The sequence below is a fragment of the Crinia signifera genome, chromosome 5 (assembly GCF_055691185.1).
Source record: "Crinia signifera chromosome 5, ASM5569118v1, whole genome shotgun sequence".
NCBI lineage: Eukaryota > Metazoa > Chordata > Amphibia > Anura > Myobatrachidae > Crinia > Crinia signifera.
Window position 1 is genome coordinate 157,451,191 of NC_139221.1, and position 261,099 is coordinate 157,712,289.

Here is a 261,099-nt window from a genome sequence, read left to right on the forward strand (position 1 = left end):
GGGGTCACTGGTGGTCACCCCACCTCACCCCACCTGCCCCCAAGGCTGTGATTGGTCCATCGGACCGACGGACCAATCACAGCCATTACACCTCAGAGAAAATAACGGAGACAGCCCTGCAGCCGCCATTCCGGTCAGGAACAGCGTGCAGAGCGGTCTCCGTGCCCATCTGTCCTCTTATACTGACCTGATCAGCGTTGGTGGTGTGGTGGCATCCGTGCTGCCTGCTGCTGGTGCTTCCTGGTGCTTCCTGGTTGTTGTGCTGCTGCTGCAGCGTCATTGTGTAATATAATTTTGTGCTGCTGCTGCTGCAGCGTCATTGTGTAATATAATTTTGTCTCTGCTTCCCCCTGCTGCCCCCCTTTTGTGCTGATCAGTATAAATTAACTGATCAGCAACTTTTTGGGGGTGCAGGTTTTTTTTTTTTATATATATACCCCGTCAGGTTGCACCAAAAGTTGTGCGCCTGCTGCCCCTCACTGCTAATCAGTGTTGCATCACTGTTCAGCAGTTTTTTTTTATTTTATTTTTTTGGAGGGTGCTGTGGGGTTTTTTTTAAAAAATTTTTACACCCACGGTGATTTTGTGGATGTCCTGTGGCCGCTGAGCGCTGATCAGTGACGTACATCACTGATCAGCATTTTTGGCACAGGGTTGATCAATTTTTTTTTTTGGATCAAATTCCTGTTGCCTTTGACTGATCAGCAGTTTTTTTTTATTTTTATTTTTTTTGAGGGTGCTGTGAGGTCTTTTTTTTTTTAATTTTTTACACCCACAGTGATTTTGTGGGTGTCCTGTGGCCGCTGAGCGCTGATCAGTGACGTACATCACTGATCAGCATTTTTGGCACAGGGTTGATCTAATTTTTTTGGGGGGATCAAATTCCTGTTGCCTTCGACTGATCAGCAGTTTTTTTTATTTTTTATTTTTTTTAGGGTGCTGTGAGGTTTTTTTTTTTAAATTTTTTACACCCACAGTGATTTTGTGGGTGTCCTGTGGCCGCTGAGCGCTGATCAGTGACGGACTTTACTGACCAACATCTGTGCTCAATTTTTGGTGCAGGAGCTTTTTTTTTTTCTTTTAACCCCTTCAAGGTTGTACCAAAAGCTGCCTTGAAGCTGCTGCCCCTTAAGTGCACTTACACGTGTTAAAGCACTACATACACACTACATACCCCCCGTGATGAAATAAAGTTTGTACCCCCCCTACACTATACACGTGTTGAAACACTACACTTACACAAACACAAAAATAATAAAAATGTCCCAATCATCCCAAAGACTGTTTTCAGCGGAGGAGGCATATGCCCTTATTGCCTCTGACACTGACACAGCCAGTGATGTAAGCGATGAATTTGCATTCGTCTTAAGCTCCTCTTCCTCCTCTAGTGATGAGGGACCCCCTCAAAGACGCCCCCGTAGAGCAGCTGAGACCCCCCCCCCCAAATGATTGATCCCGTATGGACCCCACCACCAGACAATTTTGAGCCCCAGGTTCCTGAGTTTTTGGCCAACCCAGGAATCCAATTTGATACTATAGGCCTCAAAGAAATTGACTTTTTCAAAGTATTTTTCTCTGATGATTTTATAAATTTAATGGTGGACCAAAGTAATTTATATGCCCAGCAGTTTATTGCTCAAAACCCCACGTCATCATTTGCTAGGTGGACCCCTGTAGATGCAGTAGAGATGATGACGTTTTGGGGTCTGGTGTTACATATGGGCATAGTTAAAAAGCCAGAAATTAGACAATATTGGAGTACAGATGTTCTGTACAGCACCCCACTTCATCGTATGGCCATGACCCGGACTCGTTTTGAGACGATCCTTAAATTTTTGCATTACAACGATAATGCACAGTGCCCACCCAGAGATGATCCCACCTTTGACCGGCTATTCAAAGTCAGGCCGGTCATTGATCATTTCAGCGCCAAATTTGCTGAGATGTACATCCCCGAAAAATTCATTTGTGTAGACGAGTCACTTATACATTTTAAAGGAAGGGTTAAATTCCGCCAGTACCTTCCCAATAAGAGGGCAAGGTATGGCATAAAAATGTATAAGCTGTGCGAAAGTACCTCAGGGTACACCCACAGGTTTAGGGTATATGAAGGGAAGGACACAAGAATTGAACCGCCAGAATGCCCCCCCTCCCTCGTAGGTGTTAGTGGAAAGATTGTCTGGGATTTAGTGCACCCCTTCCTGGATAAGGGTTATCACCTCTATGTGGATAACTTTTACACCAGCATCCCCCTGTTTAAGGCCCTTGGTTCAAGAGGTACAGCAGCTTGCGGTACTGTGCGCAAGAACCAAAGAGGCCTCCCAAAAACGCACGTTGCCCAATTACTGAGAATGGGTGAAAGCAGGGCACAATCCACCGAAAATATGTTGTTGGTCAAATATAAGGACAAGAGGGATGTCCTTATACTGACAACAATTCACGGAGACAGTACCACCTCCGTCCCTGTACGAGGTACCAGTACCCACACCTCAAAACCTATTTGTATCCTAGATTACAATAAGTACATGGGCGGAGTGGATCTTTCAGATCAGGTACTGAAGCCGTATAGTGCCCTGCGGAAAACAAAAATATGGTATAAGAAGCTGGCCGGGTATATCATCCAGATGGCACTGTATAACGCTTACGTACTATTCCGTTCTACCAGCCAGATGGGGACATTTATGCACTTTCAAGAGGAAGTCATAAAGGGCCTAATATTTGGGAACCAGCAGGCAGAGGGCCCCAGTACTTCTAGTACTGGCCCCCGTATTGTATCAGGGCAGCATTTTCCTAACGAAATCCCCTCCACTGGAAAAAAGGGCAGGACACAAAAAAGGTGCAAAGTTTGCTATAAAAAGGGAATAAGAAAGCAAACTATTTTCCACTGTGAAACTTGCCCCGACAAACCCGGCCTATGTATGAAGGAGTGTTTTAAAATATACCACACATCTATGGATTATTAGGTTCATCATTTCACCGTGCTTCGGGGGTCTTGCTAATGCGACATAGCACCCACCATTCATTCCACCAGAATCTGTGCTGCAAAATCCAAATATCACTCCTTCCCTTCTAAGTCCTGCCATGCACCCAAATGGTATTTTTTGGTCACATATGAGGCATTGCCGTACTCGGGAGAAATTGCGGCACAGATTTTGGGGTGCTTTGTCTCCTTCATTCCTTGTGAAAATGAAAAATTTTAAGCCAGAACTGCATTTTTGTGTAAAAAAATGTAATTTTTCATTTTCACAGCCCAGTTGTACCAAAATTGGTGAAACCCCTGGGGGTTTGAAATGTACACTATACCCCTAGATGAATTCCCTGAGGGGTGTAGTTTGCAAAATGGGGTCACTTGTGGGGAGGTTCCACTGTATTGGTGCTTCGGGGGTCTTGCTAATGCGACATAGCACCCACCATTCATTCCACCAGAATCTGTGCTGCAAAATCCAAATATCACTCCTTCCCTTCTGAGTCCTGCCATGCACCCAAATGGTATTTTTTGGTCACATATGAGGCATTGCCGTACTCGGGAGAAATTGCGGCACAGATTTTGGGGTGCTTTGTCTCCTTCATTCCTTGTGAAAATGAAAAATTTTGAGCCAGAACTGCATTTTTGTGTAAAAAAATGTAATTTTTCATTTTCACAGCCCAGTTGTACCAAAATTGGTGAAACCCCTGGGGGTTTGAAATGTACACTATACCCCTAGATGAATTCCCTGAGGGGTGTAGTTTGCAAAATGGGGTCACTTGTGGGGGGGTTCCACTGTATTGGTGCTTCGGGGGTCTTGCTAATGCGACATAGCACCCACCATTCATTCCACCAGAATCTGTGCTGCAAAATCCAAATATCACTCCTTCCCTTCTGAGTCCTGCCATGCACCCAAATGGTATTTTTGGTCACATATGAGGCATTGCCGTACTCGGGAGAAATTGCGGCACAGATTTTGGGGTGCTTTGTCTCCTTCATTCCTTGTGAAAATGAAAAATTTTGAGCCAGAACTGCATTTTTGTGTAAAAAAATGTAATTTTTCATTTTCACAGCCCAGTTGTACCAAAATTGGTGAAACCCCTGGGGGTTTGAAATGTACACTATACCCCTAGATGAATTCCCTGAGGGGTGTAGTTTGCAAAATGGGGTCACTTGTGGGGGGGTTCCACTGTATTGGTGCTTCGGGGGTCTTGCTAATGCGACATAGCACCCACCATTCATTCCACCAGAATCTGTGCTGCAAAATCCAAATATCACTCCTTCCCTTCTGAGTCCTGCCATGCACCCAAATGGTATTTTTTGGTCACATATGAGGCATTGCCGTACTCGGGAGAAATTGCGGCACAGATTTTGGGGTGCTTTGTCTCCTTCATTCCTTGTGAAAATGAAAAATTTTGAGCCAGAACTGCATTTTTGTGTAAAAAAATGTAATTTTTCATTTTCACAGCCCAGTTGTACCAAAATTGGTGAAACCCCTGGGGGTTTGAAATGTACACTATACCCCTAGATGAATTCCCTGAGGGGTGTCGTTTGCAAAATGGGGTCACTTGTGGGGGGGTTCCACTGTATTGGTGCTTCGGGGGTCTTGCTAATGCGACATAGCACCCACCATTCATTCCACCAGAATCTGTGCTGCAAAATCCAAATATCACTCCTTCCCTTCTGAGTCCTGCCATGCACCCAAATGGTATTTTTGGTCACATATGAGGCATTGCCGTACTCGGGAGAAATTGCGGCACAGATTTTGGGGTGCTTTGTCTCCTTCATTCATTGTTAAAATGAAAAATTTTGAGCCAGAACTGCATTTTTGTGTAAAAAAATGTAATTTTTCATTTTCACAGCCCAGTTGTACCAAAATTGGTGAAACCCCTGGGGGTTTGAAATGTACACTATACCCCTAGATGAATTCCCTGAGGGGTGTAGTTTGCAAAATGGGGTCACTTGTGGGGGGGTTCCACTGTATTGGTGCTTCGGGGGTCTTGCTAATGCGACATAGCACCCACCATTCATTCCACCAGAATCTGTGCTGCAAAATCCAAATATCACTCCTTCCCTTCTGAGTCCTGCCATGCACCCAAATGGTATTTTTTGGTCACATATGAGGCATTGCCGTACTCGGGAGAAATTGCGGCACAGATTTTGGGGTGCTTTGTCTCCTTCATTCCTTGTGAAAATGAAAAATTTTGAGCCAGAACTGCATTTTTGTGTAAAAAAATGTAATTTTTCATTTTCACAGCCCAGTTGTACCAAAATTGGTGAAACCCCTGGGGGTTTGAAATGTACACTATACCCCTAGATGAATTCCCTAAGAGGTGTAGTTTGCAAAATGGGGTCACTTGTGGGGGGGTTCCTAACTTTTAGCATCTTATGGTGCCTAGAAACCTACATGGTGCCTAAAAAATTATCTCATTAAAAGGAGGCTCCAAAATCAAGTAGGTGCTCCTTCTATTATGAAGCCTGTGGTTTGGTCAACGTGCACACTAGGGCCACATATAGGATATTTATGAAAACAAAAGAATTGGGGGAATCAATTTTTAGTCACATTTCTCTAGTAAAATCTACTGTGTTCCTTAGAAAAATGTATTAAAATTGAAAATCTGCAAAAAAAATGAAATTTTGAAATTTCACCTACACTTTTTTTTAATTCCTGTGAAACACCTAAAGGGTGAACAAACTTCCAAAATGCTGTTTTGAATACTGTGAGGGGTGCAGTTTTTGAAATGGCATCATTTATGGGGGTGTCTCACATACAAGTCCCTCAGTCACATCAGAACTGAACTGGTCCCTAAAAAAATCAGTGTTTGAAATTTTCTTGAAAATTTGAGAATTTGCTATTCATATTTTAAGCCTCCTAGTGTCCAAAAAAATTAAAAGGAGGTTGAAATAATGATGGCAACATAAAGTAGACATATGGTCTTTGTTAGTTATTAACTATTTTGAGTGGTATGATTATTTGTCTCACAAGCAGAAAATTTAACATTTTGCAAATTGCTAAATTTTCAATTTTTTTACGACATTTTGGTATTTTTCACAAAAAAACACAGACTGTATCGACCAAAATTTACCACTAACTTAAAGTACAATGTGTCACGAGAAAACAATCTCAAAATCACTGGGATAAGTAAAAGCAATAAAAAGTTATCCCCACATAAAGTGATACATGTCAGATTTGAAAAAAAGGGCTCTGTCAGGAAGGCAAAAACAGGCTGCGGCGGTAAGGGGTTAAAAAACACACACTGACCCAAGAAAAATAAAGCTTTATTACATCCAAAGCCCACACATACTGATACTTACCTATCTTGAGCCTGTAGGTAGGTCCCTGGGTCCGTTGTCCTGATGTCCTGGGGCTGAGCTCCAGGTCTCCGGTGTTCTGGGCTTTCTGCCTACCGGCTCCTGATTGGCCACTAGGCACCGCAAGGTGGCCAATAGCGCTACTCGGGGGGCGGAGCCACACGATGTAAACAAAGACATAGTGTGGCTCCTGCTCAGTCCGGCTTGGTTCGCGTTCTGTTTGTTTTTTTGCCAAGTCCCCCTGGAGCCTATATGGAACGAAGAGGACCTGATCTACATCGGAGGAGACTTGTAAGTATAATTTGCTTCCACAGGTACCTCTATGGATTTAGTTGGACACCGGAGCTGGACCCCAGGACAGCGGACCCCGGAGCAACAGGACTTCAGGACACCGGACCCAGGGACCTACCTACAGGCTCAAGATAGGTAAGTATCAGTATGTGTGGCTTTGGATGTCATAAAGCTTTATTTTTCTTGGGTGTCAGTGTGTGTTTTTTGAACCATTTCTAATACTGTAGAACTACAAGTTCCAGCGGGCCCTTTAATGCCCCGCATGCTGGGACTTGTGGTTCTCCAAGTCCCAGCATGCGGGGGGAGGCTTGCTGGGAATCATAGTTCAACAGTATTAGACAATGGTTTATCATTTTATTTTTTACACAAAGATCAGCCCGGTACCCACAGCCCAGGGGTACCCGGGACAGCACCAGGCTTCAGCCTGGGCAGGTAAGTTCAGGAGGGGGGGGGACCCCTTCATTAGGGGGTTTCCATTCCACCAGGACCCCTGCCCAGGCTGACTGGTTGGTAGGGATGAATGCTTTGGGGGACTTGTATAAAAAGCCGGCTGTGGCATTACCCTGCTGGCTGGTTGGGCCTGTGGCTGGTTCTTGAAATACGGGGGACCCCTATTCATTTTGTCCCTGTATTTTGGGAACCAGACCCGGCCCTGGAGCCTGGGGCTGGTTTTAAAAAGTCAGCAGAGCCCTATTTCGTTGGTTTCCTGATTTTTTTAAAACCAGCCCTGACTCTTTGAGCCTGGTGCTGGTTTTTTACACTGAAGCCTGCACAGATCTGACTGATCTGTACAGGCTAAAGCCAAATACACCAGGAAATTTAAGTCTGTTTTCTTGGTGTATTTGGCCGACAATTATCGGCAGTTTGCCGATAATTAGCGGTCGTATTTAAATAGTAACATACTATTAGTAAATTCGGAATCACCATTCTTTTAAATGGTGATTCCTATTCGTATTTCCCGATGGGGTATACATTCGTATTTGTAAATACAAATGCGAATGTGCCATCAATACGAATATGAATTGCAGCATTTTGGGGATAGTAAATCCCAAAAATACGAATGTGTAAAAAATAGGTGTATTTCTGTATACGAATACACCTATTATTTACGATTTTAGCTTCGTAATTTTCCCCTATAGTATCTTATTGGTTGCCCATAGCAACATCCCTTGTGAATTACAACTCCCATCTTAGTAAAATTTCCCCCAATGTGTGTATGACACTTGGAGACAAATTTAGTAAATGTCAACTTTAAGTCAATGTTGTGTTTCAGGGGCTAAAACAAACAATTTTTTATATTGATTTTTAAATGTTAGTAAATGTGCAAGTTAGCCCCTGAAACACAGCATTGATTTAAAATGGAATCAAATTTACCCCTTGGACCCATCTGTTTATTAATATTCATGTCCAATAATTAATATTTTACTTTCATACTTCAATACTACACTAAGTACTACACAACTCTAAAAAGAAATTATAAAAAATATATTAAAAAAATCACATAGTAGTTGATAAGTCCCATAAACCGGGGTGAATGGGAAATGGTACGAAATCCCTTGTGGTATCCATAAAGGCATGCACAGTAAAAAAAATGTATATTTTATTATAAAAGCATACACCACACAAAGAGAAAATGTAATTTCAGTCCATATAGTAATCTAGGGCAGTGATTCCCAAACTGTATGCCGCAGCTCCCTGGGGTGCCGCAGCGCTGTCACAGGGGAGCCGCGGCCAACAGCCCTAACAAGGCAGCCTGACGGCAGCAGCATGTCTTTCTGTTGCGGCCAGTGCTGTATTATTGAGCATTGTGAATGTGAGCAGGGCTGCCGCTAAGAATTTTGGGGCCCGGGACTGATTTTCATCCCTACCTTAAGGCCGGGGTGGCTGGCCGCTCCTCTCTTCTCACAGGTGTGTGCAGTTGAGAAGTTCCCAGTTCCCCAGCTCGCAGTGCAGTTTAGAAGTGCAGCTTGCAGAAAGGCTTGTCTCGTTTGTCACATCCTCATCCATGAACAAGCCTGCCACCGGGGCTCGGCATAGGAAGCTCCCACCGCGCGGCGTGATGCGATGATGTCACACCGCACGGTGGGGGCTTCCTGTGCCGAGTCCTGGTGGCAGGCTTGTTCCTGGATGAGGATGTGAATGCGCAGTCACAATGTCCTGCCGTGGCCCGCAATGAAGTCGGAGCCAGGCAGGCTCACTGCCGGGCCCGGCTGCATAGTAAACGGCCGCTGGACGGCAGAAGAATGAGGGGAGCGTGAGGCGGCGGGCGGTGTACGTGGAAACTGAAGGGACGGGTGTGCTGCTGGGGATAGAGCTGCCCGGGCCCTACCCTCTACCAGAGCGGCGGGGCCCGGGACTCAAGTACCCCTAGACCCCCCCTGTCGGCAGCCCTGAGTGTGAGCAGAGTCCGAGTCAGCCAGCGTGCAGTGCAGGCAGGCCGGATCGATGCACTCAGGACAGGTGGGTGGGCGGAGGTGAGTGTGTGTAGTCAGCTAGGGGCAGGGCAGTTGTTATCGGGTGACAGGAGAAGGGGGGTGCTTGCATGCCCGATGATAGGGCACAACCAATTTGAGGTTGCCCAAAGCAGGGCCCCCTGCCAGTCAGTACCTTCACTAGCCTCACTTCTCCCTCAGCCCCCGGAACACCCGACAGGGAAAGGAAGGAGTTGCACGGCCTTGGCTACATGTGGGCAGAGCTTCGTGGATGATAGGGGTGGAGATTCGCGGGCTGATAGGGGGCGGAGCTTCACATGACTCGGGGGTGGAGCTAGAGTTGAATCTTGCAGCTGCCTGCCAGCTGCTGCTGTGTGCAAAATGTGAGAGGAGAGGCTGCTGCATTTCCATTACTATTGAGTGTATGGGGGGCCCCTGAAAAATGCTATGGGGCCCACAAAGCTCTAGTTACATCCCTGGGGAGAGGGAATGTAAAATGGAGGTAGATTCTACCTACATTTTACACACTTCTCCCCCAGGACCCAGACAGCAGCATCTTCTACCTGGTCAAAGATGCTGCTATAGAAGATGCTGCTATCTGGGTCCTGGGGGAGAGGGAATGTAAAATGGAGGTAGATTCTACCTTCATTTTACATTTTAATTCATGGAGGGGGGCCTTTACACTTGAAAAGTGACCCCCTCCAACCACATAACAGAATTTTGCATCATTTGTTGTGGCATATTGTGGAATTATGGCTCAATCTGGGTGCCATAATGTGAATTTTGGAAAATTTTGTGTCGCATAACGTGAATTTTGACTCATTCCATGTGATTTTTGGATTACTCTATGTGGCATAATGTGAATTTTGGCATATTCAATGTGGCAAAATGTGAATTTTGTCTCATTATGTTTGGAATAATGTGAATTTTGACTCCTTCAGTTTGAATTTTCACTGATTCCGTGTGGTCTATTGTGACTTTTGGCTCAATCTGTGCAGCATAATATGTAAGGGGCAAGTATAAGGGACCTACTATTGTGTTGCATGATGTGTAAAAGGGGTATATGGTGTGCTACAGTACATTCAAAGACACCCTCTTTTGAGTGACCACACCCCCTATTGCTGTATTGCAGCCCTTGAATATTTGCTGGAAGTGTTAAGTGGCCACCCAGCTAAAATAATTGCCCATCCATGGTTTATAATATATAGGGATGTGCACCGGCCACTTTTCGTGTTTTGGGTTTTAGGTTCTGATTACCTTCAGGTTTTGGGTTCTACTGGGTTTTGCCAAAACACCCCCTCAACATTTTGGTTTTTGGGTTTTGGGCAGGGTTGCCGACTTTAAAATTCTGGAGAGGAGAGATTCAGCAGCCACTCAGGGGGCGGTGCTTGCGAGTGACATCACTAAGACCCGCCCCCATGCTGATAAAGCAGCTAATTCACGGATCTCCATGGTGGGGGCGGGGCTAAAATTACGCGATTGTGCCGTTTTAGCTCCGCCCCCTCCTCTGAGACCCGAAGATTGCGGCATTTTAATGCCGCGATCCAGGAGTCAGCGGGGGCCCCCCCTGAATCCGGGAGGGTTGCCCACCCTTCCGGGGGGCCAGGAGGGGGACCCGATTTTGGGAGACTCCCGGAAATTTCGGGAGGGTCGGCAGCCCTGGTTTTGGGTTCTGTTTTTGTTTTGTTTTTTTAAGCAGAAAAAACACTAAAATCACAGAATTAATGTTTTTTTTTTCTCCTAAGCTATTATTAACCTCAATAGCATTTATTTCCACTCATTTCCAGCCTATTCTGAACACCTCACACCTCACAATATTGTTTTTAGGCCAAAAGGTTGCACTGAAGTAGCTGGATAACTATGATAAACGACACAAGAGGGCGGCACAAACACTAGACTGATACGGCACACTTAATAGCACCCCTGGACTGATATGGCACACTTAGCATCACCCCTGGACTAACACAGCACATTTGGCAGCACCCATGAATTATACAGCAGACTTGGCACACCACAGGAATCATACGGCACAGATGGTGGTGCCCCTGGACTGACACAGCACACATGGAATTATATGGCACACATAGTGACACTCCTGCAGTAAAAAGAGTTATTCTTTTAATAAAAAAAATGGCAGCACCCCTGGATTGATACAGCAGACTAAGCAGCACCCCATAAATTAGACAGCACACTTGGCTCACCCCTGGACTGATATGGCACACTTAGCATCACCCCTGGACTGATACAGCACACTTAGCAGCACCCCATGAATTATACAGCAGACTTTGCAGCAACCCATGAATTACAGTATATGACACACCTGGCTCACCCCAGGAATTATGCGTCACACATGCGGGCACCCCTGACCTGATACAGGAAACATGGAATTATACGGCACAGATGGTGGCACCCCTGGACTGATACGGCACACATGGCGGCAGACATGGAATTATACGGCAGACATGGCGACATTCCTGAAGTAGAAAAAGAAAAACTTTTATTATTTTAATTAAAAAAAGAGCAGCACACCTGGAGTAATATATGGCAGACTTAGCAACACCCCATGAATTATACAGTACACTTGGCTCACCCCTTGACTGATACAGCACACTTGACAGCCCTTGCAGTAAAAATAAAAATAAAAACTTTTTTTCTTTTAATTAAAAACAGGATAACTACCCTGGTCTAATACGGGACACATGGGGGCACACCTGGAAATATACGGCACAGATGCGGGCACCCCTGGACTGATACGGGACACATGCGGGCAACACTGGACTAATACGGGACACATGGGGGCACACCTGAAATTACAATGCACACATGCAGGCACCCCTGGACTGATATGGGACACATGCGGGCCCCCATGGTATTATGCGGCACACATGTGGGCACCCCTGGACTGATACGGGACACATGGGGGCACCCATGGAATTATACGGTACACATGTGGGCACCCCTAGACTGATACGGGACACATGCGTGCACCCCTGGACTGATATGGGACACATGCAGGCACCCGTGGACTGATAAGGAACACATGTGGGTACCCCTGAACAGATACAGCACACATGTGGGCCCCCCTGGACTGATAAAGCACACATGCGGGCACCCTGGACTTATCCTGATACACTGGCAGCAGTAATTTAAAAAAATTTGCTTTCAATTTTTTTATTTTATATTTTTATTTGGTACTTGTTTCCTAGCACGGCGCCCGTCGGGTCCCATCGCATACCATAACTTAAGTTATGCGTTGGGACCCGATCAGACCCGACCGACCCGATTTTCGGGCTTTAAAGACGTTTCCCGTACAATTCAAAAATCGGTTGCATCGCATGCTATGTAAAGTAATGCGTGTGAAGTAATGCACGTCCCCTCACGCGGCTCACTGCGCTCGCCACGCTTCGGGCTCGGTGGCTCGCTGCGCTGGAGGGGCCCGGCAGGGGCCCTGTTCCGACTCCCCCCCCATCCCTCCCGGCATCAGCAGCAGCACACATACAGCACACATACAGCATGTGCTGTGCTGACAGCAGGCTCAGCATGTGTGTCTCGCTGGTGGGATGCTTCCCATCACCTCCAAGCTTCCTGCAGGGGCCAGGGCAAGCTCTTTTGCATCACACCCCTCTCCTGGGCTCTCCTCTCTCCTCCGTGTCAGTCGCCGAACTTCCCTCCTCACTCCCGGCGCTGGTTAGTTCAAACCAGCGCCCGGGGGCGGGGCTCGTGACGTGGCGAGCCAGGATTTGCTCGCCGCCGCCGCTTCCCATTGGGCGCCAGAGTGAGAGCCAAGATTGGCTCTCATTTGGCGCCACATTCAAATGGCCATTGTTCACGGGGAGCAGCGGTGAGGATACACCGCTGCCCCCACACCCGCCGACGGCGGAGGGCCTGCCTCCTGCTCCATTGGGTGGCGCCGGGCCACCCCAGGCAAGGAAGCAGGCAAAAACTAGCAGCAGGGCCAGTGACCGCACGAGTACACTGGCCCTGGCTACAGGCGGCGGCACCGCTCCTTCTGCCCCGGTGCTGCTGCACTAGGGCATATTTCTACAGGGGCACTAATATTAATCTTGCCTCCAGGCAACCGAGACAAACTTACACCACTGGCAGGGAGGGAGACACTGGCTCAGTCCCGGCACGGACTGTGACAGACAGGGCCCGGGGCACATTGGAAATTACTGCCCGATACATCGGCGGCCAGGGGAAGTTTCTAGATACTCAGGAAATCCCCCTGGGTGAGCGCCTGGAAATGGTAGGTGGCAAATTGATTAAATGTAACCACCGTGATATGTGGGAGTATTGTGGCAGTGTAGTGTTGGCAACGTTGGTGTGAATCACAAGCTCCATGTGATTTTGAGTTGTGCTCTGTTTCAGCATCTGGCATGAGGCTGCTGCAAGTGCACATACTAATCACAAAGATTGCAGCTGCAGCAGAAAAATCAATGGGTGGCATTGGCTTCTGCTTGTACAACCATGTCTTGTCCTAGCTGGGGGGATAAATGAGCTCTGCCCCCTGCTCCCTGCTCCCTGCTTTTAACCCCACCAATTAACCCTGGCTCTTTCTACTGCCCTTCTCCCCAGCTACAGTGTAAAGAAGGGGACTGGCCAAATGTTCTTGCAACTATAGGATTGCCCATTAAAGCAATATAATCAAGTAGAAATAAACCTTTTTATAATAATTCAAATCACTGGACTGTCCTGCTATTTTCAACATTTAACCCCAAGCGCCTGTGTTATATATTTCTCCGACCCCCTTTTCTGAATAATATCACAAGAAGCCACTAGAGGCTGCCAAACTCCTAAACATATTCTGTTAGTGCAAGCTCTCTGGGCAACATCTGAATTTGTGGTTATTAGATAGTATAATGAAATGGTAGTGCATACAGGTTGAGTATCCCTTATTTATTTATTAACAGTTTCTTATATAGCGCAGCATATTCCGTTGCGCTTTACAAAGGAGACAGTGATACCACAAACAGGGTATTTACAGACAGTCAAAATGTAGGAGGGCCCTGCTCACAAGCTTACAATCTATATCCAAAATGCTCAGGGCCAGGAGAATTTTGGATAACGGATTATTCCGTTTTTCGGAATAGTTTAATATTTCCATGATGTATTTTGAAGTATCTTTCATTTATGCTGAATAAACACATCAACCACATGAAATACATACAAATGTACTTTATTTGTGCATAAAACAAGGTTTTAAAACATGAAACAAAGGAGGTTATTCTAGTTCACTATTTCTGACAAATTCCTTCTTAGATGGACAAAAGGATGCAAGAATTAGACTGCCCTAGGGCAGTCAAAGGGCGCTGTTATGGGGTGTCGGTCAAATGCAGCAGCTACTTCATAGGGACTGAGTGGGTCCCCAAAAGTAGATACAAACAAGACAAAAAGAAGGTAGCGCTTGCCAATGAGGAAAATCAATATAAAAATGTATTACACAATAATGACAATAAATAAATCAATATAGTAAGAAAATACACAATAAAAATATAAGTAAAATGCTCAAGCCCTCAGTGGATGCCACTATTTATGGGATGTTAATAGGATCCGTCCTATGTATGCCGCAGGGTGGGTAAATGAATGGGGACCCAACAAAGTTCTTTTTTGAACTGAAACAATATATAAGGTCTCCAATTGGGAATAAAAGTCAGCGAATTTTTAGAAGATGGAAATAATTACCACTGATTGTCCCTTGGGAGTCTTGTGTCCATGTAGGACTGCTGAAGAAGCTATTGACACGTTCTATTTTATATATTTTACAGCACAACTATTTTTTTATTTTTGGACACTTTTTATTTACAGGTGAATGGGACGGCCATGGGGACCAGGTTCGCGCCGAGTTACGTCAACCTCTTTATGGGGGAGGCGGAGGACACTCTGATATGGGGTGGTCCATTCGGTGCGAACCTGGTCCTCTATGGTCGTTACATTGATGATCTTTTTATTATTTGGGATGGGGATCACTTTTCTGCAAATTCTTTCGTTGAGCACTTAAATAATAATCAATTTAATTTGAAATTCACCCATGCTTATGATAAGCAAAAAATTAATTATTTAGATCTCACATTAGAGATCAAAGACAACAAGATTGCTACTAGCACTTATTTTAAGCAGGTAAGTACTAACAACTACCTCAATTATCATAGTTCACATCTTCCTATCTGGAAAAAGAATATACCAAAAAGCCAACTACTCCGCTTAAAGAGAAACTGCTCGGACGAAGTAACATATCAAAAACAATCCCATATCTTGATAGAAGCCTTTGAACAAAACAATTACCCAGAAAATATCCTAAAAAAGGCACTATCTGACGTTTCACAGATCGAAAGAAAAGATCTTTTCACAAATATTACAGCCACTTCCAAAAAGAATAAAAATAAAAATGATAAAGAACCCTATGACAATAAGAGAGAGATGGCTTTTATCTCTAAATATAACGATTACTGTCCCAAAATCCGTAATATAATTAAGAAGAACTACAATATTCTTAAAGGTGATAATGTACTCTGCAATCTTATTCCAGACCAACCTGTCTTTATATTCCGCAAAAATAAATCCTTAAAGAATCTATTAGCCCCCAGTTTTTTAAAACCAATTGTTGCGTGTACAAACGAGAAGCCTACCTCCTGGTTACCCACTAAACCTAAGGGTTTTTTTCAGTGTGGGTCTAACCGCTGTCTCACTTGTCAACATGTAGACAGAAGGACACTGAAAGTCACTGTAGATGATGGGTCGACTCATGAAATCGACAGTTTTATTAATTGTAACACCAGTTTTGTTATTTATGTACTTACATGCGATTGCAACCTGAAATATGTTGGGCGTACCACTCGCCCCCTTAAACAGCGTTTTTTAGAGCACCGTAGAAATGTCATTAACAAAGTCATTTTGCATAGTGTATCTAAACATTTTTTTGAGAAACATTCCAGTGACCCTAAGAGTCTTAAATTGGTAGGGGTTGAACATATCGCTAAGACCATTAGAGGTGGAAAAAGTTATGTAGGAGAGAAGTTTACTGGATGTATCAGATGAACTGCATCCACCCTAATGGTCTAAACGAAGCAGTAGAATTAAATAGTGTGATTTGAAACCAGTGAGTTACACACTAAAATATTTTCATTTTTATAATGAGTCCTCCCTGCCCTACCGGTTAATCCTCTATTTCAATTTTTTTTTTATTTTATTTTTTGTTATTATTATTATTATATATTTTTTTTTTTTACAATATTTTTGTGTATATATATATATTTTTTCTGTACCTGTATTAATAAATATAATTATCATTATTATTATTAATTTTTTATTTTTTCATCTGTGTAATATCCTTTGGTTACCTTCTCATCTATTCTTCTATCAAAAGAAGAATTAAGCGATGCCATACTATTGTTTGCTATATATTGTATTTCCCTCCTTCATTGACCAACTATATAGGCCAAATGTGTATAATGTACTAGTGTATAAATCAAAAGTGGCCACAAGATGGCGCTACTTTTTGATCATTGTTATTTTGCAATTATGGTTTAGTATTTTTAGCTAATTATAAATGTTCTTACTTACTGAATGAGACCCTCTCCTCTAAACTCCAAAAAGCTCCCTCTAATCTATATGTGATTATTAGAAATGGACACATGATATTTTCATGTCTATACAAAAGTTAAACACACCAACACTGAGTTACGTGACCATTTTAAAAATGTTATGTCCTTTCTTGAATTATGCTTCTTTCTATAATAATGATGTGCGTTTAGATTGATGCGTAACAGATATACAATTTTAGTCTAACTTTCCTCCGTCACTTTTATAATAATATACTTCTGAAAGAGGTCTGGAACGCAAGCCTATCACTAGGCAACCAGACAACACGTTAGAGAAAACCGGAACTTCCGGAGTACCATCTTCAAAACGAGGTCTGGGACGCAAGCCTACCACGAGGCGTCCAGGCCAAATGAATGAAACAGGAAGTACGCTTCCTAAATAGAGGCTTGGAACGCACGCGAACATCGCGCCAGCCTCTTCTACCTAAATTCATCCCACGCCTAGTATAGGCTGTACTGCAAACACATGACCCGTTACCATGACAAACGTCTGATGTTTGAGGAAATAATCTATTGGACACCTGATCCCCGTCCAATAGCGCGCCTCTGTTATACATGTTTTTTCTTGCTTAAAACCTAGTCTTTTGTTATATTAATATAAAAGTTCATTCGAGATGCTATTTATTTTACTGTTGCCTTCTGTTGTTTTCTAATCATTGAAATTTTATGTATTAAAGTAGATGAAATGTTCTTTAGCACACAGGTGCACTGTGTTTGATTATCAGACACAGGTATAAATACCCACAAAGGACTGTTAGCAGCATATCCTTGACAAAGCTGTCCCTAGAGACAGTGAAACGCGTTGGAAGCTGCTTGCTCACACTGGCCCCTCACTGTTTTTGCCACACCACGCTACTTGGATCCAACCAGCCGTTGACCACCTTCATATTTTGGGAAAACAACTCTTCATCCTTGAAACCCACCATCTGGCTCCATATTTGCTTTCACCAAGCGGAGAAGATTTGTCCACAAGCCCCACACGGAGATCATAGCTTCTTCAGCAGTCCTACATGGACACAAGACTCCCAAGGGACAATCAGTGGTAATTATTTCCATCTTCTAAAAATTCGCTGACTTTTATTCCCAATTGGAGACCTTATATATTGTTTCAGTTCAAAAAAGAACTTTGTTGGGTCCCCATTCATTTACCCACCCTGCGGCATACATAGGACGGATCCTATTAACATCCCATAAATAGTGGCATCCACTGAGGGCTTGAGCATTTTACTTATATTTTTATTGTGTATTTTCTTACTATATTGATTTATTTATTGTCATTATTGTGTAATACATTTTTATATTGATTTTCCTCATTGGCAAGCGCTACCTTCTTTTTGTCTTGTTAGATGGACAAAACCATGTGCACTGCAGGTAGGGCAGATGTTACTTGTGTAGAGAGAATTAGATTTGGGTTTTACTTCAAAGGGTTTTAAAGTTTGATCTATATTGCAGTGTAAAAATAATGCAGCCAGTATTTACCCTGCACAGAAACAAAATAACTCACCCAAATCTAATTCTCTCTGCACATTTTACATCTGCCCCCATGCCGTGCACATGGTTTTGTCCATCTAAGAAGGATTTTATCAGAAAGAGTGAACTAGAATAAGGCCCAAAGTTTGTGTACAATCTCAGGCACTGACTTTGAATGCCAAGCAATCAATGTCTTGCACATATATAGTACCAGTTACATATCATGTCACCAGTAGTGCTGTTACAAATGTCCCCAGTAAGTTTTAGCCAATTTTTTTTATTTTTGTCACTTTCTGGAATGTATGGTTTTCGGAATAATTTGGATAACGGATATTCGGATAAGGGATACTCAACCTGTAATATCTAATTTATAGCAATAAACCATATTCTGAATTGTACGATGAAAGGGAAGAATACTTCCTTTGTGAACCATATCTTATATTTATAGAAGGCAAAAGCATCATAATCTACATATGGACCTAAACCCCATAAATTATATAAAAAAGAAATAGCTCTTACAAGGTGTAAACCAGTGTTTATTCTCTCATCAACGTTTCAAAACTCCATCAGTTTTTTCATCAGGATATCATAGGAACCCCTGCATTGCTGTATACTTCATTGGGAAGGCACCCCGGCAATTAACCCCTTCCCCCTTGCCACAGGGGGCTGCATACTTGAGTGCCCGTCAACATGTTGTGCGTATGTATATATATATATATATATATAATATTTAGCAAGTGGACCGGCACTCCATGCTGTAACGTGGAAACTTGTCCTGGTGCCTTCACAGCTTGTTTCAAAGCAGGTATACAGGAGACGGCACTCAGGTCACAGGTAACTTCAAAAACGACAGTACAGTGTCATATTTATAAACGAGCACAGAAACGTTGATAAATATGACACTGTACTGTCGTTTTTGAAGTTACCTGTGACCTGAGTGCCGCTTCCTGTCACCTGTATATATATATATATATATATATATATATATATATATATATATATATATATATATCTATGTAAAGACTGGCACTCCGCCCGGCTGTTCAAGGGTTACTTGGCCTGGGTGCCTTCCTGGCTCGCTCAGCAGAGGAACAGAAGATAGCAGTTTGGTATGGCGGCACTCACAGGACGTTTACACAAGAAATAAATCCACACAGGGACCCGCTGACGGGTCCCTGTGTGGATTTATTTCTTGTGTAAACGTCCTGTGAGTGCCGCCATACCAAACTGCTATATATATATATATATATATATATATTTTTTTTTTTATAAAAAAAATATATATATAATTTATTTTCCAACAGGATATTGTTACTTTCGTGTGCTGGGCAGGCTTTTACTGAATTATCTCTCACCCTCAGGGCCAGGCTGCTACTGCAGCGTCTACCACCCTGCTTCTATCTTCAGTGACTGTCTGTCACTCTCCCATCACCCGGCAGCAGCTCCCATCGCTTCAGTGTCCCGGCTCCCGGCTCTTAGTCGGTCATTGAGACTGGCTTGCTCACTCAGGTGCCAGCGGATGTCAGGGGACTTCCGCAGAGAAGTGAGCAGCCAGCAGTAAGGTGACACTCAGGGAGGAGCGGTGATGACTCCATTGCCTCAGGGAGTTCCGCCACTGCCCAGAGAAGCTGCCTAAAACCTGTGTCATCTCAATTTTTTGTCAAAGAACATTTTATAAAGGACCTTTATTTGGGATATTTTTTGTAGAAAAATTACTTAAGTATCAAGGGGCTGATTCTGAGATGGCAGCAAAGCAAAAAAGAACAAGTAACTTTGCTCAATGGCAATAACTATGTTGCACTGTGGGTGAGACAGAATTAAAATGTGTGGAGAGATTTAGTTTTGAAGTTCAGTGTCTTCAAACTCAAATCTAAATTGCAATATAAAAATAAGCCTCTCCAGCATTTATGGGCTACATGCAAAAGCAGACAGTATTTACCTAGGGTTATCACCCATTTGGGATTACTCCAGACAGTCCCGTAATTAAGAACCACATCTGGAGGGGTGGCATTCCCGGACTATGCAATGTCAGGGAATCAGAGTCTGGAGTTGGGGACAGCTGGGCAGAGAGCGGTGGTCAGCCCTGCTGTATCAAAGCAGGTCCATGGCTATTAGAAATATCGCGTCTGCTCGCGGGACAATCAGAGGTCATGGTCCGTCAGTCAATCAGGAGCGGCAGTAATGGCTCCTAATGGGATAACAGACCACGAGCTTCAATTAACCCGCTAGCCAGCGGGAGATTTGAAATAACTGCTGACCTGCTCTAATTCAGCCAGGCTGACCAGCACTCACTGTCTGGCTGTCACCACTATGAAAGAATTTAAATCCCCCTTGGCAACATTCCTTGTAAACAATATGCATGTAACACCCCTGTGGCAATGAGCATGTAATCCCTCATAGAAATAAGCATTTATCTCCCCAATGGCAACAGGCATAAAGCTCCTGGCATCGAGCATGAAGCTCCTGGCACTGAGCAAGAAACACCTAGCAATGAACATGTAGGTAAACAGCACTTACTGTATGTAGCATAATATATAATAGCCATTTGGTGTGTGTTACATAGTTACATAGTAGATAAGGATGAATAAAGACTTGCGTCCATCGAGTTCAACCTATGTTTTAATAGCTTATCCCTTGTAAAAGACAGAATATGATTGTTATTAGTACCCTTGAATGTTTTTATCCAATAAATGATTGCCCAACCTTATTTTGAACCTTATTTTGAACGTATTTATCGTATCTGCCGACACCACTTCTCCTGGAAGAGAGTTCCACAGTTTGACTGCTCTGACCGTATTTTTTCTTTTGAGGGAACGAAATCTTCTTTCTTCTAATCTAAATTCGTGCCCTTGTGTCCTAGATTCCTTTCTTGCAGTAAAAAGGGTGCTTGAGAGTTCCTTATATTGGCCCCTGATATATTTGTACATGTTGAGCATGTCCCCCCTTAAACGTCTCTTCTCTAGTGTAAATAGTCCCAGCTTGCTTAATCTCTCCTTGTAGCTTAAATTCTCCATTCCCCTAATAAGCTTTGTTGCTTTTTTTTGGGTTTTTTCCAATTCTATGATGTCCTTTATATAGTATGGGGCCCAGAACTGTACTCCACTGACAGGCAGCAGCAGCGCCAGAGGAGCCAGGGGGAGAGGCAGCATAGGAATGCTGACACCCAGCACATTCAGAGGGAGAGGCAGCAGTGTGGCAGGCAGCATGGTCACAGCAAGGCCAGGCCCAGCCCGGACCCTGGAGGAGCAGGCCCAGCAGGAGGAGGTGGAGGATCCTCTTGCATCTCCATCCCATACTCTAACACAGTACCTGTTCACTACACAGTCCCAGGAGGAGCTGCAGGAGGGTCACATCTCTGACCTCGACTGGCCTGAGGTGGATGAAGATGGAGGTGAGGAGGAGGAGGAGGCTGAGACTGCCCTGGAGGAGGAGGGGGACATAGCCATAGAGGAGCTGGAGGAGGAGGTAGAAAGTATTCAGGGCCGGTGCAAGGCACCGGAGCGCCCCAGGCGAGTCGGGGTGGGGGCGCCCCGGTGCCGGGGGGGGGGGGGGGTGGTGGTGGGTGGTGGTGGTACCTGTCGTTCGGCGCTGTCTATTTCAATCTGGCGGCGGAGGCAGCGGGGGTCCCTGCAGTCCATTAAAAATCACGAGCGCTATCCGCCGGGCTATGCGGAAGCGCTTCTAGTGTGAAAACACTGGCAGCACGCTGATTGGCTGAGATCAGCGTGCGCCGTGCTGCCAGAGTTTTCACACTAGAAGTGCTTCCGCATAGCCCGGCGGATAGCGCTCGTGATTTTTAATGGACTGCAGGGACCCCCGCTGCCTCCGCCGCCAGATTTAAATAGACAGCGCCGTAGGACAGGTACCCGGGCGGCACAAAATGCCGCCCTCCAGTGGCCGGCGCCCTAGGCAAATGCCTAGATTTGCCTAGTGGTGGCGCCGGCCCTGAAAGTATTACTTCAAAAGAGGGTAGTGGATAAATGGAATAGCCTCCCATCAGAGGTGGTAGAGGCTAAGACAGTAGAACAATTTAAACATGCTTGGGATAGGCATATGAATATCCTTACAAATAAATAAGGATTAAAAAGGGTTGAGATTACCTGAAGGGTAAAAAAAAAGGGGGCAGACTAGATGGGCCAAATGGTTCTTATCTGCCGTCAAATTCTGTTTCTATGTTAAAGTGGCCGCACCCAAAGTGGCCGGAATGTGCATTTGCCACAAATAGTCAAGGCAATTATCCCTGTATATGACCGGCTGCTGGGCAAACATAGCAACCGAACCACTGCACAGCGCAAGAGGGCCATGTGGAATGCCATAACAGAGGCGGTCAACGCAGTCAGCAACCATAAACGTATAGTCAGAAATGTGAAGAAAGGTTTTAACGATATAAAAATACACCTCCTATGAGAGAAAGTTAAAGAGGATCCTCCTACCAGAGGTCCTTGCTGGCCTCCATGTGGCCGATACAGATAGGCCAGCAACGCCACCCAGAACTAGTAAGTGTGCCCAAATTTCCTCTACAACATACATTGCAATGTTTTATAACTGTAATGCTCTCTTGTAATGTTAGCATAACAATAGTGCTGCTGTGGAACTACATATCCCAGCAAGGTCATTCTACATTAATGCTCATAGATAGAATTTGGTGATGATGCTGGGACATGTAGTTTCACAACTGCTGGTTTTGGACAAAAGTTTAGCAGTGTTTGTTACAGGTTAAAATGCCTGTGGCCCCAAACATAGGTGTCATGTTGGTATAGCTTAAACGCCTACATATAGCAGATTTGCGGCCAGTTTACAGTTAAAATAAATATTTATTATATCAGTCATTTATATTTAAAAAAATCGATGGTAATAAAAGAGGAAAAAAATTGTGTTGCCCATCACCTATGTGAGTATTTGTTGTTATTTGTAACATAAATAAACATGCTGGTAATAATTGCTGTCCATGCAAAGGTGTATAACGGCTGTCCATCATTTCTTTTCCAGATTATCTATCTCAAAGTGCTACCGCACCACAGCACAACAGACCAATTGGCGGCGATCCAGAGGCTGCAGGTAATGAAATAAAAAAAGACACCATTACACATACAGTACACACACCCATCTCACATACACAATACAAAAAAGAAAGAGAGAGAAAAGATTGTCTCTTTGTGGGCGCACATTGAGTTAATTAAAATGTAACTTTTATTGTTAAATTAATTTAAGAAATTTTCATCACGTGAAATATTTTGAAAAAACTTTTTTGTTATTAAAATTATTATTAAATTCTTATCTCGGGGCTGTGTGTGTTTATTCCTTATTTAGTATAGGGTTCTTGTATTGATTACATACACAATATCCTACATTGCATTCATCTCCTGCTGCTACATACCAACGGAAATTAATGTATTCAGACCCAGCCATCACACTTAGTAGCAATTTCAACTTTACATTAAGTCACGGGGTACATGTGTAAGTACATAATACTCATTGTTATGTGTCATAACCCTCAAAACACCTTAGAAACATCTAACTGCACATATACTGCACTAGTATGCTTCATTACTTACCAATTTATCTGTATCCACAGGAACATCACAACTAGGGCTGCAACCCACAGAATCTTCAGAAATGATGCCGGACGAAATGGAAATCATTCTTCAGCCAGTGGAGTCCTTTTCACCTGAAGAAGAAATCATGACAACATCACAGACTGCTAAGCCAACAAATGTGGTGACACCCAACCAAACCCCACCCACACAAATCACCCCACACACCAACTACCGCATAATCTTAAAAGTAAGCAGATAGAGTTTATGGCCATGCAAAGCCATCAAATTGGCAACATACAATCCGAAACTTGTTTCAGCAAGTGAAAAAATTGACCACCAGTGTACGTGTTGCTGTGGGCACACAAGTCCAGATGGATACTACCCTGGACACCCGTTTGGCAGACATTTGTAATGCCCAACGGGAACACAATAGTGATATTGCCACCCTTAGTGAAACTCTTCTTGGGCAAAATCAAGCCAGTACTGCACAGACCAATGCCTTAATTGTTATGCAGGGTCAAATAAATCATATGGAGCTTAATTTATTAGGGGCAGCTACATCTACTGTAAGTAGTGTCTCCAGTACACCAGTGAGTGGCTCACCCACTTCACCCCCACGTCGGAGTGTTAGGACCAGGGCAGGGGCGTAACTAGAACGATGAGGGCCCCATAGCAAAATTTTTGGAGGGGGCCCCCATCCCCCCCCCCCCCCCCATTGTCACTATAATTTTCATGGGGGGAGAGACAGAAGAGTGAGAGACAGAGGGAGGCAGGGAGAAAGAAAAAGAGGGAGAGAGAGGGAGAGAGAGAAGTACAGTAGGAGTGGAAGATTGTAATGGAGTAAGAAAAATTTGAGCAAGGGGGAGAGTGTCAGCAATACATGTACCTTTTAGGTACATTCCCCCCTCCAATAAAGGTACCGCTGTGTACAAACACCCCACCCCACACACACACCAGTAAAGGTGCCTCTGTATACAACCCCTCTGCTAGTAAAGGTGCTGCTGTGTACCTCTTATGGATGTCCAGTCCGCCCCGCACCGCCCGATCTCTGCCGCGCCGGGTCTTCACAGTTCTCCGTCGGATCTCCTGAGTCCCCGCCGCTCCACCTCCTGTCATCAGCGCCGGAAGCTGCACAATGCAAGCGCTTTTATATTTCGTGCCGGGGCTGGTCACAGAGTGTTACTGAGCCTCAGCAGAGAGGGGGAGGAGAGACTAAGGCAGGAAGAGCTGGACGGACCACCACATTCTGCAGTCAGTGCTGTGCTGTGGGACACAGGACAGCGGCGCTGCCATCCTACCACTGCTAGCAACATTATTTTAAAAAGTTAAAAGGGTATAGGGGATTGCTACCTTGGCCTCGGGCCCCCTGACCCGCCGGGCCCCATAGCAACTGCACACCCTGCACCCACAATTGTTACACCACTGGACCAAGGTGTAACAATTGTGCCAAGGGAGGATGTGCGCGTGCTCAGGCATCCAAAAAATGACCCATTTTGACACACATTTCTATCGATGTTACTAAGCATTTGTAATTATTTGTTTGAAAGACATGCTAAATGTGTGGCCCACTAAAAGGAGCCTATTTTTCACATACATGAGTAAAAATGTATTTACACATACCAAGGTCTCTGTGTTTTATTGTATGGGAATGTTTTTTTTAAATACTTATATGATTTAATGGTATATGTTAAGGTGTAGGTATGGGTGTACATTGCTCTTTTGAGGTTTGCTTGTAAATGGAATAGGTCAACAATAGTGGTGTCAAACTCATGGCCCTCCAGTTGTTGTGGAACAGGTAGTACACTTTCCGCCATGCTCTGGCACTAATTATAATGATATAATGTATTGCTTAAAGGGTGTCAGGGCATGCTGGGACGTATATTTCCACAACACCTGGAGACCCATGATTTTTACACCACTGGTATACAAGATGTGAATAATGTACTTACCAGCATGAACTCAGCAAGGGATAGCTCAGCTTCACCAGCTTCGCCTGGTATTTGGTATATTGTATGTGAGGACACAGCAAAGGTTAGTATAAAGTGCACATGTCATTACCTGAGAAGTAGCGCCTGATGATCGCTCTATGCATCAGATTCCCCCTCTGCGTACCCTTCACTACCATAGGTGTGGTAGTTTCTGCTTCCTGCACGACTGCTGCATTGAAATCCTCCACATAGGATGGTTGGGAGAGGGCTATTTTGTGTAACATGCAGCAAGCCTGAGCAATCATCACTTATTTTGCTGGGTGGTAAAGCAGTATTCCTGATGACCTGTCCAAACACCTGAAATGACTTTTGAGCACCCCAAAGGTGCGTTCCACAACATTGCGAGTGTCAATGTGTGCTTCGTTATAGCGGTGCTGTGCAGGCCCTTCTGGGGATCGCAGAGGTGTCATGAGCCACGGAAGACACCAATATCCTGAGTCACCTTTACAGAAAAGATGAGGTCAGTGCAGTATATGGTAAGGTATGTGCATTGGGGTAACATGAGTAAGTGGGACAACAACAATATGCATGACAAATTGTTAAAGTAGAGGGACTGCTTCCACCTATATTTTGCACATATCAGAGGGGAGTACACACTACAGTGCCACTTTTGATGTAAATCAACCTGCACATTAGTCCAGGGAACACTTACTGTTGGTAATGACTGGTTGTAACAACAGATATAGCCATATTTTAGCCACAATTAATTGTAATGTTAATGAGGATTTAATGTAGTTGTGGGTATATTTAACAGACTATAGGGACACTCCACAGGAGTAAAATAATTTATTTTTCCAGGGTAGAGATTTTTATATTTAAAAATGTACTTACCAAGTAGCCATCCCTCTGGCATTTGTTGGTCCTGAAATCGGTCCCAGAGGGCTGAGTGCCTCAGAATATAGGCGTCATGGCAGTTCCCTGGGTAGCCTGCAACTACACTTAAGATTTTCAGGGTAGCATCACATACCACCTGCACATTCAGGGAGTGCCGCCCACGCCTATTGACGTAGACGTGCCCCCTCACGTGCGGTGCCCGAAGCTCATTGTGTTTGTGTGCAATCTATAGCTCCCAGCACGTTAGGAAATGCTGAGATCCTATAGAAAGCCACCTTAAGGTCCTGCCACTCGGACTCAGAACATGGGAATCTGATGTATGTGCGCCACAACTTCTTTAAAGCAAGTAACACTTGAGTGAAATGTTTAGAGAAAGTGGCTTGTGAGACCCCCATCGACCATGAGGTCACAGACTGAGTGGAGCCCGTGGCCAAGAAGTAGAGGGCACACATTAATTTCTGCAGCCCAGACACTGCATAGTTGGCACCCCCGTAAGGGTCCAAATCATGTCTCACCTGCTCATATAAGTCCAACAGGTTAATGCGGTTCAGCCTAAACATCCCCACAACCTTTTGATCCGAGAGGGAGTCCAGGTACAGCTTAGAACTATACCTATGTGAAGCACACAGTAGTTGGGAATTTTTTCCGCACATTGAGAAAATGCAATATACGGCCCTTTGCGCACCCTATTAAATGACGATTTGAGAAAAAAATGCGATAACACCATTTTGTTTACTAATTATTGCAAAAAAAACTAAATCGGACTCTATTAAATGTCACCCCTCATGTCTGTTCCTGTTTTCACCTGCCTTGTTACCAGCATTATATCCTATGTACTCTATGTTCATAATTAAACATCCAGTATATAGTTTGTTCTGTGGATTTCTGCTTGGAGCTCCAGGGATTAATTGTAACAAACGTTCAAGTAGGTAATAGATGGAGAAGAGGATACTATATGGTTTAGCGGAATTATATAAGAAAACAGAAAAAGGTTCTCATAGAGGAGAATCCCAAAATTATTATTGTCCTTTATTTATATGGCGCCACAAGGGATACGCACAGCCCACTTAGAGAGTACATAATATAACATTATTATATTTGCTACCCATAAGTCATTTACACCACTGCCAATGGTATCTGAAAGTGGCTTTCTTTTGGAACCATTAGAGCAGGGTCTGTTGGAATGTACATCAAATCCCAATAAACCCTCAACAGCCTTCCCCCTCTTTTACCTAACCACATTTCTACATCCATTTCACCAACTCCAAGTTCTCTCTCCCCCCCCCCCCCCCCCCCAGTATTTGGAGATTAACTAATGGCCCTCATCTGGTCCCATCCCCCCCAACCACCTCTCCTTTAGACACTGTCCCCTGCCCCTTCTTTTGCTACCTCTCGCCTTCTTCCTGTTGCCACCTTGCATGCCTCCTCAATCTCTCCCTCTAATTTGGCCTATGCCTTCAAGTGTCAGCAGTGCTGACAATGCTGCTGCTGCGGCATCGCTGCAGCAGCGTCCCGGTGCCCTTAGAAGGGCGGACTGGGTACTTCTGCCCAGTGGGGACAGGTTGATTGACAGGTTTGCCCGGCCACGGTGCGTCACTTCCGCTCAGCGGGCCGCGTCATTCGGAGGTTGCCTAGCAACCAGAGGACGCCAGGCGGCGCACGCCCGGGCAGCTGTTTTAAATGAGAGAATTGCGGGGGCTGGTCCGGTGGCGGCGGCTGATCACCAGCTCAGCCCTGCCGGTGATGTGTGATATTGTTTCCAGCAGAGTGCCTGTAGAACTCTGTTGTCCCAGTCCTGTCGCATCCCAGTGCTCTTAAGTCGTCATATCGTCGTGGTCCAGTCTGCGTCCAGCCGTCATCTTGCTGCTGTCCACGTCCTGTCCTGGTCTAGTCTCAGGTTGAGATTTAATAGGATGAGAGATTCAGAAAGTGAGAGATTTGGTGACATATCGCCAGGTTTTTTTTTTCAAGTGGCAATCATTTACACTGCAAAACCAGTTTGATTTTGCAGTGTAAATGATTGCCGCTTTAAAAAACTGGAGATTTGTCACCAAATCTCTCAGTTTCTGAATCTCTCATCCTATTAAATCTCACCCTTAGTGTCCAGTTTTGGTCCTGTTCCATCTTGGTCCTGTTCTGGTTCAATTTTGATCTGGTTCTGTCTTTGTCAGCGTATCACCATCCTGTGCCTCCGGAGGGTTCGGTCCGGTCACGTAAGTGCGCCAGTGGAGCCCGGTTCCTTATCTTTCATTTCTGCGGGCAAGCTGCCCATTATCTTTAGTTACTGTTATTATTCCCCTAGTCCAGCTCTCCGTGATTCAGAGAGGCTCACGGTTGTGGGCCCACGCCTGTTTTGGGGTACCATTGTTGCAAGTGTACCATTTTTGTGTTGGCGTGTGTTTAGTTTGGTGGCACCCCATTATTGCTTGGTCTGGTGCCTGTGACTCAGTCACACTCCCCGTCCTAGGCCTGGTGCCGTTAGTCAGGGTGTTTAGTCCAGATAGGCCCTGTTAGTTTAGATTGTCCTCTTGGTCCAGTCCCTGATAGTCGCCGTAGGTTTGTACCATCTTAAAACCTGGTTGCATTGGGGTCGGACCGGGCTTAACTCGCTCCTTCGAACGCGGCGACTAAAAGAGATGCCTAGCACCTCGCAGCCTACAGTCACCTGCCCAGGACGACCAATAGAGTTAGAGTAGGGTTTTGCCGTGGCCGTTCTAAACAGCGGTCCCAGCTGAGGGCTCTGCCCACCACCACTGCTTGCCCGCACCCGCACACGTTACGTTAGACGCCCAAATTATGGGTCTAACACAAATGGTTCAGGATTTGTCACTCCGGGTTACTAACCAGGAGAGAGTGTATTGGGCTCCCCCCGGTAGCGGCACCTGAACCAAAGATGAACCTGCCCGATCGGTTATCGAGTAATAGAAAAGAGTTTTTTCAACTTTAGAGAGAGTTGTAAAATGTACTTTCGACTCCGACCAAAGTCTTCTGGGTCAGAGGCCCAAAGAGTGTGTTTGGTTATTTCGTGGTTACAGGGGGACCCACAGACGTGGGGGTTTGGCTTGCCCTCTGATAGCCCTGTATTAACCTCCGTGGATAATTTATTTCAATCCTTAGGTTTGCTCTATGAGGACCCTGATAGGGAGGGGTCTGCAGAGTCTCACTTACGGGCCTTAAGACAGGGTAAAAATTCAGCAGAAGGGTAGTGCTCAGAGTTCTGCCGCTGGGCGAACGATTGTGGTTAGAACGATCCGGCTCTGCGTAGCCAGTTCCGGTGTGGGTTGTTTGATACCATCAAAGACTGCTTAATCCAATACCCAGTGCCTGGTTCACTGGATAAACTTATGGAGTTGTCTATTAAAATAGACCGCCGGCTCCGTGAACGCAGAGCAGAGAGAACGTCACTCTCTCACCCCGTCCCATTTGTCATGGACACCTCGGATGATGCCGAAGAACCCATGCAGTTGGGGTCAATTCGGATCACGGCCGAAGAAAAGGTTTGTAGGATTGGTGCTGGTCTTTGACTGTACAGTGGCCGGAATGGTCATCAGTACCGTAATTGCCCTAGCAAATCTGCAAAAGATCAGGCCAAGTGAGTGAGGAGGAGATTCACTTGGGCCTGAAGTTGTTCTCCGCCCACAACTCCTTATTGGTACCCACTACCCTCGTTTATGGAGAAACTCGCTTTAATTGCTCAGCTTTTATTGATAGTGGTGCAGCTGGCAATTTCTTAGATACGATTTAACTTTTATTAGAAATTGTTAAAAGTTTGCGAAATAAAACACACAAACATATACATAAACACAGACTAGTGAAAATAAAAAAGGATAAGAATCCTTATTCAGTTGAGCTCCTGAAATATTCTTTAGTTTGTCGGACAAATCAATATATTATCACAGATCCCCCAGTGTGTATGCAGCAATGTCCACGGGGAAAACCCTGTTGGAAATGCTGGAGGTCCCACAATATAAAGTTTATGCTGTATGTGCGTTTAACCTGTTAGATATCTCCCATTTAGTCACTCTACCATGAGAGGGGATTGATATCTATTGCAGGAAATTACTTTTAGAAGCAGAAAACGGCGTCCTATGTATGGATTCTAGACCTCTGGTGCAGTGTGCGGCTAGTGTTTTTCCGTCACCTGCCCAGGGTCTGATGCTAGCCCTCTCGGACTGTCAGCCGTGGTTCTAAATGCAGCAGCATCTGAGGGTTATACCCGTGCGGCTTCTATAAGTATGCCTGTGAAGAACTCTGCAATACAGGCTGCCTGTGTGCTGTGGGCTGTCCAGCGTTTAGACACCACACTTTCCGGCAGGGGGTTCCGTGTACAGCGGAGACCCGTCAGCGCATCATACAATAATCAAAATACATTTGTATGTGGGGAGGGGGTATCGGGAGTCAAAACTGATGTGCGGTCGGCGCACGCTTCGCAAGAGCTTCCTCCTTGCGAAGCTTTATACATTAATTTTCTTCTATTGTGGCCCCCCTGGTAACACTTACCAAGAAAGGGGCAGATCCAGCTAAATGGTTTCCTCAAGCCGAACAGGCCTTTCAAGCCCTTAAACAAGCATTTGTATCTGCCCCAATCCTCAGGCATCCAGACCCTGACCGTCCCTTTGTTGTGGAGGTGGACGCCTTCCGAAGTGGGAGCAGGGGCAGTACTCTCACAAAACAACCCAAAAAACCCAGGTCCTTCATCCTTGTGCCTACATGTCAAGGAAATTATCTGCGGCTGAGTCCAACTATGATGTTGGCGACAGAGAATTATTAGACATTAAGTGGGCTTTCGATGAATGAAGGCATTGGCTAGAAGGAGCCAATCATCAGGTCTTGGTTCTTACCGACCACAAACATGCAGTATATTGAAGCTGCAAAACGGATCAATTTCCGGCATGCCCGCTGGGCTTTGTTCTTTACCCACTTCAATTTTGTAGGCCTGACCCGAAAAATGTTCGAGCAGATGCTCTGTAACGATGCTTTATTCCGCAGCATTCTGGCTAAGAGACGGCTGCCCCTATCATTCCTGCCTCTTGCATTCAGGATGGTCTCAGTTTGACCCTAGAGGGGCTCATTCGACAGGTCCAGAGCCAGACTCCACCCAAGACTCCCAGCGGTCGTTTATTTGTGCCAGAAACGCTTAGGCAGAAAGTGCTTATAGACTTTCATGACAGCAAGACGGCGGGGCATCTTGGAGTCAATAAGACCGTGGACTTACTGGCTCGAGTGGTGTGGTGGCCAGGAATGTCCAGGGATGTCAAAGAGTTTGTTCGGTCATGCCCTGTTTGTGCCAAATTAAGGTGCCTCGGTCCAGGCTGTTTGGAGAACTTATGCCTTTGTCCGGCCTGTCAAGACCATGGTCGCACATTGCCATGGACTTCGTGGTAGGTTTGCCAGTGTCAGCCAGCTGTCAAACCATTTGGGTGATTGTTGACAGGTTTTCCAAAATGGCGCATTTTGTGGCCCTGAAGCAGTTGCCTTCGGCCAGGGAATTGGCTTCTTTGTTTCTGCGGCATGTCTTTAGGTTGCATGGACTGCCCACTGACATTGTGTCCGACAGGGGTCCACAATTTGTTGCACAATTCTGGAGATCGTTCTGTGCTTCTCTCAAAATCAAACTGAGCCTGACTTCAGCCTTTCACCCTCAGTCTAATGGGCAAACTGAGTGGCTGAATCAGTCTTTGAAGCAATATCTGCCATGCTTCATCTCTAAGTTACAGAACGATTGGGTGGATTGTCTTCCCATGGCAGAATTTTCATCCTTTTTCGCTGTTTATGGTTACCATCCCCAGGCTAATTTTTTTCTTCAGGCTTATTTCACGGCTCCATCTAGGGCCTTTCGTTTTAAGGCCAAATGGAGGAAGATTCATGACGCCCCGAAGGAGACAGCCTTCAGAGAGAAGGTGTTTGCAGATAAGTCTAGACGTCCTTGTCCGTTTAAGGTTGGCGATTGGGTCTGGTTATGGACCCGCAATTGCATCAGTCGTCGGCAAGGTTTGGGTCTAGGTTCATAGGACCATACAAAATCATTAAGAGGGTTAATCTGGTTGCATTCCGTCTGTTGCTTCCCAAGTCCTTCAGGATTGCAACCACCTTTCATGCGTCTCTCTTGAAGCCAGTCTTCTTTTCCCACAACGTCCCTCGTAAGGTCATGAAAGGAATTCCTTCCATGGACGTAGAGGGACAACAGGAGTTCCTTGTTGAAAAAATTCTGGACTCCAAATTTGTCCGTGGTTCTTTTTAGTTTTTGGTCCACTGGAAGAGGTTCTAGCCAGAGGAGAGATTGTGAGTTCCTGATAGAGATGTTCATGCTAACCAGGGCCGGATTAACAATGGGCCTGATGGAGCTACAGCTCCAGGCCCACTCTCCAAATAGGCCCATTTTGTAGCCGAGGGCCAGGGCTTTCCAATGAGCCTGGCCCTGCGTCGCTAGCCCCCCGGGAACAAGAGATACCACCAGGCAAAGCTGGAACGTTTTCCGCATAGGATAACATGGGCCCCGCTAATTCCGACCTCCACCTGATTCCAACGGCTGCCAGTTCCTGCGCCGGCATCACAGAAGCTCGAGGTTCTCTCAGTCTAACCCATATCGCTGGGCCTTTAATCTAATACCAGGCTGGTCCATATGGGTTCATTGGTTATAGAGATATTGTGGGTAAACCAATTTTTTTTTTGCATTTCTGAAATGGCAGTTCATGTTGTTTGAGGAGAGATTTCTCTGGAACCAAACGGCCCAGTTTCACGGGACCAAAATCATTCGAAGGCTACATGTAAATGGGTCAGTTGGTTCTGAAGATATAGCTGGTTGTTTAAAGGGGGACGGTTTTCTCTCCCCTTAACACCAGAAAATGCAGGTACTAGGCTGGTGTAAAAGGGGCCATTCCGGGAATGTCCCTGCATGATCCTGGGATTATATTCCCAGGTAAGTCCCTGCATTTTCTGGTGTGAAAGGGGTATTATTTCAAATAGCCGGGACATGCAGTGCTCTGAATACAGTCAGGTAGCCCCCTGCTCTCTGCCCGGCTGTCAATGGCTGTCATTTCTGCCCGGCAGCGGCTGTCCCCCAGTTACCGCGAGCATCTATTCCCCTTGGCAATGATCTTGTAATCCCACATAGCAACAAGCATGGAACCCCTGGCAATGTGCATGGAACCCCTGGCAATGAACATGTAGGTAAGCAATACTTAGGGCGGGATGTATTAATATACATCGCCGCCCTTCGCCGGCTGTCTGCCGCGATGCCAGCGCATATGTACTATATATGCGGCTGGCATCGCGGTGCGGTAACGGAGACCCCCCGCGATACCTGTACTGTGGTCTGCGGGGGGTCTCCGTCACCTCCCAGCCGGCTCCTGATGCCTACACGCCGGGGACAGCTAAGCAGGCAGTCCCCGGCGCCTCCTCCTCCCCCCCTGCAGCCGGAAGGATGTCCGTCTGCGTTGATAGGGGGAGGAAGGGCTTACCTTCCGGGGTCCAGGAGGACCTGCAAGTAGGTAAGCCCAAGGGAGGGGGAGAGGGGGGGTCGGCGAGGTGGCGGGGTTGCGACGACGCAGTGAAAAGAAGCCCAAGGGTGGCGATACCCTGCCCTGCGATAACGATGCGGCCGGGTAATAGTACATGGTAAATTTCGGTAAAACAGGGGTTTTACCGCATTTTCCCTTTAGTACATCCCGCCCTTACTGTATGTAGCATAATTTTTAATAGGCATTATGGTGTTTGGCATAATATGTATTGGAGATTATGGTGTGAGGCTTGTCATGTAATGGGCATTATGGTGTAAATTTTTAATGCGCGCCTTTGGTGCGCAATGCCCCTATTTATGAAGCATATTGTGCATTACTGCTCAATCTGTTTAGTATAGTGCAGGCATGTCCAAACGATGTCCCTCAAGCTGTTGTGAAACTACAAGTCTCATCATGCATTGCCACAGTTTTGCTATTAAGGATTGCTAAAACTATGTCAAGGCATGCTGGGACGCGTAGTTTCACAACAGCTGGAGGGCCACTGTTTGGACATGCCTCGTATAGTGTGTATTTTGGCTTGAACCATGTGGCAAAATGTGAATTTTGCCTTAATCTGTGTGGCATAATGTGAATTTTGGCTCAATCGGTGTGAATTTTGGCTCATTCCATGTGGCATAATGTGTAAGGGGCAAGTACAGTATAAGGGGGTTACGATTGTGTTGCATGATTTGTAGAAGGGGTATATGGTGTGGTGAACTTAGGTGACCATATAAAAGGTGCTGAAATGTTGTCTACCAAGTTTTGGTTTTCAGTATTTTTTTATGACTTGAATGCCGCCTCACCCCGCAAGTATTTTAGGACATTGGCATCCTGTGGGTGCACCTTTGGAGGGCACCTGCCAATATATCTCCCTGCATTTTTCCTATGCCAGCCCCCTGCCTTTTCCAGGCATATATAATTAGTTGAAAGTATTTACACAAATAGAGACAAACCCATGAGCAGACCACCCAACCAGAACACTGGTCACGCCGCCCACATTATTAGGTGCTGGCCACCACCCCTATTATTGCGCATAATAGGCCCTTGATCATTTTCAGCTCCAGGCCCATTTAGACCTTAATCTGGCTCTGATGCTAACAGCCTCAAGAAAAGGTTCTTTCCGGAATTTCACCATAAGCCTGGGGGTAGAGGTTTCTAAACCTCTCCTGAAGGGGGGGTACTGTCAGCAGTGCTCACATGTTGTAAGTGGAACCAATCTGTGTCCCAAAGAGATGCTCCCAAAAATAGGGAACGTGATCCAGGATCACTACACTTGCCGCAAGGCCACACAACCATTTTCGCCACTGTGGGACCATGGCCCATGTGCCTCATTTCCAGTGAATAGATGCTGTGCACATGCGTCTATTCACCGCTGCTTTACTAACCAGAGCAGTGAGTGACAAGAGGACTCAGAACTGTCCCCTACTGCACTATAGGAAACTGCTTCCCGCGGGACAGTCACAAAAAATCATGACAGCCCTGTGAAAATCAGGTCAGTCCCATGCCATGTACTGCTCAGTATAGGATATTCTAAAATGTGTAAATCTGGATCTGCATGCAACAACTCAATGTTTTCAGATGTGCACATAAATCCATTAGAATGCTCAATAGTCTGTACACAACCATATCCTCCCTTCATGACTGTATTTATTTCTTCTCTGATTATTTCTGTGACTATGGGCCTTATTTTGGTTCATTCTTTCTGACAAAATCCTTCTTAGATGGACAAAACCATGTGCACTGCAGGGGGGGCAGATGTAACATGTGCAGAGAGAATTCGATTTGGGTGAGTTATTTTTTTTCTGTGCAGGGAAAATACTGACTGCTTTATTTTTACACTGCAATATAGAACTCACTTTGAAGTAAAACCCCACCCAAATCTAATTCTCTCTGCACATGTTACATCTGCCCCACCTGCAGTGCACATGGTTTTGCCCATCTAAGAAGGATTTTGTCAGAAAGAATGAACCAAAATAAGGCCCTATATAATAACATTGAAGTAAAATTCAGTGTACGATGTAACCCCATATGACTCAACGTGAGATTACCTGTATTCATGTCCCCGTACCCCCCCCCCCCCATTTATTATTTCTGTACCCCCCTCCCTTTCATATTATGAAAACTCTAATAAAAATGTAATCTTTAATAAAAAGAATGCTCAATAGAAACACACAAAATAAGTAAAGAAAAAACTAAAAAGAAAACAAATTTATGATACTCTGAAAAAAGTAATCAAAGAATATAAAAAAAAATTCTACATTACTAAGCAATATTGTGCAACAGTGGCTGATTGGCAAGTTAACGAAATTGGTTATCCTTTCTTTTCCCTCCCTTTTTCTACGCTGACCTGGTGTTGTGGTGGCTTATAGAAGAGAATATTGTCATTTGATTTTTTCTGCAGTGACACAGCAGTACACAGCAGACTGCTGTTGTCATGGATCAATCTGTTGAACAAGAGAACCTCCGTATTACTGGCAGAAGTCCTGCTTCTGTTAGTAAAGGTCATTTTAGAATAAAGTCTAACAAATGGCTCTTCAAAAACACACACATTGAGCTTGCATGCGAGCAAAGAGACCAGAATAACCCTTATAGTCCTGCCCAGTGATATTGTATAGTCTATTCAGTCCAGTGATACTGCGACATAAATCCAGTCCAGTGGTACTGCCGTTAAAGTCCATTGGTACTGCTGCATAAGTCCAGTGATACTGCTGCATAAGTCCAGTCTAGTGGCACTGCCATTAAAGTCCATTGGTACTGATGCATAAGACCAGTCCAGTAATACTGCTGCATACGTCCAGTGATACTGCTGCATACAGTAAGTCTAGTCCAGAGGCACTGACGACGTTAAAGTCCATTGGTACTGCTGCATAAGTCCAGTAATACTGCCGTTGAAATCCAGTGATACTGCTGCATAAGTCCAGTCCAGTGATACTAATTCAGAAGTCCTGTCCAGTGGCACTGACATTAAAGTCCATTGGTACTTCTGCATAAGTCCTGTAATACTGCCATTAAAGTCCAGTGATACTGCTGCATAAGTCCAGTAGAGTGATACTGCTGCATAAGTCCGGTCCAGTGGCACTGCCATTAAAGTCCATAAGTCCAGTAATGCTGCCAATAAAGTCCAGCGATACTGCTGCATAAGTCCAGTCCAGTGGTACTGCCATTAAAGTCTTCTGGTACTGCTGCAGAAGTCCAGTAATACTGCTGTTAAAGTCCAGTGATACTGCTGCATAAGTCCAGTCCAGTGGCACTGACTTTAAAGTCCATTGGTACTGTTGTATAAGTCTAGTAATACAGCCATTAAAGTTCAATGATACTGCTGCATAAATCCAATCCAATGATACTACTGCATAATTCCAATCCAGAAGTACTGCCATTAAAGTCCTCTGGTACTGATTCATAAGTCCAATAATACTGTCGTTAAAGTCCAGTGATACTGCTACATAAGTCCAGTCCAGTGATTCTGCTGCATAAGTCCAGTCCAGTGGCACTGCCTATAAAGTCCAGTGATACTGCTGCATAAGTCCAGTCCAGTGGTATTGCCATTAAAGTCCATTGGTACTGCTGCATAGGTCCAGTGATACTGCTGCATTAGTCCAGTCCAGTGTCAATGATATTAAAGTCCATTGGTACTGCTGCATAAGTCCAGTAATACTGCCGTTAAAGTCCAGTGATACTGTCGCAAAAGTCCAGTCCAGTGATACTGTCGCAAAAATCCAGTCCAGTGATACTACTGCATAAGTCCAGTTCAGTGGCACTGCCATTAAAGTCCATTGGTACAGTTGAATAAGTCCAGTGATACTGCCTTTAAAGTCCACTGATACTGCTGCATAAATCCAGTTCAGTGATACTGCTGCATAAATCCAGTCCAGTAATACTTATGTTAAAGTCCAGTGAGAGTGATGTATAGGCCAGTCCAGTGATAGTGTTGTAGAGTCCAGTTCAGTCATAGTGCTGTATAGTCCAGTCCAGTGATACTGCTGCAGTTCCAGTCCAGTAATAATGCTGTATAGTTCAGTCCAGTGATACTGATCCAGATCCAGTCCAGTGATACTGCCTTTAAAGATTATGGAGAACCAAAATTTAGAGGATAAAATAATGAAAGAACAAGAACCACTTCCTCTTAGTGCTGAAGCTGCTGCCACTAGTCGTGACATAGAACATGAAATGCTATCAACGTTGTCTGCCAAGGTCGATGCCCAATGTCATCGTAGAGGGCATGTGAAATCCAAAATGCCAAGTTCAGTAACACAAAGAAAAAAAAAGTAAATTGTTTGAGGAGAAGCATAAGCTTGCCAATATGCCATTTACCACAAGGAGTGTCAAGGAATGGCTAAGGCCCTGGTCTATGTTCATGACTAATGGTTCAGCTTCACATGAAAATCTAGGCCCTCCTCCTCCCCCTACTAGAATATTTAAGAGACTCGAGCTATCAAAAGCACAGCAAACTGTGCATTCTATGATGGTATCACAAACCCCTAAGAAGAGTCCAAGTGTGTTGGTGGTTGTGATGCCTGACCTTCCCATCACTGTACGGGAAGAGGTGTATCCTTCCGCCATTTGCACGCCCTCTGCATCTGCTGGAAGGATCACCCACAGTCCAGTTCCTGAATGTGAGATTGAAGGTGTTTAAGTACACCAGAAGGAGGATATTGATATAGCTGGCGCTGAGGAGGATGTTGATGAGGAGGTAGCTGCTGATGGTGATTTGATTTGCTTAAATGAGGCACCAGGAGAGACAGTTGTTGTCCGTGGGTTGAAAAATTGGGGGACACTTTTGCCATTCTGCCACTGCCTGCTGAAGACTGGAGCACCATCAATTCCTCCTGAACCTGCCCTGCCATCACCTCAAACAAGAGGTTGTGACACGGTGGTATATATCTGCTGATATACAGACCACACTGTGCTAAGAAGCACTACAGCAGGCAGTGACACCCCAGGCAGGGAAGAGGAACTGCATGGGTTTTCAAACATGGCCAGTGCTAGAATGAACACTATTAACAGGCCCCTACTGTGGTCCCAAGCCATCTCTTCACTTGCTCCTATACAGTGAAGCTGACATCCATTCACTGGGTGGCTGCAAGCTGGGAAGCAGGTAGACAATGCTGGACTCTGATTATTGGATAGCTCCAGCCATCCACCAATCAGCATGCTGACAGCCATTACTGTGCAATTCACAATCAGAGTGACTCTGCAGCATTCTCTATGGTCTTCCAAGAAGCTCAGAAGGAAGATGCCCACAACTCACTCTGCCCCAGCTTGAAGGCCCCTAGAATTGACAGGCCCTTGGGCAGCTGCCCTAAGTCCTGCTACACGAGTTACACAATTAGCTACTTAAAAAATGCTAATAACACTAAATAAACCAGCTAGCGTATTATGAATTAATTTGAGGTTCTCACAATGGGGCAGATGCATTAAGCCTTATGAAAAGATAAAGTTGAGATAAAGTGGAAGGTAATAACGCACCAGCCAATCAGCTATGTTTGAAAAATGACAGTTAATACTTCTGTCCCAGTGTCCACCAGTAGCGGAGTATGTTTTCTTTAAATGTGACCATGATTTCCATGATATATAATATTCAGCACAATTTATTTTTTTATTCTCTAGACTTTAATACACTGGTCAATATAAAATACAAGGACTTACAATACAGCCAAGTTTAAAAAACACACCATGGCTGATATTCAATTACCTCTGATCTGGGGTAATTGCATTGCCGGGGATATTTTGTTAGGCACAATAAGCTGGTACTAGGTCTTTTGTGAGTGAAAACACACAGGTTTCTCCAAAATCTTGTGTTTTCGGGCAAAATTGTTTTTTCTAAGCAGCTGTCCAAATTGAATAAGAAAAAAAGGCGAAACATCTGTAAAATACATCCAATAATTGAATATAGGACCGGGATTGATATTATAGTGCACATGCAGATTTCCTGCTGGGGAAGTTTACTAAAGGGGTATTAGTCATTCACCACTTCCATATGCAATTGCAGCACGGTGATCTAGAGCAGTGGTTCCCAACCCTGGTCCTCAAGTACCCCCAACAGTGCACGTTTTCCAGGTCACCCGGCAGGTGCACTCATTATTCAGGCACATTTGAAAAGATCCACAGGTGGAGCTAATTATGTCACTTGTGATTCTGTGTGGAGACCTGCAAAATGTGCACTGTTGGGGGTACTTGAGGACCAGGGTTGGGAACCACTGATCTAGAGCAAGAGAGCTACCATTAGCTGCCTAGAATGTCAGGATCTTGGGGGCGCCACTGAGTCAGCCTATGACACAATTAAAGATGGCTGGCTGTTTATCACTCTCCATTTTATCACTTTTGAAGCTTAGTGCATCTGGCCCTATAGCTTTTTTGAGAAAGACATCCGAAACTACCTGTCTGCACAGTTGACAAACAACCTTGGGGCAGTACAGATGGTGTTATGGTTAGCATTACTGCCTCACAGCGCTGAGGTCGTGAGTTTGATGTCCATAACTGTGCAGAGTTTGTATGTTCTCTCCATACTTGCGTGGGTTTCCTCCGGGTACTCTGGTTTCCTCCCACAATCCAAACATATACTACTACACGCTGTCCTGTCTCCTCAATGCTATATTGGCAAAAGGCTGCCTGCAATCCAGATGTATTCCGTCGCTGCCGCAGTCATGTAGATGGAGATCCTGGGAGATTATAATCAGTACAGTTGTGTGAACATAAATCAATACAATAAGCAGGTAACGAACAGAGTAAAAGTGTTTTCTTAAATATTCTACAATACACAAACTTCACTTTCCACACAGAGCTGTCATAATAACACAGGGTTTAAAAGGGCTTTCCTTCCTCAACGTAATCATTATCTATTAACAACCGACTGGTAAACACAATCTGCAATGGTTACATAATAGCACAAGCAGATTCCGTGGAATAATGTGTAATACGCAACAGGAAGCACTGCTAAGAATAGGACATCTTGTCGTGGGTATGTGTAAAATTCTCTTCTATAAATACGTGTCTACAACTATATTTGGTTTGGCCGGATCACTAACTGCGTCCTGAAATAGATCCGCTCGTCTTATAGTCAATGGATCTGAGCTATATCAGCCGCCCGGGAACTAATTTTAGCAAGAACGGCTTACGTCAATCACGTGTTTATATGCGTCACCCTCCACACCACGTGGCCCCGCCCCTGGAATATATGACAATGAAATTCGTATCAAGGCTTGGATCTTGTGACAAAACGATGGTGTCACATGGTCAAGTAAGCGATCTTCAATTGGCTCTTTATTCTAGGAAATAACTTTGTGTTCTAAGTCACCACCCACCCATTTTTTTTGTTTGTTTAGTAGTGGTGTTTCTCTTCTAACGTTATGGGAGTATAAAGCTACGCAGTAGGGGGGGGCGAGCGGGGGTCTTTCCAAATAAATCAAGTATAAAATCTCATATTTGTTTTTCTGTTGATGTTTCTATAACGTAAATGAAAGGTATGCTGCTAGGCAAATGGGGAATTATGCATAGATGTAACTTTGTTTCCAGTGACTGGGTCAACACCTAAAAATGGTTGACAATGGCCGTAGGTCGACAAGTTTAAAGGTCGACATGAACATGGTCAACACTTAAAAGTTGACACAAGTTTTTCATGTTTTTTTTTTTTTTTTTTTTCGACTTGATTCATACTTTTCTATCCAATTGGGCATAGGGTGAGAATACAATAGTGTGCTGAGCGAAGCCAGGCACCATGCTCGAAGCATGGCTAGTGGAGCGAGCCATGTGTGGGGTTGTGGCACACTTATATGGTGTCCATGTCAACATAGACACCAAAAAAACCTTGAAAAACTTGTGTCGACCATGTCCAAGTTGCCCTTGTGTCGACATCAATTTTGGCCTATAGTATTTCGACCATTCTTAGATGTGAACCTAGACATACACTTCCCAGCATGCCATGCCATAGTTTTAAGCATCCCCTAATAGCAAAACTGTGGCAAGGCATGATGGGACTTGTAGTTTCACAACAGCTGGAGGGCCATAGTTTGGACATGCCTGCCCTATAGCATAACCCTCATGCACTTTTCTTGGAATATATATATATATATCTGTCCCCCTAATAAATACTCAGTGCCCTCTCCCCTGATGGAACTGTTTTTATTTACCATGTACTTGTCCTAAATTGCCTAGTACTTTGTCATTTAATTGTTTTTCGCTCATTATTGTATTGTTAGGTGCTGCAGAATTCTTGTGGCGCCATATAAATAAACAATAATAATAATAACTTTGCTATTAGCCAAGTGCAGCTTGTCTTGGACATGTATAGTGACATGTCTACTAAATGTAACTGTAATTGAATTGATTATTTGTTTACATGTAAATTATTTACAAAATATGTTGTTACAAAGTCTAAAGGTGCCCATACACGGTTTAACGGATCCGTTCGGGACTTAAATAGTACACATCGCATCGCATGCCTTGTGCATGCAATGTGCATGCGATGCAATGTGATGAACAGCTAGTACAAGAAGTATGTGCAGCACATACTTTTTGTACCGTACGATGAGATGCGCGGGAGCGCGCATCTCATAGTACAGAACGGACGGTCCGGGAACGGACCGTCTATGGGCCGCTTAAAGAATAAGAATGCATTCACTATACAGAATAAGAAGAGTTTGAAGCTTGTGGTTTGGCAGCATAGTTACATTTCCTGGGTGAAATAGGGATGACCCTCGGTGCATCGATAGTTGCCACTAATTTTACCTATCAATGGTCATCAATTTTCCTTGACTGAATGACCCGTGGGCCAACCAGAATATGGGCCGTGGCTTCATTGGTGTCTCTGTGTCCGGGCACTTAAAAAAAAAGACAAAATACAAAACATCGGTTTTGCTGTGCCCTCGATGGAGCGAAACCATCTGGTTCTCTCCCATCAATGGCAAAAGTATCCGACATCGGCTACAAACCATTGATTATATCAAATCAATGATGGTCGATGGCCACCCCTAGGCCAAAAACTAGGAATTGCCTGTAAATTAGTGACATCTGGCAAATGCGCGGTATCTATTTCCAAGATGGACAGTAAACATGTTGTCATTGTGTGTGTGTGTATCCAACTCTGCATCACCTGGAGTGGTGTGCGTGTATACTACAGCGTGAGCAGAGAAGAAACGTGCAATGCTTCTCAAAAGTCAATAATGATACTACCTTTACATCTAATCCAGGGTTGCCGACCCTCCCGAAATTTCCGGGAGTCTCCTGAAAATCGGGGCTCCCTCCCGGCCCCCCGGAAGGGTGGGAAATGCTCCCGGATTCAGGGGGGACCCCCACTGTCCCCCGGATCGCGGCATTAAAATGCCGCAATCCTCGGGTCTCAGATGAGGGGGCGGAGCTAAAATGACACAATCGCGTCATTTTAGCCCCACCCCCTCCACGGAGATCACTGAATTCGCTGGTTTACCAGCATGGGGGCGGGGCTTAGTGATGTCACATTTAAGCCCCGCCCCCTGAGCGGCTACTGAATCTCTCCTCCAGGAGAAGCCCGGAGAGGAGAATAAGAAAGTCGGCAACCCTGTTCTAATCACATTGTTGTTCCTAAACTGGGCATATGTGCTTATTCAGAGTTGATAGCTGTTGTGTGAGTTACCAGATTGAGTGATTATCGAATGACTGTGCATTTGCATGGAACAGCACGCATTTTTTTCAGAGAACTGTTTGCTATATGGGGGCGGCCATTTTGTTGTGGTCCTCATCAGAAGAACGGAGCCGCCGGGACCAGCAAGATACGTAAGTCTGCGGGGGATTGGGGGGGGGGGGGTAACTATAGCGGGGGAGGGGGTTAGCATAGGTGGCGGGGCGACGGGGGGGGGTGCTCGACGGGGCTGCGGCGGGGGGTGGGTATGGGCGCCCCCCCCTAACGGCGGGGGGGCACCCAAAACGTAGCTACGCCACTGAATGGAGTGCATTCTATGGAGGGACATGTACTTGGACCAGTGCTCTTTAATATCTTAGTTAGTGACATTGCACATGGTATTGAAGGGAAAGTATGCCTTTTTGCAGATGACACAAATATATGTAACAGAGTAGACACACCAGGTGGGGTAAATCAAATGACTGATGATCTGGTAAACTTGAGAATTGGTCAAGAGCATGGCAACTACAGTTTAATGCTAAAAAATGCAAAATTATGCATTTGGGACTAAAAAACCCAAAGGCTCAATATAGTATCAAGGATACTATAATTGAAACTACTGAGGAGGAAAGAGATCTAGGAGTCACTATTTCAAGTGACTTAAAGGCAGGAAAGCAATGTAGCAAAGCAATGAGGAAGGCTAGTCAAAGGCTTGGTTGCATAGGAAGAGGAATCAGTAGCAGAAAAAATTGAAGTAATAATGCCACTTTATAGGTCATTGGTACGACCTCACCTGGAATACTGTGTCTAGTTCTGGAGACCAAATCTTCAGAAGGATATAAATACATAAGTGAGTGTACAAAGAAGGGCAACTAAAATGGTGCATGGCCTACATCACAAAACTTACTTGGAAAGACTAAAATATCATATCATGTATAGTTTGGAGCAGAGAAGGGAAAGGGGGACATGATAGAAATCTTCAAATATATCAAGGGTTTTAACATAGTGCAGGAGGGAAATTTTCTTCAAAGGAAAATAAGTAAAAGAACACGAGGACATGCACTGAAACTGGAGGGAGGTAGGTTCAGGGGAAATGTTAGAAAGAATTACTTCACAGAAAGAGTAGCGGATAAGTGGAATAGCCTCCCATCAGACAGTAGAACAATTTAAACATGCTTGGGATAGGCATATGAATATCCTTACAAAGAAATAAGGATCAAAAAGGGTTGAGATTACCTGAAGGATAAAAAAGGCGCAGACTAGATGGGCCAAATGGTTCTTATCTGCCGTCAAATTCTATGTTTCTAATTAGTAGGACACAGGCAGACTGCCTGATCTACTGTATTTTAGTATTATAAATGACCACATTGGTTTTACATTCTTGTTTGCCATAACTGACTTGGTCACAGCTGTGTGACGTTATTACAACACAGAAAGGGAGTTTGGTTCATAACAAGGTTTTACAGCTGCGGGTAATTTAAGGGGATACAGTCACTAGGTCAACAGCTAAAGGTTGACAGGGCTTAGGTCGACACATGAAATAGGTCGACAGGGCTGTAATGTCAACACAAGCATTAGGTCGATAATGGGAAAGTCAACAGTCAAAATGTCGACATGAGTTTTTCATAATTTTTTCCAATATCATTCTGCACCATCCACTAGGGTGTGGGGGGAGAATAGAATAGTGCATCAAGAGCAGCAAGGCACCGTGCTCGAAGCATGGCGAGCGCAGAGAGCCGTACACTGATACGTCGACAGAGACATGAAAAAAGGGAAAAAATCATGTTGACCGTCTGACTGTCGATCTTCCCATTGTCAACCTAATGCTTGTGTCAACCTTCTGACCCTGTCGACCTTAAGACTGTCAACCTATTTCATGTGTCAACCTAAGCCTTGTTGACCTTTAGTGGTCGACCTAATGTATGTCGACCTTTATACTGTCAACCCTGTGGCCCATACCCAATGTAAGGAGTTTTCCTAAATGCATTGTAATGGACCATCAGGATGGTATTCCACTTGTTTAACCCTTTGAGTACCAGCGTTGCTATGACAGATCCTCAAAATATCCACTAAAAATGCCAGCGCCGCTCACAGCGACTGTTCTTTTTTGGTTGCAATATTTAACTAAACTTGAATGAATTGTCTTGGCTGTATTTGTATTTATACTAAAAGAACAGTCGCTGTGAGCGAGGCTGGCATTTTTAGCGGATATTTTGAAGAGCTCTCACAGCAATGATGGTATTTAAAGGGTTAATGGTGAAACCGATGTACAAATATCCAAACTTTGTCACTTAAAGTAAGCATGATACAGTTATGTGTTCTTGTTTTTATTCATGACATTTTTATACCTGTTCTGTTCGATCTCTTTGGTATTTATTGTGCTCCATCTTATCCATTATACTGGAACTCTGACATCTCAGGTCAACATATTATAGGAAACCAACCAATTATAATTCAGCCAGTAATTGAACAGTAGCCCTTTCAGTACTTGTTTCCTAGCACGGCGCCCACGATTTTCATCTTATGCCATCGTTTCGATCGCATCGCATCGCATGCGACCCGATCGCATCGCATGCGACCCGATCGCATCGCATGCGACCCGATCGCATGCGATGCGATCAGACCCGATTTTTTAATTGTACAACCACCCTGATGGGTAATTACTATGTGAAATGCACCCCCATTGTTAATGCCACCCCCACTATGAAGGCCAACCCGAACCGTGGCGAGCGCCGCGAGCCCGCGAGGGGCGGCGGTACGTGTCCTCCGACCTTTTCATACCCCCACTATCCACGGCCGCGTGGAGTTGACTCTATATAGTGTGGCGAGCGCAGCGACTCACTGAGCCGGAAGCATGGCGAGCGCAGTGAGCCCCGCGAGGGGCCGCGGATTACTTCACATGTATTCCGCGTCCGCTCGCCATGCTTCGGGCTTGGTGGCTCGCTGTGCTCGCCACACTATATAGAATCAACTCCAAGCCGACGTGGATAGTGGGGGTATGAAAAGGTCGGAGGACGCGTACCGCCGCCCCTCGTGTTCTCGCTGCGCTCGCCACGCTTCGGGTTGGCATTGATAGTGGGGGTGGCGTTAACAATGGGGGTGCATTAAACATAGTAATCACCCATCAGGGTGCCTGTACAATTAAAAATCACATTGCATGCCATTGTAATGGCATGCGATGCGACATTAAAATTGTACAGTGCGACTCTTAGGATACGAAAATTGGGCCCCATCGCATCCCATTGCATACCTTAATTTGTGGTATGCGATGGCATACGATGGGCGCCGTGCTAGGAAACAAGTACCGCCCTTTTTATATAAATGAAAAAACAACATAAAATTTGTTTTCAATAGTTTACACTAAACTGCTTTAAATGATATTAAATAAAAAGTCTAAAAACTCTAATGATATAACCTCATCATCTATGTAATGGGCAGGGCTGTCTTGAAAGCATTGCAAGCATTCCAAATTTACTATGGCACCACTGGGTTTTGCAGGTGGGGGTCATTTTTATGTTTACCAAAATTTACAAAATACACTTCTAATTTTTGAGAATCACATTTATTCTACTTCTCATTTATGTGAAGGAATGTGTATTGATGGTAAGATAGAGTAGGGATGGTGCGCTGCAGAGATGAACAGCACTAGTTCAAGGTTTGTTCGGAAGGGAGAGGTTGGAGAAAGTGAATAGTTACAAGTACAAAGGGTTGCATCATTTGTCAGAAGAAGGAGGACTGAAAAAAAGGTGAAGCACAGATAAGGTTTTGTGAGCATTGAAAGCCATTTACAAGTGCTGACGTTTGGGAATAAGCTTAAGGGAAGGTTGCCTATTCTTGTGACGTAATAATTAGGTGATGCTCAATATTTGCACTAGTTACATATCATCTTTTGTCAAAGTCCATTCCACAACAGTATGTCACTAGGGCAGTATGGGTGGTGTAATGGTTAGCATTACTGCCTCACAGCACTGAGGTCATGGGTTCCATTCCCACCATGGCACTAAATGTATTCTCTCCATACTTGCGTGGGTTTACTCCAGGTACTTTGGTTTACTGCCACAATCCAAAAATAAATGAACCCTAAAATGTCTGTGTGTACATGTACATGTGGTAGGGAATATAGATTGTAAGCTCCACTGGGGCAGGGACTGGTTTATATTATTTATTAAAAGTTTCCTATATAGCGCATAAATATTCTGCAGCGCATTACAGAGAATATTTGAACATTCACATTAGTCCTTGCCCCAGTGGAGTTTACAATCTATGTTCAGCCTAGATTGGATTGTGGGAGGAAACCCACACAAGTATGGGGAGAATATACAAACTCCACACAATCAGGGCCAAGGTGGGAATCGAACCCATGACCGCAGCACTGTGAGGCAGTAATGCTAACCATTACACCATCCGTACTGCCCTGATGACTGATGGGAATGTTCAAATATTCTCTGTAAAGCACTGCGGAATATGTGTGCGCCATATAAGAAACTGTTAATAAATAAATAAACAATCATATTAACATTTTGCCTCATTCTCATGTTTCCCTGATAGATATCTCTAGTGTGTTTTTTTTAAAAATTTGTATCAATATACTATATACAGTAATGGTGTGTACACACGGTCAGATGTGCCTTCAGATACTATCCACGATCCGATCCACGATTCGATCAGATCGGATCGTGGATAGTATCTGAAGGCACATCCGATTTGCATACAAGTCTGACTATATAGTGCAGATCTGCACTATATAGTCAAGGCAGACAAGACTTTCTGCCTTGCGATACGTGAATGCGCATCGGAATCAGATCGGGATCTGAAGGGTTAAAACCCTTGCGATCTGCATCCGATTCCGATCCAATGTTGACTATATCGTCGACATCGGAAGGCAAAAAGTACCGTGTGTACACACAGTATAAGTCCAGATAGAATTTTAAAGTACAGTTTTAGCCATCGTTACACCAATTGCAAAATGCAAATGTGATTGAAATTTTTGGTTACAGTTTCTCACATTATTTATTTATTAGAATACTACAGATAGAATAGAATAGAATAGAATCAACTTTATTGGCCATGTATGCTTGCACACACTAGTCATTTTTTGTGTATTGCAGTGCAGCATCAAGCAGGGATGAAAAGGGGGGGGGGGAGACACAGGATGTGTGTGAGGGACACTTACTGCATGTGACAGCTCCTCTGTCCTGAGTCCTCTCCTCCTGTCTCTCCATGTTAAAGATGTACTAAGCTTAAAAAGTGATAAAATGGAGAGTGATAAACAGGCAGCCAATCAGCTCCTACCTGCCATGCCACAGGCTGGGTTTGACAAATGTCAGGCAGGAGTTGGTTGATTGATTGGTTGTTTATCGCTCTCCATTTGATCACTTTTCAAGGATTAATACATCTTGCCCCATGACTCTGGGCTGGAACTGACTGACTGAGTGCCATGTTGCTCCGCCCCCACTGCTTAGACTCTGCTTCCTTTGCACTGCAGCTGTAATAAGTTGCCGGGGACAGGAGTGTCATGGGCCCATCTCTGATATGGTTAGATGCTTGCGTTGATATGTCCGTCCGTCATCCTGTGCAGCACTGTGCATAGTGGGCCGAGTTGCATGGCCTCGACGTGATGTCATTACGTGATCACATCAAACGTACATCACCACCCGCTATGCACAGTGCTGCCCGGAGGCTTTGCTTTGTTAAATGAGTGGACAATCCAGCCCCGCAGCCCATGCAGCCATCGGCCCTTCTGGCATTTGTCAGAAGTGCCAGATGGCCAGCCTGGCCCTGCACTGTGCCCATATATGGAAAAACTGCGAAAAGAGATTGCCAAAGAGGCATCTAGAAGCTTTGGTGTGTACTGCTACATTTCAGAGGAATCTTTTAAAATGACTTCTATCATAGGTGCCGATTTATGTTTTTGCTGGTGGGTGCTGAAGCCAAAAATATAGGGGAGTGGCTTCATGGGGAAGTGGCGTGGCCACAAATTAATACCAGGAGGATATATGTATGTGGATGCATCAACTGTGAATTAATGTTGTATTAACCAGATGAGGAGAGGGGTGAATCAGCCATTGAATAAACATCAGGGGTGAAATGTAATAGGATGAGAGATTCAGAAAGTGAGAGATTTGGTAAGAATTCTCCAGGGTTTTTTAAAGCGGCAATCATTTACTCTGTACAGCCAGTTTGATTTTGAAGTGTAATTATTTACACTTCAAAATCAAACTGGCTGTGTAGAGTAAATGATTGCCGCTTTAAAAAACACCTGGAGATTTCTTACCAAATCTCTCACTTTCTGAATATCTCATCCTATTACATTTCACCCCAGGTTTATGTAATAAATCAATGTTGTGTCTTATTTATTTAATTAATTAATAGTATAGCATTGTTAATAAGTGCATTTCTGCATGGACAGGACAAATAAAGCCAGATTCTGTAGAACAAACATATCTTTAGCGACAGTTATCTGTGCATCATTTCTCATCCTGAGCAGATATTAAAAGGTGACAAGCGGCAGCCTGACAGGACTCACCGGGCGGTCCTGCTCCCGCCAGCCTACTCTGCTTTTTGGGGAAAGCTGCCTCCTCGCACTGTGACGGATGCGCTGTGTGATGGCGCGTGGTGGAGAGAGAGGGAGGTTGGTGCCGGCGCCCGGCAGGTGTGCGTGACTCTATGAGAACAAGTAAGAGTGCGCGCTGTGCTGGGCGGAAGTGTGCTTACTGTATAGAGCAGGCATGTCCAACGTTGGCCCTCCAGATGTTGTGAAACTACACATCCCAGCATGCTTTGCCACAGTTTTGCTATTAGAAAATGCTAAAACTATTGCAAAGCATGCTGGGATGTGTAGTTTCAAAACATCTGGAGGGCCAACGTTGGACATGCCTGGTATAGAGGCAGGTATGATGAGATTGAGCAGCAGCAATACGGCGGGCCAGCGGGACTTGGGTGGCCCGTGGGAGCTCATGAATTTCTGTGGGTGCTCAAGCCCTTGAGCACCCGCAGAATTGGGGGCCTATGACTTCTATCCAAATGTAGATGAGCCCCAAAGCAGTAAGTAATAGATACTATACTTGGTAAAGTGCTGAGAAATGAGTTTGAAAAAACTCAGGAGCCCGAGGTGTGCTCCCTACCACCAGTGCTGTGCCTAAACACGTGCAAAGGGGGCCGTGCTGAGAAATGTCGTTGATGATTCAGTGTAACTGTAACTGTCTCTCATTCCTTTTTTCACCAAAAATGTAACATCTACATAATGTGGGCTAGGTGAAATGAGGGAGATTGCTAGACTAATGAGGGAGATTGCTGCTATTTCAGGGAGTCTCCTGCAGAATGCAGGAGGGGTAGGCAACTATGAGATACTTTAATAATTCTTAATAAACTTTTGGCCACAGGTGTCGTGAAAAAAATGCTGATATTCTAGGGTGCCATTGTAGTTTGGGAACCACCGGCTTACATAATTTCAAATAAAACATCCTCCCTCCCTTGATTTGCATCCATTTCATTCCAACAATCTGAGAAATGAAGCGTGCTGGCAGGCGGTGGCAGTGTGGAGCTGCAGCGCTACTGTACAGCGTATGAGTTCCTCAGCTGGGAGACAGACTGTACACACAGCTACACACGCGGGGAAGGACGGAGGTGGGAGGGGAGCCGGTGACGTCAGCCTCCCATGCTGTCACTATTGACGTCTCGCATTCCAGCCACTCCACGGGGAGACTTCTAGGGTTCCTCTCTCATAAATGATGGTCACACACACACAGAGTGAGGGGACACTACTAGGGAACTGTCCTTAGCAAGATCCAGCGCAGAATTAGCAGAACATTTATTATTTGTACACAAATGCCCGGCTCAGCAAGTCCCACCTGCGGCTCCCTGACTACAGCAGACGCTCGCTTGAACATCTTCAATGTGGAAATCACTGATGTACTGTACTAATTAGCACTTGCTGTTCAGAAAGAAGCAGGACTGGTACTAGACAACAGGACACATCGCACCGCTATTTTTGTTATTACTATTTTTTTATTTTTTTTTAGAAGACTTTTCCTATAGTGTTGTAAAGACGGAATCATCACAGCAACCAAGTAGGTATTGTGGAATCCCTTATTAGCCAGAGCTGTCCGGCGCTAGCGCTGGGGTTCCTGGGAGCGATAGATAGGAGCATGTGTAGGATGAACTTGACATTTGTATCTGTTCCACTTTCAAGCGAGACTTTTAATGCAGCTGGAGATGAGCGTGGAGACGATGCGGCGAGTTCCTGGCTGCGGTTGCCATGGCGATGATGCTGCCAGCCAGGGCTCTGCTGATCAACGGCAGCAATTTGTCTCCGCGCTGAAGTATACTTGAGAACTAGGAGCTATTGTGGTCTTTAAGAAAACAGTCCAAAGTAAAGTGATCTTGTTTGTGAGCTGACAGCGTGCCTTGTGCTGGTTACATCGCCGCGCTGATACCTGTAGGGGAGACCTGCCGGGCAGGATGCGGCTTGCGAGTATAACCCGCAGCAATGTTCGCTTTTCATTTATCGAATGATCCTAATTGCTTAGGCTATAGGTATGGGTTTTAATGAACTGTGATTATTTTTATGTGCATCATCATTATGAGAGAGAGAATGGTGTATTTGGAGATTCTTTTCAGAATTGATACTTGGAAGCATGATCATTATTTTTGCAGAGATAATATAAAATAATGCATGTCTCCTTTTATTGGACATTTTCTGTCTGATGACAAATAATTAAAATGTATTTGTAGCATTGTAGATTTTTTTTTATCATTCCAGAACATCTTCTATCTCTCTCCCTTTGTTACCAGCATAGCCAACTGACAGGTCTTAAGCTGGGGGGCACAGCACTAAAAAACTCTGATCATGTGCGGAATCTTGGTGTTGTCCTGGATAATGGCCTGACACTTAAACATCAGGTGTCAGCCACAATCAAATCCTCATTCTTTCATCTGAGAAACATAGCCAGAATCAAGCATTTAATTCCCTCAGAAGACCTTCCTAAAGTCATACATGCATTTATATCATCACGACTAGACTACTGCAATGCTCTCTACCTGGGACTTCCAGCAAAAGAATTGCACCGCTTGCAGCTGGTACAAAATGCAGCCGCCAGACTATTAACTAACCAGCCCCGCTCCTGCCACATAACTCCCATTCTCTACTCCCTTCACTGGCTGCCTGTAAAATGGCGAATCGTTTTCAAAATTGGCTTACTCACTTTCAAGGCCCTACATGACCAGGGCCCAAGGTACCTGCAACAGCTGCTGATCCCTTACTGTCCTACTCGATTACTACGATCCACTGAAGAAGGACTACTAACAGTACCCAGAATCTCCCTGAATTCATCTGGGGGTCGAGCTTTCAACTTTGCTGCTCCAACTCTGTGGAACTCTCTTCCTCGCACAGTGCGAGAAGCGCCCACTATAGAATCCTTTAAAAATAGACTAAAGACATACTTATTTACTCAAGCATTTCACTGACATCTACGGTTAAGCTTGTTTTGTATTTCGAGCTGTAAAGACAATGTGTGAAGCACTTTGAGTCCTATTGGGAGAAAAGTGCTATATAAATATCATTATTATTATTATTATTACCATACGTTAACTATCTGTATTTAAAAAGTTCTTTACACGTGAAAGTCATGTCTGAGATAGTTACCCTTTGCCAATTTACTGCACTTAACGATCTATTCAGCCATCTGAAGAATGTACAGCCTGGCAGACATGGGTTTAGCGTGGTGGGGGTAGAATGGGGTTGTTGCTGCAGTAATTAGGTGCATGTTTAAAGTCCCAATGATTGTTCCTTTGGTAACCAAAGGATTTGCTGCCTCTCTGGAGGAGAGAAAAGCAGTATTGGTTCAGTGTGTAAGAATCAGCCTATAAAGGGACAAGTAAGAGTATGTGGGTTATTTGTAGCATAGAATGTGATTTAATAGTGTATGGCTCCACACTCAGTACAGTTTAAATGCAATTTATTAAGTTATCTTTTGATTTTTTTATACTGTACTATTTGGCATTTATTTTTACAATTCATCATTTTTACAAATTCTGTCAATTGTTTTTATTTGTTTATTCATGCTTATTCTTTTTACCACTTATTGTAATAATAATCTTATGCAATAGTATTCTAGGGATGCAAAATGTACAGTATGTCATAATCTGAATGTATGTAAAATAGAAGACAAAGTTGATGCTATATAGATACAAATTCCTGAAAAGTAATTATATGCAAACTTTATTTAAAATGTAGCTATTTCATTGCAAAAATATTGTTTTTGACTTAATTGTTTTCTCCTCCGCCTCTTCAGATTGCAGGTCGAAGGAACGGCCATCACAAAGCCCTGACATAGCCACTGACCCAGTTCCAAATTTACTTTCTACTCAAGTTCCTTTTCTAAGCAGCCAGCCAAACACTTCCACCATTCAGCAAGAACGATATCCTACAGGTAATAATCATTATTATGTAGGTTCCCATACTATGCCGATTCTGGGTTTCATATTCATACAAGATGTATAAAACTATTGCATCTTATATATTTATAAAAAAAAATGTCATAACACAGGTGTAAGCAATCTGTGACACTCCAGCTGCTAAAGAACTACACATCCCAGCATGCTCTGCCTCAGTTTTTATCATGCCAAAACTGTACCAGTTATGTTGGTATGTGTAGTTCCACAGTAGCTGGAGTCTTAAACAATCACATGCATGTTGTATAATCAGGTTTCTTATGTTAAGTAGGCATGACTGCACACAAAGCTTTTAAATAACTGGTGGAAACCTCTGATGTTTTTACTCTTTTATGAAATATGTATATTTTGTTGCCTAAAAGTTTTAAGCATTATTTATAATGTTTATTTGTGTTTATTATTTATCCCCCTTGGCAAGCAGAAGTCCATATTGCTTTGGGATACATCCAAAACATTAATATTTAAGGCAAGCGTATACTGTAAAGTAATACATTAATACTAGATTGTTTTTACAGTTAAAATTAAACAATGGCCGCATAATAGTACAGATTATAAAATGATTACTATGTTTCCTGACCAGTGCAATGCAATCTGTTATCTGTTATAGCTGTGCCCGACTAAAGTGACTAGTGACAGCCAGGGCACATATTAACTAAGTTGTCCATCTGGCAGAGAGACTTTAGTGCCTCCTTTTCTATTCCTGCTGTGATTGCTTACTGTTTTATTGTGGTCCTCTATTCTGTCTTCCTGGAATTACTGATATCTGTCTGCATACACAGATTAACCAGACATTAATCCAGACCTTTATCATATGGAAGGATCCATGGCATACCTCCCAACATGCCCCTCTCCAGGAGGGACACAATGCTCTGTTTCTGGACTTCCCTCTTAATTTCTGATTCCAATCACCTGTGTTATAATATCTTTCTTATAAATTAACCTGTTCAGCACAGTTGATGGCAATCAAGAAATGAAGAGGGAAGTCCAGGAGCAGAGCATTGTGTCCCTCCTGGAGAGGGTCATGTTGGTATGCCATCTTACTATTTAATGTCTGTTCCATCTTGTTTTAACCTATCATTGGGCATTCATTTTACATGAACCCTTTGAGTACCAACATCTCTATGAGATATATTCAAAATATCTGCTAAACATGCCAGTGCCTCTCACATTTGTTATATAAATTCAAATGAAAAATGTTGTGTAAAAAAGATTTTATGTCCTATATAAAGTAAACATTGCAGGTCATTATGATGAATAAAAATGTTTTCTTGGCAATTTTCTCACCTGTTTTGACAAATTCACCTGGCACTCAAAGGGTTAAGGAAGAACAATGTTTGTTACCCTACTGATTTAGGCCACTCAATTTGACAGTTGCATAAATTTGGCTAAAGGGTTCACTGATCACCTTTCATTATAGTCTGCGTTCTTTTCTCTCTTCTTGCCCTCTTTCTCCATATATAAAACATATAGCAACTGGCATGAAGTATGCAAGCTAATTAATGTCCCACGTTAACTTTATGGTAAATGCCCTCGGTAATCAGCTAGATTTTAGTGGGCCCCTGTTTTTTCTGCTTTCGTATTAGGATGAATCACGGATTGCGGCGGAGTAAAAGCATGCCCACACATAACAGCTATTACAAGTCAGAACTATATCTATGGAAATCTACAGTAACAGAGAAGCTTAGTCATTTGTCACAAGCATGTACAGGAATATCAACCAAACATCTAATCATTCCCCAATGAATATGTTGTTACAAAGAAGCTTCTCTGTGCTCAGCAGCTATCCAAGTGTGATGGAAACTTATAAAATAGTGACATCATTTTAGCTGTCAATGAACAAAAACGATGTAGAAAATGATTAGCAGAGAAACATTACTATGCTCTGTTTGTTGCTTCTAATATATGCATTCTATCTTATTATGTTTGTAAGATGTCAGTTGTGGTTGCTGTTACTATATTGATACACCAGGCAAAATGTAAGTTTGTTTGTTATTTAATCCAAAATGGATTTTAATTATCTAGCATACAGTAGGTCCACTTTAAAGTTTTTGTTTCTGTGTTACTATATTATGTTTATTAGTGTATGCTGTAATAGTTAAAAATAGACCTTTTGGGAAATAACTTTTTTTTTATTTTTCTCAGACCTTTTTGCTCTAGCTGACATATTAGTTCCCATTCAAGGGTCGCATATATATTATTACTTTCTCCCAAATCAATTAAAATAGATTGTCTGACTGCAATGCCAGAGGAGATGGGTTTGAAACCTGGGCATGTCAGAATCTTCAGAATCTTGACTCCATAAATATAAAATATATTTCTTTTCCTCGAGCTTCAGCATGTACTGAGGCTCGAGGAAAATAAATTCTGTACTGAATTAAGAAGAGGATTCTTAACCATTAGACCGTTACAGCAAAACTGGATACATTTTTGGCCACTAATACCCCTTTTCCACTTGCAAAAATATCCCGGGTTTTTGCACATAAACGCGCATGAACCTGGGATTTAGTGCAGTGTGAAAGGGTATTTGAGGAATATCCTGTGTTCAGCATTTTGGGATCTCTACCCAGGTCCTGACCTGGGTAGGACCCGGAATCGACATGGGATGCCGTCAGTGTGAATGGTTTACGCTACTGCTAGCCGGGAAGCAGCTTCCAGCAGCCACTATAGGGAGAGCATGGGAGGCTTCCCAGTCCAGGAGAGCAGGTTCAGAGCCGCCTCCAGCTGTCCCCTCTCCTCCACAAAGTCCCAGAGCCACGGGGGAAAGAGCGAGCAGCAGGTCCCCTCCGACCCAGCCACCTCCGGCAGCAGCCACTTCACAGTGGTGGAGGAGACCAGCGCGTCCTCAGACCCAGAGGAAGCCACCCCTAGGGGAAGCGCGTCCAGGGCACAGGCAGAGTGCAGCCGCAGACGGACAGACCCCCCCACGTATGTGCTGGCGTCTATTTTTAATGACATGTATGGATCCACTTGCAGTCCCGGGTCATACCCGGGAATGTGTGAATGGGGCTGTCCCGGGTCGATCCCGGGTCTGAATGCAATGTGAAATGGTACATTCCCAGGTAGTGTCCCGGGAAGCATCCTGGAACACATTCCCGGGTATGACCCGGGACTGCAAGTGGAAAAGGGGTATGAGGGAATCCTATAGGTATGACTTACTCAAGTCAGTAGTTACAAGTCAGATAGGTTGAACTCGATGGACTAAAGTCTTTTTTCAGCATTAATTACTATGTTAATATGTTAGTCCCTCCTGTGCTCCCATGTCATCTCTCCAAAAGCTTCCATACAGTGAATGTCAGAACTCTGATTGGTGGATACCTCCAACAAACCACCATTCAGCATGCTGACAACCATTTCCTGTCTGGCTACAGGCTGGAGGCAGGTAGAGAAAGCTTCTCTGATTGTGTGAACAGCATCCAACCCTGCTTGAAGATATATAGAATTGTGGGGCACTAGGCAGTTGCCCAGTATACCTATATGCTAAGACAGCCTTTTGTGAAGATGTCTTTCGGTGTGGGAATTAGCGTCAAAATGCACTTTGCCTACAGACTCCAGTGTTGAAATCTGGTCTTGTAACTACAGTATATTATGGGTATATTTACTAAAGTTACATTTTAATCTGTAGTAATCAATATTAATTGATGTTAAAACACTCTAAAAGTATGTGTTTTGGTGGCAAAAATACTCATTTAATGACAATTTTTTTATATGAATTTTTAAATGTAAGTAAATGTACTTTTACTTTTAGCTACTGAAATACAGTATAACATACATTTTTATTGATTCAGTGCAATCCAAAATAAAGTAAAATGAACCTTTAGTAAAAATACCCCTTAAGCAGCCCCTGCTATGAGAGCTGACCCGATGTGTGCTTTGAGGTGCGCGCTCCCGCGCACCTCATCGCACAGTACAAAAAGTATGTGCTTGCACATACGTTTTGTACCTAGTTCTCATCAAATCGCATCGCATTGCATGCACAACGTGTGCACATGCAATGCAATGCGATTTGATCCGTGCTAGTACAGCACGGAAAGCACGCCCATAAAGCAGCGTGTATGAGCTGCTTAAGATCTATCTTGGAGGATGATACATGTGAAGAAAGTGCTGTATATCCCTACAGATACTGATTGTCATTGGCAGGAGCTGAAGTCAGGACCTGAATGTAGTTTGTTTAAGCAGGCAGCGGCCCCTTTTTCACTCACATTTTAGCATAAGCAAGTCAGCAATACGGAGCATGTCCTCTGGGGGTGCCCAACCTCACTCTCCTCTACTGTGGGCAGCATGTGGGTCCTGGTGATGCTGCACTAAAGAAATACAGGAGCTGAATCGCTGGGCTGCAAGTGTGCGGAGCCCAGCGAGCAGGTAAACGCCATCCTGCCACCTCCGCCCCTGCGCAAGGCAGTAAACGTGTTTGCAGCCGTGCACACGGGGAAATCACTCACCATCAAATTATTTTCCCCCTGCTCACAGTGCAGAGTAATGGGCCCCATACATCAGCAATCACAATAATGGATTTCCAGATCCAGGGATTTTTTGGCCAGATAAATGGATTCTACAATCTATTTGACTTGCCCACACATTACAGATTTATTTCAGTGATCAGCAGATTTTTCCATCTAAAGATTGCATCTTCATATCTGGAAATTGCCCAATCGCCCCAGCGGCCGGGGAATGCCTGCTCTGCGTTACCCTGTGAGCAGGGCAGCCAAGAGGGGGGGGGGGGGGCAGGTACTAATTACCCGGGCCCAGGCTTGCTGGAGGGGCCCTGGTCCGACTCCTCCCTTCCCCCTCTGTCCCTCCCGGGTAGCAACAGCAGCACACACTTCTACAGCATGTGCTGTGCTGATAGCAGGCTCAGCATGACATGTCTCACTGACAGCGTGAGAGATCATACTGAGCCTGCTGTCAGCACAGCACATGCTGTAGGTGTGTGCTGCTGCTGCTGCTGAGGTTACAGTTTTTAGAGTTTTCTTTCACCCTCCTCTAAACATTTTGGGGGCATGGCCTAAGTGTGGGAGGTGCCCACACCTTCCACACTTAGGCCACCCCCCCAAAATTTTACCGGGCCCGGCATTCCTCACGGCTGCCCTGCCTCTGAGCAGCCAGCGAAGGCTAGCCTTTGCTGGCTGCCTTCGGATGAATGGCTCGCGTATGCGCACTGTGTACCGTCGTCATGTGCAGTTGTTTGATTATCATGCAGGCTACAAATTTGCAGCCTGTCAGAATGGGTCTGAATCGAGTCCATTAATGTAATACAATGCACTAGAATAATGTGATCTATGTAGGCAGTTCTATGCCAATAAATTGCAGACAATGCTGCAACTGGACCAACCGATACAAATTTGTGGAGCTCAGCGCATTAGCAGTACAGTATAATCATATGTGGGCTGAGTTTTACAGTTTCAGATGAGGACCAGAAACACAAAGTTCAAAATAGTTAAATGTAATAGTTTTGGGAACTGAAAGCCTGAAGCCAGGAGTATCATCTTTTTAAATAAATGTAAAAAAAAAAGTTAACCCTATTAATGCACAATACCCAATGTCGTGTCATCTTAGTATCAGGTGGTTTGAGTATGAAAGAATAGCTTCTTGCGCTGTAGAATGTAAATTGGCTAATGGTGGAGGATGGCCCAGCCATGGGGTCACATGCACAATAATAACAAGTGGCGGCCCCTACCTCTGCGGAGGGCGGGGGTTGCCGCAATTAGGGCCCCCACCCTCCACTGCCGCCATGCTTCTGGTCACAGTCCCCACCGCTGCTGCTCCGGACCACCGGTCTTGGTCCCAGCCGTGGACCCAGTGCATGCGCAGTAGCTTCTCCAGTGCTGTGCATGCGCTGGCCCCCAGCCTCTATGGGCTGCTTTTGCAACAGCCCACAGAGGCATATTCATGGTCCCAGGTCCAGTGCATGTGCATTATCGTCCTCGTGCTGTGCATGCGCAGAACCCATTCTTTATGGGCTGCCGGTCCTCAGACCATATAGAGTTGTCCCAAAGGGACTGCCTTGGGTGACTGTCAGGTCAGACTTCCAATGGGAATTCACTGCCAGTCACAGTGAAGCCAGTGCAGTCTCAAAGACTGCATCTTGCTTTACTAGGCAGAGAACAGTAGCAGATTTTACCTGAAGGGGCTGCAGCCCTGCAGCCCTGCAGCCCATAGGTGAAAACCGCCACTGACAATACCACTCTGTTAGAAATTAAATAGAAAAGGGTCAAGCTACATAACTGACAAAAGTGACCATTTGGTGGTCAATGACATTTGGGGCACTCACTCACCCACTGTTTTCTTGTGCCATGAGTAAGATCGTATACCTAGAGGTTAGAGAAGATAGGGTTATCAGCTTCCTGCCAGTGTAGTGGGAAGATCTCTTATGAAGAAGTGTATTTTATTTAGCATTATTCACATTTATATTTCATACTAGTAATTTATTCTTTCATATAACTTACATTTCCTACAGCCTAATATAATGTATAGCTTTATGTACATTATATTTACATCTATGGTTTATGTAAACATTTCATTATTGCTACTTTTTCCCCCTGGATACATACTGTCGGTGTCAGAGGAGAGTATTGCTGTGTTGTGAATACTCGCATGCACCCCATTTTGCAGAGCAGGAGAGTCCACGAGAGTCCTATTCATGGACTTCAGCTCAGCATTTAACACTATTGTCCCCGGCATCCTGCAGCCAAAACTCCTCTCCTTAGGAGTCCCAGGATCAACATGCTCATGGATAGTAGACTTTCTAACGGCAAGGGAACAGGTGGTCAAAGCCGGCGCCTTCTCGTCCAGCACACGAGCAATCAGTACTGGAGTCTCCCAAGGATGCGTCCTCTCCCCTCTGCTCTTCTCTCTCTACACGAATGACTGCACCTCAGCTGAGCAGTCAGTGAAATTCATCAAATTCCCAGACGACACCACTATCATCGGCCTAATCAAGGATGGTGACGAGACCGCGTACAGGCATGTAGTGGAGAAGCTGACACAGTGGTGCAGCAGCAACAACCTCGATCTAAACCCCACCAAAACAGTTAAGATGGTGGTCGACTACAGGAAAAAAACAAATGCACTGGTCCCGTTAACAATAGCCAACACAGTGGTATCGCGGGTTGAATCCTTCAAATTCCGAGGAACAACCATGTCCAGCGACCTAAGATGGGGATTAAACATAACCACAAATATCAAAAAGGCCCAACAGCACCTGTTCTTCCTGAGGCAACTCAGGAAATTCAACATCCCACAGGAGCTGCTGTGCGTATTCTACACCGCCATTGTGGAGTCTGTCTTATGTTCCTCGATCACAATCTGGTACGGTGGCGCAAGCGAGTACGACAAACAAAAACTGCAGAGGGTAGTGAAGACTGCGGAAAGGATCATAGGGACCAACCTCCCCCCGATAAGGGATCTGTTCTCATCCAGGGTAAGGAAACACGCTGAGAAGATCGCGGAGGACAAGCTGCATCCCGGTCACAACCTGTTCAACATCCTACCATCCGGAAGATGGTTCAGGTCTGTCGCCGCCAAAACGTCCAGATCCGCAAGAAGCTTCTTTCCGTTAGCCGTGCATCACCTGAACAATCCAATCAAAGCGAATGCAATCCCAATATCAACAGCCAAACAACGTGTCCCTACTTGGCGACCTGACCACCATAGTCGTAGCTAGAAATGGAATGCATGTAATGTCTCCACCCCCCCCCCCCCCCCCTTTACCCCTGTTTGATGCCGCACTGTAATCCACAGAAAATTCCTAGTGTGCGCAAGCATACATGGCCAATAAAGTTGATTCTATGCTATTCTATAAATAAGATTTAATGAGTGAGATTAAAATAATAAATTAGTGGAGATGGCGCATTTCAGGGGCGATCTTCTATATGCATGACCATTCCCCGTACACAATTCAGGTTCATTTATCAATTAAAAAAAATGCATTTAATTAAATTAACCCTGAAATGATTTGGCTGATTGAGATTTTGGAAGTCTAATCAATTAAAATGTATCTGAAAATTGTGTGTGTATTGTTTTTTTTTTTATTATTATTATTATTATTATTATTATTATGCATGGCACGGCAATTTAGACTGTTTTATTATGGCTGGTACTGGCACCTGTAAATGCATTCTCCACCAAACAAGTCCCATTAAAAGTATAAGCTTTCAGCAGAGAGATACATTTCTGCCCTTCCCCTTAGCAGCAACGGCATCAATCCTGCCAGCGGCGCTATGGTCCGTGCTGTGAAAGGGCCCACACCCCTGGACATTACTTAGGAATCCCATCCTGGGATTCTTAATAATGTCAACTGCTGTGGGCCCCGCAGGATCCGGGGATTCCAGCTAGCCCCAGAGATCAGCGACAGCAGTCAGGTGCCGGGTCAGCTCTCAGAACTGAGCTCCGGCAGCAGCAGCAAGAGCCGGATTGCTGTAAGCAGAGAGAGAGCTGATGATGGTGATGTGCTCAGCACTTGACTGGTATGCCTGGGCTGGGGACTCTACACTCTCCCTGCCCAGGCTCCTACACGTTGTCCTTCCTGTGAAGCTCCAGTTCAGCGTTATATAGGTTTCAGTTAAGGGCATGACAGGTAAAATCAAATGGCCAACACCATGCCCTACCTAATGGTTACCCAAGCTTCTGTGCTGGCCGGGAAAACCTCTCTGGAAACCCCAAATGGGCCCCTACCACTGCATTACACTAGTGGGCCCTTCATGTCCCAGTCCAACACTGCATTGAGCTCAGTTGCTCTGGGAGTTATGACCCTAGCAGATTTTACAAATGTAAAAAACTCAAAGTGATTTCTATAATGAGTACAGGGTGCATGGTGCCTGATACAGAGACAGGAGCAGGAAGCAACAGCAGCATTAAAATGTATGTGTTCACCTTGAAATCCGGTCCTTCCGCCGTCCTATAAAACTGCAGCATGCTGCGGTAGGACTCAACGGTTGCAGCTCTGCGCAGAGCCCGCTAAAACGTTATTTGTGGACCTGGCATCATGCATATGCTGACTAGGAGGGGGCAAAACAAATACATATGTTTAATAGGAGGGAGCACATACAGACTAAGCATGGCAGAACCATGGAAGACAGAAGCTGTGACAAGGCTTGCGAGAGCTGTTGTTTGTGTGACATTATTGCAAGCATCTCCCTCTCCCATATCCAAATGGTACCCCCCTCTCCCAACTTGTATGCTCCATCCAGCCTTTCACCTGCCCATCATTAATACCAGTCACTGGGCCAGCTCTGTCTACCATGCTACCTCATTATCCCAACCCTCATCCACTGACTCACCAGTTGATGGTAGTGTAGGTGAGGCTCATTATTTGTAAAGGACACAACTATGGGCATTATGTGTAAGGGACACTGCTATAAGCATTATGTGTAATGGCCATTACTGTGGATATTATGTGAAAGGCAGTACTGTGTGCATTATGTGTAAGGGGCACGGTTCTGGGTATTATGTGTCAGCAGTACTACTCTGAGAGGCACTTCTGTGGGCATTAATTATCTGGGAATTATACGTAAGCAGCATTATTGTGGGCACTACTGTTGGCATTGTGTTTAAAAGCACAACTACTGTGAACATTGGCCCTTATTCTGGTTCACTCATAAATGCAAGTTCCTTCTCAAATGGATACAACCATGTGCACTGCAAAGGGGGGGGGGGGCAGATGTAACCTGTGCAGAGAGATTTAGATTAGTTATTTTGTTTCTGTGCTGGGAAAATACTGACTGCTTTATTTTTACAATGCAATAGATCTCACTTTGAAGTTAAACCCCACCCAAATCTAATTCTCTTTGCACAACTTACATCTGCCTCACCTGCGGTACACATGGTTTTGTCCATTTGAGAAGGAATTTGCCTTTTTGAGTGAACCAGAATAAGGGCCATTATGTGTATAAGGGGCACTGCTGTGTGGAATAATGTGTATAAGGGTTCCTACTGTCTGAAGTCACATTAATATTGTGCTATATTGGGTGTCATAACTTGAATAAGGGACACTAGTGTGTGGTGTAATGTAAACCAGTGGCACTACATGCGGTGTAATGTGAATAGTATTGTGCTATTGTGAGGATTTGATAAAACACAGGCACTAAGCTGTCCACATGTCTGCTGCCCTGGTGCGCTGTCCCTACTGCCATGGTGGCCCCACAACATCCTTGCTCCTGAACCCCCACCAACCTTGATCTGGCCCTAACCAGGGGGCATCTGCCTCTCTTAGGCTGGTGCCTCCTGAACTTCTTGGGAGGCAGGTAGATAATGCTGCCTGGCTTCTGTGATTGTTAATAACACTCAATCAGAGTGGCCACACAGCATTCTCTACCTACTTCCCAGGCTGCAGCAAGACACCAAATGCCTCTCAACTTGTTGATTTGTGGATGGCTGGAGATATTAATCAGAGTGCAACATTCTTTACTTGCTTCCAGCCTGTAGCCAGACTTTGAGCGTATGTCAGCTTGCTGATTAATGGATAGTTGGAACTATACTACAATAAGAGTGCTGACAGGCATTTGCTGTATGGAAGCTTTCGAGAGATACTGCCGGAGCACAGAAGGAAATGAGGTCCCAGTGTATTGCTTTGCCCAGAATGTTCAGTGTTGTTAAGATGTCCCTGCAGGTTCTTACAGTAGTACTTTGTTAAACATGTTCTTGGTGTAGGACAAGGGTGGCCAAACCAGTCCTCAAGATCTATAACAGTCCATTCTTTCTAGACCACCTAGTGGGCGCACAGGTGTCAGAGCCAGTCCTAGCTAATTTGATGCCCTAGGCAAGATTTTGGTTGGTGCCCCTAGTACTGCTACTAGTACAACACAATGTATTTCTCCTTATTTGCATTACACTACACTGTATTGCTCCTCCTTCACATTACACCACATTGTATTGCTCCTTATTCACACTGCACTACCCAGTAAAGTCCTTTATACATGTTATGCCACACAATAGAGTTGCTTATATACATAATGACACACAGTAATAGTGGCCCTTATATAGATAACACAGTAATGCCCCTTACACATTATACCACATATTAGCAATGCTGTTATACACATAATGCCACACAATAATTCCACTTACACAATATTCCTCACATTAGTAATGTAATTTTACACATAAGGTAACACAGTAATGCCACTTACACATATGCAACACATTATTACAACCCAAACCACCTCCTCCTGCAGAGAACCCACCCAGACTGGACTTTGCAGATATTGAAGCCTGGGCTGACTGCATGAAGTTAGACAGTGTAAGCTCATACTGCTGGAATCCGCAAAGGACCATGGAAGGTGGAGCTACTGTGACTGCTCATGCACAGCAGCCCTCCTCCAGTAAAGGTGGCCATTGTATAGGCTTCATGCCCCTAAGCATTCTAAATGCCCTAGGCTTTTGATTAGTTTGCCTATGCCCAGGGCCAGCTCTGATAAGTGTAATCATTACTAACTCACATTTTAAACTGCATCATTACTAACCGACACATTCTACAAATGCAGAGGAAGATTTGCTCCTCATGGGGTCCTAGGTAAGATACAGGTTTGGGTCCCTCTTCAAACAATCCATAGCACTATATTTTTTGCTGCTAATAACAGGCAGCATCGATAGAGTACCTTGGCATGTACAGTCTACCAATGAATGCCCAGCTTCGTGAACATCAACATTGCATACAAAACTGAATCAGGCATCTTTCAGAAGTAGACTTAATACAATTGTCACATTTAAAGGAAACTGAGTGCCCACATAAAGTGGATGAGACTTCTTTGTGTGTCCAAATATTTGTTATTTTATACTATCAAAGATCAAAGGGATTTTGGTAGTGTGGGCAGGTCCATGTGATGTGATAACATCACACAGTAGTAGCTTGGTGCTCCTTTGGGAACATTTTGGATGGCCAGGATATCTTTATGGGGCCCCTCTGGACCTGCTTTGCCCTAGGCAGGCACCTACTGTATGTTGCCTTGTGGAAAATCCTCCTCTGTACAGATCCACAGGTGATCTGTAAAACATGGACTGTTGGTAGATCTCGAGGACTGGTTTGGCCACCCATGGTGTAGCATCAAACACTGGCATTACCCTTTTTTTATGTGCCAGCATTTGGTGGCAATCTCATATGAACGTTTCAACAAGTTTGCAGCAATAGAAATAAAGGTGCACGTTTTTAAGAAACCACTTGCTATTTATTGCTTATTCAACATACATTTAGACATAGGCAATTGCAAACCATTTCAGATTGTCTAGAAATTGGATGTAATTATGGATAACACCCTTCCGGTGCTAAATGTAATAGGCTGCCTTACTAAATGGAAACACTTTAAGTTTTACTTCAAACTCAGCGAAATCTAAGAAATTACAGAATCCTACTGCTGACTTTATTTGTCCCTATATATCAAAACATGAGCAACTATTTTACTGTATTTTATTTTAACTATTGTAATGTTGCCCTATAATATTAAAACAAAAATTCTAATTTGTAAAGAAACAGCACAATTAAACATAACACAACGATGACCAGATTTATGATGCCTACACAGGGAATTAATCAAATATTTGTACCACTCTGAAGTGGCAGAAGACGTAAATATTGATCAGGACTGATGCATATCTGCTGTGACATGGGAAAAACAGTGGCAGACCGTGTTCTTGCAATATAATTACCAGGCATCAGGTAGCACTCATCATTACTGATTCCTATTGATTGCCACCCTTTCTGCTAATTTCCAGTATTACTGTATTCCATTGTTTGACAAAGCTGTAAAGTGCTGCAGAATATTCTGGCACTATATAAAGAAATGTAATAAGTGTAAGGGGTGCTAATACTTTCACCTTATTCTGGTCCATTCGCAGGCCCACATGCGTTCGCAGGGGGACAAGGATTTTGCATTGCCCATGCACTTGGTGCAAGTGTCCACGGCGACCAAATGATGCACCCATGCTTGCAAACAGGAAGGGGGGGGCAGCGAGCTAGTCCATTAGTATATGGGAACGCCCAGGGCATTCTCATGCTAAAGGAGCCATGACGGACATTTGAGGGGGGGCAGCTTCCCACTTTCCCCCCCAAGAGTACATGCATATGTAAGGTTGCTCAGAGCAACCTTCGACGCTCGCGGGACACTACCGGCCCCGAGCAGGATGAGGAAACCCAAAAAACCAGGACGTTCCCAAGATAAACGGGACTGTTGGGAGGTATGGTACGGGTATGATAATAGCTAAAATAGTAAATCTTTCACTACTTCTACATTTCTATAATACAATATTCTACAATTCATGTTTCATTTTCCTGTGTCTTCTACTATCAAGTACAACAGACAACCTTTAGACCCTGTTGACCTTTTCTATGTCAACATTTTCCATGTTGACATTTTAAACCTGTCTACTGTACCTTTGACCATATCGACCTATTGCCTGGTGACCTTTTGGGGTCAATCTATTGACTGTCTCTCTAGACACTGTCTATCTAATAATCCACACCCATAATTTCATACTGTGTCAGCCCAGCTAAGGCATGTTATCTGCATAGTCCCAGCACTACCAGGGCAGACAAAGTAAAAAGCCTGATATTCTAAATAGTACTTAAAATTAAATTAACCAAAACAATAAAATTAGATAAGTAGGCAGACAAATGGAAATTTAGGTTCAATATAGATAAATGTAAGATTATGCATTTCGGGAGGCTTAACCTGGGGGGGGGGGGGGGGGGGGGGGGGAATTATAACCATAATGGGGTATAATTAGGAAAATCAGAAATGGAAAATGAGCTAGGAGTCCTAATTGATAACAAACTGCAGTACAGTACAGATCATCATGGAGCAGCAAGGAAGGCCAATAGAATACTAACATTTATAAAAAGGGGTATGGAAACTTGGAAAGAAAATGTAATCATGCCACTCTACAAGGCACTGGTTAGACAGCATTTGGAATTTGAAGTGTGACTGAGATCCACTTTACAAAAGAACATGGTAGAACTTGAAAAACGTCAGAGATGGGCAAACAAGTTAATAAAAGGGATAAATCATTGCCTATGAGGATAGATTAGCCAAATTAGGAATGTTTACGTTGGAAAAGAGACGATTAAGAGTGGACATGCTTAACATGTATAAATACTGTACATGTTAAGGGCAATACACTGAAGTAAGTACATGTTAAGGACAATACACTAAACTATCAGACAACCTCTTTGATTTGAGATCGGAGACTAGGACATGTGGGCATGTGTTCAGTCTAGTGGAGCGAAGATTTTGTACCCTTAAAAGGAAAGGTGTTTTTTTTTTGTTATGGTCAGGGCCGTAAAGGTATGGAACTTTGTTCCAGAAGAGGTGGTGAAGGCAGGCACATTGAACATATTCAAAATAAGATTGGAAAATTATTTATTGAAACAAAAATATTGAAAAAAAATATTCTGGGGTTCAACCTATAACCGCTATTTAGTCAATATTAAAACATTAAAGGTTGAACTTGATGGACATACATATTTTTTTAACCTCAACTACTATGTTACAATTACATTACATTTTTAATAATAATGTCTAAAAGATCCTGACCCTCTGACAAGAAGTAGCTTTTATTTAACTTCCTTTACCTCTTTAGATATTATTGTTCTTGCCTGCTTTGTCATATATTTTAATGTTTTACTACCAGATTCCTTTAGGTTCCTTCAGGTTGGTTTCTGTTCTTATGAGGACAAAATGTTTGCAACTTTGGTTGAATCAGATGAGCTTTTCTGAAAGGTTATGGATCATATGATTGACAGTGTCTAGGTCAACAGCCAATAGGTTGACACCAAAGGTTGACATGTACAGCACTGGGAAAATGTCGAGAAAAGCAAAAGATCGACATGAAAAAGGATGACTCATGAAAAGGATTCTTTTAAGTGTTTGGCCGGTATTAAATTTGACCTGAAGAATATAAATTTTTCGTGATGTTTCAATTTTTTTTTCAGGCTATCCAATGTGGGCTCCCAGAAAAAAAATGTAACCTGAAAATACACAGTTTCAGTGAATCCTTTCGGGGATTTTCAGAAATTTTGCTTCTCCTGCCAGAAGCAGGTGAAACAAAATCCCAGATAACCCACGGCACACAATGATTTATCTGATTAGCCCATGGCAAGATAATTACCTCAGATGAATACCGGCCTATGTGTACTACTTATCGATTTTTTTACTAAAATTATTTGGTGTAGATGCTACACTTTTATTGCCAAAATGTTTTGGAATGTTTGTCCCTAGTTGAGTTTCTACATCCAGATTAAACATTGGGTGGCTACTGTGCACTTGGAAGATTTGCCATATGTTTCAGTATCTATCAGTCTTTGGTTCTCAGATGACACACAAATATCACTTTGGAAGTTACAATAAGAAACATTTGTTGTGTTGATGATAATATTCCATTAGGAGGCACCTTTTGTTTTGTGCTTTTTTTATTTCAGATTACATCTGTATTTTAGATTATATTGTAGGTTCTGCTGGATGGTCAATCTTATACATTGGCAGACATTTTTTTTTTTAAATAGTACATTTAATTATTAGATATTTCTAGCACCATGGTTATTTTTTTGTGAATGTACATATACAGTATGTATATATAAAGTTTATTTTCTAGTTGCTTTAAAATGTTGTAATGTATTTACAGAAATGCCCTGCGTACAATATAATCCCATGCCGCCCGGTTCAGCCTACATCACACAACTTTATGGTCACGAATTCAGTACAGAAATGATGAGCACTACAAGTACAAAATGTAACACAGAATTAAGCAGCACAGAAATCACTGCTGCAGCCACCACGTCTTTGCCAAGTTTTAGTACTTTCATTGAGGGATATTCAGGAAGCTATGAACTGAAGCCATCCTGCTTGTACCAAATGCAAACATCAGGACACAGACCACTGATAAAGATGGAAAACCCTCAATTGGTCAGCTACCAAAGTCCAATTCCTCCGCAAAGAGAAGATGCTATACCAAGCACTTCAATGTTTTTTAAATCATCTCCTACATCAACTTTATCTACATCTGGATTTTCCACTCACCAGTCACCACATTGGGAAGAGCCTCACACCTTGTCAGGTACACACTCATGTGTGACTCCCAGTCATTTGATGGATTCTTCAAGTAGGACTGTTACTCCAAGGTTTCCAATTTTTCACTTTAAGAATTCTCCTCCACACACCCCAATGCCTAATCCCCAGGTGTGCTACGATTCTTCTCATAATATACCAGTAGGCCCTCAAGGAGACTCATCACCATTATCGATGGAGTCCTTGGCATTCAATCTACCAAGAGCAAAAGTGTCAAATCTAGTCTATTCCCCACTTGCAAGTGTCCCAGCTATTAGCATGGTAGGTGAGAGCAGAATTCCATCACCGCCCAGCAGAAGTTCTTCAACTGGTGAGGGAACTTGTGCAGTGTGTGGAGATAACGCAGCATGCCAACACTATGGGGTTAGGACATGTGAAGGATGTAAAGGCTTCTTTAAGGTAAGTTCATCACATTATCTTGTTATATATATATATATATATATATATATATATATATATATATATATATATATAGAGAGAGAGAGAGAGAGAGAGAGAGAGAGAGAGAGCATGACATATATATTGTATTTTTGTATTAAACTGAACTTAAGTATTATGCAATCAACAATTTATGTAATGTGTTATCAGACTTGCTGATACATTTAAATCAAATCTTAACTGTGGTTGGTATATGGAAATTTGAATTGAACAGCTACAGGTCACCACATAAACCAGAAGCTTTAGGGACTATGATATTGTGAAATACATTCTAGATCAGGGGTAGCCAACTCCAGTCCTTGAGAGCTAACAACAGTTCATGTTTTTCAGACCACCTAGCAAATGCTAGGTGAAATGTATTCAATGCTCCCTGGCACATTATAAAAGATCCACAGGTGGAGCTAATTACTTCACTTGTGATTCTCTAAAGGAGACCTGGAAAACATTAATTGTTGGTAGCGCTCGAGGACTGGTGTTGGCAACCCCTGGTCTTGATGTATTTTTAACACTCCTGCCACCAGCTGAGAATGCAACAACATATGTCCTGTGTTATCAATGTTAGTTATTTTTTTCGCAACAACTCTTTTTTTGATGGGGTCCCCTTAGAGACATTTTTGTCACTTGGGAGCTCAATGTTTGTTATCTTTTTTTATACGTTGCGACCTGTGTATCCCTGTTCTTGAGAGTCTGTTCTTACCTATATGGCATTTTCTCTGCAATCAGCTTTGTAGAAAACAAAAGCTTCCAGGGCAGACATTGCCTTATGCGGGTATTTAGTATGCATATAGAAGAGCATCAGTGGTGTAACAAAAAATGAAGCACCCCGCTGCCACTAAAATTTCGGTGCCCTCCACTCCTTCCCCGTACCACTCCATCTGCCACTCCAGAACCAGGACCTGCAGATCTTCCTGTCTGCAGTTCCGATGCTCATATTGCTACTGCAATGAAAAAGTCCCTTGCAAAATGGCCGCTGCAGCACAGCAGACAGTTGTTTAGGATGCTATTGAAAAACTGGAGGCGTTACGTATCTGAAAGCACTGTCTTTAGCTGCTGCTCAGGAGGGAATTGTGGGAACCCTCAAATGAAGCAAAAAGTGGAACAAGGGGGTTTGAGCAGCGCTGGGTTTCACTGAGAGAATCACAATGTAAATTCAAAAATTTATTGTATACAAATATTTTTACAAGATAAAAACAATAAAATATGAAAATAAAACATAAAAATAAAAATAAAATTTTGTACGAAAATGAGTATAGGGGTCAAGGTTGCAACCAATTATTCCTGCATAGTGGAAGGAAAGGAGAAGTCTCCATTATATAAGTGGTCTCCAAGGAGGCCCTTGGGATCTCCAATAATTAGGGGTAGAGAAAGTTAATCTCAATGATGAGACAAATGAGATATCACAGTGGATTGGGGGGGGGGGTTGATGAAAAAAATAAAGATCCGGAATATTACCCAGCTTGATGGATGGGTTACCCTGGTAAATGGAAGGCAGTCCGTCTGAGATAGTCCACAGTAGGCAAATGGCACTTTGCTTGGCAAAAGGTGGAGACGGCAGGGTCCTGTGTTGTAGATGGAGGCTGGTCCGGAGCTTGGATGGAGAATGGCTCAACGTGTTTCAGCACCTAACTGGTACCTTCCTCAGGAGCAGTGTATGTTGGTAGGTCTGATTAGGCCAAAATGTATACCCTATTTGATTGGGTAGGTGGTAACAGGTGAGCAGCAAGTGACCTCATTGTATGTCAAGAAATGCACATCAAAATAATAATAAAAATAAGAATCACATATACATATAATCATTGTGTATTTATATAGAAGGCAATCCCACTTTTGAATATCTAAAATGATGTTTTAAACCTACAGAATACACTGAAATATCTCTAAAAGTGTGTATGTCATGTGATCCTGTAAGGTCTCATGACCCGGAAGTCTAATGAGCAGATATAGTAAAAGGTTCTTTCTACGTTTTGTAAACATTTATAAATCACATATTTTGTATGGGAAGATTGGCGCTAGCATTTCCATAAAAAAACAGTACATATATGCATTTAGAATAGCTCTTAATTTCTGCAAGATCAGCGCTGTTGTGATATAGAAAAACGGAAGTGCGTCATTTGCACTTCCGTGTTTGGCATAGTCTGTAGCCTGGATAGCAGAAGCAAGTCTGGACATTGCGCCCGCCATCTTGGAGTTGGCTAATACCAGCATAGAGGACATGTAAGCAGCCAGTGTTGTTCTGTTGCCCATTTTGTGGATGGCAGATGATTTTTCAACAAGATCTAAAGCACAATATTTGTACACCGCCCGCCATCTTGTGGATGGCGCTATTCATTCATATATAGTAATAGTAAACATTCAAAGTAAAGAGAGATTATCTTGAAAAAGCCACTTATAAGAATTCTTGTTAATAAAACAAAGTGTACTTGCTGGAGCCATGGAGTTCATAAATTTAAACTTAAAAGAGTATGCAAGAAGACCGAAGAAAATGATGATCAGAATAAATATGAAAAATATAATTAAGGTGAAATTTTTTTTTTAAATAAATATAAATAAATAAAAATAAAAAATAAAATATAATATATAAAAATGAAGTTGTTTAGGATGCATCTGTCTCCTCTAGCATCCTGAAGAACTATCTGTTGTGAGGGGGTAGCCATTTTGTGTGGGGCATTTTTAATGGCAATGCGACAGGAACAGTGCAGGAACAGGACCACAGACAGGATGATCTGCAGATCCCCTGAATGGAGAAACAATAGCCCCCGCAGACACTTGGTGCCCACATTTACCAAGTGCCACGAAGCCACTGCGGAGTGTGCGGAGCTATTGTTATGCTACTGGAGAGCATGTAGAAGCCACTTGTTTGCTTAGGTATAAAATTATACCTGCATACTGTAGGTTTAACCAAACAATGCACATAAAAAGCAGTTTTGAGGCATTTCAAACATCCTGGGGACATGCCATACTCCTACATCTCCCTAGTGCCATCCCTCTGTCTCGAGCACCATGCCCATACATCTTTATATTACCATCTATGTCAGAGCTCTAGTAATCTGCACCGTCTGAAGTTAGTATTAATTAATTAATTAATTATTAATTATTAATAAATATTAGGGGCCCCTAGTAAAAAATTAGCCTGTTACCTAAAACATCGGAAACTAGCATTGTGAATGAATAGGCCTCTTAGTTAACCCCTTCAGTGGTGGGGTTTATTTTAGGGTGCGCTCCCCACTGGGCGAGTATTTTCTGGGGAGGGCTCCCTATCAAAAAACCCACCACTGTATCCCCAGATCCGGGCAGCACCGCTGAACTGTGTATCAGCCGCTGCCCGACCCTGACCCCTGGCAACCTGGCCCTGCCCCCGGAAACCAGCGTGACATCATAGACTGTCACACAGCCGGGGGAGGGAGATGAGAAGGGAAGGGGATGCGCCGATGAGTAGCCGGGCAGCACTAAAGCTGATTGTTCAATAGTACAGTAAGGCATTTCTCTCTCTCTCTCCATCCCGCTCTCTCTCCCCAAAACCACTTATAATTAGTCACAACACACAATTGATATTTGTCAAACAGATAGATGTTTAGTTGTTATGGGCAACTTCTCCACTTGTCCTTATAGAAAGTTTCTCCATGTTTGGGTAATTTACAGTGAGTGACCTGGGGTGTACCTAACTAGGGGATGTGTTCACTTATAAATTAATTTGCATTTTGCGATAATTTATTTAAACTGTGTTTGTGTAGTAGAATAGGTATATTACCCTAAAGCCATTCATACAGTACATGGGTTTGCCATTCAGTACAAGCACTGAACAATAAGAATAATGACCATTTGGTCAACAAAAGAGCCAGATTGGACAAGTTCTAGCTGTTCAGGCATGTACAGTAAGGCAGAAAATGTGGCGGTCATTGGGAGGGTGTATATGTTGTCTTGTTACTGCGTCTGATTTTACCAGTTGTTTTCGTTATGTAATTTACAGTACTGTATGTCTAAATCAAGTCTGTCGTTAACTCTGTCTGGTGTAATGACTAGACAGAGGCAGAACTCAGAAATATTCCGGTACACTCCCACTGTAGTAAACACATGCTTGTGCACAATACAGTTGTTTGCAGAAAGACCTCAATATATCTATTAAGATTGCTATTCTTCAGATCACGATTTGCTGCTATTTAGATATTCTATTTCAATACTTGTGTGAAATGTAAATGAGGGATTAAATGGGTGTACACATGGTGCGATTCCTTTTCTAATCAATCCCGGTTCGATCAGGATCGAATCACACAGCGCGGTGTACCTATTCGATTTATGACTATATAGTACAGATCTGTACTATATAATCTTGCCTGCACAGTCTATTTTTCTATTTGTTTCCAATGCTACGGGGCCGCGCATCGGGAACAAATCAAAAGTGTTAGATTTTGATTCAATTTTGCTTATAAATGCAAAATCATAGAGAAAAAAGACTACATCGAACCATATGTACACCCTACAACAGTATACAGGCTACCAGGATAAAAACCTTTCAGCTTTTAACAAATAGATGAAACATACTAAAGCATTAAAGCAATAAATGTATTATTTTATATAGTGCAGTGTTATACTTTTTAGCTTTTTATTTTTCAAAATCACATTTTATAATTTAACAAATCTATTTAACTAGCTATGTAGAAACTTAGTTTTAGCATGCAAAATATGCTAACCAAGGTAAATTTACACTTGTTTATATTGAATTGTTGTAAAAATATGACAAATAACATGAAATAAATTGTAATAAAAACACCCTTGTACTCAGACATAAACATACCAGACCCACGAAATAAACCCCAAGGGAAAAGTTTGTAAGATGAGAATTCGAAATGGTATAATGTAATGACAATGGTAATTTCAGATGCAATTTTACAATTTAAATTTGTTGTTGCAATGACTTTTCTCAAACTCATTGTTGATAATTTCAATGACAGCAGCAAGCTCTAATACATTTTATTTTCCTGCAGGCTACTGTGTTAGGAAATTAATTTTATCTAATAATACAAATTGCATTGTTTGCTTATTGAATGGTAAATTGCATGCCTTGTTTTATCAGCGTCTCTTGCTTTTGCTTCAATTAGTATTCTATATATTTCGTAGAGAACAGTACAGAAACATGCCAAATATGTTTGCTTGGCAAGTAAATCCTGTCCTGTGGACAAAAGACGAAGGAATCGTTGTCAGTATTGCAGATTTCAGAAATGTCTTAGTGTTGGCATGGTGAAAGAAGGTAAGAGTTTTGTGAATGCATTAGTCAGTAAATTTGGTAGAATTAATAAGCATATACACTTATTGTATAAAAATGCTTAAATACTGAACTTGCAGTGTAATGAAAGAAGATTTTTTGAGTGGGGGATTTTTAAAAATTAATATATGTCATATAATAGTCCTGCAATGATAAAAACCTTAATAATAAGTATTTTTAAAATCTACAAGTTATGTTTTTGTTATAGCAAATGTATTTGATTGTGGTATCATTTTTAAATAGTGGTAAGAACAGATAGTCTTAAAGGAAGAAGAGGAAGACTGCCTTCAAAACCAAAGAGCCCCTCTCATCAAGAATCATCTCAGCCGACTTTGTCAACTCCTCCAATCAGCATGTTAGATGCTCTGGTCCAAGCGCTAGTAGACTCTACACCCAGGGACCTCGACTACTCTACAGTAAGATCATTGACTGTATAATTAATTCTTATCATACATACTTTAGATAACATGTGAAACACATGACAGAATAAGAAAAAGAATAATTTATATTATTTAAAGGAGCCACATACCCATAGGCGAATCTAGGGGGTGGTCCGGGGGTGCACCGGACCACCCATTTCCCTATAGGATAACATGGGACCCGCTAATTCCGACCCCCACCCAGTTCAACGGCGGCCAGTTCCCCCTTCGGCATCACTGAAGGTCAAGGTTGATCTCAGCCGAACCCAAATCGCTGGGCCTTCAATCTGATACCAGGCTGGATCCATATGGGTTAATTGGTTCCAGGGATATTGAGGTTAAACCGTTTTTTTTTGGAACCAAACAGCCCAGTTTAACGGGACCAAAATCATTCGAAGCCAACTCAAAATTTCTTCAATATGATACTGGTCTCATGTAAATGGGTCAGTTGGTTCCGAAAGGGTGGTAGGGAGAGGGGAGTGGTTGTCTCTCCCCCTCACACCAGAAAATGCAGGGACTAGGCTGATGTATAAGGGGTCAGCCTAGAAATGTCCCTGCATGATCCTGGGACCATATTCCCGGGTAAATCCCTGCATTTTCTGTTGTGAAAGGGGTATTATTTCAAACAGCCATGACCTGCAGTCCTCTAAATACATCCGGGCAGCCCCCATCTCTCTGCCTCAGCTGTCAATGACTGTCACCCCTGCAGCTTCCGGTCCAATTCTTCTCCCCGCTTTCACCTCAGCCCGCTCCCCCTTTAATCATGTGGTCCCGGCGCCTGGCGTGCTCCCCCGACATCACGCACAACAACAGTGCGCACAATATTTCAAATGTCCACTCGGCTAGAGGGGACACCAGGAGGGGAGTGGGAGCGTGCTCTGCGCTGCGCTCTGCTCCTCTCCCCATAGAAGCAGCTGCACCGCTCTCCATCTCTCCCTGCAGCAGCAGCGAAGGCTCATATAAAAATTTACAGTAAGTGGCACTTTTGGGGGCATTGCTTAAGGGGCTCTACAAGTGGCGGTATGTGGGGGCATTACGCATAATGTGTGGCTTAATGTGTAAGGGGCATTACGGTGTGCAGCATCATGTGTAAGGAGCATTATATGTGTAGCATCATGTGTAAGGGGCATTATGTGTGCAGCATCATGTGTAAGGGACATTATGTGTGCAGCATCATGTGTAATGGGTACTATGGTACGCGGCATCATGTGTAATGGGTACCATAGTGTGCGGTATCATGTGTAATGGGTACTATGGTGTGCGGCATCATGTGTAATGGGTACTATGGTGTGCGGCATCATGTTTAATGGGTACTATGGTGCCATCAAGCAAGAACCCCCTAGAAATTAGCACATAGGTAAGCAGCACTTATGTGGCAAATATGTAATGGGCATTACGATTTGTTATATAGTATGTAATGGGCATCATGATGTGTGGCACAATGTGTAATGGGCATTATGGTGTGTGGCCTTATGTGTAATTGGCATTACGGCGTGTGGCTTTATGTGTAATGGGTATAACGGAGTTTGCTAAAATGTGTAATGGGCATTACTGTGTATGGTCTAAAGTGTAATACCACACCCCTTTTTGTGATGCCACGCCTCCTTCCCATGAGGCCACGCCCCTTTTGCCACGTGGCTACGCCGCGCAAAGGTCCCCCTGCTATTATGACTAGATCTGGGACCACCCATTACAATAATTCTAGATTCGCCTATGCACATACCTATAATTCATGTTACCCCTCACATTTAATGTTACCATTTAAATAAAAAATTAAAGGCTTTTTTTGTGTTCAGACAATGCATCCATCTTAACATACATAAATAATTCAGTAAAGATAAATTATTTCCAGTATTACTCAAAATTATTAAATGAAGGTATAGTATCCTTGCAAAATGCTTATATTTGGGTACAAAATGAAATGTATGGTCCTGATTCTGGTTCACTTGCAAAAGCAAATTCTCTTGTTAATGGACAAAACCATGAGCACTGCTGGTGGGGCAGATGTAACACATGCAGAGAGAGAGAGAGAGTTAGATTTGGGTGGAGTTTGAACTTCAAACTGATATCTATAATGCAGTGTAAAAATACAGTAGCCAGTATTTACCCTGCACAGAAACAAGATAACACCCAAATCTAACTCTCTCTGCACATGTTACATCATCTGATGAGCTGATTGGCTGGTTATTTATCACTGTCCATTTTATCACTTTTTGAAGCTCAATACATCTGACACTTCCTGTGAACAGTGCTGGTTGGATGTATGCATGTAATATACACTCTTAATTTAAACCTGCCTAATACTAATATTGTTCTTAGCTCTGTTCATTTGACTGCCAGCCTTACCTCATTTGTTATGACATATGTATTGTCAAAGCTGCCTAATGAGGCTAATTCTGGGTTTCCCATTTTGAAACGTATTACTTTTACAGGGGTCTCTAGTTAAAAAAAAAGGTACTTCTGTACTTTCACTTGCTGGGCTCGCTTCGCTCGCCCACGCTGCGGGCTCGGTGGCTCGCTACGCTCGCCACGCTAATTAAAATCAACTCCATGCCAACATGGATAGTGGAGGTATGAACTATCCATGTTGGCATGGCGTTAACTTAGTTTATTTTACTTAGTTAGTGGCGAGCGTAACCCGGAAGTACGCGCGGCGCCATGCTGGCGCCGTGAAAGTAAAGAAGTACCAAAAAAAATCATTAGACGCTGTCTCAAAACTAACCGGAATAGTTGCTTCACATACAATAAAATGATTACAGTTTCACAGGCCTTAGACTCTTCTGATACTGTACCATAATTCTACAACACTGAGCAAGTAGAGATTAAGGAAAGCAAACAGGACCTAATACAATTTTTACAAAGCCTCCCTAGCCTGGAGAAGGATGTTGCAAATTCCTATCTCTTCCTGTGGCATTTATGAAAATACTCCTAGATTTTCAAAATGATTACTTCCTGCCCTATGAAATATTTTCAAAATGAAATGTGGGAACCTGCAAGCCTTCACGCGTTTGTTATGTACTTACGAACTTTACAACTAGGGGATCAGTATATTTGTAATTGATTCATGTAACCAGGGTGAAACAATGTATTCTCTGCTGACAATGAGAAAAAAAAAAAAACCCACTGTTATTGATTGTAATTGAGGCCTTAACAAAATCACATTCAAATCTGGTATATTTTTCTATTGATGTCTGTCCTGCTCTCTGAGCTATCTCTGCTACTCTCTTCTTAGGGCAGTATTCAATGAGAAAATTCTCAGTGCATGGAGAGCTAAATATATATATAAATATATATATAGATGTATAGGGGGAGACACTGTGTGTATTACGCTGTTTGGCGGTGGTTCATGCCCTGAGGACGGAGCGGAGGCTCCGAAAGTACTTGGCTTTATGACGTAACCTCAATACAGCTTTTTGTGGATTTACCTGTGTGGAGTGCCTTTCTTCTGGAGGAGTTGTATTAGTTCTGAAAGTGTGCACCCACTAAGTTGGATTTATCACTTCATGGAGTGCCGGCAAAGTGCAAGAATATATATATACATATATATATATATATATATATATATATACATATCAGCAGATGGACCGGCACTCTGTGCTGATAGCCAGGTAACTTGCCCTGGTGCCTTCTCAGCTTTGTAGGTAAAGCAGGAATACAGGAGACTGTGGAGCGGCACTCAGGAAATAAATGTAGCAATAATCGACACTACAATGTCGTCAGTTTCAACGTTTCAGTGCTCTGTTTTATTGGCACTATCGTCAGTCATATATATAAAATATTTCCATGTAATTTTGTGCATAGACTCCAAATATACCATCGAAAATGTAATATTACATAAGGTTTTGAAAAATGTAGTTTCTGTGTTAATGGAGCAGGAGAGACAAGGGGCAGAGAGAGAAACCTATGTCGCTAGAGAGGAAAATGTCACATACACTCCATTGGTTGTATAATAGATTACCAAGATTACCAAGGGTAAAATCAGGTGCCTAAGAAGGAAGAGTGTTCTCAAGCAGCTACTCAAGAGAAGGTCAGGTCCCACAACAATAGATACAACCATTGGAAAAAAAGGAAAGTAGCACTAAAACTATTTTTAACCAGTAGGAGCGATTAACAAGAAACTTTCTAGTTTAATAATATGAATTTCATAGACAATAAAAAAGTGGAATACATAAAATACATAAAAAAGGAGCACATGGAGGGTATAGTAGTTTTAAATTGTGATTGGCCAGTGTTTCCTAGTCCTTAAGAACCAACATATATAACCACACAGTTCTGTCCAATTATATTAGAACATCCACTTCAGTGTGTATACATCACCACTTATGAACTTTTGTCTGGCTGATTGGTGTTATCAGCCAGAGTAGTTCTGGGGGAGCAGATGGTAGCCTCACGATGATGCGGAAGAATTCGGTGTGGTGTAGACACTTATTGACTTCTGTCTGGCAGGTTGGTGTTTACCGGCGGAGGATTTAGCTCCAGGGGAGAAGATGGTAGCCTCACGATGATGTGGAAGAATCCAGTGTGGTGTCCCAAATCCAAAGCAAGGGCTGTGCAAAGTGTCACAATTAGATGGGAGAGCATGTGGTTTACTGGTCTGGTTCAATCTGGCAAGCAAGGCTAGGAGGTCCTCCAATGCTCCTGGGAATAGGTTCCTGTATTTGACTTTGTGGAATTAAACTAATTTGTTTGTACCCTTTGTACAAAATGCTATTTTGTGGATAACATTTTTTTTTTTTAATAAACATTTTTATTGGTTCAATGCATAGAACAATGTAACATGCAATAAATATTACATTTCAATGTGAATTTAGTGTCACAAAACATTCATATCTTGGCACACAGGCCCTTATTCTGGTTGGTGCGGTAATATCCGCGTGCGTTCGGGCCGCCGATGTTTTGTGTCTGCGCATGTGCAGAGGCGTCTCTGCGCATGTGCGAGCGGGGCGTACGGCCAAATCCTGCATGAAATGTGAACACTCCGAACAGGGGGTGAAGAGGGGCGTGAAGGGCTATTTGGGCTCATTACCATATGCATACGCCCCGCGTTTCATGGGCGTTCCCATGCAAACGCTGGGCGTACGCATGGTAATGCGGCCGTGACGCACGTGTAGGGGGCGGACATATGACATCGCCGGATGTCAGCTGCCCGCCCAGATTCCTGCTTTTGCACGGAAATATGTCCGTGTGGTCTGAGGTTGCGGGAGCTGGTGGACCATTCGGTCCTGCAGTCGATGAACTGCGACCATCGAATGATGGGGGAGGTTCCCTGAGATGGAGGAGGCGTATTCCATGAAAAATACACGTGCGGTCCGTTCGGCCAGCTTCTTACCGCATACGGACGGAGTGAGCGATCCGTACGGAAGGCGGGGTTTCGCACGCACGGTCCTGGCCGCATAATCGGATCCGGCCGCACCGATCAGAATAAGGGCCACAGTTACAGATCATGTTGCATATTGGTAGAATTTTGTATGATCTCAGAAAAGTATCTTATACTACATTCCGGTTTATGTCCGTTCTCTCAGAAAGGAGGTGCACCATTCGCTACAATCTCCAAATCATACCAAGTCGTTGGATAACATTTTTTAAGAAAAAGATCAATGTCCTATTGTGATTGATTCATTAGACATGGACTCTATACCCACACTAGAAGAAATGTTGGAAGATAATCATGTCTCCCCACTTCTTCTTATAAAAAGATCTATGATGTTAATCAGAGTAATCTCACAGAGAACAAAAGGCGCTTAATTAGGGAAAAAATCCAGTTTTTATCCTAGAAATCACAGGTCTCATCCTTGTTGGACCACACCCTCAGAGGAGAGATTATCACCAAGATGAATTAGCATTTTATTTATTAATTATCAAGTCTCTCCAATCTTTTAATACATCCCTAAAATACACAAATCACTCACTTCACCCCTTAGATGTCCAATCATTTCTGATATGGGGTCACTCACTTTTAAATTGTCACAGTTTATTGATTATTTTCTGCAAAAACACGTAATAAAACTTAAATCACATATACTTGGCACTTCACATCTACTGAGCATAAATAATGATTTGAAATGGAAACCTGGATATGCATTTTAACACTCGATGTTCAGGCAATGTACATGCATATACGCCATTAAAAGGGGGTAGGTGCAGCTAAATATTATTTACAAAATTAAATGGATATTTCAGTGGGCCTAAAATAGTTTCTATTATCATCCATTGTGCTAATTTTTACTCACAGTTATGTTCATTTTGAGCACCAGTTTTATTTACAGGTGTTAGGAACGGCCATGGACCCTAGGTGATGTTGCTATGGGCAACCAATCAGATCATGTCTACTATCTTCTAGAGGGTGCCAAATAAATAAGAAGTAGATTCTGATTGGTTGCCCATAGCAACATCACATGTGAAGTCTTATTCCCATCTTAGTAAATTTCCCCTATTATCTCCTCTGAGGGTGAGTCTCTTGTCACAAACAAGTTGAAAAAGGTAGATACTAATAGTTTTCTGCAATTTTTGAGTGCCCACCACAAACCATGGCTTATGTAGGGTACACACAAGAACGACCATGATCGCGCTATTGTGAAACTATTTTCTTGAAATCTTACGATTGTCATACAATGGATTGGAGTACACGAACTGCACACGGCCGGTACCCAACCCAATTTAGATGCCAAATCTTAAGTGTAGCAGGTAAATCTTCAATCCTGCAAACGACCGGCAGGGGCACACATCGGATTTGAATTGCACTGAAAATAGGTATGAGTCTGCACTTTTTACATCCTATTGATGCCGAAATTGTTTGTTGGCTAAATTAAAAGGAGGCATTTTATCCAGTTGCGCCTGTGTAGTGAACAGCTTCGTCTGAGTTTATTCATTCCTGGAACGTTTTTTTGGGCATGATGAATTCTTCCAGATCAGCGTAAAGAGCTTTTATTCAATTTATTACGTCTAATTTTCTGTAGACTTGCACCCATGTGCATGCATTATGCTTAAAACAGTCGATATGCATTTTCACCTGGTGCATGTCACAGCAGATCTGTAAAAATGTATGGGGGTCTTTTTGCTGTTGGCCCACACCTCCCGTGCAGTAGAGATGACCATACATGCTGCTGGAAGCCATCTTTTAGATATTTTCAAAAAGATGGCTCATGCGAGGGTTATCAACAAATCTTTTGTATAGATATAGCCAGAGTATTTGGATATAATGCAACAGTACCATCTATCCAAATGTATAAGATTTATAATTGTAGATGGTCACGCGCACACAGTCTAAAGATGCATACACATGGTGCGATTTTAGCTATGGACAATTTTGACTATGCGATTTCCCTTGAACTCACAGGAGCCCACAACCACTGATTTGACTATATTTCTGTGTGAATTTGACCGAGAACGATTTTGATTATACTAGACCGCTAGATTGCATACAAAATAGTCAAAATTGTCCTGTGAGCACACAGTCTATTTTTACTTGCGATACCGACCCCACAGGGCCATACATCACCATCAAAAGTTGTATAGAAAGTGTGTGATATGTACTGTAGTAACTTTTCTTACGATTTTAACTATATAATCATTATCGAAAGTACACATTGCACCATGTGTATGCACCTTTACATCAGTGCAGGTATGTGACGTGTGGTACATTGCACCTATGTTATAAACCATTTTATGCATTTGCCATTAGACCCATAGGGCTGTGAGCACTTCTGATTAAATTTAGGCTGAATGTGGGCCACAAGGGATGCAGTGACATTGCAGCCATTGAAAGACCATGGCAATGGTAGCTTGCACCTTTCTCATATAAGTGGCTTGAATTTAAAGTTGATGGGTGCTGAACATGTCATTGAAAGTAAAGAAAGAGATATTTTTGACAATTTAAGTACTTTCTAATAATGCCTCCCTAAATGGTCAATAGCTTCTTTAACTCTGTGAAATAATCTTGTTCCATGAAACATACAGTATATGTACCATATATACTCGAGTATAAGCCTACTTTTTCAGAACATTTTTATGCTGAAAAAGCTCCCCTCAGCTTATACACTCGAGTGCGGGTCCCACTTGAGTCAATAAGTTTTCCCAGTTTTTTGTTGTAAAATTAGGTGCCTCGGCTTATATTCGGGTCAACTTATACTCGAGTATATACGGTATGTCCTGATCCACCTAGTACCTTCCTCAGATGATTCCACATGTGAAATTGAATAGGCTGTGAGTTTTGTGCTAGTCTGCCAGTATTTTGAAAGCGGCAATCATTTTTACACTGCAATACTAGGTTGTTTTTGCCACTTTAAAATATGTGCAGAACCACAGAGCCTGCAACTCACAGTGTATAAAATTTAACACACTTTTTATCTGCAAATCCATTGTCACAGAATTGCATTTGAGCTGGACTTTCTTAAATTAAACTCATATTCATATCTTTGTTGGAATAACAGAATAGGTTTATAATTAGGTTTATCAGCATTTATCAACCAGTGAGATGCTATCATTTATTCTGTACTTTCTCTACAATAATATTCACAACTTGATTGTTTGATACAGTACTGTATGTGCAACTTGTCCACTTGTGTGGTTGGAATTTTTTTGGGATGATTTCAACAGTTAAAACTCATGAAGCCAATATTGTTATTATGTAATTGTTAATCTATTATAAAATACAGTTCAAAAATATTTTTTTTCAAATTCAGAAGTTACATTAGAAACTATAGATTTTCCACTTCAGTATTTTCAGAACAGTGACAATAATTCTTTACAAAAAAAAGGAGCCTTCCTGTCCAGTTACATAATCACTCAGTTTTATTTCCAAATCTCGCTGTCATTAACCCTGCAGTTGACCTCGTTTTTGCTCACCATGCAGTGGACAGAAAGCAAAGAGACTATACAATAAGTAACACAGATTCTTATTGTCAGGGGTCGAATTGTCAAAGGACTGTGAAAATGAATAAAGCATGGAAAGAGCAAGAGTCCTGTTGTGTCCACGCGCCATATCCACTTTCAGTAAAGTTGCTGTGCTGCATACTGACTCACATTTAGCCTAGGGACCAATTGCCATTTTATGTTCACTTTTAAGTGGGATTGAGGTCAAATTAAACCTGTTACGCACTAATGTCTTTATGATATTATACAAGATTTTTTCTGAAAGTAACTGTTGTAGTTAACCTTTAACATCCAATAGTCCATATCTAAAATATTTTTTTTTGAGTTGTATCTACATTTCATTTTCCTATGAATGTAGTTTATGAAATATTAACATAGCCAGTTTCTAAACATGAAAGTCAATAATAATGCAAATAACAAATTTGGAATTGTTTATGTTTTTTTTACATAGTACTCTGCTGATACAGACCAGGCTGCTGCAGGCACAGATACGGAATGTATTCAACAATTCTACAGTCTTCTTACTATCTCCATTGAAATCTCAAAAAAATGGGCTGAAAATCTTCCTGGATTTGCAGAACTTCAAAAAGATGATCAGACATTATTGATTGAAACAACTTTTCTTGACCTTTTTGTATTAAGGCTTTCAATCAGGTAAGCTACCTCTTCAGAATTATTTATTTGAATGAAACAAAACATTATATTTTTTTTTCATGCATGTTCGTACAAAATGCTAATGACAAAGTGTAAATTGGTACAGTAAATGTAAACTTGCAGCTTTTATCTCATGCTTTTTCTTGTGATCTTTTACACCACCTGTTGCAGATATAACTGCTGAACACACATAGCATTCTTTCTACTATGGAAATAGCATGATGTTCTAGAAGTTTCTACCTGCAAAGTTCCTACAAATGTGTTGAACTTGCAGTTGTTTTGCCTTGTATCTTCCTGTCCAGTTCTTCCCATTCCCAAAGCAAAATCCTGAAAGGCCCCTATCTAAGTGATCTAATCAGATCGCTTAGAAAAGGGACTGAAATCGCCCTGTGTGTTTGCCCCTTAAGATCAGAATATGTAGCAAAAGAGCACGCATCTGATCGTGAGTGTTTCAAATTACGAACGCTTTGCAGTAAAATCAGCCGATCAGTGGCTGATAAATCTCTGTTGTGTGTGGCCAGCTTTAGATTAAAAGTAGATTTGGAAAATAAGCATACCTCCTAACTTTGGGCTTCTATCCAAATTTAATGGGGTGGCCTTGTGACCAGGGGGTGTGGCATACATCCGTTGGACTTCCACGAGGCCACGCCCCCCATTTTAGCGACTGTGGGTGCTTGGCCAGCATTCTCAGAGCTGCTGGCCATGCCCCAGCCCCTCCCTGTCTCCCTGAATAGATGCCAGTGACCCTGCTTATTGGCGGGTTGCTGTGGGAGCTTAAACCTTGTAAATGTTGGGTTGTTGCTGGTACGGACCCGTGTCCAAATTCCGGGTGCGACCCGGCATTTGCGATGTGAAAGGGTAATAGACAGTCTCTGCATGCTTACCTGATGCATTTCAAAGTGGACATCAGCACTCTTGCCACTCCTGCGAATTCAGACTGGATCGCAAATCTGCACATATTTCATTTGCCTCACCTGCAGTGCACATGATTTTGTCCATTAAAGCAAAAATCTGCTTTGCGATCCATTCTGAATTAGGCCCTAAATCAGTCTAGAAGCTTCCAGCTTGGCTGTGCATCTCATCCTAACAGAACACACACCAATGCTCCTGACTCTTCTTGACAGTGCTGTGTTCTTGTTACATACATTTTAGAGAATAGTGTTGTAAAAAAATAATAATTTTTGCATAAAATGGCTTATCTTTTATATATCTTTAATTCATATTTTGTTTTTTTTATATATAATGTTTTGGTATATTGCACTTGTTACAGTATATCATGTAAACTGTGGATAAAAGCACTGCAGCCAGCCTTTACTAGAGCTCCGCCTCCTGCCCAGTGTCCCTCCAGTTACAGTGTCTGTGTCCGAGTGACTTGCCAGTTCTGCTGATGAGAGGAAGGAGGATGCTGATAGGCAGACAGCGTGACTTACTGTCTGCCTCTTAGCATTCGTCCTCTTATCAGAAGAATTGCAAACCAATTTAGCCAGCACCCAGCAGCCTAGCAAAGACTACCCAGCCGGCCACCAGCAATACACAGTGTAACGTCGCCGCCCGCCGCTGCCACCCACATTAGAAAGCCGCCGGGACCCAGCTGAAAAAAAGCATAATAATGAGGTGGGGGGCGGGATATTGGGGCAGAGCTAATGGGATGATGAGACCTGGCCCATCCCTCCTCCTCCAATCCCTCTGCTGGCATCATCATGCATCTGCATCTCCTGATGTTAGGTGAGGAGCTGCCCTCTGCCAGCTTTACCCATGCGGATGCTGAGGGAAGGGACAGGAAGGAGCTTTTATTACCAGGTAATCAATTGAATTCACCTGGTGCTGCTCCTGGCTTTATACATATATTGCAGAAATTATACATTTATTTGATGTAGGAAGTCCCTTGGAGGATAAGGTAGCCAGCTTTGTTTTTTTTTAGTGATGAGAAGTGCTGTGTTGGAGGTACATTATAAAAAAATGTTTTTCTGCTGTTAATGCCTGTGTGTGTGTTCCCCCTGGCACTGTATATGTAATGTTACCCCTGACACGTGCATGTAAACCCTGCACTGAGCATGTTACCCCTGGCTTCGAGCAAGAAACCCCTGGCTCAGTGCATGTAACCCCTGGCACTGTGCATGTAACCCCTGGCATTGTGCATGAAAATCCTAGCAATGAGCATGTAAGTAAGTGGCACTTATGCCACATAATATGTAATGGACATTACCATGTGGCATATTGTGTAATGGGAATTACAGTGTGTGTGGCATAATGTGTAATGGGCATTACGGTGTGCATAATCCCCGTCCAATAAAGCGATGCCCTAAATTTTTGCTCTGCGCCTCCTGCATGCACTGTTACACTTATTTTAGGTGTTTGCTTGTTTTGCACTGTGGGACATCATTTTAACTAGGGGTGGTATTATGTGACCTGCATTATTATTTTCATGGGTATGTGAGATAGGCCATAAATGTAAAGCTTGCAGGCGGGGCACCAAACACACTAGCACCCACCTTGGCTGTGACATAAGGGGGGAATAGGCGGGGGAAGTGCTGCTTGTAGACTGCATTTTTTAATTATTCAAATAAAATATATATTTTTTCACTGATTTATATACAGGTCAAATGTTGCTGCAGATGAATATGTGTTTTGTAATGGACTTGTGCTGCATAGACTTCAGTGCCTTCGTGGATTTGGAGAATGGTTGGATTCAATTCGAAATTTTTCATTACATTTACAGAGCCTTAACCTTGATATCTCAACTGTAGCTTGTCTATCAGCTGTGTGTCTCGTTACTGGTAAGTACCATACATGTAACAAAAGTGTCATGGTAGTTCAACCGTCTTAATAACAAATTAGGTCTGACTCTAATGGGTGCCGGACGGCGTCCCGACAGTCGTTTACCCGTTAAAACACCAACAGACGGGTTCCCGACGTCCACCGGCTATTCTCCCTCGCGGGGGTCCACAACCCCCATATAGGGAGAATAGAATAGGTGGCGAGCATAGCGAGCCACCGTGCCTGCAGCGTGGTGAGCACAGCGAGCCCGCAAGGGGCTTTGTTGCGGTCGCCATGCTGTCTGAGTCCGGCCAGTCGGGATCCCGATGTCAGGCTAATGACTGTCGGGATCCCGACTGTCGGAACCCTATACCACACCCCACTCTAATTCCTTGAGAAAGCCAGCCATGGTGAAATTTAAGGGGTATATCACAGAGTGATATTCACCCCATTTCTAAGCGATCTGACTAGGGGCGAGATCTATCAAACGGAAAATGCGGTAAAACCCCGGTTTTACTGCATTTTCCAATGTATCAAAATCGATACCGCATTGAAGGGTATCGCCACCTTTGGGTGGCGATACCCTATAGAAGCATATGGGCTTCTTTTCGCCGCCTCCGACGCAAACCCGCCGCCTCGCTGCCCCTCCTCTGGCTTACCTTCCTGAAGGGTCCTCCTGGACCCTGGAAGGTAAACCCCTCCTCCCCCTAGTGAAGCAGCCGGACATCCTTCCGGCTGCAGGGGCGAGGAGGAGGCGCCAGGGACAGCCTGCTTAGCTGTCCCCGGCGTGAGGGGAGAGCCAGGCGGCAGGGAGGTGGCGGAGACCCCCCGCACACCAGAGTACAGGTATTGCGGGGGGCTCCGTCACCACATCGCGATGCCAGTCGCATATGGTAGTACATATGCGCTGGCATCGCGGCGGGCGGCGAAGGGCGGCGATGTATTTTAATACATCCCGCCCTAGATCACTTAGAAATGATCGATCACACTCCACAGCATTCCGGGCCTAACCTGGGATTAACCCTTCTTTTAACCAAGGATGGAATGCTGGGTTGCTGGACTCTGGGAATTTAAAAAAGGCCCTTTCAAATTTGAACCGATCGGCCTGGGTTATTTTTGCAATGTGAAAGGGATATATATGTGTGCATTTTTCCTACTACATGCTTTATCTGGTGACGATTATACAGTATGTATACTTATTGTTATTATGAATTGAATTTGTGACTTAAATCTGCATCATTTATGTTACATAACACTACAGAATTACCACACACTGGCAGAGGCATTCCCATGTATGGTGAGAACCAGTGCACACTCTGTAGTACCCCCCATGGCAGAGACATGGTTGCCCAAAAAGGGGAGTGGCCTAATATGAAGGGGTCTCCTGGGATCTCTGTTCTGTCACTTCTGGTGCATGTCCAGGGCTGGTTATTCTTAGGAGGGGCAGACCCTCAATCAATTTTATTTTCAATTTTTTTACACACATGTATACAAAGAAGCACTGCACAGATCTCACTGAGTGATATGTGCAGTGCTTCAGCAAACACGCTGCTCCTGAGAAGTGTTTGAAATGTGACTTTAATCACCGGAGTTGTTTTACAAGAAGAAGAAAGATATGTCCTTAACAATGGTGCACCTAGAGAAAATAACTACTAAAATTTAACCTTTATTAATTTTTTTCTAAAAGGCTGCGAAATTTATTAAAAACAACAATACACAACATACATAGATGGGGTTTTACACTTAATAAAAACTGTGGTGGCAAGCAGATATATAGCTATACAAGTGTATGTGTTTCAATTGATTGCACTTTGTGTAGGCTACCCAGATCTGTGCAGGTTTTGCGGATCTTTATTATCTCGCAATAGCTGCCTTCAGACCCAAATTATAGGGTGCCTAATAGAAGTTGGTTCATTGACCTCTTACTACTTCAAACAATCTAGTGTGCGGTTGCCGATCTGTGCGATTAATTTGTGGATCTCACATTAGTCCACATTAGTCGCTATCAGACCTTATGAGTATGGCACCGTATAGGAGTGGGTATATACCTCTTCTCACTCAGCTACCCGTTATAAAGCTGTGCACATAATGGGTCTACACAGTGGTACTGCTGTATTGCCAGGTGATGGCACAGCTAATCTAGGATCAGGCTCCGTACAGAAGCAGTCCCTCTAGCTATCACTGGGTATCCCTAAGCGTGAAATACAAGGGAGAATAGTAACCCAGAGAGGGAATGCACTTCCTGGAGTGTTAGAGAGAATTCTCACACTCAAGGTGTATGTAACGCACAGCTGTGGACAGGTAGGAGCCTTGAAAAAGGCTTCAGGGGTATCACACTAGACAAACAATCAATCAAAATGCATAGTCAAGAAAATAATAAATAGCTATCTGCCTGTGCACCGCTAGCCGGCACGCGCTTCGCAGATTAGCTTCCTCAGGGCCCGGAGTTGTGAATTTACAACCATGAGTAAAATCATGATATTTGATAAATCTCAGTGATGTATGTTTTTATGAAAAGTACTTGCAAGTTTGCCTGATGGTGTAGTTGGGCAAGAGAAATTTATCTGAGAAAATCAGAAAAAGACAGCAAAGATTTGGCTCTCGACCAAACTGTCAAGGACATTGATAGAGAGTTGTGATTTTTTGTTTTGTTTTGATGCTTCATAATCATTGACTTCACAAGAAACTCCTCTTTATACCAGTATTTTCTAGAGGAAAATGTGAGTTTATCTGTCTGACAACTGTAACTGGGATTCAATTGAGTGCTGATTCGGGACAATGATCATAAACACAACAGCAAATCAGCTGAATGGCTAAAAAGGAAAGAATCAAGTTTTTTAAATGGCAAAGTCAGAACTGGAATCACTTTGAGAATCTGTGGAAGAACATTAACAGCTGTTTAGAAAAAATGCTCTCAAACTTCATCAAATTGAAATGGTACAGTAGGGAGGAATATGTGAAAATGTATCACCTGTTCATCCCTAGAGTGCCATTTCAATTTGATGAAGTTGAGAGCATTTTTTTTTCATACACAGCTGTTAATGTTCTTCCACAGAATCTCAAAGTGAGTCTAGATCTGGGCGGAATGGACTAAACACCAGAATTTTAAAGTTTTCTCTGGTACCAGCCTGTGTCCAGGTGATGTTGAAGAATGCAGAGAAGAAGCTGTGCAGATATTAGCAGAATTTCTGCACTCAGGGGCTGAGAATAAAATCATGAATACTAAAAGTCTTAGAGGTCCAGCTAAAGGTTTAACAGAAGGCTTCCTAAAGATATCGCTATTGCACTTATACAGTACTTACATGAATGAACTCTGTGATTTTCTAGTCCATCCCAGAGTAGAAAAGGGGACAAGCACAAGGCGATTCGAGCAGCGCTATAAATAATACAAGTACATGTTGAGTATCCCTTACCCAAAATGCTCTGGACCAGAAGAATTTTGGATAACTGATTATTCAGTTTTTCAGAATATTTTTATATTTCAATGATGTATCTTGAGGTATCTTGCAATTATGTTGTATAAACACATGAAATACACACATATATATTTTATTTGTGCATAAAACAAGATTTCAAAACATTAAACAAAGTTTGTGTACAATCTCAGATACTGAATTTGAATGCCAAGCAATCATCGTCTTGCACATATTTAGTGCCAGTTACATATCATGTCCGCAGTAGTGCTGCTACAGATGTCCCCAGTAGTGCCAGTTACATATCATGTCCTTAGTAGTGCCAATTACATATCATGTCCTCAGTAGTGCTGTTACAGATGTCCCCAGTAGTGCCAGTTACATATCATGTCCTCAGTAGTGCTGTTACATATCATGTCCCCAGTAGTGCCAGTTACATATCATGTCCTCAGTAGTGCCAGATACATATCATGTCCTCAGTAGTGCCAGTTCCATATCATGTCCTCATAAGGGCCAGTTCCATATCATGTCCTCAGTAGTGCCAGTTACATATCATGTCCTCAGTAGTGATGTTACAGTTGTCCCAATAGGTTTCTAGCAACAACAAAAAAATATTTTGTTAACTTTTTGGAATGTATGATTTTCTGAATAATTTGGATAACGGATATTTGGATAAGGGATACTCAACCTGTATATGTCAGGAAAACATGGAAGCAAAATTTGTTTTATCAAGTTTTTTTTAATTGGCAGGCAGCTATGCTATTTAAAACTCTCACAAGCCTAAATCAGGAACCACACCACTTCAATAGAAAGGTCACTATGTTGTAGATGCGTTTCAGGAATGGGTGACCTAAGGTATGGCTCATAGGGTTGACTATATAAAGTGTTGTATCGACCTATTGCAGGTGTTGACCCTTTTCATGTGTCGACCTATGGCCTGCCAACCAGTAGTGGTCGACCTATTGACTGTCAACCTATTTAATGTTAACCTGCTGACTGCATCCCATCAGGAATTGTGTGACAAGTTAAAGATCTGTAAAGGTACAGATATTATTTATTACTAGAGACAGGATTATATGCAACATAAAAAGCTTGAAATATGCATGCAAATATGCATGAAAAATACTTAAAATATGCATGAAAAGAGTTAAAATATGCTACATTAAATTATAAAAAAGAGTAATTTTTAACTTATTTATTTAAAAATCAGCATACAATTAGTTGCAAATAAACCTCAAAAATAGGCCCACAGCCAGTCGCGTAACTATAAAGTTTGTGGTGCCCCTCCAGGCTCCTCTCCAGCATGTTTACCCAGCGTGTGATGTGATGACGTCACAAGCATAACGGAGAATCTGAAGCAGAAGAGAGACCAGCACACACTGCTGCTTCCCTTGGCACAGACGCATCCCAGGCCGCCCTAGCACACCCATCCGCACGCCCATCCTGCACACAGTAGCCAATAGCCGGCTCTGTGTACAGTCAATTGAATCAGTGGGGAATTTGTCATCTCTGCCATGGTCCCACCCGCGCTTCTGCTGACTCGCCTCTAGTGCTCAGTCAGTGGGCAGCGGCAGGCAGCAGCATGTCAGTGTGTTGAGCGGGTGCCGGCGCCCACACAGACCCTGCTGCTGCTTGCTCCTGCAGCGTCCAAAACTCTTCTTGCATCAACTGCACGAACCCTCATCTCCAGTGCCGATGGATCACATGTCAGCATAGTGTGTGAGGGCGGGGCAGTGGAAGGCTTCCTCCCTGCGCCGCATACTCACTGTGACACAGCATTTCCTCCATGCCGCGTGATGTCACAACCCTTCCGCCCGCCTCCTCTGCTGCAGAAGTCTGTCTCTTGGTGTAAAGTCCCAGGCCAGGGGCAGGCAAAGGTTCAGGAGCTTCGTAATGGCATCTGCCCCGACTGACTTTTATCAACATGGATTGGCAGCTAGAGCAGTGTCAGACATAGCGTACATCCAAGGTTCCCCACACTGTGCACATATTGCCCCAGGCTTCACACTCTACCACTACCTGGCCAGCAGGAGCAGGGAAAAGCAGTGCTGTGACTCGCGGGTGGGAAGAGGGCGGGTCCTAAAATATGCACCATCACTAGATTTTAGGTAAAATATGCAATAACCAGTGAGAGTGGGCAAAATATGCAAATGCATATGCAAATATGCAAATGCATATAATCCTGTCTCTATTTATTACATTTTAGTTAAAAAAAAATTGACTATATTAAGAGATCTATTAAAATTGCATATTGAAGCAGAGCATCAAGAATTAGGATTACATCTGGGTAGACCTAGTACCATATTACATGGTTTTAAAATGCCAGGTGCACAGTATTACACCAGGATGGCACAGGATTACACCAGGATGGCAACAAACCAAGAACACATTAGTGAGAGCAGTGTGTCAGTGACCATTTAATGATATTCGGCATGCAAGCGGGGGTGGGCGGCGCATAGATGACACGCAAAGCTGCAAATGTTGCCGTTTTGCGTGTCAACCAGAATCACCCCCTATGTCACAGACTCAGGTAGCACAAGGGTAGCATAGTGTCAAGAACTCATGACTGCCTGCAGTTATGTAGCAGGATCTCAAGAATACTAACTGGTAAAAGGATGCCAAGAACTTAGAATAGCACACTGTAACACAGTACCAGAAACTCATGACTGTATAATGGTGATATGATGCCAAGAACTCAGGATAGCTCACTGGTAATAGGAATTCAAGATAGTACTGGGAATAGTATGCCAAAACATGTTGATTAAAACCTAGTGAAAGAGGCCCATGGAACTATAAGAGGGGACTGAGTTTTGACGTGCATTGTATGTGAGGGTGATGGATATGATTTGGATTCAAAGGGTACGTGATGCCAGTGAAGTACTATAGGTTGCAAATGGTTAAAACATCTCAGAGCTGTTATAAATGGAAAAAAATAGATAATCAGTAGCATTTATGACAGGTTAACTTGGAGAATGGCAAATAAAGGAGAGTCGTGGGGAGTAGGATACAGTAGTCAAGGCAGGAAATGATGAATGTATTAATAAGGGTTTAGGTAGCAGTGGACATGAGATAGATCTGATCCTATAGACTGAAGAGGTGAAAATAGTGAGATTTTGAATACTCTTGGTAAAGGACAGGAAGGCATCTAGGATAGCAGTGAGCTTGGGAGACACCCAGAAAAGAGATGTTATTTACAGAAAGAGGGAGAGAAATGGTTGAACATCAGTGGCAGAAATATTGTACTCCAGTTGACTACCTACTGTATAAAACTATCTACCACTCCCTATTGTAATGCCTTGAGCACTTCCAAACAAACATATTTGTAAACTCTCATCTCTGCTGAAGTCTCTAACCCCAAGTGACTCTTTAATACATTTAACTCCATCCCTCCCTACATTTAACTACATCACTTTTCACCCCTTCATTACCCAAACCATCAGCCACTATAAATTTGCAAGACCACACTTCCTGCTTTAGATTGATTGATAATCAATTCAGATTGATAATATTCAAGATAACATGGTATGTTTTTCCTCGGTCAATGACCTGCTCAATTCCCTATGTGAAGTTTATTTGATCCCAAAAAATGAAGATGAAGTACAGTACCAACACTTTTCTCTTCCCCCTACTCTCCTCTTATTCCTATACCCTCACAAATATGTACAGCTTTTTATCCTGTGCTCATCCCAACCTTAACTAAAAATCTGTACTTTCTCTATCTCTACTGGAATCTTTCTTTCACTTTAGATCAGTGATTCAGATTCTGAAAATAATAAAATTTTGACCCAAACTCTTATACTATCATCCCATCTCTCAGCTTCCATGTCACTCCAAGCTATTTCAGAGACTTTCCTACACTCTCCTCACACACTTGTGTGCAGTAACTCGCACAACTTACTGGACCAACTTCAGTCAGGATTCTTCTGCAGCTTTTGACACTGTTGATCATTTCCTCCTCGTTTAAACACTATAACCCCTGGTCCTCAGGACACAGCCCTATCTTGCATCTCATCCTACCTATCTAATCAGCGCGTGGCTGCTTTCCTTATGTAATCTACGTTATCAGCGTATCGCTGGGCAGCAGCAGCGCACGCTGCCCAGCGCTGACAGGTACTTGTAGTTCCACAGTGAAATAGGCAGTCCTGCACACCGCTGACAACCCGGCAATTTAGACGCTAAAGCATCTAAATCCAGACTTTAGACGTCTAGATTTAGACGTCTAAATCCAGACTCCCTGCTAACCACTAAGATGGGGGCATCTAAATTTAGACACGAAAGCCTCTAAATTTAGTAGGGTCTAGGGGTACACTATTAAACCTGTTCACAATGACACTAGTCGACGTAACAGCTGTTGACCTTGTTAATTCCACTATCCACGCCAACCCAAAATCAACTCCACGCCGACATGGATAGTGGGGGTATGAAAAGGTCGTAGGACGCGTACCGCCGCCCCTCGTGGGCGCGCTGCGCTCACCACGCTTCAGGTTGGCGTGGATAGTGGAATTAACAAGGTCGACAGCTGTTACATCGACTAGTGTCATTGTGAACAGGTTTAATAGTGTACCCCTAGACCCTACTAAAGTTAGACGCTTTAGCGTCTAAATTTAGATGCCCCCATCTTAGTGGTTTGCAGGGAGTCTGGATTTAGACGCTTTAGCGTCTAAATTGCCGGGGTGTCCAGTTCAGGGAGTCTGGATTTAGACGCTTTAGCGTCTAAATTGCTGGGGTGTCCAGTTTACGTGCCCCCGTTGTCAGCGGTGCGCAGGACTGCCTATTTCACTGTGGAACTACAAGTACCACAGTGACCTGTCAGCACTGGGCAGAGTGCGCTGCTGCTGCCCAGCGCTACACTGATAATGTAGCATACATAAGGAAAGCAGCCACACGCTGCGCTGAGAACAACTAGAGAACAGTTAAACAGAGCGTCTGGCAGGCTGCCAAGTTTCAGACACAGACTGTGCGCGCGGTGGCGCCGTGAAACTACACAAGTACCTTCCTTTCTCTGATTCCACCTGCTCTCCACTACCTATAATAGTATTGCAGGGCTCATTCTTAGGTCCTCTGCTTATCTCAGTATATACCAAAACTCTTATCAAACTAATCTGATATTTATATCACTGTAGAGAAAACAACAATCAATCCCACCCCACAAGCTCGCTTTCTAGGTGGTATCCTTGACTCTGAACTGTCCTTTGTTCCCCACATTCAATCAGTCTCAAAATCATGTTACATCTATCCAAAAGATGTCAAAATATGACCATACCTTACACAAGACACTGCAAAAACTCCATGCTCTCATTATGGCCCTCATTGATTATTGCAATAGTCTCCTTAATGGTATACCCAAATAAAGACTCTCACATCTACAAACTATCCTGAATGCTGCTGCAAATCTAAACTTACTCGCTAGATGTTCATCTTCTGTGAATCCGCTCTGTCAGTCCATCCATTGATAATCTGCATTCTACTGTAAATAAGTCAAATACTTTAAGTTACAAACAGGGCCATGAACCAAACTACACCAAGGTGCATCTCTTTGCGTATCTCAAAATATCTTCCAACCTGACCATTTCACTCTTCACAAGATCTCTCTCACTCATCCATGCTCATTATTCACTCCCATTCATGACTGCAGGTCTTTCTTCCACTCTGTGGAATGTCCTCCCACACACAATGCATCTCCAACCCTTCAAGCATCCCTGAAAACCTACCTCTTCAGGCAAGCTTATCAAATTCCAGAACTACCCACATAGCCTTTATAACCCTTTCCTATCTAGTTACATCCCCACTGTACAGTCCAAACATATCCACTTAGTTTCTCCTTTTTTACTTTCACATAATCCTGACCCTAGGCCAACATTGCTGGCAGACCATCACAGTCCTCCAAGAACCTTTGTAATCTGATGGACCATTATGTAATAGATAACACCTATCCTTCTGTATCAATGCCTATTTCCCTATAGATTGTAAGCTTGCAAGTAGGGCCTTCCTACCTCCATGTCTGTCTGTTATTAACCAGTTTTGTATTATCCCTTTTTTGAATTGTAAAGTACAACATAATTTCCTGTATTAAATAAAGAAATGGTTAAAATCATGGGTTTGGATTTGGATAGGTTTAATTTAGAACATGCTAGATTACCTAGGAGGAGATGGCAGAATGGAGGTTATGGAGAGGGATCAGGGGAGAAAAAAAAATGTGTTCTCAACATAAAGGTGGTATTAAATTAGAACAGTTGCCGTTGAGTTTTTAAAAACCGGAGCTTTAAGTGGAGAAGAAGATAGGACCTTGCAGAGAAAGAATGATGGGGTACACTTAGACTAATGCTCAGAAAGGGAAATTATGGAGGTAAAAATTAATTTACAGTATGAGAGAGAAGAAGGTTTCAAGACCAATAGAAGTCGTAGAATCAGTTAGAGTAGGCATTAGTAGAGAGGGAGTGAAGGAATGGAGAGGGAATGGTTCCAGGAGCAGGTGGATGGATAAGATGAAGAAGACATTGACTATTTCCTATGATAGTGAATAAGGAATACAAGGTTTGATTGAAGTTAGGGGAGGATTGCAGGAGGGCTAGCAAATACTAGCAAGATGGTGTCAAACTTGTATTGAAGAAGTTGGTGGATACATAGTCACTGAGGGGGTTATTCTAGTCCATTCTTTCTGACAAAATCCTTCTTAGATGGACAAAACCATGTGCACTGCGGGTGGGGCAGATGTAAATTGTGCAGAGAGAATTAGATTTGGGTGGGGTTTTTCTTCAAAGTGAGATCTATATTGAAGTGTAAAATCATGCAGTCAGTATTTTCCCTGCACAGAAACAAAATAACTCACACAAATCTAATTCTTTTTGCACATGTTACATCTGCCCCCCTGCAGTGCACATGGTTTTGTCCATCTAAGAAGGATCTTGTCAGAAAGAGTGAACCAAAATAAGGCCCTGAGTGACAAGAGCAGGGGAGGAGGGAGGAGTGGGTGGAAGGAGAAGGGAGCTTAAGGTGGTGAAAAGGTAGTGATGATGTGATGATTGGGAAGAGATATTTAGGACTTTTTAGTGTGGTTAATGGCAGAGCTGTAGGAGGATAGTATGGATTTGACATCAAGAGATTTATTTTAGGAGCCTTGGTTTTTTTTCCAGTACCATTCAGCAGTGTGTGACCATTTCTGTAGGTAGCATGTAAGTTTAGTAAAAGCCTTGGGGTAGGGAAGGTGTGATGTAGAGAGGGAAAAGATTAAAGGATAAAATATCTTATATAATTGGAGAGAGGAAAGTGGTTATTAGTGAAGTCCGAGATGTTGCATTGATGTGACCACTGTGAGGAGGAACAGTTTACATTTTTCAGCAGAAAAAGACCTTTATTTGTTACAGTTAATAATGACCGTATATATTAGCAGTTCTGTAGACCAGATGCAAAAGAGGTTATGGTTCAAAAAGGAGCCCTGTTTCTTTATGAAATGGACAGTGTGGAAATAGGATTTCTGTTTTTAAACAGATAAACAGGTAAATTGGTATTGGGATGGAATCAAATTTTGTTTCAATTTAAGTTAATAAAGGAGACCAAGGAGTTTTGTTTTTATTGAAATTTTTGTAAATTCCTTGTGGAACCTGAGTTACAGCGTTGACATGGCTGGCAGGCTATATTGATCTTTACTTGGATTCACTGAATAAATAATGGTTGCCATAGTAATTAAGCATTCATGACAAGTAGAGAAGCAGAAAGAAATCCAGAACACTTCATGTGTCATTTTTGTCACAAAGCAACTATGCCGATGCTGTCTAGATTCCTTAAAATAGAAAAGAGAGCATGAAATATTACAAAGAACTTAAATATAAAGATATCTGAAAATATTACAGCAGAGAGACGTTAGATATTTGTCACATTGTCATTTTCAGACCAATGGGAAACACATTGTACATGTCAATTAAGGAATATATGAACAGTAAGTATATGAGCAACTATGCAAATCGTCAATCATGTATTTTATACACATCTTGTAACTGTCATTTATGGGTTTTCATAGACTGTACATAGACTGTACTAGTAAGCACACTTGAAGCAAAAGCTTCGAAAGCTAGTCTGCTGCCTTCCGTGTTTGTGCATGTGTGAGTAAGAGATGTAGTTTCACTCTCGGATAGCAGATGGCAGTGTTTCAGAGACTCACGGAAACTAGACATATATATAGATGATGTTGGAACAGAACAAGTGGGGTAGATAAGCAGCTGTAGCACTTCTGGGGCAGAGTGGCGGAATGTCGGATACAGGGTTGGACATAGCAGAGCATGGGAATGGCCGATGGAAGTGACACAGGTCCAATATGTTGGTACTACATACAGCATTTAGGCAAGGGCAGTTACCAAAGGGGAAAGTGGGGCTCTCCCTTTTTTATGTAGCAAATGAGGCAATTGGGGTCACCTTTGTGGTTACAGGATGTTTGTGTATTTATTTGAGTATTGGACCTGCTGTAGATCTATAAGTCCCTGCAGGCCCATTAATGCCCTGCATGCTAGGACTTGTGGTACTTCAAGTGCCTGCATGCAGGGGAGGCTTGCTGGGATTTGTTGTTTCACAGCCGAAGCCAAAACTTTTTTTACACTTATGCTATCAACACAGCACCCACCGCCCACGGGTGCCGGGGATAGCCCCAGGCTCCAAAAGTGGCCTGGAGGAGGGGACCCCTTTATTGCGGGGTCTCTTCTGACCAAGGGACCCAGCCTGGGCTGACCTGCTTCAGAGTACTGCCTGCTTGTATAAAAAGTCTTCCGCGGCTGTGGGGCACCCTAATCTGTTTGTCCCCTGTAGTATTTTTCTAACCAGGAGCGGGCCCCTATATTTCGTATTTTGAGCTCAATTCACAGATTAATTCAGCTATAGGAACGGTTGTAAATTAGATGATCTGGTAGAACTTTATGGCCATTTGCGGCGGATTTCTATCGATAGTCTATTTATTCATACAGCCGCATTTGGCTGAGCTTGCAGTTCATAAAAATGAAAAATCAGCTGTAAATTTGACAGCTGTCAGGTCCCAGTCGTGATTGCGATCAAATGGATATGAATGGGTGCATTCGTACCCATCCGATCTTAGTAATTTTCCCCCCACTTAGATTTGCTGTACATGGATTCTAGGAAGCAGAGCTGGTCAGTTAAACTTTTATAGAGCTAAGATCTAGCAGCCATGAGAAAATGAGTGACTAGTCAGTGTTAGGAAGAGAATGCAAGGTTTTATTCCAAAAATGAATATTATTGGGATTAATGTGAATCGGGGCATTGAGCAAAGAGCATTTTCTACATCATTGTCAGGTCTGTAAACCCAGAATGAGCAAATATGATCAAATGTATCGAAAAACAACTAGCCAAATACTAATTTGGGAAAAGTGTTTTTGGTTGAAGCATTCTTTTTTCACAACCAAGGTAGAGGTTATCCTAGATAGCTGATATCAATGTGTCTGTGATGGTAATTGTTGTTCACTGTTCCAAAACAGCCATTCATATTGAACACGGTGGTGGGAGTTGAGACCAGCAATTAGTAGATTCTGATAATACACATTGGTCAAAGGTGGCTTAAAAGCAGTCCTAAGTTACCTTATTATTGTCATTTTGAGTAAAGGTGCTGTTTAATGAAGTGATACTAGGCAGAATGTGTACCGTGGACAAACAGCTTCATTAACACAAAAATTAAACACTGTGCAGTAGCTTTCTTTCAAGCCTGTACACAGTATTTTATATCTTCATGTTATGTTGCATTATTTATATTTTAATGAATAGAAATATATAAATATCTTCTATTTTATTTACTTGGATTTTCAAATCCTTTTTTTCTAGAACGACATGGTCTGAAAGAGCTAAAGAAGGTGAATGACTTGCGGAACAAAATTATCTGCTGTTTAAAAGAACACTTAGCTTTGGATGGCCAAAACAAATGCCAAAAACAGGACATTTCATCAATATTAAGCCTTCTTACAGATCTGCGTGCGCTTTGTACATTAGGTCTGCAACGGATATTTTACCTGAAGCTCGAGGATTTGGTTCCACCCCCTCCTATGATTGACAAGCTGTTTCTAGACACATTGCCATTCTGAAACTCGTGAACTAGAACCCATCAGATATTATGAAGTTCCTGAGAAAGACACCACCAACAAGAATAAAACAAGTTGTCTTAAAATATAATTATATTAAGAATTTCTGTTATTTTACCATTTAGATAAAGCAATTTGAGGAAGCAGTTTCAATTATTTTATCTCATAATGTTTGCAATAATTGTTTTGTCCACATAAAAAAAAAAGATATTGCAGTGAATCTTGAGAAATAGGCACAGGGCTCATCTAGAGGGGGATAAATATGTGCTCAGTAGTAGTCCAAATGGAAATGCCAATTAAGTAAGCAGTTAGATTTATACAACTTTATATAACATGTCTGCTAATGAAAAGTGCTATCAGCTGGGGATACTGATATTATCACTGCAGCAGCTCTCCTATGTTAATGTGTCTGAGTTTAATTATGTCGCGCATAAACTCATCTGCTTATACTTTCCTACCTGATTTTCTCTTCTCCAGACATGAAGATCGTCAGGTTACCAACACACAAAGGACTATATAGGGACACATGCATACACATTTTGTAGTGCAAAAATTATCATATTATGCAAACAAAACAAATGCCTGTCCAACTCTAAATGAGTCCCACAATAATTTAATAGCCTATAGGCATTTGAATTAAAAGCACTTTGGAAATACAAACACTAGTACAGAAAAATGTGTATTAATACAGTATAATATAGTCAGGGCTCAATCAAATATTACCATTTGACTACACTGCCTTATATTATACTGTATTATTTTAATTTCTCCAAATATGTATGAGTAAGAACCAAAATAAAAATGATTTTGTGTCACTACTGAAATGTAAATGGTAACAGATATAAAGAGCACCATATAAATAGGCCGTGATTGCATTTGGTAGGTTTTTTTGTTTGTTTCCACCTGTTACAATAGAAATGCATATTTCCAACTTGTTCTAACTATTTGTAATCATGTTTACACATGTGAAACAATCTGCTTATATCTATCAATTCAATCCAAGATTCCGACTGTTGGAACGTACCGACAGTCAAAATCCCAGCTGTTTTTCGTCTGATCCAACAGTACATCGACAGTCAGTATTCAATGTACCGACTGTCAGAAAGTCTGCAAACTGTCAGAAACAGCCATAGATTGACGGAAAACGGCTGGGAATTTGACAATCCGCGGACGTTTCCAACAAAACAACTCAGAAAAAAGTTGGATATGACCCCCTTCAATGCTGTCATTAACGGCAGCATTGAATAGGTGAGTGACGATATTTGTCGGGTCATATCGGCACAAATTGAATACCCCCCAAAGGGTGCTAAAAATGTTCATTAAGATGTGATCAAATCCAATGCATCTTAACTTTCAAACCAGCTGCCCTACTGGTTCAAGACAAGTGCTGCAAACATTTCTTTTATACCTGCCTGATTCCAAGATACTGTAGGTGATGCCACCTCTTGCGGACTTCCTATTCATTCTAATGGGATGTTCCATGGGGGAGAGCCAAACCAACACTACTATTAGCTTATAATAGTGCTACTATTGCCATACACAGTAGTTAACAATAGACAGCATTGTGTCCTCTCACACGGGATGGTCATGGCCCGGCCGCTGGGTTGCAGCCGGATGTCACCACTAGAAAGGACGACTGCTGGGCCGTGGTTGTTCTGTCCATTGTAAACTTCTTTGTACGCCATGTCTTTTGGCCGTGCAGAGTTTTGCCGCCCAGCGTCAGCCGGAGCGTGTTAAATAGCCTTCAGAAGTAACGTGCCTCTCAGAGGTGGACCTTGGGGCACTGTGTGAGCACCAAAGATTCCAGCTAAGAACTTTGTACTTTTAGCTTAGTGAATTCTACCCAAAACTGATTTGGATAGGGTTATCTTTTACCTGTCTATATAATCTGTACTTTGGAGTATTTAAGCACCTGACATCTGCCAAAGTGACATCTCATTAGTCCCTGTATACAAGAATATATAAACAGTAAATATAGCTTATATGCACAAATACACTTGGAAATCAATCGCAAATATCAAGGCTAATTTTATATATATATATATATATATATATATATATATATATATATATATATATATATATATATATATATATATATATATTATTAACCATGTAGTAAAAGCACTGGTTGACTTTTGAAAGCAGTTTATTTATAGTGGATTGTAGAGCATGTGGTTTTGGTACTTTGACATATCTGTCATGTTTTGCTAGTTATTTGATACTTGGGAATTTTAGAGGAAGATGTTTTTCTACGTGCACTAAATGTTTGTTGGGTCATTTTGCAAGGGGAATTTTGAATGTCAACCTAATGCGTGTGTTTTATGTTAGATTTGTAATGTTTTGCTTTTTGATATTTTTTTAACACAACTTTGCTTCTTTGGTAATTAAATTATATGCAATTTGCAATTGTCATATGTAGTGTTTTAAGAATGCAAAACTAATGTTTTGCAGACATGATTAAAATTTGATAAATAGTAATTAAAGTATTTTTATAGCTTTAATGTCTTTTTCTTTGTAAATTTGTTGTTTGACCGGTTTCTTGGAATACCTGATCTGGTAAACCTAGAATGTGTAAATAATCAGAATACTAAAGAAAAACTGCTAAATTCCAAAACATACAGTAGTAGCCTTACATGGATATACTTCTTTCCATAGCCAACCTCAAAACTTATTACACCATTGACACACCACGTATGCACTCCTTTACCAATAACAGTGGTTCCCAACCTTTTTTCTCTCCCGTACCCCTTGAGTAGGCTTTTCATTTATAAGTACCCCTCCTCTCAATTTGAAATATCCACATTACTTATAAGTGGAAGTGAGCGGTAGCCGTGGACTAGTATATGGTCAGGAATCGGGTCCCTCTTTGTCTGGCCACTGGCTGTGTATTGTCTCCAGAGTTCCCGCTAACGCCTGTAGGATTAATGCTTCTTCCACCCATGTCAGTACAGAGCAGATGTTCGCTGATGTCTGAGAGCAGCGCAGGTAGCTCTCAGTGGATTGCTGGTTGGACAAAACACAAGGAGACGCTGATGACGCTGCAGATAGAACCGGATGTGATGCAACGTGGTTCATCTCCATGACAACGGTAGACTTCTTTTGCCATAGGGAGACTTTTTCTTCTTCCGCCATTACCAATGTTATTTTCAAGTACCCCCAACTGGTCTGCAGAGTACCCCCAGGGGTACTAGCACCCCAGGTTGGGAACCACTGACCTATAATATAAAATTGCATACATTGTTGTAAAGTAGTGCAAAACCACGTACCATTTAGTCTTTCCTGTCTACCCCTGTATCTATATATTTTTACCATCTTTGAAGCATCCTTTGTCTATCTGGATAATTCAATTATGCTTGACATGACCAAATGGACCGGGTTTAGCCATGTAAAGTGGCTATACCCATCTAAAGTAACGGCATTAAGAAAGAAAATGCCATTTGGAAGACCAAAGTTCAGACGTTTTTCATATTTCTGCTCACCATTTCAGGAGGGCACGATTAGAAATGATGGGCACCTGCAGCATTCATGCCCGATTAGAGCACTATCAGGTGCACATTACTTTGCAGTGCAGAAAAAAACTATTGCATTCCCCTTAAGTGTTCACTTTGCACAACCAGTTTCCTATCTTTTAGCCTAACCTGAGTTTATCATCCATACCTGCACTTTACACACCGCCATGCAGTTAGTCACTCGTTGTCTGCCTCAATATGCTTCCCAGTACCACCCTTCCCTCACATGTAACGGGAGGATAGACAAATAAAAAAAAATACCTTTGCAGTTCTGAAACTCATTTTAACATAATGAAGCAAGGATAGTATATCTTTCCTGAGGAGCTCCTCAGGAGGATATACAATAAATTATGCTATATCTCTATATATAAATTGAAAGTATATGTGTGTGTATATATTGTGAGAAGGATCACAAACACGTGGACTCAGATGAAGACTTTGATGTCTATTTTCACAGCAGGTCACAGCATACCAGGTTGATTCCATATGTGATCATAATTATAGGGAACAGCATAAGGCAATCTCAGCATCACAGACTTATAAAAAGGCTCCAAAGGTCCCTACAATAGCCCACCCCCAGCCTATCATTTGGGTAGCTGATCCACCCTCAAAAGCAAGCTGACTCTGCCCTAGAAATCCTTACATCACCCTCCAGGATTCTGTGTGTCTCGGGACCCCCACGGCTACCTGCACGGCAATCCGATAAAGTGATATCTGAACGATCCAGTCTTGTGAGCAGCTTTGCCTTTTGGTTTCAACTTTTAAACCTTGTGGTACTCAGCCCACAGCGTTTATATACTTGGTACGAGGCCATATTGTAATGTACCTGGGCTGTTTTATTACACCTAATTAAATACGCTTTATGCACTATGGAGCGCACCTTTCTTTATTTTGTGCCTAGATTTCCCCTCTGTGGATCCCAGAGGTCTCCTCCAAGAAAGGTTGCAGCTGGGACTTATATAGACTTTTGGTGCTCCTCCATATTCAGCGAGTTTCTGAGTATTTGTCACAGCTGGGAAGTTTAGTGAATATATGTGGCACTTTGTTTTTTACTTGCTTTTTACAATATATATATATAGAGAGAGAGAGAGAGAGAGAGAGAGAGAGAGAGAGAGAGAGAAAAGGGAAGTTTCAGGGTGCGCTAAAACCTTAAATTATTAAACGGTGAATTTCACAATAAAATCAATTTAATGACACATTGCTCACGGAGCATAGCAGTATGAAACAAAAAGGTCAGAATAATACAGTCACAATGTATAAAATAATGGTGTATCCACTTTGAATGTTTGACAGTGGTTGAAATGCGCCCAATGGGCCCAACGCGTTTCGTCGTGAACACGACTTCCTCAGGGGCACAGTACAATGGTAGGCAATGATGGTCACACTGTGAATCACAATATATACAAGTAAATACATAGTCCATAATTGAGTAAAATGAATATAATAGGATAACGAGGGAGATGAGCAGGTGTGAGAAAGAGGAATGGAGAGGACAATTAATCATTGATCCATTGGATCACATACCGGTCTGGGATTGAGGTTGGGGACCTTCTAGGTAAAGAAAGTTCGGGATGTGGAATGTCTTTGGACGATTTAAAACATGGTGTCCTAAAATTAAAGTCCATACAATCCTTAATAAGACATTCACTTAACTCAAAGAAATGTAATGCAAAGGGATAAAAGGTACATACCACCAGCTGTTAATGATGGGTGTAAAAAAAGAGAAAAACTACCCAGAGTTGTTCAGCAGAATTGGCCACCTTCAAGTATAAATGGGTAAGGTGAGATCTGGTAATGTAGATAGAATTGACATTCTATTATGACAGATCTGTAATCACTTAATTCAATGCAGAAATTGACTGGGGAACATTTAAAATTACTAATTACAGGGAAAAAACAATACACGAAAAGGCACAACATATTGAAAAATTAATTAGGAACAATGTAATGGAATGTTCCATGTATGCATTAAACCATGACTTCAAGAGCTATAGTTACCAAAACAATTAAACTGCAAATTAAAAATTTGTTGACTTACTTGTGATACAAATGGTATGAAGTGTACTGCTCAGCTCCAATAGTAAGAGTGACTGAGAGGTGAGTGAGCTGGGTATATATAGGGGAAGGAAAAAACGTCACTTCCTGTGACTGTTTGGATGATGTGATCTCTAATGAGCCTATTACAATGAATAAAGTGGAGTAAAAAGGTCATGACAGTATTAGACTAGCTGACGCTGTTAATATGAGCAAAAGCCCACGTTGTGACTTAAAAACATAGTGAGTTGTGCGATCGTGATAGTTATGGAATGCACTGTGGGCGTGTCGTGCGTTCCATATATATATATATCAGCTATATATATATATATATATATAGCTGAGTGACGACCTGGCACTCCAACAAACTGTAATAAGTACCAGGGAGCCTTTGCTGAATAATACATACCCTAAGGTCAGTGGTCTCCAACCTTATTTGAGCGTGAGCTACTCGAGACAAAAAAATACAAAAAAAACCTCCCGGAGAGCTACTAAAATTTGTCCAATGCCTCTGATACTATGCCGCACACCGTAATGCCCCTGATACTATGCCGCACACCGTAATGCCCCTGCACAAAATGCTGCACACTGTAATGCCCCTGCACAATATGATGCACACTGTAATGCCTAACACATTATGCCACACACCGCAATTCCTCTGACACATGATGCCGCACACCACAATGCCTATGATACTATGCTGCACACTGTAATGCCCCTGACACATTATGCCACACATTGCAATGCCCCTCACACCTAATGCATACCTCCCAACTTTGCCAGCGGACAAAGAAATATATGAGCATGCTGCATATATTTTGTGGGCACCATTTTTGTCACTGTGAGGGCATGGCCAGTGCTGTGTGAACTGTTGGCCATGCCCCTAGCCCCTCTGCCTGCCTGATTAGATGCATGCACAGTGTCTAATCCCCGCAGGACTGTCCCAAAAAATGATGTCCTGCAGAAATCTATACAGTTGGGAGGAATGCATTATACCACGCCGCAATGCCAGACACATTATGCTACACCACAATGCCCCCCACAGTGAGACTTCTTATAAATTGCAAATTACCTTCTTAGTGCCAGGGGTCAATACTCGTTGCCAAGGCGTCAATACTCATTGCACAAAGGTTAATGTCCATTGCCAGATGTTAATGCTCATTGCAAGAGGTTAATGCTTGTTGCTTAACCAGAGCTAAACATACTGTAATCCCGGAGATCCTCCGTCCCATACACTGAGCACAGCAGTCACTTGCTGACACTCACCACGCGGGGCTGGCCGCTCCAGGCTTCTGGGAGCTCGTGTGCGGCGGGTGTCTGGCTAACACCCAGCCTCTGGCACTCACTGCACAGGGATGGCCACTCTAGGCTGCCGGGAGACATTGTACTACGGCGGTCTGGCCGATACCCAGCCACTGACACTGCGTGGGGCTGGCCGCTCCAGGCTAATGGGAGCTAGTGTGCTGTGGTTGCCTGGCTGACACTCGACGCGGGTCTGGGGCTGGCTGCTCCATGCCCCCTTCGCTCCTCTCTGTATCCACGCCTGAGGGAGCACAGCGCTGGAGTCAAATATGACCTCCAGCGTCTGTCTCCTCCGAAGTGAGGAGTGTGTGCACTGTGCAGTGGAAGGTGGAAGGCTACGGACACACGGGCGGTCGGCAGCAGACACACGGGAGGGTGGGCGGCGGATGGACACACAGGAGGGCACAGTGGTCGAGCCACCCGTTTCGCTCAGGCGAACTACTGGTGGCTCGCGAGCAAACGGTTGGCATCCACTGACTTAGGTGATACCTACCCCTGGGGGGGGGGGAAATCACCTGCATGGCACTCCAGGATATGTGAAAAAATGCAAACGGTTTATTCAGTGCTAAAGTTTTGGGGTAACCACCTTCATCAGGCGGACAGCATAACCAAGACAAAAAAAAACAAGAAAAAGGCTTATCTTTTGATGCGGCAGGAAGGCAATCCAAGCCTTCCTGCCGCATCAAAAGATAAGCTTTTTTCTTGTCTTTAGACTGTTTCTTGTTTTTATTTCCTATACTTAAACCTAATTGTTTTAAAATTGTACTGTTTAAATAAACCTTCTACATTTTACATAGATCCTCCTCATTTTATATATATATATATTTTTTATATATATATATATATATATATATATATATATATATAGATAGATGCGTATTCAGCCTGGCACTCCACGAGTGGCTATTTGCAGCTGCCGTGGGTGCCTTCCAATCCCAATAGATAAACAGTAGTATGAAACAAATAGAGGCACTCCAGCGGTCTTGCTGAAAAAGCAAAAGTTTACTGTGAAACAGACGTTTCGGGGATATACACACCCCTTCTTCAAGTGTACAATAATTTGGCACTCTTAACATTTTAGTGTGTAGGCATATCCTTTTATTTTTCTCCAGCATTCATTATTTATTTGATTGTACTAGTGCAGTTGGGCACTGCTAAGATTGTTCACCTCAATAAATGATGACAAAGGGATAGAATCTTGAAGATCAATTTTATAAAAAGATCAGGACCTGGACATTGATCATAAAGAAATCACCTTGATTAAATTTATTTTAACTCATAATTAATGTTTTTACAGCAATTTTATATTCAAGTGTGTAGCACAGCGATGGGGACAGTTTTTGCATCCAGCTTCACCAACTTGCACATGGGGAGCTGGGAGAAGAAAAATGTATATAACAACACTTTTCTAGAGAAAACAGTTCTGTATATAAAATAAATAGATGATTATATTGATATATTTTATGCTATTCCATTTTTTTTAGTTATTTTCAATATTCTTAATTATGCTTAATTATAATTATTCTAATTACCTTTACATATTAATTACATTCACTATGTTATATGTGAATACTGTATTTTTATTTTTAGATATTATTGTCCTTATGATTATAAAATATATCTATTAAGTGTAGTGGGGTCTCTTGTAGGGATGGCCTGGATTGCTCTTGGAGGTGGAGCTGTGGGGTTAGGCTGAGGTAGGGTGGCACTGTGACCAAAATGCCCTGCCTTCACAGAATCCCATATGCCCGCCAAAAAGAGCACTCCGACCAGTCCCTTTAAATTCATTAGTATAATAATGTTTTTATTTAAGCCGGACACCTGGAAACACATTCAGTATAAGCTAGGAATGCATTCCACAGAGTTTTACAGAAAACGGAAGTCGTGTGCATTCCCATATTGTCTAGTGGTATTAAACTAGACTGTTCTTTTATTTTTCTTCTCTTATGTGCTATTATTGGAGGAGTCATAGAGGAGATGACAAAATATTTGTGTGGAATGAAAGTTCCTGTTATCCTAGGATATTAATTAGAGTCTCATTACATAGTGGTTGGGAACCACTATATATGGTACTCCTTTAATTATTGAGGTGCTATTCAACTGGTGAAGGACATCACCAGTTATATTTATGCTACAATGAAAATAGTACACTAGGAGGCACTCTTCTGACCATTGGGGTCAGTTGGTCTTCATGATGAAATGCCCCAGAGGAACATTGACCTAAGGAGCCTGTTCCAGATAGATTTGGAAGAAAACTTTACAGAGTGGTAAAATTGGTTTCCAGAAGACTTGGGGATTGAGATACGTTGGACCTCACAGCAGAGTGCACCTGGTAGAATTTTGACCCAGGGAGCCTGTTTTAGGCCTTCCACCGGATGGAATGGTAACATTGCATCCCATAAAACATACCTGGGGGTTTGGCTCCCAGTTGGACCTAACGCTGGTGTACACTGACCAGAACTTGGCCACAGAGATCTGGTTCTGTGTTTTCCACTGGAAGGAAATGGAAGCAACATCAGAGTGGTAACATGGGATCACAAAAGACATACTAGGGGGTTGGGGTCCCTGTTGGCCCTTCAGTTGGTGTATGCTTGCCAGAATTTTGACCCAGGAAGCCAGTTCTGGGCCTGGCACTTGATGAATTTAAAAGAAAACTTAATTACAATAAGACATACTGTACTAGGGGGTTGAGGTTTTCCAGACCTCACAACAGAGAGTAACTGGTAACTTTGGCCGAGGGAGCCTTCTTTAGGCCTTTCGCTGGATGGATTTTAAATAAAATTTCACAGAGTTTGGATCCAAAAGACATATTATGGGGTTGGGGGTCTCAGTTTGACCTCCTGTTGGTGTACACTGCCCAGAATTTTGACCCAAGGAGACAGTTCTGGGTCTGCCACTGGATGAATTTGAAAGAAAACTTAACAGAATGGTAACAATAAATCCAAGAAGACAACCAAAGGTGTGGGTGTCCCAGTTCTAGTAGCTCATTGCTGGTGAGAATTTTAACACAGGGAACCTGTTCTGGGCTGCCCTTGGATACATTTGAATGAAAACTAAACATAGTGTTAACATTGGATGCAGAAGACATCGCGTCCTCCGACCTTTTCATTCCCCTACTATCCACGTCGGCGTGGAGTTGAGAATAGAATAGTGTGGCGAGCGCAGCGAGCCACCGAGCCCGAAGCGTGGCGAGCGCAGCGCGCCCCGCGAGGGGACGCGGATACCTTCACAGTTATACGCGTCCCCTCGCGGGCTTCACAGGTGTCCGTGGCGACGCGGACACCTGTGAAGTCCGCGAAGGGACGCGTTTACCTGTGAAGGTATCCGTGTCCCCTCGCGGGGCTCGCTGCGCTCGCCACGCTTCGGGCTCGGTGGCTCGCTGCGCTCGCCACACTATTCTATTCTCAACTCCACGCCGACGTGGATAGTAGGGGAATGAAAAGGTCGGAGGACGCGCACCGCCGCCCCTCGCGGGCTCGCTGCGCTCGCCACGCTTCGGGTTGGCGTCTATCGTGGGGTGGGGTGTACGCCGTGACATTTGGGGGGGTTGGGAATATTTTACATTGAATCCAATGTAAAATCGGGTCCCAGGGACCCGATTTACATTTAATTAAAAAAAAAAATCGGGTCCAAAATCGCATGCGATGCGATCGACCCGATTTTTCCGACACGACCACCCCGATGTAAATTGGGGTGGCCGTGCTAGGAAACAAGTACCGAAAACTTCAAGGAGTGGTAACATTGGATTGCAGAACACATTCTAGTGGGTTGAGGTTCCAGTTGGATCACCCAAAGGAGCTTGTTCTAGGCTTCCTGGATTTAGAAGAAAACTTCAGAGTGATGAATTTGGATCCCATAAAGACATACTGTCACACTTCACAGCAGAATTTAATAAAATAAAAAAAAGAGGTGTTGCAATCTTAAATAAACAACATAGGGTAATGGATTTAGTTTCGTAACTAACAGAACCAGGTGGCAGGTTTTTGATATGAGAGATCTCTGTAAATGTGTCCATATTTGTTGTGTAACTTATATGCCCCCAACAAATACTCTTACTGCTGTTCCAGACACTTCTGGCACAGTTATCCACTTTTTACATATCCCCTTTATTGTGTAAGAGAATTTTAATTTGATCTATTAACATTCTTATAATTGTTTCCTCCTGGATCGATTATGTTATTGCTTTTTTCTGTTTTTAGTATTGTTGTGTACTTATTTATGGTTATTGGGTCATTCCATGAAAATGTCCCTTTCAAGTAATGTTTTCTTGACAAGCTTTGCACCAAAAATAAAGCATATTGTGTGCCAAACAGTTGCACAAAATATTCAAAGCAAATGCTCAAAAAGCATATTTTACATGATCTGTTTAGTCAAAAATGTAACGTTTGTTACCATGGAATGACCCTATTACATAAAGGTTTGACAGTATCTAGTTAAACAGTCAATAGGCTGAGAACAAATGGTCGACATCGCCAGGGTCAACACCTCCCATCTTTCAGTACAGATGACAAACTGAAGACTTCACAATGTCATCGCTGGCTGTGATCACAAGGACGACTTGTACATGCACACTGCTGACCGGTCACATGCGCGGTCATTCGATAATTCACAGCCCACCGATTGTCTGAATCGGGTCCTCATTAAATAGATGCACAGCATGCCACATACAGCTGTTTGATTATTGCAGAAGCACCTGTAGCATTGACCTAACAGTGGTGACCCATACTGCTGGCTGAGAGATAGCACCTGGGAGAGCTACTGCAGCTACTGAGCCACAGGTACAGTACACTGCCCGCTCGTAATGGCTCATAACCAGTGGCGTAACTAAGTTTTGGGCGCCCCCCCGCCGTTAGGGGGGGCGCCCCCCCGCCGCCGCCCCGCCAAGCACCCCCAATCCCCCGCCGCCCAGCCACCCATGCAAACCCCCCCAATCCCCCGCCGCCCCGCGGCCCATGCAAACCCCCCCCCCAATCCCCTGCAGCCTTACCTATCGCGCTGGTCCCGGCGGCTCCGTTCTTCTTCTGCTGAGGACCACCACAAAATGGCCACCCCCATACAGCAGACAGTTTCAGAGAACAGAGCCGCCGGGACCAGCGAGATAGGTAAGTCTGCGGGGGATTGGGGGGGGGGGGGTGACTATAGCACCGCAGCCCCCGGCGCCCCCACATGCACAGCGCCCCCCCCGCGGTGGCTGCGGTGCTATAGTTACGCCGCTGCTCGTAACAACTGTTTTGACACTGCATGATATGATGTACAACAACCCATCTGCTATGGGACATTGTGAGGTATATGTATGAAACAGTGATAAGGGAGGAGAAGTGAGCCAGTGGAGAAGTGGCCCACGGCAACCAACCAGCTGCTTTGTAATTATATAATTTTATATTATGCAAATTATAGATGTTACTGTCATTGTTGATTGCTTGCCATGGGCCACTTCTCTGGCTCATTTGTCCTCCCTTATCAGTGCTTCATACTGTACATCTACCCCACAGTGGCAACTTTAATAAGCTTGGTGAAGTGATAAAGGGGGAAATTTACTAAGATTACGATAGAAAAAAATCGTATTCGTATTTCGTATTCGTACTTGTACAAATGAATACGACTGCTGCTGTTGTAGAAAAAGTTGTGTTCCGGAGGGTCATTTATAATGTTGTCGTATTTTTAAAAATCGTAATCTTCGATGGTGTATTTTTTCGTAGAATCGTGTTTCCGTTTAGTCGTGAAGTCGTGGCAAAAATACGAAACATCGTAAATTATTTCACATGCGTCACTACGAAAATGAAAGTACTTCACTGATTGGTGTTTGGTCAGTTGGGAGGGTTCACACACCCATATATAATTCGTGAACGCGCCCAAAATCATTGTGGGTGTAGTTTGGAGTGTGGAGGAGAGAGTTGGAGTTGGTCTGGAGAGTGGTTTGTGGAGGAGAGATTTTTGGAGATTGCTGAGTGTGTATTGTGAGTGTAAGTAGTCTTGTGTTTCTGTGAGTCTTGTCCATTTCTAAGTTTGTCTCATTATAGTCTTCTGTTTTTTTGGTTTTGTCCCAAAGTCTATATTTGTGTGTGCTTGTGTGTGTGTGTGAGGGAAGGAGTAGGAGTGTGTTTTGTGTTGTTTGTTTAATTTCTTTGTTGTGTTGTTAGTGTTTAGTGATGTCTGAGAGTGGTGGGAGTGTTGTGGAGATGGGTGAGGTTGAGGAGGTGGCTCATGTGATGATGGGTGAGGAGGAGGAGGAGGAATATGTGGCTGAGGGTGTTGCGGGTGAGCTTGATGATGGTGAGGATGTGGATGTTGCCACCCCTGCAGCCTCTAAGAAGGGGTCAAAAACGCTTTCAAATAAGAAGCCAAAGAAGATGGCGATGTTTAACCATGCTGAGAGCTGTGCCCTTGTGCGGTGTATTCTGAAGTACAGGGACCAGCTATTTTTTCATCCTGTCTCGGCATCACGCAAGTTGGCAATCTGGAAGCGGGCAGTGGAAGCGGTGAATGCGGAGGGCATCTTTGTCCGGGATCTGGCTAACTGTCGCAACGATTTTATGACATTCGCCGGCTGGTTAAGGAGAAGATGGCAAAGGAGGCCAAACATCAGCGCAAGTGTAAAGGCAAAGTGCCCTCCCGTGTTAACTGGAAGAGCTACGAGCGGGACGTGGCCAGGCTCATTCCGGACGAAGTCATTAACCCTCCAGGAGTGATGGATACAGATGCCCGACATGTTGGTGAGTTGTATTATGTATTTATTTTACATAGTGCACACAAATGTTTTGCATAATTATGAAGATCTTCCATTTATAACTCACAAATAAGGCACACAATCATTTGATGGTCATTCTAATGTGCACATGCAGTAAATGACAGCTTTTTATGCTTTATGGTGACCATATTGTATCTTAACATTTAGTAGACACAAGCATTATGTTGACATTTTAAGGGAGTCACATGTAATGGCACCATGTGTAGTGGATTTGGTGATTGTGCAGCACACACTTGAACCATTAGCGAACAGTAACACATGTTTTGTGTGCATAAACACTGTAAACCCCCCATGTCACTATCATGCCATTGCACCTTCAACTGTTGACATCATGCTTGTCGACATAGGTGTCTGCAACACACATCTTGCGTAATGCTTTCCTAAAAACTGTTTACTTCACCATGTTCAAGTACAAACTTAGCAGGTTATGTGGCCTATGTAGTCATGTTCACAAAGAGAATAAAAATGGTGAGAGATAAAGTAAGCTAAATGTGGGTTTAACATTGTTGTTTGTTATAAACATCTACCAGTTTGTTTCTAATGTGTATGTGAGTCTCCAAATGTTTTATGTAAAAAAGGAATATACCTGGCTTATGAGAAGGGTACAGATGTTGGGGATTACTACTTGTAATGTGAAGCATGTAATGGTATCACCTAATCATATTTCCTGTGTAGGGTGTGGCACTGTGAAACCATTTGGATGAATGCTTCAATGTCATTTTGATTCTAAACTGTTATGGGTGCTTCATACACTATTTTTCAAATGAGTCTGACATTGTATGCAGCACTCCATCATAGGATAGTGCATGTGTGAATAATGTATTTATGTCACCCAATGGTGGTTGTATCCCATAGCAACAACAGTGTTTTGTTGAGAAATGACATATACCAATGTTAAGGAGGGACTTTTGGTTGATACTATCATGACGCAGATCTAGAAGTGTGTGTTGTAATCATTTCTGTGTGTTTTAATTGTTAATAGAGCATATATTACAATAAATTCATGACTGATTGAATGCGGTAGATGTCTGAAGCATTAACAACACATACATGCAAGGATGATAAAGTGCAAGTAAATTCAAGCCAATCACCTGCTAACTGCCATGTCATAGATTGTGTAAAATGTCAGCCTGGAGCTGATTGGCTGCCTGTTTATCACTCTCCATTTTATCACATGTGAAGCTTACACACTGTGGCCCCCTATCACCCTTGCATGTATCTCTTGTTTAAGCCGTAACCAACCCATACCTCCCAACTGTTACGATTCCGTCGGGACAGTCCCGATTTTCGGGTCCTGTCCCGACGTCCCACCCGCGGCAGGCATTGTCCCGCTGCGGGGGGGGTGGCAGTTGGGAGACCCCCCAATGTAGTAGAATAGACGCTGTGCACATGCGCACAGCGTCTATTCTCGTATGAAAATGAGGTCGCGGCTAATTAGCATAAGCCGCACCCTCATTTGCATACGCCACGCCCCCTTTTCGGACGCTCGCGCGGCTTCGCCGCGCGAGTGTCCCTATTTCTTTACATGAAAAGTTGGGAGGTATGACCAACCTGACCAATATATCTGAATCACAATATTTGGGACAGGTATTGGTGTGCTTTATAAATGAAGGTGTCATCTTGTCATGATGTTTACTGCATTATATGGTAATTGAGTGCTGCACATTGGAATGCAAGTGTTTTTAAATATGTTTTGTGTTTTTTATGATTACAGCCGCACGTGAAGGAGAGGATTTGAGTTCGTCACCTACACCAAGGTCCCAGCGGCAGCAAAAGCAAATATGCTCTGATGGTGAAAGTGTCCCTGGCCGCAAAGGCCGTCCCTCGGCTACTGTTTTGGATGCCGCTCCTGAGTCTGGGTTGTTACATGTTCAGACAGGTACATGTTTGTGTCCTCATGTGTGTTTACACACACTCTAGATTGTTTGTTGGTTGGTAAATAAATTGCATACATTTTTTAATTTTTCTTCCCCCCTTACAGAATCACATTCTGCGGGAAAAAGTGCTCCTGCCCCCAAAGGGCGTCCGTCATCAACTGCTCCTGCCCCCAAAGGGCATCCGTCATCAACTGCTCCTGCCCCCAAAGGGCGTCCGTCATCAACTGCTCCTGCCCCCAAAGGGCGTCCGTCATCACCTGCTCCTTCCCCCAAAGGGCGTCCGTCATCACCTGCTCCTTCCCCCAAAGGGCGTCCGTCATCAACTGCTCCTGCCTCCAAAGGCCGTGTGACCTCATCCGCTCCTGTTGCTTCTGACAGTTTCAGCTTCTTTGATATTGACACAGGTACTTTGCTATTTCCTTATGTGTCTTTGTAGAAACAGTGTGTGTATGTATGTATGTATGTATGTATGTATGTATGTATGTATATATATGTATATATATATATATATACATATATATATATATACATATATATATACATACATATATACATATATATATATATATATATATATATATATATATATAACATGAAATATGTGTTATTAATTATCCATACATCTTAACAGCATCACGTTCTGCTGCTCAAGCTGTCCCTGTGCGGAGAACACGGGCATCAGCAACAATTTCTGTGCCACCACCTGAGACTGATGTTGACATTGATACAGGTAAATCTTTCTGAACACATTTGTGCAAGTAATGTTGAATAAGTGCACGTATTCTTACTGAAACTTTGTTTAATCGTTGTTACATTTCAAAATCATTTAGCACCTGCATGTGCCCCTCATTCTCCACCTCCATTGGTTCCCATGCGAATTCGGCCACCAGTGCTGACCCCACCTCGTCCCCTTCCACATCAGGCTCAACCAGAAAAAGGTAAGAATTAATACAAATTTGTCATTTCACACATTCCATACCACATTGTGCGCTCCAGGAGGGTCACAATGCTGACAGTCAGCAATTCCGAATCATGTAGAATTATCATCACCTGTGTTGAAGAGTTCAATTATTGAGTTAGCACATTCCACACACATGAACCACAGGTAACACAATTATATTACTTCAAACATCATAGCAACTTGGACCAAAACTCAATATACCCTGCCCTTGAATAGCGTAAGTGCATTGGCCATGCAGACTGTACATATGTTTGCATTGTTGGAATATTGGATGGATGCCAAGGCATCCAGGTATGTGATCTATGACATCACCTGGAGGTGCAAAGGTTGCACGTTGTTGGTAAATAATATAGTACACGCTATGGGTGTGTCACATTGGCAACTTGATCCAAAATAACAGCAGATCGGTATTACTAAGGGACCAATGGAATGGTTAAATATGCAGTTGTGTCCAAATCAATATAACTAATGTTTCTGTCATCTCTTACTATTGTAGGTGCTGACATGCCAGAGGATGGTGACACTGCCACTCTTGGTGACTGGCCCCCTTTCAGCCAGTATCATTCACCCCAGCCACTAATAGAGCACACCGCACCGGCACATTTCAGCCCCAATCCAAAGGAACTTGGGGCTGCCGATTTCTTCACTAATTGGGCAGCTCACCAAGCACGCTGCGAGGAGGCATTCAAGCAGCAAGCCGAACAGTTGAAAGAGGTGACCAAGGAGATATCCCGAGCAAACCATACCATGTCCCTCATGTACAAGGAGAGCCGTACATTAACAAAGTTAATTGTGGAGCGTCGGGTGGAACGACTCCACTATGAAACCCGGATGATGTCAATCATGGAGGGGTTGTGCCAACATCATGGTGCACTTACCAGATTTGTGGAGGACATTTCGTTGTCTCAAAAGGAGCGCAATATTTTAGCTGCAAGAGCCAACACGCCCTCACAAGGCAGCACAGCAACACCACTATCCACACCCATACCATCCCCCCCACGGCGATCTAATCGTCAAAAATCAAGTCACTCCGACAATGGCAGCGTGAAGGAGTCTACAGGCACCAAGCGTGGTCGCCATAATTAATCTTTACCACTGTTTGGCAACCATTGTTATTTACACAGTTCAAAGAAAATTAAAACATTTAGCCAAAAGCATGTGTCACGTGTCACAGTAATACATACTTACCCACTAGCCAGCCCTCTGGCAATAACACCTTGAGTGTTGGGTTTTGGTGAGGCACGACAAACCGACCAGGCCAGGTTTATCCTGCCCCAGCAAAACACCCCCTCCCCTCCGGCTTTAGTACACCAGACCTTCCCTGCTGCTGCTCTCACCGCTCTACTCAGCCACCTGTCACATTCTGCAGTGACGTTGGTGCCAGCCTGGGGGATGTTTGGGGCTTGGCCAGACTTGGGTTACTGAACTGTCCCAAGACCCCCCAAGCCACCCAAAACATCCCCAAGCCTGGCGCATACATCACTACAGGTCACATGATTGCCGCCTGCCAGGGGCCAGCTCCGGTGTACGATCAGCGTATACGCCAGAGCAGACAGACCCGGGGGGGGGGGGAGTGAGGAGGGTACCCCTAAGGTACTGCGCCAGTGGTGCTCCAATGGAGACCCCACTGTCTCACACCTACATAGTGGTATGACTGGAAATTGTCAGGGACAGCCCACTGCACCAGCAGTTTAGCTTAGGCAGGACAAATAGGACCCATAGCACTTAAGTGGTTAATGTGCCTTGGAAGTCACCAAACAGGACTGAGTGGCAGAGAATATAGTAGTCATGACATGAGCCCGTGTAGGCTGCAAACACACTCATGATATCAAAGTGACATCACAAGTCACATGGCCACTGGAACTTCAACTTCCATGTTAGTTATAATAGTAACAACCAGTATTGGAAGGTCGTGTGTCCAGAATGTTGATGCAGCTATTTGGTACAAGAACATTGGCCATGCATGCAGGGCCATGCAATGGTAGCCAAACATGATGGCACTCTGTCTCCTGGATTGGGAAAAATATTGATAGATCTATATGCGGCACAAGGACTTGATGCAGCTGGGTGAGGTACATGGACAGTGTGGCATGACATATGGCACTGTCTCTGGCAGTTATGTGTTTACAAGTGCGGTACAGCAGAAACTACAACACACACAAAAGTTTGTGCAAGTGTGAAACTGCACATGAGTGTACAGTTGCAGGATCTAGATCCAGTGTAATGACATTATAGAGAGGGAGAATGTTTAAACAATTAAGGCAGATCATCTATCTAACCACATCATACAGCTATGTGTCTATGCAGAAACACACAATACCAAATCAAGACATAAGCACCTTCGGGGATACCTGCTGTACCTGGTGAACATGCTTAGATTATTGATGGCAGCATCTTATTTGTTTCCAGTGACAGGGCATAGGTGTCTGAAAGGACACATTGCAAGACTGTGATATGGTTAAAAACCTGACATGCTAAAGTGTGTCATGTTTTTAGGTGCAGATTGTAAGTGTAAGGCACACATTAGAGTTTACAATTGTTTGTGCTGTACTTTTAAACTGTACACACATGTGTTCCACTTAATTTTGTGTAATAAACATCAAAATACACCTTAAAATTAAAGTGTATTTTTTTTTACACTATTTGGTACGAATCGTAAGTTTTTACGACTCGTAAATGCCTATTGTACGAATACGACTTTTTCATAAATATAGAAAATACGGCTTAGCAATGAAAAAATCACATGATTTCTATCGATGGTGTAGACATTCGTAGAGAGTCGGATTTTGGGGATAAAATACGAAAAACACAACCAAAACAGAATATTACGACTATACGCCAAACACGAAAACACGAATTTGATCATTAGTGAATCATGAAAATACGAATACGACACAAAAATACACATTTCTCGTGAAAAATACGACTTTTTTGTACAACATCATCTTAGTAAATTTCCCCCAAAGTGTCTGGTACTTTATCACCTGCAAATCAACTCCTAACTGTTATTTTTCAAAGCCAGCCTGTAACAGAATATGATTGGCCTGTGGTAAAGTACCAGATAACTTAACCCAGCTTAATAAATCTGCTCCTGACTATCTGTCATTAACCATCACAGCAGTGAGTATGAATGAAAATATAGCTACATTGCATCCACACCATGTAGTACTCAACCGATGGCCACTGTGTGGTTTATATTTTTTTATATTTAACTTTTTATACAAAATGATGTGCAAGTTCAGGGCAACAGACACTAAAGGCCTAATTCAGACCTGACCCCTGATGCAAGAATTCGTGGTCTGCGAGGAGAAAGCTGCCGCCCAGATAGAAAGAGAAAACAACCCTGGCTAAATTAGGAGATCATTTTGAATGGATAGCTAATCACTATCCATCACAAATCAATACACCATTCCAGAAGCATTGAACAGGTTTTGCCATTTGTGCACTTATGAGTAACTCTGTAGCGTTCACTAATCTGTAACTGAGACAGGCAGGAAGTGGTCATAGCTGACTTCACAGATCCTCCTCATAAACGCCTGGGCACACCTGTGTTTTTCCAACCACTCTAAGGACACAGCAGGTTACCACCCCCAAACACGGGCTTCCTGTCAGCCAAACTGAGGCTCCATTGCATTTACGATCCGTACACAATTTATGTTGCTATTTACCCTCTCTCATGCGCTATGTGAATGGTACACTTTAGCAGTCATTCCATAACAGCTCGATTTGCAAATTCACTGATTAGCTATAAACTTTGAATCAGGCCCCAAGTTTGGGCTTAGTGGAATTGAGCGCTATATGGAAGATTTGACATTGTCTTGCGCTAAGCTGATGGGTGATCTGATTCGAAGTAGAGTATATATAGTGTCCATGGTGGAACACATAATTAACAAGTACTGTACATTCTAAAAATAATCGAGAAAAGTCTGAAAATCCTTGTCCTGCGGCTCATGATGCAGTTGCTTCTCTGGCCCGTATTCAATGAGAAAAATTTGCCGTGTTTTATGGCGAGTTTGTGCTTTTCTCGTGGCGAATGGTGACTTTTGCTCTCCAAAAGCGAGCAACCCTATTCAATGTGCTATTTTTGCCGTCTTTTTAAGTGATTTTCGCCGCGTCTCTCCGTGTAGCAATTCTCCATCATTTCATGGAGAACTGCAATGTGAACTTTTAAACTAAAAGTTTTTTTTTTTTTAATTTTGGTGTAAAAAAATCAGGATTTTTTTTTATGTGAAGGGGCATGTTATTTTTATTCATGAATATAGCACATGAATATATATTTAATTTAAAAAAAAAATCTTTTTTTAATTTTTTTTTTTCACAGAGCAGCCAGCAGGGGGCCGGAGCTCTCGAGCCGCTCATTAGATATTCATATATTCATATATTACATATGCACGATCGGGTGCAGTGAATACTGGTTCCCCCAATGGCTATAGGGGGGGGGCAGCTTGTGCTGCCTGGGTCCTGGGGAGCCCTCCTCCCCGACACATATGTTCTGGGGCAGCCAGGGAGACTTTAATAACCCTGGCTGCCACCGTCCCCCAGCTCCCTGCCAGCTCCCTGCCAGCTCCCTGCCGCGGACGCTCGTCCGCTGCAGGGGTTAAGACTCGCCGCGAGTGGCGGCGAGTCTTAACCACATTGAATAGTGGGAGCACGAGTGGCAGCGAGCCCTCCGGAACAGGGCGAGTGCATGGCGAGAGAAAAAATCTCTCGCCATGCACGGCGAATTTTTCTCATTGAATATGGCCCTCTGTCTAGAGCTTTGGTTTATTAATAACCCTTTGAGTGCCAACATCTCCGTGAGAGATCTGGAAAATATCCACTAAAAATGCCAGCGTCGCTCACATTTGTTATATAAATTAAAAAAAATGTTGTGTAAAAAAAAAGATTATTTCCTATATAAGGTAACATTACTGGTCATTGTAATGAAGAAAAATGTCTCCTTTTCAAAATTTCACACCTATTTTGACAAATTCACTTGGCATTTAAAGGGTTAAACATCTCCAGTGTAAAGTTAGCTGTTGTAAATAGCATCAACTGTAAGGGGAAAAGTCAGATATATAATTTTCATCACTATGGCGCATCAAGCCAGGATTATAATAGCTGCTTATTAGTTCCCTATCATTCGGTATTACTTGCTGTTCAGACTATATTGTGTTTTCTTGCAATGTTAGCCCTGCTTAAAGGAGTTCACATTCTAGTCACCAAATTATGTTTAGAAAAACCCAGACATAAATGCAAGATCACATACTAGAATGTTTCAAAGTGCTTGGAGCTTGTTTTTTATTAAATAGAAAATGAGTGAGCGATTTTCATTGTTTTTTTCATCCCCCAAAATAATCTGTGCTTGAATATACTGTCACATGTAATGCATTTTTATGAAAGGTAAATTTAGTACACTTTTTGCATAAATCAGTGTATTTACATATTTGATAAACGATATCAGTCTTGGAAATCATGTGAAGATTATACTGAATTTTTAGACGTTAATACTCTTAATAATATTTATGTATAAATTGAAGATAATGGTAACAATTGCATCTTTCCATCAGAAATATTTTATTGTGCAGCTTACTTTTACCTTTTTACCTCAAAAAAATGATTGCTTTAAATCCCACCGTAAAGAACAAAGAAAACCCCTTCCTGTTTTCAATGGAAGGCTACTAGCTGAGAAGGATTTGCTTTTACTTAAGGAAGAAAATGTGAGTGCTGTCAGCATCGACTTGTAAAACTAGTACCGGACTACAGTCACTATAAGAAAATTGTGGGCAAGATTAAAAAATGTTATTTGTATTTTTTATATTTTTTTATGTTGAAAAAAAATTGCGATTTGGTCCTGGTTCTAAAAATACAGAGGGAAAAAATCATAGGCATTCCCCCATATTTTTTTTTTTACTTTTACACATTTTCTGTTGTAAGAGGCACGTTGCGCGTACTCACCTCGCTGCGCTCCGTCTCTCACCTTCAGGCCGATGATGGTCCCGGTACTTCCCTCTTGCTCCACTGGCTTCCGCTGCGACGGCACCTGTAAGGGAAACAGGGGAGGAGAATCCTCCTAGGGGGGGAGGGGATACTCATCACAGGCACTAATGGCCTCAGACTGGTTACACCCACTTGTGGAACACAGCGGATGTAACTCGGGTGTGGGAACGCTCCAGGGAGGGGAAGGAGCACAAACAACACAACAACGGATACAATACAAGTGATACTCCCCAGCCGCCTACCGGTTTTCCGACTCGCTTAGGATGCTGATACCGGCACCTGAAAATGAACACACGTAACCTCCTGCTCCCTAGGGCAGGGCCATACACCAACGTACCTGCGGCTTAACGCTCGCGAAACCTGTGGCCTGAAGCCGTCTTATGAAACCTGCGTTCTAGCGCCGGATCTTCCGATGCCATGGCCTAGTGTTGCACAACCTGGCGTCTAACACCCGCGCAACGTGCGACCTAGCGCTGGATCCTTAGATGCCACAGCCTAGCGTCGCGCAAACTGGCGCCTAACGCCCGCGCAACCTGCGACCTAGCGATGGATCTTCCGATGCCACAGCCTAGCTCCGGGCAACCTGGTGCCTAACGCCCGCACAACCTGGCGCCTAACGCCCGCGCAACCTGCGACCTAGCGTCACGCATCCTGCGACCAAGCATCACACAACCTGGGGGGAGGGGCCCTAAACTGCACACCCTGGACATATGAGGTGCTACCTGCTGAGACTTACCTAGGTAAGAAGTAATAATAAATGTGAAGGGTGCTACATATATATTAAACAAACTAAAGGGGTGATTGAAAGTATACGATATGATGCCATGGAGCAGCCCAGCAACAGCAGCCAAAGAGCCCAGCACCCCAAACACAGTCCCACAGACTAACACTCAGCATATATGTATAGTAGGACTTACCCTCATAGTGCCAAGCTGAGGTGTGCAGTCTTGAATGTTGGGACTCCAACCTATTTAAAATCAATCTGGGACAGGTGGGTGGGGTGCTAGTTAAGGAGGAAGGCGTCTCTAGTTCCTTCCAGTGTGTATGAATACACAATATATAGTACATTGGGGGAGGGGCCCTAAACTGCACACCCTGGACATATGAGGTGCTACCTGCTGAGACTTGCAGTGCAGCAAGCAGGAGGAGGAGTTTGCAGGTGCACACTAAATATATATGCTAGACCTTTTAATATCTTGCTATATTGCATTTGAGGTTATTAGCATAGTAATGGCCATTAGTATGGGCTTGTCCACCGCATCCAGGTTACCTCAATAGGACAAGTCCCTAACACTACTCTGGGACAGGTCCAGGGCACAGGGCCCCCCAGGCCAGCTCAGCAGAACCACCCCATGGCATCACATTAGTGTGAAATTAAAGTGATAGTAAAAGGGATAGGGAAAATTATATGTGATAGGACTTACCTAGGTAAGAAGTAATAATAAATGTGAAGGGTGCTACATATATATTAAACAAACTAAAGGGGTGATTGAAAGTATACGATATGATGCCATGGAGCAGCCCAGCAACAGCAGCCCAAAGAGCCCAGCGCCCCAAACACAGTCCCACAGACTAACACTCAGCATATATGTATAGTAGGACTTACCCTCATAGTGCCAAGCTGAGGTGTGCAGTCTTGAATGTTGGGACTCCAACCTATTTAAAATCAATCTGAAACAGGTGGGTGGGGTGCTAGTTAAGGAGGAAGGCGTCTCTAGTTCCTTCCAGTGTGTATGAATACACAATATATAGTACATTGGGGGAGGGGCCCTAAACTGCACACCCTGGACATATGAGGTGCTACCTGCTGAGACTTGTAGTGCAGCAAGCAGGAGGAGGAGTTTGCAGGTGCACACAAAATATATATGCTAGACCTTTTAATATCTTGCTATATTGCATTTGAGGTTATTAGCATAGTAATGGCCATTAGTATGGGCTTGTCCACCGCATCCAGGTTACCTCAATAGGACAAGTCCCTAACACTACTCTGGGACAGGTCCAGGGCACAGGGCCCCCCAGGCCAGCCCAGCAGAACCACCCCATGGCATCACATTAGTGTGAAATTAAAGTGATAGTAAAAGGGATAGGGGAAATTATATGTGATAGGACTTACCTAGGTAAGAAGTAATAATAAATGTGAAGGGTGCTACATATATATTAAACAAGATGCTCCAACTCCAACTTGGAGCGGTAACTATAAAACCATATTTCCTATCCTGGGCTTACTAGGAACGGACTCTCCACAGCACTCCCTATAGTGTGGAAATGGGCCATATTACTCTGTATTTATGTTTTTAACTTTGCTGCACACTTTGATGTGCTGTTTTTACGGTATGTTTTGCTTTTGTGTCACATTTTGAAGTAAATAATTATATGTAAAGATCATCCAATTTCTCGTTTTCAATTGTCCATAGCGCTGCTACCTTTTTCCTTTGTTACGTAATAGTGCCGCTAAAGTTCCTGTTCATTGGCAGTGCACTGCCCCACCTACTGTGAAGAAGTGGTTTGATAGAATTGACATGCACATGGCAATGGAAGAAATATGGGCGACACCGGAAGCCAACAGGGATTTATGGATATCTGGTTTCTCTGGCTCGAGTTTGTCATCCCAGACATATCTAGTGAACGTGATTTAAGTCTGAGGGGGAAATTCACTAATGCGGGGTACACACCAGGACGACCCGCTCACGATGCACATCGTGAGCGGGTCGTCAGTGTCTCGTCCGACCCGCTCACGATGACGCGGGAGGGCACGACCCGCTCACGATGTGCACCGTGAGCGGGTCCGATCCGATGGCGACCCGCACCCGGTTCTATGGTCGTCATTGAGATCCTACCTGCAGCAGGTAGGATCTCAATAACGACCGACCGACCCGCGGGACCGCGCATCGGATCGGAATCGCTCCACACCAGGTCAGAAAAGGGCCCAATCAGCACACAATCTACATCCGATTGATCGGAATTGGATCTAGATTGTGCTGATCGGGCCCTAGTCGTCCTGGTGTGTACCTAGCATAAGAATACAAACAATCGTATTTGTATTCTTAATACGAATGAATACCACTTGCATTGCCTCTTGCAAAAAAAAATAAAAAATAGAAAAGTAAATAAATAATTTTCAAAAACGGCGTGGGGTCCGTCCCACTCATAGCCGTAACCAGCATCTGGCTCAAAGAGCAGTTCCTAGTTTTAAAAAATCAGGGAACAAACTGAATAAGGGTTCTCCGTATTTTTTTAAACCAGCACGAGGCTCAAGGACCGGTCCTGGTTCCCAAAATATGGGGGGCAAAATGAGTAGGGGTCCCCTGTATTTTAGGAAAAAGCACCAGGCCCAACCATCCAGCAGGGTAATGCCACAGCCGGGGGGGAGACTTTTTATACAAGTCTCCCTAGCCAAAGCATTCACCCCTGACCGGTCAGCATGGGCAGGGGTCCTGGGGGAGTGGGGACCCCCCAATGAAGGAGTTCCCACCTCCAATGAAGGGGGACCCCCCAATGTACGGCAGTCCCCGATGCCCCTGTGCAGAGCCACCTAACTGAAGAGAAGCCAGAGATGTGTTTACATCTTGTGGCTCCTTTCCCAAATGCTGCTATTGACCAACTAGTGGCACCTAGTGGCCAATCAGGAGCCGCTAGGCAACCAATAGAGGCATTCGGGAGGAGGAGCTGCAGGATGTAAACACATCCCTAGGTTCTCCTCAGTCCGGTGGCTTGGGTTTAGCGTGGGTTTTTTTTGCCAAGTACTGGGATGCCACTTTGGAACGAAGAGGACTTGATCTACGCCCAAAGGATTTCTTCAGGGCATTCGGACTTCAACCTACCTACGGGCTCAACATAGTTAAGTACCTGTATAAAAGGGCTATGTATGGAATAAAGTTTTATTTTTTTGGTGTGTCAGTATGTTTACTTTACTATTTGTATTGCCCTGCATGCTGGGACTTGTTGTTCTCCAAGTCCCTGCATGCGGGGGAGGCTTGCTGGGACTCATAGTTCCACAGCAATATACAATGCTTTATTCTCTTTTTTATACCACATCAGCCCGATGTTGACCGCACAGGGGCATTGGGGAAAGCCCCAGGCTTCAGCCTGGGTAGGTAAATTCTGGAGGGGGGACCCCTTCATTGGGCGGTTCCCCACTCCCCCAGGACCCCTGCCCAGTCTGACCGGTCATGGGGTGAGTTCTTTGGCTAAGGGGACTTGTATAAAAAGTCTCCCCCCCGGCTGGTGCATTACCCTGCTGGCTGGTTGGGCCTGGTGATGGTTCTTAAAATACAGGGAACCCCTACTCATTTTTCCCCCTGTATTTTGGGAGCCAGGACTGGCCCTTGGGCCTGGGGCTGGTTTTAAAAAATACGGGGAACTCCTATTCAGTTTGTTCCCTGATTTTTTAAAACCAGGAATACATTTTTGAGCCGTATTTTACCGGCAATTAGCGGGCGTATCCTGCTAATTGCCGATAATTACCGGCCGCATTGAAAATATGGCCGGTTAGTAAATTAGGAATCATCATTCTTTTGAATTCCTATTCGAATTTTCCGATGGCGTATACATTCATCTTTGTAAATACAAATATGAATATGCCATGAATACGAATAGGAATTTTGTAGGCGTATTTACCTTAGAAAAAAATTCTTATATTTCTGGTCCTATGTCTAGATTTTGCCTGCATAATGAGGGTTTGTGGAAAATGTTCTCTTTGCAGGTTTTGGATAGCCAATATTCCCCCCTCCCCCCTTCCCCATCTTGTCTCTTTCTCTCTATATATTGTATTCTACTTTCTATATTTCATTATTTTTCTGTTATATGTTTATATGTTAATATTCTATTGTTTGAGCAGAGTTAGATATGTGCTCAACAGTTTACTAAATTTTATTCAAGGGGGGGCGTGGCCTAGCGCTAGGAGAGACAGGTCGGACATAGCCTGAGCTCCTGCCAAACACCCCAAATAAAAACGAATAAAACCAGCCCCAGATCGCCCCACTGCCCTGGAGGCACAGGCACCTCACCAGTGAGACCCCCAGACCAGAGGCGAGCAGTGCTGCGGAGCCGGGGGTAGGGGAAACCCTGCCTTGCGGGTTGCGGCCTGCACCTATCTCAAGCCGGGGACTCAATTTCAACACTCACCCAGCTCCTGAGCTCCGGGACCCGCGAGCGGCGATTTCGGGACTCCGGAGGGTGCCGCTCGGCACAGTGAGGTCAGCGGGACTCCCCTCTCCCTCCCCAGACATCCCCCCCCCCGACTTGGTGACTCCAGCGCGCCGTGGGGAGTGTGGAGCCCCGGCGTCTCTCCCCTTCTTCTGTCCGGCGGCCATCTTGGAAATCGTGTGTGCAGCAGCTGCACACGCAGTAACAACAGAGGTGGGGGCTGGCGGCTGGGGCGCCCGGGACGGAGTGAGGGACCCCAGCCCTGATATAGTATAAGCCCGGTCCCCTCAATTAACCAAATAACTAACTGACTGAGGCATACAACCTCAGATAAATATATAAATAAAGGAATACACAAAAGTGGGGCAGCCATCTTGGTTGTGGCACTGAGAACAAGTGCTGCAGCCTGCTCGCATACTCTGCCACCTATTTAACCCCTGAGCCACTATTGCTTTGTGACATCTGTACATCCAATATTAATAAATACGGGACTGGAATTCTGCTGGTCACCCTTCATCATACTCGCAGCTTTGAGATATATCATTTATACCGAACAGAGGAGGTATTTAGTGGGCTTGGGGCTCCACCTGGTGGCTCAATTAGATACCTACATCACATCTCCATATATCTTCAAAAAACTTAAATAAAAAAAAAAAAAAAAAATTCCCTTTTTGTCATATACACTTGGACTGCGTTTGGCCAGTGACCCCCTCGGGGTGCAGAGATGGTACACGTAAAGATGGCCTGTATGACCTTTTGATGCTGTGCTAGCCACCCTATGGGGGGAAGGTGCCGGCGGTGACACCAACAACGTAACAAGCAGACCACGAGAAATCTCACCTGAGTATTACGAACCCCACCTATACTACTCAAATTTCTAGGTTCCATGGTGAAGGGTAAGAAGAGCACTCCAATGGACGGCCGCAAATCTCAGAAGGGACCCACTACGCAATCGGTGGATACTCCTCCGGCCCCTTCCATGCGGCAGTTTTTGTTACCCCAGGGGCCCACCCCTACTGAGGAAGTCGAGATACCTCCTACACCAAACCTGTCGCAGTTTGGGGACACTACACCCCAAAACACACGCCCCTCAGAGCCGACACCCCCAACAGAATCGGCAGGTATATCACAAGTCCTGCAGATCTTGAGCACCATGCCGACAAGGCGGGACCTCGACCTGCTTGAACAGAGACTCCGTGACACTGTCCGTTCGGAAATTGCCGGTATTCAGTCAGAGGTAACCCAGATCGGTTCTCGTATATCTTCCATGGAGGAATTCACTTCGGACTCTGCAACTGCACATAACAATCTCCGAGCAGCAGTCATACGACAGGCGGTTGAACTACAACATGTGCACGAACGTCTGGATGACCTGGACAACAGGGGGCGTCGTAATAACTTGCGGATCAGGGGTATCCCTGAGGAAATCCTTCCACAGAATCTCATAGACTACCTCACTGGGGTTTTCAATGAACTCTTGGGACAGGACCCTCACACCCAAGTTGAGTTTGATAGAGCACACCGCACACTGAAACCGAGAGGAGCCCCTACAGACCGTCCAAGAGACGTAATTTGCCGCCTACATTATTTTACCCAGAAGGAAGATATCCTCCGAAGGACTCGTCAGAGCGAGTACATTGATCGGGGGGACCACCGAATCCAGATCTTCCAAGACCTGTCATGGGCCACCCTCCAAAAACTGAGAGCTCTACGTCCATTGACGTCCGAACTCCGCAAACTGGGACTGAAATATAGATGGGGCTTTCCCTTCAGCCTGCAAGTGACTCACAACGGCAAACTCCATACTTTCAGGGGTTCTGAGGACCTGACGGCTTTCTGCCAGGCATTAAATGTCCCTACAGTTGCCCTTCCAGAATGGCAGGAGCCCTTGGTGTGCTCTATCCCACCGGAGCTTGCACATCCAAACAATGACTGGCAGCTGGTACAGCGAAACCCCAGGCCACCATTGGAGCAACGGGCTCCTGGAGTTATTACTCCCAAATGATGACCCATCACCTTGCTTCACCTTGGGACCATGTTGACGGTTTGAGGGCCCTCTCCTACTCCTCCAGCATCTCGACTTGAGTGTTTCTTTCTTTGTTTGAAGATAAAACGATATACAGTATGGACTTAAATTTCGGCCAACCCATCTTAGCGTTAGGACTTGTTACATTTTTTGGTGAGTTGATGTGTTTAACAAGGAATTAATGTTTGGTCTTTTCTCGTTACGGTTTATGCAACTTTTTTCCTCTTTTTGGTTGTTTGGCCAGCCGCTGGCACTGACCCCCAGTGCCCCCACGTCGCCATGTTTTTCTTGGACCCGGACATGCTCCTCATGGCCGGACTCCCAAGCGGCGGCAGTGTGCTGTTTACTTATTTTCTGATGTTATTTTTAAGTAAGCTGTACAATTTGAAACTGTTTTTGAAAGTGTTCTTTGAGGTTGTTTCTTTACTCTCTTTTTCCTCCTTCTCTTTCCCTACCCCTACCCCTCACCCTAGTGCGGTTGGTGCCCTCCTCCAGAGCTTGTTTCTAGCTTCCTTCCCAACAGATGATGGCGGCTAATATGAAGCCCACCACTATTAGACTGGTCTCATATAATGTTAAGGGCCTAAACCTTCCAGAAAAACGATCTAGGGTACTTAGAGACCTGTATGCTTTTAAAGCCGATGTTGCATTTCTCCAGGAGACCCACTTTAGGTCTGATGCTGCGCCAACCCTCACAGATCGCAACTTCCCGACTGCTTTCTATAATAACAATACAAAAAGCAAGTCTTTGGGAGTTGCTATCCTACTGTCTAGGCGACTACCTTTTAAGGATGTGACCTCGGTAGCTCTGGAGGAGGGCAGAACATTGTTGGTTAAATGTAGACTTTTTGACCAGTCCTATACATTCGCAAATTTTTATGTGCCAAATCAAATGCAGTCCTCCTATCTTTCTATAGCTCTGGACCGGATTGCCCCGCTGGTCGAGGGCATTCTGGTAGTAGGGGGAGATTTGAACTGGCCACTCCAACCGGAAACTGACACCTCAGGCCCCACGGGTAGACCTTCCACCGCTTCCCATCGTAAGGTCAGAAGAACCTTACATGATCACCAACTGGTGGATACATGGCGGCTCCAACACCCAGTGGATAGAAACTACACATTCTACTCCCGACCACACAATATGTATTCTAGATTAGATTATTTTTTGCTTCCCCATAGGTATCTCCATTTGATTCAAGCTACTGACATAGGCCTGACTACTTGGTCGGACCACGCCCCTATATTTCTGACCCTTGACACGTCCATCACCAATATTAAGCAGTGTACATGGCGTTTGAATGAACATCTCCTCGCTGACACTAGATGCAAATCGCAACTAACCACAGCAATTACTGAGTATTTTATTGATAATGAGACACCAGAGGTGTCTAGAATTACGATATGGGAAGCCCATAAATGCGTGATTCGTGGTAAACTCATCCAGTTGGGCACAATGCTAAAGCGAGAAAGGTTGGGTAAAAAACTGACCTTGCTCCAGCGACTGCGAACTCTGGAGACAGTGCATAAATCTACCCCTTCCCCTCAAACATTGTTAGAACTTGCTGAGGTGAGGTCGGCGCTTAATGCCCTATTATTTGAAGATGTTAAGAAGGATTACAAATTGTGTAGGAACCGTTACTATCAGTGGGGCAATAAACCGGGGAGGCTTTTGGCGAGAGCACTGCGGTCTCAGAGGGCTACGTTATATATCGACACAATAAGAGACTCAGATGGGACCAGACGTACCCTCACACGGGACATAGCTGGGGCATTTCACTCCTATTACACTAAATTATACAATCTTAACACTACTGGGGCGCTGCCTTCCTCCCATGTTCTTGTGGAGCGATATCTCCGTGATGCGGGTCTCCCTCGACTGTCGGAGGAAGACAAAGCCCGATTGGAATCCCCTTTTTCTCTCTTGGAGCTAGAGACGGCTCTAAGGGATACCCCGTCTGGGAAAAGCCCGGGCCCCGACGGCTTCACTGTTTCCTATTATAAGTCTTTTAAAGATATACTCTTACCTAAGTTGCTGATGGCATTTAACGCAATAGCAGCTGATCAAGGTTTTACCCCCCAATCTTTAGAAGCACATATAACGGTTATACCTAAAGAGAATAAAGACCCAAGCCAATGTGCCAGTTACCGTCCAATTTCCCTCTTGAATGCTGATATCAAATTGTTCGCAAAATTAATAGCCAATAGACTTAAGTTGGTATTGCCTAACTTGATACACTCTGACCAGGTGGGTTTCGTGCCTGGGAGGGAGGCGCGAGACAATACGACTAAAGCCATTGACTTGATATACTTGGCTTCTACTAAGAACATCCCAATGGTTATGTTGTCTACCGATGCTGAGAAAGCATTCGATAGAATTAGTTGGATGTTTATGGAAGGGGTCTTAAGACACATAGGGTTGGGCCCGGTTTGTCAGCAACGTATCATGGCACTCTATAGATTCCCCACGGCTCGGATTAGAATTAACGGGGCCCTTTCGGAACCGATCCAAATTAGTAATGGAACCAGGCAGGGGTGCCCCCTCTCCCCTCTAATATTCATACTGTGTATGGAGGCCCTAGCATGTACCATTAGACTTAACCCAAATATCACCGGTTTAAAAGTAAAGGACATTGACTATAAACTAGCTTTGTTCGCCGACGATTTGTTGGCGGTACTGACTAACCCGATTATTTCTATCCCCAACCTCATGGCAGAATTTCAGACATTTGGTTCCCTTTCAAACTTTAAAATAAACATGACCAAATCTGTGGCACTAAACGTATCATCCCCACCTGATAGTTTGGAAATTCTCAAACAGTCCTTCCCCTTTACCTGGCACCCTACTAGTATTAGATACCTTGGCGTCACGTTGTCCTCTGACCTGTCCCGTCTCTATGATAATTTTAAACGATTGCTACTTACACTTCGCACTGAACTTAGAAGTTGGCTGAATAAACGCCTCTCCTGGCTGGGCAGAATTAGTGTGGTTAAAATGAATGTCCTTACCCCTGGCAGTTTAAAGTTCGGGCCATTCCGCACCCTACAATAGGTCCCACTGTAGCTTGTTGGAACAGACTCAGGAAATTTTCCTGTGTCTCATCACAACTCTCTCCCCTTACCCCATTGTTTGACAACCCTGGTTTTCCCCCCAGAGCTGCCAACTCAATATTTGATACTTGGAAACGACAAGGGGTACAGCGGGTGGGCCAGCTGATGGATGGGAATAAGGTGATGTCCTTCTCTGCCCTACAGGACAAGTGGGGGTTACCTTCATCGGAGCTCTGGAGATACCTCCAACTCAAACACTATGCGCAGGGGAGGGAGGTGCGTGTGGCAGCCAGCAGAGCTCTGACGCCCTTTGAGAATATGTGTCTCGCACCATTACGCCCGACGCATTTTCTGTCAAGGGGCTATGGACTTTTGATAGAACACAAGTACAATACACTGCCTGCTTATGCCCAGGCCTGGAGCAGGGACCTTTCTATTGATTTAGACGTAGAGACTTGGACAAAAATGTTCCAGGCCACATTTGTTAGCTCCTTCAGCTACTCTGTAATTGAAACCCAGTTTAAAGTCCTCTCTCGCTGGTATAGATGCCCCCTCACAATAGCGAAAATGTTCCCTGGTACATCTAACATGTGCTGGAGATGTAACGAGGAGACTGGTTCTCCTCTTCATATCTGGTGGGAATGTAGACTGCTTCGCCCTTTTTGGGATCAAGTTATGTCACTTACTAAGTCTATTGTGGGCAAAGAAATCCCTACGACTCCCGCGTTCTGGTTACTTAATTTGTACCCCGGATCGGTGAGTTCCTATAAAAAATCCCTACTGAAATTTTTGAATGGTGCCGCAAAAGCGGTCATACCAGTACGCTGGCGTTCCACATCCCCTCCCACGATTAAAGAATGGTTTACTCGTATAGATTTGTATATGTCCATGGAGGACATGAGAGTGCCCCCTGAACGTACCCAGGAGTTTACAGCAATATGGTTCCCGTGGATGGAGTTTAAGTCTTCACAGGTCTTCTTAGCCAATAACTAATTGGCAGTCTAAAAAACTTTTGTGGACCCCAGCCGCACTTCCCCCCCCCCCCTATCTCCCTTCCCTAACCACTATCCCCCCCTTCTTTCTGCCTTTCATCTTTTCAGCTCTTTTATGTGTTATGTGCTCCAGAGGCGTGATATGTGTACAATTCAAATTATTCAGACTTAGTCGATTTGTCAGGATATAATATTTTATTATTTTGTCCTTATAACATATGATCTGTACTTTCTGGCTTGTTGATTACATTACCATTGGATGCTATGATTTTGTAACAATTCTTAAAACCAATAAACATATATTGCAAAAAAAATAAATATTTTATTCAAGGCTTACTTTTGTTCAATAGCCGAGACCCGCTTCACTTGACCTGTAACCCAATGCATTACCTGCTTATATTCTTATATTGTTTAGTATGTCAAATTTGAATAAATATTTATTGTAAAAAATATATAGAAATATACATTTTGTAAAAACTTTGCGAAAATATAGTACTGCAATATAATTTTTTACAATACACATTTAAGCAGGTTTCATCAAACTTGCCACAACTAAGGAGATGATCTTCACACTTAACTTAAGGGCACCAGTAGCTTGTCAGAGTGGATCCTAAACTATAATAATATAATATATACACATACACAAACCACAATGAGTTAGCACCCCCTGTGTATAGCACCTTTTGGACCTACATACTTTGGTCTCTATTATGCCTGTGCCAATATTAAATCTTGAATATCAACAGAACAATGCTGGACGATACACATGTTTACAATTATTAAAAGTATTTTTATATAAGATCAATGATGAACAATGTCGGTTTTTTATACAAACTCCTTTTCCCCCACTTGAATTTGTATTCAGTAAGGATACTACATAAGATACAAAACCCAACGCATTTCATCTCACAGAGATTTCATAAGGGTATATCTTCATCAGGGGTATAGACACCTTGAGATAGTGTGAGGAGATCTTAATTCTGTAACATGGTTCATCAATTGAGTACATTTTGAGAATAAAAAAACAAAAGGATTCAAACCTTCTGGCAATGGCATATATTCAATGCCGTGGGCGAGCGGTGACTGCGAGCAGGACTTTTTGCTCGCAGTCACCGCTCACCCTGTCAGTATTCAACTGACCCCCCTCATACGCAAATTCCCCCTCGCTCCGTTTTTTGAGCGAGGGAGAATTGGCGTATGTGCCTCCAAAAGCTGCGAGAATCGAGGCTAATTACAGCGAGTTTGCTGCATTAGCCGCGGCTCTCGCAGTTTAGGGGAATCCTCGCAGTTCTGTGACTGCGAGGATTCCCCCGGAACGTTGCATAGTGCGAGCGGCCGGCGCGGGGGTTAAACTGCGAGGATCACTGGTTTTCTGCGATCTTTGCAGTTTAACCCCCTCGCCGGCCGCTCGCACCGGCATTGAATACATGCCATAGAGTCAGACGAGTTTCGTGAAAAGTGGCAGTAACCGCAAAATATTCAACAATATTGCTCTGGTCTGCTGAAAGGGGGTGCGGGGGACTATCCAAAAACTTGTATGTCTCCTGCAAGAAGAGTATAAAAGTATGGATTTTATTAATGTTGTGTATGTGCATGGATGGAAGAAGGAATGGGTTCCAAAAATAATTTTTAAAACATGAGTATTACTGTCCATGTCAAATCCAGCACAATTGTCAATTTATTATGCAAACATTCATTAAGCATTTGTCTATAGATTAAAAAAACATAAAAATAAATAACCAGCTATATCACTGGTGAAACAATAACAGACACTAATATAAGTCATGTCACATTAGTCACGGCCAGAGTATTGACAGATATATTTACCTTTCAAGTGTTTAGCAAGACTCTCACTGCATTCCTGAATTTGCTTCCATCAGCGCTGTGTGCACTCAGGCCGCAGCGCAGGGATCCAGCACTCACAGGGTGCATCTGTGTCCACAGCAATCCAGCTGCTTCCCAGCACAGCAGCTGCCGCAAATAAACACCAATCCATGCCTGTCTGTCAGCCCCTGTCTCCTGCGGCTTTCACGCCGCCGCCATTACCATAGCCATGCTTCATGTGCATTCTTGAACATAGGAGCAGCCATGTTCTTCCTGGTCACATGTGTGGCAGAGCCAGCATCCCCCTACATAAGGCATGTCCAAAGTGCGGCCCCTGCTGTAATTTCAAGCGGCCCGCAGCCTCCAGACAGAAGCGGGTGGAGCATCAGATGCAGGACACACAGCACTAAAGGTGGGGCCCCGTTGAGCATGCTTTTAACTTGCTGTCTGCAGCATTGAGGAGGTGCCGGCCACCACAGTGAGATGTGTTTGGCGTCTTTTGGGTGAGTATGCATCCAACCCCTGCAGCTGCAACTGTATATCACCCTCCTCCGCAATCACAGTGACAGCAGTGTGGGGGGAGGGAGTGCAGCAAGGGGGAAGCTTGCTCCCGTAACATGCAGAGTGGAGGAGGGAGGCAGCGAGAGCATCTCCTGTCCTTGCAGTTCCTGCTTTGCCTCTCCGTCCTCTTTCTCACACAAGGGCTGGGAAACATCCAGAGAAGGGAGGGGGCAGGCAGGGGGACATACAGTCACTGGGGGCAGAGTGGGAGACATACAGTGAAGGAGGGTCAGGCTGGGGGAGATACAGTGAATGGAGGCAGTGATGGACATTCAGAGAAGGGTGGCAACCCTAACCATACCCCACTATTGTTATAGTTGTTATTGTTACCTGGACTCAGTCAGTGTTCTTACACTGCACCAATACCAATATTACTGTTATCATTGTCTGGACTTCTTCAGTGTTCTCACACTCTTGGGCGGGATTCACTAATAACCCCCGCTGTAAATTGCCGGCATTCGCATTGTTAATAATCGCATATGCATTAACATATGCGATTATTAACGCCAAGGCGAAGGCCGGCGATGTGCAGCGTGTTCCCCCTCCCTGCCTGCACCCTTACCTGCTGTGTGGGTGCACCGTTTCCTCCTTTCTGCACTCAGAAGAGGTGCAGGGAGGAGGAGATCACTGGTCCGGGCAGCACAGCAGGAGGCTGCCCGGACACAGGTGAGGGGGGTGCGGCGCTGATCGGCGCCGGGCGCGCGGGGGACGCGAAGGGAAGCCCATAGGCTTCCATAAGGTTACGCCATATAGAACTGGCGTAACCCCCCCGCAGTGAAGCCCCGGCGGTGGGGCTTTGCTGCATATGGAAATGCGGTAAAAACCCTGAAAACTGGGTTTTTACGGCATTTTCAGTTTGGTGAATCTCACCCTCTGTCTGTTAGTGACAGTGTTTAAGTCAGACTTGGCGAGACTTCCGCGATTGCAGCAGGTCCAGCTGGAGATATCACTGTGCGGCTGGCACTTTACTCCTCCTTCCAGTGGCAGGGCCTGTGCAACAATCTACAGTACTTTGCAGGAGAAGCTGTGTGGTGCCCTGGGCAGCTGCATGGCTAGTCCCCCTGTAAAAATGGCCCTGCACTGGGCAGGTGCACTCATTACTGGCTGATACATTTTAAAAGATTCACAGGTGGAGCTAATTATTTCACTTGATTCTGTGAGGAGACCTGCAAAACATGCACTGTGTGGGGTCGTGAGGACCAACTTTGAGAATCTGGTTTAGGGCAATCATCACAAAATCATCAAATTGCTCCAATCCACTGCTGATATATCATACCTCCCAACATGACCCTCTCCAGAAGGGACACACAATGCTCTGTTCCTGAACTTCCCTCCTAATGTATGATTGCCAGCACCTGTGAGGAAACACCTTTCTTAAGCAGCCCATACACGTCCTGATGCGGGCTGCAATCCATACCTCCCAACTTTTGACGTGAAGAAATAGGGACACTGCGGGGCGTATGCAAATGAGGGCGCGGCTTATGCTAATTAGCCGCGACCTCATTTTCATACGAGAATAGACGCTGTGCGCATGCGCACAGCGTCTATTCTACTAGATTGGGGGGTCTCCCAACTGCCACCCCCCCGCAGCGGGACAATGCCTGCCGCAGGTGGGACAGCGGGACAGGACCCGAAAATCGGGACTGTCCCTCTAAAATCGTGACAGTTGGGAGGTATGCAATAGCAGGGTTCACATTGCATTGCATGTGCATGCGTTGTGCATGCAATGCGATGCAATTTGATGAAGCCTAAGTACAAAAAGTATGTGCAAACACATACTTTTTGTACTGTGCGATGAGGTACGCACCTCAAAGCACACATCGGCTCAGCACGCTTAGCGGCGTGTATGGGCAGCATTACCCATTTACCTGTTTAAAACAGGTGATGGCAATCACACATTAAGAGGGAAGTGCAGAAACAGAGCAAAGTGTCCCTCCTGGAGAGGGTCATGTTGGGAGGTATGATATACGGCCAGCATTAACCTGCATGCTCCTTTTTTTTATTTTGCTTAACTGCTACGTGTAATCAGCAAAATACAAAACAGGAATCAATTATTTGCATTTTGCTGCTCTTGCAGATCTTATTTTTAATATTTTAGATATGCCTAAAGGTACATAATATTTTTGTTAACGTAATAATGTGTATCCGCACCCAGGGCCACCAATAGGGCCCCCCCTACAACCCGCATATATGGATGCTACACCTTCACATTGCCCGGCTCTCTCCCGAAACCGAAAGCACACTGATGAATTCAGTGTCACAGCGCTAATGTACCGCCCGCTACAGCTGTTCATCAAAGCGCAATCACGTGACAAGCTTATCCCAGGCGGTGTGAGAACGATCACATGACTCTGACGTAATCAGTCCCGGTTCTGCTGGGCTGCTGGGCTGGCTATGGACGAGTTCTAGGAAGTGGCAATGCCAGTGGTTGGCAGGTAAGGGTTTTGCAACCGTACTGTTCAGGGGGGGAGTGCGTTGAGTGCGTTTCCTATATCCAGCAATAGGTTTCACGTGATTGTACTGTGCGCCTGATATAAACAAATATGAGTACATTTTTAGGATATCAATAAACAGACAGTCGTTGTTAATGTTCTCAGCCTCAACCGTCACCGCTGATCCTCCCCAGCAGCCCCTGGTGCAGTGACTGTGCTATCTATTATCATTATAGACTCATTCAGCAATCTAGTTTACAATATTTCTTAGCTTGTCTTTAATAACCTACTGGTATTCTTTGAGGTGGGACTTGGGGGAGATGTATTAAAGCTTGTAGAGCAGGGCTGGGCAATACCGGCCCTCCAGATGTTGATGAAATACACATCCCAGCATGCCTTGCATCAGTTTCAGCATGGCCACATAGCAAAACTAAAGCAAAGCATCCTGGGATGTGTAGTTCACTAACATCTGGAGGGCCGGTGTTGCCCAGCCCTGTTGTAGAGAGATAGTACCGACCAGTCAGCATCTAATGTTGGGTACACAGGTAATATATTGGCAGATCTATCAATCCTGAGGAGGATTGGAACAATGTATTGCTTATATTGTTCTCGCGAGCAGGGCCCCCTCCCATTGTGCATTTTACTTTCTTTGAGTCCATACACATATGAAATATTGTATACATTTGTTACAATGTAAACCAGCCATACATCAGAATGGCCTGCATACGACCTGGTCCTATGCAGGTCGTAAGTGCGGTCATACGAGTGATCTCATGTTCTTTAAAAGCACATATGATCCACCTACAACTAAAATGAGAGCCGACCGATCAGACATGTGTAAGGATAAATGTGTAGCCCCTCGACCTGGTGGCCCCTTAGGTACCCGTGAGAATGTATTCTTAACACTACACACCAAACACACGGTGGCGAGTCAAGAAACATTCTGGTTTATTAAGAGTTTAACAGTAGGTTAAAAGACATGATACATGGGTGTGGACAAATGTATGGTACTTTGTTATTGGCTGTTTAACAGTTGCTGGGCAGATTAAACAGGAGACATACAAGATATTATACACAAGAGAATGGGTGAGAGAGGGGGGTTTCCATTATAAGGGAGTTTATGCAGGTGCACGCTGCATACGAAACCACAAAAGGGGGAGTAGTAGAAACTTAGATAAGACACGCTCAGGCTTACAGTATGACCTTGTAGCGTAACCATAGTGAGGGCAGTTTTACGTGCAAATTCTTATATGCTGCATGGATTCCAAATTTTAACCCTTCAATCCCCTCTTAGAATCATGAATTTAGATGATATGATTCTTCTTACCAAATTCCTTATTTCTGTGCTTAGCGAGATATTGCTTGTAGCCTTCAGGGGAATTTGCGTGTGCAGGGGCAATGGATTCATACATAAGAGTATTCTCAATACCTTTAGTAGCAAGTTTTCTACAACATAGTATAATACAAAAAATGACAATACAGATAATAGTAAGAATAATCAATATATAGATTGCTAATTGAACAAGGGCCTGTTCTATACCATTTGGGTGACCATTTTTATTACATCCCTATGTCCATCGTTTGGAGACACAGGGGTTAATGGGGCAAAAGTCTATCTGGTAGGCGGCTACCTCGGTGCTGAAAAAAATGTACCAGAAAATGTATACGCCTGCCTTTTCAGTCATGTCCACTTCAGTTTTTGTGCAAAGGTATCTGGCAAACAAGAATCAATAGAATAATATACGTTATCCACCATCGTCCAGAATTCTAGAATGACCTCATCTGCTGGTGAGTCGTCTTCTCCATCATGTAGGAGGTTAGGGCTGTCTGCCCCCATTAGTACCTCGCCTTGTTGGGGGTCAGAGTTGTCTACTCTCGTTAGCACCCCTTCCTCGATCTGTTCTCTATCCGGGACGTTACTTGGGATTCTCTTTACCCTGGATGCGTGTATCCACACTGGACTCTCTTCTGTAAGGACAGCCGTCCTGGTTACTGCTACGATCTCTGTTTCTGGACCATAGGTGAAATCTCCTGGACCTTTATTCCTGGGGAGAACCTTCACAACGACCTTGTCTCCGACCTGGAAAGGATGTGTTGATTCCTGTGGATTAAAAAGATTTTTACAAATAACACTATGTTCAATTTCACTAAGTCTGGTGATGAGGGACCTAACATACTCTTCTCTAATCTGTTCTAGGTCTCCCTCCTGGACTACTAATGGTTTCTTAGCCCAGGGCGTGGGGAAAGGTCTTCCTATTAAAATTTCAAAGGGTGAATAACCCAGAGTCTGTTGGGGGGGTCATTCTAATTTCTGCTAGGACTATGGGGAGGGTTTGTTTCCATTTATTAAATGTTCCTCCTGTTGCTTTCCTAAGTTTATCCTTTTCTCCACTATCCCTGAACTTTGAGAATGATAGGGAATGTGAAATTTCCTCTCTATTTGAAATGCTCTCACTAAAGCTTGTGTGATTTTTTTTTGCTGTAAAGGCAGTGCCTTTGTCGCTATCTATTTGGAGCGGGCATCCCCATCTAGGGATGATTTCTTGTGTTAGTATGCGTGCAACTGTTTTTGCATCTTCTGCTTTTGTGGGAAATGCCTCTGGCCATCGTGAAAACATATCCACTATAACCAAAGCATACTCCTGTTTTTTTACCTTTGTTAGGTATGTGTGTAAAATCAATTTGCAAATGTGTGAAAGGAGTAGTTGGGTACTCCGGGTGTTGATGCTTTGCTTTCATTGGGTTATTAGGGTTGTTGCGCAGACAGGTAATACATCTGCTAATGTACTAATCTACCAATGTTTTAGCATCTGTGATATAAAAGTCTTTGCTCAAATGTATAGCTGTGGTGATTTTGCTATAATGTCCTACCCCATGGTAGTGAGCAATGAACAATGGGGCGCTTGATTGTGGTATGCATGGTCTCCCCTCTTTGCAGATCAATCCTGTTATAGGATTTTTCTGCAATATTGGAAATAACCAGTCATCCAAGTCTTTTTGTGATGCTGAGCTTTGTAGTTCAGTGATCAGGTTTATCTTTCTATATTTGGCAAGCTCTTGTGAGCGCTATGAGTTCTGCAGCTTGTGCTGATTGATATGGGATGGGTCTCGCTTCTAAAATGTCATTTGGGAGGCGTACCACTGCGTAGCCTGCCTGATATGTCGAGTCATTGGGTCTACTACAAGAACCATCCACAAATACATGGTCAGAAACCTGGTATTGGTACAGGGGAAATGTCAAGTCTAGGGGAGGTCTCTGACTCTATTGATGCAGAACAGTCATGATCGTCAGGAATGTCATCCTGGGAGCCCTTTAGTCCTAAAAGTGCATTTAGAATGGGTGCGGGGCCTGAGGATGCGTTTGCATACTTAATGGTGAGTGAGGGGCTTCCTAGCAACAGAACCTCATCTCCACTAAGACGCTGGGCTGACATGTTGTGTGTGTAGCCCTTTAAGTAATGCTACAACATTATGTGTGGTATGGAGAACAGTGGGTGAGCCTAGGGTGAGTGTGGTTGCCATCTCAGCTACCATTGCACAGGCCACCAGTGCCCGAAGACAGGCAGGCATACCTTGGACCGACACCGGCATCACTTTGGAAAAGAATGCCACGGGGCGCAGCTTACCTCCATATTCTTGTGTCAGCACACCCGCCATGGTTTTACATTTTGTCCCTTGCATATAAATGAAATGGTTGTACATAGTTTGGGAGGGTCAATGCCGGACTTTTCATCAACATACATTTTTAAGGCTTTCATATGCATTTAACATTTCTTGTGACCATTGTATCTGTTTAGGTTTGTCATTGAGTGTGGCTTGTCTCAAAATGTTATCATAGTAGGAACAGTCAGAAATCCACTGTCTGCAATAATAGTGTTTGGGCGGACCAGACCCAGTACAGACTGTATGCGTTGTGGGCTGACTTTCCTCTCTCCCTTTTTCAAGACAAAACCTAAATAATCAACATTCTTTTTGCACCATTGCATTTTTGCTTTTTGACACTTTGTGCCCACATTCACAGAGCCAGTTTAACAGTGATATACCATCCTCTCGGCATGCCTCCTTTGTTGAACTACAGATAAGCAGATCATCTGCATACTGTAGCAGGACTGAACCATAGGGGGGGTGCCAGGGGGGTTGTGGCTTGGAGAACGATGCTGTACACAACAGGGGAGTCAATATACTCCTGCATCATGTTAACTGCTGGCCTCAAAAGAAAATGCAAATAACAGTTGTGTATGGGTGTCCACAGATATGCTAAAAAATATATTTTTCAAATCGGTTACTGAGAAGTAGGCGGCATCTACAGGGATGGCTGAGATGAGTGAGTTTATATCAGGTACAATGGGTGCAATGGGAACAATTAATTGGTTTATTGCTCTGAGGTCCTGTTGACCATATCTGAGGATTTACAGTGTCTAATTCTGTGTTTGGGTCAGAACTGTCGGTCATGAGCAAGTGTGGTGATGAAACATCAATTCCCTTTCCTGCTTCTGATGGACTAATTGTGATTTCTAGCACAGAGAGAAGATCTCTGCCTAGCAAATTCATTAGGCAGTCAGGTATTACAGTAAATTCATGTTTTCCTATGTCATGGCCCTTTAAGGTCTGTCCCTGCCAGTCAATCTGAAATCTGGGGTTGTCTCTAGGTCTGGGTTGGCTGGGCTGCATGGGGTTACTGACCTGTCGGGGTTTGTTTGAAGGGAACGGACAGTCTCTAGCCCAATGGCTATCCCTTTTACAATTATAGCAGCTTGTCTGCCTGTTGGGTGGGGGTCCCGCAGGAGCCCTCTGAGGTAGCCTGTCTCTAGGAGGACGGAATGGTTTATTCTGTCTCCTAGGATTGTTTTGATTTTGGAAGCGTGTGAACGGGGTATGTGATGGTGTGACAGTGTTTCTTTTAACTTCAAAACAACCTGCTGCTTCCTTTTCATACAAATGTTTTTCAAAATCCTTCACTGTGTCAGAGGTCCAAGTTGAAACAGTCGGCAGCAGATTATTAATGAAAGTAGAAACAAGTAAATTATCATTATGCAGAAGCGGCAGACCTGCTTCCTCGGTCCCGCACTTCTTGAATCTTTTCCAGAAATTTGTCACTATTTCTGACACTTTCTGCTTACAACTTACAGCTATGGGGAGAGATGAGCGTGCTTTAAACACTTCATTCATATGTGCAGCAATTTGATCCCACATAGCATCTATGCCTTCTTGGGTAAAGCTGCGTCCTTTGCATGCTTTCTTTAAATATGTTATGCATCCTATTGGTGTTATCATTGGTTTGGGACGATTTTTAATTATCCTATCTATCCCGCTAAATTGTCTACCCAAGGGTTAATGAAATAGTAATTTGTGGGGGAGACACGGGCAACATATTCTTTACATGTCTCTCCTGGTAAAAGCGGGGAATATTCTGTTTCTTTACTCTAATATAATCCCATAATATAACAGTATGTCAGTCAATATAGTCACAATAATATCTGTCACAAGTCAAGTCGCAATTGTACTTAAAATTACTTTAAACAAAATGACATTCAGTAGCCAAATCACTTTGCAAATCTACTTAGAATCGCTCTACACGACAAATGACACTCAGTGGCCGTACACTCACCAACCGTCCACTGAGTATCCTTAATACAAAAATATGCAGTACAATTGTATATAAGACAGACAGAACACTTCAGCGTACGTGCACTTACCATCCGTCTACTGAGTGTTTAAACAAATACACAGTTTGCAACATTAACAGACAAACATGTACATACATATATTTAGGCGATCAGATCGAGGAGGCTTTCTCTGTGAACCCCTGGTTCAATTGCGGTATCCCGGATACCTGTTTCGTAATCTCAAGTCCCGGACTTGAATTACCTTTACGTGGACCCCAGGTCCTTTTTTATGACGTGGACCCCTGGTCCTTGTATCCCTGATACATTTATGGCGTCATAAATTTCCTTACATACAATTACGTAATATTAAGTCCCGGACTTAAATATTACCTTGTCACGTGTTCCCGGAACACGGAGTGAGTTCAGATTCTCAAATTCAGCAGGTGGCCGCAATCCCGTGGAGGGGACGGCCGGCTGAATCCCGGACGAGCCCCCAAATTGTAAGGATAAATGTGTAGCCCCTCGACCTGGTGGCCCCTTAGGTACCCGTGAGAATGTATTCTTAACACTACACACCAAACACACGGTGGCGAGTCAAGAAACATTCTGGTTTATTAAGAGTTTAACAGTAGGTTAAAAGACATGATACATGGGTGTGGACAAATGTATGGTACTTTGTTATTGGCTGTTTAACAGTTGCTGGGCAGATTAAACAGGAGACATACAAGATATTATACACAAGAGAATGGGTGAGAGAGGGGGGTTTCCATTATAAGGGAGTTTATGCAGGTGCACGCTGCATACGAAACCACAAAAGGGGGAGTAGTAGAAACTTAGATAAGACACGCTCAGGCTTACAGTATGACCTTGTAGCGTAACCATAGTGAGGGCAGTTTTACGTGCAAATTCTTATATGCTGCATGGATTCCAAATTTTAACCCTTCAACATGCAGCATGTCTGATCGGGGGGCTGACCTCACAACCCATGGGCTCGTGTGCACAGTGCATACCATTCTTCGCGCGACTCAAATTGTGCGGATTGTGTGCACATCGTTCAGGTGTATGGCCAGCCTTAGTTCTGTTCAGTCGCTATTTTTGCTCAATCCTTCAACATGCCCAGGGGACAGTGTCTTGTCCTCTGATGTACTAATATAATATTTATATAAAGGTAATTGTCCTACATTGTTTAATACTATATGTCATTGTTTTCTTGTTTTGCTCACCTATTTCTGTATTTGTTAGGCTCCGTGGAACCCTTGTGATGCAATATAAATAAACAGTAATTGCTCGGTGTGTACCTGCACGACGTCAGCGGGGGGCCCCATCTGATGTCCGCATACAGGTGAATGCATTGGGTAAAAATATTTTTGCGGCCGTACACCACATTGTGCAGTTTGTAAGGCCACGCAATATATTGTACCATCTGTCCTCAGTTCAGCTGTGAAATATATTGTTCCATCCTTCTCAAGCTAAATGGCTTGGCATAGTCCTTCATCCTGTTACTTGAGGACCATACACACTGTGCAATATACGACACCATAGATATCATTAACAATATTGGTGATGCCATGAAAAAAAAATCATTAACTGGATTGTTCAGTGCCATCACTGGGTCACCCGCCAAACATGCAGTCACTGACAATGAGGCAGATGTATTAAGCATGGAGAAGAGAGAAAGTGGAAGGAGAAACACACCAGCCATCAGCTGTGTTTGAAATGTGACAGTTGAGAGTTGATTGGCTGGTGCGTTATCTCCTTCCACTTTATCTACAGTTTATCTCTTTGCCAAGCTTAATACATCTGCCTTGATATCACCAGATTGGACTTCATAATCCGCCGTTTGGAGTTCTCGTAAGTGATCCGCGGAAGCATGCATCAATAACGATATAGTGGGTACACATTGAACTAGTGTTCCCCCTAGGCTTCTTTTGCAGGGCACTGTGCCCTGCCTGTATTTTAAGATTCTAAATGCGCCTTTTGTGTGTGCCATCCGCTCTGCTGAGGACTTTCTGCGGTTGTCATTGTCAGTTCTTTTAGCTGCCGCCGTCGCAAGACTTTCTGCTGAGGGTGGCGTGTCACCAGGCCTCTCACTCACCCACCACTGGGAAACGGTGACCGCAGGAGTAACGTAGGTGGTGCGGCACAGCCTGCCTTCCAGCCTGGCTGTCTGCTGATCTACCACCTGGCCTAGCCTGTGGACATACACCGCTCTGAGTGGCCTGCTGCTAAGCCTCCAGAGCCTGAGCGGGGAACTGGAGAAGACTGAGGAGGGTGGTAAATGACACTGCCATGGGAAGAACATAGTCTGGGCTCCTGTCTGGGATGCCTGTGGGGACGGCTGTAAAAGGCTAATAGAATAATCTTGATAAAGTGCAACATGTTGAAACGACCACGGGAACCCCTACTGCCCAATATCAATCTGATGGGAACATCCGCCACAGCACACCGAGTAACACAGCAAGGTGACCTCATGGAAGAAGTGGCCACAGCACCCACCACCAGAATGAACGTTGGAGGGTTACTTGCCTTTTACAGAGCGTAAACGATGCGTGGCTCCAAGCGTTATTATCACTTAGCGATTTAATATAAAATTTTCAACTGAGAAAACTGGCCCTGACAGATCGCTCCGCACACATTGCTGTGCAGGGCTGTGCAACCTTGCTGAGCGATCTAGCATCACTCAGAACGCTCAGCAAAATCTCCTCATGTGTGGGCCCCATAAAGAATAAAAGAGAGGAGGATGGAGAGAGACATTAACCCCTTCACGACATTTGACGTATATATACGTCATGGCCGGGAAGTACTTCCCGACACATGACGTATATATACGTCATGACTTTAAACTGTCACTGCGTCTCGAGACGCAGTGACAGAGGGACGATGTCTGCTGTCCCTGACAGCAGACATGTCCCTGCATGCCCAGGGGGGGCTGCGATGTCGCCCCCCCGTCGGCGATCGCTGTGATTGGCTGTTCAGTGTGAACAGCCATTCACAGCGTTTTCCTGTGTTACCAGCGAATCAGACGCTTGGTAACACAGGTGTCAATCACCGCCGGGCGTCAGGGGGCATGAGGGGGTCATCGGTGACGATGACACCTCACCCCACCCTCACCCCACCTGCCCCCAAGGCTGTGATTGGTCCGTGGGACCCACGGACCAATCACAGCCAAGGCGCGACATTTAAACTAACGGTGACTGCGCTGCAGACGCCATTCCGGTCTGGAGTAGCGTGCAGAGCGGTCACCGTGCCTATCTGCCGTGATACTGACCTGATCCTTGCTAATACTTACCTGATCCTTGCAAATACCTTACCTGATCACTTGATCACTGCTTGTAGCGTGCTGGACGCTTCCTGGATCTGACTTCCTGAGACTTCCTGCTGCTGCTGCAGTGTGATAGAGAGAGAGAGAGAGAGAGATAGAGAGATAGAGAGAGATAGTGACAGAGAGAGCTATATTTTGTGTCTGCTACCCCCCCTTTTTGGGGGTGCAGGGGTTTTTTATATATAAATAACTGTCGCTGCTGCTGCAGTGTCATAGTGATAGATAGTGATAGATAGTGATAGATAGTGATAGATAGTGAGAGATAGTGAGAGATAGTGATAGATAGTGAGAGATAGTGAGAGATAGTGAGAGATAGTGAGAGATAGTGAGAGATAGTGAGAGATAGTGAGAGATAGTGAGAGATAGTGAGAGATAGTGAGAGATAGTGAGAGATAGTGATAGATAGTAATAGATAGTGAGAGATAGAGAGATTTGTGTCTGCTACCCCCCCTTTTTGGGGGGTGCAGGTTTTTTTTTTATATATATAACTGTCAGTGCTGCTGCTGCAGTGTCATAGTGATAGATAGTGATAGATAGTGAGAGATAGAGAGATAGAGAGAGATAGTGACAGAGAGTGATAGAGAGTGTATATTTTGTGTCTGCTACCCCCCCTTTTTGGGGGTGCAGGTTTTTTTTTATACATATAACTGTCAGTGCTGCTGCTGCAGTGTGATAGATAGTGATAGATAGTGATAGATAGTGAGAGATAGAGAGAGATAGAGAGAGATAGTGAGAGATAGAGAGAGAGAGTGATAGAGAGTGTATATTTTGTGTCTGCTACCCCCGCCTTTTGTGCTGATCACTATATCTGAGGTGATCAGCAACTTTTTGGGGGTGCAGAGGTTTTTTTTTTTTATATATACCTGTCAGTTGCTGCCAGTTGCACCAAAGGTTGTGCACCTGCTGCCCCTCACTGGTAATCAGTGTCGCATCACTGATCACCTTTTTTTTTTTTTTTGGGGGTGCTGTGTGGTCTTTTTTTAATTTTTTTTTTACACACACTGTGATTTTGTGGGTGTCCTGTGGCCACTGTGCGCTGATCAGTGACGTACATCACTGATCAGCTTTTTCGGCACAGGGTTGATCTATTTTTTTTTTTTTTTATCAAATTCCTGTTGCCTTTGAGCGCTGTTCAGTGACAGACGTTACTGACCAACATCTGTGCTCAATTTTTGGCGCAGGACCTTTTTTTTTGTTTTTTTAACCCCTTCAATTTTTTTTTTTTTTTAACCCCTTCATTTTTTTTTTTTTTGTATAAAGTATTTTTTTTGTTCTGCACTACATACACACAACACACTACATACCCCCCGGGTTGAAATAAAGTTTGTACCCCCCCCCTACACTATACACGTGTTGAAACATTTCACTACCAGTAACACAAAAATAAAAATGTCATCCCAAATGTCATCCAGAAGAATGTATTCAGTGGAGGAGGCATATGCCATGCTTGCCTCTGATTCTGACACAGCCAGTGAGGCAAGCGGGGAATTTGAAGGATTCGTCTTAAGCTCCTCTTCCTCCTCTGGTGATGAGGGACCCCCTCAAAGACGCCCCCGTAGAGCAGCTGAGACCCCCCCCCCAATAATTGATCTCGTATGGACCCCACCACCAGACAATTTTGAGCCCCAGGTTCCTGAGTTTTTGGCCATGCCAGGAATCCAATTTGATTCCACAGGTCTCAGAGAAATTGACTTTTTCAAATTATTTTTCTCTGATGATTTTATAAATTTAATGGTGGACCAAACTAATTTATATGCCCAGCAGTTTATTGCTCAAAACCCCACGTCATCATTTGCTAGGTGGACCCCTGTAGATGCAGTAGAGATGATGACGTTTTGGGGTCTGGTGTTTCATATGGGCATAGTAAAAAAGCCACAAATTAGGCAATATTGGAGTACAGATGTTCTGTACAGCACCCCATTTTACCGTATGGCCATGACTCGGACTCGTTTTGAGGCAATCCATAAATTTATACATTACACCGATAATGCACAGTGCCCACCCAGAGATGATCCCACCTTTGACCGGCTATTCAAAGTCAGGCCGGTCATTGATCATTTCAGTGCCAAATTTGCAGAGCTATACATCCCTGAAAAATTTATTTGTATTGACGAGTCCCTTATACATTTTAAAGGAAGGGTTAAATTCCGCCAGTACCTTCCCAGTAAGAGGGCAAGGTATGGCATAAAAATGTATAAGCTGTGTGAAAGCACCACAGGGTACACCCACAAGTTTAGGGTATATGAAGGGAAGGATTCAAGAATTGAACCGCCAGAATGCCCCCCCTCCCTCGTAGGTGTTAGTGGCAAAATTGTCTGGGATTTAATGCACCCCTTCCTGGATAAGGGTTATCACCTCTATGTGGATAACTTTTACACCAGCATCCCCCTGTTTAAGGCCCTTGGTTCAAGAGGTACAGCAGCTTGCGGTACTGTGCGCAAGAACCAAAGAGGCCTCCCCAAAACGCACATTGCCCAAGTAATGAGAAGGGGTGAAAGCAGGGGAATATGCACCGAAAATATGTTGTTGGTCAAATATAAGGACAAGAGGGATGTCCTTATACTGACAACAATTCATGGAGACAGTACCACCTCCATCCCTGTACGAGGTACCAGTACCCACACCTCAAAACCAAATTGTATCCTAGATTACAATAAGTACATGGGCGGAGTGGATCTTTCAGATCAGGTACTGAAGCCGTACAGTGCCCTGCGGAAAACAAATATCTGGTACAAGAAGCTGGCCGTGTATATCATCCAGATGGCACTGTATAACGCTTACGTGCTATTCCGTTCTACCGGCCAGAGGGGGACATTTATGCACTTTCAAGAGGAAGTCATAAAGGGCCTAATATTTGGGAACCAGCAGGCAGAGGGCCCCAGTACTTCTAGTACTGGCCCCCGTATTGTACCAGGGCAGCATTTTCCCAACGAAATCCCCTCCACTGCAAGAAAGGGCAGGACACAAAAAAGGTGCAAAGTTTGCTATAAAAAGGGAATAAGAAAGGAAACTATTTTCCACTGTTAAACTTGCCCCGACAAACCCGGCCTATGTATAAAGGAGTGTTTCAAAATATACCACACATCGATGGATTATTAGGTTCATCATTTCACCGTGCATCGGGGGTCTTGCTAATGCCACATAGCACCCACCATTCATTCCACCAGAATCTGAGCTGCAAAATCCAAAAATCACTCCTTCCCTTCTGAGTCCTGCCATGCACCCAACTGGTATTTTTTGGTCACATGTGAGGCATTGCCGTACTCTGGAGAAATGGGGGCACAGATTTTGGGGTGCTTTGTCTCCTTCATTCCTTGTGAAAATGAAAAATTTTGAGCCAGAAGTACATTTTTGTGTAAAAAAATGTAATTTTTCATTTTCACAGCCCAGTTGTACCAAAATTGGTGAAACCCCTGGGGGTTTGAAATGTACACTATACCCCTAGATGAATTCCCTGAGGGGTGTAGTTTGCAAAATGGGGTCACTTGTGGGGGGGTTCCACTGTATTGGTAATGCAACATAGCACCCACCATTCATTCCACCAAAATCTGTGCTGCCAAATCCAAAAATCACTCCTTCCCTTCTGAGTCCTGCCATGCGCCCAACTGGTATTTTTTGGTCACATGTGAGGCATTGCCGTACTCGGGAGAAATTGGGGCACAGATTTTGGGGTGCTTTGTCTCCTTCATTCCTTGTGAAAATGAAAAATTTTGAGCCAGAACTGCATTTTTGTGTAAAAAAATGTAATTTTTCATTTTCACAGCCCAGTTGTACCAAAATTGGTGAAACCCCTGGGGGTTTGAAATGTACACTATACCCCTAGATGAATTCCCTGAGGGGTGTAGTTTGCAAAATGGGGTCACTTGTGGGGGGGTTCCACTGTATTGGTAATGCAACATAGCACCCACCATTCATTCCACCAAAATCTGTGCTGCCAAATCCAAAAATCACTCCTTCCCTTCTGAGTCCTGCCATGCGCCCAACTGGTATTTTTTGGTCACATGTGAGGCATTGCCGTACTCGGGAGAAATTGGGGCACAGATTTTGGGGTGCTTTGTCTCCTTCATTCCTTGTGAAAATGAAAAATTTTGAGCCAGAACTGCATTTTTGTGTAAAAAAATGTAATTTTTCATTTTCACTGCCCAGTTGTATCAAAATTGGTGAAACCCCTGGGGGTTTGAAATGTACACTATACCCCTAGATGAATTCCCTGAGGTGTGTACTTTGCAAAATGGGGTGACTTGTGGGGGGGTTCCACTCTATTGGTGCTTTGGGAGTCTTGCTAATGCAACATGGCACCCACCATTCATTCCACCAAAATCTGTGCTGCCAAATCCAAAAATCACTCCTTCCCTTCTGAGTCCTGCCATGCGCCCAACTGGTATTTTTTGGTCACATGTGAGGCATTGCCGTACTCGGGAGAAATTGGGGCACAGATTTTGGGGTGCTTTGTCTCCTTCATTCCTTGTGAAAATGAAAAATTTTGAGCCAGAACTGCATTTTTGTGTAAAAAAATGTAATTTTTCATTTTCACTGCCCAGTTGTATCAAAATTGGTGAAACCCCTGGGGGTTTGAAATGTACACTATACCCCTAGATGAATTCCCTGAGGGGTGTACTTTGCAAAATGGGGTGACTTGTGGGGGGGTTCCACTGTATTGGTGCTTTGGGAGTCTTGCTAATGCAACATGGCACCCACCATTCATTCCACCAAAATCTGTGCTGCCAAATCCAAAAATCACTCCTTCCCTTCTGAGTCCTGCCATGCACCCAACTGGTATTTTTTGGTCACATGTGAGGCATTGCCGTACTCGGGAGAAATTGGGGCACAGATTTTGGGGTGCTTTGTCTCCTTCATTCCTTGTGAAAATGAAAAATTTTGAGCCAGAACTGCATGTTTGTGTAAAAAAATTTAATTTTCCATTTTCACATCCCAGTTGTACCAAAATTGGTGAAACCCCTGGGGGTTTGAAATGTACACTATACCCCTAGATGAATTCCCTGAGGGGTGTACTTTGCAAAATGGGGTGACTTGTGGGGGGGTTCCACTGTATTGGTGCTTTGGGAGTCTTGCTAATGCAACATGGCACCCACCATTCATTCCACCAAAATCTGTGCTGCCAAATCCAAAAATCACTCCTTCCCTTCTGAGTCCTGCCATGCGCCCCACTGGTATTTTTTGGTCACATGTGAGGCATTGCCGTACTCGGGAGAAATTGGGGCACAGATTTTGGGGTGCTTTGTCTCCTTCATTCCTTGTGAAAATGAAAAATTTTGAGCCAGAACTGCATGTTTGTGTAAAAAAATGTAATTTTCCATTTTCACATCCCAGTTGTACCAAAATTGGTGAAACCCCTGGGGGTTTGAAATGTACACTATACCCCTAGATGAATTCCCTGAGGGGTGTACTTTGCAAAATGGGGTGACTTGTGGGGGGGTTCCACTGTATTGGTGCAACATAGCACCCACCATTCATTCCACCAAAATCTGTGCTGCAAAATCCAAAAATCACTCCTTCCCTTCTGAGTCCTGCCATGCACCCAACTGGTATTTTTTGGTCACATGTGAGGCATTGCCGTACTCGGGAGAAATTGGGGCACAGATTTTGGGGTGCTTTGTCTCCTTCATTCCTTGTGAAAATGAAAAATTTTGAGCCAGAACTGCATGTTTGTGTAAAAAAATTTAATTTTCCATTTTCACATCCCAGTTGTACCAAAATTGGTGAAACCCCTGGGGGTTTGAAATGTACACTATACCCCTAGATGAATTCCCTGAGGGGTGTACTTTGCAAAATGGGGTGACTTGTGGGGGGGTTCCACTGTATTGGTGCTTTGGGAGTCTTGCTAATGCAACATGGCACCCACCATTCATTCCACCAAAATCTGTGCTGCCAAATCCAAAAATCACTCCTTCCCTTCTGAGTCCTGCCATGCGCCCCACTGGTATTTTTTGGTCACATGTGAGGCATTGCCGTACTCGGGAGAAATTGGGGCACAGATTTTGGGGTGCTTTGTCTCCTTCATTCCTTGTGAAAATGAAAAATTTTGAGCCAGAACTGCATGTTTGTGTAAAAAAATGTAATTTTCCATTTTCACATCCCAGTTGTACCAAAATTGGTGAAACCCCTGGGGGTTTGAAATGTACACTATACCCCTAGATGAATTCCCTGAGGGGTGTACTTTGCAAAATGGGGTGACTTGTGGGGGGGTTCCACTGTATTGGTGCAACATAGCACCCACCATTCATTCCACCAAAATCTGTGCTGCAAAATCCAAAAATCACTCCTTCCCTTCTGAGTCCTGCCATGCACCCAACTGGTATTTTTTGGTCACATGTGAGGCATTGCCGTACTCGGGAGAAATTGGGGCACAGATTTTGGGGTGCTTTGTCTCCTTCATTCCTTGTGAAAATGAAAAATTTTGAGCCAGAAGTACATTTTTGTGTAAAAAAATGTAATTTTTCATTTTCACAGCCCAGTTGTACCAAAATTGGTGAAACCCCTGGGGGTTTGAAATGTACACTATACCCCTAGATGAATTCCCTGAGGGGTGTAGTTTGCAAAATGGGGTCACTTGTGGGGGGGTTCCACTGTATTGGTAATGCAACATAGCACCCACCATTCATTCCACCAAAATCTGTGCTGCCAAATCCAAAAATCACTCCTTCCCTTCTGAGTCCTGCCATGCGCCCAACTGGTATTTTTTGGTCACATGTGAGGCATTGCCGTACTCGGGAGAAATTGGGGCACAGATTTTGGGGTGCTTTGTCTCCTTCATTCCTTGTGAAAATGAAAAATTTTGAGCCAGAACTGCATTTTTGTGTAAAAAAATGTAATTTTTCATTTTCACAGCCCAGTTGTACCAAAATTGGTGAAACCCCTGGGGGTTTGAAATGTACACTATACCCCTAGATGAATTCCCTGAGGGGTGTAGTTTGCAAAATGGGGTCACTTGTGGGGGGGTTCCACTGTATTGGTAATGCAACATAGCACCCACCATTCATTCCACCAAAATCTGTGCTGCCAAATCCAAAAATCACTCCTTCCCTTCTGAGTCCTGCCATGCGCCCAACTGGTATTTTTTGGTCACATGTGAGGCATTGCCGTACTCGGGAGAAATTGGGGCACAGATTTTGGGGTGCTTTGTCTCCTTCATTCCTTGTGAAAATGAAAAATTTTGAGCCAGAACTGCATTTTTGTGTAAAAAAATGTAATTTTTCATTTTCACTGCCCAGTTGTATCAAAATTGGTGAAACCCCTGGGGGTTTGAAATGTACACTATACCCCTAGATGAATTCCCTGAGGTGTGTACTTTGCAAAATGGGGTGACTTGTGGGGGGGTTCCACTCTATTGGTGCTTTGGGAGTCTTGCTAATGCAACATGGCACCCACCATTCATTCCACCAAAATCTGTGCTGCCAAATCCAAAAATCACTCCTTCCCTTCTGAGTCCTGCCATGCGCCCAACTGGTATTTTTTGGTCACATGTGAGGCATTGCCGTACTCGGGAGAAATTGGGGCACAGATTTTGGGGTGCTTTGTCTCCTTCATTCCTTGTGAAAATGAAAAATTTTGAGCCAGAAGTACATTTTTGTGTAAAAAAATGTAATTTTTCATTTTCACAGCCCAGTTGTACCAAAATTGGTGAAACCCCTGGGGGTTTGAAATGTACACTATACCCCTAGATGAATTCCCTGAGGGGTGTAGTTTGCAAAATGGGGTCACTTGTGGGGGGGTTCCACTGTATTGGTAATGCAACATAGCACCCACCATTCATTCCACCAAAATCTGTGCTGCCAAATCCAAAAATCACTCCTTCCCTTCTGAGTCCTGCCATGCGCCCAACTGGTATTTTTTGGTCACATGTGAGGCATTGCCGTACTCGGGAGAAATTGGGGCACAGATTTTGGGGTGCTTTGTCTCCTTCATTCCTTGTGAAAATGAAAAATTTTGAGCCAGAACTGCATTTTTGTGTAAAAAAATGTAATTTTTCATTTTCACAGCCCAGTTGTACCAAAATTGGTGAAACCCCTGGGGGTTTGAAATGTACACTATACCCCTAGATGAATTCCCTGAGGGGTGTAGTTTGCAAAATGGGGTCACTTGTGGGGGGGTTCCACTGTATTGGTAATGCAACATAGCACCCACCATTCATTCCACCAAAATCTGTGCTGCCAAATCCAAAAATCACTCCTTCCCTTCTGAGTCCTGCCATGCGCCCAACTGGTATTTTTTGGTCACATGTGAGGCATTGCCGTACTCGGGAGAAATTGGGGCACAGATTTTGGGGTGCTTTGTCTCCTTCATTCCTTGTGAAAATGAAAAATTTTGAGCCAGAACTGCATTTTTGTGTAAAAAAATGTAATTTTTCATTTTCACTGCCCAGTTGTATCAAAATTGGTGAAACCCCTGGGGGTTTGAAATGTACACTATACCCCTAGATGAATTCCCTGAGGTGTGTACTTTGCAAAATGGGGTGACTTGTGGGGGGGTTCCACTCTATTGGTGCTTTGGGAGTCTTGCTAATGCAACATGGCACCCACCATTCATTCCACCAAAATCTGTGCTGCCAAATCCAAAAATCACTCCTTCCCTTCTGAGTCCTGCCATGCGCCCAACTGGTATTTTTTGGTCACATGTGAGGCATTGCCGTACTCGGGAGAAATTGGGGCACAGATTTTGGGGTGCTTTGTCTCCTTCATTCCTTGTGAAAATGAAAAATTTTGAGCCAGAACTGCATTTTTGTGTAAAAAAATGTAATTTTTCATTTTCACTGCCCAGTTGTATCAAAATTGGTGAAACCCCTGGGGGTTTGAAATGTACACTATACCCCTAGATGAATTCCCTGAGGGGTGTACTTTGCAAAATGGGGTGACTTGTGGGGGGGTTCCACTGTATTGGTGCTTTGGGAGTCTTGCTAATGCAACATGGCACCCACCATTCATTCCACCAAAATCTGTGCTGCCAAATCCAAAAATCACTCCTTCCCTTCTGAGTCCTGCCATGCACCCAACTGGTATTTTTTGGTCACATGTGAGGCATTGCCGTACTCGGGAGAAATTGGGGCACAGATTTTGGGGTGCTTAGTCTCCTTCATTCCTTGTGAAAATGAAAAATTTTGAGCCAGAACTGCATGTTTGTGTAAAAAAATTTAATTTTCCATTTTCACATCCCAGTTGTACCAAAATTGGTGAAACCCCTGGGGGTTTGAAATGTACACTATACCCCTAGATGAATTCCCTGAGGGGTGTACTTTGCAAAATGGGGTGACTTGTGGGGGGGTTCCACTGTATTGGTGCTTTGGGAGTCTTGCTAATGCAACATGGCACCCACCATTCATTCCACCAAAATCTGTGCTGCCAAATCCAAAAATCACTCCTTCCCTTCTGAGTCCTGCCATGCGCCCCACTGGTATTTTTTGGTCACATGTGAGGCATTGCCGTACTCGGGAGAAATTGGGGCACAGATTTTGGGGTGCTTTGTCTCCTTCATTCCTTGTGAAAATGAAAAATTTTGAGCCAGAACTGCATGTTTGTGTAAAAAAATGTAATTTTCCATTTTCACATCCCAGTTGTACCAAAATTGGTGAAACCCCTGGGGGTTTGAAATGTACACTATACCCCTAGATGAATTCCCTGAGGGGTGTACTTTGCAAAATGGGGTGACTTGTGGGGGGGTTCCACTGTATTGGTGCAACATAGCACCCACCATTCATTCCACCAAAATCTGTGCTGCAAAATCCAAAAATCACTCCTTCCCTTCTGAGTCCTGCCATGCACCCAACTGGTATTTTTTGGTCACATGTGAGGCATTGCCGTACTCGGGAGAAATTGGGGCACAGATTTTGGGGTGCTTTGTCTCCTTCATTCCTTGTGAAAATGAAAAATTTTGAGCCATAACTGCATGTTTGTGTAAAAAAATGTAATTTTCCATTTTCACATCCCAGTTGTATCAAAATTGGTGAAACCCCTGGGGGTTTGAAATGTACACTATAACCCTAGATGAATTCCCTGAGGGGTGTACTTTGCAAAATGGGGTGACTTGTGGGGGGGTTCCACTGTATTGGTGCTTTGGGAGTCTTGCTAATGCAACATGGCACCCACCATTCATTCCACCAAAATCTGTGCTGCCAAATCCAAAAATCACTCCTTCCCTTCTGAGTCCTGCTATGCGCCCCACTGGTATTTTTTGGTCACATGTGAGGCATTGCCGTACTCGGGAGAAATTGGGGCACAGATTTTGGGGTGCTTTGTCTCCTTCATTCCTTGTGAAAATGAAAAATTTTGAGCCAGAACTGCATGTTTGTGTAAAAAAATGTAATTTTCCATTTTCACATCCCAGTTGTACCAAAATTGGTGAAACCCCTGGGGGTTTGAAATGTACACTATACCCCTAGATGAATTCCCTGAGGGGTGTAGATTGCAAAATGGGGTGACTTGTGGGGAAGGTTCCTAACTTTTAGCACTTATGGTGCCTAGAAACCTACATGGTGCCTAAAAAAAAATCTCATAAAAAGGAGGCTCCAAAATCAAGTAGGTGCTCCTTCTATTATGAAGCCTGTGGTTTGGTCAACGTGCACACTAGGGCCACATATAGGATATTTTTGAAAACACAAGAATTGGGGGAATCAATTTTTAGTCACATTTCTCTAGTAAAATCTACTGTATTTGTTAGAAAAATGTATTAAAATTGAAACTCTGCAAAAAAAAGAAATTTTGAAATTTCACCTACACTTTGTTTTAATTCCTGTGAAACACCTAAAGGGTTAACAAACTTCCAAAATGCTGTTTTGAATACTGTGAGGGGTGCAGTTTTTGAAATGGCATCATTTATGGGGGTGTCTCACATACAAGTCCCTCAAAGTCACATCAGAACTGAACTGGTCCCTAAAAAAATCAGTGTTTGAAATTTTCTTGAAAATTTGAGAATTTGCTAGTCATATTTGAAGCCTCCTAGTGTCCAAAAAAATGAAAAGGGGGTTGAAATAATGATGGCAACATAAAGTAGACATATGGTCTATGTTAGTTATTAACTATTTTGAGTGGTATGATTATTTGTCTCACAAGCAGAAAATTTAACATTTTGCATATTGCTAAATTTTCCATTTTTTCACGATATTTTGGTATTTTTCACAAAAAAACACAGACTGTATCGACCAAAATTTACCACTAACTTGAAGTACAATGTGTCACGAGAAAACAATCTCAAAATCACTGGGATAAGTAAAAGCAAAAAAAAGTTATCCCCACTTAAGTGAGACATGTCAGATTTGAAAAAAAGGGCTCTGTCATGAAGGCACAAACTGGCTCTGTCATGAAGGGGTTAACAATGCAATTGAAACAAATGTTATCAAAACACAGAATGGTTGAAACAAGGCGGAAGACAAAGTACTATATAGATGGAAAATGTGGGCAGGACAATAGGAAATTGCTGCTTGTATGAAACAAAGTAAAAAAATAGACCAAAATTAAATGTATGACGGGGTTCAGCCTCAATTTGATCAGTCCAAAGAGACCATATTTTCTGAATGAATCTTTAGGGCAGTGTTTTTCAACCACTGTGCCGTGGCACACTAGTGTGCCTTGAGCTGTTCTCAAGTGTGCTCCCAGATCTAGAGATGCCCAAACTAGTTTACAGCCACCACCAGTTCAACTGTTATTTACTTGTCTCTTCCTTTTCATTTAAAGGGCCAATGTATTTTATTTGTGTTACCTGTGGGGACCAGTGTGATCGTTTGTTTGTTTTTTATATGGGGGGGCAATAGGTTTGTTTTTTTCCTGTGGGGGCCAACGTGTTTTGCCTTGTGGGGATCGCATGGTGTGCCTTGGCAATTTTAAAATCTTATTTAGTGTGCCGCAAGGTAAAAAGGTTGAAAATCACTGCTTTAGGGTATGTAAAATGGCTGTAATATGATTTGGCACTTGGTATACCATTGTTTACATGTGATAAATCCCAGGGCGCTGCAGGCGGGGGGACGCAGAGAGCCATAAGACTTATCTTATGTGCAGCAGGTATGATTTCCGGCTCCAATCCGATGTGCGACGTCTGTACTATTGGGGCCAATTTCATGGCCTGATCCTCCGGAATCGGGTGAAATGGAGCCCAAATCGCATAGTGTATGTGGCCTTAATGCTTTCCATGCAATATTTATTATGACATTTAGCTATCTATCCACAGTAGGAATTTCCACAGAGAGTACTGACCAGACTCTATGCAGTTAAAACTTCAAATCTTTAATTCTCCAGTTGAAAATCACACATGGTGGTCAAACTTTCTGGTCATAGCACAATTTTTTTTTTTTTTTTAAAGACATGCAGTTTGTGTTTTTTCCAGCAGCCAATACTGCAAGGACCCCTCAGGTTCACCTTATATGTTATACACACCACCCACACAAATAATCAACCAACCAATCAAAGCATACTGTTGTTCCCCGCCGAGGGTAATACCAGCTGTAAAAGATTTATTCATACCTGTTCTGTGTAGTATAACAGGGCCATTACACCAGTGTTCTCTCACTGGCGTGCGTTCCATCACTGCTGACGTATTCGTGCTTCCTGTCAGTCCGCTTCGCTTTTGCCATCCAAGCGGCGTGCATTCCACCTGGCCGGAAAGTCCTACGCTTCCTGTCCCGCTCTGCATACTCGCACAGCGTCATCGGGGATGTCAGCTTACATATGTCTTTTGATGTTGTTAGTGCATTCCACAGGGAAGGAAGTAAAAGTTCCTCCCTGCGTTCCACCTTTTAGAGCGGTTTATTAGTTCATCTTTAAAAAAATATAAAGGCAAGTGTATACGTTAAAGGTTAACCCTATGGGTCCTTGCTCCCAGCATTGGGAGCAAGGATGAGGATTAATTGGCCTAATTTTCAGTAGAGTGTCCGGTGCTCTACACCTCTTATGTGATTGATTTGTGTGGTCCTGTGCTTAGTATACAATGAGCAGGTGTGTCTAAATTTTTTTCAATTGTTAGTACTGATTTCTCAAGCAGAGATCTTGCAGTTGATTTTTTTTTTTTTTGTGTGGCCCAGGAGTTACTGTTATTTGCGAACGTTGCCCTTCAGTGTAGTCCAACTGTGTGTGCGAAAACACGCTACTAATTTTGTGCCCACCCCGTGTAGGCCTATATTTGCAGGGATCCACAGAGAACCACCCACACCACGTTACTTTCGGTCACTGCTAGAGAGTGTATTTTCAATCGTACGGCTGCACATTTCTTCGAACAAACACTTTGGCACATGTGCGTTGTGAACTTAATGCATGCACAGTAGGTCGGAAATAAGTCTGAATCAGGCCCTTAATGGGAGCATCATTTTACATGAATAATTTATTTTTCTTGTTTCATGTATCCCTCACTTCTCAAAGTCTAAGGTGGAAATCCACTAATAACTGCCATTTAATTTGTTTATCTTAAAATACTGATCAGGGTTGCACTCCCACATTTTCCTGACATTTATGTCCAATTTTAAAACGGCTGTACCTCATGCATAAATTAAGAGGGTCCTTTTGCTATGACCTATCCAATCCTAAAACATCAAAAGAATTGGTCCTTCTGTCCTCTCCTGCAACAAAGCGCGGTGTTGCATGGATAGGGGAGTGCGGATACTTTAACTATCCTACTGTATCACTCTTTATGTACCAGGCTATATTGCCAAACCTTTTTATGATATCAATATACTGTATCTATACATCTTTATAAATAAGAACATCTGTGTGTCTTATTGCTATAAACTCTGAAACCTCCGAACCGATTGCAGTTCAGTTTGTTTTCCCAGGCAGGTTTTAAATGAATAAAAAAAAAAAAACCAAAGGATGGAAAACCTACTCTCCAAAACAAATGGTACAGCTCTAATCTGAAGAATAGACACCAACTATTCAAATATCAAAATAATAAAAATGGAGAAAAAGGATCCCACTTGGGATATGTAGATATGGTGGACTAGATATCCCAAGTGGAAGCGCTTTTCTCTGACTTTTTCCATTTAGCTTTTAAATTATTTAAAGTGTCGTTGTCGTCAGGGAGCTCTGGGCGGGGCTCTGTGGGGAGGGGTCCCGTGCTCTGCTCTAGGCAAGTTGAAAGCAACGGCCATACATGTCTCCATAGCAATAGATTAGTCCTGTAGACAGGTTCCATGGGATGGTGTTCTTTGCACTGCTCCTGGGAACTTGGCAACAACAGGTGCATTATACTCCATAGCAATTGATCAGAACATTGTGGCACGTGTACTCTCTATGGTGATCAACTTATTGATAGGTTAGTGTTGTTAAATAGTAATTAGTTGGACTAAGCTATATGTGTAGGTCAAACATAGCTAGAAACAAAACTATTTTTCTTCTTCCTACTTCATGGTAGCCCTCCCTATGGGTTAAGTCGCTTTTCTTTCAATATAGACATGAGGTTTGATATAGGATCCGCCCACTTGGGTATATAATGTCGCTCCTCCGTGTTTTATTTATAATAAAACAAAGTGTCCTAAGTTTACCTAAGACAAGCTAGGTTTTGTTATTTTAGCACATGTAGCTTCCCTTTCAGCAAGCTGGTTGTGCTGTTGTGATTATAAGGAGAGGTCCAGTGCATCCACAGAGGACTGGCAGTGCTGCTCTATGTCATGGATTCCAATGCAGGATAAAGCTGGGAGGTCTGGCTCCAGAAGTTTTTTTGTAGCCTTCACACATGCTCTGCCACGGCTGTGTGCTGCTGGGGGCACAAGCTGCTGACATGTTTTGCTGGGGATGCTTCTTCTGGTGATGCGTGTTGAGGAGGATGCATACTTTAGGTAGATGTGTTGGCCTACATTACGCATGGCCAGACATTTGCTGGGATGCTCCCATGGAGCATTGCGGCTGGAATCTGCAAATGTGCCCGTCCGGGATTAGGGACTTTAATTGGTGCCGGCCACTGGTGCAAAAATAGGCAGCAGTTGTGTTGTTATTCAAGAGCCCTGTCCTCAGATGACAGTTAATGAGAACAGGGGGGGGGGAGCAGCTCTCTAAAATGTGTCCAGCTTGTGTTGAGACATTTTACAGGGGGATCAGGAAGAGTTATTTTGTTCAGATTGTATTATGGATTCCTTGTCTGTGTCCAATGCTCCTAGTTTGTTATCTGAGTTAATGAAATTGATGCAGAAGTATTTTGTTAACAGAGAGGAGTGCCTTCATGGGATCTAGATAGGAACTAGTTTGGATTATGAATATGGCACTAGTGATTTTCTCCCCCTCCACCTTATGGGTGTAAACCAGGGGTGGGGAACCTCAGGCCCGGGGGCAAATGCAGCCCCCGTAGCCGTTCTGAGTTGCCAGCCTGGCAAGTCAAGTACAGGGGAATTCTCGGGAGAGATAGGTAGTTCTCGCGAGATTCCTCCTTAATCAACAGCAGCCGACAGACAGTCCTATTCAGCCGCAGCCGCCGGAGCGTGGGGCGGCTGCAGCAGGGGAATTTGTAAGTGAAATTTTTAAATATCCCCCTAAGGATTTTTTCCTCTCATACAAATAGCCCTTGGCACAAAAAAGGTTCCCCACCTCTGGTGTAAAGCAATGAGAGTTTTTTTGCATCAGTAGATTTTAAAACACTCTTTTCTCTTACATTCTTATGGGATACAGGGGAGTCGTTCATAACGATGGGGAAAAGAGGTTATCCGAAGGAGACAGGCACTTATAAAACTTTATACAGGGTGTACTGGCTCCTCCCCTCTGCTCCCCTCCCTCTAGTCAGTTTTAGAAATGTGCCTCAGGAGAAGCACGCATCAGGAAGAGCTCCAGAGAGTTTTGTCTTCTGTTTAATTTCTTTATTATTTTGGGACTGCTGTTTTGGACTTAACAGCAGTCCTGCGTCGTGGGAGACTAGGGGAAGGGTTCAGCTGCAGGCCACTTCATGGTACCGAGCTGTACCTGCCACAGGACCACTGTCCTGCGTGGGTGATGTTACCACGGGCATTGCGCTGCAGCGCGCACACCCCTGGCATGCCGCACACCCCTAGTCCAGTCTGAAGACGTTGTGTGGTGAGTATTACCCCGGGGTCCCCCGCCGTGGGGTCCCCGGGTAACGGTGCGGCAAGATGGTGGCGACGGTATCGGCAGTGCCCTGCACAGGGACCGCGCAACCCCCTGCCTACACTGGGACAGGGTACTGCCTCCTGTATTGCCCAGGGCAGTTTACCAAAGGGTCAGACATTCTTCAATGTCAGTCTCAGTATAAAAATGCAGGTAAGCTCCGGCGCCATTACGCTGGGCGGAGCTTACCCAGAGTGGGACCATAGCTCTGTGAGGGCGCCAAAACCTGCTTCCTGCTTCTTCCCTGGCTGCTGGAAATGCCATTGTACTGCTCCAGACACTCCTCAGCGGTGTGGAACAGAGGGAATCTGCTTGCAGAGACAGCTTCAGGTTTTCAGCGCTTGTGTACTTGTACACTTGCCTGCATACACTGTAAAGTACTGTTAGATTACTGTACTGTTTACCAGCTCTTAAAATTGGAGAGCTAAGGTTGTTTGGTGTATTGGTCCCCTCCATTACCCTCTGTACACTACCCCACTAGCTTGTTAAGCTATAAACAACTCAGATAGTACTACACATAGTAATTATCTGTCTAAATCACACTGCATATCCACTGTGTTTGCTCTGTGTGTGAGGGGAGACTGTTTGTTTGTCACAATGGTGAGGAAACTTACATGTATGGTGTGCAGTGATACATTTTGTGCCAGCTTCTTCATCACAAGTTACTTGTGGGCCATGCATGTCCCCACAAAGTAGTGGGGTTCCCTCACAGCTTACTGGACAGCAAAGTAGCACACAGGACAGCTCACAGGAGCCTGCCTGGGCAGCAGGGATGAAATCCATGCTAGAAACTGTAACTACACAGTTAGCTGCTACAGCAGCACAGACCCAAAGGGTGCAGAGGGAGCTTGCTATCCTCTCTGCCAGAGTTGATATAATGACTCCTACCCCTGGGGCTACTCGTAAGAGAAGTGCACCCTCTCAAACCCCTGAATCTGGTGCAGATGACGGGGATGATGATGATGATGATGATGATATTGGAGAAGCAGACGCGGTGGGTGAGGAGCCTGATGCTTCACAGTCACTGCTCCGGGGCACAGAGCCATTAATTATGGCAATCAGGGAGGTGCTTGACCTTCCCTTAGCTGAGTCCTCTGAAGGGGATTCTTTCTTTGCCACTCAGAAAAAACAGCAGGTTGTTTTCCCTGAGCAGTCTGACCTGGAAAATACTTTCAAGTCAGCATGGAAAAACCCAGAAATGAGGTTTAAAGTGGCTAAGAAATGTAAAGCCACGTTTTCATTTGATCCTGCGGGACGCAAGGTGTGGGAGGAGCCACCGGAGGTAGATTCCTCGGTGTCTCGCCTAGCAAAAAAGATGGTGCTTCCAGTACCAGGGTCGTCTTCATTGAAAGACGCCACGGACAGGAAGGTTGAAAATACCCTTAAGTCCATTTTTACTGCTAGTGGCGCGTGTCAGCGTCCAGTCTTAGCAAGCTGTTATATGGCAAAGTCTATATACACATGGGCCTCCCAGATCCAGGAGGGCCTTCTGGGTGACATGAGTGGCGCAGGTGTCTGAAAAATTACACCATATTCAGGACACAGCTAAAGTTCTGTGTGAGGCGCAGAAAGAGTTAGGAGCCATTAACTGTCGTAACTCAGCCATGGCGGTGTCGGGGCGCAGATCCCTCTGGCTCCGGCAGTGGATAGCTGACGCTGACTCCAAACGGAGTGTAGAAAACCTCCCCTTCACTGGCGACAGGTTGTTTGGGAGTGATTTAGATGAGTTAATCTCTAAAGCCACAGCAGGGAAGTCCACATTCCTGCCATCGACCCCACAGGCGCCCAAGCGTCCTTTTCCATCTCACACCCAGCAGTCCTTTCGGACAAGTAAATTCCGCCCAAAAGCCAGGGGTGGTTCAAATGCTGCCAGAGGCTCCCGAGATAAATTCAGGAAGCCCTCGGCTTCGGCCACCACAGAGCGGCCATCCGGGGCAGCTGCAAGTAAACTCGCAGCATGACGGTGGGGCTCCACCAATAGCTCCGGCCGAGGTGGGAGCCAGACTGGCGTTCTTCGGCCATGTTTGGGAAGCCTCGCGCCTCAATTCTTGGGTACAGGCTCTTATTTCGCAAGGCTACAAGCTGGAGTTTGCAGTACAGCCACCTCAGAGGTTTTTCAAATCAGGCCTCCCAGTGTCCCCAGGGGACCAAATGGTTTTGCAGCAAGCATATTCACCAAGGTGATGGCGGAGATGATGGTGGTTCTCAGGAAACAAGGGATTTGTGTTATACCATACTTGGACGACCTGCTGGTAAAGGCGCGGTCGCCAGAGGAATTGCAGGCAGCCTTACAAATTACCAGTCAGACCGTCGGGTCATGGTTGGCTCCTGAATCTAGCAAAGTCCTCTCTGATCCCTTCACAGAGACTCCAGTTCCTGGGAATGGTGTTGAACACGGCTCTCATGAGTGTCCCTGCCACAGGACAAGATTGTGGATATTCAACAGCTGGTCACAGACTTGTTGAAGCCCCCCCAGGTGACAGTGCACCAGTGCATTGTCCTTTTAGGAAAAATGGTGGCCTCCTTTGAGGCTCTCCAATTCGAGAGGTTTCACAGCAGGATCTTCCAGCTCGATCTCCTGAGCAAGTGGTCCAGTTCACATCGCCAGATGCATCGGCGGATTGTGTTGTCATCTCGGACCAGACTGTCGCTACAGTGGTGGCTCCACATGCCCAACCTACTAGCAGGGCGTCGGATTGGCATCCAGGATTGGGTCTTAGTCACCACGGATGCGAGCCTCCTGGGATGGGGTGCAGTGACCATGGGTCAGTCCTTTCAGGGCAAATGGACTCTATGGGAAACACGCCTCCACATCAACAATTTGGAGTTACGTGCTGTGTATTATGCACTTCTGAAGGCGGCCCCTCTCCTCAGCGGACATGCGGTCCGCATCCAATCAGACAATGCCACTGCTGTGGCATTTCTGAACAGGCAGGGTGGGACCAAGAGCAGGCCCTGCATGCAGGAAGCAACAAAGATCCTGTCCTGGGCAGAGAGTCACTGTCAGGCTCTATCTGCCATATTCATACCCGGGGTGGACAACTGGGAAGCCGACTTCCTCAGTCGCCAGGAGCTCCATCCCGGGGAATGGAGTCTGCACCACCAGGTGTTCAGGGCTCTGGTGGCTCGGTGAGGGACCCCACTAGTAGACTTGATGGCATCAAGACACAATTGGAAAGTATCCAGGTACTTCTCCAGGGCGAGAGACCCTCAGGCAGAAGGAGTGGACGCTCTCCCCATACCGTGGACGTTCAACAGCCTGATTTATGTCTTCCCACCGATTCCCCTAGTGGCTCGGGTGCTAAGGAAGATAAGGAGAGACGGAGCCGAGGTAATTCTAGTGGCTCCGGACTGGCCACGAAGAGCGTGGTACCCAGATCTGCTAAGTCTTCAAAGGGACTCGTGGCGCCTACTTCTGCAAAGAGACCTGCTCATGCAAGGTCCGTGCGTCTTCCAGGCCTTGGAACAGCTTTGTTTGACGGCCTGGAAGTTGAGCGGCAGATCCTGACAGAAAAGGGATTTCACACATCAGTCATCAAGACTATGACAAGTGCAAGAAAACCAGTAACGGCTGCACATTACCACCATATCTGGAAGAGATATGTGGGATGGTGTGAACAGGGAAGTTTACTCCATCAGAGTTTAAACTTGAAAGATTTCTCAGATTTCTTCAATCTGGTTTGGATCTGGGCCTACATTTAGGCTCCTTGAAGGTGCAGGTATCTGCATTATCTGTCTTTTTCCAAAAGAAGCTGGCTAATATACCTGAAGTGCAGACATTTCTGCAAGGAGTATTGCATATACAGCCTCCTTTTGTGGCTCCTACTCCACCATGGGACTTGGATGACGTTCTGACGTTCCTAAAATCCTCCTGGTTTGAGCCATTGGAGGAAATCGAGTTAAAATATCTTACACGGAAGACAGTGGTCTTACTAGCCCTAGCTTCGGCTAGGTGGGTCTCTGAGCTGGGGGCGTTAACATGCAAGAGCCCATATTTGATCTTCTATGAAGACAGGGCAGAATTACGCACAAATCCGCGTTTTCTTCCCAAAGTAGTGTCTGCGTTCCATGTGAACCAGCCAATTGTGGTTCCTGGTAGTGGACCTCATTCTGAGGTGCCGACATCTTTGGATGTGGTAAGGATTCTCCGTGTATACATCAGGAGAACGGCAAGGATTCGTAAGACTGATGGACTTTTTGTCCTTTATGATGCCCAAAAGATTGGGCGTCCTGCTTCTAAACAGTCTATTGCACGCTGGATCTGTGCAACCATTAAACAGGCTTATGTGGTGGCGAAGCTCCCTATGCCTGCTGGGGTGAAAGCCCACTCAACTCGTTCAGTGGGGACTTCCTGGGCGGCTGCCCGAGGAGTGTCGGCCTTACAATTGTGTAGAGCCGCTACATGGTCAAGCCAACACACTTTTGTCAAGTTTTACAAATTTGATGCTTTGGCCTCTGAAGATACTCAGTTTGGGCAAGTGATGCTGAGGCAATCTCCGCACAATCCCGCCCGTTCTGATGTCTTTGGTATATCCCCATCGTTATGAACGACTCCCTTGTATCCCATAAGAATGGAAGAGAAAATAGGATTTTAATACCTACCGGTAAATCATTTTCTCGGAGTTCTTATGGGATACAGGGCGCCCGCCTCTGTGCGGAGTGGACCAATACTGGGTCCTCCTGCTACCCTTTGTTCCTTGCGGACATAGGGTGTAGGTTACCAAGGTAACCTTATTGTTACATCGTGTACCTCAGCTGTTCACGAGTGTCACTTAGGTGATGTTTTCTTATCAAGATGTTCCAGTTGGAACACATAGTTTTCTAATGTTGACATGTTCTAAAGCCCTGAGATTTAACATGTTCTGTGGTCGCTACAGGGGCTATGTATGTTGAAGTATGTTGGGTGTGCTGGATGAATCTCACCACGTTAAATATTACACATATTCCTCTCATATTGTTCTTCTCCTTCGGCACAGTTTCTATTAACTGACTAGAGGGAGGGGAGCAGAGGGGAGGAGCCAGTACACCCTGTATAAAGTTTTAGAAGTGCTTGTCTCCTTCGGATAACCTCTTTTCCCCATCGTTATGAACGACTCCCCTGTATCCCATAAGAACTCAAAGAAAAGGATTTACCGGTAGGTATTAAAATCCTATTATTTCCACATTCATATTTTTGTGTCCAACAGAAGGTTCCTGAGGTTCTGTGTCAGAGAAAGACATTTCCAATTCAAGTGTCTTCCCAGAGAGTTTTCACAAATCTGTTAGTGATGCTGGTAGCTCTTCTCATAAGGCAAGGGATATCCTATTTGGGTATATTTTTACATTTTATTGATTTCAGGAGAATCAAAGAAGATGGTGAAAGAAGCAACAAGGGTCACACAAGATTTCTCCAAGTCCTTGGGTGGCTGTTTAAGTGGGGGGAAAAGTCCATTTCAGCCGACACAGAAAATACAGTTTCTGGTCGTATTAATAAAGACAACAAGTTATTTGATTACGCTCTCGACAGATGCAACAAGATCTGAGAGTTGGCCTGCCTTATACGAGGAAAGACTAAGTTCATTTAAAGCTAGCATTATGGCTACTAGGAATGATGTCTTCAGCAAATAGAATAATTCCTTGAGCAGGAAAAAAGATGCGAGTGTTGCAATGGGAGTTGTTTAAAATACTCCAAGCTCAGAGTTCCCCTAACTTGTTGGATAAGAGTCTGCACGATAGCAAAAGAATCTTTCTTGGTGGAAAGGCGAGGGTTAACAGAGGAGGGGTCATTTGTTGCATCTGAGTTGTCAAGGGTGTGGTCCTCTCGAGAAGGAATTCTCCTCAAATTTAAAGGAGGCACAAAGCGCTTAGCCACAATGAAATAAGTCTCAATTTATGAATTGGGAAAAATAGAATCTAAAGACGTTAACAGCCCTGTATGTTTCAGGAAAATCAAACATCTGAGCAGAGAACAAGTTCGTCCGGGTGACTGGGTCATAGATATCAGTGTTCCAACAAATAGTGGAGATATTTGGACTGCCAGAAATAGACCTCAAGGCGGCATCACAAAACGCCAAGGTGAGACAGTTCTTTTCCTGATACTACCTGAGGGGGTCTTGCGGAGTGGGCGCTCTTTGCCAAAGTTGGAAATGAAGAAGTCACATATATGTTCCCACCTTTTTCTCTTACCAGGGTGCTGAAGAAATCCAAGAATTTAAATTTTTGGTACCTCTTTGGGCCAGAAAGGGTTTCACACCAACAAAACAGACCATAGTCAGAGGTGATTGTGTTTATTTACAAGAAGTCTTGTCATGAGATCCCTGAAGGCATTAGGGCACACTCAACCAGGACAGTGTTGGTACCTTGGGTGAAGAAAGACGTGGCTACTTGGTCTTTAGTACATACCGTCTCTAAACCTTATGCTTTGCATGTTTCGGATGCAAACTTTGGTAGTCGGGTTCTTAGTTAGTCCTTGGCTTAAGGTATTGTGTATCTTGTCCCTCCCATGTTACTTGGTATATCCGATAGTGAGGGCTACCATGAAGTAGAAAGAAGAAAACAGCTGATAATACTTAAGGAATTATCCTTTCTTCAGGATCTCCTGTTGGAGACACTCAAATGCAGGAAGTAAAGAGACAAGTGACATTCTATACCCAAGGTGGGCTGATCCTATGAAAAAAATTCCTATTGAGAGAATAGGGTTTTAGTCCATAGTGAGGTGTCAGGGTTTTGGGTGTGAAGTGAACCCACAGCCGGGACCGCTGTTTAGAATGGCCACGGCAAAACCTACACTAACTCCATTCTAGACCCCCTCCAATCCGGGTTCCGCCCTTTACATTCCACTGAAACTGCCCTGACCAAAGTCACTAACGATCTACTATCGGCTAAATCCAAAGGCCTCTTCTCTATCCTCATCCAGCTTGATCTGTCGGCTGCCTTTGACACTGTTGACCACCCTCTCCTGCTCAACACCCTCCGCTCCTTTGGCATCACTGGCACGGTCTTCTCCTGGTTCACCTCATACCTCTCCGATCGCTCCTTCTCCGTCTCCACTCCGAGCTCCTCCTCTCCTACTACCCCCCAGCCAGTCGGTGTTCCCCAAGGGTCAGTCCTTGGCCCTCTCCTCTTCTCCCTCTACACCACCTCTCTGGGCACCCTCATCAGCTCCTATGGTTTTCATTACCACCTTTATGCTGATGATACCCTAATCTATCTCTCCTCCCCCGACTTATCCCCATCACTTCTGTCCAAGGTCTCCGAATGCCTCACGGCCATCTCAGCCTGGATGACCCAACGCTTCCTGAAACTAAACATGGCTAAAACTGAACTTCTAATCTTCCATCCCCCGAACATCCCCTCTTCTCCCACTATCTCCATCAGCATTGGTGAAACCGAGATCACGTCCACCGACCAAACGCGCTGCCTCGGTGTCATCATTGACTCCTCCCTCTCTTTCACCCCCCACATTCGTGCTCTCTCACAGTCTTGCCGCTTTCACCTACGCAACATCTCACGCATCAGACCATTCCTCTCCACTGACGCGACCAAAATTCTCATTCACTCTCTTGTCATCTCCCGCCTTGACTACTGCAACATCCTTCTCTCTGGGCTACCTCTCACCCGCCTCACACCTCTCCAATCCATTCTTAACGCTGCTGCTAGGCTCATCTTCCTCTCCCGCCGCTCTACCTCCGCCTCCCCCCTCTGTTTATCTCTTCACTGGCTCCCCATTCCTTTCCGAGTTCTCTTTAAACTCCTCACCACCACCTACAAGGCTCTCTCCTCCTCCACAGCTCCCTACCTCTCTTCACTGATCTCTATCCACACTCCCTCCCGTCCTCTTCGCTCCATCGCTGACCGCCGACTGACCTCTCACCTAATCACCTCCTCCCACTCCCGTGTCCAAGATTTCTCTCGCGCTGCCCCCCTGCACTGGAACAACCTCCCGCCACCCATCAGGCTATCTGATTCCCTTACCTCCTTCAAGCGCTCCCTCAAAACCCACTTTTTTCGACTAGCCTATCCCTCCTCCTAACCTCTTTTGATCCTCCTATCCTGCCTCCGTTCCCCTCCGTTCCTACTTATCCTATTGTATTTCGTTCGTCCACCCACCTATTTTTAGTATGTTAACTCTTATGAGCAGGGCCCTCCTTCCTCACGTACTCACCCTACCTCATTACCTCACCTGTGCTCCTGTCCTGTTCTTCCCTTCCTCTACTTCATCTTCGGTCTCCTTGACTATTTTGACACCTACTTCTGAACTGATGCTGACTTTAGTTCTACCAGCTATACCGCTATTCATACTGTATCTTTCTACACACCCTGTACGTTACCTTGTAATTTTTTTTTTTTTTTTTTTGCTATGTACGGCGCTGCGGACACTTTGTGGCGCCTTATAAATAAACGTACTACTACTACTACTATTGACATTCTCGGACAGATGACCATAATCTGCTGGTAGCAAGACTTCTCCTGTAGTTGCCGCATCCGAAGGAGTGAGTTAGGCCCACTCCAACTCAGATGCAACCAGGTTTTAAGAGATGACAAGACTACGGCGATGGTCAGAGGTAATGTTAAGAGGTGATCTAACTAAACAACACTATCTGAGAGGAAAACCCTGCTTAACGGCACCAGGCCCAGGACAAGGAGTGCAACCCAGTCGCAGACACAAGATACAGACGGACCGGGGTCCCTTCAACTAAACACGCAAACTAGAACTGGGGGCACACAGTAATAAACGGTACCCTAAAACAAGAGTAATAACTTGGGTCTCTCCACACTTGGGAGAACAGGACCAAAGGAACTTCAGAAAATACAGAACAACAAAGGAATATGGCAGCTTGCCAGAACTTTATAAATAAACAAAGAACAGGAAGGCTGCACTGGGCTAAGTACAGGGAGAAACCAACTAATGACCAGCAGATGGCTGGTAAACTCCAAACAGAGCAGTACCCATACAGGTGACAAGCTGTGAACAGGAAATTGCAGCTACCTGCAAAAGGGAACAGGAAACTATAACCGGCAGGAAAGTGCTGGGGAGAATGCCTTAAGAAGAGCTCAGGTGATCAAAACACCTGTGAAAGATCCAGCCCAACTCCCAAGCTGGGATAACTAGGTTATTAACTCCCATGCTTGTGCATAAATCAGCTCACAGAAGATTGAGCTGCAATGGCACAGACTCACCACCGGAGGCCACCATTGTCCAATACCAGGCAAAAACCACCGAACTGACATGACTGAAATGAGCCATAACAAATGGCTCCTAACATGAGGGCTATCATGAAGTATTTAGAAAAACTGGAGTTTTCCTAAGTAGAATATGTTGTTCACCAGTTCATTTTCACCTGAACTACAGGTACTGCAGCTAGTTAAGTATATAAAATAACTGTTTATTGCCATTCCTTAGCAGCTGTGCTGTGTATTTTAGTAGAAGAAACTATACTGTAATACAGCGGTTCTCAAACTGTGGGTCCCGACCTTCTCATCATGGGGTCGCGAATCCATGATGCTGACCATCAAGCTGATGACTTTTCTCATCTCAGTCAGTGATTCAAGGAGTCTGGAAAATCTTAACTGTCTGTTATTTTAGTCTCCTCACATCATTTTGTGCCTCCACAATGCTGCCATGTATGTGCTGTCTGCTGACTACACATGTGACGTGATGACCTTCTGCAGTAACTTGCTGGGGACCTGTAATTATTTTTATTGTCTGATGGGGTCCCAGAGCAAAATAGTTTGAGGACCCTGCTGTAATGCATAGCTAAAGGATATTGGTGGGAGATTAGCTAATTACAAAAAATAAATTTTGGGCACTTGGGGTGATTGTTTGAGCAGGTACTGACCACTAGCTCCATCATCCGTACTTTACTAAGAGGTGGATTTCTAAATTTCCATTTTACAGGTTCTAGGAAAAACCTCTGCTTAGTAAATTTCCGTATGTATGTACATATTTTTTTTTTTTTTTTTGTAATAGGTGTTTTGTAGAAACAAAAGAATGCCAACTTGTAATAAGATGTTGGAAAATGAACAGAAAGTGCCATACCGCCGCCTCGAACCTGCTGTGCAGAAATTTGCCAAAATTGTAATTCCAACAGATCTGGAAAGATTGAGGAACCATCAGTTAAATATTGAAAAGGTAAGTACTACCTCGTTACTGTTCTGAAAAATTATTTATCTGGGATACTCTTTACTTAGGAATTAAAATTCATTATGACAAATTAATATGTTCTTTCAAATATGGGGGTATGCAATCCCAGTTCATGACTGTCGATCTGTCCCGACGAATCCACAGGTAATCCGGCACTCAGCTTCCACAAAAGCATCTGTGGCGTCTTCCTTATGGATCAAAAATCCAGTAATATAGGTACAGAGGAGGCGGCACTCGGCACGCTTGCAAAATGGAAATTTGGGAGCTGGGGAAGAGGAGAGCTGCGGCCAGGAGCTCGTCACTTCACAGGCGTTCTCGGCAGAACGAGCCCGACTGCTTGTGAAGTCGAGCTCGTTCTGCCGAGATACCCTTTTCAATGCTGTCGGAAGACGCCATTGAATAGGGCCCCGCAGCCATCTCCCCCGTCGGAAGATGGCTGTGGGTGATTGAATACCCCCATTAATCTTGACCACATCACACGAACCGAGACAGACAAACTGATCCCTAACTCTTATTCACCAGTCAGCCACTCCCACCAACTATCAGCCCAATCAAAATATCCTATTCACCAGGCTGCAGGTGTATCACTAAATCTTTTTAACTATATAAGCGCCAAACTCCCTAATAAATACTTAGAGTTATCACAGGGATGTATGAAAATGAAGTCCTCCATCTTTGGTTGGACTTCGCAGCCATGTCGCTTCCTGTCTGCGTCTCACCGCTGCTGGAAGTGACGTCAGTATGCTGTCCACTACAATCTGAACGTCCGCTTTTACCTGGTGGAACGCATCGCCATCCTGCATTCCACTGTTGTGTAATGAACGCTACATTTGTGCTCCAATACTAAACTACACCCACAAGATACTGGTGACTGTAACGTACTAATAGGCAGGTATCAATTTTCTTACCCACAAAGTTATGGAGCTGCTGTATAATTCAAAGGGTGGTCCCCGCTGTACATTTAAAAGATCTATCTATCTTATATTTATCTTATATTTACCATTTCATACAATTACTCAACAACCAAATGCCAATGGCAACCTCCCCAACATCGCTGGTGACAGTAATGGCGGGCCTCTAGCTCATTAAGCATCTACTATCCAGATGCTCATCAATTTGAAAAAAAAAATGTGAAAAAAGGTTATTGGAAAAAATTATGAAAAACTAGATAAAATATGGAAAAAAAAACATAAATGTGAATCATACCACAGCTCCATAACTTTGTGGGTAAGAAATTGATGATCAGGAAGCCCTGGGGAGTGCCATTTTTCACTTTGGATTTGGTATGTGGCTCTGACGAGGGACCATTGATGTGCAACCCTAGGTACTCCACTGAACATTCATGTGTTAATTTGCAGGGATTCATCCTGTGGCAACAAGAAGGAATTAATCCTTTCCTCAGAATGGGCGTAAATAAAAAGTCACGGCACTCCGCAGACTTACAGATGTGACACTGCTCCTCATTATATAGTTGTAATGTCTGTGTGTCACAGAAACACTGCCATCTGTTGGCAGCGAGTTAGAGGTGTTCCCCATCCTGAACCTTCTGTGAGGGGATTCTAACAACTGCCTGTCCTTAGTCTCCGGGATTTGATCAATAACCTGTATTCCTTTACTGCTAGCAGGAGAATAATCAAATCGACACACACACACACACACACACACACACACACACACACACACACACACGAGTGTCAAAGAGATGTTCTGAAGTTTATTAGTCTATGCTTACATTTATTCGTTTTCTTATCTATTACAGAATGGGTTTCACACATATAATTGCATTCCATAACCTAAATCTCTACTTGCCTATACACAATTCACTAATTGACACACCAGCTTGCTCACATCACTACTGAAATTTGGTTCCCCCACATCTCCTGGACGTACAGCCAGAAACACAGATAAACGTTGTGCCCCTTATAAAAGATTTACGAGTCTCCTTCAAGGAAAAAAAACTTAAGCTACACAATTAATTATAATGAGAAAACACCTTCCATTACATATATGATGCATACAAAATGGCGTATATGGAGCTACATAGAATAACCAGCAATCTGCCTCTCACTTTTGCTTTGAGCGTGCTTACTAGTCTAACACATTTACACATGAAGGAACTGCGGGTGCAATTGTTCACGCCCACATTCAACACATTTGCAGGAGTGTGCACACCATGCAAATCTCAATGTGCATCGGCTGGCACTCTTATCTGGAACAAAAGAGCCACAAATATCCTTCGTTGCATGTATGGTGCGCTTCTGAATCATCAGCAAGATCTTAATTCATAAATGCCATATTGTAAGATGATTACATAACTTCTAATGTTTAGGGCCTTAATCATGGCATTGACAACTCAAAAGGGAGGGCAAGATTAGCTACCTCTCTAAGGTAGGTGGAATGGTGGCTTCTGAACCCATATTTATTAGTAGTAGTAGTAGTATGCCAATCCCCCCCGCCCCCTGCTTTTGTAATTGTAAAGTTGATTGTCCATACTAAAAAGTTGCTCAAGCCTCAAATTAACGTACAAATCCAGGACACGCCTGCATTATCAAGACCGCGCCACAGCAATACCGTGTCGACACCATCACATCTCTACGTCACTGCCCCCCTTTGACTATTAGGATGCGTTTTTTTCCAGAATTTGACTGCATTTCAGGGCTTGTGCAGATCAAAATTGGTTAATAACTATTTTTGCTACTCAGCGATCCATGCCGAGTTAGCCCATTAGTTCGGATTATTAAAAATAAGATTTGAATACAGAGTTCCAAATTTTTGCTCTATATGAAATGGAACTTTTTAAAAGTTTTTCTAAAACTTGAGGGGTTTAGATAGATCTGTACTTAAAATAAGTCAACAATATCTAAAGAAGACTGCTTTGGATGAACTGTATGAAAATCCCAGTATTTATCATTTAAAAGTTCAGGTAAATTGGGATGAGTGGTGGTGTTCACTCTAGCTGCTCAAACCCCCCCCTTCTTCTTTTTTTTTCTTAACTTGTAAAGCTAGCTCCGCTGGGACAGGATGCGGCTGGAAGAACTGAGCAGCCTTTCAGCGTGGTGGGGAACGGGGCATGCGGCTTAAGAGCTGATACAATGCTCAGAGCAGTGTGTCAGCACTTCCAGCTGCAACCCGTCCCTCGCTGCGCTGAGACACCGCTCACCTCCTCTGCTGAGAGCGTTGTGTCTGCTATTTCAGCTTCCTGGGCAAAGAGCATGCAATACCCCTTGGGCAACACGCATGCAACCCCTGGCATCAAGCATGTAGGTAAGCAACACTTCTGTGGCATAATATGTAATCAGCTTATTACAATGTGTGATAAATGGTCTGCTATGAGGAAGAGGGGATATGGGTATAGACCAGTGCACAGGTGTAAGATTCAAATGGTGAGGTTTAGTATGTTCAGATCCACAGTACAGTGTGATTACCAGCACGAGTATATGACTCGTTTAAATCAAAAAATGTGCAGGTGCTCCCTAGAGAGTAAAAATAGGGTATTTGGAAAAAGAAGGGAAAGGCTCTCTTTTTTTTAATCGGGGCACTCTTATACAATAATTGTTAATTATTGTAGGAGTGCCCCGACAAAGAGAGTCTTCCCTTCTTTTTCCAAGTGTGTGATAAATGTAATGGGCATAACAGGGTGTGTGTGTAACAATTGTATCTAATGTAAAATGTGGTCAGCACCCTGCCCTAAAAAAATCCTGCAGTGAACACTAAATGGTAATAGAGAACCTTATTCAGTACAAAAAAGAAGCATCATGTCTGAGTAACACGTTGTTTCTTCATAATCTTAAATGTAAACCTGCCAGGAGAAAAAAAAATAAGTTGTTGGTGCCTTATGGCGAATCTTTCACATTTAGTTGGTTGTTTTCTGCAACCTCTTTACAGTTCTGGCAGGAATTTAACACCTACAGATCCTACAGATTTATATCTAACTCATGCCCTGTACACACAGTGCGATTCATTGTCACTAAACCCTGAATTGCACAGTGTTAGCCACATTCGATGCAGATTTGATCCTGATGCGTGGCCCCGTGGCATCTGGACCAAAAGCAAACAGCAGCAGAGGAAGGAGGAAACACAGCAGAAGTTGAATCCTCCTCCATTCTCCCTCCTCGCAACAGCAGGAGACAGAGGCGATACAGCAGTAGCTGAAGCCTCCTCCGTCCTCACGTGGGAACACCCAAGTTCCACGCAATTATCTCTGCTTCTTGTCCCTCTCTTTCCTACAATCGAGTCCCCATATGCTGCCAGTGCAGTGGTGCCAAGTAAGGGGGTACGGCTTGTTACTTCATACCCCCCCACCCCCAGAGTGCTTCCATTCTGCTGGGCTAGCAGTAAACATGACACCCCCTTGGCCGACCATGTAATCCTCCATAGCAACAAGCTTGAAACCCCTTTGGCAGAGCATGTAATCCTCCGTACTAACAAGCATGAAGCCCCCTTGGCAGTATATTTTATCCCCCATGGCAATGAGCAAGAAACCCACATGGTAAGGAGCATGTAATCCCCCATGGCAATTAACATGAAACCTCCTGGCATTGAGCATGAAGCCCCTGGCAGTGACAAATTAATTCCTAGCAATGAGCATAATATATAATTGGCATCAGAATTTGGCCTCATAATGTAGCGTCATGTAATGAGCATTACGGTGTGGGGTGTCATGTGTAGTGGATATTACGGTGTGCGGTGTCATGTGTAGTGGATATTATGGTGTGCGGTGTCATGTGTAGTGGATATTACGGTGTGAGGCTTCATGTGAATCAGGCCATCCCTGGATTTGTTTGCATGGATGGCTCACACATGCGCAGTGTACCATGCGCAGCTGTTCGATAAATGGTCATGCTGCGAATTTGCAGCACCCTGCATTACAGCCCATAAGATACATTGTATGGTACAAGTATATGCTGTAAGATACATTGCATTTGATTTGCCATGGGTTGATAAATTGCATGCAATATATCTGATGCAAAATAAACATCAAGTACAAAATCTGTCATACAGGACTCCGGGGAGCCCAAGAGAAATATGATGCAATTTCAATCCTCAGATAAATTGCCCTAGTGTATGGCCATCTTTACAGACATCTACTCACGATACATAGAATCGAGGTAGTACAGCAATAGACGGGTTTGATACAAAATCCCGGTGTTCAAAATCCCAATGCCGGAATCCCGACAAGGGGGGGGGACGACGTGGATCCCCCCCCCCCCCCCCCCCTTGCGGGCCTGGTGCCTCGCTAGGCTTGTCACACTCATTTATTCTCCCTCTATGGGTGTCGTGGACACCGACAGAGGGAGAAAGTGTTGGGATTCCGATGCCGGGATTCTGGCCGCCGGGATTATAACTGTATCCCCAATAGACTAGTCATACAGACCTAAAAGAAAGCATTGAGAGCCCAGTAAGCACAATGCTGTGTTGGTGCAGGCCTTTTTATATTAACTTCCAGAGGTTGTATATTCCACCCTAACAAATTACCAGGTGAGGCAGCCATCTTGGGCACACTGTGTAGGATTACCCTGGGTGAAGTAGGTTACCCCTAAAAGAAATGGTACAAAATGGGGTGACTGCAGTGTAGAGCAGGGTCCCAACAAGACACTCTGGTCCATGTATTTTTCATCCCATCCACAAAAGTACCAGATGAGGCAGCCATGTTGGGTACACTACTCACTCACTGTTAGAGGTGAGCCATACAAGGCCCAATGCAGATGTGGGAAAGCGGGTGCTTGTGTAGTAGTATGATATACAGTGTATGGAAACATCCACGTGAAGCACATTCTGATGCAGAGAAACCATCTGAGGCAACCAGCTAGGGTGCACTGCATAGGTCACAACTCATGAAGTCCTAAAGTTTACTTTGCGAAGCAGCAACACACCAGCCACAGATAGCCATGTGCATTATTATGGCTGATCTGGCTGTTTGACTTGGCAAAATTTGGTTTTATTTAAGTATAAGGAGATTGCTTCCTGACAAATGTGTATCACCATCTTTAGTATTTGGCAGTAGGGGATAATGATCTTTGCTTATTTTTGATGGTTTGGCCTGGGCCCCTTAGTTACAGCAAAATAATAACAATAATAATAATGCTAAAGCATACCTTCATATTCAAGGATATTGGGTGTTTCCAACTTTGTGATAATAGTTTGGAGGAGGCTCTTTTCTGTTTCATTAGGACAGTGTCCCTGACAAAAAGACATGGTCTGTTTAAAAAAAAAAAAGGTACTTATGTAGTATCTGGGCTGCCGATTTTTTGATTGTATGCCTTAAGTTAAGGCATACAATCAGATGCGATGCGATGCGATATCGCATCGCATCGCATACGATGCGATGCGATGACCCGATTTTTCCATAGGATTCAATGTTAAAATGGACTGAGTCCATTTTAACATGGAATTCAATGGGAAAAAGGGGTCCTTTTCATACCCCTACTATCCAAGTGGGCATGGAGTTGGATATAAACCTGTGGCGAGCGTAGCGAGCCACCGAGCCCGAAGCGTGGCGAGCGAAGCGAGCCCCGCGAGGGGACGGTATTCTGTGTCCCCTCGCGGGGCTCGCTACGCTCGCCACGCTTCGGGCTCGGTGGCTCGCTACGCTCGCCACAGGTTTATATCCAACTCCATGCCCACTTGGATAGTAGGGGTATGAAAAGGACCCCTTTTCCCATTGAATTCCATGTTGAAATGGACTCAGTCCATTTTAACATTGAATCCTATGGAAAAATCGGGTCCATCGCATCGCATCGCATCGCATGCGATTTGGTCGGGTGCGATGCGATGCGATGGACCCGATTTCAAAATCGGCAGCCCAGTTACTACATAAGTACCAAAAAAAATTATAGCTTAAGTGACTTGCAGATAGCCCTGATATTAACTCTATGAAATACATTTTGACTGCTTTGAAATGATGTCTGGATCCAGGCCTTTACTACCCATGCTGTACGCACTATACGATTCGCTCCCCGATGGATATTGTTAATATCTGCAGCAGATCTAGTGCATTCACACTGACTGATATTATTAAGATATCATTCATTGACCCGGCCCCCCACTGAATATGCAGTCTGTGTCAAAATTTTACTTTATGTTCAGGCGACAGAGAATATCATTAATGAACTGCGGGAGCACGCATTGTAAACAGTGAGTACGTACTAGACCAGTGATGGCTAACCTTGACGCTCTAGCTGTTGTTGAACTACACATCCCAGCATGCCCTGCTACAGTTTTACTATTTGTCCTTTTCTAAAACTGATACAGGGCATGCTGGGATGTGTGGTTCAACAACAGCTGGAGTGTCAAGGTTAGCAGGCAAATGGAACAGGAAGCCTATCCACTGCAACAAAAGATAATGCCAATCAAAACCGTATAGATATAGGCAGAAAGATGAACATAGCTAGCAGCAGGAGAAGCACAAACACAACTTTAAGAGCTATGTGTGCAAATGTTAGGAGCTTAGGAAATAAAATCCCAGAACTAATTGCAATAATGACAAGGGATGAACTGGATATTGTGGCTATTACAGAGACATGGTGCAATGATCTGGGACATAGCTATACCAGGATATACTTTATTTAGGAAGGACAGAATGGGAAATATTGGAGGAGGGGTTGCAATATATGTGAAGAAATATATAAAGACTACCTTAATACAAAGTATTGAAGAAAAAACTGAGGCCCTTTGGGTGACCATAGAAACAGGGGAGAAGGTGATTCTTCGTATAGGGGTGATCTACAGACCATATACAGAGGTGCAATCCTGCAGAGACCTTTCAGTAGAACTGCATACAAAGTCAAAGGTGCAGGTGCACAAATCAAACTCCCAATTTAAAATATTGCAATAAAATTTAGCATTTTTAGCGAGGTTCTTCGCTTATTTATGGCCATAAGTAACGGCTTGCCCACCGCGTCCAGGTGACCTCATTAGTCGGGCAAGTCCCTAACATTTTGGGGGGTACAAATCTAGGGCACAGGGCACCCCAAAACGGTGCAGCCGAGTGACCCCAGGGCAACACAAGACTGAAAGAAATATATAGTGAAAAAAAGTGAGGATATGTTAGTGAGAGGCTGCTAAAAATAGCAGGGGTAAGTTAAGTGAGAGGTAAAAAAAATGAGAGATAAAGTAGTGAGGTGAAGGTGAGAAATGAATTACATTGAAATAAAACACAATAGGGATGAAAGTGAATATGAAAATAATGCCCCCCATACACGGTCTGTTTTGACGGTCCGTTTTGTACTTTTATAGTACACATCGCTTCGCATTGCTTGTGCATGCACTGTGCATGCAATGCGATGCAGTGCGATGTAAACCAAGTACAAAAAGTATGTGCAGCACATACTTTTTGTACCGTACAATGAGATGCGCGGGAGCGCACATCTCATAGTACAGAACGGACGGTCTGGGAACGGACCGTCTATGGGCACCTTAAGTGTTAATTTGTGTTGCTCCCGAGCCCAAACAGCCACACCAGTCCAGGGGGGCCCACAACCCAGAAATGCACCCCCCCCCCCCCCCCATCTGATAATCCATTATACATAAATAAGCCAAGAACCTCGCTAAAAATGCTACATTTTATTGCAATATTTTAAATTGGGAGTTTGATTTGTGCACCTGTGATCTACAGACCACCAGGTCAGGAAAAGGAACTAGACAAGAGCCTATTGCAGGACATCAATAAAATGGCATTAAAAGGAGAGGTGATAATCATGGGAGACTTTAATTTACCTGATGTAAACTGGGAGCTGCCTGTTGCAAGTTCCACCAGAAGTAGGGACATGCTGAATTCCTTGCAAGGAGCATCCCTCCAGCAATTGGTGAGGGAGCCCTCTCATAAGGACGCAATATTAGACTTAATACTTACAAATGGTGACAGAATATCTGACATAAATGTGGTTGAAAATCTGGGATCCAGTGACCATCAAGCAGTATGGTTCAAAATAAAGACAGAGACAGACTCATCGCACACAAAAACAAAGGTGTTAGATTTTAGGAAGGCTGATTTTGTAGAGATGGGAAACTCTGTAAGGGATTCTTTGGCAGAGTGGAGGAGCTTGGAAGGAGTGCAGGATAAGTGGGAAAATGTAAAAGTGCAATTCTAAAGGCAACAGAACTTTGTGTCAAAAGAGTTAGGAAAAACACAAGAAAAAGAAAGCCATTGTGGTTTGCAAAATAAGTAGCAAGTATTGTGAAAGCAAAAAAGTTGGCCTTTAAGAAATTTAAGCAGACGCAGAAGAATGAGGACAAAGAGGTGTATCTTGTTAGACAGAAGGAGGCTAAGAAGGTAATCAGATGTGCAAAAGCAGGCTGAAGAGAAAATGGCCCAGTCAGTGCGTAAAGGGGGGAAAACTTTTTTTAGGTATATAAGTGAAAGGAGAAAAACAAAAAGTGGAATAATTAGACAGAGAGTGGAAGTTTTCTTGAACTGCTCAGTTATTTCTGCTCAGTATTCACTGCTGAAAGAGAGGGGAAGGGGCCACAGTTAAGTTGCAAGTGTAGTCAGAAAACTGAGGGAGAGACAAGTACATTTACAGAGGAGAAAGTCCTCACAGAACTCTCAAAACTGAAAGTGGATAAATCAATGGGGCCAAATGGGATACATCCAAGGATACTAAAAGAGCTTAAAGGGGAGCTGGTAAAACCAATAACAGAATTATTCAACCAGTCACTAGCTACTGGAGTAATCCCAGAGGACTGGAAAACAGCGAATGTAGTCCCACTGCACAAAAGTGGAAGCAAGGAAGAGGTAAGCAACTATCGACCAGTGAGCCTTACATCAGTAGTAGGGAAATTGATGGAAACACTTTGGGATACTTATGAAGAGTTGTTTGGAATTGATTCAATATGACCGGTTTCACTAAGGAAATATGGAATGTATTCAAAAGAAGGCAAGAGGAGAGAAGTTATGGTGTAAGGACCAATAAACCGAGGTGCAAACTTCATTGAGGGAACCTGAAGTCTGATACTATGGGAACACAACCAAACTCTATCCCCTAACTTAAAACTGGGAACTACTATTCTGTGAGGATCAGTGCAAGTTTTATAATGAATGGATGGTTTTAACAATGAAGAGTGGACATATTTTCAAAATGTTTGTGAAATATTGATAGAATACAAATATAATGGTATAGTGCCCCACAGTCAGGATCAAACTGATATTTTATGCAAATACTGTGTATGTCCATCCCATGTTCAATAAATGACTTGTCTCAAATCCTTCCACTCCACAGGGTACATGTAACAAAATATAACCAATCAATGTGTACTTCAGTTTTTTAAGGAAAAGTCCACAAAAAAGGGGGAAAAAATGTTCAAATCTACTTTTAGCTTGTCCATCTGTAGGTGATGTATTACTGATGTTTCTATGGGTTCACTTCACGAGAAAGCTGATACAATAATTTGTACATGTATGCTTCCATACAACCAATGTGTGACCTGTACATGAAGGTTTCTTTAGGATACAAATACCAAATACAAATCCTGTGTTCTCTTTAGATATTTCAAGTGCATACATTCATTTATGCAGGGATCCTCACATAAAGGTATCTTTCACAGTAGATGGACTCTCATGGGTTAATATCCACCAAAAATATTTTTATTTTTAAAGTCATGGCCAAAAAAAAATCATCATCATAGCAGCTGTGTACATATACCAGATGTAACTACATACAATGACTGTCACTGGGAGAAAAGATGTAAAAAGCCAGGGAATGCTCACCAGTGAATGGAGTCACTTGATGGTAAAGGGTATAAGTACATAAGAGTGGCAACGCAACAATGCGTTTCGACCGGAGGGTCTATTTCAAGGCAGTACCTTATCCTTCCCCGGTCTGGTTTATATAACCTGGTATTTCTCCTCCCTTCAATTAGGCTTGAGGTACAGTAAGTGATCTAACATAATTTCTTATATACTATATAACCCTTCCGTTCAAAGCCTAATTCGCTTACTATGCTTTGAGCAAGGTTACTATTCCCAATCCTAGTTCATGTTGATGGCAAATATTGAATAGATTTGAATTAAAAAAAAAAAAAAAAATGTCAACCATTTGAATCTTTTGTACTTGACAGCCTAATGCATGTTGACCATATGGTATTGACCTATTGACTGTCAAGCTATGATCTGGAACCCCACAAACCCTGTATTCTTATGTTTTAGATTACTGTGTTTGCACAGAAATCTTGTTTTCATTTCAGTGGCGACTGACTTAACTTAATTTCGAAAGCGGTTGAATAAAGAAGGCTTTAATGACTAGTAAGCTGATCTTGTTTTATTTCTTGTTTTATTTAGTATCGGAGGTGTAGATCATGGGATCAGTTGCACAAAGAACATATAAATGCAGGACGCACAGTGCAAGTAAGTGGACTACATGCTTTTGTTCAGTATTGTGATCGTCTCCATTTGGAAGCTTTTCATTTTTGTTTCTTGCAATTTGAGAAACATAAATGCTATTTAAAGACAGGGAACTTAACTACACACTGGATAAGTAAGGCCAACATTGAGTGACAAACATGTGGGGGACATTCAGAATTGAATATGGCTGTCAGAGAAAAAGCCTTCTATTCTATAGGAATAGTATAATGGTTACATTGACCAGAATAGTAATCTCTATACCAATCTATGTGCAAGAGATGTGTCCAAAAATAGCACCGGCATCTGTATCTATCATGGGGCTGGTGCCGGTCTTCTGAAGGCAGTCATGCTGACCACCGATATGCTGAATGCATCTGCTTGACACACATAGGAAATGGGGCACATCTAGGGTTGCCACCTCTCCAGGATTTCCGGGATTCTCATGTTTTGGGTGGCAACCCTCAAGGAGGCTTCTCCAGTCTCCCGGATTCTGGGTATCTGAAAAAGCCTCCAGCCCTCCATCTTCTCCCCAGTGGCCCATACTGCGTCCCCCGTCCCCGGATGCGCCTGCCTCCGCACCTGACGCTCGCGAGCCACAGCAGCCCTGAGCGGCAGGGGGAGGGGGAGAGCAAGAGCAGAAGACGCAGCCCTGAGAAGACGCAGCGGCTTGGAAGCATGGATATTAAAATGTTCACATCTTTTTACTGTAAGGGGGCCAGGGGCAGAGTTATCCCAATGTGAGTGGGGGTGTGGTAAATTAGGATGTAGAAGATGCCTGTTACAGACTGGTTCTCCCTCTCACCCTTTTTAAATAGACCTGCCCATTTTTACTTTACTTTCACGGGAGCGCATTAGTGTGAGTCACCGAAATCTCCAGGAATCCATGATGATTGAGGTGTCAACCCTAGGCACAACTCTAGCCAAATACCAACTTAAACATGTGCCATTCAGTTAACACCCAGGAACGCCCATTTGACAGAAAAAAAATATCTGAGAAGTGATCGAGTGGTAGATGTATGAAGGGTTGGGATCGTTTGGTCTACAACAACTAGGTCGACAGGACATTAGGTCGACAAAAGCATTAGGTGGGCAAGATTGACAGTCAAAAGGTCGACATGGGGCTTTTCACTCCTTTTTTTTTTTTTTTTTACCGAATGTCGACATGGACACCGTTTCAAGTGCACGACATCGCTCACTTCGCTCGCCATACTTCGGGCGCAGTGTCTCGCTATGCTCGGCAGACAATTTTATTCTCCCACCACTCCCAAGTGCAGTGGTTCCCAACCCTGGTCCTCAAGTACCCCCAACAGTGCACATTTTCCAGGTCACCCGGCAGGTGCACTCATTATTCAGGCACATTTGGAAAGATGCACAGGTGGAGCTAATTATTTCACTTATGATTTTGTGTGGAGACCTGCAAAACATGCACTGTTGGGGGTACTTGAGGACCAGGGTTGGGAACCACTGCCCTAGTGGATGGTAGGGCATGAAATACCACCTGTCTGCTCAAAAACCAGTGAAAACCTCCCATGTCGACCTAATGCTTGTGTCGACCTAATGACCTGTCGACTTCGACCCATGATGACCTAGACCCATGTCAACCTTGCTGTCTGTCGATCTAATGCTTATCAACCTAGTTGTTGTAGACCCAATGACCGTATCCCATGTATGAAAAAGTGATAAGGGAGAAGTGGCCCATGGCAACCATCAGCACTGAAGTAACACGTATAATTTGTATAATATAGATTTTATACAGAGCAGCTGATTGGTTGCCATGGGCCACTTCTCCTCTGGCTCTCTTCACCTCCCTTATCACTGTTTCACACATCTACCCCTCAGACTTGTGCTGACATAAGCAATGTTATGTATGTTTACTATGACTATGTAAGGTTTTTTTTCTGTGGATTCTTAGGTCAGTATTCAATGCACCCGATTCACCGGTTTTTCGGCGAGTCGGGCTGTTCTCACTCCTTGCGGTGAATTTTTTTTCACTGAAAATATGATTCACCCAATTCGATGTTCACTGTACGCCGAAAGCGAACAGTGAATGCCGGCCAGTTCTCCGTTTCATGCTCGCTGCAAGTCGCTGGTGTATTTCAATGGGGGTTTTCACTGGGATTCGCCGAGTGTATTCAATGCTCAAATGGAGAACGGCTTTCGCCATGATTTTCCATTTTACATTCCTCATCTTTTTTAGGTGAACTGGAATGTGATCTTTTAAAATAAAGCATTTTTTTTTTTTGTTTGTTTGTATGTTTATTTTTGGTGTCCAAATCCGATTTTTTTTTTTCTTTTTTTTGTGAAGGGGCAGCACATGAATATATTTGAAATTAGTTTATTTTTTAAACAATTTTTTTTTTTTTACAAATTCGCCAGCAGGGGGCGGGAGCCACTCATTAATATTCATATATTCACTGCACACTGGTCCTGATCATTACATATGCACAATCGAGACCAGTGAGTGTAGCGGCTCCCTAGCACAGCCCCCTGCCAGCTCTGGGGGGCTCTCCCTGTGTCCCCGACAGCCCTCCTTCACCCCCACAGTGTCCGGTCCATCTCCCTGCTTGCAGCCATCCCCCAGCTCCCCGGCGGCATTCGCCGGGGGTGGGGGGGTTAAAATGTGCCACCAGGGGCAGAGAGCCCCTGGCGCGTTGAATAGGGCGGACGGGCGGCTGCCCGGCGATCGCCCTACAGGGAGAATTGGGGCGAAAGTGCAGGGAATCCTACACAGGATTTGCTGCCGCTCCCGATTCCAACCATTGAATACCTGCCCAAGTTGGTAAATTTATATCTTTCATATGATTATTCAATAAAAGGATTTCTAGCAATTATTTGTACTTGCTCATTATAAGTAACCAACCTCTGTTTTCAAATCTTTTTTGGGTATGTCCATTCATGATGGATATCAGAGTTTTAAAAGGAAATGGTTAACTTCTTACCATTATCCTGATATCCTTTCAATACTCAGTGGCAACCAGATATTCCTGTCTGTTAATGTTTTGACAGATTGATACATTTCTCAAACACACTGCAAAAATTGGATTTAATTGCCTGGAAAAGCAAATACAATACATGTTTCAGAAGTGACTTGATCCTACATGTTGTCTGGTTTTTATATCTCTCCACAAATAAATATGCAATTTTATTGCTTATACTGTTCATGTAATTGATTTGTCATTCTCAATCTCTTTCAGCTGGCCAAGAGCCAGCAAGATATTAGAGGTGAGGTGAGCAGGCAGGATAGAAGTTATTATACCAATCCAAATGAACAGAAAGAGAGAGAGGATCTTACCAGTTTCATACGGGTGTGGTACAGGGTTCCGCCAGTCTGTATCCCGATGTCGGGATCCCGACTGGCCGGACTTAGATAGCTTGGCAAGCGCAACAAAGCCCCTTGCGGGCTCGCTGCGCTTGCCACACTGCAGGCTACGCTCGCCACCTATTCTATTCTCCCTCTATGGGGGTCTTGGACCCCCACAAGGGAGAATAGCCGATGGCCATCGGGAACCCATGCATCAGTATTTTAACTGTCGGGATCCCGACGGATCCAGTCCGGCACCCTTTAATACACAGCTGTACACTTTTGTGAGAGGTGGTTGAACCCTCTCTAAATAGCTCCCTGACACATCTCATTACTAGAAAATAAAGAATTCATACACATACATAATTAGTGTTTGCACATACGTATTCATTGGGATGCGGTCATTTGGTCTGCAGCATGATGGTCGACACCATTAGGTCGACATGGGTCTAGGTTGAAAGGTCATTAGTTTGTCTAATTGACTAGGTCGACGGTCAAAAGGTCGACATGGGGTTTTTCACTGTTTTTGAGCCGACTAGGGCGTGGTGGGAGAATAAAATCGTGTGCCGAGCGTATGGAGGATTTGTGTCCGAAGCTTTGCGAGGGGATGCAGTGCACTTTAAACTGTGTCCATGTCGACTGTGTTGACATTCAGGTAAAAAAAAACAGTGAAAAACACCATGTCGACCTTTTGACGGTCAACCTAGACACGGTCGAACTAATGACCTGTCGACCTTTTCACATGTCGACCTAATGACTGTCGACCATCATGCTGTAGACCAAATGATCCGAACCCTATTGTCCATATAGAGAAAGATCATCTTAAAAATGTGTTCCTCCTTATATAATCTGTAATGGCTCAGGTGTTCTAGTTGCCATGTCCTCAGCAAAACACAATAGACATCATCTACATATATGTCTGGTGTCTGTGAGTCTCCAAAACACTGCCATCTGCTGGCAAAGAGTGAAACTACATCTCTTTCTCTTACGTGCACAAACACAGAAGGTAGCAGACTAGCTTACTAGTTGTTAATATGAGTGAACAAAACCTCCAACATACCCCCTTAAAACTTTGTTGGAATGTAGCTGGCTTAATCTTTTTATTCCAATACACAATGGTCCTGATACAGATGCGGTCGCAAATCGGCTATTGTATGCAAATCTGTCAATGTTTTCTTACTACATATGTGTCTTGGCCATAGTACACACATGCAGAAAGTGAATTGTTATATAGCTCACAGAAAAGTGAGTGACCAGAAGACCGTGTTTGGGGGTGGTAACGGGAAGTGGTCTGCTAAATGCGGGTGTGTCTGGCCATACATAAATTAACATTTGCAATATTACTTGTTACTGACTGGAGAGCCTTCTGCGTCCAAGGAGAACAGATCTGTCTATCTATAGAGGCATGTACATTCTGCACCATCACCCAGTTTGCAACGATAGAAACTTTCCTTCAGGAATAATTCTCTACCGGGCAGAAATGACAAGACCAAAGTAGGCCTTGCACTCATGTTTAGCTTCTGCCCATATTAATGTATAATCGCAATGGTGTATGACAAAAGATAGAAAAATAAATCGCAAGAACATCCACTTCTGAATCAGGATCAGTATCATAAAACCGGTGCAATGCTGTAAAACAATTATTTAAAAAGGCAAATGCAGCTCTGGAGCTGTGAATTCTTCCCCGTGCCTATGACTGACTCCCTCCCCCCTGATACAGCTAGAAGAACGGATGTGTGGCCTCACTGTGAGCAAGACATCACACCTTGGCACTGTGAGAATAAATTGCCTCAGAGCAGCTGTGTGTGGATGGAAAACGACAGAAACAGCTAATAATCAAGGATGGTATGCTGTCATAAAGGGGTTTGGCCTTATGGGTTAGGGATCATAGAGGCAGATGTATTAAGGCTACTGAAGTAAAAAAGTTGTGATAAGTTGGAGGTGACAACATATTAGCTAGTCAGCTCCTGACCAGTGGGAGGTTGCCATGCAGTTCAAAATAAAAAAAGGGGAGGCACAGCAACTACCACGACTGTCGTTCCAAACTGACTAACTGGCAGTTGGTGTTGCTCCCCTATATGATTAGGTTGACATGTTTTTATATATTTTTTTCAATATGGTGGACATGGACATGGCAAGTGTACCAAGGCCCCTCGAATGGCTCACTACACTCGACACTATTTTATTCTCCCTCCATGCCCTAGTGGATGATGGTAGGGCATGAAATATCGCCTGTCGGCACATGTTCGCTAAGAACATTTTGACTGTCGACCTTCCAACCATGCTAACCTTAGGCATGTCAGCCTAAGCCATGTTGACCTTTTAATGGTCGACCTAATAGGTGTTGACCTAATGACCATATACCATCTGCCCCATGGGCTCATGGCAAACCCCTCTTCAGCTCTCAAGGATTGCAAAAAAGTGCCCAGATCTGTGCACAATCGTTAAGACACCTAGGGCGAAATGTAGCAGGGTGCGATTTTTAATCATGTGAAAATATTGCACTAAATCGCATGCTAAAAAATTGGATATTTTGGGAAAAACTCACAAATGTAATGGGGTTGTTTTTTTGTTTTTTTTTTTAGTAAGGAAAAATTGTGGTTTTTAATAATGAAAATGTGCGATCTTTTAAACATGAAAGTGTGCAATATTTAGTAAAAAAAAAAAAGGCATGGGGTCCCCCCTCCTGAGCATAACAAGCCTCAGGCTCATTGAGCCGGTCCTGGTTCCAAAAATACGGTGGACAAAAAGCGTAGGGGGGTCCTCTGTATATGCCCCTCCTGAGCATAACAAGTCTCAGGCTCATTGAGCCAGTCCTGATTCCAAATATACGGGAGACAAAAACCGGGCTGATTATATTTGTAAAAAAAAAAAAAAAACGTTGCTTTTACAGGTGAATTAAAAGTCCCAGCAGGTCTCCCCACACCATTCGTTTTTTATTTGAACTTTTACACATTTTTTAAGACTGAACCCATGCACAGATCTCATGGTTCTGTCAAATTCGCTTGTCAGAACCAGGTCTATTTTTTGGGTGATTCTTGGTAACTTTTACCAAAAATCGCATCCTGTCACATTTGTGAGTTGTATACTTTATAATGAGAAAACATCTGGATGCGAATTAAAGTGTAAAAAATCACCATGTCAAAATATACGATTTTTTGCAGCAACAAGTGAGATTTTGACCATAATTTACACCCTATTACGTGTGCATGTTTGGCCATTTTTTACCAAAAATCGCACATGTCTAGAGAATCAATCGCACCCTGTTACATTTTGCCCCTACTCTTTCTTGTTCTGATCTCTCAAGAAGTGTCTGGACTGCTGCCAGGCAGGGAGGGAACAAAAGTATAGTATTACATTTAAATGTAAATTTTAATCTTGGCCATGCACACCCCAGATCCTACTTTGGGTGGAAATATGGCTTCACGTCTGTGACACTCCCATTACACACCCACAAAACTCTTGCATGCTTTCCCATTCTTGCTGTTTGGTTAGCGCCCAGTATTTAGAATCACACTCTATCCAAGGCAGCTTGCTGAGGTTACCATGAAAAGGAGTCCATAGCTTTGTAACTAGGATTGGTGAATACCATCTTGCATTTATAATTAATTAATTAATTAATAATACAAATGGTCTACATTACTGAGGCATACCTCCCAACTTGTGAAGTCCCTCATGTGGTGAAGCCTCAGATGGATAGGGCATGGCTGAGAGTTGTAACCTCTGTTTTTGTCATTTCGGAAGGGTGCCCTTGGATCTCACCCGCAAGGCATCTAGCTGTGTTCTTCGGCTCCCCCAACTGCATCATCGCACCCCCCAGCCCCAGTGGGACAGTCTCTTCAATTAGTGGGAGGGAGGTATACTGAGGAGATCATTTTCCAATGCCTAATACAAGCAAAAATAAGAATAAACCTAACAATCCCCTCAACCCTGATCATCCCCTCCCGCAGCCTTCCCCTGTCCTTCAGCTCCCACAGCCTAACTCCAACCTCCACTGTTCCTGTAGCCTAACCGTATCCCTCCTCTAGTGGCTAACCCTACCCCACTTACTTACTGCCAGAATCTGTCAGGTTCTGACCGTATGGTTCCTGTTGTCGGTATTCTGACTTTTGGGATCCCAAACGCATCCCTTAACAATGATTTTGGGTACTTATGTAATATCTGGGCTCCCGTTTTTCTTATGAGACCGCGTCCCCTCACGGGGCTCGCTGTGTTTGCCACGTTACGGGCACGGTGGCTCGCTGCGCTCGCCACACTATATAAAATCAACTCCATGCGTAGTTGGATAGTAGGGGTATGAAAAAATGGGGTCCATTTAACATGGGAGCCCAGATAATACATAAGTACCACATTGGAACATATAGCTAGCTGTATCAATGATATATACACTATTTTAACAAATTGTACTGGCAAATTTGCTAAAAACAATAGTTTTGTCATTCTAGTAAATGTGGACTTCGAATGTATTTAATAACCATAGGCACTGATAAGAAGTACTGCACGTATTCTATGCTTGCTGTAAGCTATTTAAATGTTTGCCAACGGACTTCTGCTCTGTTTGTTTACAAAGAAATCAGATTAATTATTGTGATAGTAGATGTTCTTCTGTGCACACTGTTCTTTCAAATTAGATGTTTGTAAATGCATTAGGAAACCTTGAGTCAATATTTACTTCAGGCATTAGCCACAGGTTTTAGACAAATATATTCACAGGCACTCTACTTTTAATCCATGCTTGTATAATTAGAAATGTTAGCGTTTTTATTTGCAAAAGCTAATTACCTGTATTTGCTATCATGATAAGCATATTAAAAAATACCATTACAATAATTATTTGTCGGATATTGTACTATAACCTTTCTTGTATCAGATATTCACTTTGAAATGTGTTATGAATAAACTAATAAACTGTCAACATTATTGTGATTTCATTGACATTACTGGCAAAACCTTGAAAAAAGTACCAGCAAGACTCAATATATATATATAAAAAAAAAAGTTTCACTGAATATTGGGATAGGCTAGATACTGGTTAGCCTATACCAGTGGTCCCCAGACTGTGTGCATAGGTACTCTGGTGTGCTGCGGGGCTCTTTCAGGTATGCCTCAGGTTGGTCATTCAGAACAAATATTATGGTCAATGTGATAGGCAAATCTGTGCTGCCAATTCTAAAACCTGTGGCCAATCAGATTTACATCCGATCCAATGTGTGGTCCAGTGCGCATCGGATGGGATTGGAACCCCCCCCCCTTCCTGGACACTGGGGTACAAAGATCACATGGGATACATTGCATGTGAAAGGACAGCATGCGATCCTACAGCCTGGGATCAAGGGGGGCCGGATGGCCATACCCTGCAGTGATACATCAGAGTAGTGTATGGCTAGCTTAAGATTTGTTTTTATGTGCCTTCCAAAGCTGCTTCTGAAGCTCAAACAAACTGCCTGCTTTGTGTGATGAAAATGGGCACAATCTAGGCTAAAAAGACTGGTCAAATATTTATCACACGACATGTTCAGTGCACAATCTAGTCTGGGTCATATAACAGTAACAAGTGACACAATTTTTAGTCCTGTCAAATATTAGTGACACGTACACTACTCCGGTCAGATATTAGTGATATGTGCCATGTACGCGTCCGGTCCGGTCCGATATTGCTTACACGCCCCATGTGTCATGATCCTGACTTACTGTACTACTCATGTTTTACAGTTTGCGAGTTACCTCTGCCATCTGTCCTTCATGTTAGAATATCACGCTTTGCTAAGTTTCTTGCCTGGAAAGACTGCTCCGCACACAATATGTAACACCTTCAATGTATTAAGCATTAAAAAAAAGAAGAGATCAATGTCCAGCCAATCAGCTCCCAACTGACATTTCAAACATGGCCTATAACATGACAGTTTATCTCATGTTAAGGTTTAATACATCTTCCCCTGTAAGAGAATAGATAACTGCAATATCAATAAGAACACAAGTATACCTCCAGAACAGGAGCCATAACAGCGTGTCAACAATTTCAATACCTATCTATAGCCTATTGTAAAATACAACACAAACACAAGTCCATTATGCAGGAAAAACTATTTTACCTCCAGGAGATATAACAATGTGCTAACACACAGAATACTCCTCTGCACATTATTATATGATCTACTGTAAGATACAAGGGGCAGATGTATTAAGCCTGAACAAGAGATAAATGCAAGGGTGATAAAGAGAGATAAATATCCAGCCAATCAGCTCCTTACTGACTTTTTTCAAACACAGCCTGTAACATGGCAGTTAGGATGTGATTGGCTGGACGTTTACCTCTCCTTATCACCCTTGCATTTATCGCTTGTTAAGGCTTAATACATCTGCCCCATATACAGAAAATACGTGAATGTGCCCTTTTTATTAAACCTTACGGGAGAGAGGAACAGAAAAAATCCAGACCGTGAAAAGAAACATTTGTGTTGGAAAAGTAAAGCCTCGTACACACTGGGGGATATATCTCTGCTCAGCGACCATATTACCTGCGATATTAGACAAAATCGCCCCCCGTGTGTACACAGCCTAACCATAAAAATTGAAGAGAATTCTAGCAATTAGATGCAACATCACTGATCCAAAATAACCATGTTAATGATTCCATTTGTTTGATACGATTATTACAATCTCATTGACAAGAACGGAGTTTGTGGTGGAAACTTACTAAAATGGGAGTTCAATTTCACATAGAATGTTGCTATGGGCAACCAGTCAGATACTATCTAGAGTCTTCTAGAACTGGGGTAGCCAACTCCAGTCCTTGAGAGCTAGCATTTTAGTTTTCCAGATCTCCTCACAGAATCACCAGGCGGTATTATAGCCTGCATGGAAGCTGAACGGAAAACGGAATGATATTTCCTAGCAAATAATGGCATCCATATTTACACGTACACGGGTAACGGGGAAAAGGACACCGGCTGCTGAAAGGATCCCACCCTATGCAATCCGATTATCCCCTATAATTTCAGATGGGTAACAGTCCATCTCTATTATACATTGCAGTCATTAAAGTAATACATAAAAACAGCACTGGAATAAGGATAAATGGTTTCCTTATTGATTTTACCTCAACAACTCCTTCTGAAGGTTCTAATACCGTACTTAAATGTTTTCAATGCAGCGTAATCCATTTCACATGCATTAATGTACTACATGTAAAGTAAAGGTTTGGTAAAATCCTAATGTATATAATGACTCTAATGCTCTCTTCTGTGAGGAAAAAAAACCTTTGTTGTGTTACAGTATTTTAAGCCAGATTATGCCCCTTTCCCACTGCAGCTAAAAAATGGTAAATTGCCGATTTTCAGTGCAATTTACAGTTTTAAGGCTGCAGTGGGAAAGTGCCAGAGTTGAAATACCGTTTAAAGTTAAATGGTATTTCAACCCGTTTTTAAAGCAGAGTCCTACACGTTAAAATAACGTTTAAGAGGCCGTGGGAATGCCTCTTAAACGTTATTTAGCCTCCAGGCAGTCCCAGTGCCTGATGAGAACTAGTAGTTCTCACTTTGCGCATGTGTAATGAGTGCACGTGGATAATAATGAGCCGCTCATTACATATGCGCATATGTAATGAGCGGCTCATTATTATGCACGTGCACTCATTACATATGCGCAAAGTGAGAACTACTAGTTCTCATCAGGCACTGGGACTGCCTGGACCCTGCATCCCCGTGCAGGTAAGTACAAGGGGAGGGGAGGTGGGGGCACAGGGCAGGTACGGGGGGGTTAGGCACTCTTTACACTTGGGGGGGGAGGGATTAGGCACTCTTTACACTGGGGGGGGGGGTTAGGCACTCTACATTTTACACGGTTCACTGCAATGGGAATGGTACTTAAATGGTATTTAAAACGGTAATCTGCTGCAGTGGGAATTCTAATACCGTTTTAAATACCATTTAAGATTACCAGTACTTTAAACTGGTCTGCAGTGGGAAAGCAGCATAAAGGCCCCCTTACATTTGTCCGACTTGTCATAACGACAAGTCGGACCCGATTGTCCCAGCAGCTCCCCGGGAGGGATCACATGCGATGGCACTTCATGTGCCAAGTTTTGCATGTGATAGATCGCATGCGATTTATCACATGCCACTCCCGGGGTGCTGCAGGGACAATGGGAGCGGGGGACAGCAGCGGGGATATGCCCGCTACCAGAGAGCGGGCGGGGGTGGAGGGGGCGCAGGGAGCCGCGCAAGAAGCCGCTGGGCAGGAAGCAGGGGGGGGGTTGGCGGCGCAGAGTACCAGGGAGCCGGGCAGGAGAAGACGATGCAGCAGCAGCACGAGTGGCACGAGCAGCAGAGCACTTCCAAAAAATGAAAAACTCCATACAAATGCATAGTAAGCCATTGATTGGCTGAGACCTCTCTCAGCCAATCAGCGATTGGCTGAGACCTCTCTCAGCCAATCAGCGATTGGCTGAGAGAGGTCTCAGCCAATCGCTGATTGGCTGAGAGAGGTCTCAGCCAATCAATGGCTTCCTATGCGTTTGTATGGGCTTTTTTTTTTTTGGAAGTGCTGCTGCAGCGTCTTCTCCTGACCGGCTCCCTGGGTACTCTGCGCCGCCCCCCCCCCCCCCCCCCCCTGCTCCTGCTGATGCTGCCCGGCTCCCTGTGCCTGACTCTGGTAGGTCCCCTGTTGTGGGGGAGCACGGCTCCGGGGAGCACATAAGATTTAACAAATCTTATGTGCAGCCCGTCCGACCTCCCGTCTCCGATCCGATGCGCACGGGGCCGCGCATCGGGTCGGAGGGGATGTCTCCATATGCGATTTGGGACGATTTCACGGCCCGATTCATCGGAATCGGGCAAAATCGTGCCCAAATCGCATAATGTAAGGGGGCCTTAAGACTGTCAGCAGCATAAGACTGTCATTGAGGAGTACTTCGAAACAAATATTTATGTATGTTAAGTGGAAGTGTTTATCAAGTTGATTTAAAACAAAATATTTCATATAATTTGACAGTTGTTTTGATTTTCTTAGCAACTTCGAGCCAATGTTAAAGAGATGGAAACACTATTGCTGAAAGTGAAGACAGAAGATATACATTTGTTGAGAACAGTATTACAACCAGTAAAAGAAATGGCTTTAGCTTCAATAAATGATTTTTTGGAACTTCACTCAAAATCCATTGAAGACTTAAACTCACATGAAGAAAGTTTTCCTGAAATACAGAATACTACAAAAGAAAAAGGTTAAATCATTCACTTATTTTAAATTTTATCATTTTATAGTTTTTTTATTTTACAAATATTAAGTTTTAAATAATATAAATTGATAAAGGGCATGGCACAACTTTGCTGCATAAAATGTAACTGTTAGCAATAATCATAATTATTAATATTCCTGGTAATATAATATATTTGTTAACCAGGGCATATAAAAAGAGGACAGGGCCTGTGTTCAGTCTCTGTCCAGGCTGCCTCCTCGCTAGAATTGGCGGTTTGGCAGCTAAGGTTTTGTAAGTACTAGTAGACTCTAGCGCAGGCCACTTTCCCTACTGCGTATGCACAAAACTCCAGAGAAATGGTTGTAGCACTATTTTGCTAGTTATTTTGCACCATTGCAGCTGCAGGCAATGTGGGTAAATTTACTAAATGGGAGTTCTATTGAAGATGGGATGTTGCTTATAGTATCCAATTAGATTCTACCTATTATCTTGTAGAAGGTGCTAAATTAATAAGAAGTAAAATCTGATTGGTTGCATCTTAACTTTCCCCTGGGGCTCCAGAGAGGTAAGTACTGAACATATGGGGGCAGCGTGTGATCACACTGCATCCATTATACTGGAGATAGGCCATTGTTGTCAAGAGTCTCTATAAAACCTTTCCTGGATCATATACACAGGACCATTTTAGTTGGTTATATACAGAAAGATGGAGAAATGTACTTTAATAATTCCATGATATTAATATTAAAGTCCGCTTCAGAACTTGTATATAGAGAAACGTAACCAGAAGTTAATGGATATAAGAAATAATACATTGACACCATTTATTATGAACTTATAGCAATTAATTAGACAAAGCACCCAGATTTTAAGAGATACTGTACCTACAATGTTCACAAAGGGCAGATATAGGACAATGGATTCTGGTATAGTATTGGTACAGTGAACCTTATTCTGGTTAACTCGCAAATCTGCATATTTTGCAGCCTTATGAGTCCACCAAGCGCCACCCGCCTCCCCCCTCGCATGGCAAATTCCCTAGCACTTGTGCAAATGGATGTTTAGCAGAACTCTGAGCTCCACCCAATCCACAGATGTCACTTTTAAGAGGACTCCCCAGCGACTGCCAATGTTTTTCAGTGTGAGCTGCGTTCACAGGCCCTGATCTCCCCAGCATGTTCGCACAGTACCTACTGCTGTCCGATTTACTGATAACAGGGGTGGCCTTAAGCTGCCCATACATGGTCCGTTTAACGGATCCGTTAGGGACTTATATAGTACACATCGCATCGCATTGCATGCCTTGTGCATGCAATGTGCATGCAATGCGATTCGATAACTAGCTAGTACAAAAAGTATGTGCAGCACATACTTTTTGTACCGTACGATGAGATGCGCGGGAGCGTGCATCTCATAGTACAGAACGGACGGTCTGGGAACAGACAGTCAATGAGAAGCATATATGTTACAAGCCGTTCCAGTATGGTCCTGCTACAGGTTGTTTCCAGCCCAGTCCAGTTACAAGCCAATTCCAGTGCATCTGGAAAGTATTCACAGCGCTTCACTTTTTCCACATTTTGCTATGTTACAGCCTTATTCCAAAATTTAATAAATTCACTTTTTCCCTCAAAATTCTACACAGTACTTGTGTACTAGCACGGCGCCCACGATAATTAGTCACCCGATTTTTTTTTTTTATCGCATCGCATGCCATACATCCGATGGCATGCGATGCGATTTTGACCCATATACGATATTAAATTGTATAAGCACCCTAATGCTTAAATGCACCCCCACGCAACCCCCCAAGTATAAACGTGAACCCGAAGCGTGGCGGGCGCAGCGAGCCCGCGTCCTACGACCTTTTCATACCCCCACTATCCACGTCGGCGTGGAGTTGATTTTATAAAGTCTGGCGAGCGCACGCGGACACCTGTGAAGCCCGCGAGGGGACGCGGATACCTGTGAAGGTATCCGCGCCCGCTCACCATGCTTTGGGCTCGCTGCGCTCGCCACACTTTATAAAATCAACTCCGCACCGACATGGATAGTGGGGGTATGAAAAGGTCGTAGGACGCGTACCACCGCCCCACGCGGGCTCGCTGCGCTCGACACGCTTCGGGTTCACGTTTATACTTGGGGGGGTGGCGTGGGGGTGCATTTAAGCATTGTAAGCACCCATTAGGGTGCTGATACAATTTATAATCGCATCTCATTGCATTGTATGGCATTGTATGCCATATACAATGCCATACAATTATAAAATTGTATGACATTGTAGAACATCGGCCGATATCGCATCGCATGCGATATGGTCTGCGATGCGATGGGCGCCGTGCTAGTACACAAGTACCTTCTACACACACAATACCCCATAATGACAACGTGGAAAAAGTAAGAAATCACATGTACATAAGTATTCACAGCCTTTGTCACGAAGCTCAAAATTTATGTAAGTACATATCTCCCTTATCCAAAATTCCCAAAAACTCTAAATGCTACTCACTGGTGGCTTATCTCCTAAAGAAACCTCATTAAGAAAAAAAAAATGGAACTTAAAGATAAAATTAAAATGTTATAATACTAACACAGTAAATGCACAATAAATACATATAAAAACCACAAGAGGTTCTACAGTACTAAGTAATTATTCAATACTGAAATGTAGCCATATAGCCATGTTGACCTTTTTTATGTAAAACTTTTCTCTTCTCCACAGAAAAACACACAATTATATGTGCAGATATACTGTATAAAAATAGCATATTAAAAAAATAATAGTTTTTAACTGGGCACATGCATAACTATCACCGCAACAGCACACAAGTGTTACACTACATTGCACCAGCGGATACACAGGATTACACCACACTGAACAAGGACACACACAGCTGGTCATACCACATTATATATAAACATGATGTGTGTTAATGCAGAGTAAGCTATAGAGTAGCTAGCCATCGCTGGCTGTTCGCAAGTTGATTGGCAGATGAAGGGCTTTGTAGGAGGCACCCCAGCGGTTTCTAGGAGTGCCGACTTAAAATGAAGGCGAGCCTGGCCATGGGGAGGGATGGCAGCTGATGTCAGACCCTTATCTGTATTACAGAGTGACTGGTCAGAGAACTGCAAGTCCCAGTCTTTCACTGGCGAAATAGTCTGCACTGAACTTGTAATAGCTTTCATGAATTGCATCTTGTATGCGCCACATTTTCCTCCGACCGCATCTAGCAAGCATTTAATTACACATTCAACAATGTTAATAGAATTTTTGAGAATTTGAGGTGGGGTTGCTAACATTTTATTTTCATCATTGTACATTTTCTTAATTCAGTACACATATTTTAAAACTCTGTTTAGATTCTTTTAGTGTAAATGATTCCGAAAGACAGATACAGTCACACCACCTACAAATTCAAGAACAGAATGCCTCAGAATCATGGAATACACTGGAAAAGGTAAATTTAAAAATGTATTTAATGTAAAGAAATATGCCTATATGTTTTAAATAACCGACTGGTGAAGTGACCATTAACCGTTCGAAACAGGGATTCGAAATGTGGAAACTGCAGGATTCGCGGACACAAGAAACCCATAGTTATGCTATTTGACTGGTCTGTTTTTTTAAATACAGTTTAAAAACAATTAAAGAGTAGCTCATTAATTGTATGCATGCTGTGTATTATTTACCATTTAGCAGAAATAAATCAACCAGTATTGGGAGCGCGTCATCCACCTGTGCTATGCTCGCATAAACCATGTACATAAATAGGGAATACAAAGCTGTAGGTAGAAGCTAGATAGATAGCTCTGTAAAATGTTGTTTTATAGCTGTGATAAGAGAGATGCCGCTTGAGCTAAAAAAAAGTTTTACATTTCATTAATTAAAAAAAAAAAACATGCATAAAACAATTAGAAGACATTTTAAAAATGATATTTCCAGTTTGGAAATGATGATCAATAGGTTCTTTTGGTACCAGCTGTAAATGATCCCCAAGTTAATAAGCTTTGAGAGGATCCTGTCCCCCAAGGTTGCAACAATCATATACTATAAAAGGCTGCTCCTCATCTGAGGGGATTGAAGATGGTGCTTGACAAAGCAATGACCTTACTATTGCATTGTTCCATCATTTTGACAGGCTGGTAACTAGTATTCTATATGTGCAATAGTAATTTTGTCCATTCAGGAAAGTAAGTTTAGGGAGAGCTTGTATTACCTGTCTCGTGAATGATTCCTACATCTACTCCTTAGCAAGGTGTCCTCGCAATTCCAATGGCTGTAGGTGTCTTTACACTGTACAAAAAATGCTCTCTTGTCCCGAATCCTGGTTGTAAAAGGTGCCTCTAGGGATTCTAGGGTGCTGTGGTCCATATAAAGCTGCTTAACTCGTTTTGCTGAGATACCCACTCAGTTTATTATTTAGAAAACATGCATACTGTAGTTCATATATTGGTATATATTTTGGTACATTTAAATGTTTAACTAGAAAAACTGTTTTTGGAATTTAATTCTGCATTTTATTCTATCAAATCTCAATTTACTTTTCACCCACCAGGATTTACTTGGCTTGAATGAAATTGTAAATGACTTTTCTCATCTAGTACATGTAAGTATTTTGTTCAATGCTTCTCATGCTTTAATTAATAAACCAATATTCCTCCATTATAAATACAGTTTACCTAAAATTCCTAGTTACATAATATATTTAGAAATTATTTTATTTAAAAAAAAAAATCAATAAAGGAAGGCTTATGGCAAATATTGAATACAGGTGCGTTGATCAACTTTCAGTTGAAATTGTGACATATACTATATATATATATATTTGTTGATGGAGATGTAAATAAATGAAATCTTCCCTGTCATTATGAAGAAATTGGGAATTACATTTGCTAATAAGCTGTAATCTAATGTCTTTACATGTCAGTCTCACATAGGTCAGATAATATAATTGTTATAACATATGCTTTATCACATTAGCTACACATTTATTAATATGAGCAATGCAGGCATATAATTACAATGCAGTAAGGAGGATGGGGTGAAATAACTGTAATTGTATTATATATAAACCACTTAACATAACATCAGGAAATCTAAATAACTATTATATCAACATGTTTTCTTTTAAATTATAATTTACATTTACATTATGTGAATGGTATACATTTAAACAAAATCTTAAAACGTAACGAATACGAAAGAAAAAACACAAAAAGATACCAACACTGCTTTAATCCCACATATCTTGTTGTATCTTGCCAGCCTCCATATGTTGCTCACATTCAGGTGAAACAATTCACTGCGAGAGAAAGTTACACTTACAATGTATTGATTTTTCCTGTGTGTAGCCTATTCCTTTCAATAAACAGAGGCCTTTTTCTTATCAAGTACAAAAGCAGTCAGGTCATTGAACAGAAGGAAGCAGAAGAAAAAAATCTCTAGACAAGAGATTATAAATGGCTATAGAGCAACCTGATCATGTATTCCCCTCCCTTTCAGAAATAAATTCATTTGCATGTAGCTTAGATATGCCACTTCGGTATGTGCATCTCTTGTGTTCCCTGAAGTGATTTTTTTTTTCCAAATAGGTTTTAAGACCGGTATGGGTTTATTTTTGTGCTATTTCAGAATAAATCGATTTAATTGTACATTATAAAGGTAAAACAGGGGGAGACTGGTTTCCCACACATTCAGCACTATGTAGCCATAACAGAGCACTGAGTGCAGACCGCTAGCGGTGAATCTAGGGGGTCAGGCTGCCCGCACAACATCATTGGTCACCCTCTTAACATCACTGCCTTCTACGTTCCCTGCATGTCTGATCGGTTCTGATGCTTCCAGACCACCAGCCTTCTTCCACTTGCAAATTAAACAAATGAGTAGTAATATAAAAAAAAAAAAAAACACCTGGCCACAGGTGACTAGCAGCCTACCAGGGTTTTTATGTAAGGGAGCCTGCTGCGCCTGCCCCCCACCCCCTCACAGCAGGTGGCACCCAGGCATGGGAAATCCACCACTGCACAGTAGTAGAAGTAGGGCCAGGCGAACCTCGAACTTTCCCTTCCTGGCAACCTCAAAAGTGACAGTTAGAAAGGACAGGGCATTTGCAAGTAATAAAAAGGAAAGCATGGTAGAAATGTTATAAATGTTCTGAAAGTAAATGCTTATCTAATATAGTTACATAGGACATCTAAAGCCCCGTACACACGGGGGAGATATATTGTTCAGCCATATATGGCTGAGCAATATATTGCTCAGTTTCTCCTTTTCATCAGCGACCAGAGATGGTCGCTGATGAAAGGGAACCTCTGCCGGCGGTGCCGCAGAGGTAATCAGCTGGTCGCAGGAGCATGTTCCTGCGACCAGCGATTACAATGGGGCTGAAAACGGGAGCGCGCACCCGGCGATTTATCGCTGGGGCACACTCCCATCACTGGCAATATGGTCGTCTGCAACCATATTTCCAGCGATTTCAGCCCCAATCGCCCCCGTGTGTACACAGCTTTAGAGCTGGTATTAAGAAACATTAATCTGACATACATCCACCACTTAAGTAACATGTCATTTGTCCAGCTTGAAGTCTTTGCCCCTTGCATCCTAATCTCACCCTGTGTTTTGAACACAGCGCTACGGGGCTGAAAGCAAAAATATGCAGGTAAAGTAGTATATAGCAGCAATTACAGTATGGAAAACCTCACCCCTAATCGAATCGACACCCGAAACGTGCCTAGATGTATATAATCTTTAGAAAGTTCAAACTCCTAGCACTTTCATTTTTTACCTTTTTCTCTTAAAATATCTAGCTATTTATCGCTTTATTTAATCCTAAAGGTAGAGGAGGACTGGACTGGTTCTTATAACGTTAGTTCTATTTAATTGCCCACAGTGCACCTTGCACTACTGTTCTCCAAAGTCTCTGCTACAAATTGCTGCCTTTTATCCAATGCATTCCCCTTCTACTATTTCCTGTGTGTATGTATGACAAATGACAGTTAGGGGCTGATTGGTGGTTTACCACTCTCCATTTTATCACTTTCAAGGCATCTGAGTCCTTGTGTCCCCCATTTAGCTTGTTTCATTATCTAATAATAATAATAATAATAATAATAATAATAATAATAATAATAATAATAATAATGATGCAATGTAAAATAATATCCTGTGTGGCCCAGCAGTGATGCATATCAAGGTGGATGGCAGGTCCACCAGTGCCATTCCTATTTTTAGTCCACATTTCTCCTTAATGTACAAATAAAATCATAGACTAAAATATGTTCCCTAACATCATTGCTAAAATACATTTTTCATTTAGCGTTTCTCCCTCTGTAGTTGAACATTACTCCTGCTTCAAAACAAGTTGATTGCTTTAATATGGTGGAAGCAAGATCTTAGAAGGAAGACAGAGGCCTAATAGTTAAATCTTTAACTTTAATTTCTTTCTCCTTCCAGCACTGTTTATCAGGTGCTATTAGTGAACTGCCATTAGCAACTGTGCAGCTACACAGTGCTACAGATGAAAGCTGCTGCAGGGTCCCTGATTACAAAAATTAAATAGTGTGTATTGGCTTTCTGCTGCTTCACAGCAGGAAATCTCACTCATAATTCCTTTGCATCCAGGCTCAGCAGGAGAAGATTGACAGCATTGAAGACCATGTCAACACTGCTGCTGTGAATGTTGAAGAGGGAACCAAAAACCTGGGGAAGGTAGGGATGTGCTCCTGCTGTTGAATCAATGGTACTGTGCCTGCTAGCAATCTTCTGTATTAACCCAATTGATCTTCCGTCTTTAATGCTGAGGGAAACAGCAATTAAGGAAATAAGAAAGGAATGACACATGGGTAGGAAGGAGGGCGTAGTAAAGAAGAAATCAATCTCTGCTGTGATGTGCTATCACATTCATTCTTTAAGTACTAAGAAATAGACATCTTGCACTTTGCATGCAGCTAACAGGTTCCTTAGCTTTATTTTTATTTTGTTTAGTTTTAAATCAACATTCTGCCAAATGTTGGCAATACACTAGTGCTTTTCTTACATCATGCTTTTATTAAGGCATGCGTCTCTGTTCAGGTTGTTGTATTCAACAGACTGAATTCTGTCATAGTGTGTAATCACCCTATACCAGTGGGGGCTAACCTTTGGCACTCCAGCTGTTGTTGAACAACACATCCCAGCATGCCCTGCTACAGTTTTGCTATTTGGCCATGCTAAAACTGATGCAGGGCATGCTGGGATGTGTAGTTCAAAAGCAGCTGGAATGCCATATACAGTTAGTGCTTTTGCCTTGTGATCAGGCTGTTTGGTACTTGTGTATTATCACAGCGCCCACGATGTTCATCTTAGTACATCGCATCGCATGTGATATAACCGCATGTGATGTGATCCGATTTTTAATTGTACAAGCACCCTAATGGGTGCTTTCAATGTTAAATGTACCCACCATTGTCAACGCCACCCCCACTATCAACGCCAACCCGAAGCATAGCGATCGCAGCGGTATGCGTCCTCCGACATTTTCATACCCCCACTATCCACGTCGGCGTGGAGCCCAAAGCGTGGACGCGGATGACTTCACATGTATTCCGCGTCCCCTCGAGGGGCTCGCTGTGCTGGCCACGTTTCAGGCTCGTATTCCACGTCCCCTCGCAGGGCTTGCTTCTCGCTATCTAAATTCAACTCCACGCTGACGTGGATAGTGGGAGTATGAAAAGGTCGGAGGACGCGTACCACCACCCCTCGCGGGCTCTCCACGCTTCGGGTTGACGTTCATAGTGAGTGGGGGTCGCGTTGACAATGGGGGGGGGGGGGGGGGGGGAATTTAACATTGTATGCACCCATCAGGGTGCTTGTACAATAAAAAATTGCATGCCATTTGCTGGCATGCGATGCGATATTTAATTGAACATTTTTCCGTTTTGAGGGGAAAAATCGCATGCCATCACATACCTTATTTAGTGGTATGCGATGGGCGCCGTGATAATACACAAGTACCGGCTGTTTTTGTTACTGCATTTGTTCAGGATATGATGGTGTCTAAGGCTGCAGATACACTTTAGGGGGCAATATGGATGGTGTAATGGTTACTGACTGACAGAAATTAGGTCATGGGTTCGACTCCCACCAGCATATATTTGGGAGTTGTATTCGGTGTTAAAGGATTGGCATAAAAGCACCAGGGACAGTATGGGGCAAAAATGTTTGTAGGTGGAACTGTACCTGCATTCTGCAAAATGTAGCTGCAAAGGAATTTTATGGAGGCACCCATGTATGCTTTACATGAACACATTTTGCATAGTGAATATGCTGCAACGGTACTTGTGTATTATCTGGGCGCCCGATTTTATCATTGCATGCCACTACTTAAGGCATGCGATGCGATGCGATTTTTCATTGTAAAGACCAGATTTTTAATTATATAGTCACCCATGGGTGATTTCACACCCCCACTATCCAACTATGCATGGAGTTGATTTTATATAGTGTGGCGAGCCACCGAGCCCGAAGCGTAGCGAGCCCCGCGAGGGGATGCAGAATACATGTAAAGTAATCCGCGGGGCTCGCCACGCTTCGGGCTCAGTGGCTCGCTGCGCTCGCCACACTATATAAAATGAACTCCATGCGTAGTTGGATAGTGGGGGTATGAAATCACCCATGGGTGACTATACAATTAAAAATTGGGTCTTTACAATTTAAAATTGCATCACATGAATTGTATGCCACTATATTGCATGCGATACGATAGGATGAAAAAAATCGGGCGCCCAGATATTATACAAGTACCGCTGCAACTTTGCAAGGAAGCATTTTTCTGATTGTAAATCATCCATATAGTACTATAGCCATATGCAGAGGCTCTGGAAGTTATATTACCTTACATCAACAGAGTCATCACAAACTCATTTAATTTTACAATTAAGCTGTTCAGTGCTTACAGGGATTTACCTGCAGCTGGATGCTTTAAAAGATAAGTCCCCTATGATCAAATGTAATTCCTAAGTTTGCATGTCTTACATTTTAGGAACATAGGTCAGAGTGTTCTTTTACATATATTTAAAATATGTTTGTTAAATAACATTTCTTTATTTGAAATATGCAATTCTATAATCACTTCAGTTAACTGTGCTTTTTTGTGTCTGTATTTTTGTATGAAATCTTTTTTTTTTTTTTATCACAAGGCTTTAAAATATAAGCTATCGATGCTTCCTGCAGCGGGTGCTCTCATCGGTGGAATCGTTGGAGGTCCTATAGGCCTGATGGCAGGTTTCAAAGTGGCTGGGATTGCAGCTGCTATTGGTGGAGGACTTCTAGGATTCACAGGAGGAAAGATTTTGCAAAGAAAAAAGGAAATCCTAGGAAAAGAGCAGCTCGCCATTACAGAAGACTCTTCACAAGAAGATAAAAAAAACACTTGATGGGAATATTTTACAGTTTAACAAGAAATGTTGCAAATTGTTTTAAAAATATTTGTTAAAAAATAAGTGCTGTGGCTTTGAAACTTTTTGACTGCCTGCTAATAATAATTCCTTTTTTATGCACCCAACATACAGTTGAAATAAACCTCATCAACTGTGTAAAATATTCATTTTTAAATGTGTATAAAATGCTGTATAATTTAAATACAGCCAGTCTGTAGTAGAACTTGCAGCCAGTATATTGAAAAGTTTTTATAGTGGCTATAACTAAAAGAATCAGGAATCAACTATTGATTTGGGATTTTCACCACTAATTTCACAAAATACTTTTTTAAATGAATGTGGGTTTTTTTTCTCTGTTACATGAGTTCCATTGGTTTGGTGATGGGACCAAATGTTTCAAGCCATCACTAGTGTTCTTTAAGGAAATCTACTTCTTGAGATGAAATGCATCAGTCTAGACTAGAGATTCGATGTTTAATTATTTTAGAACTCCTATCTCAATGATATGATTTCAGACATGGATAAATGATCATTAATCCTTTGAGTGCCAAGTGAATTTCTCAAAATAGATGTCTAAATTGCCAGGCAAACATTTTTATTCATCATAATGACCTGTAATGTTTATCTTCTAAAAGAAAAATAATCTTATTTTAAGTAACTTTTTTAAATTGATATAACAAATGTGAGTGACACTGGCATTTTATGAGAATATTTTGGACATCTCTCAGAGATGTTGGCACTCAAAGGGTTAAGCCGCCTTCAGAGATTTTATCAGGACTTTCTGGATCCAGGAATTCTGATTATAAATAGGGCACAGCTATCTTACTAAGAGTCCCCGTTTTAAAGCTGTGGAACTGTGTGTATTGCATCAATATGTTCATAGCTTGTTCTCATTGTTTGCTAATTTTCCAGATTAGTGAGGTTTATTAGGAACTGTCCAGCTGGTCTCAATCGCTATATGTACGCAGGTGTGACTCAATCACAACAAGGGTGAGCGTGGACATTACTGAGTTATATTGTTACCATTGGGAAATTAACTATTTAATTGTATATTATTACCAATTCTGCGCAATATGGGTTTTTATGTGAGTAACTTTTGCTCCTTTCATGTTTCATTGGGGTGCTCCCGCTTATAATAATATTATTATTTGATATTGTATGTAATAGTTAATGTATTAAAGAACTTAATGAATATACTAAATTTGATGAACCATGGCTGAAAATGGTTAATGTGTACTGCTGTTTTTACATAGTGCATATTAAGGATTTCCATGAGTGTTAATGGTAGTGGCAGAATCAAGTATTTCAAAGGAAAGCTAATCACACAATATAAGGGGGGATATACTGTGGTACAAATTGGGCGCTGCCCTGAGTGCCAAGCAGCCACTAAAATATTATAGTTAGTCCCATAAACATAAAACACATGAAGAATAAGACGACTTTCACCATCTCCGCATTAACTGAAGATTACGTGCTGCTATGTGTCCTAACCAGGATAATCACCTCTAGCTGTTCACTGTGGTAAGTATAACCTCATAGGGAAAATCAGCTATTCTGGAACTTGTTCATTTGCCATATAGACACCTCCACCATTGGCGGTATGCTAGGAACGGGACTTCACATTGATATTATATGTTGTGAGGAAGGTGGCCTTTTATAAACATTGTTTTTATGGCCAACTATTATATTTAATCTTGAAATTGCATTCCACATTGCTTGATATAGCACTATTATTATAATACATGGTACTGTATCTGCCAGTGATGGTTGATCTCTGAGACAGGGGTTCCATAAAGTTTCTGTGAACACATTTTGAGCGTACCAAATTAGAGAACATCTGAACAATCAGAAGTTCTTTGGTTTCCTTTTCCAAGATTTGTAATATACACTACTGTTCAAAAGTTTGGGGACACTTATTTATTTATTTACAGTTTCTTATATAGCGCAGCAGATTCTGTTGCGCTTTACAATAGTGACACTTAGAAGTGTCCTTATTTTTGAAAGAAAAGCGCTGTTTGTTATTTTCAATGAAGATAACATTAAATTAATCAAAAATACACTGTATACATTGTTAATGTGGTAAATGACTATACTAGCTGCAAATGTCTGGTTTTTATATCTATATACAGATATAGTAGGCTACATATGTAGCAGGGGCTGGTGATTCTATCACTCGCACGCCCCGTGGCAACGGAGCCTGCCGCCGGTCCCCCTCGCCGCCCCGATCTGGGCAGCATCTCCCTGAAGCGGAGATGGGCAGGGAGACGCTGCCCAGCCGCTGTGTTACTGGGACGCACGTGCGCACCAGTCCCTATCGCCAGCGCTCGCCAGTGAAAGGGATCTGGCAGGCGCCAGCCAAGAATGAAGCCTGCTACATCTGTAGGTGTATAGAGTCCACTTTGGGTTTGCTTGTTAGATAGTCTATAAAACTAGCCTTTTTAGCTAGTTAAGTATCTGGAGCATCACATTTGTGGGATCAATTATACTCTCAAAATGAGAAAAAGAGAACTTTCATGTGAAACTCTATAGTCTATTCTTGTTCTTCGAAATGAAGGCTATTCCATGCAAGAAATTGCCAAGAAACTGAACATTTCCTACAACGGTGTGTACTACTCCCTTCAGAGAACAGGCTCTAACCAGAGTAGAAAGAGAAGTGGGAGGCCCCTGTGAAAAACTAAGCAAAGAGACAAGTACATCTAATTTGAGCAATAGACCCCTCACAGGTCCTCATCTAGCAGCTTAATTAAATGGTACCTACAAAACACCAGTGTCAACATCTACATTGAAGAGTTAAGAATATAAGCCTAAAAAACCCACCTATTATTTTTCAAAATTCAACAATAATTAATTTGGTTTCTGTATCAAATATTTATTACAGATCCTGGAAAAGATCCTTTAAACTAACATATCTAGCACTTGTGTACAAGTGCTATACCTTTATCGGTACATCTGTTCTCATCTCTACACAATTGGTTTAATACAATCAACATTCCACTGATACAGACTTACAAAATCCCTGCTTGAACTACAGTACATCCCTGCTTGATTCTTGCTGACAAAAAAATGCTTGAACTGTATTAAAATAGATATATTCAAGCAATAAAAAAAGCTGCTGCCTGTTTAGATTGTGTTCATTTTACAGATTATACAACAGCAGAGGCTAAATGTGATAGCCACCTTTTGTGCAAGTCCACCCCATTTTTTTGAAAGCAGCAATCCTTTGCAAGGCAAAAACAACCTGGTTTTACCATTAAGATGAGACTATTACATTTAGCCCCAGAGATTCAGCTCCTTTATTTTCACAAAGGCACCTTTTTATTTGTAATGGTGCTTCCACTATATAACTTGTCCAGAATCCTCAGTCACAACAAAAAGAACAAAACTTTACCTTGTTTAATGCTGCTTTCCCACTGCAGACCAGTTTAAAGTACTGGTAATCTTAAATGGTATTTAAAACGGTATTAGCATTCCCACTGCAGCAGATTACCGTTTTAAATACCATTTAAGTACCATTCCCATTGCAGTGAACCGTGTAAAATGTAGAGTGCCTACCCCCCCTACCTGACCTGTGCCCCCATCTCCCCTCCCCTTGTACTTACCTGCACGGGGATACAGGGCAGCGGGGGTCCATGCGGGGTACAGGCAGTCCCAGTGCACGTGCATAATAATGAGCCGCTCATTACATATGCGCATATGTAATGAGTGACTCATTATTATGCACGTGCACTCATTACACATGCACAAAGTGAGAACTACTAGTTCTCATCAGGCACTGGGACTGCCTGGAGGCTAAATAACGTTTAAGAGGCATTCCCACTGCCTCTTAAACGTTATTTTAATGTGTAGGACTCTGCTTTAAAAACGGGTTGAAATACCATTTAACTTTAAACGGTATTTCAACTCTGGCACTTTCCCACTGCAGCCTTAAAATGGTAAATTGCGCTGAAAATCGGCAATTTACCGTTTTTTAGCTGCAGTGGGAAAGGGGCATAAGTTTCACTTGGAATCCAAAGCAATATACTGTATATTTGTACAGGCTTTTGACTTAATGGAACAGGGTTGTTTGTGCAAAGTAGTCTGAATCTGAGTCTGAATTAATGGATGTATTTTGGCCCTGTTTGGGTTAAGGGGGGGGGGGGATAAATTAAGCATACCCATTGCCACCTCCTTTTTTGAATTTGGTATTGCGTCCTTGCTGCATGCTCATTTGCATTTCCCTTATGTAAATTATTTTCAGTTTTTATTGTACATTGATTCTCAAAATGATTTGTACCATATCAAGCCGACTCCAGGTTGCAGCCACTCCCGGGCTGCCATTGCAGTAGACCTTGCAGTTGTTGTATCTGGGGATAGCGTTCATTTCGAAAAAAATTGCTATATGCTATATATCTCAATGTGCTGCAACATTCCTCTATTTATCTCCCTAACATTGTGTTAGCATTTATTAACAGCCTGCTCTTCTTCATATAGGGTAATAAAAAAAAATCTAAGATTTGTTGCATACTCAATTAGATCTGAGAGCTTTGGTGGTCTGGTCTGGCCCATCCTAATCTGAAACATATTACTTAGTGGCACAATAGGCCCATTTAGTTGATGACTTTTAAAGGATTGTGTTCTGGCTCTCCTTGGGACCTTCTCAGTAAGAAAAGGGGTAATTTTTTCTGATTTCTTTGCATATTCCCCATTTTGAGAGTGTCTGAGCTCTTGCCGAGATCCTTAAGCAGGTATTACATTTTGAATTCTGGGACAGTGGGCCTTATTCTAGTTCACTCTTTCTGACAAAATCCTTCTTAGATGGACAAAACCATGTGCACTGCAGGTGGGGCAGATGTAACTTGTGCAGAGAGAATTCGATTTGGGTTGGGTTTTACTTCTAAAGTGAGATCTATATTGCAGTGTAAAAATGAAGCAGCCAGTATTTACCCTGCACAGAAACAAAATAACTCACCCAAATCTAATTCTCTCTGCACATTTTACATCTGCCCCCCTGCAGTGCACATGGTTTTGTCCATCTAAGAAGGATATTGGGGAGATTCTCTAAGGTAAAAACACGTTATCCCCCCGCCGGGTTACTGGCGATGCCCCATAGAAGCCTATGGGCTTCTACCGGAACCCCCCCCCCCCCCCTCAGCTCTGTGCTGCCCGGACCTGTGACATCCTCTTCCGGGTGCAGGGAGGAGGAGAGCCTGGCGCAGCAGCGCCGGGTCCCCATGGGGCCCGCTGACTCTATGGCAAAGGACAGCTCTTGCGTTAAGAGCTGTCCTTTGTGATTATCGCATATGTTACTGCATATGCGATAATTATGAATGCGAAGTGCGGCGATAGGGGGCGGAGCTGGGGTACGGATGTTGGAGCATCCCCCCATTGTCAGAGAGTGAACTAGAATAAGGCCCAGTGTAACTTGGTTTCCTCTCTATATTCTTCTCCTAAACCCATGATTATCTACATGGATCTGTCTCTCCTGCGGGATGGGGGGAGGTTGCCTTGGGCACCCTCTCCGATGAATACGGGCAGTATATGCTAGTGAGTATCCAAGATTCTAGGTCCTGTGTGCCTGATTCATGTATGACAAAATGGGATAAATCATGTTGCACTGCAGGAGGGGCAGAAGTAATGTGCAGAGAGATTTAGATTTCAGTGGGGTATTTTCATACTGAACTCCAAATTGCAGTATTAAATACAGCTGTCTAATATTTGTGGGCTACATGCAAAAGCAGGCAGTATTTACGCTGCACATAACAAATATGTATATATTTGCTCTCTATACAGGCAACATGATTTGTTCCAGACACAAAGTTATTTGCTTTTTCTTTTTGCTTAATTTACAAAAGTGAATAAAGCCTTGTTTCCAGTTTAACAAATACATGTGTATACTGGAGATAGGGTTTATTATACTCTTGAGAGTCTGTTCCAAAGTAGGGTCAGGTCAGATTCCAACTGCCCCAAATGTATGACTGTAATATGCATTTATCAATTTGTATGGGAATGTCCTTTGTGTCTAGTTTCCGGGAGCAGGTTTACAAATTTATTATATAATATAAATATTGCAATCACTCTACTGGTACTTCCCTATTGGACCCCAAGGTCTGCCATTTCAATTTTGCTATTTTAGTCAATTAATGGGCGTGGGATATACAATTTGCATCAACCTATTTGTTTTAATTGTTAAAATTAATAGGTTGACCGCTTTCCTTTCCTGTAATACATTCAAAGAGTTAGATTATTATAACAGTGATTCCCAAACTTTTTAGAATCATGGCACCGTATAGTATCAGAATTTGTTCAAATGTCAAAGTTTGTTATTGAGATTTAAAAAAAAATATATATGAAAAAATGTGTTTATATGTCATCTTTAGGTTTAATTATGTAGTGAGGGACAGAATTTGCCTCTGTTTATCCACATATTTTATGATTGGCAGCCACAAGCACTGGTTTTGCCTATTACATTGGTGATAATTAATTTGACTTGGTCCTGGACCACCAACCCAAAGCACCCCTGCAATGGTCTCAAGGCACCACAGCGTGCTACTGAACACAGTTTGGGAACCACTGGACTATAATTAAGTTTCAAGGTGGCCCACACTGCACACACTGCATCTATGTTTTGTTATTTACCTGTTGGGAGTCCCACGGTAGTACTTTCAGTAAAAAAAAAAAAAGCACAGACAAAACTTAGGGTTTTTGTCTCTGTAACAGGGCGGGCTCCATGTTGCTGGAGACCTACGCATGAGTACTGCTGAGTAGCCAGAGCTTAGTGTACCGTGAAGAGAAGGGGCCCTTTTCTGGTGTCTGCACATAGGTCTCCTGTTTAAACACCCCTGCTTCCACCTATCTTCACTCCAATCTGTCATAATTGCTGATGCCCTGCTCATCTTCCTCTCCAAATGTATTATATTTGCTTTTCCTTCCATACATTATCTCCTCACAGCCAATAATTGCACTAAAGCTATCCTGCTGCTTATATGGGTCTTATGGCTGTTGACGCAGCAATATTTATAAACCTTGTTCATGCTCTGCAAAGTTTTGCAATTAACTCACTTTTTTCCTACTGTTTCTTTTAATGTACTATTAAATGCTGGTGACCTCTTGTGGCACCATACAGATGCGTTATACATACTGCTGCAGTCGCACCAAAAGTCCACTCTTGGTGCTCCATGATCCGTAAGACTTTGCTAGCATTGCCTATCAACTACAGTCCTACACCATGCATCTTGCTCTGCATGGAGTATTATGAAGACACATCTGTACAAAGTATTATAATAATAATAACAAAACTATGAAAATGACAGAAGATTCTTTGGGGACATGCCGACATGCCTGGATAGCACAAAATATAAATTTAGCTTTTATTGTGAGAGATTAAATACATTGGATAGTTGTAGACAGACAAACAAAAACACTATGGAAATAAATATTATTAATGTCTGTTGAGAAGAGAAGGGGTTTTGTTTATGTATCTGTTGTGCTTCTGCACGAGTATCTCATATAATAAGTGATTTGATACTTTAGAGTTACAGTATCACGAATTTTCTAAAATATTTGACAAACTGTGAATGATGATGATGTCACTAGGGGGAGCTCTTGCACAGATTGTAGGACATGTTAGAAGCTGCACGTCTGTATTATGACTTGGAAAACACATATTTTGCACTAGGGGTGAATTAGATTAATGCTGAATGGATTCTCCCGGGGGGAATCTGCATGAAGCCTGACGCACTTTACGGTGGTGGGATCTTGCTCAAAAGTGTTCCCCTACCCATAAGGGTAGTAAGCACTTTTAAGGTGTATAGGGGAGTAAAACGGATGGATAAAGGGTGCATGTCGGGCTGCCATTGCCAGCATTTAGACAGCACAGCAACATTTTTACATTATCTCAGTATGTACAGTTGTATTCAAAATTATTCAACCCCCACTGAAATTGAATGTTTTGGCCAGTTTGACATTGATTTTGATCATTCAGTCATCTTGCTTACATTTACATGAAAGAGGCACTTGTAGGTCAGAGAAATATAAACTTAAGTTTATAATGAAATAACCACAAATGTATTTTCTGTGCTCACATCATTATTAGTTTTTATTCAACCCCCAAGTGACATTCAATCTTAGTACTTAGTACAACATCCTTTTACAGTTATAACAGCTTTTAAACGTGAAGCATAGCTTGACACAAGTGTCTTGCAGCGATCTACGGGTATCTTCGCCCATTCTTCATGGGCAAAAGCCTCCAGTTCAGTCAAATTCTTAGGCTTGTGCACTGCAACTGCTTTCTTTAAGTCCCACCAGAGGTTCTCAATCGGATTTAAGTCTGGTGACTGCGATGGCCACTCCAAAATGTTCCAGCCTTTCCTCTGCGACCATGCTCTAGTGGACTTGGAGGTATGCTTGGGATCATTGTCCTGTTGAAAGGTCCAACGTCTCCCAAGCCTCAGGTGTGTGACGGACTGCATCACATTTTCATCCAATATCTCCTGGTACTGAAGAGAATTCATGGTACCTTGTACACGCTGAAGCTTCCCTGTACCTGCAGAAGCAAAACAGCCCCAAAGCATAATTGACCCTCCGCCATGCTTCACAGTAGGCAAGGTGTTCTTTTCGTCATATGCCTTGTTCTTCCTCCTCCAAACATAGCGTTGATCCATGGGCCCAAACAGTTCTAATTTTGTTTCATCAGTCCACAGAACACTATCCCACAACTTTTGTGGTTTGCCCACATGACTTTTGGCATACTGCAGTCGACTCTTCTTATTCTTGGGAGACAGCAAGGGGGTGCGCCTGGGGGTTCTGGCATGGAGACCTTCATTACGCAGTGTGCGCCTTATTGTCTGAGCTGAAACTTCTATACCCACATCTGACAAATCTTTTTTCAGTTCCTCAGCAGTCACACGGGGACTTTTATCCACTCTACGCTTCAGGTAGCGCACAGCAGTCGAAGTCAGGATCTTCTTTCTTCCACGACCAGGTAGCATTTCAATAGTGCCCTTTGCCTTGAATTTGCGAATGATGCTTCCTATGGTGTCTCTTGGTATGTTTAACTTCTTTGCAATCTTCTTATAGCCATTGCCCTTCCTGTGAAGACAAATCACCTCTTCTCTTGTCTTCCTGGACCATTCTCTTGACTTCACCATGTTTGTAACCACACCAGTAAATGTCTAGAAGGAGCTGAGTATCACAGTCATTTTAAAGCTGCCTAATTGGTGCTTATTATGCTTGATTGGTGCTCGGTGACATCCACAGGTGTTTTCAATACCTGATTGAAAACACCAGAATTAACCTCTCTTCTTCAGAGTGGTAGTCTTTAAGGGGTTGAATAATTGTGGCAATGAAGAAACCACAAAATAAACATTTACTACTGTGTTATATAAACAATTGATGTCATTTTAGTTGCATTTGGTTCTTTAAAATGTCCTTGTAGGATTTCATTCTGAATACAATTCCAAATGTACACTATAGTCCCTAAACCCCTTTACAGCATTGGGGGTTGAATAATTTTGAATACAACTGTATGTATGTATGTATGTATGTGTGTATATATATATATATGTGTATATATATGTGTATATATATATATATATATATATATATATATATATATATATATATATATATATATATATATATATATATATATATATATATATATATATATATATATATATATATATATATATATATATATAGGATAGTGAAGAGACAACAGCGGCAGTCTGGGGATTTTTTGAAAAAATATATTTTCAGCAAAAAAGCTTCCAACGTTTCGGGGTATATGACACCCCTTTGTCAAGGTTATACGTGCAATGTATAACCTTGACAAAGGGGTGTCATATACCCCGAAACGTTGGAAGCTTTTTTGCTGAAAATATATTTTTTCAAAAAATCCCCAGAGTGCCGCTGTTGTCTCTTCACTATCCTGTACTTCTGTTCCTGAAGGCACCTGGGTTACTTGTACTGCTGGAGGAGTGCCAGGCCTACACATGTATATATATGGTAATGACACTTAGTATGCACCCCAAATGGAAAATAATTTCTAACCCCTTTTTTTGTGCCCATTAACATGAGGGGAGTTGGGTCCTTATTGGTAGACTGTTATCAAGTGGGTTTTTATAAGTGGGATATTTACATCACTTTAAATTAGATCCACTATTTTAATATTTGCGTGACAAGATTAATACTTGCCTCAGGCTTCCTCTCACAGTTACGGGGGTATGGGTCATTGGGTCAACCGCTATTAGGTCAACATGCATTGGGTCGACCACTGAAGATCAATATGGCTTAGGTCGACATGGCTAAGGTTAACACAAGCATTAGGTCAACAATGGCTAAGTCAAAATGGGTTTTTCGCATTTTCACTTTTTTTTGTCCTTCATGTCGACATGGACAAGGTCGAAGTGTACCGAGTCCCTTCACAAGGCTTGCAGTGCTTGCCATGCTTCGGGAACGGTACCACCCCATGCTCAGCACACTACTCTATTCTCCATACACACCCTAGGGGATGGTTGGGCATGAAATACCATCTGTTGGCACATGTCGGCTCAAAAAACAAGTGAAAACCCCATGTCAACTTGACTTCCAATCATGTGTTGACCTAAGCCATGTTCGACCCAATGCATATCGACCTTATATGTGTTGACCTTACGACCATATACCGTTATGTGTAGGGTCAATTTGACAAAAATGGTGCAACACAAATTGCTTTATAGCTTACAGCAGTCCCCAGTCTATATTATGATTGCTGGTGGACCTGCTGCTATTCTTGAATATATTGTTTTATATATAAGGACAACTATGTTTTGCATGAATGCACACGTAATATGTAGTTGTGTTAATTTTTATTTATGACTTATATACTTGTATGACATGGGTCCAGTATGGGACCTTATGGAGCTCTTTTAAGTGAATTTGGCCCGCCATAAAGTACGCCCGGTGTCGTGATGATTTGCACTTAGCGAATTATCTGCACACATCAGGGTTAAAAGGATTGACCCCAATATGTGACTCCGACTGTCGGAACATCCTGACAGTTGGAATCCTGGGCCTTTTTTTGCACAGCTCGGCTAAAACCCAAAAGCTGGAATTCAGTGTTCCAGCTGTTGAGTGTTGGAAAGTGGGCATGTTGGGGAAAAACAGACGCAGATTGTTGAAAAACAGCCGTGAATTCGAAAATCCACAGCAGTTTCCGACAAAACAGACCCGACTTGTTTTAAAGTTGGATCTGTTTTTGTAGGAATCCACCTTCAATGCTGTCGGAAAGGGCAGCATTGAATAGGTGGAGGCTGCTATTTCCCCCTGGAGGAAATAGCGTCCGACAAGGAATAACCCCCTATACTGTTGGTTTACATTGGTTGCTCCATTTTGCTTTCCCTCCCAAAAGAGAAAAGAAAACTAGAAACCCCTGAGAATGAATGGGATAAAGAGGAGTATAAATCCCATAATACCCATTCTGCATCCATAGTGAATGAGATGCCGAGGTCCCTCCTTTAAAAAAAGTGAGAACCAAAACTGCTGTAGGGTAAGACCACATTCAGTGGAGCAGATCAGCTTCTAGATTCCAGCATCTAAAACACTGTAAATCAGAAGAAACCTCTCCGTTTTGGAGTTTAGTTTGCCTATGGAGCAACTGACTGTGCACTTCAGTGTAAAATGATGAAATTGGTTGTCTCATCCCAGAAAGATACTATGACATTTACAAGTCTGCTCTGTACCACAGGCATACCTAATTTCTGTCTAGTGTGTATAGACAAAGAAATTAGAATAAAGTACCAACAGGTGAAAGCATAGGGTAGTAGCTAGAGGGCATGCGAAGAGACAGATTCTAAATGAAAAAGTACATGATTAACATTACTGCAATTTTGAGAGTAATACCCCTTTTAGACATACTACCGGGGATTTTGGCCAGGTCTACCCGGGATTTTCAACCCTGGTCACTCCCGGGATTTTAGTAACAGACCCCCTTTCACACTACACCTCAGATCCGTGAAAAACCCGGGTATACCCCTTTCACACATAAGCCAGGCTTTTCAAGCATTACAGTGTTTCATCATTAAAATGGGACACTTTGCTGGTTTACAAGAATGACATCATCAAAAGGTGGGGGCTGACTACAAAAGGGCCTGTGGGGAGTTTCCACGATACATTGCTGTTATGGCTGCTGAAAACATGTGGAGGATGGAGAGTTTATATGCTCTTGTGGATTTGCTGTGTTAAGCAGGCTAGCTGTCATGTCGGCAAAGGTAGACACTACTATATCTAGCTGTCATGTCAGCAAAGGTAGACACTATATCTAGCTGTCATGTGGGCAAAGGGTAGACACTACTATATCTAGCTGTCATGTCGGCAAAGGTAGACACTACTATATCTAGCTGTCATGTCGGCAAAGGTAGACACTACTATATCTACCTGTCATGTCGGCAAAGGAAGACACTACTATATCTAGCTGTCATGTCAGCAAAGGTAGACACTACCATATCTAGCTGTCATGTCGGCAAAGGTACACACTACTTGATCTAGCTGTCATGTCTATAAACCAGGGGTACTTACTGTTATCGCGCAGTGTCGGCATGCCTCCCTGGGTCTCCGATTGGGTCTCTCCCCCTGGCTCTGGTGTGCTGCTGTCACATCGCATGTGCTGTCTGACTTGTCGGATTCTACAACGATAGTATCGTCATCATCATCATCATCAAATAGAAGTTGCGATGGTGGCGGGCTCTGCGGACTGCACTCCGATGTCACTGCTGGCGTCTGTGCTGGAGACGAGGCATTACTTGATGACGACAAGGCATCAGGGTTGCATAGTGCTGTATGGCCAAAAGCAACATTGCAAAGGTCATACAAGGGCCACTCTGTGCGTCCAGCTCCACTGCGATTGCGATTCTGGTCATTGACCTTTAGGTACTGTTTTTTCAGGGACTTAAGCTTGTTCAGTACCTGCTGCTGTGTCTTCCTCACACCTCTGCTAGCAAGGACCTTTGCAATATTTCCATAAACTATGGCATCCTTCACAGTGCCTGTGATATGAGATTTGATCTCCTCTTCTCAACTGACATGTAACAGCTCCCTGACCTCCTCTTCCTTCCAATGATGTGCCATGGCACCTGACTTCCCACAGGAGTCTTAACTCTGTTGCTGGAAAGGGAGCACAGGAGCAACATGCAGCCACTGCCTCTGCAAGTGCCTCCGCACATGTGCCTGAGGCGTCTTCCTCGGCTGCAGCTGATGACCTCATCAGAAGACGCCCCGGCAGCAAAAAAAAGCAACATCACATGTTTAAAACTGAAAAACCTGGGTAAACCCATTCAGACATAAGCCGGGTATTATACCCGGGAGTTAAATACCGGGAAAAACCCTGGTCAATTGCACGTGCTCAGTATCCGGGAGTGAAATCCCGGGTATACCCTTTCAGACATACGCTAGTCCCGGGTTTGGGCGCGTTCATGTGAAAAAACCCGGAATTTTTGCGTATGTCTGAAAGGGGTATAAGAGAACAAAGGGGGGGGGGGGGGGACGAATTGGGGAAGTCAGTACAGGGCCGGCGCTGCCCGCTCAGCAGAGGATGCAAAGCAGGTAGGCGCCGGGCAGAAGAGGCGCCACTGTCCCTGCTCTGCATCCCCTGCTGTCTCTGAGGCTGCCAGCTGCTGCTGCGTCTGTCACACTGCAGGGCACGCAGCAGCGCCGGAGGCACAGAGTTCCCTCCAGGCTGGCTCCTAAACATCAGGGCAGCAGTTCCAGTACGTACTAAAAGGGGCGGGGCTACACGGACGGAGGGGGCGGGGCTACACGGACTGAGGGGGCGGGGCTATGATGGAGCAAGACTGAAGAGAGACACAGGAGAGGCTGAGCTGCCAGGACAGCAGAATAAAGTGTGAGTGTAATAATGTTGGCAAATGGTGTGGGCACGTGTATAGGCAGGCAGCATTACCAATGTCAGCAACTGGTGTGAGCATGTGTGTAGACAGCGCTACTAATGTCAGCAACTGGTGTGGGCACATGTATAGTCAGCGCTATTAATGTCGGCAACTGCTGTGGGCACATGTATAGTCAGCGCTATTAATGTCGGCAACTGGTGTGGGCACGTGTATAGTCAGCGCTACTAATGTCGGCAACTGCTGTGGGCACGTGTATAGTTAGCGCTACTAATGTCGGCAACTGCTGTGGGCACATGTAAAGTCAGCGCTACTAATGTCGGCAACTGGTGTGGGCACGTGTATATTTAGCGCTACTAATGTCAGCAACTGGTGTGGGCACATGTATAGTCAGCGCTACTTATGTCGGCAACTAGTGTGAGCATGTGTGTAGACAGAGCTAGTGATGTCGGCAACTGGTGTCGGCACGTGTATAGGCAGTGCTACTGCTGTTGGCAACTGGTGTGGGTATATGGTTACACAGTGCTACTAATGTCGGCAACTGGTGTGAGCACTACGTATAAGCAGAGCATATGTTTACACAGTAGCGCCTTGAGTCCTGTTGGAGAAAGTGCGCTATATAAATTCTACTTACTTACTTACTTACAGTGCTACTAATGTCGGCAACTGGTGTGGGCATATGGTTACACAGTGCTACTAATGTTGGCAACTGGTGTGAGGACTACGTATAAGCAGAGCAACTACTTTTGGCAACTGGTGTGGGCGTTCTGAGTAAGCAGCCCTTCAAATGTGGGTATATCCAGGAGTATTCGGAGCTTTATGTGTAGCATAATGTGTGTCAATATCATATGGGCATTCTGGTGCTTGGCATATTTTGTAAGTAGAATTACGGTGTGTGGCATAATGTGTAATGGGCATTATGATGTGCTGCATATTGTGTAAGGGGCATCATGATGTGTGACATAATGTGTAATGGGCATTACTTTATTTATAATGTGCCTTACTGTGTGTGGTATAATGTGTAATAGCCATTGAGGTGTGAAGCATAATGTGTTATGGGGATTACAGTGTAATTGGTACTTTTATGTGACTATGCACATTCCCCATAAAGCTACACTCCTACATTTTTGCGCGCTCCTACGGCGCAAACTCTCCCTGTTTTTTTAACTCATGGCACCAAAATGGCTAGTTACAGCTGTGTAAGGTGAATAATATTGTGCTACTATGTGGTGTAATTTGGAGTGGGAGTACTATTGTGTGGCCATTCCCCTTCCTTGAGAGATCACACATTTTTATTTTGGTGTGCGCTGTCCCTTTGTAAAGCTTGGGTGGGCGCAAATTTATAGTTTGCAGGAGGGCGCCGAACCCCCTAGCACCGGCCCTTTGTCAGTATCAGGATCCAGAAATTAAAATGCATAACAAAGGCCATGATGACGCAAACAACATATAATACATACATACATTACCTCCTGGAAGCTAGGTGTTAAGACAATAGGTAAAAAGAGAGAATAAGGCACTTGTATGGAAACTGCCCTCTAAGCATCTGCCAATCATGACAAAAAGTAGCGATTAAAGGGTTATCTTTTAGTGTGGATGGGAAATTTAAGGGAGACATAATGACTATTCTATGTTTTTTGTTTTACAAAATGAGCTTATCCACCTTTTCATTCTAAGGTAAAGCAGTAATTAGTAGCTAAAGCATAGTCTTGAAGGCATTTAAGTTAGGTGGCTGCTGCATTTTAAATAAGGAGGTACGGGGGCATTTATTGGTCCAAATTTTTTTTTCTAAGTGCCATATTCATGGTGTGCAGGTAAGTTATAGAATTAATAAATGGAGGCATTTGTATAGGATATCGGAGTAGAGGAAACTAACCATTCTGTATAGATGTCAGAACCTAAAAAGGAAAGTGGGGGATTCTGCCACGTTTTTTAAATCAGGCAGTAAATTCTAAATAAAGATAGGTAAGTTCACTGATTATGGGTGGAAAAAACTCAAATGGACATAAATATCCGTATAGGTGAAATATCCTTCAGCCCACTTAAGTGGGGTGGTCAAGCCATCTCTAGCCTGTGGATGAAATGCTATAGCTTCTGTTTTTGAAAGGTTCACAATTTTTTTTATTTAATTAGGTGGAGTTTGTACAATGGGTCCAGGAGGCAGAGAACAGTGACAAAATATAATAATAACAGGTCACCTGCAAAAGCGAATACCTTGTTATCATAATCATGAAAAGTATTCCTTGCCAATGTACATCACACAAAAAGTGCCTGATTAGTGGGTCTATGTTGAGAGTGGACATCCCTGCCTTGTGAAGAATTAAGTATTCATAAATGCAGTCAGTACAGAATAAAGCAGTTTGATAACCTAAAGAAAATCAAGGTCGCTGTCAAATTGTTGAAGGAGGTGACACATTTGCTTTGCCAAATGGATTTCAGGGGTTACACCAAACCTTTTCACCCCGCAGCTTAACTTGGGTCATAGTAGCTACCAAAGTAGCATATTGGGCATGGAGGTATGACCATTTATAAAACCAGTTTGGGCCAAGTGTAATAATTAAAAGGTGTTTGCTGGTGCATGGTTATGTGTCTGGTAAACAGTTTTAAATTTGGATTTAATAATGAATAGGACTGTACTAAATAAGGATCCATCCCAAGTTTGGGCAGCACAAAAATGCTGCATTAAAATTTGAGAATTATCTTCCAATATAGAATTGATAGTTAAATGTCAATGATTAACCCCTTCCCGACATTTGACGTATATATACGTCATGGCCGGGATGTACTTCCCGACACATGACGTATATATACGTCATGACTTTAAACTGTCCCCGCGTCTATAGACGCGGGGACAGTTTAAACATGTCTGCTGTCCCTGACAGCAGACATGTCCCTGCATGCCCAGGGGGGGCGGCGATGCCTCCCCTCCGTCGGCGATCGCTGTGATTGGCTGTTCAATGTGAACAGCCAGTCGCAGCGTTTTCCTGTGTTGCCGGCGAATCAGACGCTCGGTAACACAGGTGATAATCACCGTCGGATGTGAGGGGGCATGAGGGGGTCACCGGTGATGACCACACCTCACCCCATCTGCCCCCAAGGCTGTGATTGGTCCGTCGGACCGACGGACCAATCACAGCCAAGGCGCGTCATTTAAACTAACGGTGACTGCGCTGCAGACGCCATTCCGGTCTGGAATTGCGTGCAGAGCGGTCACCGGCCAATCTGTCGTAATATACTGACCTGATCCTTGCCTGATACTTACCTGATCACCGCTGGTAGCGTGCTGCCAGCAGCTGGATGCTTCCTGGATCTTGTGACTTCCTGTGTGCTGCTGCTGCAGTGTCATAGAGTCACAGATCATGAGAGATAGTGACAGAGAGTGACAGAGAGTGATAGAGAGTGCTATATTTTGTGTCTGCTTCACCCCTTTTGTGCTGATCAGTATATCTGTGCTGATCAGCAACTTTTTGGGTTTATTTTTTTATATATATATATACCTGTCAGTTGCACCAAAGGTTGTGCTGCCTGTGCAACTGACTGCTGCCCCCCCTTTTGTGCTGATCAGTTTAATTTAGATCAGCAACTTTTTGGGGGTCCAGGTTTTTTTTTTTATATATACCCTGTCAGGTTGCACCCACAGTTGTGTGCCTTCTGCCCCTCTCTGCTAATCAGTGTTGCATCACTGCATCACTGATCTGCAGTTTTTTGGAGAGTGCAGTGGGGTTTTGTTTTTACACCCACGTTGCTTTTGTGGGTGTCCTGTGGCCGCTGATCAGTGACGTACATCACTGAACAGAATTTTAGGCACAGGGTTGATATAATTTTTTTTCTGCAGTTTTTTTAAATTGTTTTTTTTTGAAGAGTGCTGTGGTTTATGACACCCACGTTGCTTTTGTGGGTGTCCTGTGGCCGCTGATCAGTGACGTACATCACTGAACAGAATTTTAGGCACAGGGTTGATATAATTTTTTTTCTGCAGTTTTTTTAAATTGTTTTTTTTTTGGAGAGTGCTGTGGTTTATTACACCCACGTTGCTTTTGTGGGTGTCCTGTGGCCGCTGATCAGTGACGTACATCACTGAACAGAATTTTAGGCACAGGGTTGATATAATTTTTTTTCCTGCAGTTTTTTTAAATTGTTTTTTTTTTTTGGAGAGTGCTGTGGTTTATTTTTTTTTTTATTTTTTTTACACCCACGTTGCTTTTGTGGGTGTCCTGTTGCCTTTGAGCGCTGTTCAGTGACGGACGTTACTGACCAACATCTGTGCTCAATTTTTGGCGCAGGACTTTTTTTTTTTTTTTTTTTTTTACCCCCTTCAATTTTTTTTTTTTTTTATTGGGATCAAATTCCTGTATAAAGTATTTTTTTTTCTGCACTACATACACACTACACACTACATACCCCCCGTGTTGAAATAAAGTTTGTACCCCCCCTACACTATACACGTGTTGAAACATTACACTTACAGAAACACAAAAATAAAAATGGCATCCCAAATGTCATCCCAAATGTCATCCCAGTCATCCAGAAGAATGTATTCAGCGGAGGAGGCATATGCCATGCTTGCCTCTGAATCTGACACAGCCAGTGATGCAAGCTGGGAATTTGAAGGATTCGTCTTAAGCTCCTCTTCCTCCTCTAGTGATGAGGGACCCCCTCAAAGACGCCCCCGTAGAGCAGCTGAGACCCCCCCCCAAATGATTGATCCCGTATGGACCCCACCACCAGACAATTTTGAGCCCCAGGTTCCTGAGTTTTTGGCCATCCCAGGAATCCAATTTCATTCAACAGGTCTCAGAGAAATTGACTTTTTCAAATTATTTTTCTCTGATGATTTTATAAATTTAATGGTGGACCAAAGTAATTTATATGCCCAGCAGTTTATTTCTCAAAACCCCACGTCATCATTTGCTAGGTGGACCCCTGTAGATGCAGTAGAGATGATGACGTTTTGGGGTCTGGTGTTACATATGGGCATAGTAAAAAAGCCAGAAATTAGGCAATATTGGAGTACAGATGTTCTGTACAGCACCCCATTTTACCGTATGGCCATGACTCTGACTCGTTTTGAGACAATCCTTAAATTTTTACATTACACCGATAATGCACAGTGCCCACCCAGAGATGATCCCACCTTTGACCGGCTATTCAAAGTCAGGCCGGTCATTGATCATTTCAGTGCCAAATTTGCAGAGATGTACATCCCTGAAAAATGTATTTGTATCGACGAGTCCCTTATACATTTTAAAGGAAGGGTTAAATTCCGCCAGTACCTTCCCAGTAAGAGGGCAAGGTATGGCATAAAAATGTATAAACTGTGTGAAAGCACCTCAGGGTACACCCACAGGTTTAGGGTATATGAAGGGAAGGATTCAAGAATTGAACCGCCAGAATGCCCCCCCTCCCTCGTAGGTGTTAGTGGAAAAATTGTCTGGGATTTAGTGCACCCCTTCCTGGATAAAGGTTATCACCTCTATGTGGATAACTTTTACACTAGCATCCCCCTGTTTAAGGCCCTTGGTTCAAGAGGTACAGCAGCTTGCGGTACTGTGCGCAAGAACCAAAGAGGCCTCCCAAAAACGCACATTGCCCAAGTACTGAGAAGGGGTGAAAGCAGGGCACAATCCACCGAAAATATGTTGTTGGTCAAATATAAGGACAAGAGGGATGTCCTTATACTGACAACAATTCATGGAGACAGTACCACCTCCATCCCTGTACGAGGTACCAGTACCCACACCTCAAAACCTAATTGTATCCTAGATTACAATAAGTACATGGGCGGAGTGGATCTTTCAGATCAGGTACTGAAGCCGTACAGTCCCCTGCGGAAAACAAAAATCTGGTACAAGAAGCTGGCCGTGTATATCATCCAGATGGCACTGTATAACGCTTACGTGCTATTCCGTTCTACCAGCCAGAGGGGGACATTTATGCACTTTCAAGAGGAAGTCATAAAGGGCCTAATATTTGGGAACCAGCAGGCAGAGGGCCCCAGTACTTCTAGTACTGGCCACCGTATTGTACCAGGGCAGCATTTTCCTAACGAAATCCCCTCCACTGCAAGAAAGGGCAGGACACAAAAAAGGTGCAAAGTTTGCTATAAAAAGGGAATAAGAAAGGATACTATTTTCCACTGTGAAACTTGCCCCGACAAACCCGGCCTATGTATAAAGGAGTGTTTTAAAATATACCACACATCTATGGATTATTAGGTTCATCATTTCACCGTGCTTCGGGGGTCTTGCTAATGCCACATAGCACCCACCATTCATTCCACCAGAATCTGTGCTGCAAAATCCAAAAATCACTCCTTCCCTTCTGAGTCCTGCCATGCACCCAACTGGTATTTTTTGGTCACATATGAGGCATTGCCATACTCGGGAGAAATTGGGGCACAGATTTTGGGGTGCTTTTTCTCCTTCATACCTTATGAAAATGAAAAATTTTGAGCCAGAACTGCATTTTTGTGTAAAAAATGTAATTTTTCATTTGCACAGCCCAGTTGTATCAAAATTGGTGAAACCCCTGGGGGTTTGAAATGTACACTATACCCCTAGATGAATTCCCTGAGGGGTGTAGTTTGCAAAATGGGGTCACTTGTGGGGGGGGTTCCACTGTATTGGTGCTTTGGGGGTCTTGCTAATGCGACATAGCACCCACCAACATTCCACCAGAATCTGTGCTGCAAAATCCAAATATCACTCCTTCCCTTCTGAGTCCTGCCATTTTTTGGTCACACATGAGGCATTGCCGTACTCTGGAGAAATTGGGGCACAGATTTTGGGGTGCTTTGTCTCCTTCATTCCTTGTGAAAATGAAAAATGTTGAGCCAGAACTGCATTTTTGTGTAAAAAATTTAATTTTTCATTTTCACTGCCCAGTTGTACCACAATTGGTGAAACCCCTGGGGGTTTTAAATGTACACTATACCCCTAGATGAATTTCCTGAGGGGTGTAGTTTGCAAAATGGGGTCACTTGTGGGGGGGTTCCACTGTATTGGTGCTTCGGGGGTCTTGCTAATGCGACATAGCACCCACCAACATTCCACCAGAATCTGTGCTGCAAAATCCAAATATCACTCCTTCCCTTCTGAGTCCTGCCATGCACCCAAATGGTATTTTTTGGTCACATGTGAGGCATTGCCGTACTCGGGAGAAATTGGGGCACAGATTTTGGGGTGCTTTGTCTCCTTTATTCCTTGTGAAAATGAAAAATTTTAAACCAGAACTGCATTTTTGTGTAAAAAATTTAATTTTTCATTTTCACTGCCCAGTTGTACCACAATTGGTGAAACCCCTGGGGGTTTGAAATGTACACTATACCCCTAGATGAATTCCCTGATGGGTGTAGTTTGCAAAATGGGGTCACTTGTGGGGGGGTTCCACTGTATTGGTGCTTCGGGGGTCTTTCTAATGCGACATAGCACCCACCAACATTCCACCAGAATCTGAGCTGCAAAATCCAAAAATCACTCCTTCCCTTCTGAGTCCTGCCATGCACCCAAATGGTATTTTTTGGTCACATGTGAGGCATTGCCGTACTCGGGAGAAATTGGGGCACAGATTTTGGGGTGCTTTGTCTCCTTCATTCCTTGTGAAAATGAAAAATTTTGAGCCAGAACTGCATTTTTGTGTAAAAAATTTAATTTTTCAGTTTCACTGCCCAGTTGTACCACAATTGGTAAAAACCCTGGGGGTTTGAAATGTACACTATACCCCTAGATGAATTCCCTGAGGGGTGTAGTTTGCAAAATGGGGTCACTTGTGGGGGGGTTCCACTGTATTGGTGCTTCGGGGGTCTTGCTAATGCGACATAGCACCCACCAACATTCCACCAGAATCTGAGCTGCAAAATCCAAAAATCACTCCTTCCCTTCTGAGTCCTGCCATGCACCCAAATGGTATTTTTTGGTCACATGTGAGGCATTGCCGTACTCGGGAGAAATTGGGGCACAGATTTTGGGGTGCTTTGTCTCCTTCATTCCTTGTGAAAATGAAAAATTTTGAGCCAGAACTGCATTTTTTTGTAAAAAATTTAATTTTTCATTTTCACTGCCCAGTTGTACCACAATTGGTGAAACCCCTGGGGGTTTGAAATGTACACTATACCCATAGATGAATTCCCTGAGGGTGTAGTTTGCAAAATGGGGTCACATGTGGGGGCGTTCCACTGTATTGGTGCTTCGGGGGTCTTGCTAATGCGACATAGCACCCACCAACATTCCACCAGAATCTGAGCTGCAAAATCCAAAAATCACTTCTTCCCTTCTGAGTCCTGCCATGCACCCAAATGGTATTTTTTGGTCACATGTGAGGCATTGCCGTACTCGGGAGAAATTGGGGCACAGATTTTGGGGTGCTTTGTCTCCTTCATTCCTTGTGAAAATGAAAAATTTTGAGCCAGAACTGCATTTTTGTGTAAAAAATTTAATTTTTCATTTTCACTGCCCAGTTGTACCACAATTGGTGAAACCCCTGGGGGTTTGAAATGTACACTATACCCATAGATGAATTCCCTGAGGGGTGTAGTTTGCAAAATGGGGTCACATGTGGGGGGGTTCCTAACTTTTAGCATCTTATGGTGCCTAGAAACCTACATGGTGCCTAAAAAATAATCTCATAAAAAGGAGGCTCCAAAATCAAGTAGGTGCTCCTTCTATAATGAAGCCTGTGGTTTGATCAACGTGCACACTAGGGCCACATATAGGATATTTATGAAAACAAAAGAATTGGGGAATCAATTTTTAGTCACATTTCTCTAGTAAAATCTACTGTGTTCCTTAGAAAAATGTATTAAAATTGCAAATCTGCAAAAAAAAATGAAATTTTGAAATTTCCCCTACACTTTGTTTTAATTCCTGTGAAACACCTAAAGGGTTAACAAACTTCCAAAATGCTGTTTTGAATACTGTGAGGGGTGCAGTTTTTGAAATGGCATCATTTATGGGGGTGTCTCACATACAAGTCCCTCAAAGTCACATCAGAACCGAACTGGTCCCTAAAAAAATCAGTGTTTGAAATTTTCTTGAAAATTTGAGAATTTGCTATTCATATTTTAAGCCTCCTAGTGTCCAAAAAAATGAAAAGGAGGTTGAAATAATGATGGAAACATAAAGTAGACATATGGTCTATGTTAGTTATTAACTATTTAGAGTGGTATGATTATTTGTCTCACAAGCAGAAAATGTAACATTTTGAAAATTGCTAATTTTTCCATTTTTTTACGACATTTTGGTATTTTTCACAAAAAAACACAGACTGTATCGACCCAAATTTACCACTAACTTGAAGTACAATGTGTCACGAGAAAACAATCTCAAAATCACTGGGATAAGTAAAAGCAAAAAAAAGTTATCCCCACTTAAGTGATACATGTCAGATTTGAAAAAAAGGGCTCTGTCAGGAAGGCAAAAACATGCTGCGTCAGGAAGGGGTTAAGAACGCTGCACCAGGATTTGGGAATTCAGCCCCAAGCCCATGAGGCCCCTTACTGATATTAAAAGGAAAAGGCTCCTCATCTGTCACCAGAGCAACCAAAAAGGCTCTTCCCTTCTCTGTAAGAGTTGCTATTCCTGCCTTCCTCAAAAACATCATAACTAATGCAGGTTCATAAGACAGGTCTGCATGTAGTGGTTTATAGTAATTAAGAAATACCCGAGGAATAGCCTCAGTGTCAAATAATCAAGAAGATCCCAGCCTTAATTGTAAAATATGGGAGGGAGTAGAATATGGTTTATCCAAACAAATTAACCATTCATTTTCCAGATGTTTTACCCCAATAGAAGTAGTGGCTACGCTGGTGCTCCACTGCAAATTGAGCCTTTCCAGTTAATACATCTTACATATACATACATAGGCAAATCTAAAATTATGGTAATAGCTGGTCCCAGATCTAGACATAATAGCAGGGGGACCTTTGCGCAACGTAGCCGCGTTGCAAAAAGGGGGCGTGGCCTCATGGGAAGGAGGTGTGGCATCACAAAAAGGGGTGTGGTATTACACTTTAGACCATACACAGTAATGCCCATTACTCATTTTAGCAAACTCCGTAATACCCATTACACATAAAGCCACACGCCGTAATGCCAATTACACATAAGGCCACACACCATAATGTCCATCACACATTGTGCCACACATCATGATGCCCATTACATACTATATAAGAAACTGTAATGCCCATTACATATTTGCCGCATAAGTGCTGCTTACCTACATGCTCATTGCTAGGGGTTGTTGCTTGATGGCATCATAGTACCCAATGCACATGATGCCGCACACCATAGTACCCATTACACATGATGCCGCACACCATAGTATCCATTATACATGATGCCGCGCACCATAGTACCCATTACACATGATGCTGCACACATAATGTCCCTTACACATGATGCTGCACACATAATACCCCTTACACATGATGCTGCACACCGTAATGCCCCTTACACATTAAGCCACACATTATGCGTAATGCCCCCACATACCGCCACTTGTAGCGTCCCTTAAGCAATGCCCCCAAAAGTGCCACTTACTGTAAATTTTTATAGGAGCCTTCGCTGCTGCTGCAGGGAGAGATGGAGAGTGGTGCAGCTGCTTCTATGGGGAGAGGAGCAGAGCGCGGAGCAGAGCACAGTGCAGAGCAGAGCACGCTCCCACTCCCCTCCTGGTGTCCCCTTTAGCCGAGTGGACATTTGAAATATTGTGTGCGCTGTTGTTGTGCGTGACGTCGGGGGAGCACGCCGGGCGCCGGCACCACATGATTAAAGGGGGGGCGGGCTGAAGTGAAAGCGGGGAGAAGAATTGGGGTGGAAGCTGCAGGGGTGACAGTCATTGACAGCCGGGCAGAGAGCAGGGGGCTGCCCGGCTGTATTCAGAGCACTGCAGGTCACGGCTGTTTGAAATAATACCCATTTCACAACAGAAAATGCAGGGATTTACCTGGGAATATGGTCCCAGGATCATACACCAGCCTAGTCCCTGCATTTTCTGGTGTGAGGGGGAGAGACAACCACTCCCCTCTCCCTACCCCCCCCCTTTAACCAACCAGCTATATCTTCAGAACCAACTGACCCATTTACATGAGACCAGTAGCATATTGAAGAATTTTTGAGTTGGCTTCGAATGATTTTGGTCCCGTGAAACTGGGCTGTTTGGTTCCAGAGAAATCTGCCCTCAAAGAACATAAACAGTCATGAAATTACATTTAAGAAATAAAAAAAAATAAAAAAACGGTTTAAGCTCAATATCCCTGGAACCCATATGGATCCAGCCTGGTATCAGATTGAAGGCTCAGCGATTTGGGTTAGACTGAGATCAACCTCGAGCTTCAGTGATGCCGAAGGAGGAACTGGCAGCCATTGAACTGGGTGGAGGTCGGAATTAGCGGGTCCCATGTTATCCTATAGGGAAAACGTTCCAGCTTTGCCTGGCAGTATCTCCGGTTCCCAGGGGGCTAGAGACACGGGGCTGGGCTCGTTGGAAAGCCCCATCCCTCAGCTACAAAATGAGTGCACCCCCAGACCACCCCCTAGATTCGCCTATGTATACATAATACATATACATGTCATAGGACTGCTGTGCTGCAGAAGAGTCATAAAGGGACTATCCCATAGGCTAAATTCCTCAAGTCCAGAAGCCAAAGCTTTGCGTTCCCAAGATACATACTCCAGAACATACACACACACATATATATATATATATACACACTATGCATGTATGTATGTGTGTGTATATATATATATATATATATATATATATATTTGTCCAGAGATCCGCACACTTATCCAGGCAGTGTACAAACATGGGGTGCTCCCCTAAGGAAGTCAATTTCCAAATATAGCAACAGGGTCCGGGTTTTTAAGCCAGAGAGGGCACTCACCACCACAGCAGGTAAAAATATTTATTCACAGACGATCACATCACATAGTCAACGTTTCAACCCCGGAGTGCCTTTGTCAAGACAGGTACAGAGCTTTCCAATGTGTCACCACCGCCAGCCAGGCACATACTGAGACCATCAGGATGTCCATATATGCCATAGCCAATCACAAATAATCACCAATTACCAATTTCACAAGTTAAATAATTCTCAGGTGTGGGTGCAACCCACCTGTTTACCATGTCAGTACGGCATAGAGTACTCAGAACCTCCCAGCTCAACCCTATCCAGCCTGTTAGTGATATACACAAAACACAGTACAGAGACATCACATATATCAATGCATACATCTGATGTTTAATAGAGGTATTTCAAATACCTTGATCGCTTTACCAGCCAGCAGTATGTCCAATCACTGACGGCGTCCGAGACTGCAAGTGTCCGCCCGCAGTACCCGGACCCGGAAGTGTACGTTCCAACTGCGTGTCACCGGCACCAGCCGATTGGTCAGAGCAGTACATCTGACAGGCCGCGCAGGCGCCAAAGGCAGAGCTCTGCGTGTCACCTGCATGCCAGTGTTCTGAAGCAGTACATAAGGTAATTATGGTCAGCTGACCCGGATCGTTCTTGACCAAGACCCGGAAGTGTGCGGGTCAGTGCGTGTCACCAGTATAGCAGCTGGATAGAACAACAAACTTATAAAAGAAAAACGCACACCATATAACATATATAATGAGGACAAACTTATAAATGAAAAACGAACACCATATAACATGCAGTATCAGAGGGATATTGCTAACTCCTTATTTCACACGGATTTGTCCCTGTGCTGTGCATACATACAGCTGGTATGACCTGCATTCCAACCCGTAGATGGAGTGTCCTGCCGTCACAACCAACATATTTGACACATCCTGACAATCACTAATACCCAAATGGCACAAGGGTGGCTATATGAAGTATTTAGCGAGACCTCTACTCGTACTCAACAATGGTGACAGCTAGTTATATTTATTGAATAATAATCATAAGCCCAATAGAGAAATATGTATGGCATATATGGCACACCACTGACGGTATACAGATATTGGGTCCAGTCCTCATATTTTTAGACCATATATGGAATGGACGGAATCGGGACATCTGTCAGAATGAACTTAGGTCTACAGTCATTAGGTCGACCCCACTAGGTCGACTGGCAGGAAGGTCGACCTGACTTAAGGTCGACATGGGCCAAGGTCGACATGACTTAAGGTCGAATTTGCATAAAGGTCGACATGAGGAAGGTCGACTGGTCATAAGGTCGACATGGGTTTTTCACTGATTTTTTTATCTGAATGTCGACACAATAGACATGGACACAGTTGGCATTGAGAATCGGACCCTCGCATCGCTCGCAATGCTTCGGGCACGGTGCCTCGCTGCGCTCGGCACACTATTTTATTCTCCCACCACGCCCTAGTGGATGGTAGGGCATGAAATACCGCCTGTCGGCACATGTCGGCTCAAAAAACAGTGAAAAACCCATGTCGACCTTATGACCAGTCGACCTTCCTCATGTCGACCTTTATGCAAATTCGACCTTAAGTCATGTCGACCTTGGCCCATGTCGACCTTAAGTCAGGTCGACCTTCCTGCCAGTCGACCTAGTGGGGTCGACCTAATGACTGTAGACCTAAGTTCATTCTAATAGATGACCGCATCCCGAATGGACAACTAGAATAAATATGCCTATAGGACAAAACAAACAAAAATATTTTAAAATCCCTTGTTGTCCACCCCATTGTAGCTTCAGAAGAAATTGCTACTAATGCTGGTGGACAAAAAAGGGGGGTGTGTGTATCTCAATCATATAATTAAATAAACCTTATTGTAAGAAAATATTCAAGGAGTTGTTTTGTTTAACATTTGGGTCCAATGTATTTAGATCAAATATCCAACGTGCTTCTTTTTTTCTTTAGTATTAACTCACGGTTGCCTCCTCGGGGCAATTTGGGTACATGGTCAATAAGCATGCATCGAAGTGTTGAAATTTGGTGTTTATGTTTTAGAAAATGTCTAGCAACTGGTTTGTCAGAGTTGCCAGTTTCAAACGCAGACCTAATAGAGAGTCTGTGATTGGCCATGCGGTCACGAAAATTCTGAGTTGTCAGTCCAATATAGTAAAGTCCACAAGGACATGTGAGTAAATAAATCACGAGATCCATAGTGCAGGTCAACTTGTGTAGGATCTTTATCTTTTTACCCGAGTGGGGATGAGGGAAGGATGCTCTTGTAAGCATGGCTCTGCAAGTCGTGCATGAAGTGCACTTAAAACAACCAGTGTTCAAACTTCTTAACCAAGAGTCTGTCGTAGGTGATGGTTGGACTAGCGGGCGCATAAGTAGCTGGCGTAGATTAGGCCCCCTCTTATAGGCACACATCGGTGGTGGTCAAGTTTGAGTGCCGGGTCGGTGGTTACCAATGGGCAGTATTTCTTTATGATTTTATGAAATGTCGAAGAAGTGTGGTCATATGTGCTCACATATGTCATCCGTGGTTTTTCTTCTCTGTTTTTGGGTCCCAGTGTTACTATATTTTATCCGGGCTTTCTCAATGCATCTATCGACTGTGGTGGCAGTGTACCCTCTCTGGAGAAAGCGGTCCTGCATCTCATCCATTTGTTTTATGGCAAGTTCATTTGATGAGTTTATCCTCAAGACCCTCAGGAATTGCGACACAGGGAGGCTCTCCTTGAGAGTTGTATGATGTTGGCTGTTAGCTCTAAGGAGGGTATTGTGGTCAGTGTCCTTTTTGTATAGAGTGGATCCTAGTCTATCACCATCACGAAAGAGGGTGACATCCAAGAAATTCATTTTCACCCTAGCAATATCAAAAGTAAACTTAATTGGCTCATTAAGAGCATTCAGGGATTCCACCATACATACAAACTCCTCCCTCGTGCCTGACCATATGATGAAAATGTCATCTATGTATCTAAAGAATTGTTGTAATTTGTCACCATAGGTACCATATATGATTTTTTTTTCGAACGCAGCCATGTAAAGATTGGCATACGCAGGAGCAATGTTACTTCCCATCGCGGTCCTGTTGCAATGACCATAGCACTGATTGCCATATATGAAGTAATTTTTGGTCAAAATGATTTCTACTAGAGATAGCAAGAAATCAATTGGTGGTTTGGTGTGGGCAGCTGACTGTAGGCCATTATGGATCTCGTCCATACCGGCATTGTGGGGAATAACCATGTATAAAGATTGGACATCCATTGTTGCCAGCCAGGCATCAGAATGGATATTCTGTATATCACGGATTTTGGAGAGAAAGTGCCCAGTGTCTTGAATGTAGCTAGGGACTCGGGATACCAAGGGCTGTAAAAATTGATCTACATACACAGCAAGCGGCTGGAGAACCGACCCACGAGCAGATATAATTGGTCGGCCCGGGGAGTTCTCCAACCGCTTGTGTATCTTTGGTAATGTGTATATGATCGTGTAATGGGAAATTCAACTGACAGATAATTGGCTGTTTTCTCATCTATCATACCCATTATCAACGCATTTTGTATCATGGTATCAACCGTTTTTTTAATAGAGTAAGTTGGATTGTAGGTCAATTTGGTATATGTATTAGTGTCAAAGAGCTGTCTGATAATTTCGGCATTGTATCTATCCCAATCCTGTATAACTACAGCCCCGCCTTTATCAGCGGGGCGTATTACAATCTGTTGATTGTTTTTCAGTGTGTTCAAGGCTTCCCTTTATGGGTACGTTAAGTTATGAAACTGTGGTTTAGCTGTTGTAGATTTATACATATCATTGTTGAGCATTCAAGAGAACGTTTTTATGCTCTCATTACGTGAAATGGAATCAAATGTACTCTTTTTCACACATTTGTTCACTGTTAACATCAGGTGTACTATCTGTGGGAAAACATTCCCTTAACCGTAACTTCCTGCAAAATGCTGTTCACTCAATAAAGAAAACTTTGTTGTTCACGAAGGCCCGGAGTGCCGTGTCCATCCCTGTCGAAGTCTGTATCCACCCTGACGAGGGCACCCGACTGAGCTATTGATTTCGGAGGTTGTGCCCGGCCCTGCTACACGTGTGTGTGTGTGTGTGTGTGTGTGTGTGTGTGTGTGTGTGTGTGTATGTATGTATGTATGTATGTATGTATGTATGTGTATATATATATATATATATATATATATATATATATAAAAAATTCAAAAAGAAGTCTGGTACTCCAATGCCCACAGGGGATGGCCGTAATATATCGCCAGGGTGCTCGCACAGGGGCCTCAATGTACTTTAATATATAAAGCAGCAAAAGAGCGTCCCTCCAGGGACTTTGCAAAAACACAAAACTTTAATGGCGCCATGTTAAGGTGAGTTAGTTTGTTGTAGTGAGTGCTGGGCCCCCTGTGTTTGTATTTACTAGTGTGTGGTCACAGGCCAATGCACCCCTTCCTGGGAAGTGGGTGCTGTTTGCACCCCATTCTTAGGAATGGTGAGTGTGTTGGTACTTCTGTATCTATCTATCTATCTATCTATCTATATATATATATATTTATGTTATTTATGGACTCTTTGGGAAGAAATGACTATAATCTTACCTTCACATATAAGATCAGTAGTGAAGAAGTGGAGTACTTAGATCTCATCTTGTCCAGCAAAGAAGGGAGGGTCACCACTAAGAATTTTGTGAAATCTGTGGATTCTAATTCGTATGTCCACTATCAGAGTAACCATAAAAAACAATGGAAAACGAATACACCACTTTCACAATTCTCAAGAATTAAGAGGAATTGCACCGAAGAAAAGGACTGTGAGGAACAAATGGAAATCTATAAAAACAGATTCCTGGAGAGGAATTACCCAGAAGAAATCCTGGAAGTTGCAATAGAAACCACTAGGAGTAGGAATAGGGGTGACCTCTTACAATACAAAGAGAAAACTCACTTGGCAGATCGCGTGAACTTTATAACTAAATATAACACACAAGAACAAGAAATCAGAAAAATTTTAAATAAACATTGGTGCATTTTACATACAGACCCTGTTTTAAATAAGATTTTACCTGTAAGACCGGATCTTGTTTTCAAGAAAGCAAGGAATCTAAAAGATACTTTGGCACCTAGTATGCTCCCACAGAAGAAACCCCAAACAAAAAACCCATGGGACCGGGCGAAAGGCTTTTATAAGTGCAATAAGTGCAATATTTGCAAATTTGCACATTCCGACTATAGGAATTTTAGTAATTTTAATGGTACAAAGGTTTTTAAAACAAAAAGTCTGGTCAACTGTAATACTACTTGGGTGGTCTACATGCTTGAGTGCCCTTGTGGCCTCAAGTATGTGGGTAAAACGAAAAGGGTCGTGAAGCTGAGAATACAGGAGCATGTGCGAGGGATAAAAAACAAGGTAGAGAGCCATACAATACCCAGACACTTTGGACGTTATCATGGAGGAAGTGAAGAAGGCCTCAAATTCAAAATTTTAGAACATGTGATCTTGGGTCCGAGGGGAGGGGATAGAGAAAATCTCCTATCCAGAAGAGAAATGTACTGGATACATGAATTAGGCACCCTCACACCGAATGGACTCAATGACAATTACGAATTGGCTCCTTTTCTATGACATTGGTTTTTATTGATGCTTGCTGAGGATATTTTTACTTTTTACTTTTTAACCTTTTGAATGCATAATACTTGTATATATGTGTATATATAAAAAAAATTTTTTGTATACATTGAATGGGAAGTGGGAGGTGGCGTTTCCATAGAGTGGCACTGTGACCATATGTATCTATGGAGATGACTGCCCACAACATCTAAATTTAGCAGAAACTGTGTGGATTATACATATCACTATCCATGGCTGCCGGTGAGAGAGGTAGCCATGGTAACCATTTCCAAACCTCCTGGATGGGGCTGACGCGACTACAGGAAGTCAGCGCGTCCATTTGAAGAGCAGGAAGCATTCTGTGTGTGACACGCAATATGCGTGTCACTCGATAGCGGAAGCTAGTGGTGTGCTGCTACAAATACCGGAAGGAGCCTGCGTGTCACGCAGGGCTGGAAGCGGCGTCTAATCGTCACACATGCGGAAGTAGCGGTGTGATGGGTTGGACGCCGGAAGGAGCGTGCGTGTCACGCAGGACCGGAAGTAGCGTTCCAATGGTCCTACGGGCGTCCTGAGGCGGCATAAGCTTCGTATTATAGCGGGGATGCACCGAAAGAAGCCTCCTTAGAGAGGATATGGATGTGTTCATATAGAACTTAGTTACCTTAGGAGCCCAGTAAATGTATATTTGTTGCCTAGACCATACAGGAAGTCATGTGAGACATGACTTCCTCTCCAATTACTGCCTGCGTTCCAAATGACGCTAGTCAGTGCGTTCCAATCATAAGGAAACAGGAAATCATCCTGTAAGGGCGGGAAATCATAGCTAATCAGCTGGTTAGCTTGCATAGTATAAAAGGAGGACAGGGAGCCTTCTAAAAATACCACTCCTGAAGAAGTCCAGCAGGATGAAACGCGTTGAGGGTACTTGAGCCAAGTCTGCAGTAGAAGGTTGAAAGGATTTCCTAAAGACCTCCAGATAAGCCTCATATGTTTTTATTACTGTACGAGTTTTTATTGTGTAATGTGTAGCGTCTATTAAAACTGTTAGACCGTATTACACTAGTCTGCTTCCCTCTTTTTCCCCTCTCTGTGCCTATATACTAAATCTTACGGTGTGGATCACTGAGGAGAGGAAAATAGAAAGAGAGGTCGTAAAGAGAGTCTGGGAGATAACCTGGGATTGGAAATACGCTCATGAAAAGTGGTTTAAGACCACTGCCTACGGTACTTCTTTTGACATAGGGGTGCCGTTTGTGTGTCTATGTGGTGAAGGGACACCAACCGACATTCTTTAGAATACTACACTAGGAGGCGCCCATCTCACCCTTCTTTTTCAGATTTAATACAAAGGGTTTTAAGGAACAGGAACCCAGAGGAGAAGGAGCTGCCACCCCCAAAAGGAAAGGGGGAGTGTTTCTATTAACTAATAACTCAGAATAGTGTCTGAAAAAATTATCTGTATCCAAATTGAAAGAAATAGCGCTGGTACCACCACACTAAACATTACTCACAAGTTTCATTTGGGTACACGGAGCAGCAGTTTCTTTCTAGGGATATTAGTAACGAATCAACCATGAGCGTTTTTCGGATCAGACCAGGTATGTCCAAACGTATGGATATTTGTCAGAAAATTTTCAACAGCACTAGTATGGAAACAACGAAAGTAGCTGATAAAACTGTAGATGACAAATTTTGGGACATAGAAAAAACCCTAGCAAGGGAAATCAGAACCTGGTGGGATATTGCTAGCCTGGAAGAATACACCAAACAGGAAAGAGTGCCAAGGGGCCTTAGAGTCCATAAGGAACCAACGTTTGTGAGTACCAATGAACACTTCACTAAACAGTGGGATTTGGTCCTACATGACTGTTCCATGAGACTTATGAAATTAATAATAGAAGAAAAAAGCCGGGATCTGATAGAAATAGAGAACGAATTGAAACTCAAGGAAGCAGAACTAGAAGAACATAAAGATAGTGAAGCCTATAAGGCTAATGAAATAGTACTGGTAAAAAAACTAGAAAAAATTGAGGAGGAAGTTATAAATACGAAAGAAAGAAAACATAAAAGAGATAAGTCAGACTACGAATCTAATAGGGTCAAAAATTGGAACATAAAAAACAGAGGGAGAGTAGAACAGAGGGATACCTCCAAAAATAGGCAATACAGGGAATGGAGAACAGTACCACACAGATCGAATATAGTGAATCAGCAAGCTTCAAGAAGAACTAACTTCGAGACAAGGAATAAATTTGCAGTATTGGCCAACCAAGAAGGTGCGAGAGGGTCAGAGAATAATTTTTTATCCAGACCAGCCTCAATAATACCGCCGAGGAGGGTACTGGAAGTAAAAGAAGTAGTGAACAGGGCATCCCCACTAAAAAGAAAGGGAACAGAAAACGAGGAAGTAGAGGGGGACAGCTTAAGCGAGTACAAAAAAAGAAGAAACATAAAGAGTTAAAAGGAGACAGAGAGAAACGGAAGGTGGGGGAAGGGGGTATATTCAATCTGTCAAACTATGAGCTGTCGGAAATGGAAATTTCCCTGTTAAATAAAGGCTTGTCCTTTGCCCCCAGCACTAAAATGGACCAGTTTGAAATTTTCACGGATTTAAATAAATTTGTGAGAAAACTCACGCTTAAGAGACACTTCTCTAAAAAGGAAGACCAAGTTTGTGAAGTCCAAGGCTCTAAGTCGGGTCTAAAGCCAACATCAAAGTTCTACCCGTTAGAGTCTAGGAGCACCCAGATCGAGACTTTTTATCAATTAGTGAAACAGGATCTTGAAAATTTAGGATCCAAGAAGGGAAAGGAGAATTGCAATTTAACAAACTTTGAGAAACACTCCCTGAAGACACTGAAGAATAATACAGAGGTGGTCTTGAAGAGTGCGGACAAAGGTGGAGGCCTAGTTCTAATGAATAGGAAGGACTATGAACAGGAAGCAATGAGACTTCTGGGAGATGAGAAGTCCTATCGACGGTTGCCGGGAGACCCTACACAAGATTTTCTGGACGAGTTGAGACCAATTTTAGTACAAGCACTACATCAAGGGATTATCAAGAAGGATGAGTACCAGTACTTGATAAAAAATTCACCAGTCATCCCCGTTTTTTATTTTCTCCCCAAGATACATAAGGGTCTAACAAACCCCCCGGGACGGCCAATAGTCTCGGGTATAGACTCTTTAACATCAAGTCTATCCGAATATGTAGAAATCTTCCTCAAGAAATATGTGCCCAACCTGGAATCTTATACAAAAGACACAACTGCAATTTTGCAAAAATTAGAGGGTTACAGGTGGAATGAAGGTTTTAAATGGGTCACAATAGATGTGCAAGCCCTGTACACGTCGATTGACCACACCAAGGGAATCGAATCCTGTATGGAATTTCTGAATGCAGATCGTGATTTAGAAACAGGGCATAGAGATTTTATCTGCACACTCATTCGTTTCATTTTAACCCATAATTATTTTAAATTCCAGGAAGCTTTTTATCTGCAAATATGCGGAACGGCTATGGGGACAGTTTTCGCACCCAGCTTCGCCAATTTGCACATGGGAAGCTGGGAACAAAAAGTGATTTATGCGAACAACCCTTTTTCAAGTCATATCAGACTTTTTAATAGATATATAGATGATATTTTAATGATATGGGATGGCACTGAGGAAGATTTTATGTTATTTATGGACTCTTTGGGAAGAAATGACTATAATCTTACCTTCACATATAAGATCAGTAGTGAAGAAGTGGAGTACTTAGATCTCATCTTGTCCAGCAAAGAAGGGAGGGTCACCACTAAGAATTTTGTGAAATCTGTGGATTCTAATTCGTATGTCCACTATCAGAGTAACCATAAAAAACAATGGAAAACGAATACACCACTTTCACAATTCTCAAGAATTAAGAGGAATTGCACCGAAGAAAAGGACTGTGAGGAACAAATGGAAATCTATAAAAACAGATTCCTGGAGAGGAATTACCCAGAAGAAATCCTGGAAGTTGCAATAGAAACCACTAGGAGTAGGAATAGGGGTGACCTCTTACAATACAAAGAGAAAACTCACTTGGCAGATCGCGTGAACTTTATAACTAAATATAACACACAAGAACAAGAAATCAGAAAAATTTTAAATAAACATTGGTGCATTTTACATACAGACCCTGTTTTAAATAAGATTTTACCTGTAAGACCGGATCTTGTTTTCAAGAAAGCAAGGAATCTAAAAGATACTTTGGCACCTAGTATGCTCCCACAGAAGAAACCCCAAACAAAAAACCCATGGGACCGGGCGAAAGGCTTTTATAAGTGCAATAAGTGCAATATTTGCAAATTTGCACATTCCGACTATAGGAATTTTAGTAATTTTAATGGTACAAAGGTTTTTAAAACAAAAAGTCTGGTCAACTGTAATACTACTTGGGTGGTCTACATGCTTGAGTGCCCTTGTGGCCTCAAGTATGTGGGTAAAACGAAAAGGGTCGTGAAGCTGAGAATACAGGAGCATGTGCGAGGGATAAAAAACAAGGTAGAGAGCCATACAATACCCAGACACTTTGGACGTTATCATGGAGGAAGTGAAGAAGGCCTCAAATTCAAAATTTTAGAACATGTGATCTTGGGTCCGAGGGGAGGGGATAGAGAAAATCTCCTATCCAGAAGAGAAATGTACTGGATACATGAATTAGGCACCCTCACACCGAATGGACTCAATGACAATTACGAATTGGCTCCTTTTCTATGACATTGGTTTTTATTGATGCTTGCTGAGGATATTTTTACTTTTTACTTTTTAACCTTTTGAATGCATAATACTTGTATATATGTGTATATATAAAAAAAATTTTTTGTATACATTGAATGGGAAGTGGGAGGTGGCGTTTCCATAGAGTGGCACTGTGACCATATGCATCTATGGAGATGACTGCCCACAACATCTAAATTTAGCAGAAACTGTGTGGATTATACATATCACTATCCATGGCTGCCGGTGAGAGAGGTAGCCATGGTAACCATTTCCAAACCTCCTGGATGGGGCTGACGCGACTACAGGAAGTCAGCGCGTCCATTTGAAGAGCAGGAAGCATTCTGTGTGTGACACGCAATATGCGTGTCACTCGATAGCGGAAGCTAGTGGTGTGCTGCTACAAATACCGGAAGGAGCCTGCATGTCACGCAGGGCTGGAAGCGGCGTCTAATCGTCACACATGCGGAAGTAGCGGTGTGATGGGTTGGACGCCGGAAGGAGCGTGCGTGTCACGCAGGACCGGAAGTAGCGTTCCAATGGTCCTACGGGCGTCCTGAGGCGGCATAAGCTTCGTATTATAGCGGGGATGCACCGAAAGAAGCCTCCTTAGAGAGGATATGGATGTGTTCATATAGAACTTAGTTACCTTAGGAGCCCAGTAAATGTATATTTGTTGCCTAGACCATACAGGAAGTCATGTGAGACATGACTTCCTCTCCAATTACTGCCTGCGTTCCAAATGACGCTAGTCAGTGCGTTCCAATCATAAGGAAACAGGAAATCATCCTGTAAGGGCGGGAAATCATAGCTAATCAGCTGGTTAGCTTGCATAGTATAAAAGGAGGACAGGGAGCCTTCTAAAAATACCACTCCTGAAGAAGTCCAGCAGGATGAAACGCGTTGAGGGTACTTGAGCCAAGTCTGCAGTAGAAGGTTGAAAGGATTTCCTAAAGACCTCCAGATAAGCCTCATATGTTTTTATTATTGTACGAGTTTTTATTGTGTAATGTGTAGCGTCTATTAAAACTGTTAGACCGTATTACACTAGTCTGCTTCCCTCTTTTTCCCCTCTCTGTGCCTATATACTAAATCTTACGGTGTGGATCACTGAGGAGAGGAAAATAGAAAGAGAGGTCGTAAAGAGAGTCTGGGAGATAACCTGGGATTGGAAAAATACGCTCATGAAAAGTGGTTTAAGACCACTGCCTACGGTACTTCTTTTGACATAGGGGTGCCGTTTGTGTGTCTATGTGGTGAAGGGACACCAACCGACATTCTTTAGAATACTACACTAGGAGGCGCCCATCTCACCCTTCTTTTTCAGATTTAATACAAAGGGTTTTAAGGAACAGGAACCCAGAGGAGAAGGAGCTGCCACCCCCAAAAGGAAAGGGGGAGTGTTTCTATTAACTAATAACTCAGAATAGTGTCTGAAAAAATTATCTGTATCCAAATTGAAAGAAATAGCGCTGGTACCACCACACTAAACATATATATATATATATATACATACACATATATATACATACACACACATATATATATATATGTGTGTATATATATATATATGTGTGTATATATATATATATATATATATATCACCCCTTGAAGAAGTCACACCAGACGAAACGCGTTGGACTACCTACCTGCTATCACCTCAAAAAGTTAAGAACTTTTTATTAACACTTTTCTTTATACGTAACCATTTTTATATAAAAATTAAAAAAAAAAATCTTTCTTTTTTATATATATAAACCTTTTTCTATATATATCCCCACCCCATCTCTTACCCAAACACTGTATTTTACACCTGTATACCTCCAATACCAATTTTTACTGTATAATATATGTCCATTGGTGTACAAATGTCTTTTTACTTTTATATTTTATTGTCATCTCATTAAATAATTTTTATCTAAATTATCTTATTTACAATAATTAGTCGCCGATATCTTTTTCCATTGCTACCTATAAACCCGTGAGTAAACATACCATTACTCTTACTGAAAGATAGGCTGACACCCTCTATATTCTAAGGGAATATTATTGTTTTGGGAAAAAAACTATCCAGCATAAGTGGCGCCCCCTATCCAGAACTAACATATATATACAAGTGTTTTTTTACCTTGACAATCCTATGAAGATTAATAAACAATTATTGGAAATACATCTCCTGTTTACTTCACTGAATTTTGGATCTTGCAAGAGTGCATTGTGGACTTTATTTTAGGCGCCATACCACTATTGGGTAAAATTATTGGGCTTTGTTCGTTCCCTATCCCTCAGGGAACACAGTGGTGAGGCTGCCGAGTTTATAACTGTGAAATCTTATTGTAAACATATTTTTTGTAATAGGCTTTAGCGCGAATTGGAATATTGGGGATACATATATATATATTAGGGCGGAGTGAAAAAACTGAAATTAAGAAATTCAAAATCGGCTAGTGTGGAAAAGTTGTGACTTGACTTGAATAAGAAACGTGCAAAAGCATTTTGATCTGAGTCAACATCTTCTGTTCTGGCAAGAGGCCTGAAGTTTCACTTTTTTGGTGAAAATGACGAAAACTATGAAGATGCTCCGATCTAGTTAAAATTATGTCAGGATGTCTTAGAGTGGTTCATTAATATACTTTAGCATAGTAAAAGAGAGTACGAGATTGTCCTAGTGCAAAGTGAATGACTTTGGTGGGAGAAAAAATCCCTAATAATTGACCCATTTTCATGGTCACAATTGTGAATATTGTGTGTTTTCTCCTGAACGTGTTTATATTAGAAGAAGCACAAATACTCTAAATGGAATTTCGGTGACACTGTGTGAAATATAACACTGCATAATGGCCCTTAATCAGACCTGATCGCAGTACAAATTTGTTCTCAAAATGGGCAAAACAAATGCTGCATTGCAGGTGGGGCAGATGTAACGTGCTGAGAGAGTTAAATTTGGGTGGGGTGTGTTGAAACTGAAATCTAAATTACAGTGTAAAAATAATGCAGCCGGTATTTACCTTGCACAGAAACAAAATAACTCACACAAATCTAAAGGTGGCCATACATCTACAGATCGATTGTCAGATTGGGCCGGTTGGAACAAACAGCTGGTAATATCTGAATGACAGTTTTTCAGCATTTCAAAGCAAATGGTCAACTGTCATTTGCTCTCATCTTTTACCAGGATTTTGTTCCAACCAGACAGATCGGACAATAAATCTGTAGATGTATGGCCACCTAAATCTCTCTGCACATGTTACATCTGCCCCACCTGCAGTCCAGCATTTTTTTTGCCAATTTTGAGAACAAATTTGTACTGCGATCAGGTCTGATTAAGGGCCACTATGCAGTGTTATATTTCACACAGTGTCACTAAACTACATGAAATTGGATTTATGCTGCTCTCTTTGCAGTGCATATACAAAGATAGACAATCCTGTGTATATAAATAAGAAATAACTGTTGCAGTCTGTTATTGAAAAACAGTAACTGTTACAATAAGTTTTACAAGTAACAGTGAAAACTGTCTAATGTATAATTTTACATATCACTTCTGTTTATTGACAGAAAAACAGTGTTGCATCCCCTATACTGGGAACATGATTGGGCTGCATTACAGCATATAATTATGCCAAAGATAAGCCAATATATTAACTGTTAAATACGTTGAAGTGTATTATGATGTAATAAATTGTAAGCTTGCAGCAGCGCCCTCTAACCCCCAAGTCTGTCTGTCATTACCCAGTTTGTTTTATCACTGTCTACTATTGTAAAGCGCAACGGAATCTTCTGAGCTATATAAGAAACTGTAAATAAATAAATAAACAAATACAAAAAATAACAGGTTATTCATTCTATGAGTGGTGTCCAGCAGTACATATATCACTGTGTCAATTTCTAGGCAGCAGGGCCGTCTTAACAGCAGTGTGGGCACCTGGGCAAAGAAATGCACTGGGGGCCCTTACCCATTCTTCCCTCCTAGGGGTGGGGGGTGGTATCAGCAGCAGCTTTGATGTCCCACGGGTGGCAGGGGGTGCTCTATCTTCCATTTAACATGTAGGACCTGGAGCAGTAACTTCTGCTAATTACTCCTTTACTGCACAGGTGGTGGGAGGGTGAACACTAACGTGTGGAAGGGGGCACTGAGCTGTATGAAGGGTCCCTTGTAAATTACTTCCAGGGAGGTAGGGGGTGTTTTATACACAGGGGACGGTTGGATAATGGAGTGGGCTTAATATTCGTCATTTTCCGGTGGAAGGGCAGCTTGTTTGACTGCAGATATCGCCATTATCTGGAAATACAGTAGATTTCTTAGCCTAGTATAAAAACCTAGAGTCCCAACTTTCAGGAGGTGCTGGGAACTTGGGTATCAGAGATCAGGAGCCAGAGCAATCCATTGACAAAAATATAAAACTACACCAGACGTTTGGAGCTGGAGCAGGGACCGGCTGCTTGAAGGCTGATATCTCTGGTTCTGGGCATGATAGAGACAAGCCGCTAGTGTCAGAGAGAACCTGAGAAATATGACTGGAAATTGTAATTAACAGGTCGGATGTCTACTGCTGCTTTGAAGTTGGATATCTGCAGGGCCGATTTTCAAAATTCTGGTATCCCTGGAAAAAGGGGATCCTCAGCTATCAACATAGAGCCCTTATACGCCTGGGTCCCCTGGGCAAGTGCCCATTAAGCCCATACAAAAAGACGGCCCTGCTAGGCAGGATTGATCAGCAATACTTATTACAGCATAATGCACTTTAATGTATTTAACTGTTAATATATTGGCTTATCTTTGGCATAATTATTTGCTGTAATGCAGCTGCAGGTGGGGCAGATATAACATGTGCAGAGGGAGTTAATGTGGCCATACATCTACAGATTTATTGTCCGATCTGTCTGTTTGGAACAAAATACTGGTAATGGATGCTTTGAAATGCTGATACTTTGCTTTGAAATGCTGGAAAACTGCCAAAAACTGTCATTCAGATATTACCAGGTATTTGTTCCAACCAGCCAGATCTGACAATCGATCTGTAGATGTATGGCCACCTTTAGATTTGTGTTGAGTTATTTTGTTTCTGTGCAGGGTAAATACCTGCTGCATTATTTTTACACTGCAATTTAGATTTCAGTTTCAACACACCCCACCCAAATTTAACTCTCTCCACACGTTACATCTGCCCCACCTGCAATGCAGCATTTGTTTTGCCCATTTTGAAAACAAATTTGTACTGCGATCAGGTCTGATTAAGGGCCATTATGCAGTGTTATATTTCACACAGTGTCACTGAAATTCCATTTAGAGTATTTGTGTTTCTTCTATTATAAACACGTTCAGGAGAAAACACAATATTCACAATTGTGACCATAAAAATTAGTCAATTATTAGGGATTTTTTCTCCCGCCAGTCAGTCACTTTGCACTAGGACAAGCTCGTACTCTCTTTTACTATGCTAAAGTATATTAATGAACCACTCTAAGACATCCTGACATAATTATAACTAGATTGGAGCATCTTCATAGGTTTCGTTATTTTCACCTACAAAGTAAAACTTCAGGCCTCTTGCCAGAACAGAAGATGTTGACTCAGATCAAAATGCTTTTGCACGTTTCTTATTCAGGTCAAGTCACAACTTTCCCACACTAGCCGATTTTGAATTTCTCAATTTCAGTTTTTTCACTCCGCCCTAATATATATATATATGTACGGATTAGACGAAATTGTCAAAATCAATCTAAATTTGAAGAACAGGCTGACACCTATGGCCAAAGGTTTTTAGATAAACATTATCCGTCTGACATCATTGATAAATGCAAAGATAGGGCTCGTACTGCTGATCGCAATGAGTTGCTTAAGTACTAAACAAAAAAGCAAAGCAATGTCGGCATCCCTTTCATTACGAAATACAGTACTGACAACTACAAAATCCGTAGTATTATGCATAAGCACTGGGATGTCTTATTGTTAGACCCTATACTAAGCAAAATCCTCCCTCCAAAACCGCAAATAATATTTAGAAAGGCTAACACCCTAAAGTCTAGACTTGCACCCAGTAATCTTGCAGTTGAAAAACCTGCTACTATGTTTAAAAGCATTGATGGCTTTTTTCCCTGTAATCGATGCAAAATTTGTCGCCATGCTAGAAGAGATAGACATAAAACCTGGGACTCTCTCGGCAAGCACTTCTGGGAAATTAAAAGCAGAATAACATGCATGTCTACTCACTTTATATATATATGCTTGAATGCAGGTGTAAAAAAAGATATATTGGGAAAAGGAAAAGACCCTTAAAGCTTAGAATTCTAGAGCACACTAGAAATATTAAAAATAAAAATATGATGCATAGTGTCTCTAGACATTTTTCATCCTGTTGTAATGCTGATATTAACTGTCTGACTTTTAAAGCTTTGGAGCAAGTAACCCTCAATGAGAGAGGAGGTGATATCCTCAATAAATTAGGACAGAGAGAAACCTTCTGGATCTATACTTTACAGACTTTAGCTCCGGGCGGCCTGAACGAGAACTATGACATCACTCCTTTTTTGTGGTAATCACACTGATTGATGGTCACCACACTGGACATTGTGGCGATGTTGAGCTGTGCTCCGCCACTTTTGCCCTGTAGTGTGTGGACCATTGGTAGTGTGACCGCAATATAAGATGTAGTTGTTCTTGCTTTTAGAGCGCCTTGATGCATATTGTATGTATTATTAACCCCTTCCCGACATTGCCTTTTAAGGTAATTTTTTTTTTTTTTTTCCTCCTTGTGTTCAAATAAGCGTAACTTTTTTAATTTTCCGGCTATATAGACACATGAGGGCTTTTTTTTTGCGGGACAAGTTGTACTTTCTAATGGTACCATTTACTATACCGTATAATATTCTGGGGAATCAGGAAATAATTCAATGTGGGGTAAAAAAAAAAAAAAACGCAATTCCACAATTTTGCGCTGGTTACGTTTTTTTTGGAGTTCATAGTTCGTTTAAAATGATGGGTTATCTTTATTCTATGGGTCGTTACGATTCCGGTGATACCAAACTTATATAGTTTTCGTTACATTTTACCACTAAAAAAAAAAAATAGAAAATGTTACGGTTTTTCGAATTTGCGTCGCGTCGCCATGTTCTGCGGCTTATAACTTTTTTATTTTTCCACCTACGGACCTGGGTGAGGGCTCATTTTTTGCGGGCTGAAGTGTACTTTTTAATTAATACCATTATGGGATATGGGCGACTTTCTGATCTCTTTTAGCTATTTTTTTTTGGGTAGGCGATGCGACCAAAAAGCGTAGTTTTGGCGTTGGGGATTATTTTCCGTTTACGCCTTTAACCGTGCGGGATAACTAATGTTATATTTTAATAGATCGGACTTTTAGGAACGCGGCGATACCAAATATGTTTATTTTTTTTATTATTTATTTATTTTTATTTGGGAAATGGGGAAAGGGGGGTGATTTGAACTTTTAATATTTTATTATTTTTTTTTTATTTTTAAACTTTATTTTTTTTTTACTTTTACTACAAGGCCCCCTAGTGTACTTGACCACTAGGGGGCGCGATCGCCTGTACTAGGTTCAGCCATAGAGCTCTATGGCTGAACGTAGTGATTTTTTTCACTTCCTATTACATCCTGCCTGAGGCAGGATGTAATAGGTATGAATACACGGACAGCACAGGGGTCTACATTAGACCCCTGGCTACCATGGCAACCGATCGGCACCCTCCGATCGCGCTGCGGGGGCCCCGATCGGCGCCGGAGGGGGGCGCCCCCCCTCCGATCAGCTATTTAAGCACTGCGGGCGCTTTGCCCGCGGTGCTTAAAGGGTTAAACGGCCGCGATCGGCGAACTCGCCGCTCGTGGCCGTGAGAGCAGGGACATGGCTGTAATATACAGCCATTACCTGCTCTCTATCAAGCCAGCTCACTCCGTGAGCTGGCTTGATTCACCCCCAACCGACATATGACGTATATATACGTCATATGTCGGGAAGGGGTTAAATGCATTATTACCTATAAAAACATGTATACTCTACCTGATAAATGTTTTATATCTGTTTTGGAATAGATGTATATATGAACATTTATTATATAGTGAAAAACATTGAGATACCAATCTATTTCAGTATGGTTTACTAATAACTTTATTTTATTTCCTCTTTCTTGTGTATCCTCATCTAGCTCCATGATTGCTGCAATTAATTAGAGATCTAATTAGTATAGCTACTTATATAAAAGATCTTTGGTATATATTTCTCTTTGCTTATTAACCTTTTTGTGATAAGAAATTTATATGAACATATAGTTTTTAGAAAATATATTGTCTAGTATATATGTGCTTTTCAAAAATTAAATATATGCATCTGTCTTTTAAATGTTAAAATATTTTTATGCAAATAGCGAGTACATATATGTTTAATGTGTAGTTTTTGTTTTTTGTATAAAATTGCTGTATTTGTTATAAACTGTATTTGTTTGTAGATATATATATATATGTAAAATGTTTTATACTGATAATCAGTGATAAATCAATAGCCAGCCCTTTTAGAAATGCTAAAGGACACAAAAACCTGAAGTAAATCACTAATTAGCAGATTAAGTATTTATGTGAGGGCAATGCAATGATGGTTACACCCCCCTGACGAAGTCCAGAAGAGACGAAACGGTCGGGCCTGTTTCTGCTGTGACGTAGTTGGAGCTGGGAGTCTGTTTGATGGGACGTCGGAGGCTTTGCGGCTTCAGCGCTGTTTGAGAAGAGACATCCACCTGATGCTCCTTGTGTATACATGCTGGCAAGCTGTTTATCTTTTACCTAATATGTACGTGAGCTGCTATTTCTTTATAAATTTTACCTGAATATACTGCTCATTGTGCGCTCTCTCTTATTCTTTTGCATATATATATGTATTATTATATACACTTAACATCAGCACTCACCTTTCCTAGTTTTGGGGTGCCCTATGGCTTGTGACCACATATATACACACACACACAGGAGAATTATTATTAATATACATTTTATTTATAAGGCGCCACAAGTGTTTTGCAGCACAGTACAAAGGAACAGTACAGGAAGACAAATCTTGGCATTACATTGAATAAATAACAAAAATAGAATACAAGTAAAGAGCACCACAGTTCAATACACATTACAGCTTAAATATAAGTAGTGAGGACTCAATTAACATACTACTAGAGGCTTGTGGCCAGTGATGGAGAGGAGTAAGCGGACAAAGATGGTCACTGAGTGTTTGAGTATGGGAGAGCTGTGAGTGAAATGTGAAGAGGGCTTTAACAACAGGAGGGAAGAGGGCCCTGCCCGGAGGAGTTTACAATCTAGTAGGAAGGGGAGACCGGCAGATTACAAGAGCATTGTCTGATATAGCTATCACTTCATTCCCCGTGTTTACTACTCTAGACAACAGATATAAGCCAGAAATCAATACGGGAGATGTGATGTGGTGGAGAATAAAATGTAGTGAGTCATCAGTTTAAGAGGTGAGGGTGCTCCCGGGGTTCCTACCTGTGCTCATCAACCTGTTCAACCCAGGATATTTGACGAAATTGATGTCTACCCAATAATTATAAATGCCCTCCACTCAATAATGCAATTGCACTAATAAATAAAAAAAAAGGACAACATCCGCTTGTCAAGACCTTTTACAGCTTGTCCTTCCTCCCATACCCCCCCAAAAAAAAACAGCAGGGGGGGGCCAAGAGTCACAAAATATAATACCATTGATGGGTGCAGAGCATCCCCACAGCAAGAAGGAATGGCAGCAGATACTGCATAGGCTTCCTAAGATTCCCACACAGGAGGGAAATGCAGTGAGGAGTCAAAGTAAGCAGCAACACTCAGAGCACATCTGGCAGGCCAAAAGTCAGCAGCTCACTGAGTAATGCAGTAACCTGGGGACAGCAGGAGGAGAGCTGAGCAACCAGGTGATGTGTGGCTGCTATAGATGGCTGGGCCAAATTAAAAATGGTGGCAGTGCCTTGCATACAGTGTGGATTCTGAGGCAGAGACTAGGCTTCATAGATCAGGACCTGCAGGTTATACACTGCAGAGCTTCCAGCAGGTGCCATAATGGTCTCTAGGGCTAACCGCACACCACAGCTATGTACTTTGAATTGTTGTCTTGCTGCAGAAAACTTATTTGCAATCTTATGACCACACTTTCTAACTTCTGGTAAAGATTTCATGATTCTGTCAATGATGCAAGTCTTGTAGCTTCCTAGTATCCCCACACTATAACCATCTTTCTATGTTGGTACTACAGATGTGTCCACATACAACTTGGCTTCTTTCAATGTCACAACATGTTAACCTCCGCTCACGTGTTTTTTCCAAATGTAGCAAGTAGATGGATTCAATTTTTTTTTAGCAGCAGTAGAATTTGTATAAAGTAATAGATTAGAGAAGCAAGTTTTTAGAAAAGTCACAAAGCGTGACTTTGGCAGAGTCCAAGGTGTGCCAAATTGTGCCATACATGGCACAATAAAAGCAAGATGTACATGGACACATCTAAAGGTTATTTTTATACATGTAAAGAAACCCACATTTCCAAAATATTCCAATTTTAATACATCGGTTCACAAAGCATGTGTAAAAGTCTTGGAGGTTATCAATGTTTTGGTAAGAGTCAGATGTGTCTTTATTTACCTTTCGATGAGCAGTGATTTTTACCTTGAAACTCATGCAGTTCCTTAATTGATGGAATGGGTTCTTTTGTGACTTCCTGGATGAGTAGTTGATGTGCTAGTTACCCATAGGAAGACTCAGAACTGTTACAAGCCTTAAAGAAATGGCTTTGTAACCCTTTCCAGAGTAATCTACCTAAACAACTCTCTTTCTCAACTCTTTCAGAATTTCTTATCGTGAAATACTTCTTGTTGAGACCTTGTAGCTAATTTCACATTCGTAGAATCCTTCTATTTCAGTGAAGGCTGAACAGGGTTGGCAATAAATCAAGTCTAATTGTGTTTAGTCTAATTTACCCAGTTTGGTTCATTAGTTGAATTAGTCAAGCTGAGCATACCTTATGCAACTACTAACATAATCCACTCATCAGTTGGAAAATCTGGGCGATAAACACAATGTATGGAAACAATTTACTTTGGCTTAACCAAATGACACAATGTACTCTATATCCAAAGGTTTCTGTTCTAGATATAGTTAAATCATTTTTGAGTGCAAAGAAGCAGCTAATTTTTGCTTTTTATGCAAAGATGCAGTATAAGTTGTAGCATTGTCCTTATATTACACTTAGATCACCGTTCCGTGTCAGGGCCTCAGAACACATTAAGAGGATGATTCAACCGGGATACGGTCATTGGGTAATCACCAAGTAGGTCTACAAGCATTAGGTCGACATGACTTTAGGTAGACATGGTGTAAGATCGACATGAGTTAGGTGGACATGGTCACCTGGTCAAAATGGGTTAGGTCAGCGTGGCACCATGCCCGAAGCAGCAAGTCATGCGAGGGGACGCGGTGGTACGTTTCGGTGTCCATTTCAACACGACATGAGCAGACAGGTGGTATTTCATGCCCTACCATCCACTAGGGCATGGTGGGAGAATAGAATAGTGGGTACTTGTGTAGTTTCATGGCGCCGTGCGTCCGAGTCCCCTTGCAGGGCTCGCTTCGCTCGCCCACACTGCGGGCTCGGTGGCTCACCACGCTATCTAAAATCAACTCCATGCCAACATGGATAGTGAGGGTATGAACTATCCATGTTGGCATGGAGTTAAGTTACTTTATTTTAGATAGTTTGTGGCGAGCGTACAACCCAGAAGTAGCACAGCGCCATGAAACTACACAAGTACCGAATAGTGTGCCGAGCGTAGCGAAGCATCGTGTCCGAAGCATGGCAAGCGCAGCGAGCCATGCGAGGGGACGCAGTGGTACGTTTTAGTGTTTATGTTGACTGTACAAGGGTTAAAAAAAGTCAACTTTTTCACTGTCGACCTTACCCATGTCAACCTAATGCTAGTTCAACAACTTGTTGTAGACCAAATGATCCCTACCCATTCAGCAGCTATTCAGTTGTTTCTGCCAATGAGCACCGTAATGTTTCACCCATTGAGTGCTTCTGCTCCCAGCCTGGTATGGCAACCAGAATTGTACAAAGTGACCCATTAGAGTGCCCAGACAGCACTTTTCTCATTACTCCTTGCACTTTAATTTGTTTTATCCATTTTATGTGACATGGCTGGGCACAATAAGCAATGGATGCCCAAGTAGTTGCATAATCAACCCATAAAAAGTGGAGGAAATGCAATTTTTGGCATTCAAAATACAATTCAATAAAATATTTGGCGTTTATTTACAAAGTGATAGTTTATAAAAGTGTATACACCAGAAATTGAATAGGCTAATGCTTTCACTAGCCATGTCTTGTTAGTATAAGCATAGCATTGTTTTTCAAACTCAGGCATAAAAACTGCCAGAAGTACTGTGTTTCATAGCTCAGTGCTTTGTAAATAACCCCTTGTCCCAGTGGCTTTCCACTTACATACCTATCTTTTTTACCAACTGATATTTCTCACCTATTTCGTATAGATTGCCTAGAAAGGTCTGTAAACAAAGCGTTATTTCTGGCTCACATACATACATACATACATACATACATACATACATAGTCTCCTCTGGTGGAGGCTGCCCTTTGATCAGCCATTCTGTTAATATAGTGGCCTAACATTGAATTGATAATTACTGGACAACAACCCCCCTTTCTGATGTGTGCCCTCTACTGTGTTTATACAGTACCTTACCATTTAGACTGCCTGCATGTCTTTACTAACTTTCTAGTATCTTTCTTGTGACTTTATATTATATTATATATACATACATATTACTACCTTTTCTGGAGATTCTTCTTTACATTCCTACAATAAATATCTAAAATCCAATCACCAATTTTAGTGACAGGTGTTGTGCTACTCTTATTACATGTATTCATCACTTGGCATTTAGGATTTTAAACCTTGCCAATTAAGAGGATTTATGTCAACCTTGTTAATCACATAACATGGAAAATGTAGTAAGTCTTATTTCTAGGTAACGGAAGGGGATGCAGTCAAAATCCTGACAAGGACAAAATCCCAACAAGGTCAAAATACCGACATCTAGAATGTACAGGTGAAACAGTCAACATGACTGTGTCGACAGGTCGGCATGGGTTTTTTCACAGTTTTTTTTACACGACAGGCGGTATTTCATGCCGTACCATCCACTAGGGCGTGGTGGGAGAATAAAATAGTGTGCTGAGTGCAGCAAGGAACCGTGCCCAAATCATTGCGAGGGGCTGTGGTTCACTTCCAACTGTGTCCGTGTCGACATTCAGGTAAAAAAAAAGTGACCTCGCGACCTGTCGACAAAGTCATGTTGACTGTTTCACCTGTACATTCTATAAGTCGTTATTTTGACCTTGTCGGGATTTTAAATGTCGGGATTTTGTCCTATTAACATATCGCCTACATACACTCTTATAAACCACAATTGAGGAAATTCTTGCACTCTGTATGGCACATTAATATTAGACCAATCTATGACATGTACAATATAATAACTTGGAAAGTGATAACATTGTTGAAAAAAAGTCAGCTTCTGTAATTTTTTAAACTAAAAAATATCAGACAGAAGCGGATTTGACAGTACTTTATATCTCACAATTTCTCTCTCTAAGCTTTAATACACTCTAAAAAGGAGTATAAATGAATTTGCATAAAATAAATTTGAATTTCCTTCAACGCTAATGGTCATTTAATTCGCAGCCACCAGCACGGCACTTGTGAAAGTATTAAAAAAAAAAAAAAAAAAAAACAGATCGCTTGAAGTTATACATTATACATCAGACGTCAAAATGAACGAATGTCATGGCTAGCAAATAAATTAGCTTTTCTGTACAACTTTAATTAGATTTTTTTCCCCATAGGTTAGCATTCAGTACAGTATTTACCTGGTGATTTCTCCCAATAAATATTACTGAAGTCATTATAGTAGCTTACAATAACTTTAATAGGCGTCACAATTTCTTCTACAATCATAAAGTTACTTCAGGATGTAAAATGTGCAATAAATATGTAATGACAGTTAATTTGTCAATGTGAGATTTTATGTCTAAACTTGAATTCATGTGTAAGGGGGTGTACACACTGCGATTTTGGCAGGCGACAGACTTCTAGATAGTCAAAAACTCCCAGTGTTTCCCCTGCGCAATAGCGATGCACGACCCCACGGTCAGTATCGCTGAGCATAGATAGACTGCAGATTTTTACTAGATCATATACTATAATTATTAGTTAGACAAAATCGCTTCATCAAAATCTCCATTGCATAATTAGTCGAAATTGCAAATTAGCCAATATCTCACTGTGTACACGGCTTTAGATTTGTGGCAGTGATGCTGGGGTGTGTGACAAACATGAGGGTTTGGGTGTGGTGTGAGTCACGGCCCCGATAACATGTTGACATGTCTGAAGCTCATTGTTTAGAGAAAAGATGACAGAGACAACACCTTTAAAATTGTTATGCAACCAGTGTATGCAATTAGAAGGAGCGGATAAGGCATATACGTTGTATATTTTAATTACTAAATTATAGTATTTAATCTCCTCTACTATATAGTGAACACTTGGATATGTAAACGATCACCATTTAAAAAATATATTATATATTGGTACTTGTTTCCTAGCACGGCCACAATCGCGGCCATTGGGGTAATTTTTAGTGGCCTGCGACGCGACCGACGCCCCCGATTTTTCCATTGAAAAATCGGGTCGGTCGCGTCGTGTGCACCTAAAAATGCTTAAATGGTCCAGACGCGATGCCCCCGATTTCCCCATAGGGAACAATGTTAAATGGCTCAATTTACCCGCGATGACCACGATTTCCCATAGGAAACAATGTTAAATGGATGAATTTACCCAAATCACCATAGGAACAATAGTAAATGGGCCAAAAACACCCCTGAACATTGAAATGTCCCCCCAAAAGTATTTGACGCCACCCCGCCATCAACGTGAACCCGAAGCGTGGCGAGCCCACGAGGGGCGGCGGTACGCGTCCTCCGACCTATTCATGCCCTACTATCCACTAGGGCGTGGAGTGAGAATAGAATAGTGTGGCGAGCGCAGCGAGCCACCGAGCCCGAAGCGTGGCGAGCCCCGCGGATACCTTCACAGGTAAACGCGTCCCTTCGCGGGCTTCCCAGGTGTCCGCGTCGCCATGGACACCTGGGAATCCCGCGAGGGGACGCGTATAACTGAAGGTATCCGCGTCCCCTCGCGGGGCTCGGTGGCTCGCTGCACTATTC

At 43.1% G+C, this 261,099-nt stretch overlaps 3 protein-coding genes and 2 long non-coding RNA genes across 8 annotated transcripts; 3 read left to right on the forward strand and 2 right to left on the reverse strand.

Annotated features, from left to right (window-relative positions):
- Positions 1 to 22,867: 22,867 nt before the first annotated feature.
- LOC146079581 (uncharacterized) lies at positions 22,868 to 27,634 on the reverse strand. Its single transcript, XR_014474622.1, has 3 exons — positions 24,615 to 27,634; positions 23,624 to 23,736; positions 22,868 to 23,120 (listed from the first exon to the last, which is right to left on the reverse strand). It is a non-coding gene; the product is annotated as an uncharacterized LOC146079581 (long non-coding RNA).
- A 23,474-nt stretch (positions 27,635 to 51,108) lies between these two features.
- On the forward strand, positions 51,109 to 104,405 carry NR4A3 (nuclear receptor subfamily 4 group A member 3). Of its 2 annotated transcripts, none has more exons than XM_083188165.1 (8): positions 51,109 to 51,587; positions 53,811 to 53,948; positions 69,577 to 70,418; positions 75,573 to 75,702; positions 75,961 to 76,133; positions 85,459 to 85,661; positions 88,260 to 88,438; positions 101,648 to 104,405. In XM_083188165.1, the coding sequence occupies exons 3-8, from the start codon at positions 69,579 to 69,581 to the stop codon at positions 101,902 to 101,904; spliced, it is 1,782 nt and encodes a 593-aa protein (XP_083044291.1). In that variant the 5' UTR covers positions 51,109 to 51,587; positions 53,811 to 53,948; positions 69,577 to 69,578; the 3' UTR covers positions 101,905 to 104,405. The 2 variants fall into 2 exon arrangements, with proteins under 2 accessions (XP_083044291.1, XP_083044292.1); XM_083188166.1 differs by lacking the exon at positions 51,109 to 51,587 and adding an exon at positions 51,638 to 52,053.
- On the reverse strand, positions 91,466 to 137,973 carry LOC146080663 (uncharacterized). The gene is made up of 3 exons (XR_014474933.1): positions 137,353 to 137,973; positions 101,833 to 101,942; positions 91,466 to 92,425 (listed from the first exon to the last, which is right to left on the reverse strand). It is a non-coding gene; the product is annotated as an uncharacterized LOC146080663 (long non-coding RNA).
- On the forward strand, positions 118,209 to 119,444 carry LOC146079582 (uncharacterized). The gene is made up of 2 exons (XM_083186300.1): positions 118,209 to 118,312; positions 118,832 to 119,444. Exons 1-2 carry the CDS (start codon positions 118,246 to 118,248, stop codon positions 119,419 to 119,421), a joined length of 657 nt encoding a protein of 218 aa, XP_083042426.1. The 5' UTR covers positions 118,209 to 118,245; the 3' UTR covers positions 119,422 to 119,444.
- A 2,252-nt stretch (positions 137,974 to 140,225) lies between the features above and the next one.
- On the forward strand, positions 140,226 to 210,895 carry STX17 (syntaxin 17). Of its 3 annotated transcripts, XM_083188168.1 has the most exons (10): positions 140,226 to 140,345; positions 147,191 to 147,290; positions 171,237 to 171,367; positions 175,263 to 175,424; positions 186,712 to 186,777; positions 199,085 to 199,295; positions 202,629 to 202,726; positions 203,825 to 203,875; positions 206,890 to 206,976; positions 209,445 to 210,895. In XM_083188168.1, the coding sequence occupies exons 4-10, from the start codon at positions 175,284 to 175,286 to the stop codon at positions 209,679 to 209,681; spliced, it is 891 nt and encodes a 296-aa protein (XP_083044294.1). In that variant the 5' UTR covers positions 140,226 to 140,345; positions 147,191 to 147,290; positions 171,237 to 171,367; positions 175,263 to 175,283; the 3' UTR covers positions 209,682 to 210,895. The 3 variants fall into 3 exon arrangements, with proteins under 3 accessions (XP_083044294.1, XP_083044293.1, XP_083044296.1); XM_083188167.1 differs by lacking the exon at positions 171,237 to 171,367; XM_083188170.1 differs by lacking the exons at positions 147,191 to 147,290; positions 171,237 to 171,367 and having other exon boundaries at positions 140,252 to 140,345.
- Positions 210,896 to 261,099: the final 50,204 nt, after the last annotated feature.

What these genes read in the sequence shown, in the direction of transcription:
- NR4A3 (XM_083188165.1), top strand. Translation starts at nt 69,579, where the DNA reads ATGCCCTGCGTACAATATAATCCCATGCCGCCCGGTTCAGCCTACATC. An exon ending in GATGTAAAGGCTTCTTTAAG is followed by an intron (nt 70,419 to 75,572) that starts GTAAGTTCATCA and finishes TATATTTCGTAG; the next exon opens with AGAACAGTACAGAAACATGC. An exon ending in TGTTGGCATGGTGAAAGAAG is followed by an intron (nt 75,703 to 75,960) that starts GTAAGAGTTTTG and finishes ATTTTTAAATAG; the next exon opens with TGGTAAGAACAGATAGTCTT.
- LOC146079582 (XM_083186300.1), top strand. Translation starts at nt 118,246, where the DNA reads ATGCGAATTCGGCCACCAGTGCTGACCCCACCTCGTCCCCTTCCACAT. An exon ending in TCAGGCTCAACCAGAAAAAG is followed by an intron (nt 118,313 to 118,831) that starts GTAAGAATTAAT and finishes TTACTATTGTAG; the next exon opens with GTGCTGACATGCCAGAGGAT.
- STX17 (XM_083188168.1), top strand. Translation starts at nt 175,284, where the DNA reads ATGCCAACTTGTAATAAGATGTTGGAAAATGAACAGAAAGTGCCATAC. An exon ending in ACTTTTCTCATCTAGTACAT is followed by an intron (nt 203,876 to 206,889) that starts GTAAGTATTTTG and finishes CTTTGCATCCAG; the next exon opens with GCTCAGCAGGAGAAGATTGA. An exon ending in GAACCAAAAACCTGGGGAAG is followed by an intron (nt 206,977 to 209,444) that starts GTAGGGATGTGC and finishes TTTTATCACAAG; the next exon opens with GCTTTAAAATATAAGCTATC.